The 256,319-nt window shown below is 41.1% G+C and overlaps 7 protein-coding genes across 10 annotated transcripts; 3 read left to right on the top strand and 4 right to left on the bottom strand.

Moving 5' to 3' along the window:
• Positions 1 to 18,410: 18,410 nt before the first annotated feature.
• Positions 18,411 to 19,766, bottom strand: LOC139465665 (chitin deacetylase 7-like). The gene has a single exon (XM_071247413.1). The coding sequence runs from the start codon at positions 19,764 to 19,766 to the stop codon at positions 18,411 to 18,413; it is 1,356 nt and encodes a 451-aa protein (XP_071103514.1).
• Positions 19,767 to 29,292: 9,526 nt separating this feature from the next.
• Positions 29,293 to 40,840, bottom strand: LOC139479440 (Golgi phosphoprotein 3-like). Its single transcript, XM_071262293.1, has 3 exons — positions 40,569 to 40,840; positions 36,820 to 37,066; positions 29,293 to 34,287 (listed from the first exon to the last, which is right to left on the bottom strand). Exons 1-3 carry the CDS (start codon positions 40,749 to 40,751, stop codon positions 33,863 to 33,865), a joined length of 855 nt encoding a protein of 284 aa, XP_071118394.1. The 5' UTR covers positions 40,752 to 40,840; the 3' UTR covers positions 29,293 to 33,862.
• A 363-nt stretch (positions 40,841 to 41,203) lies between these two features.
• Positions 41,204 to 52,361, top strand: LOC139465659 (cilia- and flagella-associated protein 161-like). The gene is made up of 7 exons (XM_071247399.1): positions 41,204 to 41,333; positions 43,925 to 44,014; positions 44,709 to 44,908; positions 46,060 to 46,138; positions 47,601 to 47,759; positions 49,675 to 49,748; positions 51,224 to 52,361. The coding sequence occupies exons 1-7, from the start codon at positions 41,265 to 41,267 to the stop codon at positions 51,417 to 51,419; spliced, it is 867 nt and encodes a 288-aa protein (XP_071103500.1). The 5' UTR covers positions 41,204 to 41,264; the 3' UTR covers positions 51,420 to 52,361.
• A 2,966-nt stretch (positions 52,362 to 55,327) lies between these two features.
• LOC139479429 (scavenger receptor cysteine-rich domain-containing protein DMBT1-like) lies at positions 55,328 to 157,499 on the bottom strand. The gene is made up of 34 exons (XM_071262283.1): positions 157,282 to 157,499; positions 116,783 to 116,839; positions 102,735 to 102,901; positions 100,524 to 100,695; positions 99,446 to 99,615; positions 98,938 to 99,100; positions 97,881 to 98,255; positions 96,561 to 96,863; positions 95,578 to 95,895; positions 94,840 to 95,160; positions 92,749 to 93,060; positions 91,596 to 91,752; positions 90,852 to 91,003; positions 89,554 to 89,868; positions 88,476 to 88,784; positions 87,383 to 87,703; positions 85,850 to 86,158; positions 84,943 to 85,266; positions 83,056 to 83,385; positions 78,487 to 78,804; positions 75,922 to 76,236; positions 74,886 to 75,212; positions 73,254 to 73,358; positions 72,301 to 72,516; positions 71,214 to 71,543; positions 70,336 to 70,659; positions 69,593 to 69,925; positions 67,877 to 68,209; positions 67,089 to 67,442; positions 66,382 to 66,702; positions 64,864 to 65,187; positions 62,664 to 62,996; positions 60,142 to 60,471; positions 55,328 to 59,544 (listed from the first exon to the last, which is right to left on the bottom strand). Exons 1-34 carry the CDS (start codon positions 157,346 to 157,348, stop codon positions 58,712 to 58,714), a joined length of 9,738 nt encoding a protein of 3,245 aa, XP_071118384.1. The 5' UTR covers positions 157,349 to 157,499; the 3' UTR covers positions 55,328 to 58,711.
• A 34,253-nt stretch (positions 157,500 to 191,752) lies between these two features.
• On the top strand, positions 191,753 to 203,427 carry LOC139465650 (cytochrome P450 2U1-like). Its single transcript, XM_071247386.1, has 6 exons — positions 191,753 to 192,989; positions 195,888 to 196,100; positions 197,525 to 197,660; positions 200,365 to 200,627; positions 201,281 to 201,408; positions 202,025 to 203,427. The coding sequence occupies exons 1-6, from the start codon at positions 192,441 to 192,443 to the stop codon at positions 202,242 to 202,244; spliced, it is 1,509 nt and encodes a 502-aa protein (XP_071103487.1). The 5' UTR covers positions 191,753 to 192,440; the 3' UTR covers positions 202,245 to 203,427.
• Positions 203,428 to 211,532: 8,105 nt separating this feature from the next.
• On the bottom strand, positions 211,533 to 219,847 carry LOC139465643 (uncharacterized). Of its 2 annotated transcripts, none has more exons than XM_071247365.1 (7): positions 219,723 to 219,847; positions 219,308 to 219,378; positions 215,020 to 216,300; positions 214,334 to 214,501; positions 213,357 to 213,434; positions 212,639 to 212,734; positions 211,533 to 212,469 (listed from the first exon to the last, which is right to left on the bottom strand). In XM_071247365.1, the coding sequence occupies exons 2-7, from the start codon at positions 219,345 to 219,347 to the stop codon at positions 212,438 to 212,440; spliced, it is 1,695 nt and encodes a 564-aa protein (XP_071103466.1). In that variant the 5' UTR covers positions 219,348 to 219,378; positions 219,723 to 219,847; the 3' UTR covers positions 211,533 to 212,437. The 2 variants fall into 2 exon arrangements, with proteins under 2 accessions (XP_071103466.1, XP_071103476.1); XM_071247375.1 differs by having other exon boundaries at positions 214,334 to 214,495.
• A 7,698-nt stretch (positions 219,848 to 227,545) lies between these two features.
• Positions 227,546 to 255,771, top strand: LOC139479411 (ubiquitin-conjugating enzyme E2 Q2-like). Of its 3 annotated transcripts, none has more exons than XM_071262270.1 (12): positions 227,546 to 227,808; positions 236,284 to 236,388; positions 241,019 to 241,120; positions 241,825 to 241,910; positions 242,295 to 242,391; positions 243,933 to 244,020; positions 244,378 to 244,438; positions 245,432 to 245,522; positions 248,259 to 248,366; positions 250,023 to 250,118; positions 251,776 to 251,842; positions 252,470 to 255,771. In XM_071262270.1, the coding sequence occupies exons 1-12, from the start codon at positions 227,647 to 227,649 to the stop codon at positions 252,499 to 252,501; spliced, it is 1,095 nt and encodes a 364-aa protein (XP_071118371.1). In that variant the 5' UTR covers positions 227,546 to 227,646; the 3' UTR covers positions 252,502 to 255,771. The 3 variants fall into 3 exon arrangements, with proteins under 3 accessions (XP_071118371.1, XP_071118366.1, XP_071118376.1); XM_071262265.1 differs by having other exon boundaries at positions 242,292 to 242,391; XM_071262275.1 differs by lacking the exons at positions 250,023 to 250,118; positions 251,776 to 251,842; positions 252,470 to 255,771 and adding an exon at positions 249,918 to 249,977 and having other exon boundaries at positions 242,292 to 242,391.
• Positions 255,772 to 256,319: the final 548 nt, after the last annotated feature.

Raw genomic sequence — 256,319 nt, 5'->3', positions numbered from 1 at the left:
GTGATGAGATTTAGATGCTAATTTACAAGTCTTGTTTCAACTCATTTCACAAATTCTCTATAGACGGAATTTGCATGCGTACGATGAAAAACTTTTGGAAAAGTATGTTTGAAGTAGGTCACTATGACATGTATATAGACAAATATTTGTAAATAGCTTTCCATAATTGTTGTCCTCGTGTATATAGGATATATAATATGTTAGAAATATTGTATTGCAATAGTTCTTGTCAAAATAAATACAAATACAAGCACATTATTGTTCACTGACAGTTATCTTCTATTGTCCTAAACAGATCAAACCTTAACTAGAATTGATGAGTGAAGTACTGATTGATTTGTTGTTGCTAAATCTCATTAAAATCAAGGCCCACTTGCACAAAATGACCTTAGCGCTAAGATGATCGTAATTCCCATACTTTAACATAGGCTTACGATAGTCATAGCGCTAAGATCGCTTTGTGCAAGTGGGTCCAGATCTCAGTTCTCGGTACCGCTAAACAAAGTGGTTTGGTATCAAGAACTAAGATCTGATTTTTATAAGTTTGGTTCTTGTATATTGTCCCGATTTCATTGTCCTGTGAGTATCAGTGTATAACTGAACCACGAACCAAACTCTGAAGTATAAATGATATCATCACAGGTATTTAGAATGATTTTCTATGTAATGTTCCAATAAGGAAGTCTGTATATATGTACTCCCATGTATATAGATATATATGCATATAATCTCATGGTCATACATGAGAGTACATATATACAGACATCCTTATTGGAACATAACATAGAAAATCATTCTAAATACCTGTGATGTCAGCGAGCTTATTTTGTTGCAGTAAACTCGATCTACACAATTATTCTGGGTTAAAATTAGTCCCCTGCAACCCAAGGTGGCAGTAAGAGGATTGGGTGGTCAGACATGTCAACCTATGCTGGCAGTAAGAGGATTGGGTGGTCAGACATGTCAACCTATGGTGGCAGTAAGAGGATTGGGTGGTCAGACATGTCAACCTATGCTGGCAGTAAGAGGATTGGGTGGTCAGACATGTCAGCCTATGCTGGCAGTAAGAGGATTGGGTGGTCAGACATGTCAACCTATGCTGTCAGTAAGAGGATTGGGTGGTCAGACATGTCAACCTATGCTGTCAGTAAGAGTATTGGGTGGTCAGACATGGTGACTTGGTGGATAGCGCATCGTTGAAACAATGAAGAGGGTTGTTCACAATATCAATCAGTGGATTGTCTGGTTTGACTTGATTATTAACAGGCCAATGCCAATATTTGGAATATTGCTGAATGCTGTGTTAAACAACAAACAAACATACACACAGTTGGACTCTGGTCGGAATATGCACTAGAATCAGGTCCTGTGTGACTTTATAGTTATATCCCTGTATAAAGTGACAGTACAGTTATAACAAATGCTGAATATGAAACATGACCGTGACCGTAGTGTTAAATCTCTTACTAAATTGCTTCGTTCAAAACATATTTTCAATCAGGAACTACAGATACACAGAGGTGAGGTAGTTCGATTAAATCTATTTCCCAGTCCCAGTTTCAATATATAGATATGATATAGATTTTTATGATATAAATGATAACTTCACATTAATCGTGTACATAATCCCATCCAGATAGAACAAGTACTTCTGTTTCATCGTCGCTTAACATTAAAATCAAATCTTTTACCAATATTTGATACCTCTCTCTGAGGTATCAAATCAGACTAAAGCATCTGATTTTAATGAGATTGTTTGTACTCTATATGATTGTGAGATGAAAGGAACATTTGGATCAATAGACACAAAATATTTGTTACTTGTCAGTGTTTTTCTATTGCCAGTAGACAATGGTCTGGTGTCCTGTTGTTTTGTCCTATCATCTAGGAGTGAGTCCTGTAGCTCTGTCTGTTCTTCTTGGAGGTTATAACTGTGTGTAACTTGTGTTTTCTCTGTTTTCAGTTACATGTTCCATACCGATGAGATATGTGATGCATGTGTTTGCAAATTATTTTGTGTTGATTTTGTAACAGTCGCAATATGATTATTTATATTTATATTGTTAATATCCAGAAATAAAGAAATATTTCATTGTAGATTTTCGTCTGTGTTTTTAGATCTGATGCAAAAATGGCTGGTCTGAGTATTAGAGGAAGCATATAAACAACAGTCTTTTTGGAAGTCTTTAGTTTGTGAAAATATTAATCACTTTTTCATCCGATTTGTATTTTGAAAAGTGAGATAGTTATATGTTTTTAAACTGGAATAAATTCCTCATTGTAGTTATTTCAAGTCCAAGGTGTTCTTGACAGATGTAGATTTGACACTATTATATGGTCTCTAACAGTAGGACTGCCTCTGTGGTCTAGTGGTAAAGCGTCCGCCCAGAGAGAGGAAGGTCCGGTGTTCGCTCCCGCAGATACCAAAAGACGTTATAACATGGTACTTGTTGTTACCCTGTCTGTTACTCGGCATTAATGGGCTAAAACAAGGACTGGTTAGCTCGGACTCAGTATACTGTGTCTGTGTGGGGTATTCATGCTAAACTGTGGCGTGATATCTCAGTGGGCTAGCACTTTAAATCAGCAGCAGTCTGGACTAGTACAAGCAGCCACACACACACACACACACACACACACACACACACACACGTGCATGTGTAAGCAAGGATTATATCCTACCTAAATATTATCCCGGGGGAAGTTTTACTCTAGCGTATACTATAGAATAGGATTAAACACTGGTATGGGTTCGAATTCACTAGGGAGCATCATCCTGACACTAGAGAATTTTATCCCCGAGATAAAAAATAGGGTGGGATAATATTCACTCTTACCTTCCTATATTTCATTTATAATCTTTGAAGGGATGTCAGTAGGTTTTCCTCCAATTACCAGTCAGCACATCTGCCTTGCTCTCAGTTCCACACCAAACACAAATTGCAAGCTTGGCATCCTAGAACCCATGGCAACCAGTCATAAGTAGATAAACTGATACAGAAAATTATCCTGGAACCTTCTTAGCCTTAAGATGTCACACTGATACAATATGATGACTGACTGCAGCCTAAGACACCACTCCCTCACTCACCCACTCACTCCAACTGGGGGTGTTCTTAACCTGTTCTGAGCAGTATAGTTGAAATACTGTTCAAAGCAGCCTTAAATCAACTCATTCACTCACTCACAGATGAAACCTGTGATTTGTGAAATGTGGGTGTCATATGATGTTTGCAGGAACAATCATTAAAATCAGATCTTAGTTCTGGCTGTGGCTAAACAAAGGTAGCGAAAACTAAGATCTGATTTTAATGAGGTTGTTTGGAGGAGCTTACAAGTATCATAATCTGTGTTTGGAATCATTAAAAGAACTACTCTCAAGCTGCTATGCAACCCCCAATTTAACATTATGAAATAATTCCACTCCCAAGAAAACTCCAAGGTGTTACACCGTTTCACCCACACACATGTTGGTGTTACATGGAAGTTTAAACAAAACCCTTTCTTTACATTGGAGACATAAACTGTCAGGTAAAAGATATATGGAGGCTAAAACTGAAACAAACAAGTCTTTATGTTAGCAGGGCTCAATAATGACCCCTCCGTGGTCTAGCGGTAGAGCGTCTGCATGGAGAGTGGAAGGTCCGGGGTTCGATCCCCGTCCGCGTCATACCAAAAGATGTTACATGATAGTACTTGTTGTTATGGAGTCATGTTCAGAAAGAACGGAATGAAACATCACTGGACAGAATTACTTTGGCCAATCTCTCTACGCTGTTGTACTACCGTTCTTGGTACCTCATACAACATCTTGCCTTGGCCTGCACAATCACCAGACTTATCACCTATAAATCTCTTGTGGGATCACCTTGACCGTCATGCTTGCCGTTAAAGGCGACTATACTTGTCGTAAACGGCGACTAACGTGATCGGGTGGTCAGACTCGCTGACTTGGTTGATGCATGTCATCGTATCCCAATTGCGTGGATCGATGCTCATAATTTCAATCACTGGATTGTCTGGTCCAGATTCGATTATTTACAGACCGCCGTCATATAGCTGGAGTATTCCTGAGTGCGGCGTTAAACAACAAACAAACCAAACCAGAAACTTGACCGTCAAATTAGAGCACGACCAGGTCGCCCTTATAACAAAGATCAGTTGACATAAGCTCTCAGAAGAATGGTGTTGAATCCCATTGTTTGTGATCAGACGTATCACATCTTCTCAAGGTCGTGTTCGGGCCATCTTCCCGAGGCAAGAGAGTTAACTGACTTTAAAAGTGGAAACTGGACATTTAAAGTCAGTTAACTTTCTTTCCTCGGGAAGATGTGTTCGGGCCTGCATTGATTCCTGTGGTGGACACACAATACAGACTGATAAATGTGACATCCTGAAGGACATGGGGGTTTCATGTGCTGATTTCAGTCTTGGTGGTTGATCGAATACTGAACAACTGACCCCATCCTCCAAACTGTGGACACAATACCTACATTTTTGTCCCCATTCATGGCATTTATAACTTGTTATGATGTTGATATACAATTCAATGATTTTGACAATACAAGTATGTTTATGTTGTTTATTTCCAATAAAGGGTGAACAATGCTTAATGGGCATTTCCCATCACAGTCAACAACTGTTTCAGTCATATCACAACAGGACAAGTGGAGTCAATAGCCTTGTCCAAGGATACAACACAGTGACTTGCATGATATGACATCTTGAAATGGAGACTTGAAATGATTATTTTTAGATAAGTGTTCCAAGGATACTGTCTATCATGCTCATGTCTCGATGTCAAAGATTATGGCTTTGCTCGCGAAATACTCTGTATTGATGAGGATGACCATATTGCAGTCGAGACTTTTTTAAGGATGACTTTTTTCAAGCAGATGGAGGCTGATTTGTTTTATTTTCACAAAATTATGAGCTGTTTTTTTTCTTCATCTTTTAACGTCATACCAAAAGACGTTAAAAGATGGTACTTCTTGTTACCCTGTCTGGCGCTCATTAAGTAATCGAGATAAACCAGTGGTTGACAGCATGAGCAACGATCCACGCCACCGGGGTACGAAGACACAATCCACACGTCGCAGCCAACCAATCCTCATTGATGTCGGCTATCGACCAGCATGGAATCCATGGCGCACGGAACGGATCAGTCATCTGACTGTTTTGCAGCAATACGTTTGGGCAAATAAGGTAGGTATGCCACTGGCATGAGGTCCATCCTAGAGAGAACGCCTGTATTCTAGTTATGCCAGAATCACGCGACACCAACAGGAGCCTCCTACCTCGTGGTTTGTCTGAACCGATGTCGCCACATGACTACCATAACAGGAATACCACGACTGACCCCGTGGCTTCTGAAACCTAGGGACAGTGTTTGGGAAATGTGGGGAATGTTAGTCCCCAGTAATGATCATAAGGTCACTATTCACTAAACAATGGTAGTCGCCATTAAGCTAAGCCATTAGACACTCCCCAGGGAGTTGAGAATGCTAATTGAATCTATACCGATCCGTTAACTAGGAAATAATATTTAATGCACTTTGAGCATTCTATGTAAGTAAATACATGCACACAATTAATAATAATTAATATTATTACTGCTACTTTTCTGATAATCATGATCATTTTAGAGTCATACGGAACATTAAAAACATGTTGATGATCAACATTGATTGAAATGTAATTTGAGAATGTCTCTAAGCGGAACTTAATAAAATAATGAAAATATATTGAGAAAGAACTGACTTGGTATAAAATCTCCGAAAGGCTAAAGATCAATAAACAGCTATCCTTCTATTTCCACATAGTCCAGCTGCAGAAGACCGGTCGTTGCCCTCTGAACGTGATTGGAGTGGCCATATGTCTGTCCCCTGTCCCCATGTACAAGGGCTTAAAGTAAATACTTAACAGTACATCAGCGCATGTCGCGGGGATTGACACACCCACGACACAACACGGTGCCCAAGTATCAGCTGGTTCCAGCCCCCGACGCGACGTGTCATACTTGAGGTTATGTGGTTATACACAGAATGTTTAGTAAATGAGAAAGTACGGTTTTACGCCGCTTTTTGCAATATTCCTGCCATATAAACGTCGGGCTGGGACACCATGCACGGATTTACATTGTACCCATGTGGGAAGTCCAACCAGGATCCGCGGCGTGACAAACTAACCCTTCAACCACTTGGCTACCTCACCAGCCTCTGAAAATAATGTATACGTATGTTGACGAATGTACTTCTCTCGGCACCAAACCATTCGTCACCACTCGCCTTTTTCCGTAACCTGCGCTATTCGGCTTGTCCCAGAGTTGGTCAGGAATGGGCACCAAACCTTACGGATACACAGTTCGAGCACGGTTTAAACCTAACTCACTCACTCACTGATAAATCGGTTTGGTGTTTAGTTTGAATTTTGTATCGAGATTATATATGTTTCAGCTACAGCTACAAAACCAGATATATTTTAAATTTGAAACTATGAGGCTGATTTTTGGTAAAGTAAAACACCTTTCAACAATGCTATTTTCTAGGCATGCAAGTTCTGTTTAGTCAACAGTCTGAAGCATAAATAATTTTTTCAAACTATTTCGGGGACAATACAGTTTTTTAGATAAAATCCCAACCCCGAATATCAAATAGCAAATAGTCGATCCCTAAACAGCTATATCGAATAAACATTTATGAAGTTATATTTCCTTAGTATCCAACAGCTGTTAAAGTGATAAACTGCTGAAATCAATATCACTGTTAAACAAGGATGTTTATATAACTTGAATTCTCTCGAATTTTTTTTACACACAAATCTCATTTTTAGATTTTCATCCCTGGCCATTTCACTTTAAAAACACCCTACCTCACCCGAACTAACTGGCAAAAGGAAGCATACACTTGAAAATTGGATTTGACCACAAAGTTACAAGCGTTAGTTAAAGTTACTAGGCTGAAAACAGACGCCGAAGCACTGCAAATCTAAGGTCAAAACACAACTAGGACACCCTTATCAAATACATCACCATCGAATAACCATTTCTTGTTTGTTTCATTTTTAGTCACCATCAAACATAGGTGTCATTTTTTCTTACTTTCTTTAGTACACCGTATTCGTAGTAATCAACACACACACACCCCACACCCCCACACCCCCCCCCCCCCCCACACACACACACACCACCACACACACACACACACACACACACACACACACACACACACACACACACACACACACACACACACAAATAAATAAATAAATAAATAAATAAATGAAACATCTGGGCATGTTGTGCTTTGAATGATACAGATACAACTATGTCAACCTTCTTCCAGCTGAAATATGCTAACTGGTTCATCGACAAGAAAATGTTTTACACATTGAGATTTTAGACTGGTGAAACTTAAGTTGGTGATCTGGTTAGCTGGATGTTGATAAAATGTCGATACCGCGGGCGATGTTCAAGCCCCAGGTTGTCAAAACAGGTTCTTGTGATAAGGGAACTTATAATCGATTACAGCGATACAAATCTTCAGAAACTGTTCGTATGCTGTAACTGGTGCCTGCACAGGGTACAGTGTCACAAAGCCTCCCAGCAGCCTCCCAAAACCTCCCAGCAGCCGTGGGCGTGTTTCTAAAACCTGCACATTATGTAATGACATCAACAATGGCGGTATCTAGGGTATATACAGGAATGGGTAAAGAGATAGCTCGGTTATCAATTCTTTATCAATTCTCCCTGTTCCTGATTACATCTCGTTTGCCACAGGAGTCGATATATACTACTCTAAAGACGTTAACGAACACCGGACCTTTTAATATTACTGTAGATAATATGCCATGTCATGACATATGAACTTTTGTTTGTTTGTTGTTTAATGCCATGACGTATGTCATCGTAGCCCGTTTGCGTAGATCGATGCTCATGATGTCAACCACTGGATTGTCTGGCCCATTTAAAGACCGCGTCATATAGCTAGGACATTGTTGAGTTATTCATCAAACAAACAAGGAAACAGTGAGTGAGTGAGTGAGTGAGTTGGGTTTAACGCCGCTTTTAACGGTATTCCAGTTATATCGCGGCGTGTCAGCTTAATGTGGGAGGAAAGCCCGAAGTGATGCAGGTCTCAGACGTTTACCACTTTGGTGAAACCCACGAGCACGGGTATGGTGCTGACAAACCTAGAAACATAATCGGTGCGAACCGGGATTCGAACCCACAATCATAGGTTTCTGGCGTGTCCAGGGGACGCAACTCTGCACAGCGAATCGCGGCGCCTTAGACCACTGGGCCACCCGTGCCCCCTACAAGGACAAGGAAACAAATTGCCACAGTATGACATATTAACTATAGAAATATGAGTCAGATGTTTGAGTTTTTCAAGTAACGCACAATATTGGTTAATAATAAGGTCTGTTTATCAGACTCTTTCCTTTCCAACAACTGTTCACCTTTCAGTCAACAACCATAGTGTCTGATTATAGTGAGTGAGTGAGTAGTGTTTAACGCCGCTTTTAACATTATTCCAGTTATATCACTGCGTGTCAGCTTAATGTGGGAGGAAAACCCGAAGTGATGCAGGTCTTATACATTTACCACTTGGGTGAAACCCACGAGCACGGGTATGGTGCTGAAAAACCTAGAAACATAATCGGGGCCACCGGGATTCGAACCCACAATCATAGGTTTCAGGCGTATCTGCGAATTGCGGCGCCTTAGACTACTGGGCTACCTGTGTCCCCGCCTGATTCTAGACCTTGACTGTTACATATATACTTATGTCAAGCTGTATGATTATTAAACACAAACAAATCCATAGATTCAATATCCAGTCGCTTTTATATTCAACAATCATATTTCGAACGACGTTTTCAGTACAAATAAGTTTCAGATAAGTCGAAGATCGTCAGCTTTGCTCCTCGGATCGGTTTCCTGACAATGGAGATACAGAAGACGATTCTAAATCGAAAAATATCGATATTCATCCTCGGTTACCGCCATTTCTCTGTTACTGGACATACACCCTGATATCCATCCACAACCATCGCTTCGCTAGCGAAATGACGTCATGATATCCTTCATCAGCAACTTCTCACACATTCCTTCGCCCTTGACTGTAATTTGATTGGATGGCTATTTTTAGTGCCTTGTCATTCGAATCGGACTCAAATAAAAACAATAGTGGCTAATAGGACAATGGTATTGGTCATGAGAGAATGAGTATGTTTTTACGCCGCCTTACGCAATATTCCAGCAATATAACGACGGGGGAGACCAGAAATCGGCGTCACACATTGTACCCATGAGAGGAATCGACCCTGGGTCATCGACGTGGCCAGCGAACGCTTTAACCACTAGGCTACCCTACCGCCCCATTGGTCATAATAGATTGGACATATATATAACTAAACACCTTTTTCACGATGATACACCTGTAAGACGAAGCTGCTGTCTTTTATTAAATGAGTTTTAATAGGAGTAATTGACAGCTACACTGTTGTGGCCTAACACAACGAATCCGCTGCTGACTTGGTTTTCGTTATTCTAGAAACGAATAACGAAAAAAGAACCGGCTGGAAATACGGTATCTTATATTTGTTATACCAAGTCTGAATAACGAACTTGCCGCTGGTTAGTTTTTCGTTATTCAAAGTACTGACTATCTGAACAAGATATAGCCTTTTTATCATTTAATAGAATTGCTGGATATGACCTGATAAAGAATCCGGTGCTGGCTTGTTTTTCGTTATTCAAAAGTACTAAAAACTAAACAGCTATTTGACGATGGTACACCTTCAAGACAAACCTGCTGTCATTTATATAACGCGAGTGTATTTGACCACATTACTGTAGTTGTTTAATATACAGCAAGGTCATCTCCTATGGGCGGGTAGGTTTGAATTGAGGCAGTAGGCGTGGCATTTGGGATGCACATATATCACCCCAACTGCCTCATTCAAAACTACCTGCCCATAGGAGATGACCTTGACGTCACCCTCCACCCTTTCAACTGTATTTCTATAACGATGACGTCTCTTCAGGAAACACATGCTGAATTTCAATGACATTGCTTACAACAAAGAATGAAGATGCGAATATGAATAGTTTTATATTTTTGTGTGGGTTACGTTTTGGTATGTAATAAATGTTGATGAGGCAAATGAAACAAATACCATTCCCTTGTCGGATACCTGTGGTTCCATTGACTGCATTTTGTACATACCGAACGACACGATTTATGCCTTGGGAATAAAATTACATTACGTACCTAGTCAGTTATATTTACTTTTTATCAGGTGTTAACGTTGTGGTATTTACATTTCATCTAACGACAATCTTCTTGTAAATACAGCCGGGCGAAATATGTAGGTCATTTAGATGGTGTTGATATTGATGCGAGCGAGGCGAAGCACGATGGTGCAGATGTTGTAGGCAGTGTTCAAAGAAGTCGTACGGCTGTCATTGATCAATAATGTATTAAGCTGGGTAGACTCACGTCCCATATATCTGCTTAAATTTGTGTTGCCGGAATATTGCTAAAAGCGGTGTAAAACAAACTCATTTACTCATAATGATTCAGATATCATGGAAATTTTACTGTGACGATAACAAACGATACATGTCTGCCTACGCAACTGTAAACATGGTTTATGCATTGAAGACATTCAAAAAATATGGAATATATTACTATATCATACCTATACCGAAAAGCTTACTCAATACCAACTACGAAGGTTCTATGGAATTGTTGTGTTTAACGCCGCTTTTAACATTATGCCAGTTGTATCACGGCGTGTCAGCTTAATGTGGGAGGAAAGCCCGGAGTGATGCAGGTCTCAGACGTTTACCACTTCGGTGAAACCCACGAGCACGGGTATGGTGCTGACAAACCTAGAAACATAATCGGTGCGAACCGGGATTCGAACCCACAATCATAGGTTTCTGGTGTGCCCAAGGGACGAAACTCTGCACAGCGAATCGTGGCGGCTTAGACGACTGAGCCACCCCAGCCACTCTCAGGCATACAGCAAATACAACGTATGGTAGTAACTGGTACCCCGATACGACACACGAACAAAGTTACAATATAATCGTGCCGGGCGAAAGAAAGAAAACACTCGAAAATTGGACCAAAACTTTTCAAACGTTATCAAAACTTTACAAGGCTGACAACAGTTGCCGAAACAGTCCAAACCACAACTATGATACCCGAGTGTAAGACATCTTCGTCGAAAACTAGTAACAGTCTCTTGTTTTGTTTCATTTTCAGCCACCAAACATGGGTGTACACTTTCTTTGCTCAGCAGTTTATTACGGAGTTAAATATTACATTTAGACCGCATGTAGAAGATACAAACATTTTTAAAAATTGTCTTAAACTGAAACAGTTCACAGATGGATACTACCTTAATGTAGAGAGATACTAGTACATTGTGTTGTCATAGTGTTTCATTGTACTGTGGAATTAAGATCCCGAGTAGAATAGGTCTACAGCAACCCATGCTTGCCGTTAAAGGCGACTATGCTTGTCGTAAGAGGCGGCTAACGGGATCGGGTGGTCAAGCTCGCTGACTTGGTTGATGCATGTCATCGATCCCAATTGTGTGGATCGATGCTCATCATATTAATCACTGGATAGTTCAGACTCGATTATTTGCAGATTCATATAGCTGGAATATTGCTGAGTGCGGCGTTAAACAACAAAACAACCAACCAACCAACCAATCATTGCACTTAGAACCGCCATGGTCTAGTGGTAGAGCGTTCGCCCGGAGAGCGGAAAGTCGGGGGTTCGATCCCCGGGCGCGTCATTCCAAAATACGTTAAAAGACGGAATTGTTGTTACCCTGCCTGGCGCTCGGCATTAAGGGACTAAAACAAGGGCTGGTCGGCTCTGAGTCAGTTTACTGTGTCTGAGTGGGGTATTCGTGTTAAACTACGGCATGGCATCTCAGTGGGTTAGCACGCACTATAAAATCGGCATGAGTCCGGACAAGTAGGGCCTACAAGCAGCCACACACAAGTGGCTATATAAATGCAATAATCTTCGACGCGACGTTAAGCCCCATTTCACCTCACCCCTTGTACCGTGTGCTGGTATATCCCCAATCTGGACTTCAGGACCTGGTTGTATCAAAATTGATACATGAACTTGTCATTAAACCTCCATAAACTAATGTGCCATTAAATTTGATTGTAGCAAACATTTAATGACACCATTAACTTGATGGAGGTTAAGTGCACCATAAGCCTGTCATTAAAACGACCACGCCTTATACTATGCGCTCATGCGTTGCTAATATGCAGGTGTCCGATCTAAAAACTGTGAGGTGAGGTGAGGCACGTGTCTGTGTGTGGCTGCTTGTACTAGTTCGGACTGATGCCGATTTATAGTGCTAGCCCACTGAGATACCATGCCGCAGTTTAACAGGGCTTCTCCACTCAGACACAGTATAATGACTCCGAGCTGACCAGTCCTTGTTTTAGCCCCTTAATACCGATCGCAAGACAGGGTAACAACAAATACCATCTTTAAACGTCTTTTGGTTTGACGCGGCCGGGTATCGAACCCCTGACCTTCCGCTCTCCGGGCGGACGCTCTACCACAAGACCACGGAGGCGGTCTGCAAAGCATTCAAAGTACATGCACATCACAGAAAAACCGTTAGAAGTGATGTATTTGGCTCATGCCACTTGGCAGATGATAGGACCGGAAAATGTTTATTTGCTAATGGGAATTTTGAGAAAATTATAGATGAGTAGTCTATTTTAAGGAAATTTTAATGGCAACTATCCAATTATTAAGTATCACAAGGATCTGAAATCTGTTTTAAAAAGTAAGTGTTTGTTCGTGGCCTGACGCCGCACAGCACTACTCCTGCCAATAGGACGCCAATTTGAAAACAGGTGAGTCTTGAGTATACGATTCAGCGAGTCTGAACCAGACACTCCAGTGAGTGATAGCGAGTCTGGACCAGCCAATCCTGTGATAGCGAGTCTGGACCAGACAATCCAGTGAGTGATAGCGAGTCTGAACCAGGAAATCCAGTGACAGCGAGTCTGGACCAGACAATTCAGTGAGTGATAGCGAGTCTGAACCAGGCAATCCAGAGACAGAGAGTATGGACCAGGCAATCCAGTGAGTGACAGCGAGTGTGGACCAGACAATCCAGTGAGTAATAATGAGTCTGAACCAGACAATCCAGTGAAAGAGTTAGTCTGTCGTTGCAAGTCTATAATATTTGACAAGTCTAGATGACTGCAGTATCTGAAAATAAAGAAATGTCCGTTGGCTCCTTTTCATTTTCTGTTGTTAAGATAACTATAACTTATTTTATTCTGTAAAATATGTTCACTTCATAGAGTGAGTGAGTGAATTTGAATCTACTCCGCTTTTAGCAAAAATCCTGCAATATCACAGCGGGGGACACCAGAAATGGGCTTGACACATTGTACCCGAACCCGGGTCTTCGGTGTGACGAGCGAATGTTTTAAACACTAGGCTACCCGACCGCCCCTCATTTCATAGACTAGATGTTAGTCTATGATAGAGAGTCTGGACCAGACAATCCAGTGATATAAACTCTAGGCCAGACACTCCAGTGAGAGAGCGTCTGGACCATACAATCCAGTGTGAGAGAGGGTCTAGGCCAGACAATCCAGTGCGAGAACGAGTCTAGACCAGACAATCCAGTGACAGAGCGTCTGGACCAGACAATCCAGTGAGAGTCTGGACCAGACAATCCTGTGAGACGATAACGCGTTTACTGATTTTGTTGAAACAAACAACATGAAGGACATGTCAGCACTGTGAGGAAATACCACCATCGTGACAGATACGTGAACTCCTGTCTGGAATGTCTGACTTTACAAAACTATCGAGCTACATGATGTCATATATAGCCATGACTCTTAACAACACGACAATAATAATAATCCTCAGACTCTGAAATATTTAATCAAGTTGGTATCATCATCTTAAATATGATAATCTTATAGAGGTAATGCTGCTTTTGTGTTACTGGGCCATGCGACTCTGCAATGTATAATGGTTCATTAAACACATGGCACTTCTGTAGTTACCTGTGTGCGTGCGTACTTGTACTAGTCCGGAGTAATGTCGGTTTCATAGTGCTAGCCGACTGAGATACCATGCCGCAGTGCAACATGAATATCCCACTCAGACACAGCACACTGAGTCCGAGGGGACCAGTCCTTGTTTTAACCCCTTAATGCCGAGCGCCAGACAGGGTAACAACAAGTACAACCTTTTGGTATGGCGTGGTCGGAATCGAACCACCGACCTTCCGCTCTCCGGGCAATCGCTCTACCACTAGACACGGAGGCTGCCTACACGATAGTTTTGGGTGATAAATAAATATGTTTATCATATAATGGGTAGGTTTCTCGGCAGGATAAAGCCAACGGATTAAAACGCTATCGGTTGGGGTCATATGCGGATAGAGATGCAAATATCAAAGGTCAAGTAGGACTACTTTCACTTTCACTCGTCATTCGGCGATCGAGTCAGAATTAACCATCGGGAATCTGGATAAACTACAGGGATAATTGCTATCATTATCAAGAGAACAGTCTATTATACTGAAAATCAGTGCCTAACTGTTACGTAGCTAAGGCATTTTATAAGTTTTCGAAACAATTTTGCGAGGGCACGAGGCCTAGCCAAGCAGGATAAGTAGCCTTATCTGTGCTTGTAGACCTCTGTGGCTTGAAACCTTCTCCACAAATTAAAATACAGTAGACTACGTTTATAACGAACACGCTTATAACGAATTGACGGATATAGCGAACTTATTTTTAGTCCCGGCCATTTGATGTATATATGCTGTATATATGCTTATATAACGAACTACGGTTATTACGAACTAAAATTAGTGGTCCCTTTGAGTTCGTTATAACCGTAGTTTACTGTAGTTCGATTTGGCCGAAATATGTTTGAATTGTTACCTTGTTTCGTTTTGTCGCTGTGTATACATCTGACTTCACTTCTTAACGTTATGACAGGACGGACCGACTGTCAACAACGTCTGATCGTGGCCGTGACGTCTCATAGACTAGGGTTAGAGTAGCTTCCCTTTGACAAAGGACAGTTACTCGAGCGGACAGACCGATGGGTTGCCGCGAAAGGCAATTAAAAACAATTGTTGTTTTGCGTATATGTTGCTTCGCCACTGTATAAGAACAGATTTCAGTTGGAACTATACCGGCTACTGTCACTGTACGACTGACACATCACTTACCCTGAGACGTAATAAATACTAATGCGCGCATTCCAGGAAAACTCGCAATGTTTCGGTAATGTTTGTGAGAGAGGGGAAGCGATTTGGAAGCACAGAATTAAAGAATGACATTATATGATAAAGAGGTTATCACGCTTGTGTGTTTGGGGATGGTAAATATCCTGTAGAATTAACCATCGGGAATCTGGATAAACAGCAGAGATAATTGCTATCATAAGCAAAAGAACGGTCTAATATACTTAAAATCAGTGTCTAACTGTGACGTCGCTAAGGCATTTTGTACGTTTTGGAGATATAAATTTCGAAACAATTTTGCGAGGGCTCGCTATAAATACAATGTTTATTCCTAATACAGGATATTTACCATACCCAAACACACTCGCATGATAACCTCTATTTATCATCCCAAACTGGCTCCCACAGGAGATATCACTTGGGTGAGATCTACATTGTAGATATCGCTGCAATGAAATTGCATCACAATGCTTTGCAGACCATTGTGACAACGTTGGTTACCATGACATCACAATCAAATGATATCACAAATGACTCTGCTACGGAAGCTGTTAGCAGTACTGTTTACACTTAAGACACTTTATTCACAATACAATAACCACAAACATATGAAATGTTACAACAGAACTTTATTTTTTAACCTTTTAACTGATTATGTACAACAGTGACTATACTCAGCACAAATCATATACACGACAGGGCAGATAGACTACTATACAGGATAGACAGGATAGAGGACTATACCATACACCTGTTTACAATATTGCACTAGTGGCGGCACCCTACACGAAGGTAGACAGAGTTCAAAGAAAATGTAAGCACTTTCAGACCTTCCAATAGCAGCATCAGATCCAAATCGCACTCCAAAGCGCTGTCTGCAAACACTTTCTGCCCAATAATCTTATTACCTTTGATTTGATTTTTTAATCATGTTCATAAACACCATTCATTTTTAACGATAAACGATTAATGCGTTTCTTGATGTGTTAGTAATGACGAGAGGCATCTACCAATAACAAGTTCTTACTGTTTCTAGCGACGTTTCAGGGCTTGTCCATTCATCACAACACATTTATCATTTCTAGTGACGTTTCAGGGCCAATTCCTGCCCCTTCCTTTTATCATTTTTAGCGATGTTTCAGGTCTTGTCTCTTCATCACATGCCTGTATCATTTCTAGCGATGTTTCAGGGCATATTCTTGCCCCTTCATCCCAAAATCTTTAACATCATTACTACCAACAATTCAAGTGTACTTTTTGTCCTTCCAGCTAATTCCAGCCGCTTCAGCAGTTAAGGTCCACGAATTGGAAAAACAACCAAAATCTCTTATCCATAAAAGCTTCAAGTGTTCTTGCCAATCTAAATGCCAAAGACCTCCTTTAGAAATGGTTAGTCAACACCAAGAGTTTAATATACAGTTGCGGCTTAAGAAATATGTGACTGAGTTTGGAAGAGCCAATCGTTTAGAACATTTGCTTGCCACACTGGTGTTTCCGGTTCGACTCCCAACATGGGTACAATCTTCGAGTCTCACTCTCTTTGTCCCCACCGCGATATGACTCAACTATAGCAAACCCGAATCACACAGGGACAATGACTTAAGTCCTAATGACATCTTTAACATCAACGTGAATGTTCTAGGGGATTTATTCTAACTGTCAATAGGATTTTCCCAACACTAAATCTGCTTATACACAACGGAGTAAAGTATGTTAGATTGAGAACAATCTTATATATTTAATCTGATCTTAGCACGTTAGTGTTTTGGCTTGGAGGAGATAAAGATTTTTTTCGAGCTCGTGTCCGGGGAAATAACCTACTTCAGTAATACCTGGCCTTGATACTCCGGCACGAGGCAGTCTTAATCTATGTACAAACAGAAGGTGCGAACGTGGAATTATTTGACTTAAATTGTTAATTCAAATTTCAGAATACGTCCACATGTTTTCAATGCTTTTCTGAAATAGTAAAAGATACATCAACCAATTGATATGTATTTTAACACAATCAGCACTGTTATACCACGTGTGACAGGATATTAGTAATCAATTAATTTCGGACAGAAATTCAACTTTAAAGGGGGTCTGTGATCGACAGCCTGGTGCTCGTTTCGTCTAGGTCTAGACGTTGTGATTAGTGCCCTGGGTGAGCCTGAAACACTATCTATGTCTAATTTGGGGTTTTATCAACTGATTGAGCTGCACAATAATGAAATTAACAGAAAAACAGTGCTGTTTAAGCATTTGCTGGAACTGCCGAATGGCAACAGCCTCGTTCCCCTTTAACCACCTCGCTATGCGCATAATGAGCGTATGCCGTCACTATAGAAATTAACGTACCTCTATTTGAGCCTTTAGTTGTTTATTGAGTCAGAAAACATGATCAAATACCTTTGCAAACGACTTATCAGCACGTTCGGCTACTTTTTCAACACAATATTTACAGTTATACATACGGCCAGAAAAGGCGGACAAAGTGCAGATACAACTCGGCTGTTTCCGTCAACGCTGTCACTATGGCCTGGTCTAGTCTCTTGCTTATTATACAAACTGGCGATTGCGGGTAATCTGATTATGACGTCACGATGCTATTTGAAATGAGATGCCTGTGGCATTAATTCTCAATTTCTTATTATTCCTTGGTTCAAATTATGCGTGACTTTAACAAATTAAAACTTGCGTGGAGGATGCTTTGATCGGGCGCTTGTCTCGAGATAGCTGTCATAGACATTTGCGCCCACAGAAAAGGCGCGGCCGCATCTTTGACACCCAACTCGCAAACTATAAACTTTCAGAAAAATCGGATATTCCACGATGTTTTGCTCAAGTATCGTAAAGCTTCAAACTACATGCCCCGTACCCTCGGCTACATATATGTACAAAATTACAAAAGAGATATCATATTAACAGTTCTTATAAATATAATTGAGTACGATACAGTGAAACTCTGAAAAGTAGAAAATGAAGAAAAATCTCTACTTAACAGGTTTTATAGTTAGCCAACTACAACTTCGTGCCAATATTGAATCATCATATGTTTACCTTAAAGGCTTCCATCAATCCGTAACAGTTTGTACACAACTTTCACATCGTCCCAAGATATTCACCATCACAAATAATTATGTCTATACCCTAATAAACATTACTAAAGAAAGCAGCAACATAGTGAAAACAAGTTTTGCACATAAATTCACCTCCGAACCCGAATTCTTCAAGAACCACGGTCTGTGTTTTTTATGGTTTGAGTGTGCGTCGCTAGGAGGGGGTAGGTCCATTTTACCCAGTCTATCATTAGGTTTATTCCTTCCTATTGTGTTGCTGTTCCTGTTTTTGTCTTTCTCTTCCTCGCCGTGAACGTGTTGGTGGTCCGTGGTTTTCTGTCCCGGCGCCAAGGTCGTTATAGGTTTGAAGGTGAAAGAACAGAAAGCGTCGTCTTCTAAGTTCGGTTTCTTCACACACTGCCACGGCTCAAAGCTTTGGATCTCTGTCAGTGGGGTGGGGTTCCTCATCCACTCTATGGCCTTGCTGACGGTGGTGACGTACACGTCGTCCATTGACGTGAGCCGCTCGATGAATTCGTCCATGGCGTCCAAGTTGAACTTTGTCTGGAGCCAGACTGAGTGAAGGTTAACGTACATTGGTGCCCGGTTGGTTCGGTAGTTTCTGAGAAAGTTCTTCCAGAGAAGCTGGAAAGCTTCGTCTTGGTTCCTGGGGGCGTTTTTACAGAAGTCGACATACGCGCAAGGCAGGTGTTCTCGATAGTCCATCATGACCACCACGGGAAGAATCCAGAAACCTGGGTATTGGTTCTTGGGACAGGGGCTGATGTTGCAGACCAAGGTGTAGGAGTAGTCGAGGGTGAAGGGCCACATGACGGGGGAGTACACATTTCTAGGAAACGGGTAAGTCATTGTAGCATCATACGTAAAATTATTTTCGTACAGAATGTTGAACATGGTGTCCCCTGTTGGTTGAAGGAACGGGCTTCTCCATCCTCGTATGTCCTCGACGGGTATCTGAGCCAGATCGGCCAGATTCTTTTTCTGTTCGACTATTTCTTTCCGTAGCTCTTCGTCAGATGCTGCACCCCACCACGAATGTGGAACACGATGAGATACACTATGATCTGCGATCTCCAGGCCGCGGGCATGCAGTTTCTTCAACATGCAGTAGTCGGTGAAGTTGTTGGACACGAACAACGTTGACGCCACGGGGCAGCCGTTGGGGTTGAGCCTGCTTCTATCTGGGGGGAAGAGCCTTTTGTAATAATCCCAATTTTCCCAGTTTACCGCGTCATCAAATGTGATGAGGACCATCTGTGGGATTTGCTCAGGTTTGAATCCCCCGGGAATGTTATGGCCAGGACATCGACAGTCGGGTAGCTTACAATTCGTTGCCGTACAACGGTTCTCAACGCTGATGGCTGTCTCGATTGCAACCTGCAGAAATACTGCCACCACGAACACTACTTCAGCTTTCATGGTCCAACACACTTGTACTAAAGCTTTTTTTCAAACAAGTCTTTCAATCCCGGTGTATAAACTTCAAAGTTGAATCGATCTCCTCACAACGGGACGGTGGAGATGTCCAAAGTGCCAGCGTCTCTTAAACCGCACAAGGAAAATACTCAGTAGAATCTAAATATTTTCAATTCTCTGCCTCCATGACATTTTTTCACAAATCCTCATTCAAATGTGACAGTGGACCGCGGCAGCACTTGTAAAATTTTGAAATGATCTCCAAAATTCACACATTAGATCTGTAAGGCGAGCTTGCGCTGAGACGGAGAGGCCTGTAATTAACTAGCAAACGCCAATTCTCAAAATGTAAGCAAAGGTCAACAAAGGGGGTTTAAATACTCAGCGGTGACAGTTTGAGCTTGCACAGATACGACTCGTGGAGCTATTTAGCCGGAGATGAGAGCAACCGGATGTTAACCCCGGTAGAGTGGACGTGAGGCACGGAGCGACAGACGACGTCGTACACGTTGACGTGTGTGTTGGGTCACAACCCGGCCTAAAATCCGCCAAGCTGAAAGAGCCACTTCTTTGTAGACTGACGCATGTTCAAATCGTCTCCTTACACGATAAACTTGGTTGTCGCCGTTTGCGTGACGATTTGAACAGCGCCGGCGCTCAGTGTTTGTGAGACGGCATCATTGACAATCACAATGTCGATGGCTGTGCACACTAGCATGGTCAACAAGGAAGGGGTTCTCCTCATCTGACAGATATAAACTCACGTTTTTATATCATATCCGGCTTCACAGATTCTAATATTTAGAAGTTTATATTCGTCAAATGGTATAGCCTCATCATTGCTGTAGATCGACGACTAAGATGCTTAAGAGGTCTGTAATGTGTCCTTTGTTGACATTTTCTTTCTAATATCCGTAGGGACTAAGAAGTGGACCTTTCTATTACTGTCAAGGACTTTGTCCTGTTGCTGCGAGGGAAATTATTTTCTAATAAGTAATACTAACACCGCCAGGATGTATCTTTTTCTTTTTTGTTTGTTGGTTTGTTTGTTGTTTAACGCCGCACTCAGCAATATTCCAGCTATATAACGGCCGTCTGTAAATTAATCGAGTCTGGACCAGACAATCCAGTCTGAGCATCATGAACATCGATCCACTTAATTGGGATACGATGCCAAGTCAGCGAGCCTGACCACCCGATCCCGTTATAGTCGCCTCTTACGACAAGCATAGTCTCCTTTCACAGCAAGCATTGGTTGCTGAAGACCTATTCTACCCCTGATCTTCACGGGTGTATCTTTTTCTAAAACTGCCAAAGACTATTATAGACTAATATACCTATGCTCATATTATAAGCACCCCAATAATTATAGTCATCCTCATACTAAGACGCATATATCTAGGGGGTGACCATAATTACCCCTATACTAAGACGCATATATCGTGAGGCGACATTAATTACCCCAACACTAAGACGCATATGTCAAGGGGGTGCTAATAATTATAGTCACCCCTATACTAAGATGCATATATCTTGGGGGTGCTAATAATTATAGTCACCCCTATACTAAGACGCATATATCTTGGGGGTGCTAATAATTATAGTCACCCCAATACTAAGACGCATGTATCGAAGCGGTGGCAATAATTATAGTCATCCTTATACTAAGACGCATGTATCTAGTGGGTGACAATAATTATAGTCATCACTATACTAAGACGCATATTTCTAGGGGTGCTAATAATTAAAGTCACCCCTATACTAAGACGCATATATCTAGGGGTGCTAATAATTATAGTCACCCCTATATTAAGACACATGTATCTAAGCGGTGACAATAATTATAGTCACCCCTATACTAAGACGCATATATCTTTGGGGTGCTAATAATTATAGTCACCCCTAATACTAAGACGCATGTATCTAGTGGGTGACAATAATTATAGTCACCCCTTTACTAAGACGCATATATCTAGGGGGTGACAATAATTATAGTCACCCTTACACTAGAACGCATATACCTAAGCGGTGACAATAATTAAAGTCATCCCTATACTAAGACGCATGTATCTAGGGGAGGACAGTAATGATAGTCACCCCTATACTAAGACGCATATAGAAGGCCAATATATGATTAGCCTACCAATACGGTCCAAAGAGGTCCAATTCAGTTTTGACAAATCAAAACAGCTTTTGTCGGCGTGAACATTCTTGTAATCATAACAGTTCAATAGAACATTTCGCATTCCCACATTTTCTTCTGCGTCTCTTGAAAAATATATTGGTAGGCGTTGCCTCAGGTCAATACAGCCCGTCCAGGTCCAAGGACAGACCGAGGGCTCATACCAACGCCTGTATAAAAAGTCTTATTGGAATTACGGAATGGGACTAAAATATCCGAATACCACCAGGAACTCATATTTCCCGAACTGATACTGCCAGGTATTCTTATTCCTAACAATACTCGAAGCTATCATTTCTCATGAAACCATGGACGATTGCATCCTCACACAAATAGTTGCGACTACCATATGCTCACCGCCAAAAGAAACGCGAACCATAGAAACGTGTAGAGAAGATTGTACGTTAAGAAGAGATGTTTCCAACGTGTACCAATTAATGACAAAACTAACAATCAGTCAAGTGTTACCACAGTGTATGTATTCTTATCACGATATGCTGCGGCTGATTTCCAAACTTTACAAGCTAATCCTGCACGAGACAAATGGTGCATCGCGAGTCATGGATCTATGACGTCATATATGATGCGTTTATGAACGTCGGTTCACACAAACATAACCAAGGACTCACCCTAATATCGCTCTTTAGTCGTCTTTGACATAAGACTATCCCATTTGCGTGGATCGATGCTCATGATATGAATCACTAGATTGTCTGGTCCAGACTCGATTATTTCCAGACAGCCTTCATATAGCTGGAATATTGCTAAGCGCGGCGTAAAACAACAAACAAACCAACTTTGACAAAAGATCCCAACCTCTCCCCAAGAACATTATCAGTCATGTCTGTCTATCGCATCACAGAGATGACCAACACGCATCTCTGAATGACTTTGAATGGACAGGTCAATGGGTCATGTTTCACGTTGTAGCGTCCAGCTTACAGGGAGGCCTTTCAGTAAATTTATGTATTTACACGTGCCTTGAGACATGTCCTTCTAATCACCTACGTGTAACCTCGCTTGTTCTTTTGACATGGAATCTCTGACTTAACGGCCACGATAGATTTTTATTTCCATTGTGTTTCTAAAATATAAAAAAATATCTATCGAAATCTAGAAATAGGTCTGTTTTATAAATGTAAAACGAGAAGCTACAATCTCCTTATGTATGTTAAAGCTGTATCACACATTTAATTTGTTTGTTTTTATGGCCTTTGTGTGTGTTTTCGATTTTGACCAAAAAAAAATTCTTAACACAGTGGACATGAGATGACATTTAAGAAGGCTTTAATGGTGATTGACACTGACGTGTAAGTGACAGCGGTCTAAAGCAGACTCAAATGCCCGGAACTGCGCAACCACTTCCGGGCACATGCCGACAGGGTTGAGCCTCATACCATCAAACGAGGCTAATGGACTACAGGGAAAGAAATGATGTAATCTTCACATTTCACCTAGAATCAAACATTCGCTCCGGTTCCCTGCATGCCTTGAATATGTTACGCCGGTTAATGCCAACTGGCCACACAAGCCCATGTTTGCGAAGACTTAATCAGGCCGCGGTTTACAGTAATACTTAAGTATCACTCCGCGTCAGGCGTGGCGGCAACCAAGCCTTTAATGACGTCATTCACTTCATCCAGCCACTTCCTCCCTACGGCTGAATTAAGATTTAAGAATCTAAGCCTCAAATGTTTTGTTTTAATATTTTCAATTCGACTTTAACAAATAAGTATTTTTCTTTCCCTTTAAACCGTTTCAATAAAAATAACTACGGTGTAAATATCGATGGTTAAAAGAATATTAACCGAATATTTCTGGATAGACTAAACCAATAGAATCTGTCACGTATGTTCCATAAGTGGAAACATGCTGGTATATCAAATTAAAAATAAACATTTGAAAAAAACAACCTCCCAAACATTAATTCTGTGTGCACGGCAATGAATGTGTTTTCAATTAAGATCACTCAAGTACGACTAACAACACAATTTCAGGTTTAGGCATTTGTATGGTGTTTGTGTGAAAGCATTGTCAAAGTCGTCGACAACAATGAGCACAGTTGCTTGCTTTATACAAATAAACAAACCCTAGGTATCGATATTTATAATCGAACGTGTGTCAAGCGCTTCATATAGGTACTTAAAGCTGTCATATTTTTCTTATGGAATATACATTCCTGCACAGCTGGGCTAAAAAATATTTGAGAATATGTTTGAATGTTTAGATTAGGATGAAGTGGTCGCGTTTCCTTGTAACACAGCGTTGTGATGTTCGGAGAGGTGTGATAGATGGGAAACATTGACATGAAATATTGACTTAAGTTTGTTGAGTCCCGGAATAACAGCTTGCACAACTGAAATAAAAGCGTGTTCGCTCATACATCGGGAGACAGTCATTTGAGAAAATCACGTTTTCTTGACGTGACTTAAAAATTGGAAACGAGAGCATAGTGACCGTCAACGAAACCAGTGCAGCCTGGCTGCTGACCAGTCTTTGTTATATTAATATTTGTCATGATGGTGTACCACACTGGAATGGAATTCGTATATTTGTATATGTTATATTTTTGTCTTTCGTCTGAGGTCTTTTGGAATTACTCATGACGTGTTTAGAACATCCTCAAACAAATAATTATGACGATGATTGTAACGGTTATGATTCCGAAATAGAAAAGATATATTTATGGATGTGACATGTACGTTTTATACAGTGAAATCTCGTTAATCCGGATGAGCGGATTCGTAGTAAAACCATCCGTATTAACAAGTTTCCGGATTAATAGGTGGAGAAATAGTGATTTGTATGGATTTTCACCCAAAATCCTCAGGTTCAGCGTGTCCGGATTATCTAGGTTCCGACTAGTCCATACGGCGTGTGACTACGTACGATTCTGACATTTTATAAAGAAGATGGGTTGCCTGTTGTGGCAAGCATGGGTGGCTGAAGACCCGGATCTTCACGGGTCTCCACAATAGGTAGCTGGGGACCAATTCCAACTCGGAACCCTCACGGTATGTAATACAGGACAGAGAGTGAATGTAGCTAAGGTTTATATCATAAGCCAAGATCCAGCATATAATCATCCCGAATCTCCAAGTGCGTGTGTGAATTGCATGTGTTTCTGAAACCAACGTGAGCGGCAATAATAATAATGACGATGATGAAAATGATAATAACAATAATGAGTACGTCAATATAGCGCCTGCCATTATGTACATAGCTCTGCATTAATACCAGATCATTGAGGCCCGTGAAGATCCGAGTTAGAATAGAACTTCAGCATCCCATGCTTGCCACAAAAGGCGACTATGCTTGTCGTAAGAGGCGAATTATATCGGGTGGTCAGGCTCGTTGACTTGGTTGATGCATGTCATCTTATCCCGATTCCTTTGATCGAGGCTCATGATGTCAATCACTGGATTGTCTGGTCCAGGCTCGATTATTTACAGTCGCGTCATATAGCTGGAACATTTCTGAGTGCGGCGTTACACAACAAACATACAAACAAAACCCCGGCCAATGGATCAATGTGCTCTCAATTTCACTCTCGACTCCCTGGGGAGTATAGCCAAAGCTGTCTATGAAAAGCTAGGTTAACAGTCACATTACAGTCTCAGCCCATCGGGTACCAATTCACTGCTGCTTTCCTCCAACATCAAGCTGACACATGGGGGTACAGCTGAAAAAACCCAATTCAAAGCAGCGTTAAACCCAACTCACTCCAAGTCAATTTAATCCCCGTCAAAGCTAACAAGAATAAGTTGCACCTTACTATCAACCTTGACGTAAAGGGTAACTTTTCTGACACCGAAAAGGTCATTTTAAAGTTTGTGTTTGAAATACTTCAACGAGATGTTCAACCTTTAAATCCTGGCCATGATGAACAAAGCATTGTCATCAAAGTCCCATCGGAGACGCGACCTTTCCTTGGGAACACGACCCAATGTACACTTTCTTTGTGTGAGTGTTTCATTCACTGGACTGTTCATGTGCTGGCACAAAGGGAGTGGTATTGAGTTTGTCTGATCCCCTTGGCAGTAGATCACAATACATAGAATATACCCAGGAATGGAGAGAACTTGGAATATTAGAATCACGATGTCGGGGATAACATTATGTCAAAGTAGAAAGAACAAATTTTGACATTATCTCTTTTCTGATACCTTCACACGCAGTTTTCTGATCCGTGAACATCCGGGGTAGTATATGTCTTCAGCAACCCATGCTTGCCGTAAAAGGCATCTATGCTTGTCGTAAGAGGCGACTAACGGGATAGGGTGGTCAGGCTCGCTGACTTTTTTGCATGGATCGATGTTCATGATATCAATCACTGGATTGTCTAGCCCAGACTCGATTATTTACAGACCACAGTCATATAGCTGGAATATTACTGAGTCCGGCGTTAAACAACAAACCAACCAACTCAGCAATATTCCAGTTATATGATATCGACCAGTAAGCCGTCGAGACTGGGTCAAGCAAACCAGAGATAGATATTGTGAGCAATGATTCGGGTCATATCTGAAGGGGTGTTTTTACCCCCAGTTAATCTACTATATGGATGGGTCGTATACTGTGAAGGATGGACGAATATCTTCAAAACCTGACCATGAGACCGTCTCCGTGGTCTAGTGGTAGAGCGTCCGCCCGGAGAGCGGGAAGATCCGGGGTTCGATCCCCGACCGCGTCATACCAAAAGACGTTAAAAGATGGTACTTGTTGTTACCCTGTTTGTCGCTCGACATTAATAGGCCAAAACGAGAAGTGGTCGGTTGGGAGTCACACACACACACACACACACACACACACACACACACACTCACACACAGTGCACGTCGCTACATAAGTGCAATAATCTTGGACGCGACGTTAAACCTCATTGCATCTCACCTCGCAACCTGACCATGCAATTTGGGCATGTTTTCCTCATCCTCAAATAACACTTAATTGTCGCAGCAGTTTTGTCACCATAAAACGCACCTTTGTCAGCATGTCAACATCATAAAAGTGTCTTCCTATCGCCTGTCCTCTGTTTAGGCTTGGTGACTCTCCCTCGGGCGTTTAGAAATCAACGCTATTTTATGACTCTCTGCCTTCAGCAATATGTGAACATCAATGATCTTGAGTAACTGCGGGCGGTTAAGCCCTGGCACAAGTGAAGATATTATACTCAAAGAATGGTAAACACTTGCTCACATTAACTTGATATAAACGCAGATAACCTGGTTTCTAACGGGTTTCTTACATTTGTTGTGTGTAAGAAGACTTGTTTTAGGGAAGAAAGGTGTTAGCATTACAACGGAAGGAAAACCATTTCCTTTTTGTGTATGCCCCTACCCTTCCCTCCACGAACTTGTATCATCACGTGACAGCTAAAATCAACGTTTTAACGATACTACTCAACGAAATTTTTCATATTATTTACATATACACACAAGTAACAAGTGTATTATGGAACATCTCGGGACTCCCTATAAAAGATTGAGCAATAAAGTATGATGTACGAGCTATTCTTATATAAAAGCTAGAAATGTTTAATCTTCTCGACCTTCAATCTCAGAATGCACGCAAAAGTGTCACACAAGAAACTTATACTGAATAGAGTCTAAATGGTGCTATCTTCTAAAGTGTGAATGACCTTGACATTTAGCAGGACTTGAAGAAAGTGTTTATTAAGTATTATCCCCGAGATATAAATGTTTTGTTTCTCAAGACTTAATACCATGTATTCCTGAGTATTAAGCTGTAGCAGGATCACAAGGGGTACATGGGTTGTTTACAGTCCCGCGTTTTGTTTGATACCACGAGCCATGAACTTATTTTTTTCTGAACCTGTTTCATTAACCAATAAATATACCTTAATTCATCGACACACGTGGATTTTTACATTCAAAATAAATCAATGTTTATTTTACTTACAAGAAACGCCTTTTCCTCCAACCACACTCTCACACTATATATTTATGCACTTCATCTTGGGAAAACACAATTTCTTATGCAAAACATTTTCCGTCAAACCTCTGAAAAGTCTAGATCTTTTGCAGGACTTTAACCCTGTCGTGATTCCAGGTTAAGAGTTGGTCCCGAAACCTGTCCAACAGAATGGATCGTTGCTCACAAAATCAATCACGGGTTTGTCTGGTCCAAACTAGTTTATTCACAGGCTGCTGTAATATAGCTGGTGTTATCCTGTTATTGTAGTTACAATATTTATTCAAACTTGGTGAACTTAAACTTCAATCTTTATGGTGTAGTTGGTTGGTGGTTGTTTTAAGGCTGCACTCAGCAATATTCCAGTCCTATATGAGGTGAGGAACTTTGTATGAAGTGTGTAACATGTTGTCAGGACATGTATGCTCCAAATTTAATCTGAAACACTATTCTTAGGAATTATTTTGCTTAATAAAACTTATTTTCTTAAATTTAAAGGTATTTTACCATCATATTCTAAACATAGCATTCAATGCAATAATCTAAAACTAAGCATAAAAGCCTCTTCCTCTTCATATCATTTACAGGCCAGTGAAGTACAAGCCCAAATACTAACATGAATTCGGAATGTCTTTAATTTCAATTTGTGAAATATTACTGAAATTTGCTGCAAGCTTGGCTCGGAATATCAGTCTCCGCGCAGGGCCAGATGAACCACTGCTTCTACATGTTGAGCGTGTGCACATCAAAATTGAAATGACAAAAGTTGGAAAATGCATCAGTGTGATTTCATATCCAGGCAAGACTGTCAAGCAAATTCAGATACTGAGTGTATTGCCAAGTTGTTTAAGGTAGATATAAATATATATGTAAACAATCTCCATCACACTACAAAATGTTTTTGTTTGAATGTTTGTTGTGTAACGCCACACTTGCTTGGCCCAGTCTCGACTACTTACTGGTCAATATCATATAACTGGAATATTGCTGAGTTGGTTGGTTGGTTTGCTGTTTAACGCCGGACTCAGCAATGTTCCAGCTATATGACTGTGGTCTGTAAATAATTGAGTCTGGCCCAGACAATCCAGTGATTGACAGCTTGAGCATCAATCCATGAAATTGGGATACAATCATATGCATCAACCAAGTCAGCAAACCTGACCACCCGATCCTATTAGTCACCCTTTACGGCAAGCATGGGTTGCTGAAGACCCATTCTACCCCGGATATTCAAGGGCCACTACAAAATGTCCCTGTTCACAAATGTGAAACTGATGAATCAGCCTGAGGTAAGTGCACAGGGCTCTCAAAGTGATCATTGTGCTATGACTTTCAAAAGCATGTTAGATGGTATCTTATCCTAACATCAGTATACATTTAAATATGATTATGAAAAAGGAAACAAAAGTGACGTACCATATCTTGTCAATTTATTGATATACATGTAAACAAATCTGTATCAATGACCTATATACAAATAGAATATTTCCCCATGATTGCACCTAAATATCACAAAACTAACTGTTAACCATTAGCCCCACTTTCAGCTGTAAAGATACCAATTCTGGTTGAAATAAAGCATCATTCATGACAAAGGTGGTGACAATCACGAAACCAGTGTGAATGCATCAACACAGGTATCTACCTAAATGTTACACAGCAGACATTCAGTGGTGAATCCTTTCTTGAGAAACTTTGACAGAGGCATAACAGAACATCATATTTTCAGTATTTCTTCGAATTAACAAATCCTTCACAAACACGAAAAGCAGTATGAAAAACCACATATGTGTAATCATGTACCACATACATATGACAGAGCCATCCTGTTGCTCTATCAGAATATCATAACTACCAAAATATATAACATGAGATGTTAGTATTTCTAAAGCCATCTGCTGAAGGAAATGCACAATGGACATACATCAGCACTCAAACGGTGGTAAAACCTTTCAGGAAAAAATACTAGCTTCACCCTTGGAAATGACAAGGTATGACACCAAAATCATGGTTCACTGCTTGTGATGAAAACTCCAAACCTTGGCACACAATACCTGTGCTTGAGTCCCCTTGTGCAGGCTAAGCAGGTTATACGATCAAGACTACTAAGTCTTCTTTATTGTTAGTGCTGAGACAATCTGGGTCACTCTCACTGAGAAAGTATGGAAAGATACACATCTGTAGAACTCCATGTCATATACTGATTCTGACACCTGTATTTGTCTTAAAATTTGGAACATGGCACATATCTTATAATTTGTAAGATCTGACTGAATCTATTGCAGATTTTCCAATAATGCATCAAATAATCTGTATGAATACTGTTTTACAAAAAGATACAAACATACCTTAGCCGAAGCACAACCCGAGCTAAACCTGACAATAATTTTTTTCCTGGGAAGCAACATCATCATTAATCATACTGATAACATCCAACAATTCGATCGGGTTGTCCAAAGATTTGAAGTATTGAGTCATATCACATTCCATTCATTCTAAGCAGCTGTCAAAGACAACAATCATTAAATAAGCGAAAATAACATTGTCATCCACACTTGTGACATTTGCACATTCCAAGAGAATTGATGACAGTATTTCTATAATAGTGTTGAACCACACATGATCACATCCATTTATTATGGATACCATTTTGAAACCCAATTTTCCCACTGTTAATACTTTAAACCACAACATGACATGCAAATGTAAAAATTTCAGCACATATTCAAATGTTCGTCATCAAATGATGCAACTACTTATCAGAATACCCGGTGTCAAACACATCACACCATGAGGTTTTGCAGCTCTATGAAACAGTGATTCAGACAGCCTGGGTTTAATGCCTATGCACAGAAATGCTCTCTTTTACAGGCACATGAACCAATATTTTTTATGTTTGATCCATCATTTTCCAAGTTAATTAGCCACTAGAGCAATAAGTACTTAATTTGATGGTCATAAATATTCAATCTGAGGGTCATAATATTCGATCTGATAGTCATATACAAGTACCAGTACTTAATATTTTAAGTTTTTGACAACAAAATTAACCAGAACTTAAGTACTCTGCAGCTTCCTGAATACAGTAGTGAATGTACAGAAAGAGCTTCAAAACAACATGGTTAGATGTTCTGTGCACTAAGTCACTGTTCTGTACCTTATTGAAACATCTTTCATGTACGCATACCATTATATTTCTTTTGATCAAGGACATGAAAACCCTCTCAAGTAGACACACATATTTTTATATATTATTCCATAACACAATTTAAACCCCATGGTTTGAAACAACCCAAACAAGAAATCACTTCTTCACAACACAGAAGCAGTTAATTTTACTCGCTGGTTGTGAAAAACAACTAAAAACATTTCACATGACCATGCGCATTTTCCCATGTTTTGTATCGAACTCCATCCAAAAAAATAACATACATACATTTGGGGTAGAGTATATGAATGTTAACAGTGAACATCTTGGTGTCAACTTCTCATGAAGTCTCAAAAACGTGAGATAAACTTATTATATCACTTGATGCGTGACAACGTAACCATGGCTACTGCCTCTCAAGTTGTCAAGTGAAGTCTTGTATGAATCAAACATAACAAAATAATGTACACAATAAAATAGGCAAAACCAAAACAGATTGACATAAGGAAATGAGCTGGTCAAGAAAAATATCTGTACACTTTCTATACACTTACAACTGATAGAGTCTATCACACCAACACTGTGGTACACCTTCCAAGTCTGGCATCTACAGGATAAAATCATATACTAACTATATTATCACAACTAGAACCAGAACAGGAATTCAAAATCCCTTGCAATGTCTTGACACTGAATGGTAAATAAATGCCATTATTTGTAGAAAATGATGCATAAAAACAGGCATTGGAAGTTCCTACAACATACATAAAAAGATGTTATTAGTAATGCGATATCTCCCTTCAAAATATTACATTTGTTTTAACATATGTATCCTGTACATAATTTCTTTAAATAATCACCATGATCTCATTTTTTTCAAGTGAAAATGGATAACTTTCTTGAATATTAATACTATTCAACATGTTCATAGAGATAGTACGGATCATGCTGATACTACCAAATATAAATGGAATGTCTAGTTCTCAGAAAATAGTCAAACTCAGAACCAATCACTGACACTACTTCTGTTACTATTTCTTTATATTATGATTGAATATACATGTAGTTCATGTGTTTTGCTTTGCCTTACAACGGATGATGAGTAATTGCCAGCTAAGAGAAAGTATTCAGTGCGGTCATGGTAGTTGTGTGGATGACTGTGACAGGGTGTGTTAACATGGTGTATGTCACGGTTATTGACGGCATATACCAGTGATGGGGGTTGGTGTGTGGCATATGATGGTGACGTGTGCATGAATGTGTATAGCTGTAGGTATATGATGGTGATGTGTGCGTGTGGATGTGTATAGGTGGCATATGATGATTGTGTGTGTATGTTGATGTGTGTGTATGTTGATGTGTGTGCATGTAAGTATATGATGGCGACGTGTGCATGGACGTGTGTAAGTGTAGGCATACGATTGTGATGTGTGCATTGATGTGTATAGGTGTAGGCATATTAAGGTGACATATGCATGGATGTGTATAGGTGTAGGCATATTAAGGTAACATATGCATTGTTGTGTATAGGTGTAGGCATATGATCATGTGTATGTGGGTATCTGATTGCGACGAGTGGGGACTTGAAAGTGACGTGTGTGATGGTGTGTGTGCATATAGGTGTATGATTGTGACGTGTGTGTGTGGGTGTGTGTGTGTGAGTTCGGCGCAAGAGTGTGCAGGTAGATATATATGATGGCGACTGAGTGTCAGTGTGTTTAAAAGAGTATACTGTTAATAGATAGAGAATTTCTTCAAAACACATTGACACATGTCACACTACACTTCAGTGTACATATGATAAAGGATATTGTGTGCATACGTTTTTGCTCAACCACTTCTTAAATGGAACTCTGATCGAGACAGATTAACAAATATATTACACACAGTCTGGGATAAATCCTAGTCATGTGGAAGGTATCTAAGCCTAACCAGTGTTTGCATTGAAGCATGAAAGTCAAAGGGTCCTTGTCATACATGATAAGACTTATGGGGCCCCTAGATTCAAATACCACAAAAGACCTCAAGCACCCCAGGAATCTTTAAATTCAACACTGCTACAAGACTTTGAACATTTGGGGGGGGGCTGTTTATGACATCCAGCCTGGTAGTCTACCCATGCATGTCATCACAAATATGTCCAAAAATCCAAACAGTCTGGTAGCTACGCCTGTAAAAATACTGGTGATGATGGACGCAAACTGAAAACCCAGATGCACAGACTTGAACGAGAATATCTCACAAATAGGACAGGATCTGTTGGCAGGAGAGGAATACATGTGAACATGGTGAATGTTATGATACAAAACAATGAAGAAGTAGGCTATATACAAAAGGACCAATGGACAGTCATATCCCCTAAATCATTCATCACAAACTGTGGGATTGTCCAAATCAGATGACATATTGATATTCCGCCACCTACATCAACACAGAAGGTGATTGGCCCTCCGTTGGGTACATCAAGGACTATCTACTGAACCCCAAACAGAATGACATCAGTCTGAACTAATGTCATTTTGTGACATGCTGGCAAACTTAATGAAGTTAAAACGTCCCCAATCATATACATATCCCACAGTTTCTTATTAATTTCGGGTCAGGCAGGATCTCTACTCTCAGATTTAGTTGCTAAGGGAACAGATCCTGACCTGGTTCCATGTATTCAGAGGGACTTTGTGTTTCCATTTTATTTCTCTGTCAAGCCTGAAATCACTGGTCGAAGTTCAAGGCTTAAAACATGAAACGTCCCTCACTTTCCACAAAGTCATTTATATGTGAAGGTAGAAAAAGACACCAAATCCATTGAAAGCACAGAAGTAGCATAAGCCAGAATCACTTGCTGACAGCAGATATGACAGCCCACAAAAGCTCATTGGTTCCTTCCTTCATGCTCTCCGCATCAAAGTCCAGATCAATCAGTTCTCGAACGCGTTTCATGGCCACTTCATAATCATCATCTGACAGGGGAGCGAAGGCATTTTCCAAAACGTCTGAAGCATGAGCAAGATAAATGAGAGATAATACACGTTTGTCCATTCGATGGGCATCATTGGTCCAGCGACTGAGAACGGAATCTTGGACTCGCTTGATGAGCTTCTGCTTGACGGTTGAGTCGGTAAGTGGATGTGTGGTCATGTCAAACAGCAGGAAATTCTGTTTCTCAGTGGAACATACACCTTTCTCGACCAGATTTTTGGCCAAACGCTCTCGTACATTCCTCAATTGATAGCGCAGTTTCAGAGGATTCCAGGTTTCACCTGAAAAAAAGAAGTTCAACAATGAACCATGGAATTCATACAACACTTCACGCTGTAGCAATTCACGAAGCTCCTCACAAAGATAGCCTGTTCTCCAAGCTCTTATTACTACAGCTGCCACTAGTAAAAGCTAACCCACTGTGCTAGGTTGAACTCATTGACCATTATGCTTACAAACAAGTGATCACTGTCGTGACGCTGAACACTGTTCCAAAACTAACTTATTTTGTTTGTCAATTTAAATTAATATTTCATTTCAACTATCTCGTCATTAGTTTTGTGAGCCTGCTAGAGAGAAGTTGAGAGTTTTTTCTGTTACTCTGCAATCTCGAACCAATCTAATAAAACAAACAAACGTAAATTCATCAGGAAACATAATAAGTCAGTTGTTAACCATGTCCCAATTCACTAGAAAGACATTCCCAAAGATATAGACATATAAACATCACTACATTTGGGGTTAGAGGGAAAACGAATTCAAGATTGTTGTAATGACCGCTTGCACACTGGTGGCAGCGATGATACTGGGAGAGTAGCGAAAGTGCTATAAGAGTCAGAAGGAGCGTCCCACTTCATGGTCTAAGGGAGACAACTCATGCAACAAGGCTCTCTATTTGCTGTGTTAGACAATACAGCGTTAGAAATTGGCACTAGTCCTGTAGTCCTTGTGAAACTGCACAATAGTTAAGGTATCATAAGGCCTAGTAGAAATTTGCCCTTTTTAAGGGTTTTGCTATATGATATTATAAGGACTAGCGGACTAAAAACATTAGTGTCTACCGCTGCAATATCATATCATGGGTGGTTAAGGTTTTACAACACTTAAAATATTCTTTTCCAAACAGAAAACGAAAAAAGAAGGCTCTGATGTCACCATGGCCTAGAATCCTCTTGGACAGATAGTTTATACAAGAAAATAGGCTGTCTTGGTTTCCTTACCTTCTTTTTGAAAATAGCACCACATTATTGAAAATGACCCAACTTTTTCTCATGGACATTCCTAGAAGTTTGGTTTTGGAAACTAGAATTAACACTGAATGTGAATTGAGAAAATGGCAACAAGTTATTTTTCCACTGAAGAAAGATGTATACATCCTTACAACAAACCAGTATACCCAGTTCAGCACAACAGACATTTCACCTCATTAGCAAGGTACATACTTATTTGAAGACAAAGTAGTTAAGTCTCATTGGAAACAATTTAGGTTTTGTAGCTGCAAAACAAATGCTGACTATATCATACAAAAATTTTTGGTGATACATAGTTAATATGGTTATAGTGGCTCCACACAAATCCTTGTGCATCATGTTTTTTGTGAGCATGGTGAGAGGTACACTTAAACAGCTTTTCCACATACTTAAATCACATCACTTTGATGCCTAGACATACTACATGTATTATGAGTGTGCCATTTTTCTGAGTTTACGGCAGGAAGAAAAAAAGGTAATTTTGAAACAGTTTGGGTCAATGTCAATCATGTTTTAACTTAAGATGAGACTGCCAATTTTACTTGTTATTTTGGAAGGGCCAATCTTGTTAAAATTTTACTCCAATGATCCCTCTCTGTGTGAAGATCTAAGGACACCTCCACAGACACACTCCTGCGCAGCGGTGACTTAGCATTACACAACTGCCACAGGCTAATTTGCATATCACGTGACTGGACTTTTCTCGTTTGAAAACAAACACGCTTTTTCAAAAATCAGAATAGAACGGACTAATGCAAGTATTTGGGGGCGCTTCACAAATTGTTTTGCATGATCAGAAAAATATGTACTACAACTGCAACCGTGAGTTGCATCACAATACATATTTACAGATCAAAGTGACCGTATCACTAGCTCTCCATTGGGCTTTGATGACAGCCGTGTGGAGCTGTACAACATAGGATAACTACGCAAATGGAAATAGTTTTTCACGATTTAGGATATTTTCACCACAAAAGTTAACCATTCTATGACATATGTTTATCTAAGTATGTAGACTTGTCAAAAATGAAACAGGTGAAAAACATATGCAATATCTTTAATGGACGGTGTAAGATGTGACGAATTGTCACATGGCGCTGGCCTGAGGCAGAGGTATTATGCTGGTCACATGGAACTCCCAGTAGGAGAGTGCTCCACAGAATCAGGTGAGCTTTCTAATCAGGTATCAGTGTTGAGGCTTCGCTATTTTAATCAAATTCTATGTGCTGTAATACAACACTGGCACAAACTGCTTTTTCTTGTAAAATATGAATGAAATATACATACAGTTTGAAAGCCAAACTCTTTGCCTAAATGGGTAATACAACAGCTTTTGAAATAAGAAATGAAAGTCATGGGGATCCTTAGCCCTAACGCCAATACTTTATGAATGAAAGAACGTGCGGACCCGATTACAAAAATTCTATATGAGTAAAACTTATGGACCTCATTAATATTTTCTATGGTTGCTCAGTGACCAACTGTATGTTCATAGTCATTGTCGTTATTTCAAATCAGGACCACTGACTGGTCAACCTCCAACAAAACCCCAAAATCACACACCACTGAGGTATTCAATCCAACTCTGGACAGTTTCTGCTGGTTGCGTTTCTTTGATGTGCTTGAGAGCTTCATCTAACAAGACATCTCCAGTGGGGGTGTCGGACTTGCAGATGACCTTGCGATTGAGCAGACTTCGCCGTCTCATTCCTGCCTTCTCCAGCTCCAAACGCCCACGCAGTGCTAGCTCTATCAAGATGCATCCTCTCAGCCCAGATGATATACAGTCATTCCAGAAGGAGGTATAGCCCTGAAACAGCAGAAATAAATGGCACTCTCAGACTTTAACAATAAGCCACACATTAACAGCAATATCTATGGAAAATGATGACAGAATGAATGACAGTTAACATCAGTACCGCTACAAATGTAGACAGTAGGGCTGCAATGAATACACTATGCGGCGAATACGATTCATATCACAAATATACGGTAACGAATACCAATTTTAATTCACAATTACAATAACAAGTCAGCAGTTTATGTATTATTATATTCAGTGAAATAATAACATCATAATTCATTTGACATGGTTTGTTAATTATTAATAAATTATACATTTATATACTGCACGTATCCAGGTACTAGTATCTGCTCAAATGCGACAATGACAAGTGAAAACAATAACTATCAAATTAAATATTATTAGAGTGTTATCATTGAAAGAAATCTATGCATACAATATGTTGTTATGGATATTTTTAGGTACAGGGTATGTAAACATACATGATAGCATATTCATAAATATTCGATTCTAGTGGCCATGAATAACGAATTCAATTCATGAATGGTTACGGTTCGATTCACTGAATACGCGAGTGAATCGTAACAGCCCTAGTAGACAGACAGACCAGTCTACTGAATATGTCTTCTTGGAACAGTAAGCAGCAAGAGGTGGTCACACTGAACTCTGACCATTGTTAAAAACACAATGATGATACATTGTCCTCTTACTGCAACAGTTATGCAGTGATCATTCTATTTCTTGAGCGAGGGACTGTACTTCTGTAGCACTTGTGTATGTTTCCAAGCCTAGGAGTGGCTCTTGATATGGGAATATGATTTCCAATTAAAAATAAATAAATCTGACATCATCATGATCATTATCATAACATACAGTTGTTTATTGATAATTCCAATCTTGGTAAAAAAAAAAAATTACCAGTTTCTACTAAACATGCCAAATAATAAGAATGAAGTAAAGCACATATTCAGGCCTGTACATGTTCTTGACCGGTTGACATGATTATAGGCTTATAATAAACAAACCTGACTATTAGACCCCATGTGGGTCATGATGATAATGAATATAGCATGTTAATTTTGAATGCTGACAAGGGCGCAGTAACACAATTTCTTGACATTCATTGAAAGTATGTATATATCAGAGTACCTGAAGTAGGAATGATGAAATCACATGCTCAGTAATCGGGCTTCCAAAACAAACGTATAAGAGGGCATGGCCTAAAGCTACCAGTGAAGTTGTGCAGCAGTGTGCAACAAATGTTTTCGATGGCTGATGTGGTCTGGTTATTTCTATTAAGATGGTTAATCCTACAAAAACAAAAACATTGCATACACTGTTGAGCATGTTGAGTGTGTGAAACGACCTTTGATCTTGACCATGTGAATAATTAACATGGTCAAATTTCTGTAAGTGGCTTTTTTAAGATTAACATCCTGTTTGGGTACCTGCTGCCCTTGGAGATTTGAGATTACACCACAAATAAAGCCTGTCAGGATTAATCCCTTTAGTAGTCAAGTGAAAGCATCTTCTATGTTGTTACTAGTTCTTGACACAAGTTGTGGACATGGCAATCACATAAAGGAGCAGACAGAAAAGCCCTGTAATCATCATCATGTGATGCAATTAAAAATTCAGACAAGGAAATGGGCAGGCCATTATTATTTTGTTCAAAAACAAACGGGAAACCCAGATTTTGATGACAATATATCCTATAAATCTTTATTGTCTGTTTTACATGTTTTACGCTATTTCTGTTTTTGAAATTTGATTTTGGGCAAGCATTTGTGATTGAGCATGCCAGAAAGTATTAAAATCTGCTAAGTTGCTATGTTCACTAGACTTGTCCAATCATCAATTAGCAAGACAGTGCTGCAACTGATGAACTGCAGTCTTATCAAAACAAAAAATGTTCAAAAATGCATAATACAATGCACCAATTAACCTGGTGTTCTTGCAGTATTAACAACATGAGATGTCATTGCCCCAAAATAATTGATAATATTCAGACATTGTTTATGTATAAATCATACATTTGTTTACCCATGATCATGATATTATTTTGTATATCGACAGCAGTTTTGTTTTATCACGATTATAACAATATAAGCAAGGTTCACCATGGTAACTATATTTTCAGTCTCACAGAAAACAAATCACTTAACATGCTTACATTGATTCTATGGGTGGCAATGTTTACTCATTCCATAAATATGCCTGGATGTATGTTCCGGGGAAGTGATGACTTGGCATCACACAACTGCTACAGACAAACTCCAGGAGGAGAACTTGCATTTTGGAATTACATAAACATTTCAAAGGTATTTGGCAAGTGTATAACATAAAAAAACCATGACAAAAATCTCTATTTTGAAATCACCCGATATACAGAGCATTCAACAATGACATTGTGATATGTATCGAAGAAAGAATGAACCTTAATTTACAGATATACTGGTAATATTGTGAACCCTTAGTGTGCTGTGCACGGAGTTTACAAACTTCTGACATGCTTTACCATGTTTACTTGACATGCACTGCAAAAAAACGATCGCAACCACCAAATGTTGGTGAGTGAAAACAATAATGATTGATGACAATAACTTTGGAACCAATAATGGCGATGGTTGACATTATTTCAAGCCGATTGGATGCAAATACAGACATGGACAAAATGGCCATGTTGGTGACATTCGAAAGTAAATCAAAACTGGTTGCTGTGGAAAGAAAATAATACAAAATTTGGGCTAATAAAAGTATGTGTGACTACAATACAATTCCAAGCATTATAAAAGCTGCAAGGTATTTGATTAAAATGCTTTTAAAAGAGAATTTCATATGTTTCTGGCTACCTACAATATTGGCTTCATTTACTGATTTACCAGTGGCTACCTGGGAAAAAAATATATTTGAAGCCATATCATGCACCTAATAAAAAATCAACTTTGAAGCCCGGATTCATAAATCATGCTAATTTAGATGACACAGAAATTGCCTTGTTGTTTATCAGATTACATGAAATTATTGAAACTTTGATTGTCTGTTACTGGGCATGTCTGCTTATTTCACACATTATTACAAGTGATCAAGTGCGTTTTACACTGCATCAGCAATATTATCACAAATGAAATGACAGTGTTAGAAACACCGTTTAGTATCTGTCTTTATATCCTGGGTACCAACCACTGTGGTAAACAAACAACTGTCAACAAATCCACAAAAATTGGAGAGAGAAAAACACACCCCAAATCAGGAAATAAAGCATTAACCAACGAGTTGTGTGCTACAATCAGCTATTCCCAGTCTAATTCATTGTTCAAACCTAACCTTATGTCAAAAAGACTGACCAGTGGTGACAGGTTGTCAGTTTGTCACACTGACGTAAGTCAGGGAACCTCCACATGACAATAACATAATTCGGGAAAACTTGAAAACAAACATATATATATATAAACAGTTGATGTCCTCCAATTCTAAGCTTATTGTCATTCGCTAATTATGGTTATACCTCTCTGTCCTTCAATCCAAGCAATAAGACTTCTTCCATTAGCGTCAGTCGGGTTTCTTTCGAGTCGTGATCCTCCATTTCCTCTCTCTGGTCATAATTATCTTGTGCATCATTAGCTTCTGCCCCTTGGCTCGCTGTTTTTCTTTGTTTAAGTCCAACGTTTCTCTGTGTTAGACTTGTCATGTTTGTCGTATGATGTCAATAAATAAAGAAAAGTAGAGTTTTATGTGTCTGTTTTCAACAGAGCCCACTCCAAAATGGCCGATCGAGAAACAGAGTTGACGTAGTTGTCAAACGAGATTTTACGAGATGATAAATATAAATAATAACAAAAATGAAAAATTAAACTAGCTTTACCTCGTAAACACATAACAAAATCGTTTGCACTATAACGTTAATTTTAACATATTAAAACATTTTACATTACATTTCCAACAAGTCATAATGCTCCATTTTGATTGGATAAAATACATTTGGTCGCGCAATGTTAAAATTAAAATTAAGTTTTGACGTTTATTCGGCGTTTATTGTCATGGCATTTTTATTATTACCCAAATTGTCCAAATATAACATGTCATAAAATTCATAATTGTTTTAACAATTCTGTGTATTGACCGCGGTCCTGTCATTGTTGCCAAGGTAAACTTCTCAAGCATCACCAGCCACTTCGGGAAAAGTGCTTGCAGTAGTATCATCATGAGTGTGAGGACATACAACCCGTCCGTCAGAGTTGGCAATTGGAATGAAGACATACAACTCGAGGAGGTAAGAATTAAACATTTGTGTTTGGTAGATACGAAGCATGAGATGTTATTGAAATGGGTTAGGCAGCTGCACTCGTATAGCCAGACAAGACATGGGCCTATTCTGCATTGCTTTGGTATTTAGTCTCGAAACTACTAAAAGTAATATGGGGATAGTCCAGCTACGAAAACACATTACCTTCCAGAATGGCATAGGCAATTTTCATGCGTTCATTTCTTTGTTATTGTCAAAATTGATGAGAAATGTCAAACCTATTCTGTAAAAATGCTGGAAAATGGGTACAAATTCAGTTCCTGTTGTATGTCAGTGTACGTAGGCTAGGCTAATGGGCATGCAGCATTTTTGACACCTTCTGCCAAGTTTTTCAGATGCCATTTTTGTTGCCTCACGAAAATAACAGGGGGCTTGGGTGTCTTTGTCCCCACTAAACGGCTTAAATGAAACTTTTTCATAAGGTATATAAATGTTATGTTTTATTACCAAAGCAGATACAAAATACAATGTGTTCACTGAAATGTGGCTCCAACAGATGTCACTGATGAGGTTGCTGCATGCCTCAAGTACCTTTTTTATGTTGGTGTCGTTTTCAACGTTTATGCATCATACAAATGCAAGCTGTGTAATTTTTTCGTCACATTTTGGGCTCTATTGCCCAACTTTTCAAATAGTGATGTTGTTGCTTGAAACTTTATTAGTAGCATCAAACAAACATTGCGGGTATGTGTGCAGTATAATGCATGTGTACTGACTCGGCCTTTAAAAAAGCCTTAAATTTGTTATTGCAGTTTCTTATGTTATCATTTTCTTCTTAATTCTACCTCACATTTAAGTATTTGAAAAATGGTTACACATTTATCAATCAAAATGGGTACTGGACAATCAGTTTTTTTAAAGAGGAAGTGTACACGCAAAAATCACTTTCTTTCTTTTTCTAAACAAAACGCAATTTTAGAATTAGTTAGTATCTGTGTTTGAAAATATACACTCATTTTTTTTCACAGTGAAAGTAGGAAGCTCACAATAGTGTGAAAGTGATATGCCGTTATGAGGCCTTCGTTTTACGAGCGAAATAGGCCTGAGTTATCCCCCTTAGATTATGACGTAATTGGTGCCAATTCAACTGGGTCCCTGTCTATTCTCAACGCAAAAGATATCAAGGACCAGTTTGCGGTAAAACAACATGGTCTACGACACACTCCGGCGCAGTGGTGACTCAGCATAACACAATTCTGGCTGGCATCTGAGATGCTAGAATCACAAAACTGTACCTACACCACGTGAAGCGGCTCTAACAAAGCATGATGACGTCATAATGTTTATCAATTGGCACCAATGACGTCATATTGCAAGGGACATAAGCCATGGTGTTTTTGTTATTGAAATAGAACACTTGGTAAATGTGAAAAATATAAATCGTTTTAGTGCAAAAAATATGTTAATTAAATATGATGTTTTTATATTTTTGTCTATGACACTTCTATGTTAACACTTTTAATGTGGAAAAAGTACAAGAAAAAAAGGCTCATTTCCGTGTGAACTTGCCCTTTAAGGGATCATATCCAAATGTTGGATAACCCGTACCCAGTGGCCACTCATACCTAATTAACTGGATGACTTGTACCTATAAAAGAGTCCATACCCAATGAAAATACAAAATGCAAGTTGAGATTGTGAGAACCACGGGGGATGGGGGTTAGTGTAGGTTTACTGAAATGCAATCATCATTATTCCAGAACAGTGTGCCGTTCAATTTCATTCTCAGCTCCCTGGGGAGTACCGATATACAAACCAAGTGCCTTATGAAGTGCCAGAATGTTTACAGTCATACAATACCATCTCGTACTAACAGGTACCCATTCACTGCTGGATGAACAGAGGCACATTTTGAACAAAGTTCTTTGCCTAAGTTGACACTACAGGTAGTTTCATTGTAGGCCAGGCCAAAGACCCAGAAATTCACAGGAATCAAGAGTGTCGAACATGGTGTACCCATCCACCTGCTCTTCATAATCAATGTTGCTTAACTGTGCCTGATTTGTCACCTTGCGATGTACACGAGACAACATGCCACCACAAAAGTCTGCGTGGCCAGTAGTAGTGTAACCATGGTAACGATACAACGGTACAGTATTGTATCCCAAGACAAGGCCCATGATACAATACATCAAATCACAATACATGAGATGCGTTACAAGTTATATTGGTGTAAAAACATATGAATAATAACATTAACTGTTCAACAACCACCGTATGCATATTCTCCAGTATATTCTGGTTAGCCATTAATACATGTAGCTTAACATTCACAGTGCCCTCTAGCCAATATGTTTCTGCCCTGTAATACACCATCTTTGATCCCTGAATTGAAAAAACAAATGATTCAGTGCTGTGAGGCTCCCGCAAAAAGAAAGAATATCAACTTATGAAATATAAGTACTGTATCAGAGTATGAATTGTATCGCTCCAATAGTATTGGGATACGTACCATATCGTTACACCTCTAACTGCCACAAATCAGCGACCTGCGTCACTGCAGGTTTTCATCTCAAAATAAGCTGGCAGGCTAACTCTCTCTGATGGTGATGTTTCAGGACACCCTGAAGGACTTTCTGGAGAGGAAGCAGAAGGGACAGCTCCTGATCCAGCAGTCTCACAGTCTGGGAGCAACACTACTGCAGAAGGTCAGTGCAAAACACTCAGGTCGAGTGAGTGAGTGAGTGAAGCTTTACGCGGCTTTTAGCAATATTCAAGCAATATCAGTTATTTTAGTATAAAAACATCAATCCACTGATCATGCCTACCATGTGGCTTACTAATAACAACACAAAGATTACCGTATTCGACGTATTAAGCGCCCAGGGTGCTCTCAAAATTAGAAATAGGGGGCTCTTGTTGGAATATTATTTTGGAGAAAAACACAGAGTTGAAAGTTCGTAAATTTCGTGGTTTATGCTGACAACCTGAAATGTTTATATACGACATATATATTTTTCCAGGATTTAATTGCTCATAATTAAGGGTGTATATAACCCACGAGTGTGTATTATACACGGATAAATAAGTCTTGTGTTCATTGGTCAGAAGGGGTGCTAATTGAGATTGTTCATTAGCCAATATATTAGCAAATATCGCCATGGGCGCTTATTAGAACGGGGCGCTTATTACGTCGAATATGGTATGTATTTACACTTTAAAAACACTGCTAAGTCAAATAATTATCAGGAAGGAGTGGTCAGGTAGCCTAGTGGTTAAAGCGTTCTCTTGTCAAGGTTTATGGACAACGCCCAACCCCAGAAGGCAAAATATAAACTATTGTTACTAATTGTGTGGATTTTAGATTACTTTCTAATATAATATTGTGAAAAATAATTTCAGAGGGATCTGAGCATATCTCGTGATGGGTGTGTCCACTTTGGAGATGTTGTGATGTTGACATGCCAGGAGGCCGCAGACAGGACCAAATACTCGTCCGGCGTGAATCCCCGGGACCAGTGTGCACTGGCTGCCAATTCCACAGATATATCTGGTACCAGGAACTTGGAGCCGGTCCTGCGATCTGTTTTCGTCATCAAGAGGTAAGCTGATGGTGGCACTGATGCAAGAGTTTCAAGAATTATGTGAATATTTTGCATCAAGAGCAATGCTGTCTATTAAGGGTTGGTTTGTGGATCTGCCGTCAGGCATGATGTGGAATGTGATGGGGTTGTTCATTTCTGTGATGACTTAGACACAGATCTGTCATAGTTTATAATCCTGTCACATTTCATTGATTGATTAGTTGTTGTTTAACGCTGCACTCAGCAATTTCATCATAGTTCCATACCACGCGGTAGTTTGTGATCAAAGAAAGATGTCCTGTGCAAAGACATGGGTTACCCAACCTCATGATAATTATTCTGAAAAGCACACAGGGGTTTTATACAAACAGCCCATAGATGAGTATTTCGTTTTTACGAATAGTTTAGAAATGGCTTCCTCATGTACATCTCACGGTGGAGGCCTTCGATTGCAGGCTTGGGTACCTGTGCCCCATAATACCAATCGTGGGATAAGTGCACAGTATGAGACAGGAAAAGTAAATAAAAATAAATAAATACTCATTCTATCTCTCAAACTAAATGCCCAGCCATACCTGCATCAAAGGTATATAAGCCTGTATGATTTGAAAGAGAGTGACTAAGCGTGGGACGTCACATGCTCGCATTGAGCGGGAAACAAGCCAGTGCACAGCCCATTGTTGGTGATGGTCGCCATGGAAATGGCTTGGATGTGCTGGGGTGCGTTTTCTTTTAAGCTGGAAACATGTTGTGGGAATGTTTCCACACAAGAATCGAGAAAGAAAGTGATATAGTGAGTGAGTATGGTTTGACGCCGCTTTTAGCAATATTCCAGCAATATCACAGAGGGAGTCACCAGAAATGGGCAAGTGTGATATAGGTGTGAATTTATGAATATACAATTTATTGTAAATTTTGCAAATTTTAAAGGATTTATTGTAATCATTGTTTGAAATTAGGGGGGTCCTGGGGTCCTAAGGTCCTTGGGTTCTCCTGTGGCAGTTGTATCTAGGGACACACTTCATCGTTAACATTCAGTGTTTGGGTTATAACACAGACTCCTTGACTTTCATGCTGAGTTTCAAACACTGGTAATCCTAGGATGTTATCGAGTAAAGGCAGTTGGTCATGAGCGTATTAATGTGTTATTTGTGTATGTATTGTTTCAGTGTGGACGGTTCCGCAGATGGTCAGCCCCTGTCTTATGGTCAAGCTTTCCACCTGTCTACTGTCGATGAGGCAGGGAATGTGAGTTTAGTGAATTAAGTGAAAAAGTGTCAAAGTAGTGCAAAAATAAGAATTACGACAGTCTGGGTTTTTCTTCAAACAGTACTGCACAATTTTCTTGTGCTAAACCAAGGGACATCACTCTTGTTCCTGCTATTATGATAGCCTTAGTCGGTAGAGCACCTGACCTCACACAGACTAGTCAGCTGAAAGGTTTTGTCACACAGTGGCATTCATCATTGTGCTTTTCATAGTGTAGTGAATTAAAACTTGTGCAATTTGGCCTCATGCTGTAAGGATGACTGCCATGAATTTAACAAAAGTTCTTAAATATTAAATTTCAATCCTGTGAATAATGTGTTCCTACAATCTCATTAAAATCTTTGACCTTTCGCGAACATTGACTGACCTATGAAATGACTGACAAGAAATCGACATTTGCCAGTCAGAAGGCAGCTATCTCGAGGTTTGCGGCACTAGTTTCAAACTGCCGACTATGATTCGAAACATATTTTGACTTATTCTCGATTAAAGAATTTAAAACTGACCAAAACAACATTCTGGAATGGCTTATAGATGGCCTAGATTGTATGGATATAATCATAAAACCCGTAACTGTTGTTCGGAATACCCTCTGTTAAATATTTTGAGGTTGCATGATTAGAAAACACATTCCGGCTGTCACTTTCATGATCTGGTAAGCGACGCTCTGATTGGTTGGATGGATGAAAGGTCGTGCTGAAGTGATCTGTAATGGGACGTCCTCAGATCTTTGTTTAGTGGTAGCGAGAACTAAGATCTGATTTTAATGAGATTGATGTTCCTGAAGCTAAAAATATTAGAAAAATGAATTGGTATCAGGCTTAAGCCTCAAAATGGATAAAGCAGTATTCAAAGATTTGTGAATGACGACGATTAGATCAACTATTTATGTCAGACACATGAGATGATATTAGTGTCTGGAAATGGTTCCTGTCTACAAGTAATCTATTAAAAGCATGACTGTGGGTGAGAATGCAAACTCCCTACCCCCCCTGAAATAATTACGAATTCCATAAAAATGACAAGTGCTAAACCAGTACTACGGAAGTGATTCGGGCAAAAAAATAGTGCATACCTTACCAGACCGGTGCAAGGTATCTGGGATGTTGTACCTGAATAGCTATTAACCATGCCAATATTTTGAAATGCCCCTGATGATTATCGTTTTATTGTAGTGACCATGCTATGTAGTGACCATGCTATGTAGTGACCATGCTATATCATGTTTCTAACTCCAGGGGTGTCCTCAGCTCAACACAATTATACAGTCAACAAAATGCAATCCACTTCTGGTTGATGTTGCCATTCAAAACAAACAAAAATGCCAGTCCGTCTTGAGTGCTAATGATCTTTTAATGTACTGTTCTAAATTGATGGAAGATGAGAGGTCACATAAAATGCCACGTTGGATCTGTTCTTAATGCTGACTTGTCACTTTCAGCTGCTGCTCCACAGTGACCAGGTGTCATTCAGGAAAAGCGCAAAGAAGTCTCGACACCAAGTCGTATCTCTAGTGTCCGAGGCCTCCTACCTCACGCAGTGGCAGGTCAAGTGTCGCGACCCAAGGGTCAGGATGGAGTTTGAAGGGGCACCTGTTCCTGTGAGTATGGAATGTATAAACAGTGTATGAAATGTTGGTTATAATAATTAGTATTATTGTGGTTCATTTAAGGTCAGAATATATGAAATTATTTATGTTTTAGTCTGTTTTCAGTCGTACACATAGGTATGAGAGATACCCATTTGTACGACTGAAAACAGACCAATAAAACATTGTTTTTAATCTGAAAAACTCATGTTTTAGTCTGTTTTCAGTCGTACAAATAGGTATCTCTCATACCTATGTGTACGACTGAAAAAAAGACCAATAAAACGTCGTTTTTAATCTGAAAAACCCATTTTTCATTATAATCCCGGCCTGTCTCACTACCAAACACCCTGTGTGAAAATGATTTTTTGTCCACGAGTATCTACCGATGAAGATCACAGGTGTGTGTGTTCCTGTGTTTCTTTACTTGATGACATACACCATACACATAGTTCTATCACACATTCATGCTTCATGACGCCATTGTCGGATGGTCGGGTAGCCTTGTGGTTAAGTGTTCGCTCATCACGGTGAAGACCCATGTTCTATTCCCGACATGGGGTAATTAAGTTATTGTGGCCTTGAATTTTGTTCAAAATGAAAGTATATATTTATTTTTACATGATTAATATTAAAAGCACTGCTGCAGGCTCTTATCCAATGAGACATTGCCATTAGTAACAAATTCTCAAGTCATCTAATAATTTCAAAGGGAAATAGATATCTTATATGCAACAACAAATTGCACAAATCAAGGAGACGTTACTTGAATACTAATTGTTTATGACTGGTATAGAAAAGAATGTTGAGATTTTACTGGTTAAAGGGAGGTAACTCTTATAGCCTTTGTCTATTACTTGCCCCTATTATTTAGGTGCTGTATTATTACCTGTGGGGGACCAGCGAGTATATGATGCTAAATTATTCTATTTGATAATATTCAGTATATCATTGTATGTATACCTTATTTTAAAAAAAATGTTGTAAAATAATACTCGATCCCAGAAATCTTTCAGATTTTTCACTGCGCTTGAATACTTTTCTTGATAAATTTCTTGATCAAAGTTATTAATGCTGTTGTTTCGAAATGTAATTGACAGGCATCGAATAATGAATAACTACCACAAATGTGAGAACACAGTTTTCTTTATCTCCTAAGTACGTAGATGCTGAGATGGCATGTTGATTTCCAAGACACGACGTGTCACACTGATTTCCAAGACATGACATGTCACACTGATTTCCAAGACATGACATGTCACACTGATTTCCAAGACGTGACATGTCAAACTGATTTCCAAGACGTGACATGTCACACTGATTTCCAAGACGTGACATGTCACACTGATTTCCAAGACGTGACATGTCACACTGATTTCCAAGACGTGACATGTCACACTGATTTCCAAGACATGACATGTCACACTGATTTCCAAGACATGACATGTCATACTGATTTCCAAGACATGACTTGTCACACTGATTTTCAAGAAATTACTTGGCTGAGTGCAAACATTGCAAATATGCAAACAGTTGCAATGAAATTAAAACATATATCTTTGGAGGGTTATTTAACAGTTTCATTTTAAAAAACTTTGTGTTATAGGCCCTTTTTTAACTAGTCAAGACTACAAATATTTAAATATTGAACTTTACTGATGATTGTTACATTCATAATTGTTTGTGACCCCTTTTCGGAATGTTCTAATATTGCAGACCTCTGTAAGTTTGTGGTCTTGATCGATGCTCATGATGTCAATCACTGGATTGTCTGGTCCAGACTCGATTATTTACAGACTGCCATCATATAGCTGGAATATTGCTGAGTGCGGCATTAAACAACCAAACAAACAAACAAACAGAATAGAGCATTGGTAAACACCAGTTCCTTATGGTGTGATGTGTGATAGCAATACTTCTGTTGCAGGCAAATGAACAAGTGATCATCACCCACTGTAAGACGAATCAGAACCTGGCTGTCGAGCAGGCCTTCCTTTTGAGGTAACACCCTTGATGTTGGTGTACTAAACCAACAATAAAAACATGACAGGTTTCTAGTGTTTGCTAGATTATCTGAATTGCTGAAATGTGTAATCCAATTGTCAGATAGCATCCTGCCTGTCATATAGATGTGACGTTATATCAATTATTATGTTGTAGATGTCATACAGAGATTCTGCTTGTTTGTTGTGTTTTGACTCCTACCTGTCACACATTTTACTATCTCAGACCTTGGCAACACTTTACTATCTCAGAGATTGGTAACATTTTACTATCTCAGCCCTTGATCACATTTTACTATCTCAGACCTTGATCACATTTTACTATCTCAGCCCTTGATCACATTTTACTCTCTCAGCCCTTTGATCACATTTTACTATCTCAGCCCTTGATCACATTTTACTATCCCAGACCTTGGTCACATTTTACTATCCCAGACCTTGGTCACATTTTACAATCTCAGCCCTTGATCACATTTTACTCTCTCAGCCCTTTGATCACATTTTACTATCTCAGCCCTTTGGTCATATTTTACAATCTCAGCCCTTGATCACATTTTACTATCCCAGACCTTGGTCACATTTTACTATCCCAGACCTTGGTCACATTTTACAATCTCAGCCCTTGATCACATTTTACTATCCCAGACCTTGGTCACATTTTACTATCCCAGACCTTGGTCACATTTTACAATCTCAGCCCTTGATCACATTTTACTATCCCAGACCTTGGTAACATTTTACTATCCCAGACCTTGATCACATTTTACAATCTCAGCCCTTGATCACATTTTACTATCCCAGACCTTGGTCACATTTTACTATCCCAGACCTTGGTCACATTTTACAATCTCAGCCCTTGATCACATTTTACTATCCCAGACCTTGGTCACATTTTACTCTCTCAGCCCTTGGTCACATTTTACTCTCCCATGTCTCAGGCCTTTACTATCTCAACCTTGGTCACACTTTGAATCTGGATGTATATTTTTCAATGGAGAGAGCAACAAACCAAATGCATGCAAACTCAGTTTGTTGCAGTCTGCAAGATTTACTGTGTTTGGTTCAATGTCTCAGGTTTTAATCATTATGATGCACACTTAATGGGGATTTTGTCTTGTTTGTAATTTGTGGGGCTGTTTCTATCAAAAGTGTGTACATATTCCATAGTTTGGTTGCTCTCTGCTGGTTTTTATTGGTAGGCCTGTATACATACTTCATCAAAGAAACTGTTCGTGAACTTACTGAAAGTGTATCCTATAATACTCCTTTGACTTGTCTTAGTTCCTGTTACAAAGCATTTGCAAGCAGAAGTGCTGGGAAGTGCTGTTCCCCTTTTTAATGTTTAATTATGTATGTCATCCTTAAATGTGACCAGATTTCAGAAAGACTTCTTTCAAAGTTGTTTTGAAAGTTGATTATGAGCAAGGCAACAAAATACAAAATGTTTTATAACATCGGCAACTTTTTCAACAGAACCACCATGGGCCAAGAATATGAGATTTCCTGTCACACCTATCTCAACTCCCACAAAGCGGAAGAAGACGTCAACAAATGGGTGTTCAAACTACCCATGCCAGGAAATGATTTTTATCCCGTCGCCAAGGAAACCAGCAATGCAACTTCGGAATCCAGCCCCCCCACATCAGCCAATGCAGTACAGAACGACTGAGGTCCACCACGAGGGATCACTATGCCAACAGTAGTGGCTTATTTTAAGTCTCATTTCATTTTCATAAAACATTTGACAGTGGCATGTAACAAGCTATTATTTTTATAGATATTGCAACAAATTCTAGTGAATTTTTAAAAATCCTTTATCAGGGAATAACTTGTGTGTTTAAAGTGTAAATATTGCCATAATTAAATTTGGAGGTGCCATTTTCTTGTGATGTGGATCAGGGATATTCTCAGCTTTCACTCATCACTCCATTTTCTGTTTTTGTACCGTATTCGACATAATAAGCACCCCACTCTAATAAGCGCCCAACGCGATATTTGCTAATATATTGGCTAGTAAACAATCCCAATTAGCACCCTTCCGATTGATCAATGTACACCAAACTTGTATAGTGTGTATAATACTCACTTGTGTTATATGCATCCTTAATTCGGGGAATTAAATTCTGGAAAAATGTATCTGTCGTGTATAATACGCAAGGACTTTTCTTTTGTATCATTTCAGGCTGACAGTATAAACCACAAAATGTTTGATCTTTCAATTCTTTCACCAAAATTATATTCTAATAAGAGCCCCCTATTTCTAATTTTTAGAGCACCCTGGGCGCTTATTATGTCGAATTCGGTAATTACATTATCTTAATTTGTTCTGAATCTTTTACATTTACTTTTTGTTGTATTTTATTCCATAGCCATCGTCTGTTAAGTTTGTCACATAATTGTGTGTGAAAAAAGATCTGAAAGCCAGTGTGATACTAGGTACCTAAGGGTGTCAGTTGACAACAACTACACATAAACGAAAATGGACATAAAATGGTTATAATGCCCCTTTATTACCACAGCTGATCTGTGGATGGAGTGTTGATGTAAATATCCGTCATTTGTATGGTTTCCCTGTTGATAATATCATGGGTACTTATTCTGTATATACATGTATAAAACATACTTATCATGTACTGTCATGTTTGTCTTTTATTGACATCTTGTGTACGGAGTTGTGTCCCTTAGCTGTGCCACGATCTTCTGATTGTTACTTCAAGTCTCAGAGTTTGTCAGCACCATATCCATGCATGCAACAACAGTCAGGAATCAAGAATATTTTACTATGAAACACAAGAGAAAACCGAAAATAAGGTTATCCATTGCTGTCTTTCGTAAGTGAATGCCATGTAAAACTTTCAAATCCACACTTTGTCTTGCCTGCCTGCCAGCCAGCCCTACAGTTGGTCCAAGTTTTATAACTGGGTAGCTTCAACATGTCATAAGCTTCTTATCCACCGTAAAGCCGTGTGACTGTAGTGCACGTGTTGCACAAAATCAACATGGTTGAAACATGAAACAACACTGCAGGATATATAAAAAAAAATTAAAACACAAAGCTGAATATTTTCTCATCAGAAAGTATTCAGCATTTTGTTTTAAATGTTAAATACATTGGACTGTACACACGAATTGCAAGTACTTGCCTTAACCTAGCCATCCCACTCGATCCCATCAGTCGCCTCTTACAATTCGACTAGCATTGGTCAAATCGGGAATAGAAAATAATTTAATATAAATACCGTATTCTACATAATAAGCTCCCACGGCGACATTTGCTAATATGTTGGCTGGTGAACAATCCCAATTGGCACCCCTTACATTGATTAATGTATACAAGACCTATTTTTCGCGTATAATACGAATTCGTATGTTATATGCACCCTTAATTATGGGCAATTAAATTATTATTATCTGTCGTACATAAACATTTCAAGCCACAAAATTTATCTTTCAACTCTGTTGTTTTTTTTTCCACCGAAATAATATTCTAGTAAGAGCCCCTTAGTTCTAATTACGTTGAATACAGTATGTAAATAATTTAGTCTGGACCAGACAGTAAGTATGATGACACGCAATCAACCAAGTCCTGATCCATTTGGTCGCCTCTTAAACCAAACCTTTGGCCTAGATCTATAACCTTCCCATTTTGCTGCCATTGGAATTGTGACTGATGGTTTCGTGCCACTATTTAAAGATGACAACACACATGCAAAACTATGTACATGATATACAACTTTTATTTTGATCATTTACCCGAGACAATTTAAATCATACAAAATTCTCAAAATATACACACTGTACAAACACATCTCTATTCAGTCTAAACATGTCTGATTGATACAATCCTCTCAAACAGACAACAAAGCCCAGTTCAGTCAAACATAGTTGGATATTGGCATGACGGATGCTTATTATTTTCAACACTCCAGGCACAACGCTCCAATGATAAGACTGCAGTGGCTATTCAATATATGAACAGAATTATTAGGTCAACTGAGTGGCATTACAAAAAAACATATTCAAGTTCAAAAAGTTTGATTTTTATTTTTTTTTATTTAAAACAAAAATCAAATTAATATTTATCACAGAACATGTCCTGTCATTTATTTAAAGAGATACTCTGCAATAAGGCCCCGACCGATAAACTTAAGAGAACAAGTTAGCACAACAAAAATTGGTTTTGAATAACTTGAATCAGTTTTCTTATAAATGCCAATATGTCCAAATGTAGTCCCCTCTTTAAATTGCACAATTGGCCAACCAACTGTAGGATGAGATGTGTTTGTTATGAAGAGTTGTGTGTCGTGTTAGAACAAAGACAAAAACAGAAGTATCTGGCCAAGCTTCACAAAGTGATCAATTTGAACGTAACATAACGTTTATGATCTTAAATTATGATTAAGAGCCTGTTTCACCAAACTGTCCTAGACTTCGATAATTTTAACTTAAGAACGTACTAATGATACAATTGCCCTAATATCACTTTATGGAACATGTGTTAAGCCAAATTTGCAATCTTCTAAACTGAAGTCCATAAGATTGAATTTGGCTACAATCGCCTTGTGGAACTGGTTCGTGTTAACTTTTTGCATCCGCTTCCTGTTTGAAGTAAACAATAATATGCTAATGGTAATGACTGTGCAACATTATGCCTTAGTGAGGGCCTGTTGGTGGTATCGAAACACAAACATTATGTAACATTGAAGAAACGTGAATAGAAGCAACATTCAGCTACACTTTGCACCTGTCAACTACAAATAAAATGAAGTTGGATATTTCAACAACAAAAAAACAAATTATGATCATTTGGGAGTGGTAATAAACGTTATATCATACTTCAGATATAACTTACTGATGGATTTTCATTAAACCCAAGTTGATTGTTAATATGGTTGGGGCAAAAACAAAGACGAGATCTTTGTGACACTTGTTATTTTGTTCATTGTATATTTGTCAAAACATGTTACTCATCTTCAGACATATAGTCGTATCAATAAACGAGATAATACATGCACCTATCAAACAATCTGAGTCGTCTACCCTGCGTAATTTTTGTGAAGACACTTTATACAATATTAGAGTGAGTGAGTGAGTTGGGTTTAACGCCGCTTTTAACATTATTCCAGTTATATCACTGCGTGTCAGCTATTATATCACTGCGTGGGAGGAAAGCCCGAAGTGATGCAGGTCCCAGACGTTTACCACTTCGGTGAAACCCACAAGCACGGGTATGGTGCTGAAAAACCTAGAAACATAATCGGGGTGAACCGGGATTCGAACCCACAATCATAGGTTTCTGGCGTGTCCAGGGGATGCAACTCTGAACAGCAAATCGCGGCGCCTTAGACGACTGGGCCACCCGTGCCCCCTACAATATTAGAGTGATACAGCTAAAGTGTCAAAGTATGTACAGTGCAAAGGTGCTGAATCGGTCACACAATGATAAATACAAGACTCGACTGTATGTCAATTGTAGGTTTACCATATGTCCAGTCGTGCTAGCGAACAAAGAAAAACAAGACTAATATTTTTTTAGTGAAAGCATCTTGTCTTATAAGAAAAAACTGAAAAGCAAAATTCAACAACTTTGTAAGCACGTTTATTTTCAAGCATTATTTCCCATCATAGAAAGTTAATGGTCTTGGAACAAATATGGGGCTGAATTCAAGACAAAAATAATCAAGCAACATAAACATACTAATTCCATGTGAAAAGGGACGATTATTAGATGCTACGTTTTTTTTCACAAGTTCGTGATATGTGGTAAAGTCAAACTCTTTGCAATGACTACCGCATTTCTCAACACTTTTTTCCAGCAATACGAACAAAAATAAACAGTTTTCCTGTCAGACTCATAAATTCAAGCACAGAGTTGTGAAAATGCTTTCCCTATGACTTCTTACATGTGGCTTCTGTGCGCCGTCTCTTGCTCTTACATATTTTCAATACTTATTTTATGGGTGAAGATACAATAAAAAAAGGCAAACAAAATACAGTGTATCAGCAGATAAACTGAAAACGTCAGCAGTAGTATCACAATATGTCGAGGAATACTGTCATGCAGTATGAAGTAAGTATTCATATACAAGTCGTTGTTTAAAACACAACATTTGGTTGTATATAACACAGATTATGGTTGTACAGAACAACACAAAATCAGGTTGTATAAAACACAAAAACTGGTTGTATAAGTCTCCTGCTGCTACTACAGACACATATATGGAATGTATTGAGATGAAAATGCAAGTTAAGTAAAAAAATCACCTTGAAACAAACCTCATTGTTTTCTTTACAAAACTGCAATTTAATTATACATCTGTTACATATACACCTGCATAGATTTATAATTATATTGTAGATTTAATTGGTGCGTGAATATTTGACAACTTTGAACAACGAAACCTCGTTAATCTAGAGTTCATAAGACGGAGTTACGATCTGTGTCTGGATTATCGAAGTTTCACTGTAAATCATCTAAGCATGGTATATGTACATTTATCACATGTTGTTTGGGTTATCGTATATAAGCAATGTCATTTACATCATATATACAAAAATATGATCACACTCGTGATATTGCAAAATATTAACGTGTATAAATCTACTGCCAACGAAACACGTGAAACAAAGAAATGAATAAATGTTCAAATTTATATTTTGAGGAACTCAATAAATTGTTATCAGGTTTATCCCAAAGTGGAAAACTTTGAAATTATAGTACTGTATTCCACATAATAAGCACCGAAAGGGGTCTCAAAATTAGAAATAGGGGGCTCTTATTAGAATATAATCTTGGTGAAAGATTTGAAAGATCGTAAATTTTGTGGTTTATGCTGACACTCTGAAATGATACAAAAGAAAAGTCTCTGCATTTTACAGACATATATTTTTCCAGAATTACATTGCCATAATTAAGGGTGCATATAACTCACGAGTGCACATTATGAATAATTAAGCATTGTGTACATTGATCAATCGGAAGGGTGCTAATTGGGATTGTTCACCAGCCAACATGTTAGCAAATATCGCTGTGGGCGCTTATTAGAGCGGGGTGCTTATTACGTTGAATACAGTATTTGTACATTTCACACAGAAAAATAATATTTCAAATTACTTACAAACTACATAAGAATGAGATAGCGAGTACACACTCCTGCTCACACAGATAGTGATGCAGTCACATTCAATACAGACACGTAAGGTCACAACCAACCAATCATTTGAGTATCTCATTCTTTTCCCAAAAACATATTTCAGCATGTTAATTTTCTGACCATAAAGAGGTATCATAATTATTCGGTTCATCAAAATTGAAAATATATAATCTACGGTAATCCATCAGTTATTGAGATGTTAACTGTGCAGAGAATGAGTGAGTGAGTTTGGTTTAACCTGCTTTGAGCTATTAGAATTACATCACGGCACGTGGGTTGAAAACATGAAGTTATGCAGGGCTCAGACATTTTTCCCTTGATGAAACCCACGAGCTTGGGAATATGACAAACCTAGAAACATAATCAGGGTGGATCTGGGTTTTAAGCGAGTAATGTGAGAGAGTGAGATGGGTTTAACGCTGCTTTGAACAGTATTCCAGTTATATCACGGCGTGTCAGCTTAATACTGGGAGGAAAACCCAAAGTGATATTGGCCTGAGGCATTAACACTTTGGTGAAACCCACGAGCACGGGTATGGTGCTGACAAACCAGGAAATAATCACATGGATCTGCTATTTGAACCCGTGATCATAGGATTCTGACCTGCCAAGGGGACGCAACTCTGCACAGGAAATTGCGGCACCTTAGATAACATCTCTTTTTGAAAATAACCCCATGAAAATAAATATATTTATTTGCTGTATACAGTTGTTTTATACTCTTGTTCTGTTTTCAACTACAATCATAGTAATAGTGATTGAGTGAGTATGGTTTTACGCCGCTTTTAGCAATATTCCAGCAATATCATGGCGGGGGACACCAGAAATGGGCTTCACACATTGTACCCATGTCGGGAATTGAACCCGGGTCTTTGGTGTGACGAGTGAATGCTTAACCACAAGGCTACCCGACCGCCCCCGATCATGGTAATAGCAAGTTTGTATTCACAAAATATAATTGTGTCAAACAGTTAGATTACTTTGACCAGGGATACACAAATATGGGAAAGAGTTCCGTGCCGATAATGCAAACAAATCGTTCCACAACTTTTCGTAAGTACTCCAATTCGATGTGCACACATGAAGGGTGCACATAACACCCAAGTCACGAAGTGCCTTGGCAGAGTGCTCAGTCAACATGACTTCCTGTGGTATATCTATAAATTCACTTCGTTCAGTATGGTGTGTGACCAACAAACTTCCCCACGTATTAATGTGAGTGTACAATCTCTAATCAGGCTTGAAACGTAGCAGTGGATTGGATAAACACTGAAGTGCATGAAATACATGAAACACGAAACAATAGCGATATATAAAAATAGAAGCATTTCAATGAAAAAAATGGACGTTTGTGTATATATTAATATCCCATCAAATTATGGACATGATATGCTTAGAAGAAACGCACTTTCTATTAAGGCGGAAACAAGGACTGATAACTGCTTTTCATAACGGGTCCAAACATGTATAACAATGATAGGTGTTTCATGTTTGGCAAATGAATCTTTTACGTATCTCAACGTAACAAAGAAAATTAATCCGAATCTCGGTTGTAAATAGCTCCTGGCTAATGCTGTTACTGGTTATCTTTATTGTATGTACCATTCATGATAATAATAATCATTACAATACACCCAAATTACACATACAGAATAAACAAGCTTGTACTGGTTTGTATCACATTATATCACCTAATCTTGTTCTGTCCATCAAACCTGATAGATCACATTTCATCGGAATGTGATCACATTGATATGTGTTTTGAGGGGACTGTGTTTCATGCACACTTTCACGTTCCTTATCGCCATTACGTATTCGAGGAGTTTATATCCGCCTCCAGGGTAAGCTCGGCTGGATTAGATGAGGTCGTGGGATCCTTCATGACTGCATAGAGGGGATTCGAAAATCCCCCAGATTCGTCCTCTGAATGAGTCGGGGTTTTTGAGAAATGGGCATAGCCGTTGCCCTCTATTGAAATTTCGGAATCTTCGGCCAGATATTTTGTAGTGTCACTCATTGGGTCTGACGTTTCCCCATTGGACATATTCACATCATACAGCTGATTCCTCATGGCGATACTGCCATCATGAGTCTGTTCTATTATGTCGTCATGGAAACGTTCATGTGCAATATGGGACTTAGGATGACGACGGACGCGCCATAACACAATAGCAATGATCGATATAATGATAATAAGCAATAATATTGGCACCACAATGGCAACAACTATGCTTTTGGAGGCTTTCTGCGTCTTGCTTTCTGCTGATGCTCCTGGCTTCAGCGTGGCTGCTGTCGTCGAAGCAGCTGTCTCTGTTGTTGGTATATTTGTTGTTGTTGCTGTAATCTTTATTGAAGTTGACTTCGTAGTTGTGCTGGGAGTGGTTGTCGTTGATGGAGTTGATGTTGTTGAAGTTGCAGATGTCGTTGTAGACATTGTAGTGGATGGTGGCGATGTAGCTGGTGGTGAAACAGGGCTAGTAACTTTTTCTGTCTTGGTTGGGGGAGTCGCAGTATAAGGCGTCGTAGTTTGAGGAGTAGTTGTTGTTGGTGATTCAGTTGATGTTGATTTAGTTGTCGTCGTCACAACAGTTGTAACCGGGGACTTCGTAACGGGTAATGTCGTTTGAGGGGTCGTTGAGTCTGGAAATACGATTAAGAATGGCATTTTACTCGGCAAATATATCTTCAATAGTTCAAATTCAATGAAAAAGGACATTTCTTGTAAAGCGCACTTTGAAATTTTTGACATTACAGTGAATAACATTCCTAATTGGTGGAATAACTTGTTTTCACTTTATAAGTAATAGCACACATGCAGCTATCATCATTAACTAATCATAGTGATATTTCATGATTCTGTTTCAACTGGGGAGGACAAAAGATGCGCTTACCAAAAAACGATTTTTATCATTACAAATCTTGGAGGGATTGGCTCTTTTTTTTAAAGGTTTTACCCAAAGGAATAAATTGTTTACTGATATCCTGGAAGAAATGTGTTAATAAAATGAAATAATAATTGCCTGTCACAGAAAAAGCTGCATGTTTTAATGTAGTAACATCCTCCAAAGCAGCTGATACCTGACTGGAAACTAATTGGTTTTCCTTTCTCATCACACTTTTAACAATACTATAAAGAGATCACATTAAACCATTTTTTGATTATAATTTTTTGACACAATAAACCATGAAAAAAAATCAATTTGATATTAATTTGTGTTAAGTAGTAGATTAACTTACTATAACACTCTACACTGGCATCTTCCGAATGATTACAGTTGTGCGTCCCTAAGCCTCGGCTTTGGCAATCCCCGATGCTCGTCTCATTTCCTAAACACTCCACATTGTCCAACCAGATCCGACCATTGCCCTTCCCATAAGCACTTCCATTGATAGCACGGCCATGTTGGTATCCGAGTTGCTGACAGACGACGGTGGCGTCTGTTTTGTCCCAGTAGTCGTCACACACTGTTCCCCATTCGTTTGGCCCAGATACATACACTTCCACTCGACCGCGGCCATTTGAAGGGTCACTTGAACGGTCACTCCCCAAACGGACCTGAGTAAGAGCTGAAAGAAAGTAGGCGGAATTGGTTATTTTAATATGTCTGCATAAAAACTGACTTTGCGAAATTGTTTAGTTCCCGCAATGTTGATGCCAATGATGTTAATGCTGAAACTATCCATCATTGATTTTGCTTTAGACAATTGGGCATTTTCATGATTTTATCACTGTTTGATAGGGCATTCTGTATCATTGCCGAGTTGGATAAAAACCTTTAGGACGATTTGGAGGACGAAAAGTCAACATCCAAGAAAATGAACGTTCCAGAAACCCTGTCCACTGTGATGTTCCAGGCAATCACAAGAAACAAGTTCAGATACAGCTTTTTTTAAATGGAGGGGTGTATTTATGATTTGGCAATTCCCGTTCAGTAACTGTGTAATTGTTTTGAAAATATATCATCAAATGGCATAAGAGTTAGTCATACTCAGAGTGTTGCTATATGTGTCTTCTCATTTACACAATCGTTAAAATGTTGTTTTTAGCCGCAGTCTTCAACATTACAGCTATTTCAGGGCAACCTGTAACTAATCAGATCTTATCCAGGAAGATCCAGGTTAGAATAGGTCTTCAGCAACCCATGCTTGCCATAACAGGCGACAATGCTTGTCAGAATCGGGCATCAGAGGCAGCTACCAGAATTGGGTGGTCAGGCTTGCTGACTTGGTTGATGCATGTCGTCGCAAATTGCATAGATCAAAGCTCATGATGTCAGTCACTGGACTGTTTGGTCCAGACTTGATTATTTACTGCCTGCCGTCATATAGCTGGAATATTGCTAAGTGAGGCGTTAAACAAATCAGGTCTGGGTCAGACTAGTGGCTATCGCATGAACTTAACGATTTTGGGCATATGGGGCACAAATGCAAACCAATTCGCCAGGTCACACATTGTAACCACCCGACCTTCCCTTATTAATTTTCTCTTCGGGCAACAATGGATTGCGAGAGATCTTACTTCTGCGGCCACCCCACAGGGTTGGGACCCATGCTCGCTGATGGCTGCTGATAAATCATTAGTGGTGATCAATACTTCACCATTTCCTCTATTCAAATGGTTATTCCTGTTTGTGTTTTCAATTATTTCTGAAAAGTATCAATCTCAATAAAATCAGATCTTAGTTCTCGCAACGTTTCATCAGACCAATCAGAGCGTTGCTTAAGGATCAGGAAAGTGACAGTTGGATTGTGTTTTCTAATCATGCAACCTCGAAGACGTTAACACGGGGTATTCCGATTGACAATTACGTAAGTAGTGGCGTATAGCATGAGTAAGCTGCTTTCTGACTGGCTAAGGTCGTTTCTTGTTAGTCTTTTCATTGGTTGGTCATAGTTTGTCATTCCATGACCTGTAATGGAATGTCCTAAGTTCTTTGTTTAGCGGTTGCGAGAAATACGATCTGATTTTAATGAGATTGGAATAGTAAGGTCATTATATATATTTCGCAAATAAAGACCTTCGTTTTCAGAGATAGTTGGTGAAATAACCTATCATCTTCATGAGGCAAGAGCGTCCACTAGCCTTTTCATCAAAGTCTTGTTTCCGCCCTAGCCACATCAAGCCCACTTTCCTGTGCTAAATATGATTGGACTACCGCACATATCGATAGTCCAATCAGAGAATGTTGCACAAAATCAACATCCACGACTAGTAACACCTTCGTATAAAGTGTTTACCCCTGCTTATGTTTGTTGACACGATAATGATTTTTCGTCTTTTAAACCGCCCAATAATTTCCTATGTTTATGTGTCAGGGATGAATTGGCAAATGTTTCGTTATCTGATCAACTAGGTCGTCACCTATAATAGTTGCCATCTTTGTGAAGCAATTTGAGATAAGAACAGCGATCTGATTGGATATTGCGTTTTCTTTAGAAGGGGGACAACTCGTGATCTACGTGAGGTGGTGCCAGGGTTAAGACAAGAAAAGTGGCAAGGGTAGAAACTAGGCTTTAATATAGGCTAGTGGACCCGCTTGCCTTGGGAAGATGATAACCTATATGTACTCATATTAATATATGTGCCACCTTGATATAGGAGTGAGCCCGAAGTGAAGCAGGTCATAGATGCATAACACTTCTGTGAAAGCCACGAGCACGGGTATTGGGGCTAACAAACAATCGAACCCCAGGTCATAGGTTTCTGGCACACCTAAGGGACGCAACTCTGCCATATCAAACTGAAGTTCTGTACTCACCAATTTCACTTGTGTAGCATGTAGTATAGGCGTCACCACTACAGAGGTAGGACAGTAGTGATGTATTGAAACCTGAGTTCAGACAGGTTAGCAGACTCTGTTCCTTGCCATTACAGAACGCCCCACTGAGCAGGTAGTTCCGACGTGGCAGGTTCGGTATGGTGTTTCGATCTGGAAGGCCGTCTTTGAACCCATTTTTCAGACTTCTGCAGAATACCTTCGCATCACTCGTGCTCCACGCCCAGGAGCACACAGCGCCCCAGTCCCCATCGTATCCCATCTCAACTCGACCGTAGCCGTTGACCTTGCTGCCGAAGAGTCGATACTCGACGCCTGTGGAGGTCATAAAATGAAAAGTGAGTGAGTGAGTGAGTTGGGTTTAACGCCGCTTTTAACAGTATTCCAGTTATATCACGGCGTGTCAGCTTAATGTGGGAGGAAAGCCCGAAGTGATGCAGGTCTCAGACGTTTACCACTTCGGTGAAACCCACGAGCACGGGTATGGTGCTGACAAACCTAGAAACATAATCGGGGCGAACCGGGATTCGAACCCACAATCATAGGTTTCTGGCGTGCCCAAGGGACGCAACTCTGCACAGCGAATTGCGGCGCCTTAGACGACTGGGCCACCCGTGCCCCCCATAAAATGAAAAGTGTCATATCAGTGATGTGATATGATATGAGAAAGACAATAATTCTGATAAGCTAATCCACATTGATTTGCTGTATGTAGCTCACTTTTTTTCCTTGTTTCGATAAAACATTTTTGGTCAAACTATCAGAGCATGTGGTTGAAATAGACAAAAATGTGACAAAGCGTATATTTAATGTGGGCGTTTTCAAAAATATGACAAGGTAGACACAATTTTTATGGATAACAACTTCCTTAATACTGTAAAGAGGGACGTTTCAGTATAGATCCTCATACTGTTGTCATGCAAGACTTGCTTGACAACCGTATAAGGATCTATACCAAAACGTCGCTTGCTTGACAACGGTATAAGGATCTATACAGAAACGTCGCTTTTTACAGTATAAAAGAAGTTGTTATCCATAAAATAGTTTCTACCTTGTCATTCTAAACTTCTCATTAATGCCTATCAAACAATTCAATTTAAAAATATGGTTGGTTTGATTTATGAAAATAATAGAAGAAACATCCATGCAGATTCAAATGGTTTTCTGAAGTGCTGCTTTGAATTATTTTAAAATGCCAGGTCAAGTCGCTTCTTCTCTTCCCCCACCTCTCTACTTTTGTGTATCTATTTATCACTGCAATTACAGTAAATCACTTCGTTGAATTCTTTTTAGTATATTCCACATTTGTTTGGTAAGTTGATCAGCCCATTAATATATAAAACTGAGTAAAACTGGACCACACAAACAAGTTATAATGTTTGAGCAGCTTGGTGAGCGAGTATGGTTTTACACCGCGTTTGGCAATATCAAGGCAAGGGGGAGAGGGAGAGTTTACAAGAGAAAGTGGCTTCACACATTACCGTATTTTCTTGAGTATAATGTGCCCTTTTTTTCAGAAAATGAAGCAGCCATGAGAGAGGTACACATTTTTTCCCCCATGGGTTAACAAAACAACCAGCATGTATACTGGAAATCGAGTGTCAACAAACAGAATAAAATACCGATACATTCGTCTGTACTATTTTTATATTTATATGAACATTATTACATTAAATGAACATGGAATACTATTATATGAATTGTAACATATGTATATTTACTTATATCGTGTTAATATAGGCTCTAACATCATTCAAACATGTCATTTTAGACGAAATCCTGCGAGAGGCAATCTCACCGCTACTTACAGATACACCAACTTGACTGACGCCATCTGTGACTTGTTGATGAAGAACCAATAAATATATTATATCCAAAATGTCGACCCATAAGAAGTTGAAATTGTTGTTATTTGTCCTGTTATAGTCAATGTTTTGATTCTTTTCATTGTGGTAGCGTGGCTTCAGCATGTGACTCAATCCAAGTCACTGATTGGTCTGACCGGTGTCCAGTCAAAACATCCCATACCCTGTGAATGACTCATTATATTGCAGTGGTATACGGTATACCCATGTGGGGAATTGAACCCAGGCTTTTGGCATGACCAGCGAACACTTTAACCACTCTGCTGCCCCAACGGAGGATAAACTCTCATTAAAACTTAAGTTTAATCATAACGCACCTGTTCCATTGTAGCAGATGACACCAGCGTCGTTGGAGTCATAGTTGCAGTTCTGTTTGTCCGCTGTCTCCTGATGTGGACATTTGTCAAGGGAGGTCTCATTGCCAAGGCATTGGAAATTCCTCATGAGGATTGCGTTAGTGTTCTTGACAATGTGGAGGTAGGCCACCCCGCCCTTGTAACCCAGACTCCTGCAGGCGACGCTGGCGTCCATGTCGTCCCACCCCTGCATGCACACCCGGCCCCACACTCCATTCTTATTGACTTCTACAATGCCGTGGTAGTCCTTGCTCAGGCCGTCGGAAGCCAGTCGAAGCTGGAAGCCTGAAAACAAATGTGATAAAATGTTGGTTTGTTGTTTAACACAGCACTCGGCAATTTTCAAGCTATATGACGTTGGCCTGTATATAATCAAGTCTGGACCAGACAATCCAGTGATTGGCATCATAAGCATCAATCTAGTTTGTTTGTTGTTGTTTAACGACACACTCAACAAAATTACAGCTATATGACATTGGCCTGTAAATAATCAAGTCTGGACCAGACAATCCAGTGACTGACATCATGAGCATCGATCCACGCAATTGGGAAATGATAACATGCATCAACCAAGTCAGTGAACCTGACCACCCAATCCCATGAGTTGCTTCCTTGAACAAGCATAGTCGCCTTTTATGACCAGCATGGATGCTGAAGACCTATTCTCTACCCAGGTCTTCATGAGGCTGTAATAAAATGGGATGATATTCACCCTTTTCGAACTACACCAAACAGTGATTCAAATTGTAAAGTTTATATTTTAGTATTTATTTGTTGTTTAATTCAATATCAACAATAATCCAGTTATTTCACAGCAAGCTGTAATTAACTAAATTTGGACCAGACAAACCGGTGGTTGATATTATCAACAACGTCCCACATATTCAGCACTGATGAATACTTGTTACATTTACCCAAGGAAGGTTGATATACTAGTATACATAAGACCTCACAAATGACGAGAATGTCTGTTCTGGGGGAAGAGATACTTGACAACAGTTCCCTCCGAGCGCCATCTTGAGGCACATCACTATGCAGCAGGGATTGCAGTCAACGTTCTTCCAAGATGATCACTCGCCTCATATATAAGCTTTCAAAATCAGATATGACAAAGCCTGATATAATGAGCTATGAAAATCAGTGTTATTGTTCGAATGAACAGCAAAGTCATGTTCTACCGAACTGGGACAGACGGATCCTTAATGCGTCTTCTGTGGAGCGTCTATCTGTAAATAATCAAGTCCAGACATCATGAGCATTGGTCCACACGATTAGGATAAAATGATGTGCAAACCACCAAGTCTGACCACAGATCCTTTTAGTCGCCTCTTACGACTAGCAAGGTTGCTGGCGACCTGTATTCTTGCCCTGAATCCACATGGGTTGTGTCCATGAAAGAGACCGCAGCACAGCCTTCAGCGAGTCTATCATCACTTTAAATAACCACAAGACGAGCCAGCCAATGGTTGACATACTAACCTGTATCATTAAATGGTGTCTTGGCACAGTACACAGATGCGTACGTCCCTGTGGTGCAAGTTCCTTCTTTGCTAAGTGTGCAGTCCTTTATGTCATTTTCCGCCCCTTTACATTTAATGCTTGTGAACACGATTGGTCCGGAGATGTTGCCGAACACAGATCCACCAACAGCCCGTCCATGGGTGAAGTTCATACCGAGGCTCCTGCACGCGACAGTTGCCGCGGTATTGTCAAGACCTGTGTCGCATACTCCGACCTTTTTCCCGTCGTCAAATATCTCTAGTCCTCCCTTGGTAGCGCCGAATCTCTGGTTGAGTCGAGCTAAAGAAAAACATTGATTTACATGAATTTGTGTGATTAAGAAAACAGAATATGTGTCAGCGCATTTGTAAAGGGCAAGTGAATGTTGCTTTGCACCGTAGTATTCAAGGTGCAAAGGTAGTATTCAAGGTGGTAAAGACCTGTAAATAGTCAAGCCAAGCTAACCCCTTGTACAGATGAACATGCCGTCGGGCCGCGATGACTTAGTCAGACATTTTGACCAACCGGTTATCATTTAAGTCTTTAAATCATGAAACTACAAGAGAATTGTTGGCCCATTCTGATGAAGCTGAGCTGTCAGTAAGACTGGGATAACAGTTAACCAACACAAATTTTAAACACGGACACATGATCCTCAAGGAGACAGAAAGATATTGGCATCTTACCACTCTTGTAGCAGAAGACTGAAGCATCATCCTTGTGGGAGGTACAGGGCAGAGTGAAGGGCCAGCCGAAGGAGGGGGCGGAGTATAGGTCCTTGAAGCCTCGGTGGGGGCATTCGTGGAAATACTTCTCATTGCCGGTACACTGCAGATGACTCAGCCAGATTGGGCCAGACCCTTGCCCATAACGTGCTCTGGAGATGGCGACGCCGTCGCTGAAGTTGAGCTGGCGACAGAAGACATTGGCTTCCTTGGCGTCCCAGTAGTTATCGCATATGGTGCCCCAAACACCGCCAATGCGGATTTCTGCTCTCCCATAGAAGTTGCTACCTCCTCCAGCAACTCGGTACGCAACACCTGTAATAGTGATCACTGGTACATAGAACGGGAGGATTGTGATTATATTCTGATTTCTTATATTCTCATTATACTTCTCAAGTTTTGATAGGGATAATAATATGTGAAGATAAAAATATCCCTGTCATGGCACAGGCAGTCAGCCCACTCTGTCATCAAAGGGTGACGTATAACGACGGAACCTTTTGGATCACTTATATGTTTAATATGTGAGGTTAAACATTACTGACAACTACCTTTATTCAATATGCTGCTCATTTTGGAGGTGAGGTGAAATGGGATGTAACTTCACGTTCAAGATTATTGCACTTGTATTGCGACGTGCATGCATGTGTTTGTGTGTGTGGCTGCTTAAAGTATGTTAAAGTGTGAGAGTTATGATCATCTTAGTGCTAAGATCATTGTGCGGAACAGGTCCTAGTTCATTAACGTACCCGAGTCGTTGTAGCACAAAACGGCTGCAGTGTGTTTGTTGGAGCAGTTGCCCAAGTTGGTCCTGTCGAGATGGGGGCAGTCCAGCAGGTTGTCCTCATCACCCGTGCAGTTAAAGGAGTTCAGCCAGTAGGGTCCCAACTGGCGCTGTGTGGAGTATGTGCCGAAGTAGGAATGCTTGTACGCCATCCCACCTGTATATCCCCGAGCTCCACACACCACTGTGGCATCTTCGTCGTCCCAGTCTTTGCTACAGACCCGCCCCTCAACACCATAGTGGGTCACACGTAGCTGGCCGGAGTGCTTCTGGTCGTTGTTGATGGTCAGTGTGTAATCTAAAGATGTGGTAAAGGGATGAAATATGTGTCTGATATAATGATGGGGAATGGTGAAAGGTACTATACAAAATATAGTAATATGAAAGAATTAGGTGGTCTTCAACTATTTCAGAAGAATGGATCCAGCTGTTACTCTTTTCATTAATAGTGTACTTATAAGTGAATGATTATCGTTTTCGTGGTGTTTTCGAGAGGCTGTAATATTGTTTTTCGATCTGGAATCTCTATTCAAAGTCCACTTTTGATGAAATGAAGCATACTTTCTTGGAGATAGGTTAGGTGATTAAGGAAGAGTTTGGTATCTCACTCTTTAAGTGCTTTCAGCATACTATATTGTATGGAGTTTAGCACTATATAAGTGGCTAAATTATTACTACAGTGATCCCTCGCTATTCGATAAAGCGCTACCTCGGTTACTACGCGCGGTAACGCATGGCTCCCAAAATTTATGTACACTTTTAATACTGAGAGTTTTACACAGACATGATTGTATTGTTGTTCGTTGTTCATTTGCACATAACGCTTCTCATTGCATAATCAACCATTTATCGCTGAATGGAGTTCTAATAATCTGTTTGAAAACATCCGCGGCAAGTCCCGGAAATACGATTGTTCTACTAGTTAACTTTTCACACTATACATCCTTTGATCTTAGAAGCGCATGCATGCAATAAAAGAGAACCACAAGCGAAGTTTATATTCTTAATTAGTGGGCAATCCAATTTGAGGCGACACTGTCAACTCACATGCTGCTGTCACAACACGGCGGTCATTCCTTTCGATTCGGATCAAGTAACCGTATCAAACCAATTAATCTGGCTTGAATGTGTATCTATATTTGTATGAATGTGTATGAATGCGCTTAGTGCTGGTCAAAACTCTCGTTTTTCCATATTTTAAGCAACATGACCAATCAATGCCACTGAAACACTCTGTACTTGTGTAATGAATTGTGATTGGCTCTTCACTCATAGCGTCTGTTACTACCATTATCAATCGATATTTTCATGTAAGTAGACTACATTCACAGTGAATGTGACAGTTAAGGCTTGTAAATAATAACAAACGGCGAAAAACATAATGGATATATATTTTTACACTATGAACGGTAAACAACTTGTATCATTGCAATGTGCGAGACAAGGCGAAGATCGTGAGATTGGTCGAACGCACTTCCCTGCCTCGGCCTTGGATAAACGGCTCATCATCTATAACACCCACCAATTATTTGGACCCCATAGGTAGCGTTGTAGCGGGACCACTGTACTACTACTACTACTACTACTACTACTACTACTACCACTACTACTTATTACTACTACTACTACTACCACCACCACCACCACCACCAATATTATTATTATTTTTATTATTACTCACTGTCACTAACAAACTCCCGTGGGTCGTCTGAACACACCACTGAGGCGTACATGTTGCTGGCACAGTCTTCAGTAACCATACACTCGGATATAGACTCCTCCTCTCCCGTGCATCGCAGTGTCATGTTGGTGATGATGTCTTTGTTGTAGGAGTTTGTGTTGCCGTAGGCGGAGCAGCATATGGAACGTCCGTCCTTGAAGCCCAGACTCTGGCACACGACCCGGGCGGACATGTCGTTGAAGCCGGTGTCGCAGACATAATGCCAATCTCCCCCTTGGTTCCACAACACGCCGCCATGTTGAATTGAGCGTCCCACACCTGTGCTCAGCTTCACTGGAAATGAAGATAAAATGATAGAGGTGAGGTGAGGTGAGGTGAGGTGAGGTGGGGTGGGGTGAGGTGAGGTGAGGTGAGGTGAGGTGAGGTGAGGTGAGGTGAGGTGAGGTGAGGTGAGGTGAGGTGGCCTTGGCCGGGATTAACGTCAAGCTCAAGTTTATAGCACTTACATAGCGATGTGGGTGGACGTGCGTGCGTGCGTGCATGCGTGCGTGGGATGGGGTGGGGTAGGGTGGGGTGTTTGTGTGTGCGTCGAGTTCTGCAAGGCTGGAAACTATATAGCCTTATTTAGATGAAGGAAGAGACAAATAATCAGATGAACAGTACACAACACGTGTGCCCAAATGAGTTATTTTGTTATTGTTTCTTACAAAAAACATTCTGACTTGTTTTTCCTAGGCACGTACCTTTAGTATAGCAAAAGACACCGGCGTCTCTGCTGTGATCCGAGCAAGTCCTTGATGTCGATATGGCCCAACCCTCATGGGGACACTGATTGAGGGTTTTCTCCCCACCCTCACATCGGAGGTTCGACTCCCACACTGGTCCCTTGGCTGTATCATTGTAAGACCCATAGAATGGGTCACCATCGTCAAACCCGAGGTTCCTACAGAACACCTTGGCCTCTCTCTTGTCCCAGTACCGGTCGCAGAGTGTCCCCCACTGTCCATCTACGGCCACCTCCACTCGACCCCACTGGTCACCCCCCGAGGACAGGCGGTAATACAGACCTGGAAAGTCAAGGGAGGTCAGTGTTGACATAAACATTGTTACATATGTGAGGGATGTTATAGTAATGTACGACCACGACTGTGGTGTAGCCTATGTCTTGCTTACTGCAGCATATGGCATCCACTCACCCGATTAACACTGCCGGAAACAACTAGAGCGTGATTATTGCTACACCACATCAGCAATCTTACAGCTATTTGCGGTGAACAGAATCAGTATTGTACCATATATATTTAAGAGTCAGCGAGTTATTTTGGTAAACATTTTTAATGTTAATTTAAATAAATAAAAGAATAGTCTTCCTGATGTGGGGTAAAAATCTAATTGGACATATCTAGTAGACATTTACCACTTTGGTGAAAACCACGAGCATGGGTTTGATGCTGACAGACATAACACATAATTGTGACAAATCGGGGATTCAAACAAACAGTCCGAAAGATCTTGACAGCTTAGGGATGCAAGAGTACAAAGATAATTGCAGAGATTTTGCCCTCAGTGCCAAAGTGATACAACTTACACAAAGAACAAAGTTTTTCAACACTTTTACTACCTTCATTATTGAAGCACAGGGCTCCACCAAAATGGCCGCTGGTGCATTTTGTGACGTTGCCCCATCCAATGTGAGGACAATCATTCAGCGAGGTCTCGTTGCCAGTACAGTTGACCTGGGACGTCCAGTATGGGCCAGTGTAGTCGAAGTAGGAGAAGGACGACCTGTAGTGGCTGTAGGCCACGCCCTTACTGTAACCCAGGGTGGTACAGACGACGGCTGCATCCGGGTCATCCCAGTTGTCGCTGCAGACGCGACCTTCAACCTTTGCATACGTAATGGCCACTTGGCCGGTGTAGGTGGACCCCCCAGTCAGGCTGATGGTGTAGTCTGTAGAGTGAAGATTGTGTCTAAGTGTCATGGAAGAAATATACGACGGTTTGACTACCATGTGTTCAGCCTACTTACGATTTGATAACCACATGTCCAGCCTACTCACTGTTTGACGACCACATGTCCAGCCTACTTACTGGTCGACAACATGATCAGCCTACTTACTGTTTGACGACCACATGTTCATCCTACTTACTGGTCGACAACATGATCAGCCTACTTATTGTTTGACTACCACATGTTCAGCCTACTTACTGTTTGACGACCACATGTTCATCCTAAGACTTACTGGTCGACGACAACATGATCAGCCTACTTATTGTTTGACTACCACGTGTCCAGCCTACTTACTATTTGACTACTACGTGATCAGCCTTCTTATTGTTTGACTACCACATGTTCAGCCTACTCACTGTTTGACGACCACATGTTTATCCCAAGACTAACTGTTTCACTACGTGTTCAACCTATTTACTGTTTGACAACAACGTGTCCAGCCTACTTACTATTTGACTACTACGTGATCAGTGCCTACTTACTGTGACTACCACACGTTCAGCCTACTTTCTGTTAGACGACAATGTGTTCAGCAGACTCACTGTTTGACGACCATGTATTCAGCCGACTCACTGTTTGACGACCATGTATTCAGCAGACTCACTGTTTGACGACCATGTATTCAGCTGACTCACTGTTTGACGACCACATGTTTATCCAAAGACTAACTGTTTCACCACATGATCAGCAGACTTACTGTTTGACAGAGTGTTGTTGTAGCAGGCCACAGAGGCGTAGTTCTGTCTGTAGCACAGGGAGGTGCGCTGCCGAGAGGTGAACTTGCAATCCCGAACTGATTTCTCCTTGCCCGTACACCTTAGGTCCGATATGACAGCGTCGTCGAAGTTGAAGCCGTAGGGGTTGCAGCAAAGGGCCAGTCCACCAGTCATCCCCAGTTCCCGACATATCACGGCTGTGGACATACAACCAACAGACTGTGCAGCAATCTAATCTGTCTCATATTCAGAGAAAAGGCAAGATAGTCTCTATTGTATAACTATCATTATTATTACATAGTTTAGGTCCATTTTTTGAAAATTGTTGATGATTTTATTTTCAACACTGGTTTGGTTTCATTAGAGGTTGAAATACATATGCCCAAACATGCCCAAACAATTTCTAATTGATCTCTTAAACGTAGTGTCGGAAAATTGGATTTAAAAACAATGAAATGTAAGAAATGTAGCTGCATGTATTTTCAGAGAGCCATTTACAATTGTCTCTTTCAGAGGAGCATTTTGCAATGAGTAATGACCCCGAAAATGAACCAATAAAGAATTATCAAAATCATTTAAGGGGCTTTAACACCTCTGATAAGAATTACCACTGCTTTATGTTTGTTAAACAGAATGATTCAAAGCAAAACAATAACAACATATGCCAGCTTATATTACCACACTGGAGATAACACTCTGTGGTACATCATTATGTCACTGTAGAACTATATGTAAGAATATTCTAGAAATAGTTTTGAAGTTATGTTAATTCTTTGAAACTTTGATTTAAATATTACATTTTATTGCTGCAATCATGGTGATGGAGAAATTTGTAGTTCAAAACAAATGTAGAACTTTGATGATACTCAATTCTGATGTAACGTTTAATCAGTATGTAGGTGACTTTCTCTGATGGGAACAGTGTTTCACTCACTTGCGTCTTGGTTGTCAAAGTCTTGAGAGCATATGGCACCCCACACTCCGTTGTTGTAGACTTTGACTATACCGTTGGTCTTGCTGTCTCCTCGTTCTATCCGAACTGGAAATTTAAACAAAACTCTCAAATATTCGACACCCATGACACACCTTGCGCATAGTACGTAGCTCATGCAATTAATGAAGTCACACACATTACCTAGTTTACACGTATACAGTAGCTCACACATAGAACTTAGCTTACATGTATTACGTAGTTCACACACATTACATAGCTTAAGAACATAATGTCACTGGCTCACACATATTTCATAGATCACACAGGTCACATACATTACATACCTTAAACACATTCCGTAGCTCAGCAAATTACCTGGCTAACACACAGTTTAGCTATGCAGTATAAAAGCAAAATGTAGCTTAAACACATTACATAGTTTGCACATACTGAGACGTTCGCACACATCACATAGCTTACACACATTAAACAGTTTGCACATACTGAGACGTTCCACACATCACACAGCTTACACACATTACATAGTTTGCACATACTCAGACATTCCACACATCACATAGCTTACACACATTACACAGTTTGCACATACTGAGACATTCCACACATCACATAGCTTACACACATTACACAGTTTGCACATACTGAGACATTCCACACATCACATAGCTTACACACATTACATAGTTTGCACATACTGAGACGTTCGCACACATCACATAGCTTACACACATTACACAGTTTGCACATACTGAGACGTTCGCACACATCACATAGCTTACACACATTACATAGTTTGCACATACTGAGACGTTCGCACACATCACATAGCTTACACACATTACACAGTTTGCACATACTGAGACGTTCGCACACATCACGAAGCTTACACACATATCAAATTAAAAACTGTTTTTCGTTTCTTTAACATATTTATCTCCTCTCCTGACCTTATAAAGTTGACATTTTCAACCATGGCAGCACCACTCATCGAAATAATAACTTTTTATAGACACCTGATCGGCATATACTGACAGTCACCACGTGGCCAGAAAAGACATGGTTCATACTGAGTTTCAGCTAAATTTATGGCCATACAGATTTAAGGCCCTAATAATGAAAAAATTATAAAAATCATTGCCATGTACATTTGTGCCATTGCGGAAAAGTGTGATATAACCAAGGGGTTTGAATGGCGAGGAGGAGTTGATGTGAATGACATGCTCAAGTGTAGACAGGTACCCTGTCCTTTGCCTCCGAACAGCTCAATTGTGGTGATGAGTGCAAGCACTCTAGGACAGGCAAACCAGTCTAGCTCGAGTGAGGACAGGAACCAACTCAAATGTAAGAACACTTGCCTTCTTAGCAGTCAAGCAGACAACGATACATTTTCCTTTGGAAATATGAAGTAAAAAAATAACAAATCTTTTTAAAAAGCGAAATTTCAAAATTACCTTGACTTTGATTGTTTATGACTAATTCAAAGCCTTTGTAAAGCATTTTGTCTGAATTCCAGCCTTCTCAAGCTAATCTTGCACCTAAGGCCTTTTTAAGAACGTCTAAATTCCAGACCTTTCAAGGTCTGTGTGAACCATGAAAGAGAAACTGCCATACCTCCTCGGAAGCAGCTGACGGACACAGCGAATGTGGCTGGGATGTATCTGTTCCTGTCTGGGTTCCACTCCACCCGACACTGGTGCACTGCAGCCTCGGAGCCTGTGCAGTTGACGTAGGATGCCAAGATGTTGCCATTGAGGCTGGATGAGGATGGGGAACGCCACAACACCTGCCCTGCAACCATGCCGATGCTGCGACAGAAAACGGACGCGTCCTTGTCATCGAACTCGAGGCGGGAAATGTAGCCCCACTGTCCGTTGATGTTGAGCTGGGCAATCCCTTTGTCTCCCACCGACCCGGGAGCCATCCTGTATTGAACACCCTCTGAAATGGACAAACAGTTCGATACGAGAACATGGCAATGATATTTGACATAAAAATATGAGCCTTGAAGGCAATGTATTTCAAGAGGCCACTACTAGGATCAGGTGGGCAGAACTTCTGACTTGGTTGATGGACTTCCTGACTTGGTTGATGGACTTGCTGACTTGGTTGATGGACTTGCTGACTTGGTTGATGCCAGTCAACACATCTATATTGTGTATATCGATGCTGATGATGTAATCACTAGTTTTTCTGGTCCAGATTCCAATTTTTTGCTGTAGGCATATAGCTAGAATATTGCTGAGTGCGGTGTCAAACAAAGAAACAAAGAAACATAACCTTAAATTAAATACCGAATAATGAGGTGAAATTGGGTTTAATGTCGCCTCCAAGATTATTGCACTTATATAGCGACGTGCATGCATGTGTGTGTGTGTGGCTGCTTGTACTAGTCCGGACTGAGACAGATTTATGAGGCTAGCTCACTGAGATACCATGCCGCAGTTTAACATGAATACCCCACTCAGACACAGTATACTGACTCTGAGCCGACCAGTCCTTGTGTTAGCCCCTTTAGGCCGAACGCCAGACAGGGTAACAACAAGCACCATCTTTTAAAGTCTTTTGGTATGACGTGGCCTGGGATCGAACCCTGGACCTTCCGCTCACCGGGCGGACGCTCTACCACTAGTGAATGCCGCCGGCTTACCTCCAGAGTTGCTACACAACACAGCTGCCCCACGCCTTGACTCCGCGCACCCGTGCTGTGTGTCGAAGACGTCATGGCTGCAATCACTGAAGTTGGTATCATCGTCTCTGCAGACCACATTCCCCATTAGGAGTGGCATGCCTTGGGGGATGGCTGAGCCCGGGATTGCGACTCCCCCAACATATCCGAGCTGCCGACATGCTGTAATTGCTTCAGTATCATTCCAGTTCTCTCCACAAATGGCTCCCCAGATGCCAAATCGGCTGACATTGACCATGCCTGTGAATCCATTCTTGGGCAGACTGATTGCAATATCTGAAATGGAAGTCACGTGATTGTGAGCAATTGTGTAGAACATAAAAGGAAAAATTATTGTTCAACGTTATCAAAGAAATCTCAACCAAAATCAGAGTCCTTTGTATGATTCCAACAGTATCGTGACCATGTGTTTCTGAATCAAATAGTGAGCATATCCTGCCACACCAGTGTCACCCATCACAAACACATGCAAAGGCAAGTCAATCGTTCGCTGCAAAAACACAGGATCATATCTAGTCAAAATAGTTCACGTACATGTTCGGTCCATTATTTGTTAAAGAAAAACACTGGAGCAGTGGGGAGAATTTTCCAGTATTTAATGTTGTTTTGGTTATAATTATTTTTCAGTTTTAATATTTAGAAGGCCAATGGGGTTCATCTTCACCCCATAGCACATGAATATATTTCAAAGCAAATGAGAACAGTTGTGGGTTATGTGCTTCTGAAACATATGAATAAAAATATCATCACAACATTAACATCTGAGAATATTAAAGTTAAATAACTAAATGCACCTTTTCACACTTTAACCAAATACAGTCAAGTCTCGTTAATCTGACAGTCGGCTTTATCCGACACTTATGATGAGAAGCGATTAAATCTGTGATAATTAGACCCATTAATCCGATAGTTTTGCACTCCGAATCAGACACACCTAATTTGCCGAAATCACTCAATAATCAGTCTCTTTAATCCGACCCAGTGATCAGCATACTACCTGGTCATTTGCCTGCGAGCACACAGGCCCGTGTTTTATGTGAGACAAGTCGGCTGGTAGCTGCATATTACAACAGCTGCAGAGATAAACTTGCTTAACAATAAACAATTAATGCTTTATATAAACAAAACAGGATAAATCACATGCTGAGATTCCCTCAATCTCATTAAAATCAGATACAAGTTCTCGCTAACGCCGAGGACATCCCATTACAGATCACGTGAGAACGACCTTTTGCAAACTTTGACCGACCAATGGAAGTCGAAATTAGCCACTAAGAAAGCAGCTTTCAAAAAAGCAGCTTTCTTGAGCTTTGCGGCACCAGTTTCAAACTGGCGACTTCCATTCCAGACCATGCTTTAAAGTGAGTGAGTAAGTATGGTTTACGCCGCTTTTAGCAATATTCCAGCAATTTCATGGCGGGGGATAGGGCTTCAAAGAGTAATCGGACAAGGGCCAAGATTAGTGGGACTCGAGTCCAGTTTGAAGGACTCGAGTACTCGACCAAGGGAGATAACTCTAATATGGTCGACTTTCAATAAGTTAATAGAAACTTGTATGTATGTAACTTTCTTTTCCATGAGTAATTAATTAAATCAAATAAAAGTGTCAATATTTACAACCATTTCATAAGTATACTTCAAGTTTTAAAGGTACTTTATTTCTTGTTTAAAAGGGTGGTTTACGAAACAATTAAACTGTCGCAGGCAGTAGACCTACTCATTCTAAATTAGTGTCGTAATGTTAATCATTATTAATTCAATATTTTCATAAGATATTTATAACTGGACATCACTTTATTGAATATTAACATTGTGTTACTGTATCTCATTCTAATTATCTCTTCAAATGTCTTATAGAAGTCAACTATAAATTTAGAAACCTTGTAATCTTTCAATGTTTTGTTTTCAATTAAGAAAAAGATAAATACTGACTTGTGAATTTGTAATAACATTGAAACGGTTACTTTTAACTTATTATTTATATCTTGTCATTTATTGACAATTTCCTTCGGCGCTGGCATGAAATGATCTTATTTATCAAATAAAGTATACCTAAGAAGCCAGCCCACCACAATCCAGCCAATCACCAATCGCAACATACATCACGTGACGATCACGTTTCTGGAAATTTGAATATGTGCTCGCAACTTGATGATGTCATAAATTGGACGACTATAGTTTTGAGAGGGAAGTGTCTAGTAAGTTACTCCCTATAGATGTAGCTGGACTGCGCAGATAAACACAGTGGCTGAACGATAACATCCAAAAGAGTGAGAGATATGACAATCGGTATTAGAAGAAAAGGTACAGATAATCAAACATTGTGAGAATATACAGGAATTAACAAACTTAACCCACCTGTTCGTAAAATGGACTCGCCAACATTTCCGAGGTCGGATTTTATTCCGGGAGTCATCATTATTAAAATTTGGGTAAATAATGTTAAAGCTTGTACCCCCTCATGGTTTATTCTCCCTGCAGTGTACAACAGTTATTTCTTAAATAATGACCTTTGTAAAAACTTACCCTCAGATAGTTCCGTAGTACTACATGCCACCGACACATAATTGGCACACTCCCCGGTCGGGGCGATGGTGCAGTTGGCCAGCATCTGTTCATGGCCTTCACATGTGATCCTGGTTATCTTGGGGTCTGTGGACCTGGGTAGATTCCCCAGGGCGGAGCAGCATTGTCTCTTTCCTTTGTTGTACCCCATCTGTCGACATGCTACCTCTGCCGCGTTACCGTTGAAGCCGTTCTCACACACAGACGACCAGGTGCCGTTGAGTTTCACTTCTAGTCGCCCGTAATCAGTACGGCCGTTGATGTCTCCTGATAGACGCACTGGATAAAAGTAAAATATAGGTGAGTGGGTGAGGTGAACTTGGGTATAACTGGGGTATAATTAGTGCATTTATTACAAATGTGTCCATGCATCTCCTTAATGCAGAGCGCTATGCAGACAAACAACACATACCGTATTCGACGTAATAAGCGCCCAGGGCGCTCTCAAAATAGGGGGCTCCCTAGAAATAGGGGGCTCTTATTAGAATATTATTTTGGTGAAAAAAAACAGAGTTAAGGTAAATTTCGTGGTTTATGCTGACAGCCTGAAATGTTTACTAGTATATACGACAGATATATTTTTCCAGAACTTAATTTAATAATCAAGGGTGCATATAACAGATGAGTGCATATTATACGCGAATAAATAAGTCTTGTGTACATTGATCAATCGGAAGGGTTGCTAATTGGGATTGTTCACTAGCCAATATATTAGCAAATATCGCCGTGGGCGCTTATTAGAGCGGGGTGCTTATTACGTCGAATACAGTACCATCTTTTTATGTCTTTTGGTATGACCTGACATCTCCAAGCCAACCAGACCTTGTTTTATCCCCTTAATACCTTGCACCAGGCAGATAAACAACAAGCACCATCTTTTGACTTATTTTGGTTTGATCCAACTGGGATTGAACCCCCGATCTTCCGCTCCCTGGACAGAGTGGCAGGTCGTGGATGTTTCCCTTCATTGTAAACCATGTTGTACAGGTAGTATTGTAGGTGAGGTGAAATGGGGCTTAACATCATGTTCGTGTTTATTCCACTTATATAGCGACGTGACTCCTGATGATCCAGGCTAGAATAGGTCTTCAGCAACCCATGCTTGCCGTATAAGGTGACTATGCTTGTTGAAAAGGCGACTAACGGGATCGGGTGGTCAGACTTGCCGACTTTGTTGATGCATGTCATTGTATCCCAATTGCATGGACCGATGCTCATGATGTCAATCACTGGATTGTCTGGTCCAGACTTGATTATTTAGACCGCCATCATATAGCTGGAATATTGCTGAGTGCAGCGTTAAACAACAAATAAACAAATATATAGCGATGTGCATGCATGTCTAGGTGTGGTTGCTTGTGCTAGTCCGGACTTATGCCAGTTCATGAGACCCCTGAGATACCCTGCGGCAGTTTAACAAAGATACACCACTTGGACAGTTTACCAAGCCAACCAACCCTTGTTTTAGCCCCTTAATGCAGAGCGCCAGGCAGGGTAACAACAAGTACCATCTTTCGAAGTCTGTGAGGATTAGAGGGTGTATTGAATACAAAAGGCTTTTACATACTTTAGTAAGGGGACACGCCTAGTACTACTGTGCATTAATGAGGTTTTAGTTGCCAAGAGACAACAAGAATCAGAGTGAGTGAGTGAGTGAGAGTGTTGGGTTTAACGCCGCTTTTAACAGTATTCCAGTTATATCACTGCGTGTCAGCTTAATGTGGGAGGTGATACACGTCTCAGACGTTGACAACTTTGGTGAAACCCACGGGCACGGATATGGTGCTGACAAACCTAGAAACATAATCGGGGCTGCACAGCGAATCACGGCGCCGTAGACGACTGGATCAACAGTGCCCCCAAGAATCGGAGTACCTAGTTCTGTTCGGTATGGAATAGCTAACTAAGAAAGAAAAGAATGAAAGAAACTTGCGGAGGTTGGTATATGATTGTAGGAAGATCCACTTTAAAAGCTTTGAAAAGTATTTCAGTTATATCGGATTCACGACAGAGAAGCACCAACTTTCGCAAGTTATTATTTTGAAAACTAAACGAGCCTGGTATGGTGCATAAAGATTGAGGATTATAATTGGAGAGAATAGCGTTTTGAACCCATGATGAATGGATATTGACAGCTAAGGGACGCAATGCGGCAGTGCACTGTCGTCTTAGACCACCATCTTTATGAGAGCTGATGGTGAGGTTAGCTCTCATGAAAAGACATATCAGAAAAGTGTAGCAAGGTATTAAAAGACTGCAGTGGTATATTTCAACAGTAGTCATCTGGATTATGAGTAGCCTATGGATACAACAACAATAGCAACAAAGATGTTAAAATATCAATGCCAATCATTTAGTAACATTGTCGTTACATATTGGGGTTTTTGATGTTTATTTGGCTTTTCATTGTTTCTTTCAAGTGTTTTTTTTTAAGGAAGGTTATTTCTGATTATACTAATTCATCCACAATTGAGTCCAAAAATAACTTTTTTGAAAAACGAATAAAAGAACAAAAATAATAATTAAATTGTTGTTGTATCGAGTTGTAGATGCCTGGAGAAATGAAGAACACTATGACTTAAAACTCACCTGGGATAGTACCTGTTTAAACGTAACGTATAACATAAACTATAACTATAAAATACAGCAATAATGAAAGTAACATTATCTATATTCCAAAACATGATGAGTTAAATGAGTGAGTGAGTGAGTATGGTTTTACGCCCGCTTTTAGCAATATTCCACCAATATCAAGGCGGGGTACGCCAGACAAGGGCTTCACACATTGTACCCATGTCGGGAATGGAACCCGGGTCTTCGGCGTGACGAGCGAACGCTTTAACCACTAGGCTACTCGACCGCCTCTATGAGCTAAACGAGTTATTGATGTGTGAGTGAGTGTTCAACAATATATCAGTTGTATATTAGCCTATAAATATAGTAAACTACGCTTATAATGAACAGACAGATATAACAAACTGTTTTTTTGTCCCGGCTGTTTGCTGTATATATGCTGAATATATGCTGAATACATGCTCATAATGAACAATAAAATGAATATAATGAATTAGAATTAGTGGTTCCTTTGAGTTCGTTATAACCGTAGTCAATCTCATTAAAATCAGATCTAAGTTCTCGTTGCTAAACAAAGAAATGAGGACATCACATTACGGGTCATGTCGAACGACCTTTCGCAAACTTTGACCGACCACTGAAATGACTAACAAGAAGTCGACATCAGCCAATTAGAAAGCAGCTTACTCGAGCTTTACGGCACTCGTTTCAACCTGCCAAATTTCCATTTCAGACTAGGCTTGTAAATTATGTTCATACAGTTCTTGATTAAAATTTTGAAAACTGAACAAACGAACATTCCGGAATGTCTAATATATGGTTGAGATTGTATGGCAGTGCTTCCCATGTACTGTGCAACGCCTCCTCCGTTCAAATGTTTATCCTACGGAAGTGAGACGTAGACAACAATTTTGTCTGAATCAGTTGCACAGGCTGTAACTGTTGTTCGGAATACCCTGTGTTAACGTTTTCGAGGTTGCATGATTAGAAAACACATTCCAACTGTAACTTTCACGATCTGGTAAGCGACGCTTTGATTGGTTGATAAAAGGTCGTTTTGATGTGACCCGTATTGGGATGTCCTCCGATCTTTGTTGAGCGATAGCAAGAACTAAGATCTGATTTTAATGAGACTGAACCGTAGCTTACTGTAATCAAATTTGGGATCAGGAAAATGATTTGATGTAAGGACACTTTACCAACAATTTGACTCTGAAACAATTTTAGGATTTGTTTGTCAACATCTTATAACACATAATAATAAGACCAGAGAATATCTTCATTTTGCCTCGATACTGACCTGACAACCTATAATACTCAATATTTGGTAGGAGTATTCTGAGTGTGGGACCTGAATGTGTGTGCTTGACTCTTTGAGTGAGTGAGTTAAAATTTATCGTCACATCGGCAGTTACTCAGCCATATAGTGACAATGGCTCTTTGAAGATGGGTGTTTGAGTGGGTGAGTTGGGTTTAACGCCGCTTTTAACAGTATTCCAGTTATATCGCGGCGTGTCAGCTTAATGTGGGAGGAAAGCCCAAAGTGATGCAGGTCTCAGACTTTTACCACTTTGGTGAAACCCACGAGCACGGGTATGGTGCTGACAAAACCCAGGTACATAATCAGGGCGAACCTGGATTCGAACCCTCAATCATAGGTTACTAGCGTGCCCAAGGGACGCAACTCTGCACAGCGAATAGCAGCGCCTTAGACGACTGGGCCAACTGTGCCCCCTCTTTGAAGATGGTGTCATACAGACAGTGTAACATACTGCCATGCAACTGGTCATTTTCAGCTTCACTTAAGTTAATAAAAGAAAGTACATAATTCAAGTAGCTGCAGCCCTCACGTTATGTAACAGCAGAAAATAACCAGTATCCCTCTCAAATGTTGAATAGTATACTTGTGATTTTTTATGTCTGCATGAGAGACGAGTACTCTGTAATTGTTCTCACCAGTGGAGTGGCACTGTATCACGGCGTCGTAGAGATGGGATTTACATAAGTCGTCCTCCTCGCCGAAGCCTGACAAGGGGCAGTCGAAGATGCTGCTCTCATTCCCATCACAGGCTAACTGGTTGATCCACACTGGACCTGCAGTCTGACCCCTACTTCCTGCTTTTCCTGCAATGCCTGATGGGTGATTCATGTCCTTGCAGATTAGGGCGGCGATGTTGTCGTCAACGTTGATACCGCAAATGCTGCCCCATGTACCATTGATGTTAACTTCGACACGACCCTCAAGGCGCGTACCGCCCTCAATACGGAACCGTGGTTTTGTAATACCTGAATCATTTTATATTGTGAAATATACACACAACTGCCATTAGAAGAAACATGACATCAATAATATACATAAGAGACTAACAGTATTCCAGTTATATCACTATATGTCAGCTTAATGTAGGAGGAAAACCCAAAGTGATGCACGTCTATGACGTTTACCACTTTGGTAAAACCCATGAGCACAGGTATGGTGCTGACAAATATAGAAACATAAATCAATGCGGACTCGGAATCGAACCCACGATCATTGGTTTCTGGAGTGCCCAAGGGACGTAACTCTGCACAAGGAATTATGGCGCTTCAGAGGTCATACAAGATGAAAGTTTATCTACTGCCTTCAATAGAAATGCTTCATGTCATTAAAATCCCAGATTGACTCCAATGACAAGAACAAAATAATAATACATTTAGTATGATTCATTAGTACTCTCCGCTATCAACTGCATCCTTGAGTCACCCACTCTCTTCTCCCCTACCACTACTGAACTGAACATGACATTAAAAATGTGACCCAACCCATAACAACCCTCATCGAATTCAAATATGCATCCCACCCTCTCCGCGATCTTCATAAAATCTGGATCCACCTGTCTTAACTTATTTCTGTTGTATTCTATTTCCAGCTTGTGAATGCTGAGCAATACGTGTAGTTCAAGTAAAGAGTCAAGTAAACAGTGGACATTGTTGTACGCTGCATTATTCCAGCTATTTTACAACAATCTGTAAATAATCAAGTCCTCAAATGGCAAGGGCGTTCACAGACTATAAAAGTCCAGTCTTGACCCTTGCCAAACAAGCCACGAATTCCGTAGTTACATTTTGGCATGACAAACGAGTTTATGCATAGTTCTATCATTAGCATAACAAACTAGACATCATGTTCATAAAAAACATGGATTTCAATGTGCAGATTTTGGTCGACTGAAGGATTTGCAAAGTATGTGTACTGCCAACTGGGCATAGACAGATATTTTGCAAATCTTTTCATGTTATTAATCAAGGTGCTCAAATTATTTGATGCACTTCATGAGGTAGGGCCTACAATATAGAACTTCAAGATTGTCTCGACTGGGTGCCACCATTTTGTTTGAAGCAATTGCAAGTGATACGAGAAGTGGAATCTGATTGGTCAGTAGGAGGGATACAGAAAGGACATAACTTGAAATAGCAACTGGTGGCCCTATGATCCAGCCTAGTACGGCAAGGGTAGAAACTGGACTTTTACAGTCAGTTAACTCCCTTGCCTCAGGAAGATGGATCAAGTAAGGCAAACCAGTGGTTGACAACATGAGCAATGTATATCAGCCAGAACATATCCTGTAATCGCGGAATCTATATTAATTTGCACTTACAACAAGCTTAGGGTACCGACCAACTTTTTAGCCCACATTCACACCTAAGTGATTGAGTGCATTGGGTTTTACATCAACTTTATGCATTATTCCAGCAAAATCACGTCTAGAAGCACTAAAAATTATCTTTACTGTTTATCCACATTTTACGCCTTTGTGAACACTCAAACCTCTAGGCTACCTCACCGTCCCAAACACATCTCACCTGGAGATCTGTAACAGAAGGCTGCAGCATCTGATCGTTTGTCGCATGGGTTAATCTGATTCCATGTGATCCCGGGGCAGGTCTCCAAGAGGTTTTCTGTACCGGTGCAGTTCAAGTTTGTCATCCAACGTATTTCCTTCACGAAACTCCGTCTATTGTTGTTGATTCGTTTGTAGGAAAATCCGCCATTGGTCATTCCCATCTCTCTGCACACGACTTTGGCCTCGTTGTCGTCGAATCCATTAGGACATATGAGACCGTCGTGGCTGAAGTGTTGGAGGACCACTCTGCCGGATGTCCCGTTGTCGAGCTTCACGATGTATGCTGTCAGAAACAATTCAGAAAAGTGTCTTCATTAAATGACAGAGGTTTCCAATCCTATAGCATCACCTTTACTGACAGAAGTTTAAATACGTCATAGGCATGGAGGTTGGACAATCTTATTTCACCGCCTCCATATGCAACTAAACATAGAAGTTATTTCAATCCACACAAGTGCTTAAATATCATTTACAGTAAGCTATGTTAATAACGAAAACGCTTATAATAAACTGATGTATATAACGAACTGCTATTCAGGTCCTGGTCATCTGCTGTATATATATATATATATACCCGGTATATATAATGAACTACAGTTATAACGAACTAAAATAAGTTGTTCATTTGTGTTCATTATAACCGAAGTTTACTGCATATCAATCGAGTTGGATAAATCCTTTGCTACCTGCTACGAACGTATTCATTCATTATCACAAAAATATTATGATGTTATAATTCATAATCATGTTAAACAACAAAGTGATGGTAGTCAAATGCTAGATTTCTTAAAGAATTTTATTCAACTTTAAGGCAGATTCAAATTCAGGGTCTTTTCAAACCTGTGTGATCCTTAAATTGTACTCACCATTTGAGGTATCAGTGACATTGGAGCAGACGACAGATGCGTAATGGTTGGAGCTGCAGATGGAGGTTTTGGTATGGGTACAGTCCATCACAGACACCTCTTCTCCAGTACACTTGAGGTCAGCTATGGCAATGGACTTGCCCACATCACCGAAGGCGGAACAGCAGAGTGCTTTTCCGTCGGGATAACCCATTTGGCGGCATGCGACCTTGGCCTCTGTGTCTGTGAATCCCGCCGAGCAGACAAGGCCATATGAGTAGCCTGTCCAAATCTCTAATCCACCAAATTCTGGTTTCGGCTCGAGGCGCACTGTTAATTGTAGATAGTATTTTATAACATGAGTGAGAGAGTGTGTAAGGCCTTCACATAGCATAGCAATATTTGATGGGGGAACACCACAAATACTTTCAAACATTGCATCCATGCTTGGAATCAAACCCTTGTATTAGGTTTGATTAGCGAACACATTAACCACTTGGCCATCCAACCACCCCAGACTAATTGAATGGCGTTTTCATTTATCTCACTTAGCGCTCTTCACCACATGTCTTTGTTGCTTCGGTAATAAGTATACATTAGATGTCAGGTCCAATAAAAACTGTACACCAATGGTTTAGTCTAGGCTAATCCAAGGCCCGTTTACCACTTCAAATATATATCGAGTGCAAAAACACAACCATATCAATGATCCAACATTCAAAATAGTTTATGGAATTTATGCCCCCTGAACCATTTTCTTACCTAAACTCACTGTACAGCAGTGATCAAAATGAAGCTTCCCCCACCCCCACCCCTACACTTTTAAAAACCAAATGTAGTATGTGGTGGAGGCAGTAAAATTGACTGAGACAGGATTTTGATATTTAGGAGCCATTACTTAAAAAAAATGCTGGATCTGCCCTTGGCACCAATGTTGTTTGTTTGTTTTTTAACAATATTTCACTTATGTGTCTGCGGCCTGGAAATATTATACAGCCTCGCTAACTTGGTTAATGAACGTCATCTTATCCCACTTGCGTGGATTGATGCTCATGATGACAATCGCTGGATTGTATGGCCCAGAGTCGATTATTTACAGACCGCCGTCATATGGCTGGAACATTGCTGAGTGCAACGTTAAACAACAAACAAACAAACACATTGTGAGCAAAGACCTAGACCGTTGCGATTTATATATGATGACTTGCATTCAGCCAAGTCAACGACCTGACCACCCAATGCATTGTGTTGCTTCTCACGACCAGAGTATGTCGTTGTGGATCAGTTCTAACCCGGAATTACCCAGGGGCGTCAGCATGTTGGGAGTTTAAGACAGGTTTCCGGCGTGACAAGAAAACGTTTTAGCCTAAGGCTACCCAAACAACGGTAGCATAAGGAACCCAAATGCGTTTTAAATAAAAGCGACAAAACCCTTTTCATATTCATAAGAAATCCCTACTGAAGGCAGAATCCATTGCACAGCTCTGACTTCATCATGAACATATGTGTTAATGAATCACTATGACACCAAATGTGCGCGAAAAGGTGACTCACCTCTTGGGAAGCAGTAGACGCCTGCATCGTTGTCGTGGTCGTGGCAGTAACCGGCGCTGTTGTTCCAGCCGCGGTTAGGACAGGCATAGATCGACTTGTCATTAATGCGGCAGCGCATCTCATCCATATACACCGGTCCGGAACCACGCCCATACCGGGACTGAGCGTAAGCGATACCTTCCACAAAGCCCAGTTGTCGGCAAAGGGCGCGTGCATCGTATCTAGACCAGACATAGTCACAAATTGTGCCCCAGACTCCGTCATAAGAGATCTCAACCCGCCCGAAGTTTTTGCCGCCATCGGACAATTTCACCTGAATACCTAGAAAAAGGAGCGAAGATCAGTTAGTAATTTTCAAGCACCATCACGACAGGGAACATAATTTGGCCTCACATATTGTACCAATGTTGGGATTCGAACCCGGGCCCTAGGTGTGACAAGCGAATACTTAATCCACTGGGCTACCCCATCGTCAGTGCGAAGATCTTACGACATCAAACTGAGGAAATGCGTTTAAGTGTTGTATGTTAATCATTTTTACAAATACAATATAACAGACAAACATTTCTTTTCATATCTGGAGATCAACCACTGTTTGCAAACCTCAATTGACGTTATTTGGAGAGAGGACGAGTGAGGGAGAAGTTATTACGCTTGGAACAATATTTCAGTTGTATCAGGGTGTGTGAGATGAAGGTTATGCGTTATACCACTTTGGTGAAGTTCGGTGCTGACTAGACCATGGATCATAATATGGGATTCGAACCCGCAATCAGCGGATCCCAAACCAACTACATGAATTGCATGGCCTCCACCACTGATGCATCCATGCATACTTCGAATATTCACAAAAGTGTCAAGGGATATCAGATTTCAAATGCAATATAAATGTAAAATGTAAAGATGAGGTTGACTTAACGACATTCTTGACCACTCTTGTCCTTCCAGACAAATCGAACGGCTTGCAGATTACGGAAAGGGCGAGTGATGGATTTCATAGGGAGGATCGTTGTATGACAAAGGGACACAACTCTGGGTCTACTTGTCCCCATACATATAACAGAGCACTGCCACGCTCCATGCATACACTTACCGGTTGACTTGTAGCACAGGGCTCCAGCCGAGGTTGCGGAGTTTCTGCAAGATCTGGACACAGTGTCGTTCTTCACGCAGTCAACAATGGAAGCTTCACTCCCGGTGCAGTTGACGTCGGAGTACCACACCAGCTCAAATGTGCTATTCCGGGGGGTCCCGAAAGCTACACCCCCTGCAAATCCCGACTGTTTACACAGAATATTGGCATCCACATCACTCCATCCTTCCTCGCAAATAGTTCCATTCAGGCCATATCGTTCTACGATCACGCGGCCATTGAAGCCATTCTGTACGTGGTATTTTGTTCCTGAATTATCAAAGAACATGCCCAGTCAGTGTAATCCCAAAAAATCAGGTTCGTATATGTTGTATAACAAAGCATAGGTAAGTATATAAGAAAAATATTACTACAAGAAGTCTCTAATACAAGCAAATTATTCATCAATGTACTTTCGGTACCCAATCGTGTAACGTTTGTTATATTACATTGCAAATCATGATAGGATAATTGCGTCACGCTGCATCAAATTATTGCAAATAGGGCCCCTGCAGATCTGGGTTAGAAAGCCTTGCTTGTCGTAAGAGGCGACAAACGGGATCGAGTGGTCAGGCTCGCTGACTTGGTTGATGCATGTCATCGTATACCAATTTCGTGGATCTATGCTCATGATGTCAATCAGTGGAATGTCTGATCCAGACTCGATTATTTACAGATCGCCGGCGACATATAGCTGGAATATTGCTGAGTGCGGCGTTAAACATTAACCAAACAAAACCAAGACTGTCGAATCGCAGTTTCACATTCTTTCCACCATCGTATTCATGATTTATGGTGCTAACACTATTTGCGAGTATTGTGTGAACTGAATTAGTTGGGTGTAACATTAAATTGCCGCTTTCAATTGCATTGCAGCGTTTCAGCTTAATGTGGGTTGGAAAGTTAACAGTGACACATGTTTAGGCTGTTTTGGTTTTCAAACAATAAGACGCTGCTCAAAAGTGAAATTATTTGTGCATGTTCACATTTCCATGCTATACGTCGAAATGACCAGCACACCTCCTGATGTCCGACTCACCTGCTTGTTGGGTGTCCGAGAAGCAGATGGCTCTTGCTTGACCAACGCTGTACGGACACTGTCCCTTGTTATACTTGCAGGCGGCCAGACTGCTCTCATTGCCCTTGCACTCAATGTTGGTGATGTAGTTGGGGTTGTAGGTGGCCCGGGACGTCCTCAAGATCTTCGACCTGGAGAAGCCCAGACTCCTACAGGCAACGTCGGCATCTTCCTGGTCGAAGGAATCAGCACACACCATGTGCCATCGGCTTCCTATCAGCATGCTGATCTTGCCCATAGCCATCGACTGATTCACCGACCCTTCCGTGACACGCACTGAAACATGACGTGGTTAGGTTATATACAACTCAAAATAAGTTAAAGAACATCTGATTCAGTCTTTAGTTTGTTTGTTTGTTTGTTTTTTTGACGCCGCACTAAGCAATAGTCCAGCCATATGACGGCGGTCTGTAAATAATCGAGTCTGGACCAGACAATCCAGTGATTGACATCATGAGCATCCATCACGCTATTGGGACCGATGACATGCATCAACCAAGTCAGCGAGCCTGACCACCCGATCCCGTTAGTCGCCTCTTACGACAAGCATATTCGCCTTTTACCCCTATTCTACCCGGATCTTCACGGGTCCTGTCTTTAGTCATAGTACTATATGTAATTACTTAATCTGTCATGGCATGACAGATTAACTAAAGTAATGTGAACGAATTGGATTATTAAAAATTCTTGGGTAGTATATGATGAATAGTTTGAGTGAGCGAGTATGGTCTTACGCCGTATTTAGCCATATTCCAGCAATATCACGGCGGGGGACACCAGAAATGGGCTTCACACATTGTACCCATGTTGGAAATCGAACCCGGATCTTCGGCGTGACTAGCTAACGCTTTAACCACTAAGCTACCCGACCGCCCGACGAATAGTTGGAGAGTAAGTTTGGTTTAACCCTGTTTTGAACAATATTTCAGTTAAATCACGGTGTGCCAGCTTCATGTGGGGCAAGCTCCCGAAGTGTGCAGGTCTGAAATGTTTACCACTTTGGTGAAAGCAACTAGTATGGGTACTGTGTTGAACAACCTAGAAAAGTCATTAGGGTGAATTAGGGTTTCGAACCCACAGACATAGATTTCAAGGGAATTGCGATCACCGTGTCCTTGGACTAGCAAAACAAGAGACAACGCTGCAACCAAATAAAGTAACAGCCAGGTGATCTATCAATCTAGATTAACATTCCACATTCCCAGGATGAATGGTGTGTTTAATAAGTCAAAAGAATGAAAACCTGTTATGTTGCTTACCGTCTCTGAAGCAGAAGGCCCCGGCGTCCTCTACACACGCCTCTTCGTTGATGACGTTCTTCCAACCAGAGTTGGTGCAGCGGAATAAAGACGGCTCGTTACCGAAACATCGGAGCTGAGTCATGTACACTGCCCCTCTATCCTTGGGGTATCTAAAACAGGAGATAAACGATTATATGTGAGTCAGTTGAATGAGACGTCCAGGGCTATGAACGACATGTCAGCCATTACGTCGTGTAAGCCAATTGGTACAAGTGTACAATTTTGGTGACACTCTATCGCGTGTGCGGTGTTGATATGGCAAGGAACACTGCTGATCGAAGCAGATCTAGATTTCCAACACATATGCAGCTGATCCTGGAACGACTAAGGGGCACAATAGCCTGCAAATAATCAAGTTTGGGCCAGCAAACATTGGTTGGCCGTACGTGTTGTGAGTGAGTATGGTTTTACACCGCTTTTAGCAATATTCCAGCAATATCACGACAGGTGACACCAGAAATGTGCCTCACACAATTTAACCACGTTGGGAATGGAACCCGGTGTGACTAGCTGACGCTTTAACCACCAGGCTTCCCAACTGACAAGTTGACTACGTACAAAGATTCAATCAGTTGAACACACACAATTAGCCAGGATAGGCATTGTAAACACCCAATCCTCATTTGTAGGCTCAGATGATCAGCATCACGGGGAGAATATTCAAATGCAGTGTCCAGGAAGGATGTCTTGAGCTGTACTTACCTAAGAGCGACGCCGTCATTGAAGCCGAGCTGCGAACATGCCACTGTGGCATCGTTGTCGTCCCAGCGTTTGCCACAAATCCGTCCTGCCTCGCCGTTGATGATGACCTCGAGACGGCCATGCTTACCTCCCCTTGGTGAGAACTGAAGCCTTGGAGCTGGGGTGAAGAGACATTACAATTAAAGTCTGAACTTGTGAAACGCATTGACGATCGAAAACCAGTTCTTACCTCGGTCGAACTTTTCTTTGCTTACCCATTCCCTACCCCAACCCCTTCCCTCCCTAAAAGAAAATTAATAGAACCTAAACAAAACAAAGCCAAACAAACACAAAAACAACAAGAAAACACACAAACCACCCTTAACTCTCTGAAAGGCATCGCGTATTATAGCAAATTGATGTTTATTCTGCACCATACTTCAGAGAGTGAATGAGTGAGTGAGTATGGTTTTTGGAAATATTCCAGCAATATCGCGACGGGGGACACCCGACATTGACTCTTCTGGGGAATCGAACTTCAGCCAGAAACCTGTTAGCCAATACCCCCTACATCTATCCATGTCGGATCGTTCGGATAAACCAGCCATGGGAACGAGTGAGTGAGTGAGTTAGGCTTAACGCCAATTTTAACAGTATTCAAGTCATATCACGGCGTGTCAGCTTAATGTGGGAGGAAAGCCCGAAGTGATGCAGGTCTCAGACGTTTACCACTTCGGTGAAACCCACGAGCACGGGTATGGTGCTTACAAACCTAGAAACATAATCGGGGCGAACCGGGATTCGAACCCACAATCATAGGTTTCTGGCGTGCCCAAGGGACGGAACTCTGCACAGCGAATCGCGGCGACAGACGACTTGGCCACCCGTGCCCCCATGGGAACGAAGAATGATCATTAGGGTCAGTGAGTAGACATTGTGTTACTCGGAAGTCAACAAGTTTCCAGTTCCATCACCGCGGCCAGGAAATGATGGAACTAGGGGTTGATAGCATGAGTAACACTCGTTGGTACAACGGCGTACAATCACCCAGTTCACACACTGTATCCACCCGAGCCCGATAGGTTGGGCTACATGGGCCTATTCTGACCGGTACAATCATCTGGATAAACAGGGCTACGTTGTTCTCATTAAAACTCCACACATCGACACTCACCTTCTCCGCTGTAGCACAGCACACCACCAGCCTGCAGTGATGTGCAGAGTTCCTGTCCTTTCGGACAATCCTCCAGTTTGCTCTCACTGCCGTCACAGTTGATCTCACTGATGAAGAACGGCCCTGCATAGTTTCCAGCATATCTGTAAGCTATTCCTCCTGTGTGCCCGAGCTCCTTACACGTAACGTTGGCGTCGTGGTCATCCCAGTACTTGTCACACACGTAACCCCATGTCTGATGCTTGCGTGCCCGAAGTCTCCCAGAGGCCTGGTCAGTCTCTATGTTACCGCCTTCAAGCTTGTACTTGTCGCCTGTGGAGTATATAGAATGAGTGAGTGAGTGTGAGTGAGTTTGGTTTAACGCCGCTTTTAACAGTATTCCAGTTATATCGTGGCGTGTCAGCTTAATGTGGGAGGAAAGCCCGAAGTGATGCAGGTCTCAGACGTTTACAACGTTGGTGAAACCCACGAGCACGGGTATGGTGCTGACTAACAAAGAAACATAATCGGGGCGAACCTGGATTCGAACAAACGATCATAGGTTTCTGGCGCGCCCATGGGACGCAACCCTGCACAGCGAATTGTGGCGACTAAGACGACTTGGCCACCCGTGCCTCCCAGAATGAATGAATACTGTTTAATGCCACTGTCGGTCATATTCAAGGGGTTTAACGGGGCCCGTAAATGATCGAGCCTGGACCAAACAATCCAGTGATTCATATCATGAGCATCGATCCACGCAATAGGGATACGATGACACGTGGTCAACGAATTAAGTTACCAAGCATGACCGCCCGATCTGTTGTGTCGTCTTTTGCGAAGAACATAGGCTGCTAGATTACTAGGGAACCAATTCTACCCTAGAATGTGATTAATCTACCACGGATTCCAAGAGAGGAACGAAGCAGTGAATGAATAAGGTTTTGGCCCGTACATATTAGAGTCATTATATAAACGTCAATGTCTCATGAGTACTTATCGTCATATAACAACGGCAGCACAAGAACGAATCACAAATCACTGTTGGACATGACAACAAGTGTTCTGTAAAATGGATAAGTACATGTTGTTTGTTTGTTTGTTTGTTTGTTGTTTAACGCCACACTCAACAATATTCCAGCTACATGACGACGGTCAGTAAATAATCGAGTCTGGACCAGACAATGCAGTGAGCATTGATCCATACAATGGCGATCGATGACATGCATCAACCAAGTCAGCGAGCCTGACCACCGATCCCGTCAGTCGCCTCTTACGACAAGCAAGGGTTGTGCTGAAGACCTATACGTCCTGCTACGTCAGTAACTGTCCAGGTCGCCATTCAGATGACCTAAGAAAATATTCCACGTCCATTAAAGGGGGCGGCCAAATGATTGAGCCTGGACCAGACATAAATAGAATCAGCAATGTCTTCCGGGTTTGATAACGTCATCGGAATTGATTTCAATAAATAACATGGCTTATCTCCCTTTGATTATGATGTAACAGGTACTCATAAACGGAGAATCAACTTAACCAATGTATATTCAGAAACATTTGCTTCATTGAAAACTTCCTGAATTATTCATCGAATCATGTTCAATACTCCCCTAACCACACATCTCAAATTTACCTTGAATTGTTCATTGAATCATGTTCAATATTCCATTACAAATGTTTAAATACATCTCAAACTTACGTTGAATTGTTCATTTGATCATGTTCAATACGTGTATGTCATGACCGATGTTACATACGTGTCAAAGTTTCGTGTTAACACATTTAATGAGTGAGTGTGTATAGTTTTACGCCGTTTTTAGCAATATTCCAGCAATATCACGGCGGGGGATACCAGAAATGGGCTTCACCCATTGTAGCCATGTCGGAAATCGAACCCAGGTCTTCGGCGTGACGAGCGAACGCTTTAGCCACTAGGCTACCCGACCGCCCCGTCAACACACATTTTGAAAAGTCCCGAAGACAAAACTGAAAACACAATACAAGTGTGATGTGAACTTTGTAAGCAGTGTTCTGTTTTGCCGGACTCTGCTCCCTATTATCCGACTATATATAAACGTTGTAAACAATCAGGATGACAGTGACAGAACTCACCGTCGACAACAGTGTCATAACAAGCCACTGACGCATAGGAGATGCTGTAGGGTAGACAAGTTGCTGTCAACGACTTGTCATAGTCACAGTTTAACAGCGACGTCTCGTTACCGCTACAGGTGATGTTAGGCCGGACGCTGTCCATTCTCTGCCGGCCGAACACCCCCAGGGGGAGAGCCTGGCCGTTCTTGAAGCCCAGCTCTGTGCACACAACCTTCGCAGCCTTGTTATCAAAACCGGTTCTTCCGCAAACTGTGGCCCAGCGTCCTCGACTGTAGATCTGAACCACCCCCACGCTGTGTGTCCCGGGGGTGAGGCGGACTGAAAGGGGTGAAGTAATTTCCGGTGAGTGAGTGAGTGAGTGAGTGAGTGAGTGAGTGAGTACGTATGGTTTAACGTCGCTTTGAACAGTATTTCATTTATTTCACGGCGTATGAGCTTGATATAGGGGGAAAGGGATGCGAGTAAAACCCATGACAAAATAAGCACCATAAGCAGGCCAGATCTTGGATTCAAACTCTTGAGCACAGGATCCTGGCACTCAAAAGGGACGCAACTTACTGAGGCGCGTTAGTTCACAGAATTATGTATACAAATATCCCTGTACCTACATGATACAAAAGTTACTTTTAACTTGTAATTAAAGAAACACCCGTTTCAGACGCCGGCATAAATGTTAATTTTCAAGTTCGTGTTATTAGACGTACAAATTTGGACCAACAGGTTATGTGGACATACCATTCCTGTAGCATCGGACCCCCGCATCGTTCTGATGGTCAGCGCACTGGTCAGTGCTCTTCCCCCAGCCCTTGCTGTCACACTTGAACAAGGAATCGTCACCGAAACCACACGTGACGCTACTCAGCCACACCGACCCTGACCCTGGCTGGACGTCAGCGTTCATGGCCCGGCCGTCTGTATATCCCACCATCTGACAAACCACGGAGGATTCCTCGTCCGACCAGCCGTCGTTGCAGATGGTGCCGTTGACACCGTCGTAGGAGATGTCCACTCTGCCGTAGCCAGCCTTGGGGTTGTCGAGGCTCACGGTCACACCTAGATAGGTGAAGCAAAGTTTATTAAGTACACTTTTGCGAGCAATTGTAAGTATGTCTTTTTCAAATTTCAGTGCAAAAGAGTTTGTTTGTTGGTTGTTTAACGCCGCGCTCAGCGATATTCTAGCTATATGACGGCGGTCGGTAAATAATCGAATCTAGACCAGAAAATCCAGTTCTTGACATCATGATCATCGATCCACGAAACTGGGATACGATGACATGCATCAACCAAATCAGCGAGCCTGACCACCCGATCCCGTTAGCCGCCTCTTACTATACTGCTAAAAGAAAGTTAAGGATCACCGTACTTTTTCCAAATCAATAAAGTTAATACAGTCAACTACGGTTATAACGAACACGCTTATAACGAACTGACGGATATAACGAACTTACTTTTTGGTCCCGACTATTTGCTGTAGTTATGCTGTATATATGCTTATAACGAACTACGTTTATAACGAACTAAAATTAGTAGTCCCTTTGAGTTCGTTATAACCGTACTTTACTGTACGTCATATGATAAATTGACAATAGTAATTTGAAAGAATCTGGTTATCATGGCATGACGGGTTAACCATAGTACAAGTAATCTGAAAGAATCGGGCGATCATTACTATTTTTGTTAGTAGTATATACATGATGGGGAAGGCGGTCGGTACTCACTGGTGTTGTAACAGAGGACATGCGCCGGGGTGCAGGTGTACACTGACTCCCCCCACTCGCCGGTATTGCAGTCAAGGACATTGGTCTCATTGCCCACGCATGTGATGTCGGTCAGCCACGGGGGGAGGTTGTCACGGGAGGTGTCCCCGAACGCCTTGCCTCCCTTGTAGCCAAGCATTCGACACACCACGCTCGCCTCCCGGTCACTCCACTTGTCGGAACACACCTGGCCCCATAGACCAAGATGATATATTTCCACCCTTCCCCAGTTGTCGGCACCATCGGATAAGCGGACTTCCGTAGCTGGAACAAACATGTCATCATTCAAAGCTCTGGTAATATGTTTCTATTAAAGACATTTTCAATTAACTTGTTTGGGAAGGCTGTTTCAAAAGTTTGAAAATTATTAAATTATTATATTAACAAATTAAGAACAAATTGTAACATCCCGTTAACATTTTGTATGTTTGTTGTTCAACGCCGCTATATGACGACGGTCTGTCAAAAACTCTAGACTGGACCTGTTAATCCAGCGACTGACATCATGGGCATCGATCTACGCAATTGGGAGTCGATGATATGCATCAAGCATTTATTGAACCTGACCACCCGATCCCGTTAGTCGCCTCTTACGACAAGCATGGGTTACAGAAGACCAATTCACGGGTCATCGCGTTAAAAAAAGATGAGGAAGGAGACACGTTGGAATGTCTGACAACAAATGGTTGACAATAGGCATTTTATCACTCTCACAAGTTTTGGAGTGAGTGAGTGAGTTGGGTTTAACGCCGCTTTTAACATTATTCCAGTCATATCACGGCGTGTCAGCTTAATGTGGGAGGAAAGCCCGAAGTGATGCAGGTCTCAGACGTTTACCACTTTGGTGAAACCCACGAGCACGGGTATAGTGCTGACAAACCTAGAAACATAATCGGGGCGAACCGGGATTCGAACCCACAATCATAGGTTTCTGGTGGGGCCAAGGGACGCAACTCTGCACAGCGAATCGCGGCGCCTTAGATGACTAGGCCACCCGTGCCCCCCACAAGTTTTGGAGTCAAATACATTCGCATTGCTTAATAAGTGATTTTCTTTTAGAATTTTCGAACATCTAAGTATAAGCTTTGTTTGTAGCACTCAGCAATATTCCAGCTATATGACGACGGTCTGTAAATAATCGAGCCTGGACCAGAAAATCTAGTGATTGATATGATGAGCATCGATCTACTCAAAAGGGATACGATGACATGTAGCAACCAAGTCATCGAGCTTGACCACCCGATTCCGTTAGTCGCAAGTTTGTCTCCATCTGTTACTTACAGTTGTCAACTTCATCAATGGAGGTGTTGTAGCAGATGACAGAAGCCGACGACAGGGTTGAACATCCCCTCCCTGACCTGACCATGGGGCAGTCGGCCAGACGGTTCTCCGTCCCCGTGCAGTTGACGCTGCTGTAGGAGTTGACGGTCCTCCCCGTGCTCCAGGGGTGTTTCCCCCATGGACTCCCCCACATGTTTCCGGCCAGGGCTGACCCTTGTAACGCCATGCCGTCCACGAAGCCGAGCTCGCGGCACGTGACCTTGGCGTCGTTTGCTGTCCACCCTTTGTCGCACACCTCCATCCACCCTTCCCCTGCCTTCCATAGCTCTACGCCACCTACGTTGCGGATGGTCAAACTTTTGGACCTTAGTCGAACTGCAATGAGAATAATTAATCTCAAGGCTTATCTCCCTTTGATTATGATGTAACAGGTACTCATAAACGGAGAATCAACTTAACCAGTATATATTCAGAAACATTTGCTTCATTGAAAACTTCCTGAATTATTCATTGAATCATGTTCAATACGCCATGAACCATATTACACACATCTCAAATTTACCTTGAATTGTTCATTGAATCATGTTCAATATTCCATTAAAAATGTTTAAATACATCTCAAACTTACGTTGAATTGTTCATTTGATCATGTTCAATACGTGTATGTCATGACCGATGTTACATACGTGTCAAAGTTTCGTGTTAACACATTTAATGAGTGAGTGTGTATAGTTTTACGCCTCTTTTAGCAATATTGCAGCAATATCACGGCGGGGGACACCGGAAATGGGCTTCACACATTGTACCCATTTGTGTAATCGATCCTGCGTCTTTGGCGTGACGAGCGAACGCTTTAGCCACTAAACTACCCCACCGCCCTTACAGCTGCAGGTCTGACTAAACTCAGGCCCTGTCTTCAAACCTGCTGCTTATCGTTACAAATAAATCGACAAGTAAATTCACTGCAGGCCATAACGGACATTTGAAACTTCGGGTCCGACACAAGATCTACCTGCCATGGGCCTACGGACAGGCGCTTATTTTAGACTGCCTGTACCTGTGGTATTGAAGCAGACAACGCCCACATCCTCCTCCCTCCCACAGTCATGTGTCCTCCAACTGTTGTGACGACACTGCAGCAGGGACGCCTCTCCTCCACGGCAATTGACCTCATCTAAGTACGTCCTTTCGCCATTCCGAAATCCCTCCTCGGTCAGACGCTGAAACAGACTGGCCGAGTTAGCTGGGTATAGATGAACACAGAGCTTTTCTCGAGACATCAACAACAGTTGTCATTCTAAATATTTCAAAAAATACTATCTCTATTACACCAGTGCCATAAATATTGTATTTTGGCTGTCATCGCTCTAAAGAATATTTAGATTTCCAACAGAAATCCTCTTCACTGTCGACTATACATAATTAGTCAACCCAGACTTCCTGATGAGGTCAGAGATCTAGCGTAAACTAGGATTCGAAATAAGCGAATTCTTCCAGAAATTAATTGGATTTGCCGTAATGCTACGTCTCTTGTTTCACGAACTATCCTGTTTTGAATAGCTCACCTGTCCGTATGTGTAGCCGAAGTATTTACATGCAATGCCAGCAGCGTTCTCGTTGAACAGGTCGTCACAGACGCTGCCATACTTCATTTTGCCCAATGCCACCTCAAGTCGCCCCCAGATGGTGTTGAGGGCGTTGTCCATGGACCCCTCCTGCAGCTGCATCTTGAACACTGAAACAGACGACATACAATCGTATGTTTGTCTTTTAAAGCCGTACTCAGGAATATTCCAGCCATATGACGGCGGTCTGTTAATAATCGAGCATGGACCAGACAATCCAATGATTGACATCATGAGCATCAACCTGCATGGGTTGTTCAGAGAGCCTAAACAACCGAACAATAATACGACGGATGGAGCAATAATAATTTACCATTCTGTCAAACTCAATGGAGTCAGATCTTTACCGCGTGAAGATCTGATGACAAATCCATAAAATTTCGATCTTATCGAAAACATCGTGATAGAGCATACAAAATACCATCGATAATATACTCATCTGGATGCAGATGTCACAGCGCTGAGAAACAACAGGCTGTCAACAACAATATTATAAAAGCGCGGTTTTATGTTCTTGCACTCGGAACTGCCCAATTAACTTCATTTTCGAAATACAGAAATCAGATATGCCGTTCTGAATGTTTCGCTCATTGTACCGAGCATTTAGAAGCTTGGGGGCGAATTGGCTGATTAGAAAGATCTCCAAGGTGTCCTCAGATCTTCACACCGAAAGGTGTAAAAGATGTAATGTTAATGAGATTGACGTTCTGTTCCAATGTGGGTGATCGAACATGGGTATGTGGGAGTCCCCCTGTGCCCATGAAAGCACAAAGTATGACAACACTATACAATTATTCTAAGGCATATACAAAATTATGATCTTTTTAATTATTACTTGGAACGTCAAAATTCAATCGTTTGAGACAAAAGTAAAGTATTTACAATAATCAGACATTTTGACCCGCCGATACACATTAAGTCACCGAGGTGACAGGTTTGTTCTGCGCGTGTCCGTTGTAGGTGTTAAGCGAGTAAATGTTGATCTGTGAATAATGGCTATAGTTTGCGGCGTTCATACCTCCGTCGGTGCTGTTGTAACAGTATACGCCAACATCTTCAGTGTGGTCGCAGTCGTGGTCCTTCCACGTGCTCTTCCTGCATTTATCAAGATCTGTCTCCGTCCCTCGACACTCCACGTCGTCGAGAAAGACAGCACCGGAGCCGCTGCCGAAGTACGCCTTGGCAATTGCCTGCACGGAGGAAAGAAAGAGTGAGTGAGATAGTGAGGGTGGAGTTATTGCGTCAGTGAGTATATTTTACCCTGCTTTTAGCAATATTCAAGCAATATCACGTCGGGGACACGGAAAATGGTCTACACACATAGTATTCATATGGGGAATCGTACCCGTGCTCTCGCTTTTACGAGTGAACGCTTTAAGTCTATGAGATGGGTTGCGGTGAGGTGAGATGGGGTTTAACGTCGCATCCAAGATTATTGCACTTATATAGCGACGTGGTGAGATGGGTTGGGTAAGTGTGTAGGTGTACGTAGTTCAAATGAGCAGTGAGGTGAAATTGGTTTAAAATCGCGTTCAAGAACGTGTGTGACTTGTACTTGTCACGACTTTACAGTGCTAGCTCAAGGAGATAGCAGGCCGTAATGTAACAATGATGTACCTTCATAGCATGCCAGAGATGAGGTGATACACTTCTCAGACATATAGCGACGTGCATGCACGTGTGTGACTTGTACTTGTCACGACTTTACAGTGCTAGCTCACGAAGCTACCAGGCCGCAATGTAACAATGATACCCACTCATACACAGTACACTGTCTCCGTGACGGCAAGTCCTTGTTTTATTCCCTTAATGCCGAACGCCAGGCAGGGTCACAACAAGTACCATGTATTTTAACGTCTTTTGGTATGACGCGGCCGGGAATTGAACCACCGGCTTCCGCACTCCGGGCAGACGCTTTCTTCATTGGACCACAGGGCGGTCGTTTTAGTGTGATATAGTTGTACTACCAGGTCAATAGTGTTGAGATCGTCTATTGAGCTACATGTACCTTCATAGCATGCCGGGGGCACGGGTGGCCCACTCGTTTTAGGCGCCGCGATTCGCTGTGCAGAGTTGCCTCCCTTGGGCACGCCAGAAACCTATGATTGTGGGTTCGAATCCCGGTTCGTCCCGATTATGTTTCTAGGTTTGTAAGCACCATAACCGTGCTCGTGGGTTTCACCGAAGTGGTAAACGTCTGAGACCTGCATCACTTCGGGCATTCCTCCCACATTAAGCTGACACGCCGGGATATAACTGGAATACTGTTAAAAGCGGCGTTAAACCAAACTCACTCATTCACTCATAGCATGCCAGATCACATGTCAGTGTCAGGTGTAACGCCGCTATGGCAGTACTCTAGTTATATCATGGCTTGTCAGCATAATGTGGGTTTTGTTTGTTTGTTTGTCGTTGAACGCCGCACTCAACAATATTCCAGTGGACCCATATGACAGCGGTCTGTAAATAATCGAGTCTGGATCAGACAATCCAATGATTGACATCATGAGCATGGATCCACGCAATTGGGATACGATGACATGCATCAACAAAGTCAGCGAGCCTGACCACCTGATCCCGTAAGTCGTCTCTTACGACGAGTATAGTCGACTTTTACGGCAAGCATGCAGAAAACCTATTCTACCCCGGATCTTCAAGGGGCGGCTTAATTTGGGAGGAAAGTCCAAAGGGATTCAGGTTTTAGACGTTTACCACTTTGGTGAAACCAACGAGCTCGGGTATGGTGCTGACAAACCTAGATGTATATATATTCAAGGCGAACCGGGATTCCCAAGGGACGCAACTCACAGTGAATTGCGGCGCCTTGGGCGACTTGCCCACAGGAACGCGTTATTGGTCAATAAATAAAAATTTACTGACCAATAACGAGTTCCTGTGGAATGGCCACCCCTGCCCCAGTCGGTAGAGTCATGATGCTAGTATGATGGACACAAGAATCTCAACACGACATTCGGTTAAGATAACTATCATAATAAAGGCGACGCAACGTGTACACTGCCAAGAGCCAGCTCCATTGCAGCATTGTGTCACATTCTTGACGCTTTGTGGGGTATGATATGCGCTGTATGGAGCTCGAGAGGACACCTGCTGCAGTTTCGCGAATCAATGAATGACTTTATATATGTGACAGTATATTTTATTAATAAAGTTAATATCGAAAAGATAACTGATCAAGATGAACACATGTTGGACGTGTGTGAATACCAACCTCTCCATCTGTGAAACCGAAGCCACGGCACACTACAATGGCAGCACTTTTGTTGAAGAAGTCGTCACATATTGTCCCCCACGTCGTTCCGCCGTCGTTGGAGACCTCCACTCGCCCCGATCTGTATGCGGCTGCCGTCTCGCCGTTCACGATGCGGGTCTGCAAACCTGGGCAACACAATGATGCGACTTTAAAACATACAGTAAATAAGTTTGTACCCTTAAGGGCATCTTCCCGAGTCAAGGGAATTAACTGACTGTAAAAGTGGACGTTTCCCAGTTACGGCGGAGTGCTGACAAAAATATTCGGGCTGAGCCGGGGTTCGAACCAACGGGAGTGAACTCCACTTACTTAAACAGACTATAATTTTGCATGCACTGGACTGTTAATCCTAATCCTCTTATAGCCAATTAAAGTGCAGGCAAAAAGAGACTACACCGCTGATAGCTGTCTGGCGTGCCCAAGGGACGCAACAGCGGATTGCGCGCCTAAGACCACTGGGCCACCGTGTCCCGTGTTTATGGAAAGGTATGTTGTTGTTTTCTGTTTTGTGGGTATAAAAGTTATGATGGGAGGATTAAACGATCTCATACTTAAATATACCTGAAAGAAGAAACACGTATTTAGACAATGTCAGGATAAGCAAATTAGCCTGTGAAAATTATTGCTTTTCCACTGATGCAGGTTTGACCGAATATTACACTTGCTGTGTGATGGTAACCACAACATCTCATGAATACGCGCATTTCTTGTTGTAAAATTTAAACAGGACAGCACGTCATAATGTAGACACGAGAGTTATGTACACCCGGAAACCCCACAGGGTATGAGTGTAAAGTGAGGATCAGATGTTTGTTTGTTTGTTTGTTTGTTGTATAACGCCGTACTCAGGAATATTCCAGCTATATGACGGCGGTCTGTAAATACTCGAGTCTGGACAAGAAAATCCAGTTCTTGACATTATGAGCATCGATCCACGCACTTGGGATCAGCGAGGCTGGGGGATCAGATGTAACCGAATTTTGTGTGTGTGTGTGTGTGTGTGTGTGTGTGTGTGTGTGTGTGTGTGTGTGTGTGTGTTAAAGATGCAAGTCTGCTGCGAAATGCGGCGCATTAGACTGATCACGTGACGAAAAACAATCTTGATCCTGCTTGATAATATTGGTGACAGAATGTACCACTTTCGTTGTTTTTCTCCTATAACATCAAAGCTTGTTGGGGATAGTTGTTCCTATCCCCAGGCGGAAGACATAACATTATTTAATGTAAACATATTTGTGTTTACGGGTGAATTTATTCAACACGACGAATACCAACGTTCAGCCGACACATTATCAAAGGAAGCAATCAAGAGATACCCAATAGGTGGAGGACCTTACGTATCATGTGACATGACTACGTCATACTGGATATTCCCTTTTTGCGCACAATATCAGTGTTATGGCTATCTTAACACCTTGGTTGAATGTATCTCGCAAAATAAGGACTTATGGGTAGAAAAATCCCCGCGATGTTAAACTTAATACAAGGCTTATTTTGTTACTAAAGCCAGTGATGTAGGTCTTAGACGTTTATATTGTACCACTTTGGTGAAACACACGAGCACGGGTATAGTACTGACAAACCTACGAACAGAATCGGGGCCAACCGCAATCACAGGTTTCTGGCGTACCCAAGGGACGCAACTGAGCGCATCAAATTGCACGCCTTAATGCGAGATTTGTTCTGTAAGACCACACTGTCTGTTCTAAGTTATGTTCACAAAATAGACCAAAGTTTTGAATACCGGAAATTGTGGTCGCTGCGTTATAACAGAAGGAGAAAAAGAGTTTTCTGGCAACCCTTTCACTCTTTGTGGCCTTATCAGTTATATAAATACTGTATGTAGCTAGTATGTCCTCATCGTGTAAAAACTATTTTTGAGGAATGCACACTGATCGCGTTCTAAGATTTTACATGATGCATACAATGATGTGTTCAACTGTATTTGTGTGACTATTCAGCAATGTAAATTTAAAGAACTTTGTTAAAATATTGCATCATTCTCGTAAGATTGTACTTTTTGTAATCAAGTTACATAATTACTTCTGTGTTCTGAAATGTATTCATGCTAGGAAGTGAACGTGTAATCTGAGGTACATGGGACAATCATTTGAAATACACGTATCATTCAGCCGCAGCATGTACTCGTGTTAACACGGGTCTTGAAATAAAAGAATACTGAAGTCACTATGAATACATATTAGAGAGGTGTCTTAATATTTTCATGGTTGTCATGTATTTTCTAACGAGTGCAATAATCGTAAATGATGTATATGACACGGATCTTAATACCATTAAATCTAGTTTGACCGGGATTCGATTCATCCCAAGTTTCATACGCTCCTAACTTTTCGTTCATAGGTAAATGGAAGATAGCCATGTTGTAACGTGGAATGGATAGTGTGTGAAAACGAGCACGGCAGCTTGTGGGCGGGGCATATCGGTCGGGACTGGATCGGTTTGTTGGTAACACAGGGCGAGAAGATGCACAGTGCTGTGTACTGCCAATCACCACACGCACAAGGATGTGTGAATCACAGGGAGTGACACAGAAAAAGCAATTTTCACAGTTCCTGATATTGCACATTACCCTTTAGCTAACCGATGATCTGCTACAACATATAATATCTGTATCATTAAAATCCTGACATAGTTAACGCTTAATAATTAAACAATCCGTTCTTATAAGTACCCTTTCAATAATAAATGCCTTAATATCAGATACATTTACAGACCGGTGAAGAACCGGGGTAGAATCGGTCTTCAGCAACCTATGCTTGCCGTAAAAGGTGACTATTCTTGTCATAAGAGGCGACTAACGGGATCGGGTGGTCAGGTACGCTGACTTGGTTGATGCATGTCATCGTATCCCAACAGCGTAGATCGATGCTCATGGTGTCATACACTGGATTGCCTGGTCCAGACTCGATTACTTACAGGCCGCTGTCATGTAGCTGGGATATTTCTTAGTGTGGCGTTAAACAACAAAAAAACAAAACAAAATCATATAGGGAAACAGTTACGCAAATCCGGCCCTTGCAGTTGATTCGCGTTTGTTTTGAAGGTGTAAAATCCGTCTTTTGTTCCTGTGGTACAACTGTCATATCCATACAATGTAAGGGGGAAGTTGCGCTTTTGTGCATACGATCAGTATAAACATACTTGAGGACAGTACAGGTACCTCGTCTGAAAGCACGACGTGAGAATACACGCTGTGTTGTTACACTGGAATTTCGAAACGTTGTTTTGTATGTGCATACATTTGGAGTAATGGTAATCCTGTTTGTCGTTAAGTTTAGCTTCTCATCTGGAAAACCAACAAAGGTTACACCCATGCATTAACACAAAACAATATGAATCCGGCCACACCCCCTTCCCCATTATACAAGTGTGACTCTGCAGTTTCTCCCACGAAAATAGGTAACATATATGCCCCATGGACATCCAACGGACCGTGACACAAGGTGAAAAGGGCATTTCAGATGGTCCGATAAGCGACACAAAGCTGTCAATATTATCTCATTCTCAAGCCATTCTCATTCTCATACCTGCCAATTTTCCGAGGCAAGCGGGGATTTTAACGCCATTAGGACACGTCTTTCCCCTTCCATATCTTTGTGGGGGTTATTTTACAGCGCGTTAAAACATCTTTAATTGAGAGGTATAAAGATGAAATGTCCCGTGATGGTCATTACCGTTATCCGTATAATCGTCGACTGTCGACCATCAACTTGGAGGTACTGTCTGTGGTCAGTTAATGTTCTGCTTAGTGATACGGGTTCTTTAGGAAGGGCATTTTCAGCCTATATCTACAAGACGAATTACTTGTAATATGGCCTATTGTACTTGTGCAGCTTAAATCTACTGACTGCTTTCTGGACATAATTCTCTTTTGCACCATAGAGCTTTCTTAAATTGCTCTCTAACACGGGGAATATCTGTACAGGATAGGATGACCTTTCATGTATAATTACAAAGCAACACGAGATTTAACTGAGAGGAGCATGTTAATACCATTATAGTTTCCTTGTCAGTGCATACTTTACAAAAATAAAGGGTGAGTAAGCGAGTTGGGTTTCACGTCGCTTTGAACAGTATTCCAGTTTTATCATGACCTGTCAGCATCTTGTGGAAGGGAATGGAGGTCTCAGACTTTGTGAAACCCACGAGCAAGGGTATGGTGCTGAAAATCTTAGAAACATGATCAGGGCGAACCGAGGTTCCTAGTGCAAGCTCCTCACAGCGATAGTCCGCAAGCGGAGCTCTCTACACTATCGCTGCCACCAGTCAAAACTCCCCACTGTGATAGGTGGCCCCAACCATGCTTGGAGTTGAACTCGCAACCGAATGACCGTTATGTTTACAAACAAGTGACAACTGTCGTGACGCCGAATACACTTACCGCTGATAAATTACTTTCTTTCTTTGTCAATTTGAATTTTTATTTCACTAAAAGTATCATCTTTAATTGAAACAGTAAGAATGTAAGGGGGAATTTGGTTGATGTTCCGTTAGTCTGCAATCTCGAACCAACCTGATTATTAAAACAAAAAAGTAAATTCATCTGGAAAACATGGTCAGTCGTAAACCTTTTCAAAATGAAAAATGATGGCATTCCCAAAGACATAAACCAAAGTGTAAACGTTACTACATTTGGGGTTAGAGGGCAAATTTCAAGATTCTTGTTATGACCGCGCCCAATGGCAGCGATGTTACCGAGAGTGTAACGAAGGAGTCACGCGCTGGGAAGGAGCTTGGTTCCTAGTGTGCGTAAGGGACGCAACTCTGCATAGCCATTTGTGGCTCTTCAGATGACAAGGCCCCCCTTGCCAACCACGAAAATAAAGATGAAGACGGTGAAAGATGTCAGCGATAAGTTTTATGACAAAGAGATAAGACTGTGTTTGATGTGTGAAGGGCGTCAACATCGACGCTGATGTAACTTCATCCACGTATGATCTTGTACCAGCCCCAGTGTCTGTATATCTACATCAGGAAACAACCATGAAATGAATAGGTCTTCAGCAATCCACGCTTGCCGTAAAAGGCGACTATGCTTGTCGTAAGAGGCGACTAACGGAATCGGGTGGTCAGGTTCGGAGTCTTGGTTGATGCATGTCATCGCATTCCAATCGAGTGGATAGATGCTCATGATATCAATCACTGGATTGCCATATCCAGGCTCGATTAACAGACCGCTGTCACATAGCTGAACTTATACTGAGTGCGGCGTTAAAAAACAAACATTCAAACGAAACAAACAACATCAGGAAACAATATTACACAGGTACCCGTGACAAAAAGAGTGAGTGAGCATATTTTTTCGCCGCATTTAGTAATATTCCAGCAATATCACGGCGGGGGACACCAGAAATGGGCTTCACACATTGTACCCATGATGGGAATCGAACCCGGGTCTTCGGCGTGACGTGCGAACGCTTTAACCACTAGGCTACCCGACCGCCCCGTGAGACACAAAGGAACCCACAGACAGACATGTGTACGACAAAGGACTCGCATACCTAATATCACTCTTTCAGTTTTTACACATTCTTTTATGAACCCAAGCGTAGCTGTTTACACACCAAGGAACAGAGCTTTTATATCCATATACAGTATCGTCGAGATGAACAACGTTCATACATATTTTTTGTTTATGTTTTACCTACTTCGGTTGACTTCCCCAGGTGGCACATGAAGCCGCTTTGTGCTTTGGAAATAGGATCGCGAAGGGTCATGGGAATAGGTAGAAGTGTCTAGACATACGAAGTACCTTGACAAAAGGGTACTGAATGTATTCGTGGATTACAATGAAAGACTTACGTTAAACAATACGTCAAAGACAACTCGGAAAAAATCACACACCGATACAATGGGTTTAACTCATCTAGAAATGGTGCAGTGAAATCGAACACGGGTCTTCGGCGTGACGAGCAAACGCGTTAACACAAGGCTACTCCACCGCCCCTTAGATGACCCACCTAATGTTGTGACCATTGGTCAGCTTGACCTAAGAAGTCCCTCCTGGTTCGATGACCGGATATTGATATTGGGTTTCATAGAAGATTTGGCGAGTGACATTGATGGCTTACTGTACACTAAGGTTGGGTACGGTTTGAGGGAATATACATAAGAATAAATTAACCCGGCCTCAACGCTAGACTGAGCCGGGCCACTTGGCGGTCCAGTTACACTGTACACGACTGTATCTTACATGGGCATCTGACTATGGGACAGTCCCTCGTAAAGCCGCAACACTTTCTAAGGCTTGACATATATATTTTTATTGAATTGTTCAGATACACTGTGAATAAAAGAAGAAACTGTGCCTACAAAGATACTTTTTCATGTAAATACCCTTTCATGTAAATACCCTTTCATGTAGGTACCCTTTCATGTAAACACTCTAAATGTAAATACCCTTTCATGTAAACACTCTAAATGTAAATACCCTTTCATGTAAACACTCTAAATGTAAATACCCTTTCATGTAAACACTCTAAATGTAAATACCCTTTCATGTAAACACTCTAAATGTAAATACCCTTTCATGTAGGTACCCTTTCATGTAAACACTCTAAATGTAAATACCCTTTCATGTAAATACCCTTTCATGTAAATACCCTTTCATGTAAACACTCTAAATGTAAATACCCTTTCATGTAAACACTCTAAATGTAAATACCCTTTCATGTAGGTACCCTTTCATGTAAATACCCTTTCATGTAAACACTCTAAATGTAAATATCCTTTCATGTAAACACTCTAAATGTAAATACCCTTTCATGTAAACACTCTAAATGTAAATACCCTTTCATGTAAATACTCTAAATGTAAATACCCTTTCATGTAAACACTCTAAATGTAAATACCCTTTCATGTAAATACCCTTTCATGTAAACACTCTAAATGTAAATACCCTTTCATGTAAACACCCTTTCATGTAAACACTCTAAATGTAAATACCCTTTCATGTAAACACCCTTTCATGTAAACACTCTAAATGTAAATATCCTTTCATGTAAACACTCTAAATGTAAATACCCTTTCATGTAAACACTCTAAATGTAAATACCCTTTCATGTAAACACTCTAAATGTAAATACCCTTTCATGTAAACACTCTAAATGTAAATATCCTTTCATGTAAACACTCTAAATGTAAATACCCTTTCATGTAAACACTCTAAATGTAAATACCCTTTCATGTAAACACTCTAAATGTAAATACCCTTTCAAAACCTGATTCAGAACGAAAACCAACCATAAAACCAAAACGAAACAACAAACACACCAAAAACATGTAAATTTGCTGTCTTTTATTGCATTTAAAGTTTCTTAGCTAACAACCTTCCTGACTGCTTGTATATTTCCTGTTTAATAGACACCGGGAATAGACTTCAGATATTGAACTCATATGGGGAATCAAACCCGGACATTTGTCGTGATGAGCGAACGCTTTAACCATCAGTCTCCACATCGCTCCCTCATGTAAACGAAAACTCGATGCCTATATGTACAGCAATGTCGTGACAGTTTTCCAATAACACGTTGTTTCTGCGAGCTACAGCGATCTTGTCAAGTCACCCTGGAGCTATCCTTAATCATGCCTTTCAAACTGCCAAGGTGGAATCGATCAATCACGTTTCAAAAACGAAAGAGACAAAATATATACTTATGACGTCATCCACCAGCTGTTGATGTATTTAATAAAATATGAAACATTGCATTTTTCTTTTGGGCAGATCAGACAAACGAAAGGATCTGTTTAGCCCAAGGAAACATGTTGACAAAGATATATTTGATATTTGCAAGATAAACGATCAGATTATCCAATTTATGGAAAGAAAATAGGACACGGGCTAAAAGCCGAAGTACGCATTTAAGGAAGCCATGTTTCGATACCAAATTTTTTGCAGCAGCGATTACACTAATAGCTTCAGCAACCCATGCTTGTCGTAAGAGGCGACTAACGGGATCGGGTGGTCAGGCTTGCTGACTTGGTTGATGCATGTCGTATCCCAACTGCGTGTCTCAATGCTCATGATGTCAATCATTGAATTGCCTGGCCCAGACTCGATTATTTACCGAACGCTGTCTTATAGCTGGAATATTGCTAAGTGCGGTGTTAAACAGCAAACAAACAGACAAACAAACAAATAGCTTGGGTGTAGGTTAGTGTAAAAACACGCATGGCAGTATAATGTTTATTCAATTAACCGTTTATTATGAGATACGTTCATTAGAGATCTTGAACTGTTGACGTGTCCAGAAGAGAATTCCACTCTGACGTATTTAGACCACGTGTAACTTTAGGTCTTCCAGTCTTTCGGTACTCGATGACTACCTTTTCTTGGACAGAGTAAAAGCTTTTCATTTCACAAGATGTTTACATGTTTGTTGACATGTTGTCACGGCATAAGGAATAACAAAATGAAGACGATTAAACTTGTCACGTTCATACAACACGCCTCTTTGTATGCTTGCTATATATAAGTCCCTGTGATCAATGGGACCACTGTCTCTTCCTCGTGTATATGTACCCCGTTTTGAAGTGATCTATTCACACACTCGTCACCGATATTTTCCACGCCCGACGGAATCAACAAAATAATTGAGGTGTTTATATGAGGACATGGAGACTATATTTTGCGTTAAACCATTCAGGTGGTTTCTGGCAACCTTTCTTTAATAATGAAGGCTTCTATTTACCAAATGAGAGACAAGTTATTATTAATGGTCTTAAATGAAATTAAAGCGCAGAAGTTACCAAAACAAAAAAACACTTTTGATGGATTAGTTTGCGAACGTTGTACAATGTCGTACACACGATTTATAACTTAAAAAAAACTCGAGAAAAACGTCAACATTAAACAACATCCTTCTTTGAACAGAAGCCTCTCGTTGATTGTTGCCACAGCGGACCCCTAACATGCAATACACATTTCCCCATGCATCATAAACCATGCGAATAAACTGCGCCAGAAACGCGTTCTCGTATAATACTTGATACTAAGAATCATCTCAGTATTCGTACCATCATCGGAAGGACCTCCTTTGACGTTTACAGCCACATAAATGTGACAAGGATGATGCGAGAGTGTAAATTTATAGGAATGCTGTAGAAAAGAACAGGATAGTCAACCTAATATGTTTTGTCTTAAGACCACCAAGACGAATGACAAGATTTAAGTAGTGCTAGTATGATGACTTATGTACGGTTATGGGGATTTACGTGGTACTCGTAGACTTACGTCTGAGCATTATTCTTATTTACGGGGCATTATAATGTTGATTTATTCTAAGCAGTATGATGATTAATTGGGAGAAATGGTTGTTTATGGGCTTCTTATTACGGCTGACCCCTTAGTCAATTCATCATGTGCGTAATACTTTACAACAACGTAACCTCTTTAATTCTGAAACTTGCCAATGTGAAATCTTCCGGATTATCAAATTTCCGGAATATGGAATGTCTGTTTTGGGATAACTTCACACTTAATACAGGTAGATATTCTCAACAGTAATAATCAGGAAAACAGGATTTCCAGACAAACGGGACTCCATAGTATTACGTCGCTTTTTTGCGATGGGTGTTTCTCGTTATACTTGAAACGTGCTATCACCTCATTGTTCACTCCGTAATCAATCATCGGACATACTTCACAGTTCAGTGAATAGATCGTCATCTACCATTGTAAACACTGTGATCATCTAGCAACGGTGGTTGCAGGGTGAGTGAAACAAGGCAAGCAGCCTCTTAAGTACTGGATATGTTTTAATGCTCCAGCCTTAGGCAACAGAAGATGGCCTGTTATATCTCCAAGTCAGTCTTCCTCCCCCAGGATAAATGACTGTACCTGGAGAATGACGGTGACATCAATATTCACGTATCCTGATGAAGTCTGTGCTAGGCCCCCATCACTGTACCAGGAACATGTGGACAATATACAGAAAACTTGAGTGCCAGTGATGGACTTTTAATACATTGCATTTAGACATATATAAAGGGCGAACGTAGAAAGATGTGGTGGGTCCATCACTCTGTGTTTATTGCCATTAAGATAACAACTATTCTTTTGATGAAAGGTGTTGGTTTGCAATATAATCAAAAGTTATTTACTTATTGTGCTTTTTAAAATGCAAATGACTTGTATGTGTTGTTAATTGTTTTCGGTGCATGTTCTTTCAGAATTTATAACGGGCACAGACTAGTCACGATGGCACTGACATTGAATTTTAAATATATTTGCTTCAATGCTTCGATATTAACGTGCGATGTATTCCACGTTAATACAATGTTTTCGTCCAAACACAAAATGTATAACGGTTTCATTTTATACAAGAAAGAAACGTGCTTCCTTTTTCATTGCGGGTTACAATTTGCAGACACAGGACAAACGTAGAAGTATCAACTAAACACACTGGTTATGATAAAAAAGACTGAGACTGTTTACAAGACTACACATTTAACCTATGAATGCGAACAATTTGAACATTGAAGTCTAGGTATGAGTAACTTCACTCATTATAGGACATCAGTAAAACTAAAAACAGAGACAATTATTATGGAGGAGGAATGCTCTTGTCATAACATAAGAGGACCGCCTCCGTGGTCTAGTGGTAGAGCGTCCGCCCCGAGAGCGGAAAGTCGTTGGGTCGATCCTCGGCCGTGGCATACCAAAAGACGTTAAACTTTGTACTTGTTGTTACCCTGCCTGACGCTCGGCATTAAGGGGCTAAACCAAGGACTGGTTGGCTCGGAGTCAGTATGCCGCGTCTGAGTTACAATGGGGCGTGGTATATCATTTGGCTAGCACGATAAAATCGGCGTTAGTCCGGACTAGTTTAAGCAGCCGCACACACAATATAAGTGCAAAAATCTTGGAAGTGACGTTAAACCCCATTTAACCTTCACTTTATACCTTAAAAAGATTGGAATATGGTCCCTTCTTTCCTAACATGAATGTTTCTTCATCTCTGAATGATTCAGCATATCAAGGTTCAATGCTACCTTTGATCAGATTCCCGTTCTCATATTTCAAATTTTGTATTTCCAAAAGAAGATACCAAATATCAAAATTCCGATAACCTAAATTGCAAATATATCAACATCAGATAGTGAACACATTTAAGACAAGTAATCAGTAACATGGTGACACCTTGCCCAACCGAGACCGTGGTCTTCTGTCATTGTCTCAAACCTTCTCGTATCGTTAACACTGTGACCGTTTCATTCGGCATGACTTGTCGCTTGTGTTCGGGGAGCGGCGTGATATATGCACCTCAATGACCAAGGCGACCACATAACCTTGACCCCCGTCACCCGGATAAATCCTGAGGATTACATCCTTGATATTAATGGTTGGCGTCTGACAATGCCGGACCGCGGGTTGTCCATAAATTGTACACGGACAAGGAAATGAATTGACAGTTAAACCCCTTTTGCACAACAAGGCACGACTATGGCTAGTGGACTGAGTGTTACGTAAGGAACGTCCCGTTTACAAGGGTTGTATCCAAAACAAGAATTCGTATATTGACACTGAACTCTTTTTTAAGAAATCTATGAATTTAAGTTTGTGAGAACACATGGAATAAAGAACTGAAGTATATGCTTTTTGCTTTGAGCCAGTGCACATGTACTAACAGTATTACAGCTAGATCTACATTGAAGTAAAGCATTACAGCGTTCCATACAACACAGCCTTAAAGCGCGAGCGGATCACAGCAATGGTTGATGTTGTTTATTAACGTATTGGGGCCACCGGCCCTTGATACATTTGCGGAGCATACAAAACATTTTCCTCACAGAGCGCATAGATGGAGCTGCAGTCACATATATTACATCTCAGCAATAAATCTACATGTACACACACGTCCAACTCGCTGGCTATATAAGAAATGTAATGTTACGAACTTAGGAAGGCGAAATCAACAAGTCGCGATATCAATCATTGTCACAATGAATATTAAGTTACAATCATGGTTCAACTCAAACATACAAAACCAATTGAGTATTTTTTTAAAATCACCTGGATGATGAATGATATAAACTTAGCCGAAAATAGGTCCGGCCTTCAGGGAGTGGGGCACACTTTGTGCCTGAGAGTTCAACGTGACTGTCAGCATTGTGTGTGTTATTCTCGGTGTGTTAGTGTAAGTCAACAGATGCGATACAACTAGTACCATCATCAAATGAAATCTTACTCTTATACTCCTTACATATATAAATATATATGTGTTGAATGGGACCTTTGTTAACTTGATACGAACTACATGTGGATCAGGTTGAGTGACACCAAGGTTACATTGCGCATGCATCTGAATATGGCTGTTCCAAATAAGAAGTTTTCCATGGCGCAGTTCAATGAAATCTATGCCTTCTTTAACGTCGCGTCTAATAATATTGCAGTTACCGTATTCGACGTAATAAGTACCCGGGGCGCTCTCAAAATATGAAATAGTGGGCTCTTATTAGAATATTATTTTGGTGAAAAAAAACAGAGTTGAAAGATCGTAGATTTCAGGTTTTATGCTGACAGCCTGAAATGTTTCTATACGACAGATATATTTTTCCAGAAATTAATTGCTCATAACTAAGGGTGCATATAACACACGACTGTGTATTATAAACGAATAAATAAGTCTTGTGTACATTGATCAAACGGAAGGGGTGCTAATTGCGATTGTTCACTAGCTAATATTATTATAAAATATCCATTGGCGATAATTAGAGCGGGGCCCTTATTACGTCAAATACGGTATAGATATATATATATTTCATCGGACATCGTTGGATGAAAGTTAAAGGCTAGCTGAATATGTGTACAGATATTTGGCCAGGTCCTAGATGACCTGGGGATCGGCACCTCCTTAACCCCTCAAGGTCATCATTATCTGTGAGGTTTGTTCCTCCATGATCCGACAACAAGCACGTTGTATTCCTACACGGCTCCAGATCTCGTCTCAGACCTTCTGATTGGAGAGAGCCTGAGATGTCATTTACTATGTGTTCATCCGCTTATGTCGCACAGAAAGTAGAGCATTTAGACCAGATGACTTATAACGTGTTCTGCTTGCCGTTGATACAAAATAGTACAGCCATTTTCTTACGTGCGATGCAAAACCCTATGTATGGTTTATTCTCGTTTGTTTGTCTAAACGTTTGTTTCTTCTAGTTTTTCGCCGCCTTCTTATTTACTTGTTCAGAGAATGTCCGAAAAGTAAGCAGAATATGGCCGATTATAGGAAGTGAATTCAATCTCTCTGCGGGTTTTAACACCATACCTGTATTATAAGTCCCACCAAAGTGGTAACGTCAAAGACATGCCACACTTAGCTGACATGTTGTGACGTAAGAATGAAATTCATTCACTCAGTCACTCAGTTTCTGCTTTGAACAACATTAAAACAGGGATATGGATGTATGTCTGTGAGTCATTGTCGATGGCGCATCACGAAATCAATTCTATCTTTAGATGGGGACTGTTGAATAAATAAAAGCTACAAAAACAACTTCAATTATTATATGAAATATCTACTGATATCTACTGACTATATCATAAGCATGTGCTTATAAATCTTTTAAATAATGATGATACCAGGTGTTCACGAAAAGGTGAGTGTATCCTGGAGATTCCAGCCTAGTTCGGCAAGGGTGGAAACTGGATTTTTAAAGTCAGTTAACTCACTTGACTCAGGAAGATGTAAGATTCAAATGTAGTAATTTCGGTTCATGGGACTATTTTCTCAGAGGGTGTATCGTGTGAGCTTGGTGCATTATCTTTAATATCGATCAACGGATTTTGTGCCAAATTTTGACATGAGAAGGTGGATGGCAATTGTTAGTCTAGAGCGCGTCCTTGTTTATCTAAAACGTTCTTACTTGGAATACGAGTATAGTCAATATGAATTGATTTTATCGTTGGTTAATTAGGTTTCCGTTGTCACATGGTGTCAAACGAGGGTGTGCTGTAGAAAATGTTGATAACTTGTGTGTCTCACCTGCTGGTGCCGGTGTTGTGGTCGAGTTTGATGATGTAGCAGGTGCCGCTGTTTGTGCTGAAAAAGTACGTTAAATGGATTAAGTCATCGTTTGGCATAATGAAATAGTAGGTGACATGGATAAGTCATTGTTTGTCATAATGAAGTAGTAGGTGACATGGATAAGTCATTGTTTGTCATAATGAAATAATAGGTGACATGGATAAGTCATTGTTTGTCATAATGAAATAGTGCGTGACATGGATAAGTCATTGTTTGTCGTAATGAAATAGTGCGTGACATGGATAAGTCATTGTTTGTCATAATGAAATAGTGCGTGACATGGATAAGTCATTGTTTGTCATAATGAAGTAGTAGGTGACATGGATAAGTCATCGTTTGTCATAATGAGGTAGTAGGTGACATGGATAAGTCATTGTTTGTCATAATGAAATAGTAGGTGACATGGATAAGTCATTGTTTGTCATAATGAAATAATAGGTGACATGGATAAGTCATTGTTTGTCATAATGAAATAGTGCGTGACATGGATAAGTCATTGTTTGTCGTAATGAAATAGTGCGTGACATGGATAAGTCATTGTTTGTCATAATGAAATAGTGCGTGACATGGATAAGTCATTGTTTGTCATAATGAAGTAGTAGGTGACATGGATAAGTCATCGTTTGTCATAATGAAATAGTAGGTGACATGGATAAGTCATTGTTTGTCATAATGAAGTAGTAGGTGACATGGATAAGTCATCGTTTGTCATAATGAAGTAGTAGGTGACATGGATAAGTCATTGTTTGTCGTAATGAAATAGTGCGTGACATGGATAAGTCATTGTTTGTCATAATGAAATAGTACGTGACATGGATAAGTCAATGTCTGTCATCATGAAATCATGAAATAATACATGATATGGATTAAGTCATGTCTGGCATAGTTAAATCGTGCGTGATATGGATTAAATCATTGTTTGACATCATGATTATATAACACACATTATTGCTGACTGAAACTTTTGAGTCCGAACATTTTGGCAGACCGAGATGAAAATGTGAGGTAAATGGGGTTAAATGCAGCCGCGTACAAGATTATTTCACATATATATAGCTATGTAAGTGCACGGGTGTGTGGCTGTTTGTACTAGTCCGGACTAATGCCCACCGAGATACCATGCCGCAGTTTAACATATTTAGTCTAAATACCCAATTTAGACACAGGATATTGACTTCAATCCGACCTGTCCTTGATTCATGCTCTTAATGACGTGTGTCAGGCAGGGTAACAAGTACCATCTTTTAACGTCTTTTAGTTTGACGTGGCTACAATGCTGAACCACAGAACCGTTCTCACTTTAAAGATACACTGAATGTAAGATGGTATTGAATGTTCCAGTTTCAGCCGTTGATAGCATGAAGTCAGTATTAATATGATACCATGACAGAAGAACTAAAAACTATGTGGAACCTCGACAACTCGACGTCCATGGGCCACCTGAAATATACCGAGTAATGCGTAGTTCGAGACAAGCAGAGTGATGATATATTAGCCATAGGTGCCAATACAGATTCGACCCGGACTACGTATTAAAGAGTGTGTCGAATTTGAGATGGAATGGATGGTAGAAATAGACAACATACAGCTACGGGAAAACAGGAAGAAGCTATCCTTAACATGGAGTCAGAGTCTGTTACTTTATGTAGTCCCAGATTGATTCGACCACAATTGATTCTCATTTGTGGTCTCATTGTCGTTTCAGAGTGAGTGAATTGGGTTTTATCGCCGCTTTTAACAGTATTCCAGTTATATCACGGCGTGTCAGCTTAATGTGGGAGGAAAGCCCGAAGTGATGCAGGTCTCAGACGTTTACCACTTTGGTGAAACCCACGAGCACGAGTATGGTGCTGACAAACCTAGAAACATAATCAGAGCGAACCGGGATTCGAACCCACAATCATAGGTTTCTGGCGTGTCCAAGGGACGCAACTCTGCACAGCGAATCGCGGCGCTTTAGACGAGTGGGACACCCGTGCCCCCATTGTCGTTTCAGAGGCAACATATCACTGGATAGATCTTGCCTCATTGGTTACAACTTATTACATTGGCAGGATAGTGTTACATTGGCTAGATCTATTTACATTGGGCTATATCCTTGTGTGTATGTGGGGGGGGGGGGGGAGGGGTCGGGTAGCGTAGTTGTTAAAGCGTTCGCTCGTCGCGCCGAAGACCCGTGTGTTCGATTCCCGACATGGGTACAAAGTGTGAAACCCATTTCTGGTGTCCCCCGCCCTGATATTGCTAGGGTATTGCTAAGAAAGGCGTAAAACCATACTCACTCACTCACTATATACTTGTGGATTCAAGAACAACATGTCTCACTAGCTTAATCTTATTACATTGGCTAGACCATGTATCATGAGGCTATAGCATTGTGGATTAAGGAGCAACATGTCTCACTGACGTCATCCGAGGTGATTTAGGCACCACATTCGTGACCAACTCGTGTTATTCCGGGACAAGCCGAATAGCTTCTTGTAGGTTACGGAAAGGGGCGAGTGGTGACGAATGTTAGGCACCAGTGCGTCTCATTGGCGGCCACAATATCCGTACTACGCACTTCCAAGAAACTTTCTACAATCACCAAACCGGACCTATTTCTTGTTTGTAAACAAATTCGCTTGTATTGAAATCAGGGCAATCCATCCTCACGGAAATTGTCAACGAGTGTGTAGCATTATTCGCCCTATTCGCATTATCTTTTCACAACTGACTTAGAGAGGAATCTAATTATATATCTCTACACAACAAGGTGACCTTATCGTATGTACGTATTTTGCATAGTGACCCATTCTAAATAATGGTTAATACGCATAAAGAAAGAGTCTTATTTTCTCGGTGAAATTAAACAATTCTCACATTAAACAAGACTCTTCAAGAATGATAGGGATGGAGAACATTTGTACTTTGTTGAATCGACTGTAAGATGTGAAGACTCGTCTCAGGTCTTTGACAGAGGTACTAGGATGACGTAGGAAAACTCCGAGTACAAAAGTAATAGTGTTGTCTGCATCCGGGTTGATATGACGTCATATCAGCCATCTAGGTCACCACCTTGTCATCAATCTTGAACATTTCTCACGATCTTGTTCAGGGGAGAGCAACAAATACCTCCCACGTGAATATTATTCTGAATATATATTTCTCAAATGGAATAACATTATATTAAGCACATACCCCATAAAATGTGTAGTAGTGTATATTTATGTAGGTATGTATTAACATACTTTGATGGGACATCTTCGTAGAATTTCCTACAAATAAAGCGTCAACGTCAGAGGGTAACCAGTCTCGATTATCCAACGAAACAGATTCCATTGGGAGCAAAAGGCAAAATAGTGGTGAGAAGTATATAAATTTATCACTGAAAATCAGTGATGACATCAGGTGTAAAAGGCAAAAAGGTACGCATGTTAATGATAATAATAAATAACTACAGATTTATATATCTTCGAAGAACTGCTCAAAAGCGCTTCATTTGAGTCTACACAAAAAAGAGACATTACACAGCTAGGAAAACACAAAGCCTCAATACTCCAAGAAAGATTTGGTGAAAAGATAGGTTTTGAGTCTTGATCGGAACAAAGTAGGACTGTCACTACCGGTAGCACCCGCCACTCTCACGATGTTTGTTGCCTGATACCACACAGCCATTCTACACACCGCCTAATTCACCATGTAAAACAACGTACCACGGCGGGATGAAGGGGGATAGCCCATCAAGATGGAGGACCTATTTTAGTGAAAGCTAGGAACATCCTCAGGGCGAATCTGGGATTCGAACCCAAGATCATATGGTTTGGGCACCCAGTGTGGAACTGCGGCACTTTAGTCGATTGGGCTGTCCATGTACCAATGAAGATATGTAAATAAAAGCGACAAAACCCCTTTCCTTATTCTTTTTGTTGTTGTTTTGTTCGTACCATTATGGAGGCATTATGAGTATCGTCACTGCAATTATCGGATATCCGTATTTTCAAATACACTATGCGAGTTTAACGCCGCAATCAGCGATAATCTGTATCACGCCTGCCAATAACTAATCGAGTTTGGACCTGGCAACCAAGTGATTGAAAGCATGAGCAACAATCCATTCCATCAGGGCAAGATGACCTGCAATGAGACAAGTTCCAGGGCCTGACCTCAGAACCATTTTTCTCAACTATTTGGACAAACATTTCTACATCGGAATCCCGACCGGGTATCTAAAATTATCAGAAAACTACTTTAAAGAAATGTGATGAACTTGGTAAGCATTTACATAATCCTCATATTCATATTCCAAACCCGACAGGAAACAAAACGGTCGGTTCTTATATTATTTCAATTAAAAATAAGACCCATGAAGGTACGGGGTAGAATAGGTCTTCAGCAACCCACGCTTGTCGTAAGAGGCGACTAACGGGATCAGGTGGTCAGGTTCGCTGACTTGGTTGATGCATGTCATCGTATCCCAATTGCGTGGATCGATGTTCATGATGTCAATAACTGGATTGTCTGGTCCAGACTCGTTATTTACAGACCGCCGTTATACACCGGATGACAGTTGCTGTTTAAGCAAACCCTCCTGCCCTGGTCGCTTTAAGAGTACAGATGCCGTCATATAACTCGAATACTGTTAAAAGCGGCGTTAAACCCAACTCACTCACTTAAGAGTAAAATGATACGGCAAAAGAGGATTAGTGTGTGAGTGAGTGAGTGAGTGAGTGAGTTGGGTTTAACGCCACTTTTAATAGTATTCCAGTTATATCGCGGCGTGTCAGCTTAATGTGGGAGGAAAGCCGAAAGTGATGCAGACGTTAACCATTTCGGTTAAACTCACGAGCACGAGCATTGTGATGACAAACCTAGAAACATTATCGGGGCGAACCGGGATTCGAACCAAAAAGTATAGGTATCTTGCGTGCCCAAGGGACGCAACTCTGCACAGCGAATCGCGGCGCCTTTGACAACTGGGCCACCCGTGCCCCCACATCCAGCTTGAACTCCCAGGGCAAGGAGTACTTCGTGCGCTCACTCCCTCTACTTGATGCCATGTTGTATGAGGGCCCACACCCTGTGTTCACACGTCCGCACACATAATCTCCCAGATCACAGTGTCAGCGGCGGGTTAATTGCTGAACTAACTCTCCAAGCAGGTGACTCCTTCGCCTCTGCAACAACGCAAGGTGTAAAACCAAGGCTTTTTGAAGGAGACACGGTATCTCGTCTTTGGGGAGCTACGACATTTGCACACTGGTGACATCACTGCGACAACAGCGTCGATGACATAGCGTATTCCGGGCATGAAAGATGACATTTTGACAACGCTGGTAACAGGATTGACTTTTTAAAGAGACTCATCTTCCATTACCTTTCCTGACCTTTCCCTTTTGCTCAAAATCAGAATAGAACGTGCGTCCGTCTTTTTTCAAACGCGTTGGTTTGTACGTTATGAAAGATACAATTTGGGGACGACAAACACGAAGACATCGTTACCACTTCATGTCAAACAGGTCCAATACATAAAGGATATTTGGCATTCCTTGTCAGATAACTTATTTATCTCACCCAGTGACCTCTTGAAAACAAATCAGCTCCATCCGGCTATGAGTAAAAAACCCTCTCTGTCATGTATTTTCTTACTAATTTGAGTACAAAATTATCGTGTAATTGAAGCAGACTGAAAGTGTGTTTGTTTGTTTGTATGTTTGTTGTTTAACGCCGCACTCAGCAATATTCCAGCTATATGACGGCGGTCTGATAAAAAAATCGAGTCTGGACCAGACAATCCAGTGACTGACACCATGAGCATCGATCCACGCAATTGGGATACGTTAACATGCATCAACCAAGTCAACAAACCCGACCAGCCGATCACCCGTTTACAACCAGCACAGTCGCCTGTTACGCATGGGTTGCTGATGACCTATTCTACCCCGGATCTTCACGGGTCCAGACTGAAAGTAGTTCAGGTCCCAAGCATTGTTTCGCTGACGTGAAATACAGATATAATATTTTCAGGTCTAAAGTGCCTGGCAAAAGAAAGGGTACATTTGAAAAATGGTTCGGACCAAAGTAATATAAAGAATATAAATACGTAAAAACTGAAAACAGTCGCCGAAACGCTGTAAACTTCAGATCCAAAACACAACACGGTTTGTTTGTTTGTTTGTTGTTTAACGCCGCACTCAACAATATTCCAGCGAAGTGGCGGCGGATTGATATCATGAGCATCGATCTACGCAATTAGGAAACGATGACATGCATCAACCAAATCAGCGAGCCTGACCATCCGATCCCGTTTGTCGCCTCTTTCGCCTTTTATGGCAATCATGGGTTGTTGAAGTCCTATTCTACCCCGGATCTTTTGGTATGATGTTTTGTTTGTTTGTGTTTAACGCCGCATCCAGCAATATTCCAGCTAGATGACGGCGGTCTGTCAATAGTCGAGTTCAGACAATCCATGATTAACATCATGAGCATCGCTGTAGGCAATTGAGATACGACATACATCAACCAAGTCAGCGAGCCTGACCACCCGATCCCGTTAGTCGCCTCTTATGACAAGCATGGGTTGCCGAGGACCGGATCTTCACGGGTAACACAACTAGGCGTGAGACACTCATTGGTATGGCGCATGTTATATCGCCTATGATACTCGTATCAAAGAGGGGGACCGGGTGGCCCAGTCGTCTAAGGCGCCGCTATTCGCTGTGCAGAGTTGCCTCCCTTGGCCACGCCAGTAACCTATGATTGTGGGTTCGAATCCCGGTTCGCCCCGATTATGTTTCTAGGTTTGTCAGCACCATACTCGTGCTCGTGGGTTTCACCGAAGTGGTAAACGTCTGAGACCTGCATCACTTCGGGCTTTCCTCTCACATTAAGCTGATACGCCGCGATATAACTGGAATACTGTTAAAAGCGGCGATAAACGCAACGCACTCACTCACGTATCAAAGCATCACTATCAAACATGGGATTATACACTCTTTTGTCCGGAAGTTTATAATTATTAGAGTATTTCATCCCAAATAACAAAGAAAGTGTTTAATTAAATCAACTTCTGACTTAACATTTTTCCCCAGTTATAATTATATATACCTAATGCATTTTCGGCATATTAAACAAATACTTCTATGTTAAACATGACATATCATCCACAAGTAAATTTTGTCTTTTTTATTTTAATGGTATGCCGGGGGTGGGGCGACAGATTGCCGAGAAACTTGGGAGAGGTAGACATAAGAATAGAGGGCCGGAGGTCACGTGTCGTCACGTACAGTCACAGGTAATGGGGGACTAGAAGGAAACAGCAGAAATGTGTGAAGCGTGCACGGGGTGAAGAATTATCCAACTGACGCACTGATGGCGGGCAGTGTTGGATCTACCCTACAGCGATGTTGCACCAAGCGTTATTTGAATATGTCATTTTCTGCACGTAATTAAAACATGCCAAGCGACCTTTTTAATTGTTAGCCTATCTATTGCGCTCGGATTGCATACAAATAGGTTCGGGAACGAGGTAAGTGGCGTGGCTTGTGTTGGTGTCAACCTGCATGGTGTTGACAGCAAACGTCGAGTTCGGTGTCGGCCAATAAGATCGCACCAGATTCTGAAGTGGAAGGCAGTTGAGCTCTGATAGTTTGTTGTTTTGTTGTAACGGTGTCGCGGGGCCATTGAGTTATTCAGTGTGGCTGATATGGGTTGCACGTGGCAAGAAACGTATTACAGCAACAGCAGAGGTGGTGAGGTTTAACGTGGCGTTCAAAATTATTGCAGTTATATAGTCTTTGTGTGGGTGGGGTGAGGTGAGGTGAAATGGGGTTTAACGTCGCGTCCAAGATTATTGCAGTTACAAAGCCTTTGTGTGGGTGGGGTCGGACGGAGTTGTACTCCTCCCGTATATGATGTTTGTATAGTGCTAGCCCACTGAGTGAGGGTTAAACAAACCCCACTCAAACACAGGGACTCCGAGTTGACATTTTCTTGTTTTTATTCCCTCAATACCGGGCGCCAGGCAGGATAATAAAAGGTACCATCGTTTTAACGACTTTTGGTATGACGTTTTGTTTGTGTTTAACGCCGTACTCAGCAATATTCCAGTTACACACGACGGCCTGTGATTAATCGAGATCAGACAATCCAATGATTGACATATTTAGCATACGATGAGATGAATTCACAAAGCCTGAGCCTGACCACCCTATCCCGTTACTCGCCTCTTACGACAAGCATAGTCGCCTTTTACGTCAAGCTTGGGTTGGTGAAGACCTATTATATCCCGGATCTTCATGAGTCAGAACGCACTTCAAGTCGCCTCTTACGACAAGTATGGGTAGCTGAAGACCAGTTCTAACCCGGATCCTAACGGGTGCTTTTGGTATGACGCGGCCGGGCATCGAACCACCCACCTTACGCTCTCCCGACAGACACTTTAACCACTACACCACTGAGGCGGTCATAGTTGTATCAGAATGGGGGCGGTGGGGAGACATATTGCTCTTCACACTGAAGGTCCGGGTTCGATTCCCTACATGGGTACAATTTGTTGGGCACATTTGTATGTCCCCGCGGTGGTATTGCTGGAATATTGCCAAAAGCGTCGTTTTTATCCAAGTGAGTTTCCGTATGGTAAATATCGTGTACATATATTAGGAATGAAAATGTATTACGCGAGCCTTTGAGAGTGGTTGGCTGGTTAGTTAGTTTTGGTGTTTAACGCCGCACTCAACAATATTCCAGCTATATGGCGGCGGTCTGTAAATAACCGATTCTGGACTAGACAATCAATTTATTGATATCATGAGCATCGATCCACGCAATTGGGATCGATGACATGCATGAACCAAGTCAGTGAGCCTGACCACCCGATCCCGTTAGTCGCCTCTTACGACAAGCATGGGTTCCTGAAGACCTATTCTTCACCGGATCTTCACGGGTCTTTTGAGAGTGGTGTGAAGCAGGTACGCAGCCATGAACTGATTCATTATATCGTCTTCTCTGAATGGTCGAGATATTGCAGCAAAGACGATCAACTCTGATTTGAAACCCATAGCCTTCACCGCATGGAGCTAACATTCTTTAAACAAGCAAAGCGGATTACACATTGTGCTATCATGATATGACCCTATGAGTCTTTCATAATAATCCGATAATGGTCACTTGACCGAACATCAGGTGCCACCCGCACTGTTGTCCACGGGCTAATCACGCCGTGTGGTTATACAACTATTGTACTGTCCGTATGTTTTGAGCGTTCGACTCCCCGATCAGTTGCCACAATCGTCTCGGGACAAGTATAGGGGTTCGTTCGACAAAGCGATCTTAGTGCTACGATTATCTTAAGTCTGTGTTTAAGCACGGGAGTTTCGATCACTTAGTGCAAAGATCGCTTTGTGGAACTGGGCTGTGTTTTTGCAGATACACGAAGAATGTGTTGCCCAGGCTTCAGGGTAGAGGGGCGATGGGGAAGAGAGTTGACCCACTCACGTACAATGTGTGCCCCGACGTTACATCGCTACAAGGGGTTTAAAATCGTGCTTTTCAGTACCAGTATTAATACTTTTCGCGTTCTAAAAACCACGACCCGTTTTGATGATAGGATTTTACCATAATGTTTTAATATGTGTGATGCCCCTACTGTTAAAGATGAAGCACACTTTTGATTATCATGACATTGTAATTCTTACTCTATTTTAAAAAATGAATTCTCTGCAAACGGGAAAAAACGATTTTACCCAGTTTAGAAAATCTTAACTATTAAACGTTAGGTTAATGTACGTGGCATGCTTGTAAATGTTTTAACAAAATCTGAAAGAAACATGTACAAAGCTATATTTTACGTCAGCTAAAACTTTGAAATTGATAATGTTTATAAGCAATTACAAAAATTACTACAAATTGTGTATTGTGTAACGAATATTGTAACAATACATATATATTTTGACACCTCTTCATTGCCGTATTAATGTTTTTCCCTGTCTCGTAAAACTCGTAAGGCTGGTTACGTTTATACGTGGTTATTTACCTGATTATAAATATACAATTTTATGTCAACTATTTTTCAAGAACCGTTGCCTTTAAAGCGAGCGATAGGCTCTTCACTCTCTGTATAAATACACGTGATATTTACATGCGCGTACCGAGTTGACATCGGCAGATAAAAAACCCAAACTGTATTAATGGCGGATGTCGTACACAGTAAAGCTTTCAAAAGGTTTTATGGTAGACACGTGGAGACTAAAAATTGAATGGAATGGTACAATCAACTCCTTTTTATCAGCGATTTCTTATGATTATGAAAAGGGTTTTGTGAGTGAGTTGGGATTAACGCCGCTTTTAACAGTATTCCAGTTATATCGCGGCGTGTCAGCTTAATGGTGCTGACAAACCAAGAAACATAATCGGGACTAACCAGGATTCGAAACAACAATCATAGGTTTCTGGTGTGCCCAAGGGACGCACCTCTGCACAGCAAAGGGCGGCGTCTTAGACGAGTGGGCCACTCGTGCCCCGAAAGGGTTTTGAAGCTTTAGGTCATTCAACAGCTTCTCATCAAAGGATAGAATTGATTTTGTGATGACACACATCCACATGCTTGTTTTAATGTCGTTCAAAGCAGAAACTGAGTGATTGAGTGGGTGAACTTCTGTCTGACGCCACAACATGTCAGCTTGGTGTAGAAGTAAGAGCCTGAAGTGTGGCATGTCTTTGACGTTACCACTTTGGTGGAGCACGGTATGGTGTTGAATCTGGGATTCGAACCCCGCAGCGAAAATTTAACTCACTTCCTATAATCGGCCGTATTCTGCTCACTTTTCAAAACGACACCTTCCGAGGTCTAGTGGTAGATCCCCGGCCGCGTCATACCAGAAGACGTTAAAAGATGGTACTTGTTGTTACCCTGTCTGACGCTCGGCATTAAGGAGCTAAAACAAGGACTGGTCGGCTCAGAGTCAGTATACTGTGCCTGAGAGGGTTATTCATGTTGAACTGCCGCATGGTATCTCGGTGAGCCATCACTATCATATCGGCATCAGTTCGGACTAGTACAAGCAGCCCCCCCACCTCCCCCAACACCCCACCCACACACACAATTTCACCCCCCACGTCGCGAACCCCACTTCACCTCACCTTACCACTTTTCGAAATGACCAGATGAAGTAGCATTCATGGGCCAGTGAATCCGAAGTTATAGCTTGATTTGAATAACCTTCAGTGTTTCCGTAATTAGAAATTCTCTGAACGCAATCGGAATTCATGATATGTGTTACAGAGTGATAAGCAAAGTTGGGGAAGAAAAACTAGAAGAAACAAACGTTTTGACAAACAAACGAGAAGCAACCATACATTGGGTTTTCCATTGCTCGTAAGAAAATGGCTGTACTACTGGGCATCAACGGCAATCGGATAACGTTATAAGTCATCTGGTCCAAATGCCCTACTTTCTGTGCGACATAAGCGGATGAACACATACTAAATGACATCTCAGGCTCTCTCCAATCAGAAGGTCTGAGACGAGATCTGGAGCCGTGTAGGAATACAACGTCCTTGTTGTCGGATCATGGAGGAACATACCTCACAGATAATGACCTTGGGGGGTTAAGGCGGTGCCTATCCCCAGGTCATCTAGGACCTGGCCAAATGAAGAAATATTCAGCCAGGTTATACCTTTCATCCAACGATGTCTGAAAGTGTTCAGCAAATGTTAATATCCAAGTGACATAGGACAATGTGACCTTTGTGTATAACAAACTCAACCTGATACATATGTAGTCCTTTTTAAGTTATCAAAGGTCCCATTCAACACATATATGTGTGAGGGGAAAAAGGAGAAGCATAGTAAGATTATTTGGAACAGCCATAAGAAAGATCCCATTCAACACAAAAGCATCATGGACCGGTGAAGAGGGACATAGAATTTAAGGAGTATGAGAAGTGGTATTATGAATATAAGGAGTAGGGGTATATTGCATTTATATAGCGACGTGCATACATGTGTGTGTGTGTGTGTGTGTGTGTGTGTGTGTGTGTGTGGCGGCTTGTACTAGTCCGGACTGATACCGATTTATACAGCTAATTCACTGAGATACAATTCCGTAGTTTAACATGAACACCCTATTCACACACTGTATACGGACTCCGAGCCGACCAGTCCTTTCAGCCCATTAATGCTGAGCGCCAGGCAGGGTAACAATAAGTACAAGTTGAGAGGTGGTAGTGGATCGACGGATCCAACATTTTGTGAAAAGAGGTTCCATACTTCCCGTGTCAGAAAATGAACGAAAACTGAACGATTGATGTCAAGGCAGCTGGCGTTCACCTCGCACCATCCAAAGAATAATGTTTGTGCTGAAAAAAACTACATAGATATGGAACAGCAAACCCATCTTGATGAAGCTTGGTCAAACTGACCAATGACTTCACTGCTTGCAACTCAACCAAACCATCAGCGGTGTTTCCAGGAGGAACCCGCATCGGGAAATCATCCCTCAAATGACAATCATTCCTGATGATATCTGACCACTTTTTTCAAATTTACATGCCTTTCTCAGTAGTCGCCCCGTTACACTCGGAAAGCTGTGTACCGTTGGTGTGGTCGTAAGTCGGACAATTAAAACTGTCCACGTCTACACAATTAACATATACGAGTTTAAACAACAGCTCGTTGAATGAACGCAGTTGAACACGGAACACGTAACGCTGGAGAAACGTGGACATGGTAGCAGAGAATGATTTCATTTGAACTTTGACCATGATGTCCCGACAACGAAAGCTGAATAACGTAAAAACACGCACGACCTACACATGTATAATTCAGTGAAAATAAGCCGAAATTAAACAAATATTCTCCATCCCACATTGCCAACGCACGTGTTAATTTCATACTTCAAAATCCGTTTCCGGGTTTATAAACATCTACGATATTCCCAGTTTTCGGAGAATGTGACCAGACAGTTCGGAAGAAGCGGCGGCAAAGAGAGGGAGTGTTAAACTGATTCGGTCAACACCATGCTTGTTTGAGGTCATCTGAAAAGTGTGAGTTTAAACAGCTTGATTCAACATCCACACACGTCTGCCCGTGGCCGACGTGTTGAGGACGTCGTCGCTAGGTGGGGGACTACACACTGACTCTCCCGGCCCAACAACGGGTGGTTGAAAGCAAACAACTCTTCAACACTGTCACACTTACTCGTACTGTCAATGGGGAGAGACGGTCGCGCTTTTTCCTTACTGCATGACGTTTTGGTTTAGGAATTGTGTGCTTTTCATGTTTGCACTGACTCTTTACTTCAAGGAACAGGAAGAGACTGGTAATATCATTCAGTTTCTATGGACTGGTGTAATTGCATTCGTTTCCAAGTCTTTTAGAACAATGTATTTTACCCGCAAGTGCCGGGGTGACTAGCATAATCTAAACGGAGTGACATGATAGAGTATGGTTTTACGCCCCCTTTAGCTATATTCCAGCAATATCACGGCGGGGGACACCAGAATAATCTAAATGGAAGATTGTATATAGACTGGTGTGCAAACATCATCATCATCATCATCATCATCATCTTCATCATCATCACAGACACACTCTCCCTCCTTCTGTTGTGAGTTCCAATAAACATCTTCCGTTATGTTGTGTCTTGCTTCTTGTTTGGTGTTTAAGGCCGCACTCTGCAATATTCCAGCTATATGACTGCGGTCTGTAAATAAGAGCGTCTGGACCACACAATCCAGTGATTGACATCATGAGCATTGATCCATGCATTTGGGATACGATGACATGCATCTACCAAGTCAGAGATCCTGTCGCCTCTTTCGACAAGCAAAGGTTGCTGAAGATCGGCTCTAAATCGGATATTAACGGGCCATTTTTCTATGTAATAACTATTATTCCTTATGCTGTGTCGTCCAAATAAGCATTTCCTATGCAATAACAATCATCTTTCCTTTTGTTGTGTCTTGTGTCGTCCAAATAAGCATTCCCTATGAAATAACAATCATCTTTCCTTTCATTGTGTCGTTCAAAAACACATTTCCCGTGTAATAACTATAATCTTTCCTCATATTATGTCGTTCAAATAAGCACCCCTGTGTCACATTTCTTTAGACCCGTGAAGATCCGGGGTAGAATAGGTCATCAGCAACCCACGCTTGTCGTACGAGGCGACTAACGGGATCGGGTGGTCAGGCTCGCTCACTTGGTTGATGCATGTCATCGTATCCCAATTGCGTGGATCGATGTTCATGATGTCAATCGATGGATCAATTTTCAGACCACCAGTACAATAACCAATACTGGGAATGAAACATATACCTTGAGATATAGGCATTTGTGGGAATAGTTTTGAACGGAATCCAGCTTGCCAATTTGCTTTTACACCGCTTTTAGCAATATTCCAGCAATATCACGGCGGGGGTCACCAGAAATGGGCTTCACACATTGTACCCATGTCGGGAATCGGACCCGGGTCTTCGGCGTGACGAGCTAACGCTTTAACCACTAGGCTAGCCGACCGCCACAACCCCCCCCCCCCCCCCCCCCCCCAACACCCCACACCCCACACCCCCCGATGATGAAAGAAGAGGTTTGGTTTTAGAGATTTGTCTCTTGATGAAACAAGTAACCGCCACAACAGAAAACTGAAAGGTCAAGGCCACGTAATAATGAAGCATCAAGAACCAGTCAGTCTTGTAATTAGCGCTTCTTTAGTCCCGGCCATCATACATCACCTGAGGCAATGCCTTTAACTATAAATGTCACATTGCACCAGCGAACACCACATACAGCTGGACTTGCGTTAAAGACAGATGGATGATAATTACTCTCAACAGGGCCGCCTTATGCCGAAGACAGGCCCTGATCGACCGTGACTTAACTACCGTCATGGTTGAGCTGTACGTTATGCTCCGAGCTTGATGAATAGGCTCTCTAGTACCATACATCATGGGGATTTTTGGGCGTGAAGCTTTTCGACATAAAACCAGTACGTTAGTATCTCAACATATCAGACATAAATAGGAATGATTACTTTGGAAATAAGTGATATTTGGAATGATATGTCAGTGAGTACATGCAGGCTATTTTCATTTCAACAATATTACAGTACATCAAGTGGGGTTGTAAAGACGTATAACCAATGGTTGATACTATCGTTAACGATCAAAGCCGTGAGGGCACAGTGACATTCAACAGCAGGATCACACAGTCATACCATTCTATCACCATCTTAGTAAACACGATGTACCAAAGGCGTTATACATTGATATATCTTAGCAATAGGGATAAAAGAGTGAATCAGCAAGATTTAAAGCTGGTTTTAGCAATATTCCAGCAAGAACAAGGTCGGGGATACCAGAAATGGGCTTCACACATTGTACCCACATGGGGAATAGAACCGGGTCTTCCTGCATGATGAGTGAACGCTTTAACCACTAAGCTACCGAAACGCCCTTGAAATATAAGATTAGTGAAAGGGCGACTTTTCGTCGCTCGTGGCAATGTCGTCTGTGGCATGAATGAGCGATGTAATTGTGTTTTACATCACTTTAGCAATATTCCAGCAATATCACGTCGGCGGACACCAGAAATGAGGTTCACGTATTGTTCCCAAATCGAACCCGAGCCTTTGGCTTGACAACTGACGTTTAAATCATATTTTGTATGACGATAGAACCTTTGACCTGAGTCAAATATATATATTGAAATATAAAACGCCAGAAAATAAGCAAACTCGGTTATCCGGCGAAACAGATCCAATTGGGCGTAAAAGGCAAAATAGTGGTGAAAAGTCTATGAATGGATTAATGAAAATCAGTGATGGCAAGAAGTATTCACGAAAACCATGTCCTTCCAAACGGGGGCACGGACGGCCCAGTCGCCTAAGGCGCCGCGATTCGCTGTGCAGAGTTGCGTCCCTTGGACACGCCAGAAACCTATGATTTTTGGTTCGAATCCCGGTTCGCCCCGATTATGTTTCTAGGTTTGTCAGCACCATACCCGTGCTCGTGGGTTTCACCGAAGTGGTAAACGTCTGAGACCTGCATCACTTCGGGCTTTCCTCCCACATTAAGCCGACACGCCGTGATATAACTGGAATAGTGTTAAAAGCGGCGTTAAACCCAACTCACTCACTCCATCCAAACGCCATTGAACAGAGTTAACACTTAAGGAGACGAGGTGTCTCATGTATACGTGAAACAGTTTTGTTGTTCAACGCCGCACTCACCAGTATTCCAGCTACATCATGGCGGTCTGTAAATAATCGTGTCTGGACCAGACAATCCAGTGACTGACATCATGGGGACCGATATACGCAATTGGGATACGATGACATGCATCAACTAAGTCAGCGAGCCTGACCACCTCATCCCGTTAGTCGCCCCTTACGACAACAGTAGTTTATATGAATAACAAGGAGATGTTATTTCAAATATTCAAAGTAGCTTCATGAATCATTCACTGATCATGATTGGAATTCAGAGTTCCCGCGGAGTGCCCAGTTACTGTCCGCATATTACACTCTACAACACAAACAACCGTCACATAGCACACATTATACGATGTCAGTCCTATGGGACATTTATACCCCAATGTTGCTTTGACAAAATGTGCCAACACACCTACAGTGCATTCAGTCCCCTTGCGTCAGCCGCATCTTCGCACTGGTAGGTTGAAAATAGGCACTCTGTGGAATCCCATTACTTTAACGAATGCGGAATGTGAGCCATGTCCAGGCGTGTGCCAAACCTTTGTCGCTGCTCTGCTAAATATACCTCCACAATGTTTAAGAACATGAGGAAGGGTTGGTAATTCGGAGCTGGGCTAACCGACCTTTGCCTATTTCCAGACGTGGATCACGTCTGTCCCGAATCGTGATCACAAGTGAGTTTCCTGAAAACACTAACGACATATTTTTTACAATGGGCACAATTGTTTTTAATAAAACATGTTATCCGGTCCTGCTTAAGATCAGGCTTAGGATGTTTTTTTACCGATAGTCGAACCTCGTTATCTCGAACACTGTTATCTCGAATGTACCGATGTCTCGAACCCGTTTTCCGGTCTTGTAGTTTCTCTTTAAAAAAAGAGAAAAGAAATGCAAAGCCAGATTTGTGTGAGGTTGGAAAATACATTTATACGAGGAACCGCACAAGGTATTGTGCCAAAATGTTGTGGAGAGAACACTTGCTGATTGTAGTCATCTCAGTTATCGGTACATAGGAAAAGTCCAAGGTGAAGGTCAGCTACAATCAATAACGCGTATGTCCCCCGTTGGAATCGATAGCTGCTTGACATCTCCTGCCCATGGAAGAGACGAGTATGCGAACCCCATCCTGGAGAATAGTAGCCCACTCGACATGCAACGCAAAAGCCAACTGCTGCAACGTCTTGGGTTGTGGTTGACGTCGGCGTAGCCGTATATCCAATTCATCCCACATGTGCTCTATTGGGTTCAAATCCGGGAATCTGGAGGGCCAGGGGTGAACATCAACGTTGTTGTTGTGTAGACAGGCTCTTGTGATCCGTGCTGTATTCGGTCGAGGGTTGCACACCGGAATACACCGTTGCCGTTGGCTGCAATTGGGTGGACGTGTGGTAGGAGACTTTCGTTGATGTATCGTAGAGCCGTAAGATTGCACTGGATATGGACTGAACCTGTCCTACCATGATGATAGATAGCCGCCCACATCATAACGCTACCCCAACCAAACCTGTCCACTTTCCATACACAGTTTCCGGCGTAACGTTCTCCCCGACGTCTGTAGACCCATGCTCTTCCATCCCCTCGACGGAGGAGAAATCTTGATTCGTCGCTGAGCCAGACATCTCTCCATCGCAGTTGAGGCCATACCCTGTGTTGACGACACCAATGCAGTCGTTGTTGACGATGTTGACCACTCAATATGACGCGTCGTACAGGACGTCTTGCTGCTCTTAAACGGTTTCGTACGGTCTGGTCGGAGATTCTGCACAGTCCGGGTATTTGGGATGCGGTTGAGGTGGCTGTGGTCGTCCTTTCATGCGTAGTCGGATGTAGCGATCTTGGGCGGGGTCAGGGGCCGGTCGGGTAGCCTTGTGGTTAAAGCGTTCGCTCGTCACGCCGAAGACTCGGCTTCGATTCATTTCTGGTGTCCCCCGCCGTGATATTACTGGAAAATTGCTAAAAGCGGCGTAAACTCAAACTCATTTGGGGGGTCCGTTACTCTTGATCGTCTCGACCATGCTGTTGAAACCGATCCCATAGCCTTGTGATGGTGCTGGGCGCTTTATTGAGAACCCTGGGTAGAGCTGATCGGGATTCCCCTGCCTGCAAGCGGCCTATGGCGTTGCCTCTTTGCACTTCTGTTAATCTTGGCATCCTGTTGAACTGTCTCTGTTCGATTGACGCAAATGCCAGGCAATCAAACACCTTGCACTTTAATATCGTTAATAGTGCTGCTGCACGTGCAGTGCGTGCAGTGCGTGCAGCTCCATGGCCCTTTTGTTAATGCGCTTGTTGCGTTTTTCCGAATCGCACGTGTTTCCCGACTGATGGATTGCATGTCCTTGTTGTGATCATGTTCATCCGGGACATTTGTCACCGACACTATATCACGTTAAACCTCTTCATTTTGCACCTCAAATTTTGCTTTTATTTCCGTGTGTTCCCGTTTGAAGAGGATATATTTGAATATTAGGTCATGCAACATAGAAGGCAATGTATTGTTTTTGCACTTTATTTGTCCCATTTCCCATAAAGAGTGCGAGTCGGTGAATGTTGTTATATGCCGTCAGAAGTGTTCTGAGGGAGACCTGCAATAGTGTCACACAACTGACGTCACACTGCTTGTTCATTTGTCTTGAGCTTGGATGCGTTGTTTAACGCCGCACTCAGCAATATTCCGGGGTAGACGACGGCGGTCTGTAAATTATCGAGTCTGGACCAGACAATCCAGTGATTGACATCAAGAGCATCTATCTACGCAATTGGGATACGATGACATGCATCAACCAAGTCAGCGAACCTGACCACCCGATCCCGTTAGTCGCCTCTTACGACAAGCAATGTTGCCTCTTAGGGCAAGCATGGGTTGCTGAAGACCTATTCTACCCCGGATCTTCACTTGACTGCAGAGAGTTACTTTATGAGCACGTGTGTGATTCATTCAAATAGATCTATCTTGAGCAGAGGTACATTCATCCATGTTTATTCATACGCGCCACGTAGATACATACTGACTGTGTAGCTGTGTACGTTTGACAGACTGGTGACAGGTACACATCCATGTTTCAACGGTCATCGTTCATCATTGCTGAAAGGCGCCCCCTCCGTAGTCGAATCTCATTCAATCTAGTTCGTCTTATTCCATGTAATCTGATGAAGCCAGTATATTTCGTATTGGCGCTGAGGTCTTATATTCTTATATTGGCACTTTTTCGAACTACTGATAACTCGACTGTACAGCTGCATACGACAAACACAGTCTCGTCTTACGACAAGCATGGGTTGCTGAAACCAATTCTAACCCGGATCTAACCCGAGTTGATGAGATGGTAATATGACTGAAAACCTTCAAGCTCTCGGTAAGACAGTTTGGGTGGTATACTTCACAGGGAGCTGAGAATGAAACATACTGATATACTGATAGATAATATATGATATAATATACAATATTCAATACATTAATATATATAATGTCATATAATATTCATTCACGAGGGACAAGTGACTCGCAATTCCGAGTTTCAGTTAGGTTATGTGATATTAATTACTGACTGACATTTTAAGAAAGAAAACGACGAACACAAACTCTACCCACCCACAGACATACACTCACCAAACCAGATTCTGGACGTTTCAAATTCATAAATATTGAAATAAGGTCTGGTAGGTTTTTTGACATTTATTTCAACAGTTAAATTTGTCGTGAATGTCAGCTGAATTTTTTTAGCCGGCGAAAAAATACAGCGAATAATTGAAACTAGACAGCTCCTTATAACGGCCCCTTGATTGGCACAGAACCCACACCATACTGGTGATGTTGGCCTTCAACGGCGTGGCGAGGCGAGCTTCTTACCATAAGGGGCCGGTTGACACCATGCGCACATCACGATCTTGGAGGCCGGCGTCATGGACGTTAAGTTGTCACTCCTGACATTTTAAGTGCACTTGCCCTAATGACACTACGTTACAACACGAGCGAAATCAACAATGGCGGATTTAAAAATGATTATGTCCTCTGCAGTCACTATTACAGTGTCAGTAAATGACACCAGTGACTATGGAGACCCTATGTACTGGATGGGAAGATACGAGACAACGACACTTAAAGATGTTAGCGGGGGCGGAATGAAGGTTATGCTATAAAGTGAGTGAGTGAGTGAGGGGTTTAGCGCCGCTTTAAGTTATATTTCAGTCAAGTCCAGGCGTGTCAACGTTATATAGGAGGAAAGCCCTGGGGATATTTTTAAGTTACTACACGTTTTCCAATTTTGTTAATTCTTAGGATTCTGGTAGGCATAAGGGATGCAACTCTGCACAGTAATATGCGGCAACTCAGGCGACAAGGCTATAAAACTACTTCATTATAAAAACACAATTTGGGTGAGTGAGTGAGATGGGTTTAATGCCGCTTTGAACAATATTTCAGTTATAGCACGGCTTGTTAGCTTGTGGAAAGAAGGAACGAAGTGGACCTTAAGACACCCAGTCATCCGTGCAACCAGTACGACCGAGACAGATGATATTAGCTAATATATGTCTCAGATAGAGTATATTGACACAACGAATAACATGTACCAGATAGAAGGTATTTAGAAGCCGAGATAGAAGATATTAACATAATGAGTTACATGTCCTGGGTAGAAGATATCAAAATGGCGAGTAAGGTGTCCCAGATGGACAATATCAACATGACGGGTATAATGTACCGGATAGGAAATATTACTATGGCGAGTAACATGTCCCAGATAGAAGATGTCAACATGGCGAGTAAGGTGTCCAGATGGACAATATCAACATGACGGGTATAATGTACCGGATAGGAAATATTATAATGGCGAGTAACGTGTCTCGGATAGAAGATGTCAACATGGCGAGTAAGGTGTCCCAGATGGACAATATCAACATGACGGGTATAATGTACCGGATAGGAAATATTACCATGGAGAGTAACATGTCCTGGGTAGAAGATGTCAACATGGCGAGTAAGGTGTCCCAGATGGACAATATCAACATGACGGGTATAATGTACCGGATAGGAAATATTACCATGGAGAGTAACATGTCCTGGGTAGAAGATATCAAAATGGCGAGTAAGGTGTCCAGATGGACAATATCAACATGACGGGTATAATGTACCGGATAGGAAATATTACCATGGAGAGTAACATGTCCTGGATAGAAGATATCAAAATGGCGAGTAAGGTGTCCCAGATGGACAATATCAACATGACGGGTATAATGTACCGGATAGGAAATATTACCATGGAGAGTAACATGTCCTGGGTAGAAGATATCAAAATGGCGAGTAAGGTGTCCCAGATGGACAATATCAACATGACGGGTATAATGTACCGGATAGGAAATATTACTATGGCGAGTAACATGTCCTGGGTAGAAGATATCAAAATGGCGAGTAAGGTGTCCAGATGGACAATATCAACATGACGGGTATAATGTACCGGATAGGAAATATTACCATGGAGAGTAACATGTCCTGGACAGAAGATGTCAACATGGCGAGTAAGGTGTCCAGATGGACAATATCAACATGACGGGTATAATGTACCGGATAGGAAATATTACCATGGAGAGTAACATGTCCTGGGTAGAAGATGTCAACATGGCGAGTAAGGTGTCCCAGATGGACAATATCAACATGACGGGTATAATGTACCGGATAGGAAATATTACCATGGAGAGTAACATGTCCTGGATAGAAGATATCAAAATGGCGAGTAAGGTGTCCCAGATGGACAATATCAACATGACGGGTATAATGTACCGGATAGGAAATATTACCATGGAGAGTAACATGTCCTGGGTAGAAGATATCAAAATGGCGAGTAAGGTGTCCCAGATGGACAATATCAACATGACGGGTATAATGTACCGGATAGGAAATATTACTATGGCGAGTAACATGTCCTGGGTAGAAGATATCAAAATGGCGAGTAAGGTGTCCAGATGGACAATATCAACATGACGGGTATAATGTACCGGATAGGAAATATTACCATGGAGAGTAACATGTCCTGGGTAGAAGATGTCAACATGGCGAGTAAGGTGTCCCAGATGGACAATATCAACATGACGGGTATAATGTACCGGATAGGAAATATTACCATGGAGAGTAACATGTCCTGGGTAGAAGATATCAAAATGGCGAGTAAGGTGTCCCAGATGGACAATATCAACATGACGGGTATAATGTACCGGATAGGAAATATTACCATGGAGAGTAACATGTCCTGGATAGAAGATGTCAACATGGCGAGTAAGGTGTCCAGATGGACAATATCAACATGACGGGTATAATGTACCGGATAGGAAATATTACCATGGAGAGTAACATGTCCTGGGTAGAAGATATCAAAATGGCGAGTAAGGTGTCCCAGATGGACAATATCAACATGACGGGTATAATGTACCGGATAGGAAATATTACCATGGCGAGTAACATGTCCTGGGTAGAAGATATCAAAATGGCGAGTAAGGTGTCCAGATGGACAATATCAACATGACGGGTATAATGTACCGAATAGAAAATATACCATGGCGAGTAACGTGTCTCGGATAGAAGATGTCAAAATGGCGAGAAGGCCATAGACCGATGATAATGACATAACGAGTCATACAGATTTATGAGACATGAGTTTCCACAACAGGAGCTTTCACCCCGGGGCAGAAGCTCCACCTCGTCTTGTCGACACAGAATCACATATATGATGGAATATGATTTACATTTACAGCCCATTATCTGATTGATCGCACACACAATCCGTCGACTCTACACGTCGCAGAAACACACGTCAATCTGCATTGCTCGACTTCCGACCACGACGTCTCAAGGTCACGTTGATGGGTAGTTGGCTCCATCGTCACATCTGTTGATCATCTGTCATAGACATTGTATTGTTGATGCCACAGCCAGGGCCCCTGCCTTACCGATAATAAACCACATAAAAATAGTTTGTCATTATAATTTATTATATAATATAATTTATCCCGTGTTTCTCCCTGTCAAACCTGACTACGAATTTAACGTCTATTCGTGGTGATTCATCATGGCTTTGTAATTACAATTCAACATCAAGATTCCTTTACGCAGATCAAAGCTAGGGACGCCTTTGTCTAAAACTCGATTCAATACGAATGAGACTTTGTGCAAATTCAAATAGGTTAATTACCTTTCTTTGCATAATGTCAACGTCCCCACATCCCTTTTGAACAATGTACCATATTTTTGTCGAAATCCGTTTCAAAAGAAATGTTCTACTTTTTAATATGCTTCAGGATCATGTCGAGTTTGAAATAATGTCGCTTTACACTAAGTCCAACCTTTCTATGATGTTATGGTAATCAACAATCAAACCCTGGAGAGAACTGGAGTAGAGTTGACACGAACTTCGCGGGATGATGATGATGATGATGATGATGATGGTGATGATGATGGTGATGATGCCAGTAGATCGATGAGTCAAGTTACCCCTAACCATGTAGATCGATCAGGTCGAGGTACCCCTCACCCTGCAGATTGATGAGGCCGAGGTACCCCTAACCCTGCAGATCGATAAGGTAGAGGTACCCCTCACCCTGCAGATCGATGACGACGAGGTGCCCCTCACCCTGCAGATCGATGAGGTCGAGGTACCCCTCATTCTGCAGATCGACGAGGTCGGGGTACCCCTCACCCTGCAGATCTATGAGGCCCAGGTACCCCTTACCCTGCAGATCGACGAGGTCGAGGTACCCCTCACCCTGCAGATCGATGAGGCCGAGGTACCCCTTACCCTGCAGATCTATGAGGCCGGGGTACCCCTCACCCTGCAGATGGATGAGGTCGAGGTACCCCTCATCCTGCAGATCGACGAGGTCGAAGTACCCCTCACCCTGAAAATCGATGAGGCCGAGGTACCCCTCACCCTGCAGATCGGTGAAGTCGAGGTACCCTTAATCTTGTAGATCGGTGAAGACGACTTACTCCTAACCCCTAAAGTAGAGGAACCATATTCACACATGTAGCTCGAGGGGGAAAAACTGCATTTTAACACTTGGTTACTTATCTACTGTTAACGACACTATTTTCTTGATCCTACATATGATATGTTTAGAGCACGTTTAAACATAACGTCACTCAAATACTCCGGTACATCTTCCTTGTGAGGAGTCCAGGTAACCATTGCTGGATGTACTGTCAGACCGTCGTGACATAGTTGGAATATATCCGACTGCGGCGTAAAACAACATTCACTCACTCATTCTGACAGACATGAATCAGAGTTGACCATCCTCATACCTACGTCCAACTTACTACTCGTGAAGACCCCGGTAGAATAGGTCTTCAGCAACCCATGCTTGCCGTAAAAGGCGACTATGCGTGTCGTAAGAGGCGACCAACGGGATCTGGTGGTCAGCCTCGCTGACTTGGTTGATGCATATTATCGTATCCCAATTGCGTAGATCCTTGCTCATGATGTCAATCACTGGATTGTCTGGCCCAGGCTTGATTATTTACAACCCGCCGCCATATAGTTCGAATATTGCTGAGTGGGGAGTTAAACAACAAAGAAACAAACAAACAAAAGGTCCAACTTCTGACCAGGACATATCAAGGTCCAGGGTCCACAATCTCAGTTCTACGATCGATGTTCAAAGCATCAATCACTGGATTGTCTGGTCCAGACTCGACTTATTGCAGACCGCCGTCATACAGCTGGAACATTGCTGAGTGCGGCGTTAAACAACAAACAAACAACAGTTCTACAGCAATCGATTGGTTTGTGGAACAGGGGAGATCTTGACTGGGTAACCCATATTTGTTTCATTATCCAATCGTCCAGCAAATATAATATGGAGATAGAGTTGACACGCCACGCCATTAAAGCCATTTCGCCCAACACATTTGTATACTTAAAACACATATGTCATTACGCAAACTCGAAGAACAGGTCTAGTTATTGGCAAGAACACGCAAGGACCTTGACCTCTCGCGCATGTTTCGTCAAACTGCTGTTCATTCAAAGAGTCTGACTGCATGAATCGAAACTCAATTTAAACTATTTGTACTTGATGTTTTGGTACATGCATACTTTGTATCACGCACGCCATTATGAGAAATTCGACTGAAATTGACTTGAACGCTGAATGTATGAATTGAAAGCTTTGACGGCTTTATACCGCTCACGTTCTTAAGCTAATCCGTGTTTGTTGACTGCCGTTGCTTATGAAAAGTTAGACTAACTTTTAGTCTCTGAAATCTTACACAATATCCTTCTTGACTCTAAAAATAATTTTTCCCATATGTGGAATAGAGCTAGCTTGAGCTGGCTAGACTTGCTTTTGTATGCATTTCTAGATTATTATTTGTTCATAAAATAAATATATTCCACGGTCATGGTGCAGGACTAATGAAAAGTATAATATAACGGTAAAAGATGAGGAAGTTTACATTAAAAATTATGTTATGGCCAAATACCTGGACATTATGTGCCGACGCAACTGGAGTATTTGTTGTGTCTGACTGTTAAACTATAGGGCATTGAAACTCATCTCTTGATTGCTATCATATACCTACACTGTGTACAATCTCTATATTTGCGTGTTCTTTTTAAGCAAGGGTGCGACTGTGAAGTTGTCGGGGGTAGATGTGTATGTGTGTGGGAGGAAGGCGGTTAAAACATTATCCGCAGTGAATATGGCATTTGTGAGATCAATAGCTCAGTTCGTACTTCATATCACAAAGCAAATATTGTGTTTGTTTGATTACATAAACCAAAAGAGCGAACCTGACCACCCGATCCCGTTAGTCGCCTCTCACTACATACTATAGTCCCCTTCAACGACAAGTATGGGTTGCCGAAGACCTATTCTAGCCCAGATCTTCAGGGGTAAATATTTTATGAGTTTAACGCAGCTTTGAACGGTATTTAATTAAACTGTTATAGCAAGGTTTGATGTGAAAGCATAGCCCGAAAAGATATGGCCTTAGACCTATACCAGTTTTGGGAAACCCTCGAGAATGATCCTGAAAAACCTAGAAACGGTCAGGAGGGTCATGGACTTGAAGCAACGATCATTGGTTTCTGGTACACCTAAGGGGAGCAACTCTGCACAGAGAATTGCTTGTGCTAAGACAACAGGGCTACAGTGCTCTAACTTCACTACAAAGACCCTAGCTGTGTGGACAACATCATAGTGGTGACACGAAGATAGGGCTTCACACATTATACCCATGCTGGGAATAGAACTCGGAGCTAGAAGTTGGGCTTTAACCACTATGCTACCCCACCATCCCCTGCCCAGTAAATAGGGATGTGAAGGGATGCGACTGCTGTCCCCGAAGTAATGTGTACTGAAGAAACCGTGGTATCATGTAAGTATGTTTAGAGGGGTAAACATAAACGTACACCTTATTACTGGTCTGCGCAATAACGAGGCTTGTGGGGACGACTTCCTCGTTTGTGTGTCAGGGTGTATGGATATCCATGTTATTAAAATGAGCTCGCGACGTGTGACGTGACATGCGTAAGACATGCCATCACACAAATAAAAAAGTTCGTGAGAAAATGCTCGGTGTTGTTTGTGCTAATGCCGATCAAGTCCAACGGGACGTCTTACATGATGTAATGATGTGTGTCGCCATGGTCGCAGTAGCGGTCTCATAAATTGTGTTGTCTCGTATGAGTGAGTGAGTGAGTGAGTGAGTGAGTGAGTGAGTGAGTGAGTGAGTGAGTATTGTACCAAAGTGGGGAATTGAACTCGGGTCTTCGGCGTGACGATATAACGCTTTAATCACGAGGCTACCCAGCGCCATCGTCCCGTATGGATATCTTCTGCTGTGACCACTGAATCACATGCTGGCGCCTTCAATATTAACAGCTTTTAAAAAGAATAATAAATCCCCTTAATACCGAGCGCCAGGCAGGGTAACAACACGTACCATATTTTTAACGGATTTTGGGTTGACGCGGCCAATAAACGAACCCCTGACGTTCCGCTCTCCGGGCGGACGCTCTATCACTAGAAAATCAGAGCACGAATATGGGTTTATGAACAAGACCGGGATATGTATAGACACGGTCGGAAGGATGCTTTTATCACGAACACCATTGTCGACGTTTCTAAAGCGTACCTATAGAATACGTACGCATTATTTGAGGACTATTCGAAGAAACGTGATATTGGGACCAGCGTAAATAGTCGAGATCTGACCTTTTTTCGTGTCCTACTTGAGCAAATATTGTGTGTTCGGGTCAATGCCTATCAACGTGAAACTTTTATACACTGGGGCCATTAACGCCACAGCGTTTCCAGAGCATTGTGTAAGAAAGGATACAACGTTTTCTTTTGACTTTGACGTTTCTGCCCTGGGTGGCTAATTACCAATTACAGTGTGCGAAAGAATGACGGAACGTCTGGGAGACAGCTTTTCCGAGGTTATCGCGACCCCTCACCCATTTCACGTTGAGTCTCAACTAGGGCTACCGATCGTCCGGTAAGTGAGTGAGTGAGTTTAGTTTGACGCCGCTTTTAACAGTATTCCAGTTATATCACGGCGTGTCAGCTTAATGTGGGAGGAAAGCCCAAAGTGATGCAGGTCTCAGACGTTTACCACTTCGGTGAAACCCACGAGCACGGGTATGGTGCTGACAAACCTAGAAACATAATCGGGGCGAATCGGGATTCGAACCCACAATCATAGGTATCTGGCGAGCCCAAGGGACGCAACTCTGCACAGCGAATCGCGGCGCCTTAGACGACTTGGCCACCCATGCCCCCCTCGTCCGGTAAGAGTGAGTGAGTATGATTTAAAACCGCTTTTAGCAATAATCCAGCAATACCACGGCGGGGGACACCGGAAAATTGGCTTCACACATTGAACCCATGTGGGGAATCGAACCCGGGTATTCCGCGTAACGAGCCAACGCTTTAACCACTAGGCTACCCTACCGCCCCTCGTCCTGTAAGAAATGTCTGCCAATTTTGTTTTCGATCTTGAATCCTTCTTCACTTTCGGTGAAAGTGGGGGATACGGTAGTGATTGAGGAAGAGATTGGCATGTAGATTAATAACATCATAAATTATGATTTGCAGACAATCGGAGATGTAGAAATGCGGTTAACATTCTACAGTGCACATTGGCAGACTTTTCCGTAGCCCCAAGAAGTGACGTACATTTGTTTGTTTGTTGTTTAACGCCGCACTCAGCAATATTCCAGCTCTATGACGGCGGTGTGTAAATAATCGAGTCTGGACCAGATAACCCAGTGATTGATACCATGAGCCTCCATCTACGCAATTAGGATACGATGACATGCATCAACCAAGTCAGAGAGACTGACCACCTAATCCCGTTAAAACTCGTCGGCGCTTACGACAAGCACAGTTCTATTCTAACCCGGATCTTGTAAAGGGCGTTGAAGTGACGTAAAATAACCCTGATATTAAACGATTAGGGGATGAGGTGACCGCAGGAAGGTAAAAGTGAAGCATGAACATTGATGCGGATCCAGAACGCCATCCGGGTGCGGTTACCCGAGTCAGCCAGGTCACAGGCCATGCGACCTTCTTCAAAATTGCCTGCCACAAAAATTACATTGTAGGGTGTTTTTAGAAATCCCTCCCCACCCCCGGCGAATATCAAATGTTCGGTCCCCAGGGCGAGGCAGCGTGATCCAGGGTAAACACAGGGTGCAGTATATTATCATGAGTCACATTCTGAGTTCGCTGAAGAAGCTAAAATCAAAACCTTTATTTATTTTGCAACATACAGGGGTCCGACGGTTGTTAAACGTTGCAGCAAGTACGTCAGCCTTTACGTCTGAGGCCAGTCCCACATAGTGATTATACCTGTCAAGGATTAAGAATCTGTCGGAATAGGTCCCGACCATCCTTTCCTCGTCGTATATAGACGATGTAGTCCGTGTGGTCATCGTACCCGGACGGGTAGGTCAGTGTTAATGATATCATTTCTATGGTTTGTCTCTTTCATACTTCATTATCTACATACCGCCGACAAATAGCTGGAATATTGCTCAGAGTGCGGCGTTAACCAACAAATAAGACAGTAACGTAAGACAGTCTAAGTGTTAAGATCTCTTTGTGAAACCAGACCCGAGACCAATAGCATTCTAGCTAGTATGCCGATACTGAATAAATCTGTCTGCCTTTTGAATCAGCACAATGTCAGAGTTTGTTTTGTCACGATTCAACAGTAATCGGTCATTGTGGATAACGAACCATACCAATCGGCTTGTCAAGATTGTCGACATCGTTATAAGTGAGTGCCTTCTGCCATGGCATGTAGCTGCAGTGTGACATCCAATTCAATCAAGCCTAAATCTCCTTGTCCATCCATATACTTCCAGTCAACAAGCCTTCCGTCAGGGTTGAGTGCTCGCTAGTACCACACATGACAATGGTGTGTCATATATGACAACGACTGCGACAACCTCTCTCATCAGAAAGGGAACGGTATTTACTTCACACATTGTCAACATACCTTCCCATACCGTTGTTGTCCAAGTTATGTAATGACAGGCATGCCAGAATGACCGTGTTTTGACAACAAGTGTGGAGGTCAGTCCGCTATCTGTTGCCAAAGGCTGACTGTTTGTTATGTCCGTTATTCATTGTCTTATCAATCATGTTCTGCTTCGGCTGTCTGATTGTCAATCTCTATTATGTGTAGAAACGGTCACCGAAACAACAGAGTCACAGCAGCAACGCTGTCGCAGAAACAATACAGTAACAGCACAGCCACGGAAACAACACAATCACGGAAACTACAGTCAAGAAGACTAGTCACGGAAACCAGTCACCCGAACAACAGTCACGGAAACAACACAGTCAAGAAAATAACAGTCACGGAAACAACACAGTCACAGAAACTACATTGTACAGTCACGGAAACAACACAGTCACGGAAACAACAGTCACGGAAACAACACAGTCACGGAAACAACAGAGTCACGGAAACAACACAGTCACGGAAACTACAGTCGAGAAAACTAGTCACGGAAACCAGGAACCCAAACAACAGTCACGGAAACAACACAGTCAAGAAAACAGCAGTCACGGAAACAACACAGTGACAGAAACTACAGTCACGGAAACAACACAGTCACGGAAACAACACAGTCACGGAAACTACAGTCACAGAAACAACACAGTCACAGAAACTACAGTCACGGAAACAACAGAGTCACCCAAACTACAGTCACGGAAACAACACAGTCACCCAAACAACAGTCACCCAAACAACACAGTCACAGAAACAACAGTCACCCAAACAACACAGTTACGGAAACAACAGAGTCACGGAAACAACACAGAAACAGTGCAGCCACGGAAACAACACAGTCACGGAATCAACAGAGTCACGGAACAACACAGAAACAGCGCAGCCACGGAAACAACACAGAAACAGTGCAGCCACGGAAACAACACAGAAACAACACAGTCACGGAAACAACAAAGAAACTACAGTCACGGGAACAACAGTCACAGAAACAAGACAGTCAGGGAAACAAACCAGAAACAACAGTCACGGAAACTACAGTCGAGAAAACTAGTCACGGAAACCAGGAGCCCAAACAACAGTCACGGAAACAACACAGTCAAGAAAACAGCAGTCACGGAAACAACACAGTGACAGAAACTACATTGTACAGTCACGGAAACAACACAGTCACAGAAACTACAGTCACGGAAACAACACAGTCAAGAAAACAGCAGTCACGGAAACAACACAGTGACAGAAACTACAGTCACGGAAACAACACAGTCACAGAAAATACAGTCACGGAAACAACAGTCACAGAAACAGCTGTCACAGAAACAGCAGTCACGGAAACCACAGTCACGGCACGAACAGTCACAGAAACAATACACAGCTAAGCATTTTAGTGCTATTGTTCCAAAGAGGGCTATTGATATTACTACCCATACATCGTACATGCAGTCTCTAAGTTGTTGTTCTCAATCATGTGTACTTGAGTCCATACATATGTACACATGGACAAAGGTTAAGTATTGCTTGGTATATATTTCCTTACGAAATCATAACCATTATATACTTCATGACAAAACACGTGTCTTTTTGTATATAAAGTGACATAATCACCATAAACGAGTGAGTGAGTAAGTTGGGTTTAACGTCACTTTTGAGCAGTGTTCCAGTTACATCACAGCGTGTCAGCTTAATGTGGGAGGAATTCTGTCCGACTGCAGCGTGAGATAACTATGCTTTCCCAGGACTAACTGACAATCACAAGGTCAAGTAAAATCCTTTGGACACTATACCAGTGGTTAAATATTCGTATGGATACTGAGTTTATTTAACATAGATTAGGTTTATTTTTGCATGTCTTCTGAGCATCTTAACTTAATCAAATCTTCAAGAACGTTTGCGAGCTGAAAATGACTGACATCTACTTCACCCTTGAAACTCACTTAAAACATATAAATAGAATATCCTGTATGCATGTATGTTTCATTGCTGGATGTTTAGGATTTCCTTGTGATGTCTTTGAAGCTTAATCTATCTTCTGTAAGTGTCACTATATGGGATCTCACATCTAGCAAGTGGGAAACTATCTGCAAGGACAAGAAATACGAGCATTATTTTTGAATGGCCAAATGTCTTAAACAGATAGATTGAATCAAACACAATTGAACAAACATTCTTTTGCTGGAGTGAGTGAGTATGGTTTTACATCGCTTTGAGCAATATTCCAGCAATATCACGGCGGGGGACACCAGAAATGGGCTTCACACATTGTACCCATGTCGGGAATCGAACCCGGGTCTTTGGCGTGACGAGCGAACGCTTTAACCACTAGGCTAGCCGACAGACCCCCCCCCCCCCCCCCTTTTTTTTTTTTGCTGGATGTGAGAAGGACATCATATGTTGGTCATATGTCATAAACGGTAAATACGATGTTTCAGAGGCGTTTGCTCTTGCCCAAATCAGTTGGGCTATGCGTGTTTTTAAAGTGCAAGTGAAAACCCTTTTGTAATCAGAAACGATAGGGTAGACCCATCTTCAACATGCCGTCTTTTGGACGCCATTGTACCTGTCGTAAGAAAGGTCTGATCCTGTCTTAATTTCAATCGTAAACTGAACTTACTTAAAGTAACTTTATCGCTAAGACAGCTTCGAGAATGACTTAGATGTTTATCGCTATGTCTTCTTTAGGCCAATCATGGCGCATAGGCAGCTTCGTGAACAGGCGTGGGGCACTAGAAATGGGCTTCACACACTAAATGGGGACCTATTCGTCCTCAGTCGTTCTGGGGACCTATACGTCCTCAGCGGTTCTGGGGACCTATACGTCCTCTGCGGTTCAGGGGAACTATACTTCCTCGATGGCATGTGGACCTATATACTTCCTCGGAATCCCTCCTCTAATTTCCAAAAGAGACTGGAGTTACATGATATCATGAACATGTAAAATTCTGACTATTTCGCTCAGAGTAACTTCAAGGTGACTTGAGACGTGCGTTGGTTGCACTCAACAACCCAAACAAGTTTCCAACTGGTTCGTTCATTTGATCATGTTGTCATTTAGTGAGAATAAGTAAGATGGGGAGCTTGTTTACCTTACTCGTGTTTTCCACACATCCCGGTTGATTCAGCAACAAGCATACATTAGAAGTAAGGTGTAAATTGGAACGGTAAAATGCAGCGTCATGTCTTGATAAGCAGGCAGAAAGGTTATGTCAAGGTAACCGCCAATAGAGCAATAGGTTCGCTCCAAGAGACAAGTTCAACAACGGACCACCTTCTATCCATGCGCGTTCTTCTACTAGTAACGGGAAAAAACAAAATGGGTTCTACACTCATATGGAGGCGCAGTAGCCACGTGGTTCGTGTGTTCGCTTGTTATGAAGAAGGTCCGAGTTCTATTCCAACATCATCAAGGATACAATGTGGGAAGCAATTTCTGGACGTCATCTTGCTGGAATATTGTTAAAAGCTGCGTAAAAGTATACTCAGTTTTACTCACATTTCCTTCCTTGCCATCAACATCAACCAGATCATTGAGACACCTTTACCTGTGTGTATGTAACTCTACTTATTCCGTTCCTATGATAGAATGAGATTCAAAATGACACCAAATGCTGACATGAAAGAATATTTGAATATAACCAAGTTATTTTCGTTAAAATTATTATGATAACTCTGCTTCCAACCAATGTTATAATTTTAAGATAACAGGCCACACGGAACCGTCACTCGACTGCAATGCATCTACAATAATACACCGTTTCGGCAAACAATATCAGCCTCGAAACATTCCTTTTATCATCCAAATACGATATCCTCTGAATTCCAAAAGATGTCATACAGACATTGATATGACCGACATTTGAAAGGCGGTGTAAAGAAACATGTGACCTTTGACCTTGAAGGTGAAAGTCAGTGTCCATCTCGCGGCCCGCTACCAGTGGTAGTGGCAGTGTCTTCGGGTTATTTCATATGTTGTCTGAGACAACACTGTCTCATTCTTCCCGTGACAACGACCGATTTAGACCCCTTCACAAATGCTGTGTCAATATGCATTCAAATACCGATACCGTCGTTCTATTCTAGGGTAGAACCACTAGGGGATGTAGGTGACTGGGGTCGGGGGTTCGACCAGCAGACGACAGTTGGAGAAAAAGGGAGGGAAGATGCCGTGACCTTTTTATCACACGAGCAGACGAGAGAAGCAGACGACACTGTAGTATTACACGGCCAATATTGGTTAACTGCAAGCTAAACTGGCATGCATTCGGGACAAAAAACATGGCGGCTGACATTGTTGTAAACCTGCACGCGGTGGTTGATACTCAAATGGTGGCATTTAATTGTAATTGTTACGTGGGTTTTAGTATATTATTTGCTTAATGGTGTCAACAATATTTGGCTTGTCAGAAATATGCAGAATTATTTTGACACGGCAGCGTGCTGTGAGAGACGTTTCCAATTCACCCCGCCGACTCAACAAACTGCGTTATCCATCACGCTACCAGGGTCCAGTCGGGCATGTGTATGCGGTCATGATGTCAGCGGTGACGCCAGTGTATAGAATGCTGTCAGGATCTCAGAAAAAAACGGGTTCGAAGTCCAACTACAAATACACAATAGTCGTCTTCCATCTCGGTACCAAAGCAATAACTTCATACACTTCTGTTTCTGTAAGCCTTTCACTTATTTCAGGATAACACTTCTCATCCTACAGCTCCAACACAGCTCCAACACAGCTCCAACAATACTGGAAGTGGGTGCTGTTGGGCCCTCTTAGCAATCCAAGTTGTGTTTCTACGGGGACACGAGAAATGGGCTTCACTGCACCATACGACGACTACTACTACTACTACTACTACTACTACTACTACTACTACTACTACTACTACTACTACTACTGCTACTGCTACTACTACTACTACTGCTGCTGCTGCTGCTGCTACTACTGCTGCTGCTGCTGAAGCCGTTTATACCACAATCACTACAACTACAACTGTTTCTGCTACTGCTACTATCACTACTACTACTACTACTACTACTACTACTACTACTACTGCTGCTGCTACTGCTGCTGCTGCTGCTGCTGCTGAAGCCGTTGATACCACAATCACTACAACTACCACTGTTTCTGCTACTGCTACTATCACTACTACTACTACTACTACTACTACTGCTGCTGCTGCTGCTACTACTGCTGCTGCTGCTGAAGCCGTTGATACCACAATCACTACAACTACCACTGTTTCTGCTACTGCTACTATCACTACTACTACTACTACTACTACTACTACTGCTGCTGCTGCTGCTGCTGCTACTACTGCTGCTGCTGCTGAAGCCGTTTATACCACAATCACTACAACTACAACTGTTTCTGCTACTGCTACTATCACTCCTCCTAGTACTACTACTGTTGCTAGAACTACTACTACTAGAACTACTTCTAGAACTCCTCCTACTACTACTGTTGCTAGAACTACTACTACTAGAACTACTTCTAGAACTCCTCCTACTACTACTGTTGCTAGAACTACTACTACTAGAACTACTTCTAGAACTCCTCCTACTACTACTGTTGCTAGAACTACTACTACTAGAACTACTTCTAGAACTCCTCCTACAACTACTGTTGCTAGAACTACTACTACTAGAACTACTTCTAGAACTCCTCCTACTACTACTGTTGCTAGAACTACTACTACTAGAACTACTTCTAGAACTCCTCCTACTACTACTGTTGCTAGAACTACTACTACTAGAACTACTTCTAGAACTCCTCCTACTACTACTGTTGCTAGAACTACTACTACTAGAACTACTTCTAGAACTCCTCCTACTACTACTGTTGCTAGAACTACTACTACTAGAACTACTTCTAGAACTCCTCCTACTACTACTGTTGCTAGAACTACTACTACTAGAACTACTTCTAGAACTCCTCCTACTACTACTGTTGCTAGAACTACTACTACTAGGACAACTTCTAGAACTCCTCCTACTACTACTGTTGCTAGAACTACTACTACTAGAACTACTTCTAGAACTCCTCCTACTACTACTGTTGCTAGAACTACTACTACTAGGACTACTTCTAGAACTCCTCCTACTACTACTGTTGCTAGAACTACTACTACTAGAACTACTTCTAGAACTCCTCCTACTACTACTGTTGCTAGAACTACTACTACTAGGACTACTTCTAGAACTCCTCCTACTACTACTGTTGCTAGAACTACTACTACTAGAACTACTTCTAGAACTCCTCCTACTACTACTGTTGCTAGAACTACTACTACTAGGACTACTTCTAGAACTCCTCCTACTACTACCCGTGAAGATCCGGGTAAGAAGAGGCCTTCAGCAACCCATGTTTGCCGTAAAAGGCGACTATGCTTGTTGTAAGAGGCGACAAATGGGGTCAGGTGGTCAGGCTCGCTGACTTGGTTCATGCATGTCATCGTATCTCAATTTCATGGATAGATGCTCATGATGTCATATAGCTGGAATATTGCTGAATGCGGCGTTAACCAACAAACTACTACTGCTGCTGCTGCTGCTGCTGCTGCTGTTGACCGCTTCCGTGATCTAGTTGATAGAGCGAAAAGCGGAAGGCCGGGGTTCGATCCTCGGTCGCGTCATACCAAAAGACGTTAAAAGATCGTACTTGTTGTTACCCAGCGGTATTAAGGGGGTTAAACAAGGACTGGTCATCTCGGAGTCAGTATACTGTGTCTGAAATGCGACATGGTATCTCAGTGGGTAATACTATAGTAATACTATAAAATCGGCATAGGTCTGGACTAGCACGCACGCACGCACATGTGAATGCAGGTCGCTAGACGTGCAATAATCTTGGACGCGGCGTTAAACCCCATTTCACCCAACTTCACCTATCACTACTGCTGCTGCAACCACAAGCACTCCTACCACCACGACTCTAGTACTACTACCACTATAACCATAACTACTATTTCCCCGCATATAACATCAACAACCACCCTTGCCAACTAAACGTCAACACGTTATTTAACACTACAAATAAGCCAGCTTTCGAAAATATCTATCTTGTTCAAACACACTGTCGTTTCTAAAATGTTCTGGTTTAATATAGCAATTATTTACAATCATGTTATTTATAATGCATGTCGCCATAACGGCCTTATGTGGTTGCTGGTAGTTTTAATATCGTCTGTGACGCCATGTGCAGTCTCCGAGTAACTCTGACATTGACACTACAGACTAGCTATCGCATGCCTCCCAGCACAGATATACCTCGATGGCCGAACACCTGCACACGAAGTATATACACACACTGACGCATTTTGCAGACACATGTCAGTTGTGTGTTCAAGTTCCGGTTCGCCCCGATTATGTCTCTAGGTTTCTCAGCACCATACCCGTGCTCGTGGGTTTTACCGAAGTGGTAAACGTCTGAGACCTGCATCACTTCGGGCTTTCCTCCCACATTAAGCTGACACGCCGCGATATAACTGGAATACTGTTAAAAGTGGCGTTAAACCCAACTCACTCACTCACCCAAATGAGATCAGTTATGCAACCGTCTTGGTGAAACTACCGCTTTCATTATCGGGTGATTTATCGGCAAAGTTGAAGGGGTAATGAGGAAGAGGACAAACTAGCCACGGGCGACCGGCTCTGACGGATTATAGCTGCCCCCAGTCTTAGGATGTGTACTTTATAAACAGGCTGAGCGACTACGTTTTGAAACAAAACAACTTCACAGCGCTTTGTCTCAAATTTGACTATGTGATGAGGCGGAGGGCGTAAGGATGTATTATCTAAATTTTTCGAAATCCTATAAGTGTAATTAATGTCTGATCCCCCACAGATTACAACGTCTTTCGAGAATAAACTAAGGCGTTTATATTTTAGTAGTTTGTTTACGTATCCGTCGACAAAAAACGTGAAACAGATCCGGTTTCAGGTGAATCGCTCTTACGGAAGTAACATCGCAAAATGTTTTACCTAACCTGACCAAGACAAGTGATACATGATCGATCATCGGTATGAGTTCTCTTAAACCTGTAATGTAGCCACAGCGAGTAGTACTCATAGCTTCACTTATGCTCAAAACAGTGTGACGAGAAGACCCGGGGTAGAATAGGTCTTCAAGAACCCCTGCTCGCTGTAAACGACAACTATGCTTGTCGTAAGAGGCGACTAACTGGATCGGGTGGTCAGGCCCGCTGACTTCGTTGATGCATGTCATCGTGTCCCATTTGCGTGGATCGATGCTCATAATATCAATCACTGGTTTGTCTGCTCCAGACTCGATTTACAGAGCGCCGTCATAGAGCTGGGATACTGCTGTGTGTAGCGTTAAACAACAATCAACAACAACAAAAACAGCGTGTAATTTTTCCCCCAAACCGCTGATCACAAGTCAACATTCCTCTAACAATTCATAAAAAAATCCGTGTTAAAAATGGAAAACATTTTTTATTTTTTCTCAATCACCCGAAAAACAAAATAATTGGTCAGTATAATTTTATATTATTTCGACCACACACCCTTCCTTTACACCCGAACAAAAAATAATTGGTTAATATGATTTGATTTTATTTCGACCACAGACCCCAAAAGAGAAATCCGCAAAACAAACTAATATAAGAGAACGGCCTAACAACGCACTAACGAGAAATGACAAGCGTGGTGTTGTTTCTATTTGGGTTAGGGCTGTGTGGTAACACTATAACATAGCAGTTATATATCGGTCCATTCAAGTGGAATCTGCCGGGTCCTGTCCAGTCTTGCCCAGGTGTGTCCGGAGGTCAAACACAGACGCTGCGAAACCGCTACCTGGTCAAGACACTGCGCCGTGATTGATCCGTCTATAGACAGTGGACACTCGATATCACAGTCAACACCTTCATGTAATGAGACCTGTGACCATGACAAGCCCTCGGGGTGGGGATGTCCGGGGAAAGACAGGCAAAGGGGGGTTGTTGGGGGGGGGGGGGTGGATGGGCAGAGTTCATGGGAAAAGGCTGTTCATGAATGTTCAGTGATAAATCAGTGTTAATGTACATAGGGAGGACCGTTGTTCTCAGAAAGGGGGGGGGGGGGTCTGTTTTCGGGGTTTGTGGTTGGGTCTTTACAGTTGGTACGGGTTGAAGGTAGTGGTGGCTGTTTCGGGGTAGATTTAACGGGTGTGACTCAGGCGCTCTGCGGGCACACTGACCCGAAACAAAATCACCTTACACATGACATAGTTCTCTCGGTTCACTAAACCCAAACAAACAATCCTATATTAAGTTTGGCTCATACACACACACCTGATTGTCCATATTGATCTCGTCATATTGGCGCGCCTGAATTGTTGGCTCTGTATAGTTACGGGGTCTTTTCTCCATGACGTAACAGGTCTACATAAACACATAATAGACCCCATAACTCCAACACATATGGGAAGTTCATGCCCTCTTGTTAATTTCGACCGCCACGTACAACCATATTGTCCATCGTGCAAACAGTGTCGCTTGGAATAAACACAAATATTTTAATGATGATGATAGTTATGACAGTCATGTACAAGGACAAAGGTTAATAAAATCTAACACGAATGTGATATAATGTTTATAAAACCGCAGAGTACCTCTGTCATAAAAAGAGACACGGCAGTGTATGTAACAAGGTTGCTGTAATAGTGAGACAATTAACATGCGTCATAAAATACATGTCCGTTGAATTACTTGCGCGCTATGGAGGATACGTCAGGTTATGTCAACTGCAGGACTGATCTGTTCTAAATAACATTTAAATAAGTCAGAATTATAAATGTATTTCAGAAATGAGTCGGCACGATGGATGGCCACCGTTAAAGGCAGCTCATCCCTCAGAACTTCAGCAATGAACAAATCTGCTTTCGAGTGCACACGCCCAGTGACATAACACATGCAGAATGACCGTTCAAGTCTGACACGAGGCGTTAAAAAATGACACTTTAATTTCAGACGCATATTTTCACGTTTATCAAGATTATAATCCCGCACAACAGCATTTCGTGCTGAAAGATAAGTTTTTTCTACATAAAGTTGTGTCGGTATCAGTATATTGACTTTGTGAGATATCTACTCAAAATTACGTCACATTAGTTAAACTGTACGCAAGGGACAATAAGCAACCGATCCTGTGGAAAAAAACGTACGAGATAAAAGACCATTATCGGGTCTTAAAATGCTGAATTATGTAATGTAAGATTGTCTCGACTGCAAGAACGCGTGTGCGTGCTTTGCTGAGAATTTAAACAATGCAATTGTGGTGGTTAATTGCCATGGATGGTTGACCTTTTCTTCACTGAAATGATATTTGTCACGAGGTTGTTACCTTTCAGTCAACCTGCACGGTATAACTGTTGAAGTTCGTGCAAAATATACCACTTGCAGATTCCACTTTATTAACCGACACAAAATCATAGGCATTGAGGTACACGCCAACAAGCCAGATAATGTAATTACCGTCATAAACGGCGATCCAATTGGTACGCTTTCGACAAAAGATCATGACATATTTTCAAGATGGTGTGTGATAGGGCAATGTATACTAAAAAACATTCTCTATCAACAATGGTACAGATACTTGAATGTAAATCAAAAGGTACACATTTTAGCTTATGCATATGAATCAATTGTTGATATTGCGTAGTAGCGAAAACCCCGAAGACCAATGTGTCCAATGCTATGGTGGGTGAGAGACAGCGATGGAAAAAACAAGCATATGTTGTGTACATGTACACCTACCTGTTGCTGTCGGGCTCGATAAAAGGCATCCCAAAAGTGGAATAACTAAAATCCAGTATTGTTCCATAATGCACAATTAGTGTCCCACGAACAACGACATATCATCGGTCCGAAACTAATGTTTACAAGAAGTCCTCCAAAACGATGTAGGTGTTGTACACTGGGAAGACTACGCTGAACTGCGGGCTTGTCTATAATGAGAAGCTAGGTAGGCGACTGCAGTGAGGCGTGGAGTGGCCCTGGATTAGGGATGGTGTCAACCCTCTCTCTCTCACTCAGCCATTCACCAGTCCATCTTTCTATCCGCATGGACATCGGCTATTTGTCGACTGTGGTTAAGAGAAGGGAGCACACAAATTAAGTTAACAATCAGCACGGGTGTTGCACAGAGCCAATAGCAACGCGTGACTTCCCACCGCCCTTTGTTAAAGTGCCGAGACAGTGAGGAAAAATAAATCGCTGCGAATTGCTCTACAATGTAGAGAATATATTGTGTTTTTTGTATGTTTTTGTGTGTGTGTGTGTAAAGTTCTGAATTTATCATAATGTTAAGTGTTTTAATATTCAACTTTGGGCAATAATTGTGTGATCCTGATTGCTGAACGCGCTCTTCTATTAAGGACAACTTATCAACCAATTTTGCTGTGTTGTGTTGAACTGTGTCGGGTTTTGCTCTGTGGTAATGCTGTGGTGTGGTGTGTTGCTGGCCCCATGTTAGTGTGCGTTGTGCTTCGCTGTGTTCAACTGTGTCGAAGTGCTGTGTTGTGTTCAGCTGTCTCGAGTTCCGCTGTGCTGTAATGATGTACTATGCGTATGTTAGTGTGCGTTGTGCTCTGCTCTGTGGTGTACCTATATGAGCTTGTCAGTTTGTGTCGTGATGTGCTGTGCTCAAGTTTGTCAGTTTGTGTGTTGATGTGCTGCATTTTGTCGTGTTGAACTATGCTGCTGTTGTATGCAGTGCTTTATTTTAAGCTTTTGTCACGAACTGATATGATATATCAACATACATCATGGACTTGAAAGAGTATTACATGTGTTCATCGTGGGTTTCGGGAACAACTCTGTGTCCCGGAACCCTGTGCTTGTCGTAAGAACCGATTAATGAAGACCTGTTGGCCTCCCACGGTGGCTCGTGTGTCATCTTGTCCAAATGGCATGGTCGTTGCTCATGTTATCAACCACTCGTTTCCCGGCCCAGGAAGGCGACTGTGTTTACAGTAAGTTAACTTGACATACTGTTGCGGGATCTACTCTCGAAATCTGACTACGTATTTGACAATATGTCTCACAGGAATGCTTACGACAGGTGGCCTGTCAGCTGCCCGAAGCCATGTGAAATATGTTTCACGTCAGTGGGTCATGACAGTCAGGTCGATGACATATACACTTAACGATATAGGATTATGAAATATTTTATCCTGGCTCACTTTGTTAAGAGAACATAACGTTTTACTTCAAAGTCGTGGTTCTTATAACGTATGTCGAATAATACATAACGAACGTGAGAAAGACAACTGGAACACTTCGTGTGTGTGTGTGTGTTTGTGTTTGTGTTTGTGTGTGTGTTTGTGTGTGTGTGTGTGTGTGTGTGTGTGTGTGTGTGTGTGTGTGTGTGTGTGAGGGAGGGAGGGAGGAGGTGTGTGGGCGAGTGAGTGAGTGTTGTTTTACGCCCTAGTACCATTTCCAGCTTCGTGTGTGTGTGTGTGTGTGTGTGTGTGTGTGTGTGTGTGTGTGTGTGTGTGTGTGTGTTTGTGTGTGTGTGTGTGTGTGTTTGTTTGTTTGTGTCTGTTTGTGTGTGTGTGTGTGTGTGTGTGTGAGAGTGAGGGAGGGAGGGAGGGAGGAGGTGTGTGGGCGAGTGAGTGAGTGTTGTTTTACGCCCTAGTATCATTTCCGGTCTGTAAACAATCGAGAATTGACCGAGCAAACATGTAGTTGACAGCATGAGCAACGGCACCTGCCTTTTGTTACGTCGTACATTGTAACCACCCAATCCTCTTTAGTGTGTTTCATGAAAGCGTGAGAAACGGGGGATCTGTTCTGACCCGGCATCTGTACAAAGCAGCAAGGTTACTTCCGAAACAGATCCGAGTAGGATTTCTCCCATCGTGACATAACTTAGGTCAGAGACCATATACCAAATATCATCGGTATATGGTCTCTGCTTAGGAGTAGAAGTGAAACCTTCACAAAATGTTATGTTATGTTTATTATAAGAGACAACAGATTAATTTTATAATTAACTGCCGTGAAAAAAAAAGCAAAGTGGATTTTACCAAATTTACAAACGTTATCCAAACGTTACTAGACTGAAAACAGTCGACGAAACACTTAAAAGTTAAGGCCCAAAACACTTTGATACCCGTATCAAATACATCACCATCGAAAAACCATTGCTTGTTTATTTTTTTGTTAGCCACCATCAAAAGTGGCTGTATACTTCCTTTTTTCCTGCGGTTTATAAGGCACAACACATTTGTTGCTTTGCGTCGGAATAACCGCTACTTTTCTATAGCAGAATTAATTTGTGGGTGGTGGATTTATTACACATATAATCTTTACAACAAAATAAAACAATAGTGTTTTTTTTCTCCAAAGATATTTTAATAATCTCTTATAATATAATATTTTAATAATATTTTGTTGTTGCATTAAAATACATAGACTATCAAGATCTGGATTTTGAAGTATAAATTTGTTGAAAGTTTATATTTTAGTTTTATCCAGCTGCATCATGGATTGTAGATGGGCCCAGGGTATTTATCCTAATGGAAAGGAGATATAATACCCTGGATCACCGAAGATGAAGAAATCCATACCACGCACCCCTTGATACAGATGCCACTTTTGTGAGTGAGGGAATTGGGATATACGCCGCTTTTAGAACTATTCCAGCAACATTACGACGGCGGATACCAGAAATTGGATTTACACATTGTATCCATTTGGGCAATCGAACCCGGTCCTTTGGCGTGAAGAGTGATTGGCTCCGATCTCACTCGAAGATGAGTGATGATTTAACCGTTACTCTGTATGTAAAAACACTCTATGGGTTCAATAACCCTTTCATTCATGACTATAAGCACGCGTATATTATGTTGTCCGTGTAATTTACATATTTCTGCAATAGAAAGTTTAAAACTTTCAAGCTTTTGTCTCAGTCTGGTAAACAAGTGCCTGACCATAATGTTCCATGTTGGGATCGAGCCCGGGTATTTAGAGTGAGGAGACACCGCCCCACTGAGTCAATGTGTGAATACAAGTTTCCTATTGCTCTCGGGTTAACTCATGATAAATATACGCATCATCATCATCATCATCATCATCCTCATCATCATCATCATCATCATCATCCTCCTCCTCCTCCTCCTCATCCTCCTCCTCCTCCTCATCCTCCTCATCATCATCCTCATCCTCATCCTCATCATCCTCATCCCCATCCCCATCCTCCTCCTCCTCCTCCTCCTCCTCCTCCTCCTCCTCCTCCTCCTCCTCCTCATCATCATCATCCTCATCCTCCTCATCATCATCCTCATCCTCATCCTCATCGTCTTCATCATGATGATGATGCACTGGCTCTTTGTTTGGTTTATTTTATAGGAATAATCTTCTACAGACTATAAAACATGAAATTTGTTCAATTTGAAATGATGTATTGGGTTTAAACTTCTGCATTCGAATCTTTGCAATAGGTTTATTACCTACAATTCAAGTGAATATACGTACCAAGACATTAACGTATTAAATCTATTAGATTGTTCTTCAGTTGCAGTAATCTGGTATCCGTGAAGATCCAGTTAGAATAACCCATGCTTGTCGGAAGAGGCGACTAAAGGGATCTGGTGGTCAGGCTCGCTGACTTGTTTGATGTATGTCATCGTATCACAATTGCGCGGATCGATGCTCATGATATCAATCACTTGATTGTCTTGTCCAGACTCGATTATTTACAGACCGATATCATATAGTTGGAATATTCCTGATTGCGGCTTAAACAACACACAAACAAACAAACAAAGTATTATGGTCTCTGCGATGGTAATAAGATAAAGCTTCATGTATGATAACATGACATCATGCATGTTTACTTTGTATATAAGTAGATAGTTTGACGGTACAAAGCAAAATATAAACTTGCAAGATTAAAATGAAATACAAATAAAAGTTTATATATTTACATAATAACTATTATCGTCGGTAAATGTTCCCTGACACGCCGAGGATGTTACACATGAACGTTTTTAAGTAAAGGTTTGCACTTTCATGGAGAAAATACGAATCAAAACGCTCTGCATCATAATAGATAATTAAGTTTAACATTACGAGACAGTTACAATATAGTTGTGACGTTGTAGCCCAGCGTTGTACTGCATGTAATTTCGGATTAACTACAGGTGCCCCCATTGTGCAGAAACTAAAAAAACCCATTAATAACCCCCGTCGTATAAGACATGCTTGTCAAGGGACAAAATCGTATTGATCCTCTCCACATGTGAAGATGAAATAAATGATAAAGTGCCTGATTGTATATTAAAATACGTTTGTCTGCATACATCTCATTCTTATCAGTGGGCCGCCTCCGTGGTCTAATGGTAGAGCGTTCGCCCGGAGAGCGGAAGGTCCGGGGTTCGATCCCCGACCGCGTCATACCAAAAGACGTTAAAAGATGGTACTTGTTGTTACCCTAGCCTCGGCATTAAGGGGCTAAAACAAGGACTGGTCGGCTCGGAGTCAGTATACTGTGTCTGAGTGGGGTATTCATGTTAAACTGCGGCATGGTATCTCAGTGAGCTAGCACTATAAATCGGCATCAGTCCGGACTAGTACAAGCAGCCACACACACACACACACACACACACACGTCGCTATATAAGTTAAACCCAATTTCACCTCACCTCACCTTATCAGTGTTTAATGTCCATCCACTGTGATACCACGTGATACATTAGATGCGGATGCAGAGGGGACCCGCTCGTGCGTGTGCGTGCATGCATGCATGTGTGGGTGTGCTTGTGAGGTGAGGTGAAATGGGGTTTAACATCGCGTCCAAAATTATTGCACTTATATAGCGCATATATGTATGTGTGTGTGTGTGTGTGTGTGTGTGTGTGTGTGTGTGTGTGTGTGTCTGCTTGTACTAGTCCGGACTGATGCCGATTTATAGTGCTAACTCACTGAGATACCATGGCGCAGTTTAACATGAATACCCCACTCAGACACAGTATACTGACTCCGAGCCGACCAGTCCTTGTTTTAGCCCCTTAATGCCGAGCGCCAGACAGGGTAACAACAAGTACCATCTTTAAACGTATTTTGGTATGACGCGGTCGGGGATCGAACCCCGGACCTTCCGCTCTCCGGGCGGACGCTCTAACATTAGACCATGGGTGTGCTTGTACTATTCCGGAGTAATGCCAGTTTTATTGTACTATCCCGCTGATATACCATGCCCCAGTTAAACACGGGCACCCATTTCACACACTGTATGTGAGTATATGAGCACAGACCAGTGCATGTTTCATCCTCTCTTGAACATGAAACACAAGACCCCCCCCCCCCCCCCCCCCACACACACACACACACACCCACACACACCCACACACACCAACAGTCCCCACCCCACCCCACCCCACAGCACCCCCCACCCCAACCTCCACCTCCCGCATAATTCACTACTGGACATGAGGCTATAATAATAAAAAAGCTGTCCGTTTGTTTTTCAAGGAAACTAACCCTAGACACCACCGTGTAACATAACATATAGTCCACATCCAACAACGTGTCAATTTACCTGGAACAACGTTAAAATGACAAGTTACAAAATATTCATGTAATGCGGTGTAAATTTAGCCAATTATATAAGCATGATACAACAATGGAAGAAAGAGATTGTCAACTGTCTGTTTAGACTCACCAACAGTCACTAATAAAGTCACCATCTGTATGTGAGTTGAGAGGGCCCCAGTATATTAGAGGAGATTATAGACCCACAATGGTGACGAGGTAGGCGCCCCGCTATTGACGGAGACGGACAGCACCATCTCGGCTACTATATACAGACATCGGTCCCTAACACCATTAGAGATAAGTTTAAACAGGACTTCGTGTATTTACCGACAACGTTACTTTAAGGCCGCGAGGGAAAATTTACCGATAGGTGCAGGTTCAGCTTATCAACATCTAATATACACCGAAACCTCGTTAGCCTGGATACCGTCGATCCGGGCGGTACCTTCGGAGGGTTATTGGGAGGGATTATATAACTAAACTTACTCTGAAACCGTTATTCGTTAATCCGAAAGTATGTTAATCCCGACGATTTCGGTGAAAAAGTTCCGTTCGTAATAATGGGGGTTTGCTCTATTCACTGTTATAAATCTGGTATTGTTTGAGTACATGCATATATATTAACAGGATAAAGCCCCCTGGGAGATTTTAAGGCTGTATTTGCCACACTTCATAAAATTTTATAAACCCTCATAAATGAGGGTTTCGTCCTGGACATAAATTGATAGTGCCAAATAAAATAAAAACATGCTTTCTTGGAGAGGCGTTTGTGATTTCATTAACTGTATATAGCATCTTAATGAGTTACAGAGATATACGCACCTTAGAGAGTCTTCGAGTTTTACATTTAAATGGACACGCGGATAATGTATGCTAAGATGTAACGTAAATTGTTGCTCATTTATATATTCAAAATGGTACCGCGAAAATGCGGGTTAGAACTAATCTCAAACAACCCATGCTTATAACAATAGGCGAGTAACGGGGCCGGGTTGTCAGGGTCGTTGATTTGGTTGATGTCATCGTATCCCAATTGCGTGTTAACACCGCACTCAGCAATGAGTGCAGTCTGTAAATCATCGAGTGATATACGATGGCATGCATCAACCAAGTCAGCGAGCACGACCACTCGATCACGTTAATCGCCTCTTACGACAAACATGAGTTGCTCAAGACCAACTCTAACCCGGATGTTAACGGGGTGAGAAGGAAGATAATGACTTTAACACAACATCCACTCCGGAATGGTTTAGTTTTAACGATATTCGAGGACGAAGGAGAAAATATGAAATCACAACTCTTCTGTGTTCAGATTTTGCATCTCTTTCACAAAAACTGAATTAAAAGATCTGAAGTTTGGAAATCAAAAACGGCAAAGGTACGGACAACGAACTCGAGCAGATGAGGTCCCGCGGTCCCCAGAAGCTTATTTTAATGAGGATCGGTTGGGCACAATGAGCGATCTGGTTTATTGTGGGTCATCGATGATCGCATACACACTCATTATTCTACAGACTGCAGTGAAACACCAGCCGGGCAAAGAAAGTAAACACTTGAAAATTGTATTTGACCAAAAATTACAAACGTTATTGTTACTTTACCAAGCTGATAGGGGCAGTCGGGTAGCCTAGTGGTTAAAGCGTTTGCTCGTCACGGGTTCGATTCCCGACATGGGTACAATGTTTGAAGGCCATTTCTGGTGTCCCCCGCCGTGATATTGCTGGAATATTGCTAAAAGCGGCGTAAAAAAATACTCACTCACTCAAAATAGAATAATCATTTCTTGTTTGTTTAATTTTTAGCCACCGTCAAACTTTCTTTAGCCCAGTTGTTGAGCTTGAGTATTGGTGACTGCAGTGTAAAATATTTACTCACACTTTGATCGCAAGAATTTTGTTCTCCACACTACACTCATGAGACATAAAGAAAGAAAGAGGTACACGGCGCTAGCCAATATTCTCGTACTTTTATATAGACACATGTGCAACAGCTGTCTGCATTTTACATAATGCAATTTTTGCGTTAATATTTTTCTTTTACTGGCGCTTCATGATTTGCCTGTAAAGTCAAGCTGCACTGTCGTCTGAGGCACCGCAATTCGCTGTGCAGAGTTACATCCCTTATGTGTTCAAGGATCCCATGATAATGAATTAATTCGACTCGACACAAGCTGCATTTCCGACATACTAAATAACATGTTGTTGATGATACATTACAGTAAATGTGTGTATGGGTTGTTTTGGGGATGGTTTTGTCCCTTTTAATACACTCAGAACACTCAGTGCAGGGGGTACCGTCACGTCCGAAGATTAACCAGCCGTGTGCCAACGTGCTTATAAATGTATTGTTATCAGTTTGTGAAGTATATGCGCATATTAATTAATTTTAATTAATTAATCAATATTAATATTTTGTCCTTTCGTGTGATTTGTTTCCATGCTTTTATCCATTATAAATTGATATTGATCGAACGGCTCCCTTACATGACGGCACTTCAATTGTGGTCAAGACGCGACCTGTTCGCGAGGGACCCTCGGCAGGGGGGGGGGGGGGGGGGGGGGGGGACACCAGAAATGGCCTTCACACATTGTACCCATGTCGGGAATCGAACCCGGGTCTTCGGCGTGACGAGCGAACGTTTTAACCACTAGGCTACCCGACCGCCCCCTCGGCAAGTTATGGAATTTAGTCAAGACCTCATTACAAACGTTATTAGGCGCATAAAGATGCCGAATTCCAAGTGACATAATATAATCAGAAGGTGCTGAATCTATATGCACCTGTGAAATAAAATGAAAACTTTAAAACGTTAACGTGTCATCGCGTAATGCCCTAACCGTATCGCGATTGATGGAACGTTAACAATGAACAGCATAGTAGATTTAATACGTCAGCATCTCGATCTTGCCTTATGTTCGATTGCAGTTCGACGTGGCAGATCCTTCAATGTAAACGCCTTCTTGAGTCAGCGCCAAGACATTGAAAGGTATAAGCCACTCTCCACGAGGTCGGTCATACAGGGAAACCAAGTTTTCTGCCATCGTTGATCGTTAACGGACCACCTGGTAGCACCAACAGATTCCATTCTTCGAGGGGGGTAAATCGGTCCACTACAAAGACAGGGCTCACAGTGGGATTGATGCCATATGCTACAGGTTACGAGGAAGGACAATTAGAAGGCTTTGTTGGTGTCTCGGACAAAGCCTGTGACATAATCGCCGCACCTTTGATAAATCCGTGCTATCTGTTTGTTGACAAAACAAACCATGCTGTACACAATTTGTGCCTTGGGATAATTAAGTAGTCCTTGGGGGATTGATAGTTTTGTTGGAGGCAGAATTAATTTTGTCTCTGCTATAATAATACACTCTAAACATGCTATTTGTTTCACAGGAAATATTTCTTGGCAAAGTGATATTTTTCAAGATTATACACACCTTCTCGGATCATGTACGTGACAACATTTGCTGACGTGTACGTAGTTACTGTAACACTTGCTGACATGTACGTAGTTACACGTGCTGACATGTACGTGGAGACACTTGCTGTCATGTACGTGGTGATACTTGCTGACATGTACGTGGTGATACTTGCTGACATCTACGTGGTGATACTTGCTGACATGTACGTGGTGATACTTGCTGACATGTACGTGGTGATACTTGCTGACATGTACGTAGTGATACTTGCTGTCATGTACGTGGTGATACTTGCTGACATGTACTTGATAACACTTGCTGACATGTACGTGGTGATACTTGCTGACATGTACGTGGTAACACTTGCTGTCATGTACGTGGTGATACTTGCTGACATCTACGTGGTAACACTTGCTGTCATGTACGTGGTGATACTTGCTGACATCTACGTGGTAATACTTGCTGTCATGTACGTGGTGATACTTGCTGACATTTACGTAGTAACACTTGCTGACATGTACGTAGTAACACTTGTTGTCATGTACGTGGTGAAACTTGCTGTCATGAACGTGGTAACACTTGTTGTCATGTACGTGGTGATACTTGCTGACATGTACGTGGTGATACTTACTCACATGTACGTAGTAACACTAGCTTACATGTACGTAGTGATGCTTGCTGACATGTACGTAGTCACACTTGCTGTCATGTACGTGGTGATACTTGCTGACATGTACGTAGTAACACATGCTGACATGTACGTAGTAACACTAGCTTACATGTACGTAGTAACACTTGCTGACATGTACGTAGTCACACTTGCTGTCATGTACGTGGTGATACTTGCTGTCATGTACGTAGTAACACATGCTGACATGTACGTAGTAACACTAGCTTACATGTACGTAGTGATACTTGCTGACATGTACGTAGTGATACTTGCTGACATGTACGTAGTGATACTTGCTGACATGTACGTAGTGATACTTGCTGACATGTACGTGGTGATACTTGCTGACATGTACGTGGTGATACTTGCTGACATGTACGTGGTGATACTTGCTGACATGTACGTGGTGATACTTGCTGACATGTACGTGGTGATACTTGCTGACATGTACTTGATAACACTTGCTGTCATGTACGTGGTAACACTTGCTGTCATGTACGTGGTAACACTTGCTGTCATGTACGTGGTGATACTTGCTGTCATGTACGTGGTAACACTAGCTTACATGTACGTGGTGATACTTGCTGACATGTACGTGGTGATACTTGCTGTCATGTACGTGGTAACACTTGCTGTCATGTACGTGGTGATACTTGCTGTCATGTACGTAGTGATACTTGCTGACATGTACGTGGTGATACTTGCTGACATGTACGTGGTAGTACTTGCTGTCATGTACGTGGTGATACTTGCTGTCATGTACATGGTGATACTTGCTGACATGTACGTGGTGATATTAGCTGACATGTACGTGGTGATACTTGCTGACATGTACGTGGTGATACTTGCTGTCATGTACGTGGTAACACTAGCTTACATGTACGTGGTGATACTTGCTGACATGTACGTTGTGATACTTGCTGTCATGTACGTGGTAACACTTGCTGTCATGTACGTGGTGATACTTGCTGTCATGTACGTGGTGATACTTGCTGACATGTACGTGGTGATACTTGCTGACATGTACGTGGTGATACTTGCTGTCATGTACGTGGTGATACTTGCTGTCATGTACGTGGTGATACTTGCTGACATGTACGTGGTGATACTTGCTGACATGTACGTGGTGATACTTGCTGTCATGTACGTGGTGATACTTGCTGTCATGTACGTGGTGATACTTGCTGACATCTACGTAGTAACACTTGCTGACATGTACGTGGTGTCATGTACGTGGTGATACTTGCTGTCATGTACGTGGTGATACTTGCTGACATCTACGTGGTAACACTTGCTGACATGTACGTGGTGATACTTGCTGACATCTACGTAGTAACACTTGCTGTCATGTACGTGGTGATACTTGCTGACATCTACGTGGTAATACTTGCTGTCATGTACGTGGTGATACTTGCTGACATCTACGTAGTAACACTTGCTGTCATGTACGTGGTGATACTTGCTGACATCTACGTGGTAACACTTGCTGACATGTACGTGGTGATACTTGCTGACATCTACGTGGTAACACTTGCTGTCATATACGTGCTGATACTTGCTGACATCTACGTAGTAACACTTGCTGTCATGTACGTGCTGATACTTGCTGACATCTACGTGGTAATACTTGCTGTCATGTACGTGGTGATACTTGCTGACATCTACGTAGTAACACATGCTGTCATGTACGTGGTGATACTTGCTGACATCTACGTGGTAACACTTGCTGACATGTACGTGGTGATACTTGCTGACATCTACGTAGTAACACTTGCTGTCATGTACGTGGTGATACTTGCTGACATGTACGTGGTAACACTTGCTGTCATGTACGTGGTGATACTTGCTGACATCTACGTAGGAATACTTGTTGTCATGTACGTGGTGATACTTGCTGACATCTACGTAGTAACACTTGCTGTCATGTACGTGGTGATACTTGCTGACATCTACGTAGTAACACTTGCTGTCATGTACGTGGTAACACTAGCTGACATGTACGTGGTGATACTTGCTGACATGTACGTGGTAACACTTGCTGACATGTACGTGGTGATACTTGCTGACATGTACGTGGTGATACTTGCTGACATGTACGTGGTAATACTTGCTGACATGTACGTGGTAACACTTGCTGTCATGTACGTGGTAACACTTGCTGACATGTATGTGGTAACACTTGCTGACATGTACGTGGTGATACTTGCTGACATGTACGTGGTGATACTTGCTGACATGTACGTGGTAACACTTGCTGACATGTACGTGGTAACACTTGCTGACATGTACGTGGTGATATTTGCTGACATGTACGTGGTGATACTTGCTGACATATACGTGATAACACTTGCTGACATGTACGTGGTAACACTTGCTGACATGTACGTGGTAACACTTGCTGACATGTACGTGGTAACACTTGCTGACATGTACGTGGTAACACTTGCTGACATGTACGTGGTGATACTTGCTGACATGTACGTGGTAACACTTGCTGACATGTACGTGGTGATACTTGCTGTCATGTACGTAGTAACACTTGCTGACATGTACGTGGTGATATTTGCTGACATGTACGTGGTGATATTTGCTGTCATGTATGTAGTAACACTTGCTGACATGTACGTGGTGATACTTGCTGTCATGTACGTGGTGATACTTGCTGTCATGTACGTAGTAACACTTGCTGACATGTACGTGGTGATACTTGCTGTCATGTACGTGGTGATACTTGCTGACATGTACGTGGTGATACTTGCTGACATCTACGTGGTGATACTTGCTGTCATGTACGTGGTGATACTTGCTGACATCTACGTAGTAACACTTGCTGTCATGTACGTGGTGATACTTGCTGACATCTACGTAGTAACACTTGCTGTCATGTACGTGGTGATACTTGCTGACATCTACGTAGTAACACTTGCTGTCATGTACGTGGTAACACTTGCTGACATGTACGTAGTAACACTTGCTGACATGTACGTGGTAACACTTGCTGACATGTACGTGGTAACACTTGCTGACATGTACGTAGTAACACTTGCTGTCATGTACGTGGTAACACTTGCTGACATGTACGTGGTAACACTTGCTGACATGTACGTGGTGATATTTGCTGACATGTACGTGGTAACACTTGCTGACATGTACGTGGTGATACTTGCTGACATCTACGTGGTAACACTTGCTGTCATGTACGTGCTGATACTTGCTGACATCTACGTAGTAACACTTGCTGTCATGTACGTGGTGATACTTGCTGACATCTACGTGGTAATACTTGCTGTCATGTACGTGGTGATACTTGCTGACATCTACGTAGTAACACATGCTGTCATGTACGTGGTGATACTTGCTGACATCTACGTGGTAACACTTGCTGACATGTACGTGGTGATACTTGCTGACATCTACGTAGTAACACATGCTGTCATGTACGTGGTGATACTTGCTGACATCTACGTGGTAACACTTGCTGACATGTACGTGGTGATACTTGCTGACATCTACGTAGTAACACTTGCTGTCATGTACGTGGTGATACTTGCTGACATGTACGTAGTAACACTTGCTGTCATGTACGTGGTGATACTTGCTGACATCTACGTAGGAATACTTGCTGTCATGTACGTGGTGATACTTGCTGACATCTACGTAGTAACACTTGCTGTCATGTACGTGGTGATACTTGCTGACATCTACGTAGTAACACTTGCTGTCATGTACGTGGTAACACTAGCTGACATGTACGTGGTGATACTTGCTGACATGTACGTGGTAACACTTGCTGACATGTACGTGCTGATACTTGCTGACATGTACGTGGTGATACTTGCTGACATGTACGTGGTAATACTTGCTGACATGTACGTGGTAACACTTGCTGTCATGTACGTGGTAACACTTGCTGACATGTATGTGGTAACACTTGCTGACATGTACGTGGTGATACTTGCTGACATGTACGTGGTGATACTTGCTGACATGTACGTGGTAACACTTGCTGACATGTACGTGGTAACACTTGCTGACATGTACGTGGTGATATTTGCTGACATGTACGTGGTGATACTTGCTGACATATACGTGATAACACTTGCTGACATGTACGTGGTAACACTTGCTGACATGTACGTGGTGATACTTGCTGACATGTACGTGGTAACACTTGCTGACATGTACGTAGTAACACTTGCTGACATGTACGTGGTGATACTTGCTGACATGTACGTGGTAACACTTGCTGACATGTACGTGGTGATACTTGCTGTCATGTACGTAGTAACACTTGCTGACATGTACGTGGTGATATTTGCTGACATGTACGTGGTGATATTTGCTGTCATGTATGTAGTAACACTTGCTGACATGTACGTGGTGATACTTGCTGTCATGTACGTGGTGATACTTGCTGTCATGTACGTAGTAACACTTGCTGACATGTACGTGGTGATACTTGCTGTCATGTACGTGGTGATACTTGCTGACATGTACGTGGTGATACTTGCTGACATCTACGTGGTGATACTTGCTGTCATGTACGTGGTGATACTTGCTGACATCTACGTAGTAACACTTGCTGTCATGTACGTGGTGATACTTGCTGACATCTACGTAGTAACACTTGCTGTCATGTACGTGGTGATACTTGCTGACATCTACGTAGTAACACTTGCTGTCATGTACGTGGTAACACTTGCTGACATGTACGTAGTAACACTTGCTGACATGTACGTGGTAATACTTGCTGACATGTACGTGGTAACACTTGCTGACATGTACGTAGTAACACTTGCTGTCATGTACGTGGTAACACTTGCTGACATGTACGTGGTAACACTTGCTGACATGTACGTGGTGATATTTGCTGACATGTACGTGGTAACACTTGCTGACATGTACGTGGTGATATTTGCTGACATGTACGTGGTAACACTTGTTATCGTGCACGTGAAGCAATGAAGGTCAACCTAAGACGTGTAATATTGTCACATACTTACAACCCGATGAGAAGTACCTGCTGTTGTCGCCTCCGTATTACGTGTGGTAATATACCTGATAACTTCACGTACCCTCCTCGTGTGATTTACGAACTAAATTCCCTTCTTGGTGTGAAAGTTTACTCAAGTCAGTTACGTAGCTGTTGCTGTGAGGCACGTCATAATGCCTATTTTTACGTTATGTATTGTGTACGTCACAACGTTACTGACGTAACGCTGGCTGCAGAGTGGCAAACTGCCATGACCTAGGTCACACACCCACTCTCGCAGGTCACATAATCTTGAACGCGACGTTAAGTTAAACCCCAATTCACCTCACCTCGGAGAACAAATAATTAATTTGTTGTGGTCAAATCACACTATACAATACAGGCAGGAAAATGAGGTAATATATATGTTAATCATATACAAGTACAGGCCGTGCCACAAACGGGCTTGCCTAATCTACATGGATTACTCAACAAAACTGCGAACCTTCCCGTTACGTGGACGTTAAGCTTAATGTCCGTTGTGCCTAATGTCTAACTTACGCAACGATTTATGCTTATTGCCTTGACCTGGCCAAGCATCCCATTTACGTAAACCCATGGAGTTAGGGCTGTAACCAGTAGATCAGGAGCGAGTTGTTAAGCAGTGCTCACCTTTCCTACTGGGAGTGTTCAGGCATGTAGGTGCCATATTTTTAGTTGTCGGTTGTTTAACGCCGCACTCAGCAATATCCCAGCTATATGACGGCGGTCTGTAAATAATCGAGTCTGTACCAGAAAATCCAGTGATTGAAATCATGAGCATCGAACCACGCAAATGGGATAGGACGAAATGCATCAACCAAGTCAGCGAGCTTGACCACCCGATCCCGATCTTACGACAAGCATAGTCGCCTTTTTTTACGGCAAGCATGAGTTGCTGAAGACCTATTCTCTTCCCGGATCTTCCCGCGTCTGTACTGGCTTTGATAAACAGTGTAATACAACTTGGTGTGGATGAAGTCGCTTGTGAATCACTTTTGTCCATTCCGTTTTGTCTTAATTTTTTAAAAACAAATGTTGTATAACTTCCTCGAAAAACCGAAGAGTTATATCTCGGGGTGTTCGATTAATGTGGGATGAGCGTTGGTGGCTTTGAACAACATTCCAGTTTTATCATAACGAGTCAGCATGATGTGGGAGGAAAACTCAAAGGGATGAAGGTAGTAGACATTTTCCTCTTTGGTGACAAGGTTAGAAACAAATCAGTGCGAAATTGGTATTGAACCCAAGATCATAGGTTTCTGACACGCCTAAGGGACACAACTCTGCCCAGCAAATTGCTTCGCCTCCGATGACTGGTGTCACCATGCCCACTAATGTTAGATGAAACACGTATGCACATTATGGTACTAACAAACCAAGAATCTTAATCAGATTGAATCTGGAATTCGAACCAACATTCAAAGGTCCAAGCAAACTCTAGAGAGGCAAATTATTGTATTGTATGATGATTGTATGACTGCTTCACTCACTATATTGAAGCTAGTAATATTTGGTCAATCGTTTTCTTTTAGTTATTTAAAGAATTTTTTCGGTGGTCGAAACACATCAAGACTCGGTAAGAAGTTAGGGCCGGTAGGGTGGCAAAAAGGGACAAAATCTATTGTGGGTTTGGCATGTTTGTGAAATATGACAGGAATGTTATTTTTTTAAAAGCGTTGGAACAGTAAAAAAATGCAAAATACTGTTTGGTGTAGAGGTGAAGTTTGACTATCGACCATTGTGCCTGTATTGCCAAGCATCGCCATCGGTAAAAATTTCTTGTTTCATTTTTAGACGCCTTCAGACATGGTTGTATACTTTCTTCTGACCGACAGTGTACAACGGTTTTTGATCTGGGGTAGTGGTTATTGGATCTGCACCATTTCTCACTTAAAACAAAAGATATGAGGCGCAGATAATTATGAAAGCGACAAAGTCGTAACAAAACCCAAATCGGTCGGGTAGGCTAGTGGTTAAAGCTCTCGTTCGTCACGCCGAAGACCTGGGTACGATTCTCGACATGGGTACAATGTGTGAAAAGCGCCGTAAAACCATACTCACTCACTCACACACTCACTCACTCAGTCACTCACTCACTCCCATATGTTATGGGGCGACTTCGGAACAAGCGAGTTGGTGCTCAGGTTACACTGTTTGTGTCCATCACTGTGCGCGAGTCTCGTCTCCGTGAATCGCTGAGGTGATTTTACGCCTCTTTGAACAACCTTTCAATATATCACGTCGTGTCAGCTAAATGTAGTGAGTGAGTGAGTGAGTATGGTTTTACGCCGCCTTTATCACTATTCCAGCAAGATCACGGCAGGGGACACCAGAAATGGGTTCCACACATTGTAACCATGTGGGGTATCGACCCCGGGTCTTTGGCGTGACGAGCGAACGCTTTAATTTCTAGGATACCTCATTGGCCCCGAACTTACATGATTAGTGAGTGAGTGAGTTGGGTTTAACGCTGATGTTAACAGCATTACAGTTATATCACGGCGTGTCAGCTTAATGTGAGAGGAAAACCCGAAGTGATGCAGGTCTCAGACGTTTACCACTTTGCTAAATTCATGAGCACGGGTATGACGCTGACAAGCGTAATTAGGCGGGACCGGGATTCGAACCCACAATCATAGGTTTCTGGCGTGCCAAAGGAACGCAACCCTACACAGCGAATTACAGCATCTTGGACGACGGGCCCTTCCGTGACCCCATCGAACGAGATAAATGTATGTTGAGGATAAACCTTATCAATAGGGAGTGAGTAATGAAGGCTAGCTTTCTGCTTAGTCAGGCGTTTTGTTATGTAAACCCATGTGTTCAGAGATTATAACGTCATAACACGTGAGGTCACGTACTAGCCATGTCACAAGTGACTCAGTTTGCACTTTGCAAGTCCCTGACTAACTGCCGGAGGGCCATGAGAACGACATTACTTCCATTCACAAAGGATTCTTTACAGCGTCTAATAATAAAGTGACACACGTGACATATGTGTGTACGGATTTAGATGCTGAAAGGCCGAGTATATGTTACAGTCAATGTGGAAATGACTGAAATTTTCACTCAATAAACTTACAAAATATTTCAGTTATTTTGCATCTTATTCTATTATGATAACAAAGTCCAAACAGTTTGATGCTGAATTTCATCACCATGCATATATGTTTTTTGGCTTCTAATCCTATGATGATGATGATGATAATAACAACAACAATACAACTACCACTACCTACCACTACCACTACCTACCACTACCACTACCTCTACCTCTACCTCTACCTCTACCTACCACTACCACTATCACTGATACTAACACTAACACCACCACTACTACTACTACTACCACTACCACTACTACTACTACTACTACTACTAGAGGGGTTATTGACCATCTCGTGGTAGGTCATGCCTATACGTACTTAGGGGTGCAGATTAGGGACAAACTCCAGAAAGCCTATATCAAGGAAACACTTCGGGCAGAGTACAAATGTAGACTTAAGAAAATCTGGAGTTTAGAGCTGAACGCTCACAACAAAGTCAAAGTCACAAATACCAGTGCTGTGCCCGTCCTTTCATAGTCTTTTGGTGTTGATGATTGGACGAAACAAGAAATTCAGGGTATTGACACGCTTAAACGAAGAATCATGTCACACAACCCACCACCACCCTCGCTCTTCCCTCAATCGGGGCACGGGTGGCCCAGTCGTCTAAGGCGCCGCGATTCTCTGTGCAGATTTGCGTCCCTTGGGCACGCCAGAAACCTATGATTGTGGGTTCGAATCCCGGTTCGCCCCAATTATGTTTCTAGGTTGTCAGCACCATACCCGTACTCGTTTCACCAAAGTGGTAAACGTATAAAACCTGCATCACTTCGGGCTTTCCTCCCACATTAAGCTGACACGCCGCGATATGACTGGAATACTGTTAAAAGCAGCGTTAAACCCAACTCACTCACTCACTCTTCCCTCAATCACTTATATTTGCCAATTATGATGGGAGGGCGTGGTTTGATTAATGTGGAGGCTCTGTTTTCTAAAACGAGCCCAGGATGTGGGACATAATCTCAATGTCGGTGTTGATTTTGTTGATGGTTCTGTACTGCTGGACGGTACAGAAATGAGTGTCAACCAAGCGAAGTGCCATATCAAATCGGGCTCAGTTTTCAAGGAGAGGCTTTCTGAACGACAACTGCATCAAGGTTATGCGCAGTGTGTTAAGAAGATCAGCAATCCTGCAGAGTCCTACGCTTGGATGAAGTCGTCTGGCCTGAAAAGTGAAACAGAAGGCTTTCTGTTTGCTGTTCAGGACCAGTCACTTCCAACTCGAAATGTGCGATTTTGCATCAAAATGTAAATATGAAATGGAGATTATGTAATAAAGTTAATGAGCCTGTCCAACACATTGTGAGTGGTTGACCAGCTTTGGCACAGACACAGTAACTTAAACGACATGATGGCGTGGCTCGATCATTTTATTACTGTCTTCGCCATGCTTGTGGTTTTGACACAGAGGTCCATCCATGGTACGACCTGGAATATGTAGAGGGCGTCATGGAAAATGATAAATACAAAACCTTTGGAATAGGCCCATATACAGCCTCAGGCATATCCTGGCTAACAAACCTGATCTTGTCCTTTTTGATAAATCCAGTGAAATCATTTATATCATTGAATTTTCTGTCCCTTTTGACAGTAATGGGATTGACAAGATTCAGGAAAAACATGGCAAATATGCGGACCTTGCTTTCGAAATGTCACGCTTGCATCCCAAGTATCAAGTTGTCCGATACTTATTTTAATCTTTAAATACTACTACTACTACTACTACTACTACTACTACTACTACTACTACTACTACTACTACTAATAATAATAATAATAATACTTTTGACGTTTAAATCCTTTTTGAACTTCCTAATCATTTTCAGCGAATCTGTCAAATAAATGGACAAATTTTGCAGTCAATTATATCTAGTCAGTTTGTAAATTGCGTAAGTGAGCCATACTTTACACATTGACTGTGCGTATGGTGTCATCACACTCTGCCTCCACCTCAATTTGATAACACCCATGTAACAACATGTAATTCTCTGTTGGTTGTGAATTTCAGCGTATGTGATGGTTGCAAGATACCTGATAAACCATTGAAACAAACAAAAATGGTTATGCGATGGCATTTGATACGGGTATCATAGGCGATATTACATGCATCATGCCATTGAGTATCTCAGGTGACGTCACATGACGTCTCATGATCAAGAAACATGAGGGTCACAATTTCACAAAACACAGTAATGATCAGAGAGTAGTGTGAATTTTGTCCGGCAGTGTATTTGTCATTGTTCTTATTGACAGGATGTCACTTCAGATTTGGCTTGAACTTGGGATCTGTAATGATTTTTAATAGTTAACATGTTTGTAATTATGTAACGTGTTATATAAATACAACACACACATCCAGTGTCCCATTTCACAGTCAGGGGACAGCTGGTCCTTTGTGGGGATTTAGAAATACAGGATAAGGATTTGAGATACAGGATAAGGGTTTGGGATACAGGATAAGGGTTTGGGATACAGGATTAGGGTTTGCTATAAAGGATTAGGGTTTGATATTCGGGAGAAGGGTTTGAGATACAGGATAAGGGTTTGAGATAGAGGATAAGGATTTGAGATACAGGATAAGGGTTTGAGATACGGGATAAGATTTGAGATACAGAATAGGGGTTTGATATACGGGATAAGGGTTTGAGATACAGGATAAAGATTTGAGAAACAGGATAAGGGTTTGAGAGATACAGAATAGAGGTTTGATATACAGGAAAAGGGTTTGAGATACAGGATAAGGATTTGAGAGATACACAATGAAGCTTTGAGATATACAGGATAAGGGTTTGAGATAGAGGATTAGGATTTGAGATACAGGATGAGGGTTAGGGATACAGGATAAGGATTTGAGAGATACACGATGAAGCTTAGAGATATACAGGATAAGGGTTTGAGATAGAGGATAAGGATTTGAGATAGAGGATAAGGATTTGAGAGATACACGATGAAGCTTTGAGATATACAGGATAAGGGTTTTAGATACAGGATAAGGGTTTGAGATAGAGGATAAGGATTTGAGATACAGGATAAGGGTTTGAGATACAGGATAAGGATTTGAGAGATACACGATGAAGCTTTGAGATATACAGGATAAGGGTTTTAGATACAGGATAAGGGTTTGAGATACAGGGTAAGATTTGAGATACAAAATAAGGGTTTGATATACGGGATAAGGGTTTGAGATACAGGATACAGATTTGTAAAGATTGAGATACAGGATAAGGGTTTGAGAGATACAGAATAGAGGTTTGAGATACAAGATTAGGGTTTGAAAGATTAAAGGATATGGGTTTAAGGGTGTAACAATAACACGGAACTCTAGTAAAAGTCACACAATGAGTCAACTGCATGCGCATAATTAATTTCAACGTCTAGACGTTGACAGGAAGAGGGCCGTGAATCGTGGTGGTCGCTGACCCAGAGACAGGGTTGCCATACAAGTTGCACTAGGTCACCCTTACTCGTGTACTTAGTGTTGTAAGGTGCTGACACGATTTATGGTCTAGACGCCGGCAAAAATCAATGTATAACGCTCTTCAAAACTCCTAAGCGGTATTTATACAGTTCGAATTGATGAGGAGTGGCTAGACACAAAATGAGGCATTGGTTCGTGCAGAATATTAATGGTGTTTACCGCTATATTACGGTTCGTTATTCTGTTATATACGTTCTGAAGTTTCTCTGAAATGGAGAATCCCGAGAAAGAGAACATACAATCGTCGTTTACAATTGCCGACACCTTCATTACAGTGAGTGAGTGAGGTGGTTTAACTCTCTTGACACACAGTCGTGACAGAATTTCAGGTACACACGGCACGTGTGGGAGGAAATCCCGAAGTAATGTAGGTCTTCGGTGTTTGATGAACTCCCAAACATTGATACTCTGCGGACAAAGCAAACCTTTATTACATATTATGATCCATTACCCTGCGACGTTAAGGACATCTGTAAACAAATGGAAAAAAAAAGTTTTTCAACGAAATAATAATAATAATAATAATAATAATAATAATAATAATGACAAAACATTGTTCGCTGAAAATGGCGATTGTCCTATATTCATCTCATTTTAACACACATATAAGATGCCACAGAAACCATATATATATATGATATATATATATATATATATATATATATATATATATATATATATATATATATATATATATTTTATATCTAAAATTATTTATATTGTCATACGGAAAACGATATCGATTGTTATACCATGCCACAGAAACCAGAGGAAACGTTGATACAAGAACACTGAATGTCTTTCCAGACGCTGGCAAATGATCAGAGTCATATGATGCACAGAATCGAAACAATTGACCAAGTCGTTAAATACCCATTGCCATGGAACCGTTCTAAATCGTCCCAAAAGTTCATTAGAACCGTGGTTTAAGAACATAAGCCAACCTATGTTTGTCGCAGGAGGCTAAGTGGACCGGTTAATCAGACTCGTTGATTTGGTTGACTGTTCGCGTGTCATCGTATCCCAATGGCGTAGTTCGATGCTTATGATGTCAACCACAAGTGATTGCCTCATCCAGATTTGATTATTTACAGACTGACGTCATAATAGCGGGAATATTGCTGAGTGCGGCTATCAAAACAAAGATGATTTACCCAATTTGAGCATCCGTGGTATGAGCTCATCCCTCAAGACAATCGATATCGTTTTCCGTATGACAATATAAACATTTTTAAAACAAAAGTAAATGTGTCAGAAAATAATTACAGGATGCGATGTTTAAAAATGAGTCTTCTATATGGAAATATACTTCATGAAATAGAAACGCGCATGTATTTTTCAAGATGCATTATACAAGGCTGTACAAAGCGATACGTGGGACATTGTGAATTGTGACCAAGGTCTTACAATTGAAATGTAAAACTTCAAACCAGGTTTTAGAAGAGACCCAGGTTAGGTCAAAACCTAGGTTAAGAAGTCAACCATTTTAAAACCTGGGTTTAACCAAGGTTGTCAGAAACCTAATGCATTATAGGGTGGTAGGGTTTATAAAAAAAACACACTCTTCATCTTCATCTCCACCTCCATCCTGATCACCTACTAGGCCAGACACACACACTGCAGCACGATATTCGTGACGAGAACGCACCAAGGCACTCAGCTGATAAATCCAGGGGCTCTAAAAGTCATGTTTTCGTAATTGGCTATCTCTCCGACACACACTTCTATACGAAGGAACTCGGTCAAAAAATAACCAGGTCACTAGTTTTTATTGCATTTTACGTATTATTTACATCGTGTGTTTTTTTATGATCGACATATATAATTAGAAGTTAACGTAGCATTGAGGAAGCTTGACACAATTTCTCCACAAAAAACATGTTCCCGATGAAGGCATGCATATTGTTTGTGACATCATTTCAGCTTTATAGACTAAACACGCATCGTCGAACGCGCCCTGATTATTTTTCTAGGTTTGAATCACAGCTGATTTGAACAAGTTTATAAAAAGATACACTGTCAGGCTAAGGAAAGTATACACTTGAAAATTGGATTTGACCCAAAAAAAATATCAAAACTTTGCAAGGCGCTTTGAAAAAAGTTGCCGAAACACTGCAAACTTGGGGTCCAAAACACAACTTTTGAACTATGTATTGTTTCCTTTTTAGCCACCGTCAAACATGGATGTACACTGTAAACTACGGTTATAACGAACTCAAAGGGACCACCAATTTTAGTTCGTAATAACCGTAGTTCGTTTTATGCATATATACAGCATATAATCATTAAATGGCCGGGACTAAAAAATAAGTTCGTTATATCGGTCAGTTCGTTATAAGCGTGTTCGTTATAAACGTAGTTTACTGTACTTTCTTTAGCACAAGCAGCCCAAGTAGCCTATGTTTATCCAGTAAGTGCGACGTTTCTGTATATATTTTTATACCGTTGTCAAGCAAGACTGACAACGGTATAAACATTTATAACGATACGTCGCAATTACTCATAACATAAAGAAATTGTTATACATAAAATATATTGTCTATTTTCTCAACCGTCAAATTCTAAGAAATGCCTATATAACTATTTTTGCGCATCCCATTTACAAATGACTTATAGTTACCTTAATACTAAGGGTCTCTTTACAAAATTATTTCTATTTAACGTTAAACATAAATTTATTTCAGAAACTATATTTAATTTTTCTAATTTTCCTCAGGAAAGTCGTAGCGCTACGATCGCTTGTGAAACACGATTCTAGTTTACGTAAGGGGCGCAACCACACACGTCGAAAGTGCCAAGTATACAAGTGTTAATGAGAGTATTTGTACGTCAGTGTAGCAGCGCTGCCAGCTGCCGTGTGGTGAATGTTCACGGGGCCAGTCAGTGCATGTTTCATCACGCCTCCAACGACGCACATCACCGACGGAAGGAACAAGCCAGGCTGAGGATAGAGAGTCAATGTCTAAATCAAGTTTGAGTGACGTACGTAGCGCTAAAGTACATTGGTGTGGTATCATAGGTAGTATTGGCCTATATAGATGTGAGACTGGTGTGCGAGTGAATGAATGTTCTTCTTTTTCAGGATTCCAGCTATTTCTGGCAACCCGTTGATAATGAACCCCGGGGGCATGTGGGCCCAGTCGTGTAAGGCGCCGCGATTCGCTGTGCAGAGTTGCGTCCCTTGGGCACGCCAGAAACCTATGATTGTGGGTTCGAATCACGGTTCGCCCCGATTATGTTTCTAGGTTTGTCAGCACCATACCCGTGCTCATGGGTTTCACCGAAGTGGTAAACGTCTAAGACCTGCATCACTTCGGGCTTTCCTCCCACATTAAGCTGACACGCCGCGATATAACTGGAATACTGTTAAAAGCGGAGTTACATCCAACTCAGTCAGTCAGTCACTCACTCACTGATAATGAACCCCGAACCAGCTGGCCATGGTTAGTAATGGTTTGTTGTTTAACGCCAGACTCCAAATTACTCCAGCTATATTTTCACGTATATTGTTTAGGTGTCACTCCTGATATTTTAAGAGCACTTCCCCTAATGACACTTCGTTACAACAGAATGATTATGTCAGTGTAATATAAATTTAACGAAATCAACGATGGATTTCAATATGAGTATGCCATGGCTGTTTGTTTGTTTGTTTAACGCCACACTCAGCAATATTCAAGCTGTCTGTAAATAATGGAATCTAGACCAGACAATTCAGTGATTGACATTACGAGCATCGATCAACGCAATTGAGTGAGTGAGTATGGTTTTACGCCGATTTAACAATACTCCAGCAATATCAGGGCTGTGCTTCACACATTGTTCCCATATCGGGAATCGAACCCGGGTCTTCGGCGTGACGAGCGAACGCTTTAACCACTAGGCTACACGACCGCTCCTCAACGCATTTGGGATACGATGACATGCATCAACCAAGTCAGTGGACCTGACCACCCGATTCCGTTAGTCGTCTTTTACGACAAACATGGGTTGCTGAAGCCCTTTTCTCCCCATTATCTGCAAGAGTGCTATGGTTAATAGCATGAAAACATGTTCAAGCGTTGAGACACGACGGTCGCTATCAACAAGGTTACACATTGTAACCAACCAATCCTCATTAGTCGACTCTTATTAATTACGACGGGTGTGGTGTCAAGTAGACTGACTGATTCTACAGTCAGTACAGCGGGGCCCGTGAAGATCCAGGGTAGAATACGTCTTCAGCAACCCATGCTTGAGGTAAAAGGCGACTCTTCCTGTCGTAAGAGGTGACTAACGGGATCAGGGGGTCAGGCTCGGTGATTTGGTTGAAGCATGTCAGGGATCCCAATTGCATGGATCGATGCTCATGATATCAATCACTGGATTGTCTGGTCCAGAGTCGATTCTTTACAGGCCGGCGTCATTTTTGCTCTAATATTGGTGAGTGCGGCGTAAAACAACAAACCAAACCTAACAGTACAGACGTCTCACCCCATTTCTCATATACCTCAACAGCACAATGTCACGGTTGAGTTGTCCCACTATCCTTTGCTTGTTACCCAAGTGGTAAAATGGACTGGTCCAGATCATACTCCATTAAACACCTCATGAGAATATAAGACTTATAGTAAATAAATGAAAAGTTTTTCATTTGTATCTTAGGTTTTAACACCCACGGAAGTAATTCAACAGGGTGTAAGGTTTAATGTACGTCATTTAGTACTAGAACCGATTACTTGATATTACTTCCAATTTCTGTGGACACATAATCTCATAATCGGGTCATTCTACAGAAAATGGCAAAATATTGTCACTGACTAAAACAAGCTATTCTCTTATTTTAATGAAAACAATTTTCACTTCTATCTTTCAACACTATGTTATTAGTTCAAAGTTCATTTTGCTTTAAACAGTTTTTTTATTCTACTAAATATGAAAAAATACTATATAATGTGTGATGTATTCAAACACACGCACGCACGCACGTACGCACGCGTGTGTTAACGTTGCTATATAAATGTAATAATCTTGACCGCGACGTTAAATCTCACCTGATTATATATCTGAAAGGAATTGAATTGAATTGAATTGTATATCCAATTGTCTGCGTGAACGGGGCTGTGAGGTGGCATAGTGGTAAATACGTTCGCTCGTCACGCCGAAGGCTGGGTTCGATTCCCCATATGAGTACAAAGTGTGAAGCCCAAATCTGGTCTCCTCAGTGATGATATTGCTGAATTATTGCTAAAAGCAGCACAAACCCACAAACACTCACACACTCAACCCTCACAGTATGGACCAATGTGTGTCGATTTATCACATATCCTTGTTGCGGGTTTTTGTGGAGTAACTCGTGGGACTTAAATATATAACAGTCCATCCGTTAACACAGGAAAGAAAGAATGAGACTTATTGTGACCATTTTCTAATAGAAATAGCATCAATTGATATTCTCACATATTTAAAGTACACGCAGACACAATCTCATTAAAATCTGACTTATGTCTCGCTACCGCTAAACAAAGATCTGAGAACATCCCATTAGGGCGCACGTCAGAACGACCTTTCATCCGACCAATCAGTGTCGCGTATCAGATCATGAAAGTGTCAGTCGGAATGTGATTTCTAATCATGCAACCTCGAAAACTTAAACACGGGGTATTCCGAACGACCTAGACCAACTATTAGCCATTCAAGAATGTTCTTTTGTTCATGTTTCAAATTTTTAATCGACAATTTGTCAAGATATGTTTCGAAGCGTAGTCGCCAATTTGAAATTAGTGCCATTGGCCATTGGTCGGTCTGACGTGACCGTAATGGGATGTCCTCAGATCTTTGTTTAGCGGTAGCGAGAACTAAGATCTGATCTTAATGAGATTGCACGCAGACACTACGTATCTTGACCTCGTCTACTAATGTAAACAGTGTGTTGCAATCTAAATTTTATATACTAGTAAAGTAATATCCTTTTTTATCTGGCATTACGATGGTCGGTTCTGACTGGTTACCGTATGGGAATACTTTTTCATGTACTCCACTGACAGGTAAGGGAGAAATTGTATACACCCAGCCGGGTAATGACGAATTTCTAGGCATTGCGAATACAATGACTCAATTGTATAATCTCGAAACTGAATACCTTAGCTGGTTTCCGCCGCTTGCCCGATTAGACACTGGGACAAAGGTGCGGTCTATTTTCCTGTAATACAGAAGTGAATACCCATTAAATGCAGTTTAGCGAACTTAACCGAGGATATCCGGTAGCAATACAAGGGGGATAACTCTGAATGTGTTTACGTCATCTGCCAAGTGTCACTGTTTCAAAACATGAAACGGTTTACTCGCCATAGGATAATCACAATATAGTATACAGCTTTTAGAAAATTAATCTAAAAGTGAAATGGAATTAAGATTGAACTCTTAAACTAAAATAAAAAATACCAATTTCTAAACATTCTTTTACAAACAATAGATCTACATCATGAACATTTTGACAAGAAGTTATTTCTTCTTTCGTAGCCAAAAAGTTGTGTGCAATTTATTTATATTTTGTATTATCGGTCCCTTTTTTTCGAAAACATTTTGGAACTTAAAATTAATTTTGCTTGTTTTGTTTTGAAAAAAATGCCCTCAATATGTAATATGAAGAAGACTTCATTTCATGTCACACCTAACTTTAAGTAGTTGATTGTAAACAGTATGTGCTAACATAGCAGTGTTACTGAAAGGGACCCTGTACTGGTTGTTAAATCAGTTCATAATTACAGGTGAATAAAAAAAGTGATCAATATGAATATAAATATCACACATTACCACCTGATAAAACTTTTTGATAAAGAATGAAAAGGTTTGAACAGGTTTAACCCACACAGTTTTAACATATAAATACACCCTACAGAGGCCCGGGCTATGTTTATCCATTGCCACTGCCTAAGTTTTACATTGAGATAACATGTAAAACTGTCAAAACCAGGTTCAATATAGGTCCTGTTATTGTTTGTTCGTTGTTTAACGCCACACTCAGTATTCCAGCTATATGACGGCGGTCTGAAATTAATCGAGTCTGGACAAGACAATCCAGTGATTGATATCATGAGCATCGATCCAGGCAATTGAGAAACGATGGCATTTATCAACCAAGTCTGCGAGCCTGACCACCCGATCCCGTTAGTCACCTCTTACGACAAACTTAGTCGCCTCTTAAGACAAGCATAGGTTGCTGAAGATTATACTAACGTACTCTCACCCTTAAGTTGTAAGTACACATACATTCAATCAAAATCGTTGAAACGTTTTGATCAGTAGAATGACGATCCTTTTAACGAAACTCTTTCGCGCCAGGTCATATAAGCATCGCTTCGTTGTGCAATCACGCAGACCGCTTAATTATACTTCGGGTGTTATGATGTATTGTTTATGGTTTAAATCTAATTTATATAAAGCTTGAACCGTAATACAATAGGGCACTTTTAATGCTTGAATTTGAAAACTTAGGAAGTGTAGAGTAGGCTTTACTTAACACAAGGAAACAGGTGAAAGAAGGTGGTGAAATGGGGCTTAACGTCGCGTCCAAGATTATTGCACTTATAGCGACGTGTATGCACGTGTGTGGCTTCTGGTACTAGTCCAGACTGATGCTGATTCATAGTGCTAGCTCACTGAGATACCATGCCGCAGTTTAACATGAATACCCCAGTCAGACACAGTATACTGACTCCGAGCCTATCAGTACAATCTGTACAACAAGTACAATCTGTTAACATCATGGCGCCTCGGAATCGCATCCAGAACCTCCTCTCTCCGGGCGGACGCTCTACCACTAGACCATGGAGGCGGCCTGGTGAAAGAAGGAAATTTAAACAAATATTGCTTTCACAGCACAAGTATAAGAAATAACGAACACATGAATTACTTCGATTAAAGCATTGTTCAATGTATATACTGTTCGTATGGCAAAACATCTGAACAAATACTTCACTATGACCCCTAGAAAACATACATCCTCGTCTCATCCATCTTCCTGAGGCAAGAGAGTTAAATGACTTTAAAAGTCCAGTTCCCACCCTTGCTGAACTAGGCTGGAATTCCTGGGCTCGATCGTAGCGCCACCAGTGGTTATTACGAGTTATGTCCCTTCTAAGCCTCTCCTATGGACCATTCAAATTCCACCTCTCGCTTCACTTGCATTTGCTTCAAACAAAATGGCTCTAATACAAAATGAACATTTTGAAATAGATAATGCAGGTAGAACAATGAAACTAATGGAATTATTTGTCAAAATCAAAATCTAAAATAAATTTAAGTTTTTAGTTTTGACAAAAGAAAACAAAACCCCAAAAGACAACAACAAAAACTAGCAAAACCGTTAATATAATGGTTTTCAGTTATATTAACTTTCCTTTCTTCTTTTAGCCTAGCTGAGCTACAGTGTGTATTGTTTAAATTGTGGTCTCCATATACACAAGAATGCATTCAGCTTACTCTTAGATAAGATTTATACTTTTTTCAAATTCTATTTTTTGTTGACACAAAGCGAATTAAAATTGGCTAAATACATACATAAATCACATGGTGTAATTGCAGCGCCGAAAATCAGATACCTGTTTAATATCATTATATACCTTTGATTGACTGTAATGAAATAATCAGAATAAAGTCTTTACTCAAGTCATGGTGGAATGCATAATATACATAGAATATTTATCTTTTCTTGTCAAATAACTGTCAGATATGCTCACGATAATATCACTCGATGACATAAACAAGTCATGTTATTTGACACAATCATTCAAACTGTCAGGACAATGAAAGTAAACGCTTGAAAATTAGATTTGACCAAAGAAATCCAACTTGATCAAAACGTTACTAGGTTTAAAACAGTTTCCGTAACACTACAAACGTAAGGTACAAAACCAACTATGACACCCGTATCAAATACATCACCATCGAATATTAACCACTCCGTTTTAGCCGCCATCAAACGTGGACGTTTTGTTTATTTTGCCCGGCAGTTTATATAACTTCTTGGGATACGTATTATTCAACACGCTTAAATGCTTTATAACAATATACTTGCTTGTACGTTTATAGATTTTAACAAGATGTTATTGCTGAGTGCGGCGTAAAACAACAAACCAAACCAAAACTATAACAAGATGCTATTGCTGCGTGCGGCGTAAAACAACAAACCAAACCAAAACTATAACAAGATGCTTGCTTGTACGTTCATAGAATACTCTAACTGGACATAAATAGACAAGCTATTATATATCACGTTATGACTCATAATCAACGCGGCAGTCAGTGGCAAGATAGCGTGTTTTCAATACAACAACACAGCTGTTCGGTCATTTACAGTCGTCTCGTTATGAAGGCTCGGCGCCAGCATTCCTTTACTTCTTGATTTGGTGGAATTCCTGCTGAACACAACAGTAGCCATTGAGTCAAGGCGGAAAGTTGCGGAAACAGACACACAACAAATTACTGTTGCTATAAATAATAAAGTGATGTGACCTTTAAAACCAAGCTGTGAGTTAGGGACAGCTAATATACCTAGTCGCGAACGCCTGACCGTTGACATATTTGGGTATAACTGCGCAGATTATTTTTGTGCGACTATCATAAAGTGAAGAACTCTGCAATCGAAGTATATGTTATCTAACACTTACGCAATGAATGTATTAAAATATGTGAACTTTGGTTAGTTTATGTTAATGATAAACATTTATACACTTCATAACGATGGTGTTGCCTGATATCGTTTGCTGACAGCTTAAGACATACATGTTTGCGCACATGCTTGTCTACAGTGAGTGAGTACATGAGTTTGGTTTGAACGGTATTTTGGTTTTATCACGGTGTGTTTGCTTGATGGAGTGAGTGAGTGAAAATATTTTCTCTTGAATAGTGAGTGAGTGAGTGAGTGAGTTAGTGAGTGATAACACTAACAAAAAATCTTATTTCCTGGAAACATCAGCAAACATGATCGTGATAAGTGAGTGAGTGAGTATGGTTTTACACCACTTTTAGCAATATTCTAGCAATATCACGGCGGGGGACACCAGAAATGGGCTTCACACATTGTACCCATGTCGGGAATCGAACCCGGGTCTTCGGCGTGACGAGCTAACGCTTTAAGCACTAGGCTACCCAACCGCCCCCTTGATTGGAGACGAAATCCCGAAGTGTTGTACCTCTGAGACGTTTACCAGTTTTGTGCGGTATGGTGCTGACAAACATATAAGCATAATCGGGGCGAATCTGGGATTCGAACCGCGATCATCGGCCTCTGGTAGGTCTAAGGGAAACAACTGTTCACAGCGAATTGTGGCGCCTTAGATGACTGTGCCACCACAAACATGAGCATCGATCTTCGAAACTGGCATACGATGACATGCATCACCCGAGTCTGACCACCCGATCCCGTTAGTCGCCACTTACGACAAACTTGGGTTGCTAAAGTTGCCAATTCTAACTGTGATCTTCAAGGGAGTTGATCTCGGTAACTGCGGTAATGTATATTCCAAATTTATTTATAATATAGTTTGGTGAGTTAAACCAGTCCCATATTTAATTGTTTTTTGTTTAACGCCGTACTCAGCAATATTCCATTAATAGGACGGCGTTCTGTAAATAATTGACTCTGAACCAATAATCCAGTGGTAAATATCATGAGCATTGATCCATGCGTTTGGGATACGATGATATGCATTAACCAAGTCAACGAGCCTGACCACCCGATCCCGTTAGTCACCTCTTTCGATAATCATAGTGGCCTTTTACGGCCAGCATGAGTTGCTGAAGACCTATTCCACCCCGGATGAACAGTGGTTCTATTATTTCACGACGAGGGGCGGTCGGGTATTCTACGCCGGATCTCCACGTGGAAGTTATACTTATGTAGGGATTCTGGGGCAGGAAATGTTCCAAGAACCCCTTGTGTATATAAGAGTCAACTAAAAGGCGGATCGGGTGGCCAGGCAAAGTGCATGTCATCATAACCAAATGGCGTGGATCGTTGAACGGTCACTGGTTTGCCTTTCCTGATTCGAATACGTACAGTATTGATATAGTCAGGATATTCCTGACTGCGGAGTAAACACACAAACAAACAAAGTATGACTACCCATAAGTGAATGAGTAGTCATACTTTGTTTGTTTGTTTGTTTGTTGTTTAACGCCGCACTCAGCAATATTCCAGCTATATGACGAATGTCTGTAAATAATCGAGATGATCCAGTGATTGATATCATGAGCATCGATCCACGCATTTTGAATACGATGACATACAAGTCAGCGAGTCTGACCACCCGATCCCGTCAGTCACCTCTTACAAGCATGGGTTGTTGAAGACCTATTCTACCCCAGATCTTCAAAACTATAAGAAACCTAATTAGCAATGCAACAATACATTATGTTAAGGTCGGTGGGGGAGTCAGTGGTTCACTCGCCGCAGAAGACATCGGTTCGATTCCCCACAGTACAATCAGTTATACCGATTCTTTTGCCATGATATTGCTGGTGTTGTTGAAGGCTGCATAAAACCACACTTGCTCTATCTCAGAGCGCGTCTTCAGAAGTCAACTTACCACAATGCCTCTTACGCTTAGAGTAGAGGTAACCGCATGACTGCAAGTAGTGTTAGTAGGACTCTGTAGGACTAGGTTAAGTCACAATATAAAAGGGGTAGTGAGTGTTCAGCCTGATGGTTTTGTTGATAGGGTTGACGTTATCTCAGCCTTTGGTTTATTATCGCGCACCTGTGTTCTTTATGACCATGAACCAGATTCTAATTTGAATGGAGCTTGGTGCGAACGTCATATCCATTGTACATGCGTCAGTGTTTGAATGATACTCTCGGTACAGCTATGGAAGATGCTCTCTCACGGAGGTACAGGTATCGCTATCACAAGATGAATTTAGACCATAGAGTGAGTGAGTGAGTGAGTGAGTGAGTGAGTTGAGTTTAACGCCGCTTTAACAGTATTACAGTTATATCACGGCGTGTCAGCTTAATGTGGGAGGAATGGCCGAAGTGATGCAGGTCTCAGACGTTTACCACTTCGGTGAAACCCACGAGCACGGGCATGGCGCTGACAAACCTAGAAACATAATCGGGGCGAACCGGGATTCGAACCCACGATCATAGGTTTCTGGCGAGCCCAAAGGGCGCAACTCGTGACCATACAGAGTCACAAGGACTGGTAGTGGTTTTGAGGTGTTCATCGGTGGTGTGGTGTGGTGTGGTGTGGTGTGGTGTGGTGTGGGAATTGTGGGTTGGGTTGCTGTGATCTAACTGAAATGCTGTCCAAAGCGGCGTAAAACTCAACTCACTCACTCTAGTCACTCAACTGCGTCTATATGAACAGATGTAGGTAAACCTTGTCAACAAAGTGCGTCGAAATGACTTAATGTAGCTTCATCTAGTCAACGAAGTGCGTCTATATGACCTAATGTAGGTACATCTACATCTAGTCAACGAAATGCGTCTATATGGCCCAATTAAAGTACATCTATCTCGTCCACGAAGTGCGTCTATGTGGCATATATAGTCTCTGAATATTTAGTTAATCCGAACCATGTATATATGATGTAATCTGTCCAGGGAGACATGCACTCGCACAGACACACAGACACACACACAGACACGCACGCACAGACAAACAGACAGATAGAGACAGGCACGCGCACAGACAGACAGAGAAAAAAAGCCGAAAGTAATCTTGCATATGTTATTACCGAACGCCTTGGCGATGAAGCCTTCAGAGCAAACCATTTGTGAAGTCTGGGTTAAACTATAGATAAGACTGTCTACAAGGTTCGTGTGATGTTAATGTCTTTTCGTTCTGCGACTGGAACACTTCTTGGGCTTAGCGCCAATTCCCCCACTCTCTGCCACGCAGAAAACGACCCAGGTTGTTTTGATCTGTGACGTCACTTGGAGGTATGAAGGGGGCGTGACCAATCAGGAGCCAGGATTTTGCCACATCTCCAAAATATGCATAAACAGATAAACAAGCGGTACAGAGTGCCTTGTTAAATCGCGCTCAAGAGCTCATTAGCAAACCAGTTGAGAATACTTCGAACGCGCATATCCTTCCGCTTAACATTAAGGAATATCTCCATCTGATTTCTAAGTACGCTGTGCGTCACGTGTGTCATAGATCCGAGTTTAAAATGAGTCGGTAATATATTAGCACATTGACCTCGGAAGCTGTCTGACCTAGCGATCTAGGTCATGCGAGTCTCGAACTATTATAACAGTTATCCCGATTTGATGGTGTCAACATCACACATTTGACAAAGCAAAGAAGCAGGATTTTGGTGGATTAGGACCGTGTTTCTCTGCGTCAACAGGTGTCTGTTCGGAAGGAAAAGTTAAGTGTTGAGAGAGCCGGCGTTTAACCCACGCGGAATCCACAGGCCTTGTTGTGAGATTAGTGAAGCGTGGTCGTCAGGAGCAGGCTATTGCTAGTGGTGACTATGCATCGGCTTCAACTGTACAGAAAAATGTGACATTCTGAACCACTTTGACGGTTTTTGTGTTACGCGACTCTTAAAAGACGTCACGCTCTCGGAATATTTCATAATAGACTGCTGTCGTCAATAATTGTGTTTGACGTCTTTCCTGAGAAACACAAAAATCTGGACATATATCACATTTCCTCTTACATTATCATTCCACAAGTTGTGTACAAGTTAGGAAATGGAGATTATTACGTCTGTGCTTGTGTGTATTGCAATCCTTCTGATGAAAACATTATGGAGAATGAAGAAATCGAAAAAGACTCATTTGCCAGGGCCTCCAACATTAGAAGCCTTTAAAAGTCTCCTAAATACGTCCTCGACGACGGGTCTTCACGTCGCTGTCACCGACTGGGCTAAGGAATACGGCGACATCCTGGCGCTCAAACTCCCCGGTCAAGCCATCGTCTTTCTCAACGATGCCGACGTTGTCAAAGAGGTGTTTAGCTCGGAGGTTAACAAAAAAGTGACGAATGACAGGCAAGGTACTTTTGCTACCAAATTTGTCTTTGACAATGGTTCCTTGGGGTTTCTGCAGGCGGGACAAGAGCATTCCCGTTTGCGTCGTCTCTTCCACGCGTCGCTCCACCTGTTCGGCGAGGGGGTCGAAGCTTATGAAACACACGCCGGGGATGAGATGAACTATGTGGTCAATGAGATTGGTCAGCAAACTCAAGTGGATCTCGAGAAGGTCCTGTCTACTTCCTTAATGAACTGTCTTCATATCTTGGTAAGTGTTGTTTCAGTTATAAATGGCGACGACGATGATGGTATTAAATATTTCACCGTCAGCTTGTAGTTTTACGTTAAAGTTCAGCAACGTTCAAAACAGAAAACATTTTATATTCTGTTCTCAATGTGCAACTAAAAAGAGCGCCTATTGAGTCGGATATATTTCAATAGGTTAGCAAGAGGCAGCTACGGCTCACTTGTTCCGCCCACACCTTTCCCAGTAATCGCGCCTGCTTGGTGACCATCAGTGGAGGGGCACCCAGGAACGTTTTCACTATAAACTCGAGCGCCTGGGAGTGTTTGTGATAAGCAAGCGGATTTAGGCAGTATTTCAATTTGTATTTCAGGCTTAAATTATAATGTGAACGTGAGTGATGAGAGCGTGTACGATGAGATTACGTATGGTGAGAGTACGTATGATGAGGGTACGTAAGCTGACGTCACCTATATTGGGGGCGTGTGTGGTGAGAGTACGTATGATGAGAGTACGTATGATGAGAGTACGTATGCTGACAGTACGTATGACGAGGGCAAGTGTGATGAGAGTATGTATGATGAGAGTGCATATGACGAGAGTGCGTATGATGAGGGTGCGTATGATGAGAGTACGTATGGTATGGGTACGTATGATGAGAGTACGCATGGTGAAAGTATGTATGATGAGAGTACGTATGACGAGAGTGTGTATGATGAGAATGCGTATGATGAGAGTACGTATGGTGAGAGTACGTATGATGAGGGTATGTATGATGAGGGTACGCATGATGAGGGTACGTCTGATGAGAGTACGTATGATGAAATACTTTGCTGACAGTACGTATGACGAGGACGTGTGTGATGAGAGTATGTATGATGAGAGTACATATGACGAGAGTCCGTATGATGAGGGTGCGTATGATGAGAGTGCGTATGATGAGAGTATGTATGAGAGTACGTATACTGATGGTATGTATGATGAAGGTACGCATGATGAGGGTACGTCTGATGAGAGTACGTATGGTGAGAGAACGTATGATGAGAGTACGTATGGTGATGGTACGCATGATGAGGGTACGTCTGATGAGGGTACTATGCTGACAGTACATATGATGAGGACGTGTGTGATGAGAGTACATATGACGAGAGTGCGTATGACGAGGGTGCGTATGATGAGAGTGCGTATGATGAGAGTACTTATGAGAGTACATATGATGAGGATATGTATGATGAAGGTTCGCATGATGAGGGTACGTCTGATGAGAGTACGTATGATAAGAGAACGTATGATGAGTGTACGTATGAGAGAACGTATGATGAGAGTACTATGCTGACAGTACGTATGACGAGGACGTGTGTGATGAGAGTATTATGATGAGGGTATGTATGGTGAGGGTACGCATGATGAGGGTACGTCTGATGGGAGTACGTATGATGAGAGAACGTATGATGAGTGTACGTATGAGAGTACGTTTGGTGAGGGTATGTATGATGAAAGTACGCATGATGAGGGTACGTATGATGAGAGTGCTTATGATGAGAGTACGTATAACGAGGGTGTGTGTGATGAGAGTACACTATATGACGAGAGTGCGTATGATGAGGATGCGTATGATATGAGTACGTATGAGAGTACGTATTGTGAGAGTACGTATGATGATGGTATGTATGATTAAGGTACGCATGGTGAGAGTACGTATGATGAGGGTATGTATGATGAGGGTACGCATGATGAGGGTACGTATGATGTAAGTACGTATGATGAGAGTACTATGCTGACAGTACGTATGACGAGGACGTGTGTGATGAGAGTGCCTATGACGAGAGTGTGCATGATGAGGGTGTGTATGACGAGAGTGCGTATGATGAGTACGTATGGTGAGATAACGTATGATGAGGGTATGTATTATGAGAGTACGTATGAGAGTACGTATGGTGAGAGTACGTATGATGAGGGTATGTATGATGAAGGTACGCATGATGAGGGTACGTCTGGTGAGAGTACGTATGATGAGAGAACGTACGATGAGAGTACGTATGGGAGTACGTATGGTGAGAGTATGTATGATGAGGGTACGCATAATGAGGGTACGTATGATGAGAGTGTGTATGGTGAGAGTACGTATGACGAGTGCGTGTGTGATGGGAGTATGTACGATGTGAGTACATATGACGAGATTGCGTATGATGAGAGTGCCTATGATGCGAGTACGTATGATGAGGGTATGTATGATGAGGGTACGTAAGATGAGAGTACGTCTGATGAAAGTACTTATAATGAGAGAACGTATGATGAGAGTACGTATGAGAGAACGTATGGTGAGAGTACGTATGAGAGTACGTATGATGAGAGTACGTATGATGAGAGTACGTATGAGAGAACGTATGGTGAGAGAACGTATGGTGAGAGTACGTATGAGAGTACGTATGGTGAGAGTACGTATGATGAGGGTACGCATGATGAGAGTACGTATGATGAGAGTATGTATGATGTGATAATTCTTATAAGACCCTAACTTCCACGCAACGAAGCATGCCCAAAGCGCTGACAAGACACATACATATGTACACGGAAGTCAAATGGCTGAGTTGTCAAACAAAAATGTTTCAGGGCTTGATGTCTAGCTGTCCAGCTGTGATATGACAAACCGCTTGTTACACACTATCTATTGTCGCGTTCAGGTAATGTTGGTTCTTTGGAAATCACGTGTTCTCTGTTTTTAATAAAGTTTATGGCAGATCTCATCCATTATTGTTTTCATTGTTCTCGTCGTTTTACGGAAATAAAACTTTTAGATAAACGAGATCCTTACAATATACCAATATAAAATAATACAAATGCGTCGGCAATCAGACAAATAGAGCACACCTACACAGTGGGAACATGTTCTGAGAAAGAATATTTCTTTATTGATTTCAGTTAATTGGACGACGTGCCGAGTACGAGGCGCCGACATTGTCCGCCATGTTGGATTTCAACAACGCCATGAACAAACTTCTGCGTTATGAACTGGACGCGACGTTGACGATGTTTCCGTTCCTCCGCCTCATACCTGGTTATTACAAAGGCATCTGCGACGACGTGCACGAATCCAAGACACGGTTACTTCACCACTTCTTCGAACAAACCAAGGTAAGGTCTTATGAAAACCATTCCACTAAATCATACCTTTAAAACAACCGAAAACACCATCGTGTTATGTCTACGAATTTCATCTTGAAGTAAAATTAAGTTTAAGAATGCTCCTCTGATTACTTATCACAATCGGACATGCGGGTAGCCTAGTGGTTAAAGCGTTCGCTCGTCACGCCGAAGACCCAGGTTCGATTTCCGACATGGGTACAATTTGTGAAGCCCATTTCTGCTGTCCCCCGCCGTGATATTGCTTGAATATTGCTTAAGGGGTGTAAATCCATACTCACTCACTCACTCACTTATCACAATCATGTTTGCTGATGTTTCCAGGAAATATGATTTGTTGTTTGTGTTATTAATATAATGGGTTTTTTTTAAAAAAAAGGAAACTTAAGATATTATTATCCCATTTGTTATTCAATAGGTCACACGTATTTGGTTGTTTGGGGAGTTGGGGAGTTGTTTCCCTTAGTCGTGACAGAATCCGATGATCCGGGGTTCTGATTATGAATTCGGTCACACCCTTGGTGTTTCGCCAAAGTGGTACGTCTTAGATCATCAATTCGGGCTTTCCTTAAACATCAAGCAGACACGTCGTGATATAGTGAGTGAGTGAGTGAGTATCACGGCGGGGGACACCAGAAATTGGCTTCACACATTGCACCAATGTTGGGAATCGAACCCGGGTTTTCGGTGGGACGAGCGAACGCTTTAACCACTAGGCTATCTGACCGCCCCTCGTCGTGAAATAATAGAATCGCTGTTCATTTGGGGTAGAATAGGCCTTCAGCAACTCACGCAAAAGGCGACTATGCTTGTCGTAAGAGGCAAGTAACTGGATCGGGTGGTCAGGCTCGCTGACTTGGTTGATGCATGTCATCGTATCCCAATTGCGAAGATCGATGTTCATGATGTCAATAACTGGGTTGTCTGGTCCAGACTCGATTATTCACAGACCGCCGTTATACAGCTTGAATATTGCTGAGTACGGCGTTAAACAACAAACAACCAACCAAACAAACAACCAGTATATAATACACCGGATGGCAGTTGCTATTTAAGCAAACACTTCTACCCTGGTCTGTTTAAGAGTAAAAACGCCGCGATATAACTGGAATAATATTAAAGCGGCGTTAAACACAAATCACTCACTCACTTAAGAGTAAAATGATACAGCAAAATAGCCGTCCGAGACAATGATGCAGTTAATCGATCCCAATTGCGTGGATCGATGCTCATGATATCAATCGCTGGATTGTCTGGTTCAGACTCGATTATTTACAGACCGCCGTCATATAGCCAGACTATTGTTGAGTGCGGCGAAAAACAACAAACCAAACCAACTGTTCAAAACGGCGTAAAACCCAACTCACACAAAGTTGCCACACGTTCACTAAACTGTTCTTTGCCTTCACTGACAGAATGAATTCAATGCTGAGCTGGGACAAGGTTTTATATACAACGTCCTCACCGAGCAAGCCCGCGGAGAGGGAAGCAAAAAGGCTGGGATCACCGACAGTCAAATCAAATGTTTTATACTGGATTTTCTCAACGCAGGTAAGGAAGGGCAGTAAGTGGCCAATTAAAAGTAACACGTTTTTTCACAAAACAGGTTCATTGTTCCTGCTCGGGGATTGCGTTGATTTACAACCAGGAACACGGTTGAGCTGGTTCAAATCTGTCAAATTAACATATTTTGTGGGTGTTACATGCTTGAATACAGTCCAGGTCGGTGGCTTGATTGGCTTCACAGTAACAATATCCTACCAGCGTCACAGGGTAGAGTGGTTTGAAGTTTATGTTAGGATTGGCGTAAACTGAGACAGGGTTAAATATATGAGTGGGTATGGTTTTACGCAGCTTTTAGCAATATTCAAGCAATATCACGGCGGGGGACACCAGAAATGGGCTTCACATATTTTACCCATGTCGGGAATCGAACCTGGGTATTTGGCGTGACAAGCGAACGCTTTAACCACTAGGGTACCCGACCGCCCCCAGGGTTATATGACAAAATTCAAGAGTGTCTGGATGTTTTTCGGTATAACATGTTTCATCACAAGCGTCAGGCCAGAACTGTTTCTCATGACCATTTTTTCTGTGTAGGCTTTTATTTTTATTTTTTGTTTTTGTTGTGTAGTTTGAAAATATAAATTAGCAAAGTAAACATGACTGTTAAAGTACATCATGCCGTCTGTTGGTCACACCCACTGAGTCCCGGTATAAAGGGACGGGTCCTATGTCATGTTGTCCAAATCCAGACACAATGAATACACAGGTGAGGGCAAAAAGTGGAATCCGTTGCAAAACCGAATTTGCAACACCGTTTAAAAATAGTGCTTAAAAATAAAACAAAAACTATAGGGCGTGATCAATTTTTGGGTCGGGTCGTGAATTAATTTTAATAATCCTCATCAGACGTCATTGCCTCCATATTTCACTTATTTCGAAAGAATTATTTAGGAGGACTGTATGTTTCTATTTTGGTGTTTCATTTGTCCGTTCACCAAACATGGCATGATGTTTGTTTGCTGTTTAACGCCGCGCTCAGCAATATTCCAGCTATTAAAGTAATAGTCTGTAAAATAAATAAACGAATCTGGACGAGACAATCGAGCATCGATCTACGCAATTGGAATACGAAGACATGCATCAACCAAGTCAGTGAGAACCCCATCCGATCCCCACCAAATTGTACTAAGGAGTAGACCTAAGGTCTCCAAAGTCTTAGTTGTTTTTCGGGTACCAGGACGGTTAGAGCGAATATTGACGAGAATTTAAAGCATTTAGCAATGGCGTCAATATAAACGACACAGCGTGATAACTGAAACCAAGATGGCCGACTAACTTGAAATAATAGACAGTTGGTAAAAGCAGTGGATCGTCACACCGAAGACCCGAGTTCGATTCTACATGGCGCCCAGGAAGAAACACTGAAATTTCAGATGCCCAGTTTCCCGAACATCAATGAACCCCTGACAGGGTGCGTTGATTTGTGAATCTTTCAAACAGAGGGATGTAATCGAGTACATTCGTGTTGCCTTCGTACTTCGTCGCTCTTCATGCGTAGCCATGTCAACCCCACGCGGTTGTCAATTCCTAATATGGCGCGCTACGTATAACTGTTGGTGTTAATGAAAGAAAACGCTCAACTGTTCTGTTGATACAGAATATACATTACTGACAGTCCCATTATATTCCAGGGCCCCGTTGCACAAAGCGATCTTAGCGCTAAGACTATCGTAAGCCTATGTTAAAGTATGGGTGTTACGATCATCTTAGCGCTAATATCGCTTTGTGCAAGTGGGCCCTGGTGTGAAAGGTATGGATTAGGTATGTATTAGGTTAGACATCCAGTCGCTGAAATGAAAATATTTTCAGAAAAAAAACCAGTTAAATTATCTTAATAAAATATAATAAAAAGGAGCCCAGATATTCTGTTCAATTTCAAACTGCAGTAATCTAGACTTGCCAACTATTATAACCATTCATGGGCTGTATATGTTTCGGGTCAGTAGGATGGACTTGTGTTTATTTTATTGCAACAGTTTGCCGAGTAACAGTATCATAGCAACCAGCATTGTAGAAATTAAATCTTGTATAATACAAATAACTATATAAACAGTTAGCTTTAAAAGTAACATCACGATTTATAACAGGCATAATTATATCTACAATTAAGAAGTGGTTTGGGGATGGGAATGGTCTTGTGGGTAGCGCGTTCGTTCTACACGCCAAAGACCCATGTTCGAGTCCTCAAGTGGTACAAAGGGTGAAAGCATTCTTGATGTCCACGTGGTATGTCTTGCTCGTTTGATTCCGTGTAATTCCGGCTCAAAATGTACATTGTGGAATATGGTCCCCGAGTATTTCCATTATGGATAGGAGACGATATAATGCATGTGGTTGCAGTTTTTTTTCAGAATTTTCATCAATACCAAGCATTCTGTGAAATACAAATACCTTACTTGCTCGAGTCCCAAGCAACACATGCTTATCGCAAGTGGCAGCTGACCGGTAGGTCATGCTGTCGGACTTGGTTGATGCATGTCATCGATCCCAATTGCGTGGATCGATGCTCATGATGTCAATCACTGGATTTTCTCTCCAGACTCGATTACTTACATACCACCGTCATATAATAGAGTATAAATATTGCCGAGTGCGGCGTAAAACAAGCAAACAAACCCATTCATTTGCTCGAATAGAATCCTCCACATGTATTCTTTTATCTACTTACCCCTGGTATTTCTCTTGCCAGGCTACGTGACGACACGTGGGGCTCTGCTTGGTACAATGCTCTGCCTCATCAACCACCAGGACGTACAACAGAACATGTACAAGGAACTGCGAACGCAGATCGGTTCAAGGGAGGTAACTCTAGAAGATCGTCCGAAACTGCCTTACCTTGAGGCCGTGATTCTTGAAGCCCTGCGCTATACCAGCCACACCCCTTTCAGTATCCCCCACCTCAGCCGTGGGGACATAGAGACACGAGGGTACACAATACCCAAGGGCACCCTGGTATGTTGAGTGTTATATCTGACCCAGTTGTTCACTTGATTGATAAAAGTTTCTGAAGGGAATCGATCAATATGGGCGCTTAAGAAATCCAGAAATGGTCCGTATTCGATTATATATGATGTCGTTTGATTAACATAATAAACTTGAAAAACGAGGAAATTTGTAACTTGTACAGTAAGAGGCTGTTGGCCCTTAATGTTCATATATTGCTGACGTTGTCCATGTAACTGACGTTGACGACGTTGTTGCCCATGTTGCTGACGTTATTGCCCATGTTGCTGGCGTTGCTCCTGTAGCTGACGTTGGTGTACATGTAGCTGACGTTGTTGCTCATATAGCTGACACTGTTGCACATGTAGCTGACGTGGCCCACGTAGCTGACGTTGTTGTCCATGTAGCTGACGTTGTTGCCCATGTAGCTGACGTTTTTGCCCATGTAGCTGAGTTTGTTGTCCATGTAGCTAACGTCGTTGCTCATGTTGCTGACAGCAATGCCAATGTAGCTGAATTGGTTGTCAAATGAACTCACACTCTTGTTCACATATTGCTGACGTTGCTGACCATGTATTTGAACGTTTGACAATGAAACTGATGTTTTTCACATATTCCTAACGTGTTTGTCCTTTTAGCTCATAGTGTTGTCCATGTTGTAGCTGGTAGCCAACTTGTGGAACATCCACCATGATTATCGCGTGCACGAGGACCCCTGGGTCTTCCGTCCAGAAAGGTTTCTCGACACTGCTGGCCAGCTTCTGCCCAAAGATCACCCCTTGAGGAGAAAGTAAGATCACTTTAACTGTTGATATTAATCACCAAGGAAAAGGGCATACAATCATCCAAGTTATGTATCTTGACGCGTAGACTGAGTTTGCAATGCTTGCCGCCGTTATTCAAAATCAATCTCATTTAGATCAGATATTTTGCTCTGATGCGATACCTCTGTGTGACGATCTGAGGAAACCTACTGGTACGAGTGAGTGAAGAATTGAAAAAAAGTATATCTGATTTCCGTATGTCGAAAATGAATATAATCGGAAAGTTCCGAATGCAAACAAATAAAGCCGCGCTATCATATGTTGTGGATATTTTAGATATCCTGTTCTGTGACGTGTTTTGTGCTAAAATAGAATCGTGGCGGCTAAGCGAATCATTTTAGAAAGCTGACATCTGATTGGCTCAACAAAGATTGATAGAGCGGGTCAAAGTTCGTCCATTGTCCTTCTACGAACGTGTCGTCAGATCTTCACGCAGAGAGGTATCCCGTCATCGTAAAATTTAGATTGATTCTAAATCCCAATATATGTAAATCTTAAACAAATTCGACATGATAGATTCTCGGGGAAGAATACACTACGTTCCCCAATCACACTAATACTTCTTTCAGTATTTCTTTACAGATCTATCCCTTTTGGTATTGGCAAGAGACGGTGTCCAGGCGAGAGCTTTGCGAAAAGCCGTTTGTTCATGTATGTCGCAACCTTGGTGCAAAATTTCCAATTCCAACCACTAGAGGGAGTCCGAGGTGCTTCCGCTGATCCACGAACATGGCGGCCGGGTGTCATCTTACATCTGCCGGAAATCGTCTGCAAAGTTGTGAAACGAAATAACGTCAACTAACTGAAAAGGCGCCATGGGAATTTGAAAGTATCTCCGGAAGCTTAACTATACATGAGGCTGAAACATAATAAAAAAGTGTGCTGGGACAATGACTCTTAAGACACTTCTGTGGGCTTCTTGGTGTAAGGTTGTTGCTGGTATTGCCTGTGCAACAAGACTTCATGACATTGAAAGAACCATAGGTCCATTTTGTCGCTACGACTAGAATAGGCACAGAAAGACAACGACAAGAGTGCACATCCCTGCTGATACAGTGTCTACGGCCATACGGAAGCCCGAGGTCCGTCCAGGAATGGATAAAGGAGCTGGGTCCACTTTTGCTTTGTAAATCGTATCAGTTCATTATTTTGAGATGCATTAATCAGAGGTAAAGCATGCCTTTTGGTACCCAAATACTTTATACTCACGAAAGGTGTACTCATTCACACTGCAATAAGGCTGTAGAACAGCGGCAGTTGTGAATTTCTCCGCTGCATGTTTACAGGAAGGAAATTTATGGATGGATACTTATTTTTATGAGGAACACAACGTTTCGGAGTACATGCTTACTCATTCACCTGATGAAGAAGTAAGCATGTACTATGAAACGTTGTGTTCGTCAAGTTGACATCCTTAATTTTTCGCCCTTATGTGCATCACTTCCAAATGCCTTTCAAGGACCTGCATGTTTACAGTTCTCAAAGGTTGCTTAGAAGATCATAATTGGATTTAGCGTAGATGAAATACAAAGTAATATTTGTGTATGTATATGTATATGTATATATTGAAGTTGAATGTACAGACATGTATATCCTTTGAATTGCGTCCCTTGGCCATGCCAGGATCCGCTGATCATGGGTTCGAGTCACAGATTCACCCCAATTATGATACTTGGTCTGTCAGCACCATACCCGTGATCGGGGGTTTCACCAAAGTGGTAAAGGTCTATGGCTTGCACCTCTATGGGATTACCCCCCTCCATTTAAATTAAGCTGATACCGCCTTTTAATTATAACTGACGTAGTACAGATCAAAGCAACACACTTAATCCTCTTGCTGAATGGGTTGCCGATATGCTTCATGCGTTTCTTAAGGGCAGCAGTGTAATATATATACATGTATGTATCGACAATTTGAAGCACAAACAATGCATTAGTTAACATGAGACTGTATTATTGTACCAATAAATATTTACATAACTTGACCCTCTTTTCTTGGTACAGCAACACGTCCGTTATGTGTACGTGGACAGTTTCTTCACGACCAAAGGGAACCATCATATATTTTATGAGCTCTTCGAAAAGTAGGCATCAGAAGGTGAAACAGCGCACTAACAATATTATACAACGTACTATTTCGGTGAATGCTAAACTTGAATCCAGTGATTATGAACGCTAGTGGCGTGCTTTCTCTGCATGAGTCGATTTGATTTATGACTCGACTATAATTTATGCAGATCTCTAGATGTGAATAATTTAGGGATTTTGTCATGGAAAAAGAAAAAGGACAATGAGGCAGCTTCTGTTAGCAAATGTGAATCACACTTGGAGTTGCTTCTGTCAATAGGTCAATATTCTGGTGCTGCTTCTGTTGGCTAGCAATTATGTCACACTCCGATTGTAGTGCCTATATTAGCCAGCGATTACATCCCGCCCCCCTTAGTGCTGCTTCTGTCAGCTAGCGTGCACGTCACACTCACTTAGCACTGCTTCTGTTAGCTAGCGAGTGCGTCACGCTCCGTTAGTGTTACTTCTGCAAGGAAGCGAGTACGTCACACTCCGTTAGTGCTGATTCTGCAAGGAGGCGAGTACGTCACACTCCGTTAGTGCTGATTCTGCAAGGAAGCGAGTACGTCACACTCCGTTAGTGCTGATTCTGCAAGGAAGCGAGTACGTCACACTCTGTTAGTGCTGCTTCTGCAAGGCAGTGAATACGTCACACTCCGTTGGTGCTTCTTCTGTTTGACAGCGAGGACGTCACACTCCGTTAGTGTTGCTTCTGCAAGGAGTTGAGTACGTCACACTCCGTTAGTGTTGCTTCTGCAAGGAGGCGAGTACGTCATACTCCGTTAGTGCTGCTTCTGCAAGGCACTCCGTTAGTGTTTCTTCAAGGCAGTGAATACGTCACACTCCATTAGTGCTCCTTCTGTTAGACAGCGAGGATGTCACACTCCTTTAGTGTTACTTCTGCAAGGAAGCGAGTACGTCACACTCCGTTAGTGCTGCTTTTGCAAGGAAGCGAGTACGTCACACTCCGTTAGTGCTGCTTCTGCAAGGAAGCGAGGACGTCACACTCCGTTAGTGCTGATTCTGCAAGGCACTCCGTTAGTATTTCTTCAAGGCAGTGAATACGTCACACTCCATTAGTGCTCCTTCTGTTAGACAGCGAGGACGTCACACTCCGTTAGTGTTACTTCTGCAAGGAAGCGAGTACGTCACACTCCGTTAGTGCTGCTTTTGCAAGGAAGCGAGTACGTCACACTCCGTTAGTGCTGCTTCTGCAAGGAAGCGAGGACGTCACACTCCGTTAGTGCTGCTTCTGTTTGACAGCGAGTACGTCACACTCTGTTAGTGCTGCTTCTGTTTGACAGCGAGGATGTCACACTCCGTTAGAGTTGCTTCTGCAAGGAAGCGAGTACGTCACATTCCGTTAGTGTTGCTCCTGCAAGGCAGTGAATACGTCACACTCCGTTAGTGCTGCTTCTGTTATACAGCGAGGACATGACACTCCGTTAGTGTTTCTTCAAGGCAGTGAATACATCACACTCCATTAGTGCTCCTTCTGCAAGGAAGCGAGGACGTCACACTCCGTTAGTGCTGCTTCTGCAAGGAAGCGAGTACGTCACACTCCGTTAGTGCTGCTTCTGTTTGACAGCGAGGACGTCATACTCCGTTTGTGTTGCTTCTGCAAGGAAGCGAGTACGTCACACTCCGTTAGTGTTGCTTCTGCAAGGAAGCGATTACGTCACACTCCGTTAGTGCTGCTTCTGTTTGACAGCGAGGACGTCACACTCCGTTAGTGCTGCTTTTGCAAGGCAGTGAGTACGTCACACTCCCTTAGTGCTGCTTCTGTTAGGACGTCACACTCCGTTACTGCCGTTTCTTCCTAAATATTAGGGTTTCTTGATGCCCGTCTGTGAGGAAAATAACATCCTAATGAGGACTGCGGAGACGTCATGAAAGGCACGTCTCCTGTCCGTATTTCAAATCACTAACGATTTCGTAAAATATCTTGAGTTATTGACTGTGCTATTTTTTATCGTAATGCGAGTAACTATTTACTTCGATATCTTTACACATATAAAAAGGTGTTGATCTTTAAGTGTTCAACATTTTAACAAGACAAAAATACACTTATAGAGAATGTTATTTTGAGCTAATTATAGTAAACTCTTAAACATTTTTATATACGTAGAGGAGAATATGCTGATACAAATGATAAGTACCCCTTTACTTTGATCCCATGTACATTTTGATAAGGGGGTGTTGCTCTCATCGTGATTAACCCTTCAATAGATGAGGAGAAAGAGGTGTTCGCTTTACCTTGATCAAATAGAAATGGACAGATGGATGTGATGGTCTTAATGTGGTTAACTCCTTCACTTGATTAGATAAACACGTAGCGAAGGAGACAACCTGTGTTCATCGTGGTTTTTCCTTCTAGATTTCAATAGCTCTTTACACGATCAAGAGAAAGGGGTATTCACGTCCACTGGACTGCAACTACTTTGTCGATCATATCCTCACGGAGAGAGGAACTTCTTGGCTGTAATGTTGACAACAATATTTGGCACACCTGTTTGAGAGCTCACCAGTTTCATTTGTTCAGTTTACCCATTCTTCCTCGTTTAAAAACGATTACGTTTATGAAAAATATAAAAACACCCCGGAAAATAAGGTGTGTTTGTGACGCAGGTCACGGATGTTTCCTTGTTGTCATATCGATTATCATTACGATTATATCGTCTCCTGCAGTTCATGAGTGAGTGTTGTTTTACGCAGCTTTTAGCAATATTCCAGCAATATCACGGCGGGGACCACCAGAAATGGACTTCACACATTTTACCCACGTAGGGAATCGAACCCGGGTCATCGGCGTGACGAGCGAACGCTTTAACCACTAGGCTACCCGACCGCCTCTGAAACACATACGGGTACTTGTGATTATCAAGTGTATATGTCCAGCCAAAATCGACTCATGAGGCACAAAGATACATACACTTTCGTATTTATAAAAATAAACAAACAATTACATACAAAAAGAATATGATTATTTGAGTGTCACATGAATACAGTGTCAATCCTTGATGGCTTGTGGGACCTTCTTAGTATTTTAAACAACATAGTTCAAAGGTTGTATAAATGCATACCTACATGCAATATTTCACCTTATACATGAACATGATGTAGCCAATTCACTGTATGTACCACATTTTAAAAGATATCCAATCAAATCTCCTTGAACGAATAACACCAAGAACTGCCCGTGAACATCCGGGTTACAATTGGTCTTCAGCAACCATGCTTGTTATAAGAGGCGACTAACGGGTTCGGGTGTTCAAGCACGCTGACTTGGTTGATGCATGTCATCGTATCCCAATTGCGTAGATGGAGACTCATGGTGTCAGTCAATGGACTGTCTGGTCCACACTCGATTATTTACAGACCACTTTCAAACAGCTGGGATATGGCTGGAATAGAACGGCATTAAACAACACACAAACAAACAAACAAACAAACAATACTTCTGCCTGTTGGGTCGACCTGTTTAACAAACCAGACAATCAAGTTATCGATGAACCAGTAATCCAGTAACCACATATTTAGTGACAACCGAAGATGAGTTTGATCATTAACTTTAAAAAGGATATGATTTTTCAAAAGATTTTATATGGAAACATATGGTAAGCGGTGATAACTTCTTCTATGTGTTAATATCAATCTTTATAAGATAGCTACGCGATAAATGGCAAAGAACAATGAAGAACGAAGCGTGGTTTATTTCACAATAAAGCATTGTTCTAACATAACGTCATTTCTGGAGGATAGAATATGCGGGAAATACCCACCTGTGCATTAACTGGACTTGTCCGACATTGCTGAAGTCGGATTCTTTTGGGGGTGTCATCATTATTTAACCAAGGGTAAATATCTTTAAAGCTTGCACATCTTATCATCAATCCTAAAGAGGCTGTACATAATGTTGATATCTCATGTAAGAAATATACGACTCGTGGTCTTTGTTTATAATACAATAATTACATTTTCCTTGGGTTCATTGAAATTCCTGCATTCTTATTCGCTGAATTGGTCACTAGTCTCTATTCTTTCCTTGATTGACAGGTGCAATGAGCTTTGTTTTGATTCTACTCTCCGTTGATTGGCTATTGACTTTGTAGGCGTGTCAATATATGTGCATAAATTAAACAATCACCTGCCTCGTCTAAGGCGCCACGATTCGCTGTGCAGAGTTGCATCCCTTGGGCACGCCAGAAACCTATGATTATGGCTTCGAATCTCGGTTCCCCCGATTATGTTTCTAGGTTTGTCAGCACCATACCCGTGATCTTGGGTTTCACCGAAGTGTTAAACGCCTGAGACCTGCATCACTTCAGGTTTTCCTCCCACATTAAGCTGACACGCCGTGATATAACTGTAACACTGTTAAAAGCGGCGATAAACCCAACTCACTCACTCACTCCTGTTGCTGGTGACAGTGCCTCAAGTAACAAAAAGGAACGACCCATCTCAGTCTCACTATTAAGAATATTTAATTATTACCGAAGCATACAATTACTTAATATTTACACAATTGACAAACATAAACTGGCAAACTAACATATATGTGACAAAGCGAAAGGCTATTTCATCCCATGATCTCATCAAGCAATAATCACTTATCCTGTTTAATTGGCTTCATGTCCCATTGGCTGCCACCTATGTGTTCTCTGTCCATCGTGTTGTGACAGTATTATCCTTCTGTTGGCAACCCTTACTCATGTTATCCCACTCAAGTATGCTATTGTTGTTACTGTTAATCCTCTACTGTTAATCCCCCACCTACTATATATATTCTGTACAATGTCCCTCATTCAGTCCTCCAAAGATACCCTCCTCTCACTCTATACAGCACTAATTAGATCAAAACTAGACTACGGCTGCGCCATATACAATACCCTAAACAACTCTCTATCTAAAAAACTTGACTCGATACAATACCAAGCCCTTAAACTAATTACACGCACCCAACATGGCACCCCCTACACCTCACTTAAGGCACTTACAGGGGAATTGCCACTAAATCTACGCAGGGAACATCTAAGCCATAAACTCTGGGCCGCGTCCCAAACAAACCCTCTCATCCAAAACTTAATTAACCAAAACATTAGCCCAAGAAACCAAGCTCTAGCTCGCAAACACCCCTTACTCACCACAATATCCCAAAGAATAACTAACTACCTCAATGAACACCAAACTCAAAATCTTAAACAAAACTGCAAAAAATCAAATATCTTCACCCCTAAACTCAAAATACCCAAAATAAACACAACGCTAGCAAACCAAATAAATAAACAAACCGACCCAAACATAGCTAAAACCACCACACTTGCATACATACACGAAAATTGGCCAAATTGGTGTCACATATACACTGACGGATCTTCAGACCCGATCTCCAACCACACAGGCTTCGGAGTCCATACCACACAACCAGTTATATCCACACAATCTTACCGACTCCCTAACAACCAATCTATATTCACGGCCGAACTTATGGGCATGGCCTCAGCCCTGCATAACCAACAATCTAAAAACAACAATAAAATCCTAATTCTCACCGACTCCCTTAGTGAGCTACAAGCCCTCCAAAACAAAAATACCAAAAAAAAGACCTAAATTAATAAACCAAATACTTATAAGCTCATACGACCTAACAAAAGCAGGCAAACAAATAACCTTCTTGTGGATCTCCGCCCACGTAGGAATTTACGGCAACGAAAGCGCCGATAAAGCAGCTAAATTATCTCTCAAAATACCAGAAATAAGCCTAAACCTACCCATCTCAAAATCAGAAATTAAAAGTGTAAACAAACCAAAAATAACCAAAAAATGGCATTATCAATATCCATACTCAAATAGCCAAATCAAAAAAGTGCTCAGAAAACCACTAGCCAAACCTAAAATCCTACACCCCTCAAAAAAAATGACAGACTAATTACAAAACTCCAAACAGGACACACTAACCTAAATAACCACCTAAAAAAACTTAAAAGGCACACCACAGGCAAGTGCCCCCACTGCAAACAACTCGAAACCACAGAACACGCACTCATCCACTGCACCCACTACCAAACACACAGAACCACACTACAAACCACCCTCAGTCTAAATAAGGTTCCTACTCTAGATGAAAAACTAAACCCTCAAAATAAACTAGACAACTTCAAGGCCTTAGGCGTATTCCTAATCAAAACAGACCTAATTAAGCGCATCTAAAAGCCCCCTCTTGGGTTGCACACACCACTTTCACCCTTTTCGGAATACACTAAATGGTCCGGCCAGGCCCGTGTGCGAAATACGCTACAGACGGAAAGCGAACGTTAAATCTTCTATATCAGTCAGTCAGTCAGCCTCATTCAGTACCAAAGAGGGACAGGTCAGCCTAAATTGCTCAGGCAGAAGGCGACCTCTTAAACACTCAATGCAACAACAATAACAACAACCTCATCCAGTCTTGCTTGACAACGGTATAAGGATCTATACCGAAACGTCGCTTTTTACAGATTTATAGAAGATGTTATGTATAAAATTGTGTCTACCTTGTCAAAGCGAAAGAGGAGAATACTCAACGTGATGCAGAAACTCCTCCAATCGGACACAATCCTCATCCTGGTCACAAACGTATCCCAATCACAGTTCGATTATCTGACAAATGACCGACGTGGCCATACATCACACGTTTCCAGAACAGAACAGAACTTTATTACGCTCAGGCCGAGATCCTCGGCATATGAGGTACAAAATGACAGCAAAATATGTGGTTAGCCGGAAGATTTTACAATTTGCATTACATATTTACAGAATTTATGAAGGTTTTTTAATACAGATATCTCTTTACAAGTGAAAAGTCTTTGAAATTTAATCATATTAGGTCTTTTAGAATATAGCGACGTGCATGTACGTGTGTGTGTTTGTGTGGCTGCTTGTAAAATATGGACATTTAAAAATATAGTGAAATTCATCTCCAATATCATCAATAAAACACAGTTTACTTTTTCTTTCACAAATAGGTATCCCATTCCATCTTCCTTTTTCAATTGGTAAGTGGTGGCATGAAGTACGAAAAAAAGTAGAGGGATAGCTTTATTTAGGGGTAGGGACGTCAGATAATTTTCTAATTCAAATTGTGGTTTCAAGAGAGAATAGACTACACTTTTTTTTTAATTTTCCACCTCAAACGTATTCCAATCACAGTTCGATTATCTCACAAATGACCGACATGGTCATACATCCAACGTTTCCAATGGCAGGAATGTTACAGACCGACAGGGTCAATACAGAGATATAGTGACTGTGTGACGTCCGTCCAGGACCGTCTCAGCTCTTCAAAATAAAACCCTCTCCTCACTCTAACGCCTGGGCGTAGGTCTGCTCAACCTAAACACAACATCCCCATTAATCTAAGCATGTTCAGAATTTAAACACGTTAAAACATGTTTAGAATTTAAACATGTTTCAATAAAGTGCGTATCAGTAGGCAATTAGTCAAATATGGATAAGATGTATAATATATGTATTGAAATTAGATGTGCAAATAAGATTCACAGGCACTTGCATAATACATATACCACCAGGACTTACAACGAACATGGTACAATATTAACATAAAAATGTACAACTTAACCAGACTCGGTTAATGGTGCTGGGGAAACTTGACGCTTGTGTCGACAACAGTCTCCGTGGCACAAGGGGTAGTGTGAAGGACTACAAATGGAGAGGTTGAAGGTTCGTATCCCACTGAGGTTGATAAATCTTTGTGTTCGTAAATGTGTTGTTACTGTATGACATTCAGGACAATATCCGTTTACTAGGATAGACCCATAACTCTCTTTCGTTACCCCCCTCCAAAAAAAAAAAAAAAAAAAAAAAAAAAATAGAATAAAATAATAATAATGCAGGTTCGTATCCCGCGAGGTTTAACATGTTGTTGCTCTGTGACCAGTTGTACTTATCTCAAACAGATAAGTGACATTAAAAATATATCTGATTACTACGATATGCTCTTAACTCTCTTTGGTTCCCCCCCTTATCCACCCTCACACCCCAAACACTCACTTCCGTATTCCCACTAAACACAAATTAAAACATAGAAAGAACCCCTTTTTTAAATTACCTACGATGAAGTTCAAGGAGGATGTACACATTGAGACCCTAAACACGTTAATCTGTTGAACACCATCCTAAACATAAGACCTAAACATGTCAAAATTATGGGAGCAGGAACGTGTTTACGTTTGTGTTTAGGATCTAAACACGTGTTTACAGTGTATTTTTAATGTTATTTACATGCATCTGATAACGTATAAATCATCAACAGATTGGGTTAGTAAATGGCTTTATACGTTGAGAGATAGTCAAAGATATTTAAGAAATACAGATTTGTCAAACAATATGAGTGAGCGAGTGATAATGATTTTACGCATAATTCCCGTCGAGGGACACCAGAAATGGGCTTCAAGTAGTGTATTCTTCAGTGCTGTTTTTAATCCTTTCGGCACACTCAATTCTTTCGATGGAATTAAGAACAATGTAATGTGTGTCTCACGCTCCTGTCTCGCAATTGGGGCAATCTGTGGGTAATCATACATGGTGCAATCAAAGCCTGGGGTCTCTGGTGTTCATTTAATCACACAAAAACACGCGCTTGCTTCCTACACATGGCGAATCTTTTCCATGCACACAGACACAGACACGCTCAGAGACACACACAGACACAGACACACTAGTCTTGCTTCCTACACAAGGCGAGGCTTTCCCATGCGCAGAGAGACACACACGCTCAGAGACAAAACACACACACGCTCAGACAAACAAACACACACACACACACACACACACACACACACACACACACACACACACACACACACACACACACACACACACACACCTACACAGAGTGTGTCACCATGGTTAGATGTAGATATATATAGATTATACATTTCCGTCCACAGCTGTAACGCCATCTGGAAAGAAGGGAGTGTTGAGATATAAGTCTTGCATAGTGGAAAACATGGAAGCATTGTTATAGGGCAATAATGATATTAGTCAAAACCCGGGCTGTACAAGACGCTGAATATGAACCCTCTAATACCAAAACAATAAAGTAAACATTTACTAAACATAAACACCAACCTGTCGGATAATGAATAACGTGAATGTAGGGCTCTGAGTTTGTTCCTGAGGTCATTCCTGAGTCTGCAGGTACACTATCATATTGGTCACCAGGCTCTGAAAACATAATCAGACATGTAAAAAAAAACCTTGTCATACAACTTTATGCATGACATTTCTTATCTAGCTTGAGTGACTACAACCAGCAGCAGATTAACAGATTAACATTATCTACCGCAGATCATGTATATAATCTCTTATCACTTGGTCGTGGTGACTTTATCACTTGGTTGTGGTCACCTTATCACTTGGTTGTGGTCACTTCAGCTTGATAACGGTGTAGGGGTGGTCGGGTAGCCCAGTAGTTAAAGCGTTCGCCCGTCACGCCGAAGACCCGGGTTCGATTCCCGACATGGGTACAATGTGTGAAGCCCATTTCTTGTGTCCCCCGCCGTGATATTGCTTGAATGTTGCTAAAATCGGCGTAAAACCTTACTCACTCACTGATAATGGTGTAAGACTCTGATTCGAAAAGTCGCTGAATGCAATAAACCGGAAGTTGTTTTCCTGAAAGTTGTGTTTTCTTCGTTACTCACCAACTTCTTGTATGCCAATCAAACAGTTAATATCTATATGAACACGAGGGTTGCATGCCGCCTATTTTCTGATGAAATACTTTCCCTTGTTATAAGATGACGTGCAGCGCAATCATCATGGATGAAGCAATGATAATACGTACGTGAAACGGTGTAGATGGATGCGTAAAGGGAATCTGTCAAATGATTTTCACCGGAAGTTGATCTTGTGCTTCTCTTTTCTGAAAAGCACGAACAATTTTAGTAAAGCATGTCTATTATAAGACAAGACATACTGATAAATACTCAGCAATATCCCGGATATATAGCGGAGGTTTGTAAATAATCAAGTCTGGACCAGACAATCCATTGCTTGATCACGAGCGCCGATCTACACAGGCTGTTCGTACTAGTCCGGACTGATGCCGATTTATAGTGCTAGCCCACTGAGATACCATGCCGCAGTTTGACATGAATACCCCACTCAGACACTGTATACTGACTCCGAGCCGATCAGTCCTTGTTTTAGCCCTCTTTTGGTATGACGCAGGATCGAACCCCGGACCTTCCGCTTCACCACAATAAGATAGATTAGAGAACAGGGAGCAGTTATCTTGCTGTTTCATCGTTCGGAAAATAAGTACCGTATTCGACGTAATAAGCGCCCAGGGCGCCCTCAAAATTAGAAATAGGGGGCTCTTATTAGAATAGTATTTTGGTGAAAGAAAAACAGAGTTGAAAGATATTTAGTGGTTTATGCTGACAGCCTGAAATGTTTATATACGACAGATATATTTTTCCAGAATTTAATTGCCCATAATTGAGGGTGCATATAACACATGAGTGCGTATTATACACAAATAAATAAGTCTTGTGTACATTGATCAATCGGAAGGGGTGCTAATTGGGATTGTTCACTAGCCAATATATTAACAAATATCGCCGTGGGCGCTTATTAGAGCCGGGCGCTTATTACGTTGAATACGGATACGGAATAGCAAATCATGGTTTAAAGTTATCCATATCAAGTTAATTGCGTTCAAGAAAGATCGCCCGGAACCAGGGGTTTCCGGGCGTAAAAGGTTTCACTGTATCTCGCATACAGGACATAGGAATCATACAGATCGGTGCCCTCACTTACTGATTATGATGACAGCCAAAAGGACAATAGCTACAACAGCAACAGCAGCAAAGACAACCAGTAGAACAGTATATGTAGTCACTGACGTGTCGTTCTTGGGCGTTTCTTTCGTGAGCGTTTCTGTCGTGGGCGTTTCTGTCGTGGGCTTGTGTGAAGAACTGACTTGTACTGAAACGCGTTTATACCAACAAATTGAATACATCAAGGCATGTGTTGTCGTTGTTAACCTTAAATCAAGGTTATGATATTCTGGTAAGTCCGAATATGATGTCTTGTTCTTGGAGGGAAATGAGCATTTAGAAAAAAATACAAAACACAGACATCTCAAATCAAATTCGAAGAATAAGTTAAAGGGGTGTGACCATAATGGCTTTGCTCTGCATTTTCTATAGAATTTCATCATGTTTAATGTCCTCTAAATCGTTATGTATGGCAAGAATGATAGTTATTTTACTTCTAATCCAGACTTACTACATATGCATTTGTAACTAGCCGAAAAATATATATCACCATTTTTTAATATCAAATTAGAATAATAATATTGTATATTCAATCAACATTCCCAACGCAATATGTTCACATTACAGAGACAAATATAAAGCCTTTCTATTTTCAATTGAAATTAGATAACCTTAAAGTACGTGCACAACTTACACAGAGGCGCGTCTGGTTGGACGACATATTACCTGCAGTGGTACCTCTTGGTGATGGAAGAGACACAGAACAGAAACTGTCGACTGTTTTTTCCAGGTCGAACCCTAAACACAGCTGACTTGTGGAGGCCAATACACCTGTTTCGTACACCAAGCTCATCAACGCAAAGGGGGAGTCTGCTTCAACGACGTACTGTCCATTGGGCTTAGCCACAGTGGTGATGGCAAAGTTTCCAATTCTTTCCCAATGAGGTTTCTCCAATGAAAGGAGGTTCTTGTCTACAATTAATCCAGTTTTGTCAGCATAGCAGGCAATGATTGTCAGGTATTGTGTTACTTCGTTGGCGTGTGGACTTGGAACTGGATACAGCTTCTTATATCGCTCAACCGGAGGTACGAATGTCAAAGACGTCGGGTTATTACCTGTTTTTCCTCGACACATTGTGGTGACAAGAACAGGTTTGCTGGACAGAAGATAGAGACTCTGTTTAACTTCTAATGAGGCCTGATCGGTCTCTCCTAGGGTGATATTTTCGGCCTCTGTTGATAAATGAAGCACAGTGGCTTCATAGGCAGCGATGAATTTAGCTTCTTGGTAAACACAAAAGGGTATTTTGGGAACAACATATATTTGACCTAACAGTGACACGGGGGGAAGTTGCTCAAACGTTGGGTCTCTCATATTTTTGAAAGGTGAGTCGAAAGGAAACCGAGCTCTGAAGTTCCCAGAAAACACTGCTACAGTCTTGGAGCTGCGGACTACGGTTCCAGTAATATCTGAATCTGCCTCAAAGGACAAGGACTGGTACTGGTTTAAGGTAAACTGAATCATCTGTCCCTTGCTGTAAGTATTATTAAGAACTTTGACAGGTTTAGAGGACTCCAATGTGATGGTCACATCAGTGTCGTGCTCAGATGCGGTAATTACCATTTGAGCACTTCCTTCATCTCCTGGTGTATATGTTGAGATGATGTAATGTGTTCCTAGGGCAGAGATTGGCAAAGCCAGATATGCATAGTATTCTGCCCAATGGGCGGAGCACATGACCGTGGCTTCAAAAGGTCCAATAACGACATCATCATTCGTGGTAAGAGTCAGTATGAGGGCTTTATCTTCTTTGCCTCCGACCAGATAAGACTGATTTCCAGTTATTCTGAATACGCCTTGTTTGTGGGGGTAAAGGGTGGTGTTAAAACCAGGCATCCGAACCACAGCATCGACACTTTTTGATGCAAAGTATTTGACATGGAACTCATGCTCCACGCTCATCGGGAGCATCATCAGATACTTCAGCTCAAGGCACTGAACTGCACCTGCAAGAAACTATATTATATTACCACTATATCAGTCAGACGTTGTTGAATTGCCCTTGGTTAGAATAGAGACCCAACATGGTGAGTGAGTGAGTGAGGGAGGGAGGGAGGGAGGACGGGAGGGGGAGGGAGGGAGAGGTTAATTTTCTGAAATCATTCAGTTTGGTTTACAGATTGTTAAGCAAAATAATTTCGCCTTATTAAATCGCGACCTTCAAAGGTCAGAGAATATATCTTAACGCATAAAAGTGACCATATCGTTGGATATCTAAAGCGGTTCCAAATATACACAAGGATCCATACAACTATTGTAAAGAAAACATAAATAAGGACATGGAAATAGACAACGAGTAACAGCCCTGTTCCTTGACAGAAAAATACATCTAGAAGCCCCTCTCTACACTGTTAGTTTATTTCGCTTGTAGGAATTGCATCGCCGAAGTAGTTTATTAAACGTAGTGCCTGCTCGGTGACCACATTTACATATTTACCAGATCGTAATACCAATCTTACCAGATTGTTTTATAGCATTGATAACACTATCCTTCTTATGCTAAAAATATGTATGTGTTGAACTGTGCATGGTGTGATGAATAGTCACATTACACGGATCAGTAGACCTTCTTTGAGAGGCATTTAGAAGATGGAGTACTAAATAAGGATAAGATATATGGATGAACAACTTCTTATTACAATTAGAAGCCACGTTTCGGTGTAGGTTATAACACCGTTATCAAGCAAGCGAGTGAGTGAGTGAGTGGGTATGGTTTTACGCCTCTCTTAACAATATTTTAGCAATGTCACGGCGTGGGACACCAGAAATGGGTTTCACACATTGTACCCATTTGGGGAATAAAACACGAGCCTCCTGCTTGATGAGTGAACGCTACAAGTTTGATGTAGTTGAAACAGTTGAATGGATAGGGTGTAGTTGCAGGGGAGAGGAGGAGTGTCATTGTCACAGCAATGTTGACACAGTACACAGTTTTATTGCAACTGGGGAAGGTAATGTTTACTGTACTGAGAGTCTATTGACTTTATGCTATTAAAACATTATGTTGCTTCTTTTGTACTTGTACCACCTTTTGAATGACACATATAGGAAGATAATGACGTTCTTATGGTGAGAGGTTCGGGTGAACAGTTGGGAGATGCGTTTATCATCTTTAGCCTCTGCATTGAGGTCATCCAGAACAATCACATTATTATTCCGAGCATCCAGATAGTTATCCTCATGCAGGTTGTAAGGAATTCCCTTCACCAACGTCACATAGGTATAACTGTCCCCTGATCATCTGATACAGAGGCTACCACTCCGTATAACACCAGATAATGTTATTTGGTACTGGTTTGATGCGATTCTGTAGTTAAATGTTGAACACAAACATAGTCTTGTCACTTCCGCTTAGACCCGCCACCATGGCATTGGATGGAATGGTAAACTTGAACTGTTCTGCATCCTTAGGTGTTGTTGTTGTCGTCGTTGTTGTTGTTGTTGTTGTTGTTGTTGTTGTTGTTGGTGGTGGTGGTGGAGGAGTAAATTGTGGTGGTGGTGGTGGTGGAGTAAATTGTGGTGGTGGTGGTGGTAGTGAATGCCTATTCCTTCAATGTCTCTTCACAGCATCTTTCCTAGAAAACGGTTTCTCACAATCAGGACACGACGTGGACTCCAAGGCGAGTGGAGAGTAAATGAACATTTTCTCAAGAGGAATAGTCTTATATACTCAAAAGATCAGTCTCTGGGATCCAACTGTTAAACCTTTTCGGATAGCCCGTCCATTTCACAAACACCTCTTTTACACCAGCTCGCTTCCTTGTCTTCAAAACCTTCTCCACTCTCCACACAGTGTCTGCAGGCGTGTCTACTCTCTGTATCCTAATAATAAAGATTTCCTCAGTCCATTTTTCTTGATAGTCTCTTTGAAATGTATGTCTCAAATGAGACACTCTCACTTGATCACCCACTTTAAACTTGAAGGGTTTCTTCATTGATTTCTGTGTGATTTCAACTTTCGATTTTACTGGTCTCGTCAAAGTATCAATATATTGTTCTTTCCATACCATAGCTTCATTAGTTTGATTAATATCTGAGGGTGATAGTTCATTCAATGATCTGTGAGGTCTGTGGTTATAATCCCGGACGAGGTCTTGTAAGATATCCAAATAATGATACGTTTGTTTGAACGTGAAATATCTCTACATTGTTGTCTTGAGGGTCCGTATCGCTCTCTCAGCATAAGAAGCCTTTGTTTCATTCTGTACGACATAGTAAGTGATGCCCTTGTTTCTTGAAAAAGACCTCACTTTCTTATTATTAGCAAATTCTTGCCCATTGTCTGATCGTAAAATTTGTGGCAAAGTAGCATGGGAAAAAATCTTCATGGCCTTAATGACAGCATCTGGTGTTGTATTTTTAGGGGTTCCACTCACAGAAACCGTGTAAATACATTGATTCCTATGAGGAAGTATTTCACACCGTCATTTTCTGAGGCTATATTAGCTAAGTCGATATCCCATCGAGCATTGAGGCCTGAAGCCACCACTCTGTTCCGCTTGAACTTGTTTCTTAAAGGTCGCTGAAGCGAATAGGCGTCTTGAGAAGCTGAGAGATTTACCTTCCCTTTTCACAATGTCATATAACTTAAAGGTAGCTGGATGTTTGATATTAAAATAAATACTAGACAAATATGCTTTCCATCCGTCAACAGGCATTGTTACATGAGAAATGAAGCCTTAACAATGTAAATAGAGTTTTAGACATAAGGAAGGAAGAAAGTATAAGTCCTGAAAAGATTGTACTCACTGAAAGTGATTTTTGTTTGTTTTTGTATTTTACTTAGTTTGGTTGTTTTTTTTGTTTTATGTTTGCTTGGTGTTTTTTTTTGTCGGGTTGTTTGATTTTTTAAGATATTTGTGGGGTGGATTGGAGGGTCAGCTATGGAATTCAAAAGAAGTATAAATAACCAGTCCCTAACCAGTAATAATTTGTTTAACACGGGAAGCTTACCTGCCAGCATAAGAAGTAGAGCAGTTGCGGAGACGTTCATCTTGAGTGTTGTATGCAGAGAGGCTATCACACTGTAATATCATTGGCATAAATAAAGTAATTGGGTAGTGTATCCACACACACACACACACACACACACACACACACACACACACACACACACACACACACACACACACACACACACGATCTGTATCCCCCAACACACAAAATACATTGCACATATATTCCTGTTCCCTAACATGCATGGGTGGAGATGACAAGTATATAGATGGTGTTCGTTACTGCTAGTTGAACGTCACTGGGTCGACAGCCAACAGATAACAAGTCATGTCATAACAGATTAACTTTTGTTATATGAAAGAATCGGAGAGTCCTTAACTTCTTTTTACAAATGGTGTTAGCAATAGCCTACCTTTATCACTTTCCTTCAAAGGTCTTTATTCGTCTGGGAAGGCGTTTGTTGTGATATGGGTACAGAACGAAGGTCTACATCTCCCTAGTAGAAGATGAAGGGAGCAGGAAGCTACAACACGTGTTACCGACAAACCAAGTGATTATACAAGTCGGTAACAAGTGGGCGAACAGGACGCGTGAACACTGTTTGAATAGAAGTGAATCCTTTCAAGCAGAACACAGCCTCATTGGTGAAGCCACACTGTCTGTTGTTGTGCAATACAGTAAACTACGGTTATAACGAACACGCTTATAACGAACTGACGGATATAACGAACTCACTTTTTTGGTCCCGACTATTTGCTGTAGTTATGCTGTATATATGCTTATAACGAACTACGGTTATAACGAACTATAATTAGCAGTCCCCTTAAGTTCGTTATAACCGTACTTTACTGTATATATATATATAGTGAATGTACACTGTTCATTATACAGCCTTGCTTGACAACGGTGTAAGGATCTATACCGAAAAGTCGCCATTGCAGTAAAATAAAGACATGTTATCCATAAAATGTGTCTACTTTGTCATCCGTCAACTTGTAAGAAATGTTTAAGAAACAATCCAGAAAAGAAGTTATTTCAAGGGAACGACTTGCTCCCATTGTACCCCTCGTCAACATTATTACATATACATATTCATATCAGAGCCTTGTGGCTGGACTTGAACAATAACTCGAAATTAATTACTTTGAACAGTTTATAAATCTCGACAAATAAAGTAGAGATAACTTCGATTTAGACTGTTACAGCTAGACAAATGCGTTATAATAGGGATATTCCTAGCCTACCATATAGTCTCTGAAATGAACATATCGTACAGAAAAAAACAGTTGTTCAGTTATCTTAATAAAAATCTAATAAAAAGGGAGCCCAGTGATTCTCTTCATTTTCCTGATACTGCAGTAAGCTAGACTTGCCAAACATTATAGACTTGCATGGGCTGTAGTTGATATAAATGTTTCAGGGTCGGTAAGACAGACTAGGATATTCCCAATACAGTCGCTCAACATATACTCGCCGCCTGAAGAACGCGAACCATAGATTCATAGAGAAGTATGTACGTTAAGAAGAGATGTTTCCAATGTGTACCAATTAATGACAAAACTAACAATCAGTCAAGTGTTACCTCAGAGTGTCTTTATTCTTATCGCGAAATGCTGCACGTAATTTCCACACTTTACAAGCTAATCCTGCACGAGACATATATGGTGCATCTCGAGTCATGGATTTATGACGTCACATGTGATGCGTTCATGCGGTTCACACAACATACCAGTATGTTCGTTTATGCATCGAACCAATCTAATATCTCTTGAATGTAAGTAATTCTTCATATATTAATGAACAGATATCATTATGGTATTCGCGTTTCTTTTGTCGGTGAGTATATTTAACTCTGTAATGAGGATGCTTTGGATAAAAACACACAAAATGATACTCATCTTCAATACAGACACACAATTTGCTTTACAAAATTCATAAATCCGAAGGTTTTTTTTATCAATACTTAAATACCCATACTATCAATCAATCAACCTTTATTGTATGAGTGAGTGAGTGAATATAGTTTTACGCCGCTTTTAGCAATATTCCAGCAATATCACGTCGGGGGACACCAGAAATGGGCTTCACACATTGTACCCACGTCTCTTTATTGTATGAAAGGTCATCGGCCCATATACACATACAGATAAACAATATCATTTACAGCTGTACAGCGCATTATATAATTATTGGATAACTAATATGATGCTTGACATGTAATAGAGGTATTGTAATAACAGTGGTAATAACCACAGTGGCAGCAGTAGTAGTATAAAAACAAAAGGAGTACAAAAGGAATGGAATGGAAATATGAAGTTTTACGTCGCAAAGGCTTTCAGCCATAGCGCGACGTTAATACAAAATGATCTATCAGTGATATACTCATCATGTCAAGACAATTTGACAATTTAAATGTATAATGTATTTCTAGTAGAAACAAACAGACAAAAATGAAATGTAGATACTCCTGATCGAGTTTCAAAACAACTAATTATTTCTGGACATATCGGATTTACTAAGTAATTTACTACGCACTCGTAGACTTTGATAGATGTATTGTAATATCTTTTTGCTTTGAAAACCATTTACTTTTTATATTTTAGATATACTTTTTATAAATTAATATCGTGCAAACATCACTGCTGAGTACTTTTTTATAGAGGTTAATGAAGATAGGTTACAATAATTATGCCAAAACAAATAAATTTATTAACTTAATTTATGATGAAGGCATGTGTCAATAGTGCCACTTTTGGTGAAATCATCCGATCTTGTTCTTCCTGTGGAGGTAATGATGAAAATGCACCTGGGACTTACCCCTCTTCGATGCAACAGTCAACTTTCTGCAAATATGCCATGTCTGTGACCAATTAAGATATATCCGACAATATATGCACAATTTTCGTAAAACATCTAGATTGAGTATTCTCTTAAGAAGCTGAGATGAGAGCTGACAAATTTACGTGGCGTTCATGATCAAATGGTTCATTGGTTAAATACGTACGGGTATAAAGTAAAACAATATGCAATCACATTATATCAGAGTAGGTCAGTTGTTTACCCATTAACTGTAAACGTCTTTATTTTTTTTTATCTTAATTGTGCAGAATGCCACAACAGGTAACTGTCATGTTTTGAAAAGCCATCTTTACTCCGCTGTCTAACAACTGGGGTATGACCAAACTCGCGTTGTCCACACACACACCTTTGCCAATAACCACCCAACTTCCCCTTTTACATAATATGCACCAAACAGTGCATGTTGCTATCGTTACCACAATAAACAAGCGGATACTGTTGCCTCACTCGCCGACATAATACTGACTGACTGAGAAGCGTCAATGTGGCCTTGAAAGTTACATCCCTCGGCTTGTCGGTGGTAAAATGCAATAAAACAAATTCGTGACACTTCATCAGTCAAAAAGAACTATATTTTCATGCACCAGTCCAACATGGAATACTCCCCGTCTATGAAATGTACTGTTGAAAGTATTGTAACAATCTATGCGTTTTTGGGGTGGTCGGGGTGGGGGTGTACCTTTGGGTCGATGAAGGCCTCTGCTATTGCAACATAAAACATCTTTATGTCGACGAGGGCCTCTGCTATTGTAACATTAAACACCTCTATGTCGAAGGCGACCTCTGGTATTGTAACATTAAATACCTGTATGTCGATGAGGGCCTCTGCTATTGTAACACTAAACACCTTTGTCTCGATCGTGACCTCTGCTTAATGTTATAACATTATGCACCTGTCCGCTCGGTTCCAAATTCAATTTAGCGGTGTTAAATCTACAGGTAACCCAGCTTTGCGTTGAAAACACAGTTTGTGTATCTTCTAATCCATACACCTGAGGTCGGGAAAGCCACTCACAAATAAGGTATCCATGGCAACATTTCTGGAAAGCAGCTGGCATTTTTGTAACAGACTCGCCAAAAATGCCAACTGCCTTGCAGAAATGTTGCCATGATTACTTTATATTTTCCATGAATTTCACAACTTCAAGTAATTGTAATTTCACCGTTATGTTGCCTTTTGCACCAAATGGAATCTGTTTCGATGGGTAAGCGAGACTGGTTATTCTCTCGCACTGATGTTGTCTTTTAATATAATCGAATAGTATCTAATATTGGGTATTTAAAACTAATGGAATAGACACATAAAGTTACTATTATTCCATAGCAGACCTAGATGGCTTAAATACTGACATGCTCAATATTGATAGTGATTTTTTATTCTCATCGGAGGATGTGAACACAATTACTGACGAACTTACATCTCGACTTATAAAAGTTTGGGATACACATATTCCTAATATAATTGTTATCTTACGATCAAAGGATCCACAGTGGATCAATAATGAAATACGTTCCTTAATAAGTGAGTGAGTGAGTATGGTTTTACGCCGCTTTTAGCAATATTCCAGCAATATCACGGCGGGGGACACCAGAAATGGGCTTCACACATTGTACCCATGTCGGGAATCGAACCCGGGTCTTCGGCGTGACGAGCGAAGGCTTTAACCACAAGGCTACCCGACCGCCCCTCCTTAATAAGAAAACGAACTCGCCAACATAAGAAAGCTAAAAGACGTAATACTCCAGCTGATTGGGCAAATCTTAGGCTGTTAAGAAATAAAGTAGTCGACTATGTCCGTAAGGCAAAGAAAACACATGCATCTAAAATTGATACTGTAATAAATAAGTCTCAAGATACAAAGACATGGTGGCGTGTAGTAAAGGAATTTCTTAAACTTAAAACACAAATTTTCACCCGTTGTATGAAAATTCCATGGATATTGCTAATATTCTCAATAACTTCTTTGTGGACCAATCTCGCATATGCAATCCTGATATGCACCTTCCACGCGAAGAATTAGAATAAGTGGAAAATCTATAAGTAAATATATTATTGATGGAAGATGAAGTTACGGATATATACTACTGTCCGTGGACACCACAAAGGCAACTGGCCCTGATTGTATTGGAAATAAAGTACTTCAAAACACAGTTTACTGTTTAGCCCCAATACTTACTAAACTATTCAATTCCCCTCTTAAACGAGCAATATTTCCATCACTATGGAAAGAAGCTCTTATCATTCCTATTCTTAAGAAGAAAAGTGTGAATGAATGTACAAATTACGGACCGGTTGCGCTCACAAGTTGTTCAGCAAAGATATTTGAAAATGTATATTTAAACATGTGTACAATTATTTAAGGAATAATACTGTGCTCACTAACCTACAATCAAGATTCAGCAGGGAGATTCCACCTCAAATCAGTTGACATATTTATTGACTATATGGCAAAGGCTTTAGATGAAGGTAAGGAAGTTAGGGCTGTATTTCGTTACGTAAGTAAAGCTTTTGATAACGTTTGGCACAAAGGAAAAATTTGTAAGTTACACCATTATCGTATTTGTGGAAATTTATTGAGATGGTTTGATAGTTATTTAGAAGATCGATATCAGAATGTATTATAAATGGCTATAGCTCAGATCCAAAAGCTGTCTTGGCAGGTGTGCCACAGGGCTCAGTCCTGGGACCATTATTGTTTATTATCTATATCAATGACATCGTTGAAGGAATAAATAGTAATATAAGACTTTTTGCTGATGACACATCATTGTATGATATCATAGAAGATTCTGATATAGCTGCTCGTGATCTCAATAATAACTTGGACAGGTTTTCAGAATGGGCTGCTAGATGGCAAGTTTAATTAGGCCCGAAAAAACTGAATCTATTCAATTTACCCATTAAGTGAGTGAGTGAGATGGGTTTAACGCCGCTTTTAACAATATTCCAGTTACATCACGGCGTGTCAGCTTGGGAGGAAAGCCCGAAGTGATGCAGGTCTCGGACGTTTACCCCTTCGGTGAAACCCACGAGCACGGGTATGGTGCTGACAAACCTAGAAACATAATCGGGTCAAACCGGGATTCGGACCCACAATCATAGGTTTCTGGCGTGTCCAGGGGACGCATCTCTGCACAGCGAATCGCGGCGCCTTAGACGACTGGGCCACCCGTGCCCCACCCATTAAGTAAACCCTAGTTGCAAACCTAACTTATATATGAATGGTACAGAAATCAAAGATCTACAAAGTCATAAGCACCTCCGTATTACTTTACAAAATAATTGTACATGGAAAATGCATATTGATGATATTGCAAGGAAATGTTGTCCTCTGGTTAATTGTTTAAGAAGTTAGAAATATCGTCTCTCCCGAACTACCTTTGAAACTATGTATAAATCATTTTAGTTTTTATTATTGTCGTCATATTTGGGACAACTGTACAAATGAACAAGCTAACCTATTGGAAAAATTACACTTAGATGCTCTAGGAACCACAAGTGTCCGGGTACGAGTCATCGGAAGATTTCCAATGAAACAAATTGTAAGTCATTAAAAGACAAAAGATATAATTCAAAACTGGTAATGTTTTACAAAATGAAAACCATATCTCCCCGTAATATCTTTGTAGGCTTATTCCTGATACAGTTGCGGAAAACACAAATTATGACTTAAGGGATAAAAATAATCTCCAAGCAGTGAAGTGTAAAACAAAAGCTTATGCAGATTCATTTATACCCGCTACAACACAACTTTGGAATATGTTGCCAGAAAATCTAACGGGGGCAGAGACCGTTACACAATTTAAGAATTTGCTTCTCGTAAAGGGAGATAATGGTATACACTGGGATTTAAATTATGGAAGCAGATTATGTCAAATATTTCGTATGTAATGAATGCCACAATAACATTGCACCGTCCATGATTCTTTTCCGGAAAAAGCACAAGTATCTATAAATGAATGTTTTTTTAAGAATATTCAATGTAACAGGAGTCTGATAAAAGATATATGTCTTATGTCTACCTGGAGTGGGATCTGGACAAGTCAAGTTAGGGTCACTCGTCGGGTAAGGGGGCCGACCATTTGAATAGTATGGGAGAGTGGGGCTTGGATTTTATCGAATACCGATTTTCCCTGAAGTTTTCTATTCCCTGCGTCAGACTGCAGGAAAAATGAAACTGCACCCCTCCCCTACCTTCCCGAATATCAAATGGTTCGTCCCCTAAGTCATCTGGTCAAAGGGAGGCAACTCTTTTCGTTCAAATTCCATCTCTCCCTAACAGTATTTTACGTGTGTTCAGGGGTTCTACCTTTTGATACTGATGGTGACAACTCCCCGTTAGTCTAGGCGTCAGACAAACAACTTAATTTGCCATGGCATTCAATTTATTGAATCATATCAGTGTACACAGCTGGTACAAATATAGTAGACTGAGAAGTTCACGCAGTATAATATTGATTATAGTAACTCGTTTGCAAGAAAAAGAAAACCTACACTGCGGCGTCCGGAATATAACAGGCTCGGCATTCGGCGTACCGAAAGGGTGTTTGCACCCTCGAAACTGATAAACGGACAGTCGGACGAACTGACGCACTCACACACGCACTGCTTTCAACTAAAACCCCTTTTGAAATCATGGACATCATGAATATGTTAGCCATATGTCACCAGGAAGTACATACCCTATGCTACATTCAAACTAAATGTTTCTTGATTATTCTAGCTGACTGTAAATATTTCCCGGTGAAATATAAGGCTGTATCATGCACTGGCGTTTTTATTTTCATTTATATACTTCCCGTAGTATATGTTTAGATACACACATTATTAAAACACGTCGTCTAAGTCAATTAAGCATATACAATTATTATCAATTGTATAAATCACACACGTCATAAGAACACCGGCATGTTAACATTGCATTGTCGCTAGGAGTAAAACGGATTAATTGCATCTGTTGTACGCTAACATGTATTGTGATGAAAGTGGTGTTTTTATACAGATTGAAAACATGGAAATCGTGTCTATATCTGGTGGTAATGGTGATGATGAACACATCAAAATATTTTAAAAATTGATGTGACGTGGCTGTATTACAAAACGAACATATTCTGATTGTAAGAGAGGGTCTAAGCATTGGTAGATCTAAGTCTATTGTTATATTCACACATTTTGGGCAATTATTGTGTACACAAACATAAAATACTCGTACTCTTCCCATCCGTGTTCTTTTTTTTTATCGTGACCAGCTGTAATCATATCTCGCGTCTATGTTTGTTCGTCTCAAATAAAATTAGAAATGTACTATAACTTACAGGAAGTGCGAGAAGTGGAAACAAACATTAACTTGACCCTTAGTTGCGCATGCGCGCACCATGTGAAGGCAACCAACTCTGGAAAGTGAGAGGCCTTCTGGATGTTTTGTTATTGATAAACATAAACTGGTGCCCGACCAGGGTACCAGTTATCACCGAAAATGGCGTGTCTAGCGAACTTGAAACAGGATATCAAACTTTTGGAGACTTCTTTCCCGAAAGACCACGAAAGGTTTCAGATTCGATCTGCAACACTCGATGAACTGTCATGTCGATTCATCGGAAGAAATGGGAATCACTACGACATTCAAGCAAATATCACGGTATAACGAAACATATAAAGAGCCATCATCTTTGAAATGCCTTAGAAGTAGTTGCAACAAATCCTTCATTCACGTAATTCGGTTTTTGCGTCTGTTTCCTTGTCGTTTTAGGCATGAAATGATAAGCGGAAGTGATGTCAATAGCCTGGCAATGAGTAAAGTTGACAACACTCCTCTTTGTCACAATGTCAGCAAGGCCCTGCGATTTTCCGAACTAGATATTAGGATTAACCTATTAATACATTACATATGACGATACATTAATAGTATGTAAGAGTCACGTAAGACTGTTTAGAATTTGTATGATATAAACGTGCTGTAATCTATTGTTGTATGCCATACTCAAATCACCAGCATGATAAAATCAAATTAAAGGAAAAGACATGTGAACCTTTATGTTTTTTATCTGTTGTGGAAGGTTTCACAAGGTTCCTTAATGATTAATCTAAACTATCATTAAGCATTATCATCTTGGAGTCAAATGTAGAAATGTTTCTAACCATCAGAAGTGGTAACGTGATATGGTTACATCTCTTTTCAATGCATAGAGTATGATGCTTACCTTGAAATATTATGTGTTTCAAAATGCCAAAAAATGTGTGCAGTTATTTGTTTATCTCGGATCGCACATGTCTGTATCATTTGATACCAATTGTCAGGGTTAGAAACTAACAGTTTTTGTCCACTAGTCCTTATAATGATAACATATAGCAAAACCCTTAAAATGGGCCAATTTCTTCTAGTCCTTAGGATACCTTTACTATTGGGCAGTTTGGTAAGGACTACAGGACTAGTGCCAATTTCTAATGCTGATTGTAGGAAAGTATTTTGATACAAATAGCAAATGATACAATGAAACTTCCCTACTAGTACCACAAGTACTAGGTTAGCATTATTAGGACATAGTACTTCTGGAAAGATAAACAAATTCTTGAGTCAGGCATTTAATGTCTTCCACAAACTTGTTTGCTGCAACCAGGCTGTTGCTTGATTTCTGGTGGTAAATAGAGACGACATAAAAGCTGTATGTATTGACGGATGATGGAGGAATGTTGTTTGTACAAACCCCTGAAATATTGACGATGAGCCCTAGTCCATATATTATACTGTACCTAGTAATAACGATACTGGGAGATAGCTGGTATACAAGTTAGGGCTAGTAGAATCGAGAGTTTCAGCACAGACTTTATTGATAAAAACAGCACAGCCACATCCCTCTTGGGACACAATTTATATAAGTTTGAATGCCTTTGTTGTGTTTAGATTAGCCATTATTATTATTGAGTTAAATAGTTTAAAATTTTAATACTCCTATTAATTTGGATTTTTATGTTAGTCTAATTTAAGAGTTACGATACAAACGTTTTGATTTACAATGCTGCTGTTTGAGGCTTGTCTTTTCCTGATCATTTGCTGGACAGAGTTGCATCCCTAAACCATGTTAACAGTGCCAGGATCAGCTGTAGTGATCCACGATCATTATCTGTGTGTGTCGACGGGTGCAGGCTAAAACTGCACCTCAGCAAAACCACTGGTTTCTCGAGCGAAAACAGCACCTCATTTGGCAAAAATGCCAACAAATTGTCGGGTAGAAATGGCACCTCTATTTAATAACGATAAGAAAGATTTATGTAGTAGTATATATGCTTTATTTACATACTATGTTGTGTTATTATGTTATGCTGTGGTATATGTGTAGGAGAAACCATGTCTCCGAGGGACTACTAGAGATTGTAAATGGGGGTTTACAATCTCTAGTAATCTTGAGGAGACATGGTTTGTCCAACTTATAAACCGACTCATCGCATAGACAATGTTTTTAATGAAATAACTGTAATAAAAACTCTCAAATGTATAACCTGTATCGGAGATGAAATATCGCCTGCAGTCGTAAACTCGGTTCAATGAAACCGGTGACCTCAGCACGTGGGTTTCGCAACAGTGCGAAATCTGCACATGCGTCTTGCAAAGGCACAAAATCTGCACGTGCGTCTCGTAGGCAGAGACTATTACACGTTTTGCTTTGACTGATGCTCATTCGTTGTACAGCCTGTTGCTGGCATACGGATCTGGAAAAGGACATTCTACAAAGCAGTGCTGCTTATCAATACCTCTGTAGCATTACGGTACACTCACTGGGCTACAGATATGAAGGTTGAGAGTTCGATCCTCAGGAATATAAAGAAAACATTTGTCATTTGATTTTACATTTCATTACATTTTACAATCTGAACGGAAGTTAAAATGATTGTAAGCCCTCCTGTGGGGTGTTACAATCGTTGTAAGCCCTTCTGCGAGGTGTTACAATCGTTGCAAGCCCTCCTGCGAGGTGTTACAATCGTTGTAACAGTAATACCTCCTACTAGGTGTTACCACAATTTCAAAAACTCCATATCAAGTTACACAAACAGCCAGTAGGTTTATAAATGTTTTCCTTGGGTGAGGACATCGTCTGTTTTCTGCAGAAACATTCTTGTCATGTGGGCTGTCGGCAGAAAGGGGACATATGTATGAAATATCTATAAAACTACTATTTATTTCCTGTTTACTAAAATAAATATTAAATATATAGTATATGGTATACCTGAAGTCCAATATCTTGACATTTCCGCCAGTCTCAGTTTCAGATTGATTTGAGTTAATTTGAGTAAAGCATGTGATGTTTTCACAATAAGTTTAGCTGTGCCTCCCAGTCAATTGGAGTAGAGGCTAGTTTCTTACGTAAATATGTTTTAACATTTCACAATTATTTGTGTTTGCAAGTGACTATTTGAGTTTTTTTTTTCATGTATTTCAGTATCAAGGTAAAAAAAAAATAGGGTGCCGTTTTCGCTTTAGGCGAGGGGACATTTTCGCAAATTGGTGCTGTTTTGCTGAGGTGCAGTTTTAGCTATAACCCGTGTTGACAACATACCGATGTGTATGGGTTTTACCAAAGTGGTAACATATAAGACCTGCATCACTTTAGGCTTTACTTCCACAAAGAAAGAGGACATGTTGTGTTAAAACTGAAATACTTTATAAGATGGCATTAAGTAATGATCACTCACTTCTGCAAAACATGTCTCAGTTATGATTTATTCAGAAATACTATAGGGCATGGCATCGAAACATGGTGAAAGGTAGTGGTAAGTAATAAATTGTGTTAAGGGTGTCACCATATATTTGTCATCATGGTCATATAAATTATAATATATGTTGTGAATATGAAAGGTTTCACTTGTCTAGTACCCGACATCATGTGCACAGTGACTCAATTTAAGAACAAGAAATGGACTGGTCGCTTCACTCACTGACAGGGTTAGGAGGGGTACTCCTGTATGTTATCTGTTTTGGCTGGTAAAGTTTCAAGGTTACTTTCTATCTCTCAGTTGGGATCTTGGTTTGTTAGCTTCGTGTCTGTGTCTTGTGGTGTTGCAGCTCTTAGCTGCTAGGGTCTGCTTGTTGAGGACCCTGGTTAAAATGGTTATGATCCATTGTTTGTCAGCTTCATTGAGCGGCGCCAGGCACTGTGCCTTATTTGTTATAGGTTTGAGAAAATTACTGCGGGAAAATGGGCCTTGGGGATGAGTAATCATTGAAAGATGTAACCATACTTTAAAAAGCAACTTTATCTTCATCTCGCATGTGTATAATGATATGAGTACATCGAAATACATAAATAATTAGGAAATATTTTTTTAAACATTCATAACTGTAAATTACTACCCTAAACATGTTTGTTATTCGGCAACAATCATAACAGGCAGCCACGTCCTGTCCCGGACTGGTTTACCTGCCCAAGAATCCCTGCGCTCATTGCGTGCAGCCACTAGGAGGTGAAAAGCAGGGTACACGTGTAGCTCTATCCAACCTATTTCTCCATAGAGCATTTCACTGCGATGGACCCATTTCATGAAACAGGTCTTTCTGTCGAGAGGGACGGAGACATCCCTACAGGATACTGATATGCGGGAAACGTTGATTCATTACCATGTAGTGGGCCTGTCTGTCGAGAGGGGTGGGGACTGGCCTATGTCATATAACTATGTGAGATGAGTGTGGCGAGATATTAGAACTTTTGGACAGTGTGGATAATTGATGTGTCAGGCTACATGAGTAAACATTACCATTGGGGAGGTAACTCTCAGAGAGAACTATGGTTAATGGTGAGAAAAAACAAGCACAGTGACAACATTGTGGGGCTCAATTTTAACAATACCTGCATGTCTCCATGTGCAGATCTACTTCATTATAAAATAATATTACAACATTGTAGCTATTACTTTGAAAAGTTAATTATGAAAAACTATTAGTATCTTTACCAATGTAGATATATTAGTATCAACAGTATCATGTATTATAATGTATACCACTATGATTGTGACAGCATAGGTATTTGCATCTAAAGGTAGGTTGTGCTGCAAAATTGATCCTCTGGATCGAAGTTATCTTGTATATGTTCCTTGTGGGTTCACCACAGTGTTGCATCTCTCAGCTGCCAGGATGTGTTGGTCGAGGGTCCCGGTTAGGATCTGTGGTTTTGTCTGTTTCATATCTGTGTCTTGTCTGTTCACCACAGTGTTGCATCTCACAGCTGCCAGGACTTGTTGGTTGAGGGGCCCAGTGATGATGCCTGGATTGTCTGCTTCATATCTGTGTCTTGTCGGTTCACCAAAGTGTTGCATCTCTCAGCTGCCAGGATCTGTTAATCGAGGGTCCCGGAGATGATGTGTGGTTTGTCTGTTTCATATGTGTGTCTTGATGGTTCACCACAGTGTTGCATCTCTCAGCTGCCAGGATGTGTTGGATGAGGGGCCTGGTGATGATGTGTGGTTTGTCTGCTTCATATCTGTGTCTTGTCGGTTCACCACAGTGTTTCATCTCTCAGCTGCCAGGACCTGTTGGTTGAGGGTCCCGGTGATGATATGTGGTTCTCTGCTCCATTACTGTCTAGTCGGTTGACCACATTGTTGCATGTCTCAAGCTGCAGGGATCTGTTGGTTTAGTGCCCCAGTAAGGATCTGTTGTATTACATTGAGGTAGATGCGCGCAGGTAGTTACTTAAGTGAAGTGTTTATCGCTTTTCATTCAGTCCTTTATGCATGATGTTCCATAGTGTCTGGGGTGGGGGGTACGGGGACCCCAGTCGCTAAGGCACAGCGATTCGCTGTGCACGCCAGAAACCTATGATTGTGGGTTCGAATCACGGTTTGCCCCGATTATAATTCTAGGTTTGTCTCAGCACCATACCCGTGCTCGTGGGTTTCACCGAAGTGGTAAACGTCTGAGACCTGCATCACTTCGGGCTATCCTCCACATTAAGCTGACACGCTGCGATATAACTTGAGTACTGTTAAAAGAGGGGCTAAACCCAACTCACTACCTCACTCCATAGTGTACTGGGATTGTTTACTTTGTTTCGTTATTGAATAATCAATGCTCATCTGCCATTGTGGACTAGGTACTACTAGCATATCAACTTTGTTTCGGTATTGAATAATTGATGCACATACATGTATTTTATACTGGGTATTTCAATTTGGTTTTGATAATTGAATTGAATAATTGATTTTCAACAAGATATTTCAACCTCGTTTGGGTAAGGGTCCCGAAATAACTGTTTGCCTGTGGCTGGTAACTTTTCTGTCAGGCTGCAAGAAGAATACTGATTACAATAACCCAGTGAAGATCCGGGTAAGAATTAATCTTCAGCAACCAATGCTTGTCGTAGGAGGTGACAAATGCCACAGGGGGGTCTGGCTCGCCAACATGGTTGCTGCATGACATTGCATCCCAAATGCCTAGATTGATGCTCATTACATCAATCACAGGATTGTGTGGTCAGGACTCGGTTATTTTAAGATCGGTGTCATCTTGCTGGAATATTACTGAGTGCTGCATTAAACAACAGACAGACAAACTGATTACAATAATCTAGATATCCATGTCTATTATCTATAGGTTTCCAGTCCCTCTACACAAAGTAGGGTCACTATGTGCCTTGTGGACTAAGTCATTGATTGAAGTTGCCTCCCTTAGACCTGCCTGGATTCATGTTTGTTCAAATATGTATTTGCCATAATTAGTGACCCTTACATCGGTAGTTTTGTGATTACATAGACTGCTGATGTTGGTGCCACCATGGGAAAAACTGTTACCGATATAAAAAAAACCCTTCAGAGTATATCCAAGTGAAAATCCAAAAGTGAATTCTGACTGGATACTAACCAATGCTGTCATTTTAAGTTTGGCTAGTAATCATTTTTCATGGTCAAATGAAAGTGTTTATTGGACAAATGTTACACCAGTGAGCTTAAAATATTGCACACAGTAGATGTGATAGAGTTGCAATGAAAGTTGTATGGTTTAATTTATTTTTTTAAGAGAAGCGGTGGTCGGGTAGCCTCGTGGTTAAAGTGTTCGCTCATCATGCCAGAGACCTGGGTTCGATTCCCGACATGGGTACAATGTGTGAAGCCCATTTCTGGTGTCCCCCGCCGTGATATTGCTGGAATATTGCTAAGAGTGGCGTAAAACCATACTTACTCACTCACTATTTAAGAGAAAATATTTTCAGCTTTGAGAATATATAATGTGAACATTGTAAGCGCATTATGAGGAATATCAAACCCTTCAGGTGACACATCTTGTTTCGACCAGCATAAAAGAATAGACAATGAGGGGGTAGGGGAATTCCAGGATCTTATCGCTTATTCCTTCGGGATGGATAGTTTTCAGATAAAAAATCCATTGAAGTTCAGTGGATTAGAGTCTAGCTATGCTCTAGATCTGACTCAGGGTCCATTTTTAGCTGTTGTATGATTTGATGGTGTAGGTCTCTGGTTGGTGTCCCACAGAATTATACTGTTTGTCGACAGGTTTGTCCTATTGGTGGTTGATATCGGCAAAGAGCTCTTTGAGTTGAATTCAGAAGTGTCATTTCGTTTCTCCTACATATTCATTTTGTTTCCCACATTCAGAGTAGTTTTGTGAATAGATTATGTTTCTACTTTTACAGGTGAAATGCATTTGGCATTTGTATTTGTTGCCTGTTTTATTGCTACTGGAGGTGTTAACTGACTTTATAGTCATGCAGATTTTACATGCTTGTGTGTGAGTCTATGTGACAGTTGGTGTCCAGGTTGGTGACAGTTCGCCCACTGATTTGTGGTTTGAGTGGTGGGTATGTAATTGCCGCTTTCATGAGGATGTCTCTAAGTGTGCGGTTCTTCCTATATGCTGAGATGTGTGGGACTGAAAGAAAAGGTCTAGCTGCATTCTAGTCAGCAGAAACGTCGACTATTTAGGTCTTGAATGAGGATCATGGTGGTGACTGTTGTAACTGTTGACAATTGATTTTGTGGGATATTTCCCGGTTTCATCAAAACTGTAATAAAACTTGCTTTGAATGAAGTAAACAAAATGTCACATGGCAAGTGCTTCCATGTATTATTCCCAGCCTCACAGTGGGAGCAGGGTATGGTATACTGGGTACTGTCCTTCCCTCCTTCCCTCTTTCCTTCTGACATTGTCTTTCCTGAACATAGGTCAACCTGTGTATGAAACTGTACATTCAGTATTCCTTTCATCAAACTCTGCACAACGATCAGTCTAGCCATAAACAGTGCCTTTAGCTACATTGTACTTAGGAATGTTTTAAAAATTATGTATTTTTCTGGTTTCCATGACAACAAATTCTGTTCAATGAAGGGTTCATTTCCATAACATCCTGAACATTTGTTCATTCGTATTTCCTCACTTATCAATGAAGTGGTCAGCTGTTGACTTTCATGTTTTGGTCATTTTTTGTCATTTTTGTTTTTAATCATTCCATTGGAACAAATGCAAAACGCAGTGTAGCCAATGGTGGCTACTGGTACCTGGTATCTTCTCATTGTGTCATAACCCTACTAATATGGCTAAAGGTACCAGTGAGGTAGCCGCATAGTAATCAGTTTGTGAGTCAGTGTCATTGACTTATTAGAAGTCCCGGGGCGTTCGGGTAGCCTAGTGGTTAAAGCGTTCGATCGTCAGGCCGAAGACCCGGGTTCGAATCCCGACATGGGTACAATGTGTGAGCCCATTTCTGGTGTCCCCCGCCGTGATAATTTCTGGAATATTGCTAAAAGCGGCGTAAAACCCAGCTCACTCACTCACTATTATAAGTCCCAGGCAGCTGTTGTGGTCAGATTGTCAGATATAAGTATTTCATGCTTGTTGAGACTGGGAGTGTGTGGTTTGATGATAAAGATGACATATCATTTAGCATGATAGAATTGAGATTTGTACCTGTACTCTGTATAATTCATAAATTGCAGGTGCAGCTGTTGTATCTCTGACATTGCTGTGTTGTGTTGTTTGTGTTTGAAGTTGTGTAATCGAATACTTTTTCTATTAATCTCATGAACTGAAGTTTGAGTAATGACAAGATAGTCAATCAGTTTCTTTATAACAAACATCATTTTTAAACTGTAATTTATTTTCTATTTTCAGGAAACGTATCCACAGTCAGCTCCGATCTGGTTCAGTGATTCAGAGGAAGTGGTGGTCACCACTGTAATAGAGAGACTTACAGAAACCACTCCCGACAAATACAATGTAAGCTGAAACTGAAATGATGGCTCCCACTTTGGGATTCAGGGGCTGTTGATAAAGCTGTTTTCTGTTTTCACATTACTATAGTTGATTTGTAATGGCAGTTTATGAACCAATCTCCTTAAAATCAGATCTTAGTTCTCGCTATCGCTAATCAAAGATCTGAGGACATCCCATTACGGGTCACGTCAGAACGACCTTTCATCCAACCAATCAAAATCATCGCTTACCAGATCATGAAAATGACAGTCGTAATGTATTTTCTAATTATGCAACCTCGAAAACGTTAACATGGGGTATTCCGAACGACAGTTACGACCTGTACAACTGATTCTGTCAAAATTATTTTGTCTCTCTTGCTTCTGTGCGATAAACATTTGAACGGAGGCGGCGTTGCACAGTTCGTGGGAAGGACTGTCATACAAACGCAACCATATATTAGACATTCTGGAATGTTCATTCATTCAGTTTTCAAAATTTTAATCGAAAACAGTGTCAACATATTTTTCAAGCGTTGTCGAAAATGGAAGTCGCCAGGTTGAAACAAGTGCCATAAAGCTCAAGAAAGCTGCTTTGGCTGATGTCGACTTCTTGTTAATCGTTTCAGTGATCGGTCAAAGTTCGCGAAAGGTCATTCTGACGTTACCCATAATGGGATGTCCTCAGATCTTTGTTTAGCGGCAGCGAGAACTTAGATCTGATTTTAATGAGATTGTTTATGAACCGGAATGTTGATTGGACTATGCAAAGACTCGTTAGTCCAGCCAAAATATAAGTCGTTCCAACCTCGTTCTTCGAGTGTGGAAACTGGACTTTTATTATCCCCCGCCCCAACGAAGTTGACGGGGGATATAGAAATGGGTTCTGTCTGTCAGTCCGTCCGTGTGTGTGTGCGTGCGTGTGCGTGTGCGTGTGCGTCCCGAAAAACGTTTCTGGAGCATAAATCAGAAACCGTTAAATATTTCACTACGGAACTTTGCATGTCCATCAGACTCATGCTGAACTGGTGCCTTTTGCTATTTAGGAATTTTTATTTTTTACGTTTCAATGGCAACAAGTTGGACTTAGGTTCTGTAAGGGTTGTGTTCATTTCCAGAGCGTTACTCAAAAACTGTTAAATACTTTTGTACAAAACTTTGCATGTCTACCAGGCACATACTGAACTGGTGCCTTTTGATATTTAGCACTTTTAGAAATTTTTATTTTTTATGTTTCCATGGCAACAAGTTGGACTTTGATTCTGGGTGAAATTTTCCACATCTATCAGACACATGCTGAATTGTTGCCTTTTGCTCTTTACGAATTTTCGAAATTTGTATTACTTGGCATTATTTCCAGAAATATTTCCTTCCCAAACATTGCATTTCTATACATGAAGCACATACAGAACCGAATTGGTGCCATTTGATATTAAGGAGTTTTAGAAATGTATCTTTTTGAATTTCCATTGCATGGGCTAAGAGAAATGTTGGGTCAGTTACCTGGATTGGGACCATGACGTGTTAAAATTTGCGGGGGATATAGATGACTTCGTCGACTATACGCTTGTTTTCAGTAAATTCCCTCGCCTTGTGAAGATGGGTTAGCTTAAGCCTTTTACAGTAATTCTCAATTAGTAGAATATTTTCCATTATCTTTGAGTTGAATGTTTCTTTGACTCAGAATATCGTAGTTTTTTTAGTCTAGTGCAGAAAGTATGGCAGTTGTACAGCGCTTCATTTGGAACATATGTACCGGGTACCGGTATGTAAATATGTAATAAATGGTTACTAGGCAACCTAAATAGTATTTGTCACAAGATGATAAACAATCGGACATTGCGAAGGCCATTGGCAATCAATTTCAGTTTATTGCCCATAAACATGCCAATATGTTTATATTGTGACAATTTTGACATTTGAGTCCAGAATGGAAGCTGGTAACAGGTTAGGCAAATGAACATGATCAGCTAATATATTCTGAAATCAATACAGGCAATAATTATTGATAAAATTATTCAGACCTGTCATTGATTGAAAATGTTGTTATGAAGGAGAAAGGAGTTTGATATTTTGATACTTTATTTTGTACCATGGTGCCAAAAAAATAAGGATTGTGGACAAGTTTTGAGGATTTCAATCTGTTTTCATCATTTGTCATGACCCATGTTTCATTTATATCCCCTTATGGATATGCTGAATTTGAGAGGATCAGAGCTACAGATAAGCAGCGTATTTGCGTAAAATACCCCCCCCACACACACACACACACACACAAATATTCAAAACCCAATTACTTTCAATTAACTAGCATGCATTAATGGAAAAACTCAAATGTATAAAAACAGCATGCGTAAATACCCAATGGAGCTTTTTCAGCATTCGTACAAAGGAGCTAATTTCTGAAACACATTTACAAGCTTATTTATTAAGCCTATATATCATGATATATTTAACAGTTATATACATCTTAAACAATATGTCAATTTTTTTTTAAATCTTAAGATGTTCACTAATTTTGGTAAATGCTCAATAGAGTGATGAATAGATGAGTGAAAAAATATTGGTTACTCAATGAAAAATGTAATAACCCAATTAAAATAGAAACCCTAGTCTAAAAACTCAATTGCCCAAAAAGTTTTCTTGAGCTCTGATGGACTATTTCATGATATAAGTAATGATGTGGAATTATTTGCCAATGTCTATCATTTTTGCTCACTGTTATAATAATTTGCATTTTTTTTTTATGTTGTACTTAAGACATATTTCTAGTGAGCAAGTTGATTTAGATCATATCCTTCTGTTTTCCTGATTATCATGAGTTCCCTGTTTCAGGGCGGTGTGGTAGTCTAGTGGTTAAAGCGTTCGCTAGTTGTACTGAAGGCATGATTTCACTTCCCAATATGGATGCATTGTGACAATGTATGTGAAGCCCATTCCGGGTAACCCCTACTGTGATATTGCTGACAGTGACCTAAAACAATACTCACTCAGTATCATGTTTAATACTGATATTTGATCCCTTTTGGGATTACGGGTTACAAGAAGTCCACAAACCAAGGCTGGTGGTAATGGCAACCATATGGTTTGGGTGGTCAGACTTGGTTTCCTTGTACCCAGACAGAGTGGATTATTGTTCACAATGCCGATCACTGGATTGTGTGATTTACAGGCCGGCGTCATATAGCTGGAATATTGCTAAGTGCGGCGTCAAACATCAAACCAACCAAATGATATTTGCTGGGGCCAACAGGCATGTCTGCTGTGGCAGAATTTATCTACAAATGAACCTTGTCACTGAGAGATTATACAGCTGGACACCACTTGTCCTCCCCTTGCTAACTCAGCATGGTCAAGTAGCAAGCACATGATAGGACATATTGATATAGTAAGGTCAGAAAGTTTACTTTGAAAGCTTGCCGTGTTCAAAGTTCCATGAACAGTGTTTGAAGCTGAGCATTGAACAGGTTAAAGGCAGATATTCAGCCCCAAGTCTGGAGCAGATATCTGTAAAAGTTCCCAATTTTGAACTGAAAATTCCCCATTTCATGTTAATATACTTTTGAATCATGTTATGGCCTAGTAGTGGTACAGTGTAACTGTATATATCTGATAACAGGAGAGGAAGAGGCTTTAATGTTTATTTTTTCCCTATTGCAATGTTATTGTACAGTTTTGTTAATGTAGTTTTGACATATTGTGACTCAATTATCAAAATGGCCTATTTTCCGTTTTAAACAAGATAAATTAATTCCCAATTCCCGGTGAAGATCCGGGGTGGAATAGGTCTTTCACCAACCCATGCTTGCCGTAAGAGGTGACTATGCTTGACGTAAGAGGCGACTAACGGGATCAGGTGGTCAGGCTCGACGACTTGGTTGATGCAATGTCATCGTAGGGCATCATATAGATTAATGCTCATGATGTCTATCACTGCATTGTCTGGTCCAGACTCGATTATTTACAGACCGACGTCATATAGCTGGAATATTGCTGAGTGTGACGTTTAACAAACAAACAAACATTGAAACTTGTTGTATGAGATACATAAGATGAGATGTTATGTTGTGAGATGTTTAAATGTTGTTTTTCAGATATATTATGACAGCCTTATAAACATGGTTAGATATTTGTTGTCATGACGATGACATGCAGGGGTAGTCATGTGAAGTACAATACAGCTATACTGAAATTTTGGATTAGTGGGCTGTGCAGCATTACTCGATTTAGAGAAACCTATTAGTCATTTAGTGACATTTTTACTTGTGTCAGAAGAGACATTTCTAACCCTGCATAACTTGAGAGCATTAGCAGCCTTTAAATTTCATGCAAGTTGCTAGCCAGAAGTTACTGAGTTGTGTTGAGGATATGTCAAAACCTGATGATGTAGCCCAAATTGACTAGCAGCATTTGAGGGGTAGAATTCTGAACCAGTGCTTCAATTTTGCTTCAAATTGAAAGGGAATAAAACTGTCAGAAAATGTAAACATCTTTATCTCGTTCGAACAAACTGGCTACAAACTTGGAGGACTAGTGAAATAAGGTGTACTAGTCCTTCAGATTAGTTGGTACTGGTTGATGTTATGCTGTAAGTCATGGTTCATCATTTGTTAGTGTTGTAGCATACTACAGTACAGTTGTTTGTTGTGTTTCAGATATTACAACAGGTAAAGCTACTCCTGACAGAGCTCTGTTCCCTCCACGACATCCCTGTACCAGAGGAGATTGCCTTTATTGACAGTGCTTTAGTCAACCGGGTAGGTACTTTAGACAAGCCATAAAGTTGTCCAGTACCTCATGTTTATCTCCCAGTGGGTATCCTGGTGCAGAGGTCATACCCATATTTTGATATATGTAAAAGAAAGTAATGAAATCTGAAACCCTGAAAACACTCAACTTCTGGTGTGAAATCCCAGGTGTATAAGAGCTACTGTTGTTGTTTGTTTTTTGTTTAAGATAACATTTAATCATTTTTTCTGAGGACATAACGCGGCCCTTTATAGGACTCTTTTTTTATAGTTAATATTCACTACTATATGACACCCGTGATGATCCAGGATAGAATAGGTCTTCAGCAACCCATGCTTGCCATAAAAGGCGACTATGCTTGTCGTAAGAGGTGACTAACAGGATCAGATGGTCAGGCTCTCTGACTTGGTTGATGCGTGTCATCGATCCTGATCGCATGGATCAATGCTCATGTTGTCAATCACTGGATTGTCTGGTCCAGACTCGATTATTTACAGACCGCGTCGTATAGCTGGAGTATTGCTGAGTGCGACATAAAACAACAAACCAACCAAATCATGCGTGACAAATGTGATGGTATGTCATTTACCTGCTCATGAGGAGTCATGGTATTGAACTGAAATACTTTCAAAGTAGCATTAAACTCACTCACTCACTCACTCACTCACTCACTCACTCACTCACTCACTCACTCACTCACTCACTGTTTCAGGGACAACCAGTGCGAGACCGCCATGAGAGCTCTGAAGAAGAGGATGAAGATGAATTCCACTATGACATGGAAGATGATGCTCAAAGGTAGGGAAGAACTACCAAGGGATGATCTTCATTTGTTCCAACCATGAGATAAATCAAATGAAACTGTGTTTGAACGCACCAGGATATAATTGACAAGTTTTTGTGTGCCTGAGGAATGTACAGTCAAACCCTGTTGTGTTGACGTTGACGGTACCTACATAAGTACTACATGTTGTCCCAGGCTCGAAAGAATCGAAAAAAGAATGCAGGGACCAAGCTTTAACTTCGAGACAACCAAAGTTTGACAAATCTAAGTCCGATACAACAGTGTTTGACTGTTTAGTAGAAAGATAAGTTATTGTGCTCACATGGCAATGGTAGTGATGGTGGTGGTGATGATGATGATGATGATGATGATGATGATGATGATGATTGTTCCAGCAGTGATCAGAAGGCCAAAGAGGAAATAGATGGAATTGACACGGAAAACCTGGCTGTCCTGGAACGGCTGAAACAGAACCAACGTCTGTCTTACCTAAAGGTAGTTAGTCTCTCATAGTGTCTAGACTAGGACCTACATCATGTACATAACGGGAAAATCACCAGTACCTCATCCATATATGGCATGAAAATTGATAGTCAATGACTAGGAGTGATTGGTTAAAAATATTGTCAATTGGGATTGGGCATCAAATACTCAATAACAACAGCAAATTTGAAATGTTTATAACCTAACTGGGGATTGGTTGGACAAGGCAGCAGAAGTAGGTCTTTCCTGGAATAGGTGATCACCACTATTGACCAACACGCACAGCTTTCATATTGTGTCAAATAACTAGTGTGGTTTTGGTGCTTAAACTGTCAGCCCTTGGCCAGATGTATTTGAAATACACACTGAGAACAGACACTCGCCCGCCTCCCAATACAGTTTTGCAATTACTCTGGTCAGGCTCATTGAATGATAAACCTATAACCTTCATTAACTGTAATCCAATCATGTTATATCTATAGGAAGAAACATCTTGGGCCAGTAAAACATGTAATTTCTTGCTTAGCAGAACAGTCTTCCCTACCATTTCCAAAAATGGAAGAAAAGTATCAAATAAAACATTATAAATGTACCTGTACATTTATAATGTTTTATTTGATACTTTTCTGATATTTTTTCATTTTTTTTTGGTCAAGAGTTTTATTACATTAATCACATATCAGTCCTACAGTATTTTGTAGGTGCTGCCTTTGAGTATATTGTCCCATTAAAAGAAGCTACTCTGTACTTAATCCTTTGTCATGTTTATGAGAAAAAGGAATTAATTTTAGCAGAATGTCCAGTTTAGAGAAGGTGTAGTTATCATCCCAAACAGATATTGCTTGGGTTATGTGAAGTATCTCCTAACCGAGATCGCTACAGTGAAGTTGAACCACAATGCAATGTATCTGATCTCTCTGCTACTGAAGCTGGTTGACTGTTCTTTTTACACGCAGGACCCTGAGTACAACTGTTAACAACTGGAAGATTGATTTTGGATGATATATTAAATCTCTTACGCTCTATGAAGGGATCTCTTTCTGGTGAAATTCTCTTTTTACTGAATGCTGTGAATCTGATTGTATGGTGTTTAACATTCTATTCAGGGATAAGTTACTGGTGAAATTCCCTATAAACTGAATGCTTTGGATCTGATTGTATTGTTTTACGTTCTCAGCAGGGATCGGGGACTGGTGATGTTCTCTATATAGTGACTGCTGTGAATCTGATTGTATTGTGTTTTACATTCTCAGCAGGGATCAGTTACTAGTGAAATTCCCTATAAACTGAATGCTTTGGATCTGATTGTATTGTTTTACGTTCTCAGCAGGGATCGGGGACTGGTGATGTTCTCTATAAACTGAATGCTGTGAATCTGATTGTATTGTGATTTACATTCTCAGCAGGGATCAGTTACTAGTGAAATTCTCTATAAACTGAATGCTGTGGATCTGATTGTATTGTTTTACGTTCTCAGCAGGGATCGGGGACTGGTGATGTTCTCTATATACTGACTGCTGTGAATCTGATTGTATTGTGTTTTACATTCTCAGCAGGGATCAGTGACTGGTTCAGTCCAGGCGACTGACAGGCTGATGAAGGAGCTACGAGACATATATAAATCTGAAAGCTTTAAAAGACGTAAGATATTGTATTTCACTTTACCAGTACCTTAAATAACAGTACCAAAACTTAACATGAAAGTCAAGGGGTCCTGTCATTAGCCTAACGTTAGTGATCCTCAAAGACAAGAGGACCACCTTAATTTCAAACACTAATTTCTTATAAAGATGTTACAGTTTGTACTTTCATGGTAACTGTGAGCTTATCACTACAATTTCAATGTCCAGACTCGATTATTTATACAGACCGCCGTCATATAGTTGGAACATTGCTGAGTGCGGCGTTAAACAACAAACAAAGCAAACTTTTCAACTTTCTCTCTTGATTGAAAAATGTGTCATACATACACTGACTACTGGATTACATCTCTTTCAGAAATCTATACAGTAGACCTAGTCAATGATTGCCTATATGAATGGTGTGTCAAGTTAAAAAAGTAAGTCAACAAACCTTACAGAACCCTACAAGCATGGGTAGTTGGTTGTATGGGTGTAACTGAAGAAAGACAAGTTCTATGGATGAACAACTTCTTTATTACAATTTGTGCAACGTGTCGGTGTAGATCCTAACACCTTTATCAAGCAATGTACACTTGCTTGATAAAGGTGTTAGGATCTACACCAAACGTCGCACTAATTGTAATAAAGAAGTTGTTCATCCATAGAACTTGTCTTTCATCATCACACCAACTTGTAAATGCCACTGAAAGAAGGGGTGTAACTGTTCATCGAACTATCAATCAATGCTTCTCCTACAGGACCATTTGACATGCTGCATTCAAATATTTTCCTAACATCCTTTACAATGTTAGGTTTTGTTTTGAAAAAAAATGGCCACCATGGCTGTTTTCTGAAAAAAAGGTGTGTGAAGGCGAGCTTCTGTAACTTTGGTACGCTGGTACTCTGTTAATATGCAGAGAGGGAAATATGTCTTGGCAGCCCTCTGTTGTCAATATTTACTACCTACCATCAAGTTCCTGTGACCAATTAGTAAATTACATATGGTTGTGTAGTTATTGATAATCAATGTACATGTTTTATAGGCATTGCATGATGTAATAGCTGTCATTAACTTGCCATTGATAACAGTTTAAGGCCGAGTAATTTGGAGTATTTGATTTTTTGTCCAAAAATTGCTGACATGATACTTACAAAATATGGGATACTGGGATGAAATTTAAAAAATACTGTAAGGAATGTGCTTTTTGGTTTGAGAGAAGTCAACAGAGTTACCCCCCTTTCCACATCTATCCACTTTGGAGATATTTTTGCTATTGCAGACCTTGTAAATGTGTGATGTCATTCCTGCTTTGTGTAATCCATGAAACAAATGTGAAATGTGAAAATGTCTATACAGAGCAGTTCCAATGGTAGTTGCCACTACTCTGTTGATGTCTGTCTGCTACAGCGGCACTGTGTTATGTTCACAGGGTTGATCAAGACAGTCCCCTTCACTCGGATCTTCAGACATACAAGGAGAAGGAGGGGAAGGATTTCATCCAGCTTTGTTTTACTTTCAAAGTAAATATGAATATTTACAGCTATAATAGAAATTTACCACCAGAAATTTTCCTTTTTGTTCTTATGAAAACCTGTTTTGATTAAGATTTGGTCCACTTTGGAATGAACAGCTTCAGCGTTTGTTTATTGATATAAAGAATAATGTTGAATATCTCTCTTTGGAGAATTTGAAGCTTATGACAACTGGAGCCTGTCCAGATTTGCACTCGTGAATATCTGGGTTAGAAAAGATCTTCAGCAACCCATTCTTGTCGTAACTGGTACAATACTTGTCATAAGAGGTGACAAACGGGATTGGGTGGTCAGACCTGCTGATTTGGTTGATGTATGTCATCATATCCCAATTGTCGTGGAATAATGTTCATGATATCAATCACTGGATTGTCTTGTCCAGACTCCATTATTTACAGACTGCCGTCATATAGCTTGAATATTGCTGAGTGTGGCATTAAGCATCAAACAAACAATAAACCAAATAAACCAAATAAACAAACTGTCCAGATTTGACTGCAGGTTGATTGGTGGTTTGGATGCCATGACATTGTCCAAAACGGTAGGAACATGTGCTGCAGTGGGCTAATGCCTTACTGTGCAGAGTTGTGACCCTTAGTTATGTCAGGATCTTCTGGTTGTGGGATTGAATGTCATAGTGGCCCTGATTGTTGCACCCTCGGCATTATACACATGACACTGATTGTGGCTGGATGTTCCTGAAAAAAGGTATAATATTCGCTGATGTTAAAAAAAAAATCAATGTTTGTTCTTGAAAAATATTTATGACCAGGACAGTTTAACTTGAGACTCTATGATCATTTTGATACACTTGATGTCATGGGTATTGGGGCAGTTTTCGATGATTAATGATCTTTTTATCATTGTATATCTAGTTTTGTCAGCTAGAAGTATTTGTTGTGGTTATTTCTTATTATAGACTCCGTGGTCTAGTGGTAGAGCGTCCGCCCAGAGAGCGGAAGGTCCAGGGTTCGATCCCCAATCATACCAAAAGACGTTAAAAGATGTTTCTTCTTGTTACCCTGTCTGGCGCTCGGCATTAAGGGGCTAAAACAAGGACTGGTCGGCTCGGAGTCAGTATACTGTGTCTGAGTGGGGTATTCATGTTAAACTGCGGCATGGTATCTCAGAGAGCTAGCACTATAAATCGGCATCAGTCCGGACTAGTACAAGCAGCCACACAAAAAAACACACGTACATGCACGTCGCTATATAAGTGCAATAATCTTGGACGCGACGTTAAACCCCATTTCACCTCACCTTAATATAGACCATTCCATTTAGAATCTTAAAATTTGTTCAAAGAATATTTTTTAGGCTTAAAAAAATAAAAGAATTGGTTCTCAGGCAATAACTTTTGGCAGTCGGTTTTGGTTTTTGCTTTTTCAAACTAGAATGTAACCAAATAAAGTATTGTGTACCATCAACCTGGGAAGGGCCTCCCTACATGAACAAGCATACAAACTCCTTTTGTGCCATGACCATAACACAAGATGTGCAGTAAAGCAGTGCACATGTAAAGGGCAGTAACTGGGTGCTATATTGGATCGCATTGTTTTTATGTATGAGGATGCTTTTTATTTTTTTTGGAAATGGAAATAAAAACAAAACGTGCAGCAGACTTTATGATGATTGATGTGGGCGGTGCCTGAGGACTAATATTTTTTCAGCCTAATGGAATTGATTGTATTAAAATTAATAATTTGGTTGCTATTTTGGACACATAATATTTACTATAGTATAGAATAATCTGATAAAGGTGAGCTTTTGTACTGGGGTTTGTGATGTTCATTATTTGTCACTAAGTGCAACCTTTACTTTCACCATTATTCAAATGATATTAAGCTGCCTCCGTGGTGTAGTAAATAGAGTGTCTGCGCGAAAAGCAGGTTGATGGTTCAATCCTGGCTTCCAAGAGATGTTAGTTGATGGTACTTATGCTGCCTTACACTTGGCATTAAGGGGATAAAATTAACACTCTTGAAAAAGTCTTGAATTATAAGGTCAATTGAAAAGCCTTGATTTTTAGTGTCAACATTGTAAAGCCTGGAAATGCCTTAAATTTGTACAAAATGACATATGCTTGTTTAATCAAAGAATGAAGCACACAAAAATGTGTACCAAAGATGTTCAGTGAGATCTACAGTGATAGATTTGTGTTCCAAAGACCCTGAAAAATTCATAACAAACTTAATTTATTTTTTTGTCGGGTGAGAAATAAATTTTGTTGGAAATTGTGTGATGGTTATACTGCTTTTTAGGTCTAACGACTAGTATATAGGTTGCTGGATTTAATAAAATATTGACAGACTAAGGCTAATAACCCAACTAAAAAAGCCTTGAAATAAACAGTTGGGAGCCTTGAAAAACCTTAAATTTTAGTGTTCCATATCTGTATGAACCTTGAATAAGAACAGGCTGGCTCAGTATGATGTGTGGGAGTGGGCCATTCATATTAAACTACAGCATGATATCCCAGTGGGCTAGCCCAATGAAAACAGCACAAGTCTAAGACTGTTACAAGCAGCCACACATACACACATGCATGCTCATCGCTATACATGTACAAGTGAAATAATCTTCGACTCAACGTTAATCCCCATTTCACCTTGCCCCATGAAATGATCATACATGTGTTTACAAAATATAACAATGTACTTTTGATCACCAGTTAGAATTATGCTCCACTGTTCAGCTCTCAAGAAGTTGACCTTTTCTTTGTAGGATTCCTTTCCATTTGATCCTCCTTTTGTGAGAGTGGTGAATCCTGTCATATCCGGAGGCTATGTATTGGGTGGAGGAGCCATATGTATGGAGCTTCTTACAAAACAGGTAGGTGCCATGACATAGCTCAACATGTGGATCTGTGCATCTACATAATGCTTGATTCCTGAAACCACTTCCATGAGGCAGATGGAGATTCTGTATAGATCCATGTCATGACTATGTCATACCCAGTGAGTATGGCAGTAATGATGGCCATGCTATGTATGCTTTTTAGACCTTGTATTCAATGTTAGGTATTTGGTGTCAATTTCTTTTAGAGTTATCTCCCTTTACTTGATGGCAAAAACCAGGAAATATAGTGCCAGGCCATTCAAGTTTTCTTATATTTTATGTATGTGCACATTATAACAGTGACTGATTGCCTCCAGGTAATGACCATGTTGTCAAGTTTATTATTATTAGACTACTTGCATTAGTATTTTCACTTTAAAATTGTTTTTAAAGATGATTGCAAGTAATGATGATGATTTTGAAAAGATGAGAAAAGGGTATGTTACAAATGAAATTTTTGCTACATAGAATTGTGGTGAGCTGTGTTTGTTTTACATGTATCTTATCAGGAAAACTAGGGTGTTGGTAAGTGGGTGAACCTTCAGAACATCGATTCCTTTGTCCTTTGATTCTCCAAAGAGATACGGGGCGGTCGGGTAGCCTAGTGGTTAAAGCGTTCGCTCGTCACGCCGAAGACCCGGGTTCGATTCCCGACATGGGTACAATGTGTCAAGCCCATTTCTGGTGTCCCCCGCCGTGATATTGCTGGAATATTGCTAAAAGCGGCGTAAAACCAAACTCATTCATTCATTCCAAAGAGATACAATGTGTGAAGCCTGTTGTGATGTCCAGGGGTTTATCTGGATCTGCTTAGAGGCTGGTATTTGGCCTGAAGTCGCCAGCAATTGTTAGTACAAATTGCCAAATTGTAATTAAACATTTCCCATTTCAAGCCGTTATAGTATTAACTAATGTTACAGTTTTGTTAGAGGTGACTTGTGTTTCACTAAGAACAGGACCAATATGGAGCAAGTGGCTTTTATGCTTGGTTTAACATTTTTGCGTTGAATGCAGTGTTAAAATTAAATGTTAAGTAGCGCTTTAGGAAAATAAGATTTGAACAAAAAAAAATCTTTTTCCCAGTTTGCCTGCCAAGGGCAATTAGTTGTGAAGCCTAGATGAATCCCTAATGTCCTATGGCTGGAATATTGCTGAAAATGGAGTAAATGCAACCTCCTCCAAGTATGTAAGTCTGGGATTTGTCTTGGATTCCAAACCAAGTGCCCTTGCCAGACAAAATGGGATATGACTTGATTTAGTCCATAACTTTCTTGAAAGTATATTCTGGGGTATTTTAATGTTTCATTCAATGAAAAAAACCTAAAAGACTTGAACGTTAAAGTTTCCTCTTGTTTATTGATCCTTTTGTCATTGAAATGCAAGTCACAGCTTCAAAAGCTATTGCTATAATAGCATGACTTGCAGTAATATGTTTCAGTTTGGGAATTTTTACTGACAATTGCTTCAGATTATAAAAACCCCAGTCAGAAGGACTTAGTGATGTACTATCTGAGCTATACCCATTATCGTTTCTATTTTGTTCAGGGTTGGAGTAGTGCATACAGTCTGGAGTCCGTCATATAGCAGATTTCAGCTACTCTAGTGGTGTACTATCTGAGCTTTACCCATTATTGTTTCTGTTTTGTTCAGGGTTGGAGTAGTGCATACAGTCTGGAGTCCGTCATATTGCAGATTTCAGCTACTCTTGTGAAAGGAAAAGCCCGCATTACGTTCAGTGCTTCAAAGGTTTGTCCTCATTTGCAGTGTCTTAGTGGTGAAAGTAGATGCCTTTGTCATTTTGGTCTAGCGATCAAGTCTCTTACCCATATTAACCGAACCCGTGAAGATTCAGGGGTAGAATAGGTCTTCAGCAACCCATGCTTGCCATAAAAAGTGACTATGCTTGTCATAAAAGGTGACTCACGGGTTCGGGTGGTCAGGCACTGTTCATTGTTTTTAATAGCCATTGGCCGTTTTTCCAGTTTCATGAAAGCATGTGTGACAGCATAAACATGATGTTCTTCACGTCGTCTACATAACCAGACCTGTTGATGCTCGTTGGCAGCATATGTTCATGTTTGACGACCTAGGCTAAATAAAATAATTGTCTTGGTTCTCAGGCACTGCCAGCATCATCATTAAGTTCCACAACATTTCGTTTTCGTTTTGAAATTAAAAAAAAAATCCTTTAATATACCATGTCAAACTGTAGTCAAATACTGTATTCCAGTAATTTACAAATCAAGGAATACATTTATGTAGGGAGGTTGTTTGTACACATTGTTTATTTGGTTACACAACTGTTTATTGGTTTACATTCTAGTATGAACATCCCCACCCCTCACCCCCCACAAAAAATTACTCAGACTGCCCGCACTATATTTTCAAAGGGGGCACGGGTGGCCCAGTCGTCTGAGGAGCCGCAATTCGCTGTGCAGAGTTGCGTCCCTTGGGCACGCCAGAAACCTATGATTGTGGGTTCGAATCCAGGTTTGCCCCGATTTTGTTTCTAGGTTTGTCAGCACCATACCCGTGCTCGTGGGTTTCACCGAAGTGGTAAACGTCTGAGACCTGCATCACTTCGGGCTTTCCTCCCACATTAAGCTGACACGCCGCGATATAACTGGAATACTGTTAAAATCGGCTTTAAACCCAACTCACTCACTCACTATATTTTCAAAAACCATTGCCTGAGAACCAGTTCTTTTTTATAATGCGGGGGGATATAGCGATCAGCCAGTCTGTCTGTCTGTCCGTCAGTAATCATTTCCTTTTCCTGGGTAGAATTTGAAAACCATTCAGTGTATTTGATCGAAACTTGGCAAATCTATCAGGCACATACTAAAGTGGTGCCTTTTGATATATTTGGATTTTTCTCATTTTAATTTTTTAAAATTTTTATGGAATGAAGGTGGACATAGACTCAATTGGGGATGGGGTTCGTTTCCGGGGCAGAATTTGAAAACCATTCAGTGTATTTGATCAAAACTTTGCAAAGCTATCAGGCACATACTGAAGTGGTGGCTTTTGATATTTTTATTTTTTTTACGAATTTTTATTTTTTACAATTTTTATGGAAAGGAAGTTGGACCTAGACTCCATTGGGGAACGGGTTCGTTTCCGGGCCAGAATACGAAAACCATTCAGTGGGTAAACAATGTATGCTTCTTAAAGAACATTCAACTGTTGACTCATTACATACAGAATTTCACATTTACTTGTGGTTACTTTACCATGTTTACAGACAGCTGCCGGGGGGGATATGTCATCTTTCTGATGACTCTTGTTTTTTGAGCCGTACATACATGGTGACCTTCAATAATGACACGGAGTACAGAATGCCATGTCTGAGTGTTGTATCTGAGTTTGAATGCGAGAATTGAATTGTTTTCGTTTCTTACAGACCCAGTACAGTTTGGCCAGAGCACAACAGTCTTTCAAATCACTTGTACAGATACATGAAAAAAATGGTATGTACATGTCAGGATGTGATCCACAAGAAGACTGAATGTCTGGTAGGACTGTGTATGGTGTGTTTCATCAAAGAAGGGAACCTTCACAGTGATTTTCTTTGTCTCATGGACTAAAAGATGATGTGAGGCAGGGATTTTGGTAGGCAGCAGGGATGTACATCTACTGATTAATGATGGCCTTATGAAGAAATTTCTAAAGTGTACTGGACAAAAAATGTAGGTCATTATTTTGGGGGATATTTTTATGAAATTGTGCTCATTCTTCACCACGAAGTATTTTCATGAACCCTAACTTTTGTTGTTGTTGCTGTTCATTATTCAGCACAGATTGGTATGGGAAGCTAGGTAACTTTTTGTGTGCCATCCAAGGAAACTATCAATCTCATTGAAATCAGATCTTATTGTTCGCTACCACTACACAAAAATCAGATGACATCCCATTAAGGTCATGTCCGAACGTGAAGTGTGACTTTGTTCAAAATTTACCATACGAAATTTGTTTACCCAACAGTGAATAGATGGGTTCATGGTAATACCTTCTACTGCCTAAAAAAGCAGCTTGGCATAAGCATGAAAGTATTCAACACTTATTGATCCTTTTCATTTGGCATTCTTTCTTTGCAGGTTGGTTTACACCACCGAAAGAAGACGGCTAGGTGACGATGCTTCACTCACAAGTGCTTTGCTGTTATTGCGATGTCATCAACTTGATAAGAGAGGACTTAATGATGACACATAATAAACAATATACACATGTTGTGCTATTGGGGATTAATGCAAGCTGTCTGACAACTTCCAGATGTACTGAGCTCTTCCTGCAGCATCAGATTGGACTTCAGCCCAACGTTGGGAGACTGCTCCCATGATCAGGCAGTCATACTGAATAACCCTTAGATGCCACAACTGCATAGGATCAGCCTGGTCCTTCTTTGTTCATAGTTCACACTTTGTATGCTTTAGTTCATTTTCTGTCTGTATACCATGGATACTTTGCAATAGGATGCTTTCAACTGGTACTCTGTTCACATCGACAATAATGCTGCAGCCTTTTCTCACTGCAATTTCATTTTGTCTTTATTATCCAAATTTCATCATTGCATTTTGTAGAATTTTCTTTTTGTTGCCTCGGTAATCAGTGTCATTTTGTTTTGATGATTAGTTTCTTGGTCTAGGCCCTCCCCCCAAAAAAAGAAAACAATTGCAGGTTTGAGAAGGTACAGTTCAACAGTTTCTAGCCGATCTGTTGATAACGAGAATGGGTAGAGAAGGACATATTTACAACTGTTGAAGCAATCAGAATTGTGCTATGTGGGTTATCCTGAGATCTTTCTGTTTATTTATGAGTGTTATTCAACATTTACAAAGTTTGATGTTGGTTGATCATGATCTGCCTCTACAAAGTGTTCACAAGTTCCTTGGAACTAGCAATGTCTCCAGACACGGACAGCAGTCTCTACAATCCGGACAAGAGGTCAGTGATGACCGACCCCATATTGAAACAGCTTTGGAGGTGTTCTCTAGCCATAGCTATCTGATTGCATATACAGCACGTGGCAGACAGTGGCATCTCAGCAAGTGTGTACAGGCGTTATATGCAACTCTTACACAGGGATTCTGGGATTATTTTGTAGTGTATGTGGTGTGAGGGATTAAACAGACGTCATGGACGATGCCGTTTGACCATCTCGTGGGACTTCTCACCCCCTCAGTACATGCTTTTAGAGGAGATTCTCACACAATTATGATTATGTACAAATAACAAATATTGTACTCTGAACATGTCATCATCATCATCATCAAGTAAACTTCTGTATATGTTTAACCATTCATTGTTTGTGTTTCCATGGTTTCAACCTTGACCCTGACCAAGATTCGTAACCACAGTTAACAAGTTAATGGAATGGGATAACAATACTAGGACCAGTCAGAATGATGTGATGGTGAATCTTGTCATGTATAAAGCGAGGATATGGCCCAAACTGAGGATTTGTTACCCAAAACTGTGGTGCAGATCGAGGATATGACCCCAACCTGTGGTGCAGATCGAGGATATGTCCCCAACCTGTGGTGCAGATCGAGGATATGACCCAAACCTATGGTGCAGATCGAGGATATGTCCCCAACCTGTGGTGTAGATCGAGGATATGACCCCAACCTGTGTGGCAGATCGAGGATATGACCCAAACCTGTGGTGCAGATCGAGGATATGACCCAAACCTATTGTGCAAAGCGAGGATATGACAGCAAACTTGTCATGTGCATAGCAAGGATATTACAAAACCTGATATGTGCAAAGTGAGGCTATTTCTAGAAACCTGCCATGTGTAAAGTCAGCAGTTGGTAATTTGAATGAATGGTATTGAAAAACATGGTTGCACAGTAGACTGAATCTGCTGATTCTCTGTCTGGTCTGTGTTCTGGGGCTAGGTTTTCGCAGATTCTAGTACAAATAAGCTAATTCAGCATGGAATTATGTAGCCAGCAACATCAAAGACACACTCACTTAGTACTTAGCCGTCTAGACAGACACAAGAACCAGACTATGGAAAAATATTAAGCTAGAATTATACTGTCCGACATTCATTAGTGTTGTAAGATCTGTCAAAATGGAGTGTACTTTACATCAAGTCTTTTTCATTGCCAAAATCATCGATAAAAGTCCTGTAACAGCATAAGTTAATTAAGTTAACCTGAGCTAGACGTGACGGATTAACATCCGACAATGATCCACAACTTTTAATTATTAACTTCACATGCATACACATGGTTAGCGTTTAGGAGTCGATATAACAATACTTACCGTATTAGACTCCAGAGACCATTTAATAGAGACTTAACATTTTGTTTATTTATTTTTTTAATGAAAATGTTTTTTAATGTATTATAGAAAGGAGTCGAGAGAATATCTTCATGCCAAATTCAGGGATACATCTTTGCACTGGCCAACTTGTTGAGTGTGGTTGTCTTGTATTCAAGGTATCCTGTGGTTCAGTTGAATTTCAGACTTTTTAAAGGGGTGTCCCTATGTTATCACAACAAGGGCTGGTAAATATGTTAGGTTACTTTGCATTCCTGAAACTAAGCTACATTTCGGGTCTATATGAGAGACTAACAGTGACAATCATTGGGAAATTTATTGTGACACTCCCAGGCTAAACGCGAAGTGCAGGTACTGAAACAATATAAACATCCTGATATGATTCCATCATTAATATTTCGAACAATATTGAAAAAAGTACGAATGATGGCTAGCTTTCAGGTGTAATGGCAGGGGTGACATATCACAACATGCCAACCTGCTTCCCTGTGTATGTCGCACTTGCGATACGGACGGTGTGGCGCCACCGCAGCATACCCATGGAACCAGGCTGCACAGCATGTATGAAATTGACAGGGACTTCAGGAACTATTTTTGTGTTGAGCTGCGGTTACCGTATCCCCTCGTTTAATGTCTGTTTTTCAACTGCTGTGAGTTACAGGTCGTCCTTAGAAACATCTGCCAAATGCGCAGTAGGATTTACAGCGCCCATCTACATATCCGACTGGCTACAAATATTAAATTATTTATGAATCTTCATACCGATCCCTTACCTCTGAATAGGTATACTCTATCTCAGAATGTGAACGTGGAAAGGGGATTCTAGATTGGAACCTGGTGTTTTCGATGAGGGCGCTATCCAATGTGTAATCCCTTTTCAATGCTTTCAATTGGTAACCGCAGCTATATTTGTGCTATGCGTGTCTCCGAGAGTTCTCAGTGTTGCTGGGTGTGGTGTATTTGGGAGAGAGTGTACAACTATGACGTGATTAACGTTTTCAGTGGAAGCAGGTGTGCATTACCATTGTTTGTTGTACATACATGAAACAATCAAGATTGTGTTGCGAGTTTTGATTCGTGACGGATTTGAGAATATTGAATAAATTATAGCCACTTTCGTAGTTGTTGAACTAACTAAAAAATAGTCACGCTTTCTCGTGATATAACTTGAGAATTTACCTTAAGTTCGGTTAACTATACATCTGGTCATAACATGTATGTAGAACCTTTCCTTGTGTATGTCTGGAATCGGGTTTACATTTATCACATACTGTCGTAATGATCTAATAGTCGTTTGTGTTTACTGGACATAGGGCACATTTCGACAAGAAATGATGAAATGGGTACAAAGTCGATAGTTTGCTCATCGAACAACACACAAAGAAGGTTTTCACACCACTTTATGTGCAGTATATCCAAACTGTGATCTTTATCTGATTATTTGTTATCTAAAGGACCGCCTCCGTGGTCTAATGGTAAAGCGTCCGCCCGGAGAGCGGAAGGTCCGGGGTTCGATCCCCGGCCGCGTCATACCAAAAGACGTTAAAAGATGGTAATTGTTGTTACCCTGTCTGGCGCTCGGCATTAAGGGGCTAAAACAAGGACTGGTCGGCTCGGAGTCAGTATACTGTGTCTGAGTGGGGTATTCATGTTAAA

The sequence above is a fragment of the Haliotis cracherodii genome, unplaced genomic scaffold, assembly GCF_022045235.1.
Source record: "Haliotis cracherodii isolate W230 unplaced genomic scaffold, xgHalCrac1.p SCAF_1, whole genome shotgun sequence".
Classification (NCBI taxonomy): domain Eukaryota; kingdom Metazoa; phylum Mollusca; class Gastropoda; order Lepetellida; family Haliotidae; genus Haliotis; species Haliotis cracherodii.
The sequence above is the reverse complement of the archived record's forward strand: the minus strand, read 5'-3'. Positions and strand labels throughout refer to the sequence as shown.

Bases quoted from the DNA above. Each gene is read 5' to 3' on its own strand.
- LOC139465665 (XM_071247413.1), bottom strand. From the start codon at position 19,766: ATGAAAGCTGAAGTAGTGTTCGTGGTGGCAGTATTTCTGCAGGTTGCA.
- LOC139479440 (XM_071262293.1), bottom strand. From the start codon at position 40,751: ATGACAAGTCTAACACAGAGAAACGTTGGACTTAAACAAAGAAAAACA. The intron at 37,067-40,568 runs GTATAACCATAA...CTGCTGTTTCAG, and splicing joins TTGGATTGAAGGACAGAGAG to GGCTATACCTCCTTCTGGAA. The intron at 34,288-36,819 runs GTGTGTGATTTT...TCTTTTTTTCAG, and splicing joins TTGGATTGAATACCTCAGTG to GTGAAACCTGGAATCCTCTG.
- LOC139465659 (XM_071247399.1), top strand. From the start codon at position 41,265: ATGAGTGTGAGGACATACAACCCGTCCGTCAGAGTTGGCAATTGGAAT. The intron at 44,909-46,059 runs GTAAGCTGATGG...GTATTGTTTCAG, and splicing joins TCTGTTTTCGTCATCAAGAG to TGTGGACGGTTCCGCAGATG. The intron at 47,760-49,674 runs GTGAGTATGGAA...CTTCTGTTGCAG, and splicing joins TTGAAGGGGCACCTGTTCCT to GCAAATGAACAAGTGATCAT.
- LOC139479429 (XM_071262283.1), bottom strand. From the start codon at position 157,348: ATGGAACAATACTGGATTTTAGTTATTCCACTTTTGGGATGCCTTTTA. The intron at 75,213-75,921 runs GTAAGCCGGCGG...TGTCCATTTCAG, and splicing joins GTTGTGTAGCAACTCTGGAG to AGGGTGTTCAATACAGGATG. The intron at 71,544-72,300 runs GTAAGTCTGCTG...TTCACTCTACAG, and splicing joins CAACAACACTCTGTCAAACA to ACTACACCATCAGCCTGACT.
- LOC139465650 (XM_071247386.1), top strand. From the start codon at position 192,441: ATGGAGATTATTACGTCTGTGCTTGTGTGTATTGCAATCCTTCTGATG. The intron at 192,990-195,887 runs GTAAGTGTTGTT...TATTGATTTCAG, and splicing joins TGAACTGTCTTCATATCTTG to TTAATTGGACGACGTGCCGA. The intron at 201,409-202,024 runs GTAAGATCACTT...ATTTCTTTACAG, and splicing joins GATCACCCCTTGAGGAGAAA to ATCTATCCCTTTTGGTATTG.
- LOC139465643 (XM_071247365.1), bottom strand. From the start codon at position 219,347: ATGAACGTCTCCGCAACTGCTCTACTTCTTATGCTGGCAG. The intron at 216,301-219,307 runs GTAAGCTTCCCG...AGTTTCTTGCAG, and splicing joins TCTACTTCTTATGCTGGCAG to GTGCAGTTCAGTGCCTTGAG. The intron at 213,435-214,333 runs GTAAGTGAGGGC...CGTGCTTTTCAG, and splicing joins TTTGGCTGTCATCATAATCA to AAAAGAGAAGCACAAGATCA.
- LOC139479411 (XM_071262265.1), top strand. From the start codon at position 227,647: ATGGCGTGTCTAGCGAACTTGAAACAGGATATCAAACTTTTGGAGACT. The intron at 244,439-245,431 runs GTAAGTCAACAA...TTATGTTCACAG, and splicing joins TGGTGTGTCAAGTTAAAAAA to GGTTGATCAAGACAGTCCCC. The intron at 250,119-251,775 runs GTTTGTCCTCAT...CGTTTCTTACAG, and splicing joins TTACGTTCAGTGCTTCAAAG to ACCCAGTACAGTTTGGCCAG.